Source organism: Gasterosteus aculeatus, chromosome 1 (assembly GCF_964276395.1).
Source record: "Gasterosteus aculeatus chromosome 1, fGasAcu3.hap1.1, whole genome shotgun sequence".
NCBI classification, from domain to species: domain Eukaryota; kingdom Metazoa; phylum Chordata; class Actinopteri; order Perciformes; family Gasterosteidae; genus Gasterosteus; species Gasterosteus aculeatus.
This window is the reverse complement of record NC_135688.1, coordinates 29,290,292-29,529,516: the sequence shown is the minus strand read 5'-3', so window position 1 is coordinate 29,529,516 and position 239,225 is coordinate 29,290,292. Positions and strand designations below refer to the sequence as shown.

The following is a 239,225-nucleotide window of genomic DNA, read 5'->3' as shown; positions in this document are numbered from 1 at the left end:
GGGAGGCCTGTGTGAAGCCCCCCTGCTGGGTCAGAGCAGCATGACCCTCCCCTGGTCCTCTAGCTCTTCGCTTCGCCTCCCGCGAAGAGTCGAGTTTGTTCCTCGCGCCCGTTTGCCGAGTCAGCACCAAAAGGAAAGTCTGGCTCCACACATTTTCTCCCCCCCCCCCCCCCCCCCACCACCACTCCCCCGAGCCCCCTCTTCCTCTCCCCTCCGCCCAGGAGTCGGCGGTCCATCTCGCGTCCCGCAGATTGCCGGTGACAGCCGCGGCGTTTCAAGTCGGTGGGGTTTGAGCTAAATTGGAGTGAGCAATACCACCTGTGCCTGCTGAAGGGCGCGCTGGTTCGCGCTGTTGCTCCCCAGATAGGAAGCAGGGGGGGGGGGGGTTAGAAAAGCTGCTACCTGCAAGCATCAAAGGCGAGCAGAGCTCTCCCTCATCCTCCACCCGTGGCTCCCACGTTCTCCCTCCTCCCTCTGCTCCTTCTGCTCCTCCAGGAGAACGCCTCACGTCTGCTTTGGAGCCATCGGAGGGGCTGTTGATGACATCTGGTCGACGCTTTACCTTAAAATAAAACCTGTGTGTCTCGCAAACTTCGTCTTCAGTCGGATATACTTTTGTTGACATTTTAATTTGATAGTGTTCCAAAACCCAGAGGGCTTTTAATGCGTCGGATCATTAATCATTACGGACTTTTTTCTTGTTTTTGATGTCGGGATTATTTGCCATGCCTGCTGTGCAAGGGGCCTCCTTAGAGACGTCCAACATATGCGTTAACATGTAAATCCAACGTAAACTTTAAAGCGAACGAGGTGCCGACCTCCGGATTTCAGAGCAGAGAATCAAACCTGCCCAACGAAAACTATTATTCAGTGGACGTTTTGAGCAGCTGGATGAACCAGTTTGCACGCCGCTGCATCCCAGTCCCGTTAATCCCGTCTTCCAACTAATCTGATAAATCCACCTAATGATGCTTCAACGAGCCACGCGCTCTTTTACCCAGAAGCCCCTTCGCCGCCGAGCCAATCCGCTTTTTTTTTTTGTTGCTTTGACTCGCACCTCCGCCGACGGGCCAACGGTTGGCGCTCGCCGCGGCCACTCGCTGAGAGCGCGGCCCGGGTGGGCGTCGCCTGTGTTTAGGGGGGGGGGCGTCACTCGGTCAGACACGGGGGGGGGGGGGGGGGCGGGGCTTTGGTGGAGCAGGTTCAAAGTCACGAACAGAAGACACGTGGCGATACACGTGGTAACTACGGCAACCCCACCATCACACGCACAGATAACACAACACGCTCCCTCTGTTGTTAGCTTCATAACGTTTTTATTTTCATTAAACTCGCCAGTTGTCCCCTTGTTCGCTGTACCAGAATGGTTTTATTTGTCTCCATCGGAGTAGAATCTGGCCAAATGTTTCCTTCTCGTGTTCCAGTTGGGTGCAGATTGCACAACAGTTGCTGCGGCATATTTTTGGGTTTTTTTTTTAGTTCTTCGTACATCTTTGCCGATTCCAGAACAAATGGAGTCAAGGTTGTCGCGTGAAGCAAAAGTGTTAAAAATAAATGAACACAGGAGGAGCAGAAGAAGCTCTCATCAGAGGGTTCAGGAGGGGCCTTTTTTCAATGTGTTCCCTTTGTTGTTATTTACGCTTCCGCACGCCAGCCTGCATCCTCCCCGGTGACTTCTCTCGACGCTTCCGGTGTCTCATGCGGTGGGGCGGGGGGGGGGTCGATGGCGCCGCACTCGCAGGCAGCCGGCGCGGTCAATGGCCCGGTGGAAGACAACACGGCAGGAAGGAGGGGAAGGAGTAATAATTCCAAACGTTTCTACTAACTTTTTTTTGGCACTGCCTGGTTTCCCTGACAATCCCACCTCTGTCTCTGCTGCGGCGCTCGTCTTCTCTTTTCTCCCTGGCTCCTCTTTCGGGGTGAGATATTTTTACCGTCTCCGTGGGGTTCCGTCCTCTCCGTTTGCGTTTGCTGCGTCTCCCGTCTGCACGCCGCTTGTCAGCTTTGGGGCGTTTGTGTTCGCGAATAAACCCATTGTTTCCCCCCCCCATTGTTTCCCCCCCCCCGGCGCCACGCCCTCCCCGTATCCATGGCAACGCGCCGCATCACGGGTCCGTGTGACAGGGAAACGCACAAGGCTGCGGAGGAGAAAGGGAGGTGAGGCCACGCTGGAGCCACAGTGCTGTGTCTCTGTCCGTCCCATCTGCCCCCCGCGCGTTCAAAGGGACGTTTGTCCCCCCCCCCTCCCCCCCTCCCACGAGGGGTCACACACACACACACACACACAGAAGGACACACTCTCCCGGCTGGACAAACGGACACTCGTGGCCCTGAGGGAGCCACTTCAGCATGAGAGTGGAGGACTAAAGACGGGAGAATGTGGAGACACGGAGGGACAAAAGACGTGGAGCCAAGCTGCTGCTGTTCTCTTCTTTATTGTCAGGTGCTCGCATGCAAGCAGGACTTTGTTCATGTACATTAAACCGGCTGTATGCAGTCAGAACAGTGTGCTCAAAGTTAGAAAGTAGTTGACTTCACTGCAGGAAAATGATCCTTTATTCTATCCAAAATATTATATTATATTATAGTCCACAAATGTTGTACAGACCAAAACAGGCACAATTCCTCAAACACAGTACAAGTGTATTATTGGACATCATGACACACAACATTGATGTATTTATTCACCTTTTTTTTGTCCATGACGTAGAAAATGTCGGTTACATAAAGTGATAAATCCCACCTCAGCTCTGCCAAAACACCTCCTGAAACATCACATCTGAGAGGAGTATTTCCACGAGGGGACGTGACAATGTGACATCACGCTGAGGGGAAATGAGCGCAAGATATACTTTAAAAAAAAAAAAAAGATCTCCCGGCTCTTTTCCCTGAGCTTCACTGACAAAATGTCTTTAGGTGGCGAGGATTATGGATTAATCTGTAATAACTGGCGAAGGCAAAGAGGAAGGAAGGGAGACGCCACCACCAGCACCGCCTCATCATCCCGACGTCCACGCTAATATTCCCAAATGATATCCACAATTAATCACCGTGTCCGGAGTTCATTAAATAAACCATATCGCCCCTCGAATTTATACAATTTGGGGAGATCTTTTTTTTTTTTTTTTTTCGCCCCCCCCCCAAAAAAAGCCCACCCCTCCGTTCCTTGATAATCTGTTTATCCGTAAGTGTCACATTACATTTGCAAAGCAGCTGGGGGGGGGGGGGGGGGGGGGGGGGGCTCGAGTGTGATTACCCGGCCTCATATTTGGCGCACACTCAGACTTGTCAAATCCTTTGATCTGAACCGTCTTCATAATCACTTCAAAAAGTCTTGCAGAGAGCGTGAGGGCTTTACAAATGTGCTCCCCACTATCACAGAGCTGCACGCTCCTTCTGTGTGTGTGTCTGTGTGTGTGTGTGTGTGTGTGTGTGTGTCACGTCTTTTCTACGTTCACCTTCCTGTTAGTTACTAGTTAAGACAGGTTACTAAAGTCGAGCTGGTGACAGAAGCAGCATTCTTATTTTATTGGTCGCGTTACTTGGTTAAAGCACATAAATGGAACATTTGTGTAAAAGGCAACAAACACAAACACACAATCAGGTGTCATTGGAACACACTAAAACCATCCATGAAGCACAACACATGAAAGCACGTGAAATGTGTACAACATGGCACATTTACAAAGGGCCGATCAAAGAAATGTGTCAAATGCAACCGCACACTTCCTCTCAGGTGATGTCACATGACTCCTCCTCCACCTGAGCGCCGGACCCAACATCTGGATTCAAGTCAGCTGGAGTGTTACTATCATGCAGTGTGTGTGTGTGTGTGTGTGTGTGTGTGTGTGTGTGTGTGTGTGTGTGTGTGTGTGTGTTCAGTCAGAAGCAGACTGTGTGTACTGTGTGTGTGTGTGTGTGTGTCTGTTCAGTCAGAAGCAGACTGTGTGTACAATGTGTGTGTGTGTGTGTGTGTGTGTGTGTGTCTGTTCAGTCAGAAGCAGACTGTGTGTGTGTGTGTGTGTGTGTGTGTGTGTTCAGTCAGAAGCAGACTGTGTGTACAATGTGTGTGTGTGTGTGTTCAGTCAGAGGCAGACTGTGTGTACTGTGTGTGTGTGTGTGTGTGTTCAGTCAGAGGCAGACTGTGTGTGTCTCTGAGGGACAGTTGTGGGTCCGGCCTTGTGCTGTGTGTGATGGATTTCTTTAATAGCTTCATGTGTCTCTCATTGTTGTACAATTGGCTGTAGAGGAAAAGTGTTTTTGCAGCATATCATCAATACCTTCTCTCTCCTGGTGTGTGTGAGGGAAGGATGGAGGTGGCAGCGGCGGCAGCAGGGAGGTGAGGAGGTGTAAAAGAAGCGCCCCCCCCCCCCCCCTTCGTTCTGCGCTTCAACAATAGCATTTGCATATTTTAATACTCTCTCGCTGTCTCTCTCTCTCTCAAAGAAAACAGCCTGAAGCGTGAATACTCCAGCAGCGGGCGTGCAGAGGAAAACGGAAGCTGGGGAGACGGCAGGTCCACTTTGCTGGGGGAGAGAGACCATGCACACACACACACACACACACGCACACACACACACACACACACACACACACGCACACACGCACACACGCCCTTACCTCCAGAGGTCGTGCATCATGGAACAAGGAAAGGAGTCAGAGGAGGACAAAAGTTCGGTGTGTGTGTGTGTGTGTGTGTGTGTGTGTGTGTGTGTGTGTGTGTGTGTGTGTGTGTGTGTGTGCGTGTACGTGTGTGTTGCCAGGGGATTTTCCTGAAAGAGGAAGAGACAATGAGGAAAACATTAGAATCAGATGCACGTTTAAAAACAAAAAATACTCAAACTGCTTTGAATTTTGTGGTGAATACAAAACAATGAGAGCAGAAGTACCATGAGTACATGTACATGAGACCGTGTACAATTGAAGTACTTGTGCTTCCATTTGATGCTGCTTTATATACCAATGAAGGCTAGATTTGTACCTTTTCCTTTATGCCACGGCTCGACCAGGAAACAAAGAACGTTTCATTATTTAGCTCAATTTCACCCTTTCCTCTCTTACTTTGACAATCTCCACGTCTCCTGACTTCCTGTCCTCACGTCCTCCCCGTTGCGCTGATGGCAGCTGCCCGACTGCGTCCACCCGTGTCAACCGAACCTCGCCTGTCCTCGACCTCGTCCAAGAAAATGAACCCATTGGTGACTTTGACGTCCGTTCCCGAGTCGCGCACATAACGTCCTCCGGCTCCTTAAAAAATGTATTTATTAGATAATTAATTATCAAAAAAGCGCACGTGATATTGTTGCTTTGCAGTTTATGAGTTTGCATTCAAAATATAAGAAATGCACAATTGCTGCAGCTGAATTGATGTTTGCTGCTGTCCCCTTCGGAGGGGAACCGGTTTATCTTCCTCCATCATTAAGATTCCACAGCGTCTAGTGGAGATTTCCCAGAGAGGGAAGTTGCTCTACGGAAGGAAGTGAGTTCAACGCTGCTAAAGCGGAAACTCGGGAACGCCAGGTGTGTTTTCTGTGTGTTTGGAGCGAACAGCAGCGTTAGCATAAGCAGCGACGGCCCCGCTAGCTGGAAGAAAGACGCTGAAATGTCCACTGCTGCAAATGCATTTCAGAAACGCCAAAACAGTGCCGCCCACACAGTTTGATTGGCAGGTGCGTTCTGGAGGAATACGGCAACGCAGCTGGTGCAAATTGTGTTAACATCCAAGCTGCTGATGAAATGCCACTTGCTGGATTTGAGTTTCGTGAAACTTTAGGGAATAATAATTGAAGAAAAAATGTACGTATTGGCTGTGAATATGTAAATCTGCCAGTATTTGCACCAGCATTTCCACGATGTGCGTGTAAACGGTCTTTGTCCCAAATGAACGACACGCGACGCGTTGAACGTGACAACAACCTTTCTGTGCGGGAAATGTTCTCTAAAACCAGCTTTAATGGAGACGCACGCACACGTCTACAGCATCGCTTCCCTCCCGGAACAAACCGACAGAGCGCGACCAAAAAGGCCCGAGAGCTCAGAGGGATGTTGGACTCGCCGGTCCGCGCCGAGGCAATTTCCCAACACGCTTGGCCGAAACTCAATCATACAAGGGAAAGATTCCCCTTCAAAGTAAAACAAAAAAAAAAAAAAATCTCTGGAATGAAAACAGAAGAAAGAGGTTGGTAGTATGAGCCCCCCCCCCCCCCCCCCCCCCCCCACACTTCCAGCCCTGTGACATCCACTATTCCCTCGCCTGGTCGGCAGTCTGCGTGAGTAATGTGCAGTGGGTGTGAGCTCAGAGGAGTCGGCCCTCAAAGCCGCTTTTGTGAGGCTTCTGGCTGGAAGCACTCAGGCCAGGCCGGGATGGGGGGGTGGGACGGGGGGCTCTGCAGTTGACGTCCATAAATCAGGCCCGGCGTCTCCACTCTGCAGCGAAGAGTTTTTGACATTTGTGAAGAGAAACCTGACTTGTTGTGAGTGTAAACACAGGACACGTAAACACACGCGTGCGCTTAGAAACCTAGCTAACTTAGCTAACCAGGCTAATTTGTTAGCAGCATTGTCCAAAACTGAAACAGAAATGAGGTGCATTATACATTTAACCCAGAAAGACAACACGAAAAGACCACGTGATGCCGAATTATACATTTTTTAAACAGGATTCAACTACGGTAGCAAAGGGAGAAGGTCAGAAGACGCACGCCACGAACACGAATACAAAACCTCCTGTAGTCGTATGTCAATAAAAGGACTGACCACGTAACGTCAACAGTGCATCCCAGACTTCATCATGTGTTTCCAATATGCGCGTGGATCTCTGTTCAAAATGCCAAACCAAACAAACAACCCCGACGAAGGCTGAATCCCCCCCCCACTTCAAACCAGTGAGAAAAAAACTCAAATTATAGTTAAATAACTATAACGGTTTCAAGTTCAGCAGATAAGTGCGTGTTTGTCTTGCTTGAATTGCTAATTGTAAGAAGCTGTTTTTTCGAGCCCCTTTAATTCTGGACTAGGGGGCAAATAGCTGAAAAGTTAATAAATGTTTAGGGCCACGGCATTAAAATCAAGTGGAAGCCAAATGCAAAGCTGCACAAATGAGATGGTGCTCAAGCTGGAAGAATATAAAAAGACAGAATATCAAATTGAGCCGAGCTTATTGAATGTTAGTGCTGAGGCTAATGTCCAAACAGAAGCATAACGGGCTCGCAGCCGCACTGCTTAATGCCTCCAACATGGCCGCCAAAGGGTGAATTACATCACCTCAATGCGCTCTGCTGCATGCTGGGAGCTTCTAGTTCACCCCGTGTGTGTGTGTGTGTGTGTGTGTGTGTGTGTGTGTGTGTGTGTGTGTGTGTGTGTGTGTGGGCAGGCTGAAAAAAAGGGGGGGCGGGGAGTCATTTGGATGAAGATGTATGTAAAACCATTTCCAAACAAATGGGCCCGACTGCACGGCAACGGGCAGAGGTGCCATAAGCGTCCGGCGTGCATAATGCCCGCATGAATCAAGACCTCGTGACCACACGAGCTAGCGCATGAATAGCGTGCGTCACCCCCCGCGGCCCGCGTACCATCAACAACGAGTCGCCCGCCAGCGAGGCCCCCGTTCCGCCGCCCGGGAGCCACCCCGTCATAGTAACGGCCCGGCCCCGGAAGCCGCGGCGAGCCGGCGACGCCCGCGAGTGTTTACGACGCAGTAGCGGTGTAAATACATGCTGAGGCCCCGCGGCCCGGAGGGGGTGATGGGGGGGGGGGGGCTGAGAGCGTGGCCTGGGGACACGCAGGAGTCCTCTGGAGACTTTTGAAGGGCCCCACACGTTTGCACATTTCAGCTCTTCTATGCTAATCCATGTACGCCGTTGATCTCCACCAGACTGTCAATCAGCACGCTCTTCAAACAAGCTGTTTTAGAATTCATCTTCCTGGATGCTTTTTGATGACTGCCATTGAGTTCCATTCATTTCTGTGCATTGTGAGAATGCATTCTGATTATTGGACGTTTTACCTCAAGACGTCTCTGTAACTTTGTTAAAGCTGAAAATTTGGTAAGCAAATGAAAGGCAATGGCTGCCTGGGAATAAAATACTGTTATGAGTCAATATCAGTAGCGTACTTTTTAAAATTCAAAGTGTAGTGTTTCATAACATACTGAAAATGACTAGAAGCCAATGGACGGCTGGAACAGGAGGAATACAAACAACTAAAACACTCTAACACTCTAACATGCTAATAATCCCTCGCCATCTTTTAAGGCTATAACAGCGATTATACGGGCCTTTTCACAACAACACTGTGTTATCACAACCTTCAAAGTTCACAGCACATTTTTGCTTCCCCCTCCTTCCAACCTTCCGCCATCACAGCTGTCGGTTTTCTGCTCATTTGCGTTTGCAGCATCATCGGCAGTGTGCGATGTCTCTACCTGCCGCATCGCACCTGCACCCCCGCCACATGTGCACCGCACGAACACACACGCACAGGCCGCGTACAGAGGAATGGATAGACGCCGTGGACGCCTTGGAAACCCAACGTGCAGCGCCGTGCGCTCCACAAGTGGGATATTTCCGGCAGACTGCCTCCCCCCCCCCCCGAGAGGCCTGGCTCTGAGTCAGCTACCCCACGTAGCCTGTAGCAAACACGGCAGCAGCCGTATGTGTGTGTGCAAGCATGTGTCCACAAACATGCAACTGTGTTTGCATGCATTGCAGGGCATGTGTGTGTTTGTTTCGGGGTGGGGGGGGGGGTTGCCTCCAACGTGATGCAGCGAGGCCATCAATCCCCCCTGACTGGGACGAAGGCAGCGGCGTTGAATTTGCGCCACGGTTTGACGCCAATAAAGGCCGAGGGACTCCCGTTTCCTCCCCGTTTCCCTCATGAATATCAAAGCCACCTCACAGAGGGAGAAATTACAGCCCTATTATTTTATTTGCATTACCTGTAATAGGCAGCATATTGGGCGCTGTATTTATTGCCGTATTAGCGCCGGCCTGGCTGCAAACAACGCTGATTTATTAGCCGCGCTGGCTTTGCCCAAACAGCGCGCTGATTGCTTAGCAAATAGGGCAAAGGAGGTATCAGGGATTGTTGTTTTTCCGGGCGCTGGCTCCGGCCCAGACATGGCGTGGCCCCGTGGCCCCCCCGACGGGGGGGAGGGGGGGACCAGTGGCCCCGTGGCTCCTGGCTTCGTACAGCTCCATATCCCGAGTCACAACTATCGGGATGTGGTTAGAGTCTTTTTTTTTCTTCTCTACCTGAGCGCCTGCTTCCATCCAATTATGTTGTTTGTCTTCTCAAAGGCCTCAATACATTGAGCTTTGCACCCCCCCTCCTCCCCCTCCTCCCCCTCCTCCTCCCCCTCCCTCCCCCCCATGCTGTTCTGCACACACTGGTCCACAAAGTTAGATAGAACTCGATCCATTAAGTTGGTGAAATGAGCACAAAACCAAACAGGGCGGGTTACCCTCCGTGTACCCGTACTTCTGTTATCCAATTTTACTGGGATTTGGAGTGATTTGCGGCCGGCACCCCGAGGGAAATAAATACTTTGATTAATGTAATCCTGGGCAGGGAGGTGCCACAACCCCCCCCCCCTCCCCTCTATCCTCAGGGAGCGCCACTGTTTAACAAACAAAAACAAAGAGCGGGGACCAAGGAGAGACGTGCACACTGGCTACAAACCGGGACGCGTCCGTGGATTTGATTCCTGCGGATTTAGTTCATTCATTAATTGCGCAGCTTAATAACACAATATCATCAATATCATTCTTGATTAGCACGTGTAATAGAGTCTAATCGAATAGAAAAATACCAGCGTGTCCTTTTGCAGATTTGCATACACAATAACGCTGGGGCTTGTTTTTCCATGTTGCTGAGGGGGGGGGACGGGGGGGACGGAGGGGGGGGGTTAGGCATGTGTCTCCATGCAGATGTGTTTTACATCAGCGTGTGTGTGTGTGTGTGTGTGTGTGTGTGTCAGAGAGCGAGAGAAAAGGAGGTACGTGGCCGAGACTATGAGGCAACCGGCACCCAATGGGTGGAGGGGCGAGGGTGGGGGTTGGGTGGAGCTAAGAGACTGACAGATAAAGCGCCCCCCCCCCCCCTTCCTTTTTCCTCTCCCTCCTCCGCCCCTCTGACTCGGAAAGCTGCACTTCATCTTATCTTTGCCGATCTGTCCAAGTCACTCACCTCCTCCCCAGCCGACGCGAGTGCCGTTTTGTGTGCAGGTGTGTGTGTGTGTGTGTGTGTGTGTGTGCGTGTTTGTCATAAAAACACCTGCATTTAGACGAGTCCACACAGAGGAATCTTTCTTTTAGTTTAAAAAAGAACTGACTTGTGTCCTTTACTCTCAAATAAATCGTACCCCAAATGAATTCCATAAAGCAAAATATGACTAATTTTAATCTACATTCTTTTGGCCTTTAAAAAGAATGAAACGCTTTCCCTCTAGTTGAAATTTGTAATGTTACTGTTGGAAAAACTATTAATTCATGAGCCATGAACCCATAACTGCCCCTATTGATTAGCAGTGCGCCGTGTGTTGAAAGGAGGCCTGAGAGCCACAGGAGAGTCTTATGATAACACTAAACATATCATCTTTACCTGCGCGTCGGCTCCTTTACAAGCCACGTGCCCACAGGCCAATTACCAAGCCCACGTCGCTCTATGTAATTCTATATTGGCCTTTCCTAATAGAATATTAATAAAGAGTCTCTTCTCGTTTGAGCGGGTCGAGGGGAAAATACCATTCGTGTCTGGAATTGAAGGCACGTTTAATGCTCATACGCTGATGCGCAGCGTGGCCCATTTAATTAACGCTATAGTGGCCACATTATCATTTAAGTGCTCCAAGTTGGATTTGGCTTTAAATCAACGTTTGGCCCGACGTGAGACACACTCAACGTATGTCGTTGTGGATTAGTGACTGGACCACGGGGGAGAAAATAAATTATATAGCCCATAGGCATCTTAAATGGGCCATAATTAAAACGGCAGAAATGGTATCAATTTAATCTGAATATTGCAACCGGGGGAAGTGGAAGCTACAGGCGCCCACCTTCAGAGGACTGACATAAATCTGCATGTCAGGTGTCATGAATTATTGGCGGCTGCAGCACCGAGGTGATGGGACCGTGAGCCGGTTTTATGAGGGAGGAAGAGGAGATTAATGTTGTGAGTAAATTGATTTCGTTCTAACTGGTGTTTTTGTCTTCTGCTCGTCACCAAGCGGACATTTTTACCCCCCCCCCCCCCTCTTGGATTTGTATATCTTCAATTAGCTCATCTGTAAAATACAGATTACCTCAGTTCAGATCGGCGCGGGCCTTTTTTGAACGCGTCTTGATGAACTAGACAATCTGCTCCTGGAGAATAAATAAGCGGCCTCCTGCTACCCGTCACCGCGCGGCCTGACGGAACGGGCGCAATGACGCGCAGTGGCGCTTTGACGCTGTGCTGCTGGCGGTGATGATGAGGACGGTGGGGATGGTGATGACGGGATATAACGGTGGAGATGGCGCGCGCGCGCGCACTAAACGGCCGGTCAAGCACGCACGAGACGTGGCAGTCTAATTCCCGGGGATGATTCGTGAAGTGACGCAAAGCCCGCCGGTTGGTCATCGGCTCCACGCGGACCCGCCGGGTCACGCGTGCGCTGCTGCGGAGGGCGACTGGGCCATTTGCATATCTGACATTGATAGGCGGCCTGTCCTGATTGATACGAGCAGTTCGCGTGACTCATGATGCCGATGACGCAAAAACGTGAACGTGAATAATGCATAATGTGCGGGCGGGATATCTTTTTTTCTTTTTAAGAGAAGGTGATTAAATACGTCACTGCGTCACTTAAGGCCAACAGCACTTGTCAAACGCGGGATCTGATCGACAAATGAAGCTCGTCTAAAAATATAAAAACATGAGAACTTTTCATAAATGTGACATAAGGGGGATGTTTTTGCAGTGTAAGTTGTAGATACATCAGGCGAGAGCGCGACACCTGGCGGCAGTTACGATTCATCTTATTTGTGTTTATAACTCTATAGATCTATTTCTCTTCCACCCCGACACGAGGTACGTGTGAATAACGACTGTCCTCATTTTTGGCTGAAATCCCCTTTTGTCAAACACGACAACAATAATATCTATTCGGCTTGTTGGAAGTATTGCGTTGTAAAACTTCTCCGTTACGCACCGCGACGCGTTGCCTTTGGTTTGGTTTTAAAACATCGCGATAACTCGCTCGCCTCTAAAGGCTTAATACGACCTCAATTATTGACGCTGTGTTCCAAATGAGAGTTAGTTGTTTTGCAGCACTACATTTGGAATAAACCCGACATGGGTCGCGTTATCACAATCCCGGTGTTTTGGTGGCGCAGATGGAGTCGTTCCGTCACTGGCGCGGGACACCGAGCCCCTTTTCATCTCGACCCCAGTGCACAAACATACAGCTTAATGCGACTAGTGTTCCCCCCTTTTATGGGGCTCACCATGGCTACCGAGCGCCGGGCTCAGAAATGCACTCCCCCGTCAACGGGGAGAGTTAACCCGTGAGAAAAAAACACACACACACACACACAACCCTCAGCGGCGTACTGCGAAAACCAACTGACTTCTTCCTCCGCGGAGATTCCATTTCATGTGCCAATAGGTCCTCAGAGGTGGAAAACGCGGCTGGAAGTTGTGACTGAAACGGTTATTGTCTTAAATAAATAAATAACCGCCTGTGGGCACGTCTCTCTGGCTCGTTAAATGTTTACACATCCGTCGTTTTGGTTTGACATTTCTTAACATTTCGCTTCTTGAACAACTCAGCAACGCGCAGAACAATCCGGTCCGCGTGCACTAACATTGCGGGCTATTTATGAGCATTTGGTCCAGAGGCTCGCGCGCATCAACTTTAAACAAACTTTGCAGCCGCGAGATAGATTTATATTAAACGATTTCAGATTGCACTTGCCTACGCGATCCCTCTGGAGGATTCAACCGAGGGGTCTCTCTCTCTCTCCCTCCCCTCCCTCCCTCCCTCTCTCTCTTTCTCTGCTTAAAATGTGATTGATTGCACTTTTCTTTGGCGGACATTCACTGCAAAATCGCGCAGCTTCTCCATCTGCCCGATATTTATATAAAAAGCAGAGGCGCAAAAGCAAACGGCGGCGCGCGCATTGATTTTTACGCATTCCGGGTAAACGTGGGGAGAGAAAAAAAAAGGGGACGACGCATTTGCAATTTTCGGTTGAAAATATACGAGAATATGAGTCATGCTTGTCGCAAAAGGCTGAAATCTCGGGTAAAGCAGTGCGCAAGGACGCGGGCGCGGTTCAACCCTCACGTTCAGCACGCGTAAAAAGAACTGCTCGCGGATCGTCGTCGTCTTACCTTGTGTCCAAGAAAAGGGAAATAGCTTCACATTGTGCACCCGTGGCTTGTCAATGGTTATCTCCCTTTCCCTACGACTCGGTGCTCCCTAAGATTTTCTTTCCTCTGCCTCAACTGAGCAGGAGCCCTCCTCGGCTCCCGCTATTATTTTCACTAAAATATATGAAAATTTATGCAAATGAAAATCAGCACTAACTGTTCGTCTCTTGTTATACTTGGGGATGATTTTTTTTTTCCTCTCCCCCCTTTCTTTCTTTTTTTTTTTTTATTTTGCATACAAAATAAATGAACTCCCCCAGCAGGGAACTTGGGGACCTTTTATAATAAGCAAATAAATAATAAACACATCATATATCAGAGAGGGGTTTTGTATCACAGCGCGGTGGTTTCGGTGAGCATTTCTGAAATGCCGTTTCACTCTCCTCTCATGTTTAGCGTGTATTATTTTCATTTTAAGGGGGTTTTCTAGTGCGAGGAGCCTTTTCTCTGCATACTCGCGTTTCTGTTGGCCGCCCGAGACGCACGTTAACGCGCGCGGCGCGGGTTGAACGGCAGTAATTTAGACAGAAATCCTCAATGTATATTAATGAACAGAGGGCCCCATGGTCCTGGCCCCGAGCCTGCCTATTCAATGTAAACAAATCCACGAGGCTCCCTCGGTTTTGAGCCCGGTCCAAATCAAATCTACTGGGATGAGGAGAGGGAGGGGGGGGCGGGGTGTACTGGCATGGAGTACACAGTACTCCTCTGCCGTGTATTTGCCCTTAAATCCCTCCTGCAATAAAAATCTTTGCGTCATCTTTGATTCGAGAGCTTACGCGCCGGTGTTTGGGGTTACGCGCGACATGCAGCTCTAACCTTTGTACAAAACGCAGTTAATCCTGTCAGAGGATCACCTGCCACAGGCCCCGTTCTGTCCAGGTGCGCTCAACAGGCGGCTGACACCCCGCGAAACGAATGGGTGCCGCGCGAGCCTCATGGCTGGCCCTTATTACCACCCATGGGTGCGTCCAAACAGGCGCAGGGGTCCCACGCACCCAACAAAGGCCTCATTCATTACCGGGGCGATGTTGTCATCTGGAGGGATGGTGTGGGTGATCTCTAGACTGTTTCCCCCCCTTCTCCTCCTTCTTTCCTTTCTTCTTCGTGAGCTTCTTCTTCTTCTTCTTCTGCTGCTGCTCAGCAAACGTTTGCAGCACCGCCACCCTGCACGCGCAACCCCCCCCCCCCCCCCCCCCCCCAGGGCTGCTCAATTTGCGCGTGTTGTTGTTGCCACTTTCTCTTTCACTGTGCTTCACTGAGGTTTCCGCATGGAAGCCTCCCCGTAACCTTTGTTCCTTGAGGAGCCCACGTTGCACAGGCTCATGTCTGCAGCGCACTTCCTCCCTGCGTTGGTTTTCACTTTTGCCGCTCCGTGTTTCTGTGTGCAGCGTCACGGTTTCCCTCCGCGTTAACAACCACGACCCTCCACGGAATGTCTTTGCTTTCATATGCTCATAAACATTTAACCGGAGCTTGTGAATTATGCCAAATCCTTTTTTTTAACTGCCAATCTACCAATTCGAACCCACTCACGCGCATCGTGCATATCACAGGATGAAGCGTTTACCATCCGGTTAGAACCAATAGACGCCTTATTCTAACACACAGCCAGCTCATTACGTGTTATTAATAGCATACAATGCACTTGTGTATGTTTTGAACTGGTGCTTTTTATTAGTCCTAGATGTGTTTGTGTAGAATAACATAAAAAAATAGAATTGTATTAATTCGTTATATTATATTCAACCTAATGCTTTCCAACAAGTGTAAGTATATTAATGTGCTTAATGTGATGGTGGTTTGAATCATGACGATCACAGAGGTCACAACCAGAGGTCACCGTTTTATATAGTGTCTGTTTGTGTACTAATACCTCAGTACTATTTACCACCAAGTTGTGTTCCCTGTTTTGTTTGGACTGCAATTAGAAACCAGCCAATTGGAACCGCCGGAAGGAGGGCTCCTGCGCCCCGGGCGAGGCTGGCGAGACCTGTCAATCACAGCCCGGGTAACCAATCAACGGGGACGCACGGGGGTAAAACATCCGCGCGTCGCCGGGCTCGCCGCGGAGGGCGGAGGAAAGGGGGCGGGGGCAGGGGGGGCGGGACTACGCGGCCTGTCAGGGAGAGAGAGAGAGAGAGAGAGAGAAGTGCGGAGAGAGAACAAGCGAATGAGAGGAGAGGCTCGCGAGCAGCGCCGTCCGCTGTTCCACCGGATTGTACTTCATCGGGAGTTTGCGGTTTGGCAGGTTTATATACATCAAAACAGAACAAAGAGAGAGGCTCCACAGTGGTATAAAAGAAGAGAGGGGAAAGAATAAAGCGGGGGAGAAATCTCGGCGACTGAATTACAAAAGAACTAAGGACACTCTGCTAATGTTTTTCACATCCAGAGGGGACATAAACCGGGACTTTGTACGCTGTGGACAATTTGCAAGGCTTTTTTGTTTGTTTTTGGCGAGCACCTAAAGTTTGTATGGGACGAGGCTTTTTTTTTTTTCTTCCTGTATATTTGAATTTTAATGCTCGCAGTTCACCACCCCGGTGCGAAACTTTCTGAGCGGACTGCACATGGTTTCAAAGGGCTTCGGGAAAACTGGATTTTTATGCGCCGACACCCGCGCTCGCCTAGAATGCAGTAAACACCGGCGAGGATTTTATTCCGTTTTCTGCCACCGCTTTTGAAGCTTTTTCCGCGTTTTTACGCGCGTCGATGGTAGTGCCCAAAACCTACTCATACTTTTAAAGTTTGAATAATTCATGAGATACAATTCGCCTGCTCGAAAGAAGTGACTGTAAAAAGGGAGGGTGGAGGGGGGGGGTTATCCACAAACATATTCATAAGGGCTGACGGAATGGCCACCGCGGCTTCCAATCCTTATCTGCCCAGCAATAGCATCTTATCGTCCGGCTCCATCGTGCACTCTGACTCCGGAGGTGGTGGAATGCAGCCGGGCAGCGCTGCGGTTACCTCGGGCTCCGGGGTGTACAGGGGGGACCCCTCGGTCAAGATGGTACAGAGTGACTTTATGCAAGGCGCGATGGCAGCGAGCAACGGGGGGCACATGCTGAGCCATGCCCACCAGTGGGTGACATCCCTCCCGCACGCCGCGGCGGCCGCGGCAGCAGCCGCCGTGGCCGCGGCCGAAGCCGGATCGCCGTGGTCGTCGAGTCCTGTCGGCATGACGGGCAGCCCTCAGCAGCAGGACGTGAAAAACTCCGGCAGAGACGATCTACACACGGGCACCGCTCTGCACCACAGGCCGCCCCACTTAGCCCCGCACCAGACACACGCCGGCGGTTGGGGGAGCGCGACTGCCGCTCACATCAACTCCATATCCGGGGGACAGCAGCAGCAGCAGCAGCAGCAGCAGCAGTCGCTGATCTACTCCCAGCCGGGCGGGTTCACCGTGAACGGGATGCTGAGTCCGGGGAGCCAGAGCCTGGTGCACCCGGGCTTGGTGAGGGGGGACACCCCGGATCTGGACCACGGCAGCCACCACCACCACCACCACCACCAGCAGCATCAGCACCACCAGCACCACGGCGGCATCAACAGCCACGACCCGCACTCGGACGACGACACGCCGACCTCGGACGACCTGGAGCAGTTCGCCAAGCAGTTCAAGCAGCGGAGGATCAAGCTGGGCTTCACGCAGGCGGACGTCGGCTTGGCTTTGGGCACCCTGTACGGGAACGTTTTCTCCCAGACCACCATTTGCAGATTCGAGGCTCTGCAGCTCAGCTTCAAAAACATGTGCAAGCTGAAGCCTTTGTTAAACAAGTGGCTCGAGGAGGCCGACTCCACCACCGGCAGCCCCACCAGCATCGACAAGATCGCGGCGCAGGGGAGGAAGCGAAAGAAGCGCACCTCCATCGAAGTGAGCGTCAAGGGGGCTTTGGAGAGCCACTTCCTGAAATGCCCCAAACCCTCGGCCCAGGAGATCACCGGGCTGGCGGACAACTTGCAGCTGGAGAAGGAGGTGGTTAGAGTGTGGTTTTGCAATAGGAGACAGAAGGAAAAACGGATGACGCCCCCAGGAGTGGCTCAGACGCCGGAGGATGTGTACTCTCAGGTCGGCAATGTGAGTGCAGAAACACCGCCCCCCTCCATGGACTGCAAGCGAATGTTCAGTGAAACATAGAAATAGCACACGAGAATATTTTATACGAAATTAAACTGGTTAGAAAAATACAGACTATCGCCAAGATAGCTACGATTTTTTTTTGATACTGTGATTGTGAGGGAATATGAATGAGACTGCAAATGTTTTATCTATTTTTCACCAGGAAAAAAAAAAACCCGAAAGAGAGAGAGAGAAAAACACAGCAACCTTTCCCTTTTTGCCCCCCCCACCCCCCACCCCCCACCCCACCCGCCCCCCAGAGAAAAACCCGCACCGTTAACCTGCTTCCAGGCCCTGAAATGTCTTAACCTAAAAGGTTCCTTCTGCTTTTTTCTTTCAGGGGCATTTTTTAGTAGATTACTTAAAAGATGCAAGTGAAGCGAGCGACCAGAGGGTGACAACTACAAGTTCATTCCACCAGGTAATTTTGGCGCATTAAGACACACCAGGAGGAAACCAAGTATTGTTTTTATTCTTTTTTTTTTTTCCTCCCCCCCCCCCCCCCCTCCTTCCTCCCTCCCTCCAAAAATCCTCCCTCCGATTACCCTGTGTTTGATTGAAGAAACAAAGGAGCAGGCATTTTGTATATTTAGAAATGGGACTGAAGCGCCTTCCCTCCGCTCCGAGCGTCACAGCGACCCGGTGGGGAGACGCGCACCACTATGAGCCGCAGTGACATCCACGAAGCTTCCGCCCTGATTTACAGCGCTTGTTTGTTTATTCGGAGGTGGGCTGCGTGGTTGCACTTATACACACACACGCGCGCGCGCGTGGAGGATTAGGGGATATTTTTTTTGTTTTTGTTTTTTGTCACCTCGAGGCCCTCGCGAGCCCCGGAAAGAAAAGACAACCTGGACCAGGACTGTCCCCGCCTGATCTCAAAGATCGCTTTCTTTTTTTTGTGGGGGGGGGGGGGGGGGTGCTATTATTTAATGGACTTTTGAAACCGTGAGTGGATTTTTCCTCCTTTTTTTCCCAACGAATAGAGCATAAGACATTTGAAAAGACTTCAACTGCACTTATTTGAGAAAATAAATCTGTTGCCAAGTGTGACTGAGTGGGTGCTGTGGACACTATTGTTGCTGCCCTTTCTAAGCAGTATTCTTTGGTAGGTTTTAATAAACAACACTCTGTAAAGCCGGCGATATAGATCACTAGATCAGATACTGATCTGAGTTATTTACTTTATATTTTTCATCAGAATGACTTGTTTTAATATTTTATTCGGAATACTTATGAATGATTCCAGTAATTTATTTCCCCCCCAAGGAACTTGTGTAAGATGCTTTGCCCTTTTCTCTTTTTCTCTTAATTTCTTTCTTATATTTCTGTTGTTGCCCTTGTTTGTTTCATTTTGTATTATCGTTTCTAAAGGAGCACAAATCATCATAAGCTGACATTGACCGTTGTTAGGTAATAAGGGTATATTTTGATGTGATAATTTGATTGTAATTTAATTTCAGTAGTGGTTCCGTACGAGCTGATTGAAACACAATAAATTTGTTAGAATGAAATGCAATCATCCTGTGTTTTGAGATTTATATTCCTCTCGCATATTGGGTTGTTTGTGCTTTTTTTCAAAAGGGGAATTACCTTGTGTTATTTGTTCTTTGCATGCAGCAGCTAATGAAGAAAATGGTGGACTATTGTGTCCCAGATGAAGCTGCGAGCTAATAATAACCTCGGTTAGAATAGTAAATGAACAAAAAAAAGTCCTTGCAGAGACAAAATAAAATGCTCGACCTTTATTATTTTTTACCCAAACCTAAAAAAGACTCGCGCGGTTACGAGCTTGAATGGATGTCCCATAACTGTGTTTAAACGAGGCATCGCGGTCTGCACAACAACGGCTCTCCTGTTTGTTTACATCTGCTGCCTCTCGTCAGGCTGGACACCGGGCAGCACTTTGTGCCCAGTGGGGGGGGGGTTTGGGGGGGATGGAGCCCAGATCCACATCCAGCGGCTGGCTGTGGCTGCTGATGTGTACAGAGCGCCGTGCGTGTTACGTAACAGGAACGTTTGCAGCTTGAGGTCCAGATCCTGAATCCCACAATGCTGATAAACACGCCGTTAATAGCCTGGTTCACGCGCTCCTCGGCGCAATACAGAGCCACGTAAATAATCTGCAAAATAATTGATTTTCAGTCAGGGAAATGGATTCATAGCTGGTCGCCTTTGGTGCTGAGTAAGTGCATCCACAGCTCGCAGGTGTGTGCGCGTCAGTCGGATACCTGTTGGGATGCGGGCCAGTGGGCCAGGGAGCCTTTTGATTGGCTGAGCCAGGTTACTCAGGTGCTGTTTGAGAGGGTTTCAGGTTCATGCCCGCGTGGTTCTTTCAGGACTGTTGTTGACAGAATTCCACCAGGGGCTGATTATACCTGCTGTTGACTCCCAATGACATCGTTAAGTGTCATCATTTATTTATTTTACAACGTGACTATTTCCATTTTGTCTTCGTCACGGCTCAACGAGGCCAATGTGTTCCCGGGTTCCAAACTTTGTTTCTTCTTCTCGAGTTGTCCTGCTCGCCTATTCAGCAGAACTCGCGAAACGTGTCCTCGCGCTGCTTGGATTTGAATTTCGCGGATGATTTCCCTCACTAGTTGCTTAGCAACGATGCTATAGAGAAGCGGGCATCATCTTTCTTTGTCTGCATTAGCAAAAAGTGGCAGCGTGAACACGCTGTGCACAAACTTTATTATTTCCCTGCGAGGTTTTAACACGGACGCGTTTATGTTCATTTGCGGGGACGTTTGAAAACGTTTGAGCAACATGAACACGAGGCTCAGTTCCTTTAGAAACGTCTCTGGTGCCGGCTTCTCACAACAAGACGCCCTTTAAAAATAAAAGCATGCATGTGCACGGGGAGGCTCCACTGTGGCCTCGGTGCTCGTCGTGCACGCGGCTCCTCTGTGAAACCCAATGCGGAGTCACGTGACTTGAGCCGGCGACGCGGCCCGACGCGCACGAGAGGAGCACTCCGGGTTCCTGCGCCGCGGACACGCGCCTCCTGCAGAAATATCCCCAATCGTGTTTCCGATCGTGTTTCTGCAGCAGCTTTCACGGGTCCTCCACCGTGCGCGCGCGCGCGCGTGTGTGTGTGTGTGTGTGTGTGCGCGCGCGCCATATACGTTGAGGCCCGAGGAGCACTTTGCTTGCCCTGTTATTGATTTAGGATTAAAGCTTCTCGTTGTCACTGCAGAACAAGACTTCACAACATCGCACTCGTATTCCTGCGTATTAGTTACAACATGTCAACAGCACTGACACGTTGTAACCATGGAGAATAATATCTAATGTTTTATATAATAAATAATAATACAAATAAAACACATGTGATTACGTTGGTCCATAATATCCGTGGGCCTGTATTTAAATAATGGAATTGCACATGTCGATATGTTTTTAAATGTTAAAACAAACAAGGCTTCACCGTTAGAGTTTGTCTATTTAACATATATTTTTTAGTTCATTCTGATTGTGCAAAGACACATGTATTTATTCTTATGGCTTTTTAGATAATGTGTTTTATTCAGCATGACGTGTGTTATATACACCTCAGTATCACACACGCGGGTTGTAAGTGCTCCTACACGTGGGATGTAGTTCCACTGTGTCACTTAAAGAATAATAACTAGTCAAGGTCGGTGTCATTCTAACCTGGTGGAAATATGCATGTTCACCCCCCCTCTTCTCATACTGTATTTACTCCACGTGTCGGGAGCATGAATATGGATTAGTCTGAGCTGTTCTCCACAGGGAGCCTCTCTCTTCCACGTCCACGCGGATTTATCTTTGCTGCAGAAAAGACGCTCAGAAAACATCCTTCTGTCTGCTTTTTGGTTATTATTATTATTACTGTTAATAATAAGTATTTATTTTCTCTGCTGTTGTCATGCCACCAATGTGGGTATATGCTAAGTCTAATTCACTTTATTATTATCATCTATACTACTCTACTATAATAATGGTTATTTTTAATGACAATAATAATGATGATTCTTGTTATTATTTCATGTTATTTGGATCCCAAAGTAACGCTACAATCGGCGGAGCAATTGGCGCGTTTAGTTTGATTGTAGTTGCTATTTTTCAAATTCAGTTATATATATATATGTATATTCAAAACATATTTACATATATATTCATGCAAACAAATAAATATATATTCATAAAAATAAATACATATTTGTATATATAATATAGCGTTTATTCTCGGTGAATATTATCAGGTTCGTTAATGAATAGAAGACAGAATGAAATGCAATTGACGGCACAACTCTTCTCTTCTTTCAGAAGATAAAAATAAAAATCAACTCTAAACCTGGACAAAGAATTCTTATAGGCCAACATGTTAATGTGGCGTATCAAGTGGTTTCAGTGGCAGCAGATGAAGAAGAGGAGGAGGACGTGTTGGAAGATGACGTGACTCTCGGGGGTTCCTCTGTGTAAATGTGAAGGTCATGGTTTCGTGAGCAGGATGGATGGATGCAGGTAGAGGGGGGGGGATTTGGAGTCTGCAGCTCATCTCCCATCTCTCTTCCTTAAGTCACAACGCGAGCTTAAACGCCCTCAATTCAACAGCATACGTCATATATGTGTTTTTTAATTTAATCTACGCATTTATTAAGCTAAGTCTTTTATATAAATTACCGAGGTAATTATTTATATATATATATATATATATATATATATATACATTTCACATGTATAATTGTTTTAATTATGTTCTTCTTTTGATTAACCTGATTATTTTTAGTTTGTTAGTTTGTACCGTTAATACTATTCTTAATATTATCATAGCCTTATGTGTTTTGTTACATTATACAATAAGTGCATTTTAGTAAACTTTAAATTACATAAACTACAGCACATTATTACTTACTAAATGTATATAAATATCAATGGAAATTATACAATAAGTGAATTTTAGCCAACTTTAAATTACATAAACAGCACATTATTACATATTACTTGCTGACTTTGGTTTTCTATTAGACTATTATTTTGCACCTTATCAGCATCTTTCGGAATTCCTTTTGTTTTAGTTTTCCCACATTTAGGCCCGATGAGCCCGGTTTCTGTGACCTGAGGAACCGTCCCGGTCGTGTCCCCGCAGGTCGGTCCCGAACCCGCGTCCTCCACGCAACTAACGCGATATTAAATAAATCACGCGGAATTATTAGTCCGCGGGTATTTTGTCAGCAGCGTGTGATGCATCTCGATGGGGTTGGAATTGCTCTGTGAGGGAAAGTAGCAGCGATAATAAAGCAGCTCTGATTTATCGGATACATGCGTGTTAAGTGTGATCGACGTCTGCATCGTTTGCTGCTTTCTGAAAAGCTTCTCAGCAGAAAAAAAAAAAAAATCCCGCAGGATTTCCGTTTAGTTCTCTCCATTTGTTGCAGTCCGTGACAGAGAAGAAGGAAGCTTTAAACAAGTCGGATCTCCAGAACAAAAGCACCCCGAGCCCGTTTGTTCGCGTCGTGTATAATCATCGCCATCGAGATGATTCAAACAATAATCCCTCCATGATTTCACGATTATTCCCACAGAGAAACGCTGCTTCCCGGTGACGCGCTCGGCGCCTCGCTCCTCTCCGCTTTGCCCGACCCTACAGCGCCACCCGGCGGCCGCTCGAGCCGACCCGTCAACTCGGGTCTCCCGGAACCAACTGCTCCCCTCCGAGTTCACGCGTAAAGACGCCTCGGTGGAGTTTGGACCCTGGAGATCCGGGTTACGTGTTCCGTATTTACCTCCTGGCCCCCGCGCGTGTCCCTTTCAGGCCTTTAATGCAGAGATTCACAACGAGTCTGTTTGCAAAATGTTCTGTCCTGTGTGAGAATGTCGCATCACAATTGTCATTTGAAGTTGAATGCGTGCTGCTGTTGATGATGTTTAACATCGTAGACACTTTATCAGTTGCAACTTCATTTTTCGTTCCCATGTACGAACATTGGGACGAATTCAGAGGATCCATCAGGGTTCTAAATACGTTTTTTACTTAGAAAAAAAAACAATTATTCCCCAAAAATCAAAATGCAAAATCACCAAGTTCACTAATTACGTGGTTTGGTTGGACAGCGGTGATTTCTCTATGCAAATTGTGTTATGTTATTGTCCTCTATTGACTCAGAGGGGGCCTTTATGTTGTCCTAATTCTTTTAAATCACCTATTCATCGCTCTTAACAGGTGGACATGTAGGCGATGCTGTAGCTGAGGTCTCGTCTTGCCCCGTTCATCTCCTATTTGTTGATGTGTGTGTGTGTGTGTGTGTGTGTGTGTGTGTGTGTGTGTGTGTGTGTGTGTGTGTGACATTGGTGGTTTCAGTGCAGCTGTGAATCTTGTTTCTCTCATTGTGGTCATTTTGAGATCCTTTGTGAGTTGAGGAAAGCTAAACGAAGTTGACGTCTCAGAGTTCTATAGTGTACAGTGACGGCGTGCACATTGCCCGTCACCATTGTCGTGCACTCTATGTGATGTCGCCTTGGCATCTTAATTGGTTTCCTGCAGAACTCCGGTTTTCTTTTTGTCCTCACACACACACACACACACACACACACACACACAGTATCTTGTTTCAGCCGGGTTGAACACGTGCTCCACGCCGACGATCCCCACAAAAGACGGCCGGCCCTGCTCTATCGGTTGCCATGGAAACCGGGAAGCTAGTTAGTGATCTTTCACATCTTCTCCTGTTGTTTATTCGTGTGACACGAGGGTTTTTCAGTGGAGCACATGTGTGTTTGGGAAGTGTTGAACAAAAGCTGGATTTTAGGATTTCTGTGCGTAAAAGCTACTTTACTTATCTGTAAACACCAGTAACATTTGTGTAAGGCAGCCTGTTGTGCATGTATTCACGTGACTAATGAAACTGTATCATTTAGCTAAAGGTAGATCCAAATCTTAAGTTTCCATTTTTATAGCTTTAAATCCTCAATCAGTCAGTTTAATGCAAAGTGTAACGCTTCCTTTAAAGGAATATTCCCTCCGGTGACCTCGTGAGCGTCTCCGAACAAATTGCCCCGTGTTACAAGTGCAGCCTGCCATGTAAAACCTGTTGGTCACTACCCATAATCCCTTTCCCTCGAGGTCTGCCGGCTTCTCCGAGCCTCGTGCAGAACAGCCGGTCAGCACCTCAAAGGACCCCGAGCATCGTGGGGGGGGGCGTACAAGACGCCAAGTGCTGACTTGCTGACCTCCAGATGAAGCGTGTTGGAGTTCTTAGGCAGAGATGCATTCTGGGACGAATGCAGTTGAGGCTTTTCATGCCACCCAGCATCGGAGTTGAGTTTCTAAGGTGGCTCCTTACTAACTAATGGCTGTTGATCACGAATGCACGTTTTGGTGCGTCCCGGCGTCCCGCTGAGGCGATTTTGTCTCCTTACGTGTCCTTTCCTGTCACGGCTCGCGGCAGCAGACGGATGGACGTTCGGGGGGGGGGGCCGAGGGAGGGGTCGGTCGGTCCTCAGGGGTCCGCCTGTGACATCTCCTGCTGCAGCTCGCAGCTCGGGTCAGCCATCCCAGCAGGCCGGTCGCTCCGGCAGCAGTTACCAAGGTGACAGCATGTCAGCACAGCCCCGCTGCGTCTCTGAGGGCAGGGAGAGGGGGAGGAGGGGGGGCGAGCAGGGGGCCCGATGCATCACAACCTCTGATGGGTTTGTCAATACTGCTTAGATCCAGGGGGAGCCGGCCCGACGTGACACACACTGGGCCTTTGCAGAGAGCTAACACACACGCACACGCACGCACACGAGGGCAAGTATGCACAGAGTATAAGACATAAACATAAGAAATCTATGAAGAGAAATCACGAGGAGTCACGTGCACACACATGTGCACACACAAACTGGTTTGTGTTAGATGAATCCAGTACAAGCACATAAACATTCACACTCTCGTGCAGCGCATGTATTTTGGCTTAGAATTACACGTACATACCTTTAGTGCAGGAGAGACACACACACACGAGCACACTCAAATTGTGCTGTGGGCTCATTTGCATATCAACAGATTCATATTTTGGCCAAAAAAAAGAAGAAAGACATCAAATGCAAATCCATTTCATGGGCAAACAGATACAAACACATTGCATTCACTTACATCCGCTCCCTGGAGACTTTCCCCCAACCCCACACAACCCCACACAACCCCACGCAACCCCACACAACCCCACGCAACCCCACACAACCCCACACAACCCCACACAACCCCACGCAACCCCACCACATGCCTGAATCCACCCCAACTCTTAAACCCATCTCACCTCACCACAACCTTCACCAAAAGCCAAAGATGTGTCTCAATTCCACAATCCATCCCATCTGCATCTGGATCTCCTCAAAAAATGATATTATTTCTTAGGAAAAATTATATCAACTAGTTAAAGCGATATATATTGAAAGAGGAAACAAAAGTTTTACTCACAGCTGAAAACAGACCGAACCGTCTCAGAGAAGAAAAACATTTCTCTTTTCCTCGGAGACGTTTCCCTACCCGAAGACGATTGAGGCATTGCATCATTTCCTGTTCAAACATTTAAACAACGATCGTGTCTTGCAAGAGAACAGTAAGAAACAATAATTCTGTTGTTGAACTGTGAGCTCGTAGAGATCAGGTCCTCTCTTCACCTTCAAGTTCAATGGGTCCCCACAATGTCATGCATAGAGGTACATGGGCACACACACACACACACACACAGGGCAACTGCGATATTTGAGATAAAGAAAGTAACCACATTTCTGAGCACTCCTCGCGGACCGAGTGTTCTGCAGCGTGCATGCGCGCATTAAGCAGAGAGAAGGCCGGCGGATGAAAAGCGACTGCTGCAGGAGAGGAAAGGGGGAGGGAAGGGGGGAGAGGTGAAGGGAGGGAAACCACGCTCGGGCCGTTGTTTCTGTATCTCATTAACCAAAGCCGGCCGAGGATGCGAGAAGCGGCGTTGGGCTCAGAGCGCCTCGCCGTCTAACCATTTCCAGGCCGTGGATTTAATAGATTACTAACGATCGGCCACAGGTACTTCCAAGTTAGACATTAGACGCAGGCGACCGAAATGAGATCATTCGCTAATCCGCACGTGTTCACCGCCGTGCTTCTTTACATAAAAACAACCTGGGAGCCGGGCGTGCTCATTGGGACGTATGCGGGACCGTGGTGTGCGGCTGATCCGGCCCTGCTATCTTGGTGTGGGGGGGGGGGGGTGTCGGCCGGAGGGTGTAGCGTTCCTCGCGGGCTCCATATCCAATCCGACCAATCCTCTTAGCGTGTAATGCCAAAGGTAAGGAGTGTAGCCCCCCCCTCCTCCCCCCCCGCCATTTCTCCTGGGTGTTTTCAAACCACAACCCTGCGCAGTAAAACCGAGCTTTGTAGCATATTTAGCCCGATGTCGCTATCGGAAGGCGCGCGCGTCAGCAAACACGGCGGCCGCTTGCTCTCAAACACCATTCCAAGGCTTCCGCTGCCGTTTAAAAGCTTTGCTCGCTGAAATAAAAGTAATTAATTGGTGTTATACACCAAGGACATAATTATCTTTTCCAGTAACTGGCACATATTTAATTACCAGTAATTGTTCCCCGAGCCTTGTTCAAAAGTGTTGCGCGCCAGACAGTTCTGATATATTATACACTAATCCCGCACTTGATACTCAGTCAATTAGGAAATGTGTGTCAAAGAGCAATCATGTAAACAGCATCGTGGAACACACACACACACACACACACTCGAGTCCTTGTGAGACACGACGCCTACGTGGGCCTTCGTCGGTGTCGGACACACACACACACACACACATTACTTTCCCTCCCCGGGGCAGGAACCGACCTATCCCGTTCCTTCCCGAGGTGTTAATGCCTGCCAGATTGGAGGAATGTAATTTGAGATCATTTCGCAACAAAGGCCGCAGATACTGATTAACACGGACGGGGGGGGGGGGGGGGGGGGGACAGGCGGGGGCAACTTTCTAGCCAAGTGGCGCGGTCCCATTTTAAAAAAGCGTCGGGAGCTAAATTTACTCCCTTGAGCCCCGGGGTGTGTGTGTGTGTGTGGGGGGGGGGGCTTGAGCATGAGAATGGGGTTTAATAAGTAAAGAGGCGAGGCAGAGAACAGTGGCTGTGATGGGGGGGGGCTGTTTGCCCAGCCGAGCCCCCGGTACGCGCTGCTAGCTGATTAGCCCCGCCGATTGTACCTTGTAATTGCGGTGCCTTGACCCCCTCTAGGCAAATATTAGATTCGAGCGGTTTAACCTTTCCAGTCGTCGGAGCGGGGTAAATTGCCCGACCAGATGTTAAGGAGCCCAGCGGTAGTCTGCAGCCCTTCTGATCAGCAGGGGGGGGGGACGACTTGCAGATTGAACCTCTTCTTTTCAATATTGTCTCAATTTCCTCTTGCCTTTCAAGCTGATTTCTCACAGCGGTTTTCCGTCCCCAAGACATAAGAGTCCAATCCTCATCCCCTCGTCTGATGTCCGGGAACGAGCAAGACACATCGTTTAAAATCAGTCCAGTCACAGTCATTAGAATGATCAATGGCAAGATCAATGGTAGATCTTAACTTACCAACTAGTCCCTTGGCTCCATCTCTCCAGCAGTTACACTGAACAGGTGTTTTTCCGAATGCTACTGGAGAAAACTCCTTTACTTTTAAAGATCGCACCAAATGTTTGTGCAGAAATAGAAGAAAACCACAGCTGTTACTGTCGTTATTAGACTCATTTCATTGCCTCGATATATCTGAACCAAAGCCGTTTGCAACAGGCTGCCAGGGACTGCAGCTACGTTTTGAAAGCAACAACAACGGAGAGGGAACAACAAACTGCAGACAAAGCAACGAGTGTCTGTTGTCAAACTGCTTCACATTCCGGCGTGAGGTCAAAACGAGCAGCAATTATACAATCCCGTTCCTCGGGTGAAAAGCAGTGTTTTCCCTCCCTGTAATGAGGCAGCGATTGATGCTGGAAGCGGAGTGGAAACAACAGGTAGAAGCTCTCTGGAGGGCAGAGTTTTTGATCCGACCCGGCGTTTATCAGACTCACGTCAGATATGTAAATCTCCCTCCACCGCCAGCAGAACGGCTGGGCCTGGTTTCCATCAGTCCTTTGCCAACCTGTAGGTATCAGAACCAGGAACGCCAGGAGGTCAGCGATTCATCAACCCCCATAGCCGTGTTTAATTTATAATCTGATATGAGGACTTGATAAGAGCCTCCACGTTACTGGGCCGGTTCCTGCGGCGGCTCCGCGTGGAGTGCTGTCACACACGGGGGAGCCTCTGCAGGCCGAGGGCATCGTGGGAAACGCTCTCGGGGCAGACCGGGATGGTGGAGGGGCGGCGGAAGTTTTTCTTGGGTCGTTCCCAGACGTTTCTTGAGATCTCGGGTTTCTCCCTGTCCAGCGCCGGATCCAGATCCTCTTCCTCCCCGACAGCGCCCCGGCTCACCCCGCATGTAATGGGTTCCTTCCTCCCCGAGCCTCTCACCTGAAAAAAGAGTCGGGCGGAAGAAGGGGAGGGAAAAGAGTCATCTTTTCATCCCAGAGATGGACTGAAGTGACCCCTCAGCTGGGGGAGGAAACCCGAGACTCCGGCCCGCCGTCTGAGAGGACGGAGCGGGGAGGGCCAGTGGGTGAGGCGGGGGGGGGGGGCAACCAAAGTGGTTCCATGTGAGAAATGGAAGGGAAGTCTGGGAAAGGCGGAGATCGACACCCTGGGCCCCCCCCCCACCTTCTTCCCGATACCTTCCAGGGTCGCCGTGGACTCTGAGTGCCAGTCTGCTCTCATTCATTCTGAGGGACCTTATACAATGAAAGGCTCCAGAAGGGGCCGGACCTCGAGATGGGCTCCTGAACGGACCCAGTGGGCAAAGCCCAGCTCCCCCCCACCCCCACCCCCGGGCCTTCAGCTTCAGAATGTCACTCAAAGAGACCCAAACCACCCAGGAAGAAGCTCAAGATGCCCACAAAGAAACCCCAAACCACAACAAAGGGATCCGAACAGCCGTAGGGAGAGAAAAAGAGGCTCACCGCGAGCACGAAGAAGGAACAAAACGTTCACAAAGTGACACACAAGCACACAGAGATGCAACAAAAAGATGTGATGCGAGTAGGAGCCTTCTGCGTGTCCTCTTTGTCTCGTAGTCTCCTCATGACGGTGATGGCCGTTGTCTTCTTTGATTTCATTCTGCTCTTTGTTGCTCCGCACACTTTTACTACTTTCTTTCTTGTTCCAACTGTTTCGCGTTCCAGTCACTACATTTTAATACTAATTCTCCCCTTCGCTTGTGCTTTCCAACACTGTGCACTTCTATTAGATTCAGTCACAGTTGTTTTTCTGCTTCAACGTGAAACCTCTTGAACAGAAGCAGCTCCGGCCCGCTCAGGTATCTCTCTCTTCTCCCCCGTGGAGGCGCTCCGAGGAGGAGGAGGCCTAATATCTGCAGACATCTATGGCCGGCGCCCAAGCTGTTGCACGCTCCGTTCATTTCACGCACTGCCAGAAGTGCTTTGTAATTATCCTGATATTGATGAAGGCTGATTCCAGCAGGTAATCGCTGGCAGTTCAGCTGCTTTTACGCATCTCAGCAGAATGTCTCTATCCATTACCGGTGGCAAATTCATTTCCACTCAATGGCCGTGCTTGTTGATAATCAATCAGTGCGAGTGTGTGCGTTGGAACAGGAATGAGTAATCCCTCACAGAGCTCCGAACCGCGGCATTGAACTTGGTCTACCTCACACTAAGATACCTGTGCGGGTGTTAGCTTGGTCCGTAGCGGCGCTTCACAATTATTGTACGTGTGTACGTGGGTTTTTTTTAGCGTTCTTCTAAAAATGATATAAACAAAGCATTATGTAGCCAGGAAGTAACACATACGTTCCTGGGAAAAGGAAATTAAACTGGATTTCGAGCTGTGAAATCGAATGGAAATACAGGAACAACAATAGACAAAGGAACTGGAATCGGAGTGAGAGTACAATGGGGATACGAACAGGCCAAGAAATGGGAACAGGTGTAGAAATGGGAATGGCAATCGGCTTCGGAGACACAAAGGAATGAGAATAGGAATAAGAAATTAAATGAGAGGAAGAATGACAGAGAAAATGGGATTAGAAATGGGAACAGGAACAACGGGAACAATAATAACAATAGAAATAGTGAAGGAAACGGAAGCAGGCATAAAAATGAGAAGACTAATCATTTGAAACAATATAAATGCTAGTTTGTGTGTGCGTTTGTGGTTTTGTTTTTCCTGTTTTCTCTTTATTTTACACGCACCTGAGAGATATAAATCCTAAGCAACATTCCTTTTGTTTTTTAATCACTTTTGTTCGTCACACCAACTCACGCAGGCAGCAAAGGTCACGCAGAGTGGATGAAGGAGGAGAAGGAAACCTGAACCTGCACAGGTAGGTTTTCCCATTACTTGTTTTGATTCATTTCATCTAGAAAATTGAGGCCTCGGTAATTTACGTATGATCAGTATCATAACGGTGCGAATGACCACTGTTTCCACATCTGGCTGAGACGTATTGTGCCATATTGGAGATTCCACCACGGCACGAAGGGTAAATAAATACGCCTTAAAAGAGTAAATGAGCTTGAGCAAAGTGGCCCTTTGAGTCCCCGTGTTTGTGGAGCAGCCATAATGGATTCTTTAGAGCCGTGAACGGTTTATAGGCATGACAGCCGTGTTTCGGCACGATGGGCTTATCCCTACGCAAGGCGCTAAGGATATTAGGGAATCAGCGTAAAGCAGCATGGAAATGATGACTGGAGCAAAGCCTCAGCTCGCTGGTATTATAAGCCCTGGATTCTCCAGCACTCCATCCTTGGCAGAGAGGGGGAAGGAGCGGACTTGGCACGGCTCCACCGCGTGATATCCTCCTTTATTTCCTGCTCCGTCTCTGTGTTAGCCGTACAATGAAAAGGATGCGGCTCAATCTGGGGACGGGGCACATTTGAGAGCAGGTCAACATGGCCCCGTCGCGGGGTTTCTTTTGCCGCGGCCCCTGTTGCCCACATGGAGATCCTTTTGTAGGCGTTGGATGGCAGCCAGCTCTCTAATGCCGTGGCACCGAGCTGCAGCCGCCGCCGAAGCATTGATGGCACGTGCCAAGCATAAAAACAGACGCCCATAAGGTTCCCTAAATGAATTCCCGTGACTTTGACGCCATGGCTCTGTGCACGCTGCGGATTCATCACATTCACGCGCAACTCTCAACATTCGGCTCTCGTTAAGGACTGAAATGAATGCCGTCATTACAGTGACGAGCTGCTGCAGGAAGTTTCAGGGTTTACCTCCGTCCGCAGCGAACATCTCCACCCACTCCACTCACGGTGGTTCGCCCTGTTAGAGACGGGCCGCGGCAGAAGGATGATTAATGTCCCGCCTCCCGCCCCCCACTGTAAATTAGAGAGCCTGGGTCGAAACTATTTTTCTTGGTGAGCAGCACGCTTGTGGCTAAAAAACGGGGCAAACACTGTTTATCATCCGCCTGACGACAGCCCTCCTCGGGGCAAATTAACCACGAGGCCGTATCGACTGGCACGGGCCGGGAGTCAGTGCCCCTTCACTTTGATTAATCTCCCCCTGTTCCTGGTCCAACTCTATCAAAGTAATCTAAGTGAAGACACACAGCATTGATCTGTAAACACAGTACTACTGGGCCCAAAACACACACACACACACACTGAGAGGGAACGATGGAGCGGATCCTCTCCTCACGTTAGGATTCACCAAAGGAAGGATCCAGTTTTATTGGGAATGATGAATTCAATTTAAAATATATAAATATATATATTTAGAGATGTAACTTCAGTTTGACTTGTAATTTAACTAATAGCCGGCAGCTTTGTCGGATATGACAAGAATTTATTTTAATATAGAACAGACCAAAGGTCGCATATGGTGCTTTGACAAGTCAAAATTGTAGATTCGCACAAAAAACGCCTTCATTCTGTTTTAAGGCGAGACGCCTCTGGCAGGACCTTGATTTTGCAATTTTTGGCTGCTCAGTAAAAATGTAAAAAGAATATAGATCCTGACCTTCTGCTGCAACGTCACGAACGTGGTCGTACAGCACAGACATGTTGAGCTTTGAGGTGAGCGGCCCTCAGCGTTGTGCTGCTCTGCAGGCATCGAATGCACCAGTTGTGTTTATGCAAAACAGTGTGTTTGGCAGACGAGGATTGAACATTTTTTCATTGTGTTATTTCTGATAACTCATCTGGATCGGCTGCTTTAAATCCTGTAGCGTGACACTTACAGCACTTACGTGCTCTTCTCAGTGATATTTACATGGAATGTGAACAGATGGTGCTCACGTGTATTTTAAACCAGACAGGGCAGAGACTTACTGCGATGTGTTGGCAGGACGTGCCACATCACTACCACATGACATGGTGATTTTGTGGTGTAAGTCAACATATGTTTTTGCAGAAAAGTCACGAACGGATAGATGGTATTTTTACCTAATTTGAGATGGCAAAAAAGTGCCTGAGAATTTAGTTACACACTAAGGCTGTCCTCAAAAAAGACCTGATCACTGCAGATTTTACTTTAGGACGCACCATGTGGTCAACATGTTTTGGATTTCCATGAGCATTCTGAAAAACACAGTTTCTATGAGTTTGACACAATAAATAAAAAGAAATGTACATAACAATGCTAAATTGTTTTAAAATGCTCCTGCTGTCATTTGTCAGTTCATGCAGATTAATGGAACAGTGTCGTGTGCTGTAGTGTGGTTTGGGTTATACAGTTTCACTTTTGTGCAGTTTCTGCTCATATGTCTGAACCTTTTGATTTCGCTTGAATGCATCCCTTCATTTTCTTTCAATATATGGCGTTTTTTTCTTTTTTGTAGTTTCCTATTGTTATATAATAAAATTATTATCATTATACCATTTAAATAAGTGACATACATTGGTTGCAGATGTTGTTATAATGGCTGGGGGTTTGGAATTGTTCTTTTCTGGATACACACATTGTTATTCACAGCAGCCAAAGCTTTAAAATATACAACATTTATACAACATTTATAACGTTTTTATTTCTGAGATAATGGGTTACAGTTTTATTAAAGCAAAGTGAAATAAGGAAAAGATAGCGAGGTTCAAAGAAAGGTTTTCTAGCTCTATTATCTTAATATTAGCTTTCAATTCTATTTTATGGTCGACGGCACTTGTTTATGACGTACATCAACTTCCGCCCACGACGTCATCACTATCAGACAACATGGCGGCGCCGCGTATGCGGACCGTGGGATATATTTTCGGAAAATGTGCGACTTGCAGCTCGAGTTTAAACAATGTGTCGTCGCTGTTAAGCCGACAGGTGAAGTGCGATTTTAACTTTGGTAACGTAAGAAGTTATGTGAATAAAACAAATCGGAACTCGGAGCAATGGAGTGAAATGGACCAGCACTGACGTCCTTGAGCTAGCATCCTCTGACAGCTTCTGAACTTGACTGCCATTTGTTTTATTACAGCAATAGCCAGCTGCGCGTTTAGTTTCATCGCGGAGAGATTCACGTTGGAATGTCTTCATTTATATCACTGAACCCGTAACTACACTACAGCTGGTTGCTGGCTCGGTTAGCTTAGCTTTAGCGTGACATGTTGTCCTAACACCTGTCGCTTTCGTCGCTCCCAGGTGCTGAGCCGGAAGATCTGCGTGAGCTCTTCCCTGCAGAGGAAGAACCTGGCGGCTGCGGGGCCGGAGAAGTTCACCGTGGAATTCATCCAGAAGCAGGTGGAGGAGTTTAACATCGGGAAACGCCACCTGGCTAACATGATGGGAGAAGATCCCGAGAACTTCACCCAGGAGGACGTAGATGTAAGTGCACTACGCTGCTGCATACAAGCAACGGATGCAAGTACTGTCCCCACGAATGTCCTCCATGTGCACACGTTGTCTTCAAGTTACGAAACTTCATTAAAGTCAACATGATTTTGGGAAGAGACGGATGTGGATGGTTTGTTACAGGTTGTACCAGCTAGTGTAAACACGTCAAGGGGAGGCCCACAGGTGTTCACATTCCCTTCTTACCTGGTCAATCGCCATGGTAACGTGTGCTAAGCAGAGATCGGGCTGCAGAGCTCGTTGCACAGTTTCATTGGATAGAATGAGAACAAATATGAAGAAAGTAGCGTCTTGATCAAGATTAAAGCGGCACAGATTTAAATGCAGAAAGCAAAGATGTCAATGGAGTATATATTCTCTAATCACATTCATATGATGTATTGACGAGTCCCACGGACCGGGTGCGTTACCTTCAGTTCATTTTTCTCAAGTAACTTTAAAGTCAGTGTAAGTTATTGTAAATTCTGAAGGGTCACCATTTTATGTTCATTTTCTATTTGTCCCAAAGTGTGTTTCAAACCGCTGGGCTTAAGGAACAAAAAAAGCTTAAAATAGCTATTCGATAAGAAACATCCATGATCTATCTTTTGTTTTCAGTTTTTCTTGCTGCTTCTCTTAATAATGTAATTATACGTTAGGAAATGGGGAAATTAAATGTGATACATAACAGCACTTTAACAGATGTTTAAGGGTTCTAAGATTTTCTTACTTTAATTAAGTCCAACTCAGTACAACTGTGTCTTTTTCTGGCCTTGTAGTAGTTTGAACAAGCTGTTCATACCGGATGTTACATTATAAATGTGGCTGTGTACAGGCAGGCAAAATATGTGTACACTTCTCTTAGTGGACTTTCAGATTTAAAAGCCACAAAGCCTTTGAAGCATCAAAGAAAGCTGCTGGAAAGTTGTGTTTTTAAAGCTTTTCTGTCTCTTCACATCATCCTGCTCCTCGTCGTTGTTGCTCCACCTGCATCAGGGATATTAGCAACGCCTTCACACACATGCTTATTCCGGGTTTTTTGGCAACACGCGAGCGCTCACCGCTGCAGCCATTTAGCGTGATTTCCCACTTCCCCTCGGCCGGTCCCCGGTGCCCCTCACGCGTAATGAACAGAGCTGTTGGCTTTGGGCCGTGAAAGCCGAAGCGACGGCTGGCAGCCTGAGCCGGGTCGCGTGGAGGGAGAGAGAACGGGGGGGGGGGGGTGTGAAGAGCCAAGAGATGTTCACAGGGCTGCTGGTCCATGACAAGCCACACATTCATCTTTTTGAGCTCATTTTCCCTTTTTGGGTGACCGCCATGTTGATAATTCATTCAATATTTATGGCCTGTTTAAGGCAGAAAATGAAAAGTTTTGGTTTGCTTAACGTCGATGCAAAAAGGAAATTTGTGGAAATGAACATATTTGCCCTTTTCTCTACATTTTGTAAAGTGTAAAGTTGACAGGGACTCTTTAGCTATTATCATTGTGTCGGACCCAAGAGAGAAACCATGAAAATAAGAATGGAACTGAAGGTTGTCGTCATAAATTAGTCATTTATCATTTGTTTCGTCAATAAAACGTTAGAAAATAGTTTTTTTAATTACTGTACTGATTTCCCCAGAGCCCAATTGTTTAAGCCCAAAACCCCTACAACAATTATTTCATTATTGATTACAAGAAAATGAACTGTCAGTAAGTCAAATAATTAAATCAAAAATAGCATTTGCAGCTTTGTTCGGTTTCTGATACATTTGTTTGTCACTTTGCTTCGGCATCAGACTTTGATTTTGTCTACGGCTTAAACATACGACATGATTGATTTTACCGCTGGTTTACTGCTCGTTGCCGCGGTGACGGTCAGACTCCGACGTCGCCCACTCGGGGGTCTCTGGCATATTGTGCCGAGGCTCAGGGGACACACAGGTGTCATGTCTTCATTTGTCCCTGCTCCTCTCTGCCTGTCTCTCCCCTTTATTCCTCTTTTCTTTTTACCCTTTAACTTCTCTTCCTGTCCCCCCCCCCCCCCCCCCCCGTCCCCCACACCGAGCAGCCCCTTTCTTCCCGCTTTCTGTCGTTTTGACAACCTTAAAGGCAGCAACCTGTTCCCTCCGTGCAGCACCTGCTGCCTCACTAATTGAAACGACAGAGAGATGGAGGAAGGGGAAAGATGAACAGACTGTCTTGATGAGTGTGGAGGGGCTGACACACTTTGTGTCTCTCTCTCTCACACACACACACACACACACACACACTTACAGTGCCATCTGCAGCCCTGCTAACAACACACACACACACACAGGATGAACTTGGAGTGAACTGTTAGATGTCCAGTGTCCTCTGCTCACTGTCAACTAAGCCAGAAACTTGTGCCTTTTTCTGCTTGTTTTCTCCCCTAACTCTACAGTCACACACACACACACACACACCACGCTCGCCTTTTCTTGAACCCGCGAGCAGCTTGCGCCGCCTCTCGCTGTCGTCGCTTGGTGTGACCTCCGTTGTTTGGAGATCTGTCATCTCTCAAACAGCCTTTTCTGTTCCGGTTGCTTATCCGTTTGTTAATGATCTCCTTCGTCCCCCCTCAGAGGAGCATCGCGTACCTCTTCCCCTCCGGCCTGTTTGAGAAGCGAGCCCGGCCCCTCATGAAGGTACGGCGAGCTTCACTTATGTTGTGTGAGGCCGACAGTTCTGAGATTGCATCACTTTCTTACTGGGAGTCAAATTCAAGCCAATGTCTGTCAACGTTTTTATTCTACAAATAAAGAAGTTACTAACAAAAGATCCATAAAACTTTAGCTGGACTGACCGTCTGGCAGACAAATCAACTTATTGTTATTCTCTCTTGGTACTTTTCAGTGTTTCTTTCTGTCGTTCCTCTTGTGACTTGTCTTCTGATTTTACTTCCAGCATCCAGAGGAGATATTTCCTCAGCAGAGAGGTATGTAATGTGCGCTTCATCGATGCTTACGTGAGTGAAAGTGTCCTGTAATCTGATTGGCTTCCCTTCCTTGAAGCCGTCCAATGGGGTGCCGACCGGCGGCCGTTCCACTTCCTGTTCTACACCGGCAAACAGTCGTACTTCTCGCTGATGCATGTGAGTACCGTGACGTGGAGGTGAATCTCCATCCATCCATTCTAAAATCAGGCCTGACATCACACGGTGTTATTGGCCAAATTTAGCAGATCATCTTTTGTTAAGTCCGAGCCAAATGATCCACTGACAATAAACTATTAACTAATCATGTTTAGTTTTAAAGTCGTATGTAAACATTCAAAAGGTTAAAAGACAGAGATCCTCGATGAATTTAAATAAGGAAAGGAAAAAATAAAAAATAAGGAAAAATTCCTCCTCTGCCTTTTGTTGTTGACCTTGTTTGAAGACGAGTATAAGAGTATAAAGACTTATTGAATGGAAAGAAATGAGCCTCGGCATAAATGTCTCGAGATCCTCTTCTTTCATCCGGCCAATCAGAGAAGTTATTGCTGTTCCCGGTGTTTGCCCCCCCCCCCCCTCCCCCTACCCCTCCTTCCAGCCCTCCGGTGCCCCTCTGCCGCTGGTCGGAGTGGCAGCGGATTAGACACACTCTATCAAGAAGGAATTAAACAAACATCTGGTGGATAATTGACGGGGAAATGAGTTCTCACTCAGGAACCGGGGAGGGGGGGGGCTGCCTCGGGGACGTGGCCGGGACGCCCGCCCCCCTCCCCCCTCCATCAGTCTGCCTGTGTGCGCCCATCGCTGTGACACACTGCCCCTGGGGGGGGGGGGGTTCCCGATGAGTGATCTAATGACGAGTGCGACCGTCGCTCCTTTTGTTTCAGGTGCTGCAAGTGAATGAAAACACACTGAAGACATTTGATACGCCGAATCTCGTTTACAATACATAAAGATACTAGAGGACCTAAAAGTCTATTGACCCTAGACCATCTCTATTACTTTTATTCAGCTTTGTCTAATAAAAAATATAAGATTTTGTAAAAATGCAAAGAAATAATTTCCGCTGCTTTATAAGTGCAACTACTGCAGGAAGCAGAATAAATCAAACTTCAACTGGAGAACATGAAAGGAACATTTCATGGAAAACATTTCAATAGGTTTTGTTGAAAAAGAGTCGCACCATAAAAACATGAAAAGCATAGAAAAATAAAAAGTGTCTCTTTTACAGGAACTCTACGGAAAGACCCAGAAGATCGAGAAGTACCAAGACCGCCTGAGAGCCAAGGGGCTCTTCTCCAAGGACACCAAGCCCATGTGAGCAGGACGCACCGCCACCTCTCTGTCCGCAGCATGTCTCAGGGTGTAGCTGAACGCTCCTTGTGTCTCCATCAGCTCCCTGGGAACGAGTAGGTGGCTGTCCAAGGAGGAGCTGGAGGCGCTGCTGGTGGAGACCATCTCCACCCACGACGTGAGCGCTGCGCTTCTCCTCTCGCCTCTTCTCAGAGTCTTTGGTCTTCTCCTAAAACTCTCTGCTTGTTCCCTTCAGTACGATCGCTTCATCCAGCTGATGGAGCGCTTGCTGTCCATGCCCTGCTGCGCCACGGAGGAGGACTTTGTCCAGCGTTACCGCCGGCAACTGGAGTCCCTCTCCAAGAGGCAGGCGGTGCCGACAGTGGAGCGAGACGAAAGGGGCGTGGCCTACAGCGCCGCAGACGGTAGATGCCCCACCGATGGGAACGCCGTGTTAGATCATGTTAGATGTTTTTGCGTTAGTTCATCGTTAATGTGAAACCCCCCCCCCCCCCCCCCCCATCTCATCAGGTCGGAGGAAGACGTCGACCTCCTCCGTGGTCCTCAGAGACTGCGGCGCCGGACGCATCGCCATCAACGGCAGCGACTACCTGCACTACTTCCCCGTCCTGCAAGACAGGTAGGAGCCCGCGCCCCCCCCCAACCCTCCGTGAACAGAGGAAGCGGGTTAGTTTCTCCGCCTCCTCATGCCTGCAAGCCTTAAAATGCAAAGACGTGATGCCGCCGCCCCCCCCCCCCTCAAAAAAACATTAAAAAGCAGCCTTTTCACTCCTCACAGCATCACCTTTTTTTCCTTATCGCATTAGTAAGTTAATTACACAGTTGAGTGACTGTGTGTGTGTGTGTGTGTGTGTGTGTGTGTGTGTGTGAGTGTGTGAGAGAATGTCCAGAGCTGGTGTTGTCACGCAGTGTGAGGACGAGCTGTAATTGGAGCAGAGAGGTGACAATTGACTTTGTCAGCAGCCATAGGGCATTCAGCCTGCGACGCCATCCAGAACACACACAATACACACAATACAAACACACACATCCTCCTGCTGCTGCTGCTGAGTCAGAAGTTACGCTGTAATATGTGGTGGTGAGATTGTAGAAGAAAGCTTTTCTCTGCTTGTCTAAAAAAGTCACCCAACCAGACCTTGAATTGGCGAAGCCTGCGATACCGCTATCTGTTAAATAGCACACGCTCTTTATCACCCCCCCTCTCAGAGAGCAGCTGATGTTCCCGCTGCAGTTCATGGGCGTGCTGGGGCGCTTCGACCTGGAGTGCACGGTGAGCGGCGGCGGGCGATCCAGCCAGGCGGGGGCGCTGCGGCTCGCCGTGTCCCGCGCGCTGCTCGGCTTCCTGTCCGAGGGGGACGGGGAGACCATGAGACAAGGTCCTTTACCTGATTCTAGTTCTGATATGTATTCATTTCCCACAGCAGAGCATACATAGTTCCTCCCTTTGCAGCAGGTGCCCTTTGTCTCATGATTTCATCCTCTAAATGTGAACCTCCAGCTGGTCTGCTGACCCCCGACCCCAGAGTGAGGGAGAGGAAGAAGCCGGGGCAGGAGGGGGCCCGGAGGAAATTCACCTGGAAGAAACGCTGAGGAGGAGAAACCACCTCCATGGAACTGTTAATGTGAAACATACAGACTCTTGGTGTTAATGTTTCCTCAGCTAAAGCGATCCGTTTCCCAGAAGCCGTCACCTTGGTTTATTTAAGCTCGTGGAAGAAGGAGAACTTGATCAATATGCTGACTGAGCGAGCTGCAGAGAGCCCTCCGGCCACCAGGTGGAAGTGTGTGACAAGGCACAAGATAAATATGTTCATCAAGATATTAAAGAACCTTTTATGTGTATCCATTTATTTAAGCATGGTCTCTTGGTTGCAGTCTCTTATTTTCTCTGCTTGTGTTTGTCATGTATAATCATTTTATGTTCATCTTACACATGTGGCAAAATGTTTTGGACTTGGTGATTCATTTCAGTTCATTTCCAACACTTAAAACCATCAATTGGTAAAATCAATTGATTATAAATCTAGTTTTTCAGTGATTATTCTATCCTTGGCTGCAGGTAAATAACAAGGCGTCATAACCGGCTTCAGCCACAAGATGTCACCAAATACACACAGTGAGATTATGCTGATCTATAAGTATCAGTTCAGAGCGATCAGGTCGTTAATTGATCTGATAAATGGGTCACGATGCTCTGTGCGGTTCCTCTGCTACAAAACACGAGCAACGTGTTAAACGGTGTAAGATTAAAACGATAAAACAGGTTTTGTGGGTCTTATTTTAGGTATCGAACACCGATTGATGTACTGGCAGGTGCGACGCGTACCTGCGGTGGGTGACGTAGGCGGGGGCGGGGCGTGGAGGGGGGGGGGGAGGAGTCCAGACACGCGTACGAGAATACAACCGGAATAGCGTTCAGTGCGCGGGTGATGATCTCCGCCGCCGCCGCAGCAGCAGCAGCAGCATCTCGACGCGCCGCCCCCCCGCGAGGTCGCGGCTTTGTTACCGGTGTCCCGGTCCAATGGAGGCCGCGGTGCTGAGCCGCGCCGCGATGCCGCAGGTGGACCGCAACGGCAACACCGTGAACGCCGAGTTGGAGGTGAAGAAGCTGCAGCAGCTGGTCCGGAAGCTCGAGCGGCAGAACGCGCAGCTGAGGACGCGCGCCGGCCCGCCCGGCGGGTACCGCGACCCGGGCGGGTCCCGTCTCCACAGCCCCCCGCCGTCCTGCGGGTCAGTGTCGCCCCCGGGGGAGCCTTTCGGCTGTTTCCCCCCGTACGCAGGCGGGGATGGAGCGGCCGTGGAGGAGGAGGAGGAGGACGGGGGGGGGTCCGAGCCGTCGGTTCTGGATGAGCTGGAACTTTTGGACTTCGATCGTCTGCGCTGCGCGGACGAGTCCGACGAAACATGGTGACTGTTCTGATTTCTTTCCATGTGTTGCGTTAAATCTCGGGTGCTCGTCCTCGTCATTGCGCGCGGTTGCCTCATTGTGTCTGGATGCGAGGTGCCTGTTATCGGTGCGGCAACATCTCATCAGAATGTTCTTCCACCATTTTCACCAGTTCCTCTTTGCATTTCTAAATGCTATTACCTGAAACAGTCTTCTTCCACTGAATTGAGACCCATTTTAGGTTGTTGCAAAGACATCCGATCAGAACCTTTAGCTGAAGTGGTGTCACGTGACTCACCGAAACAAACCAACCGCCTTTGCTTTTGGTCCCATTAATGTATCTTCTTTGCTCAATCAGTGAGGTTGCATTTAGAAGATGAAGAATCTCTTTTAACGGATTAACCTGTTGCAAACATCTCTGGATAAATGAAGTGAAGACTCTGGTGCTGATGTGCTGACATTTACTCTCAAAGTCCTGCAATAAATTCCTACATTCATGTTTATTGTAACTGCTTTTAAGGTGTTTATTCCGCCTCGTGGCCTTTTTGGAGGCTGTAGCACTGCACTCAGGGGGGGTTGTAACATCTTGCCCACCCCATTGGTATAAGTGAGGGTGACGTCACACATATGAGGTCAAAGTCGCCTGCGAGGTGTAAACGGTGAGCGATTCTTTAGTTTGGAGGATCCACGTTGCGTGTCTGGGGGGGGGTCTGCGTGTCCCTTCAGGTCTGATGTCAGTGACGCTTGTGATCAGTGATTCAGTTCAGACTGTGTCTCCTTCCAGGTTATACGTGTCATCAAAAGCCAGAGAGCCCAGGGACGGCTCCGTCACCCCCCTGCAGTGGTGCCGGCGGGGGCTGCGCTGCCCCGAGTCAGAGGTGGAGGCCGCCAGAAGATCGCTGTCCCTCCGCCTGGAGCAAGGTACGGGACCCCGGGCTGCTTGTTCAGGGGAGGGACGGGGACCGTCTCTGGACGGGTGGGGTTGGGCGTCCTCTGACGGCTCAGTGAGGGACATCGCACCTGCTTGTTCTTTTTATTTGATTTGGTACCAGACTGTGAAGAGCATCACCTCGCTTTGTGTGTCGGTGCTGGTTTATAGGGCAGGAGGCCTCTTCTTTGACTCGCCTCTCCAGTAGCGTTGGCCTTAATGGACCAGAATGCATTGCAGACGCAGGAGTCTCGGTTCGAAGGTGTGCAGATCCGGTGGCTGTTTGAGGGATGAAGGATGAAGGAGTTTCTCTGCCTCCTCGAATAAGAAATGCAGAATTCAGATGGATGTATTGGAGTGTAGCTGTAAATGCAGCTCACCTCACTGCCACTAAGCACTCAGCGGGATCCTCCACCTTCCAGACAGCAATCGGTCCACTTCCAGCAGCGCTAAGCGGATCAGGCCGGGGTCACCTGACATGCGTGATTACCTTCATCGCGTCCTGCACCACAGAGGAGGAAGAGGAAGGAGCAGAGCTGTGGCGCTGAGCTCTGGAGAATCCGCCTGCCGCCGCGGTTCAACCCGGCAATATCCTCAAAGGCCTGTGAATCAGCGTTCAGTGTCGTCATGGTTACCGCACGCTCCGCCGATGGGCCTTGAATAAAAATAGATTTCATCTCTGGAGCTTATCGATGACCGACCCGGAATCGGATGTTGTGTGTGTGGGTGGAGGCTCCAGCCCGTGGGTGGAGGGCTGCATGTGATGTGTGAACAGATGCTGCTTCAGCTGAACATGCAGCTCAGCATCAAGGTGGAGTTGGTGGAGGTGGTGCTGGACCACTCTCACTTAAAGATGTGGCCAAACTCTCCTTTCATGAAATGTGTCCCGGTGGTTCAATAAATACTTAATCTGTTAGAACGCCTGCGTTTCCCCCCCCCCCACCACCCCCCCTCCCCATGCTAACAGCTACATGCTATCGCTCTTCAACAGCTCTTACCCCGTGAGCTAAGGAAAGGCCGTTGCCATGGAAACTGTTTACATGACAGGATTGCAACCCCTCCCTCCTTGTTTTTGCTGTAAGTGGCTTATATTCACACAGGTAGCCGTGTGTGTGTGTGTGTGTGTGTGTGTGTGTGTGTGTGTGTGTGTGTGTGTGTGTGTGTGTGTGTGTGTGTGTGTGTGTGTGTGTGTGTGTGTGTGTGTGTGTGTGTGTGTGTGTGTGTGTGTGTGTGTGTGTGTGTGTGTGTGGCTCTGCAGCAGGTACGCCTGCAGCGAGGTAGCGGGTCGCTCTGAGTTCAATGCGGCGTTGTTCTTTTGTGCGGCGCTCTTGAATGGAGCCGTTGGTGACAGTCACGCGGCTGGTGAGGAAACCCTCCCCCAGAGAGGCTCTCCGCACTGGGCATGTTGGGAGGTTAATGCATGTGACCGTGTGACTGGTTTACTCGCGTGACTCTCGCCTCCGTTCATTTTCTACATTACAGGGAAAAGAAAAATAACATTTGGTTTCGTGCAACCGCATTCTGCCAGAAATGAGCCTTCCTGCTTTAACCAAGAGCGATTCTCTTGGGGGAGGAAGGTGGTTTATGGGAAATGTAGTCGCTCCATGGGGACGTGTGTTCGGGGCCCTTTTGTAATCCACATAAACCAGATGTTTCTAACCGCTCGGTGTGAATGTCCCCTCTGCTTCCTCAGTCTCCAGGTGGCGTAGCTCCTTGTCCAGCCCCTTTTCCACCTCCTCCCCTGTACCTCCTCTGAGACGAGTGGCCCCCATCAGTTCTTCCACTCCGTCCAAACCCTGCTCCACCCCCCAGTCGGCGGAGCGACGCGGTAACTCTGCGCTTTGCCTCCGATGCTGAAGCGGCTCTGACAAATATTCACGTTATTGATCCTCCGGTTTCTCGCTGCCTTCGCAGCTCCGTCCTTCTCCTCCCCGCTCCACCCTGGCCTCCATCGGGCGCTGAGTCCTGTGGGGAAGGATCTCCCCCCCGCGTCAGAGAGGACCCCCGCGTTCGTCCCCGCCTACCGCGGTAAGCCTCGCCTTCTCGCCCTCCACATCATCAAACCGATGTCCAGACGAATGAAGGATAGACTGAGTCGTCACAGGGTTTGCTTGTTTTTTGCAGGCGTCCGGCGCTCCGCCCTCAGAGCCCAGGCCTCCGTGGACGGGGACCTCAGCTCTTCTGGGCTGGAGGACGACGACGACGACGACTCCATCGCTCTGGGATACAAGCTGCAGGACCTCACCGACGTCCAGGTCATGGCCCGCCTGCAGGAGGAGAGTAGGTTCTTCGCAGGCAGTCTAGAAAAGAACTGTGTGATGTTTCTTCTGTGGGTACCAACTGTCTTCTTCTGTCCACCCGTCTCTCCTCCTCCCGCCTTTTCTAATACTGTAACATATGGCAACAGACCTCAGAGCTCATCGCTACTTCAGCTTTATTAACCCCAAAAGGTGATGATTGTGTGTGTGTGTGTGTGTGTGTGTGTGTGTCTGTGCGCTGGTCCTTATGTCTCGCTCCCCCAGGTCTAAGGCAGGACTACGCCTGCACGTCGTCCCTGCTGGCCAACCGCCGCAGCCAGAGCTTCACCTTCCAGCTCAGCGCCGGCCGCGACCCGGGCGAGGAAGACGAGGAGGAGGACGACGGAGACTACGGCCTCCTGCCGCCGCCGCAGCCGCGCCTCACCCGCCTGCCGCACTCCCGCACCTTCGGCAGCATGCGGGACTGGCGAAGAAGCACCGGCTCGCTGTCAACCCCGCCCTCCGCCCCGTGCAGCACGCCGCCGTGCCCCTCCGCAGGGTTCGCCCTCCAAGCTCCGCCCCCGACGCCGGGACCAGAGTCGAGAGTGGGAGGCCTCTGCGCGGCCGAGCGGCTCGGCTTCAGGTCAGGTGAGGAGAGAGCCGCTTTCCAACCCCCCCCCCCCCGTGCACCGCCCGCTGATGTAGCGCTTAGCGACCGGCTAAAAAGCGGCTGAACATTGTAAAAGTGGAATGAATTCAGATTCGTCTTTGATATTTTTTTGTGTTATGAAAGAGAAGAAGAAACACGCTGACGGTCAGTAGCACTAATCGATTATCTCTGTCGCTGTGTGTGTTGGGGGGGAAACATCCAGCCGAATCTGACCGTAAGTGGACATTATTCACCAAAAAGTCTTGACCTCAAACATGTATCATGTCCTAGTAACCATCTTAATTCCCATTGAAGTTCTTTGTCATTTATTTCATTTAACGGTCATTGCCGCCTTCCCCCACTGCGTCCTCTTAGTAACCGTCTAAGCCTCTTGTGCAACCCTAAAGCCTCCGACTGGCGTGTGTTTGAGAGTTTGATGGGATCAGGGTTAGTGTCTGTCTGACTCGGGGGCGGAGGTGGCGCCTCATGGTTCCGTACGCTTGTTCGTCCTCTGTTCTTCGGCGTGTCCGTAACGTTCCGCTCGGCACGATGCTCTCGATTTGAACCCTGATTGTTTTTCCTTGTCGGTCAGCCAAGCTGCGGAGGAGCATGCCCAACCTCGTCAGAGCTCCCAGCATGCCCTGCGTGCCCGGGCCAACCCCTCCCGGTGCCTCCCCCTCTCTGCTCCGTAACAGCCAGAGCTTTGACTCGTGCGGCGCGCTGGCTCGCCTGCACTCCTCCAGTAAGATTCTCCCTCGAGCCTCGTGGTCGCCCGACGCCGCGCGGCCAAACGGTCTGAACGCCATCTTTTTGTCAGTCCCCTCCCCAGGCCAGCTGCAGCACCGGGTCCACAGCGTGGGGAACTTCCCCTCGTTGTCGCGGCGGCCGGCGAAGGCCACGGCCTACGTCAGTCCCACCGTGAAGGCCGCCGCCGCCGCCCCCGACTGTTTCAATCTGGGCAGCAGTGGCATTCCGGTGCTCGGTAAAACTCTGGGTGGGGCGGCGGCGGCGGGCTCCGCCCCAAACACGCCCCGCAGCGGCCTGCCCCGCCCCGCCTCACTCTTTTGCCCCCAGAGCTCCACCCCCCTGGGCAAGCTGGGGCAACCGCCGCGGAGGTAAACATCCTCCGTTAATATTAATATTGTCAAATGAGAAAATGTTCTTTTTTTTTGTTTCGTGACGGGTGATTTTAGGTTTTATTTTATTTCCTCAGCTTACTGACGCCCCCAAAGAGCTTCTCCACCCTCAGTGCCCTGCGGGACAGCAGCTGGAGAGACGGCTGCTACTGATGAATGGGTGACTGGTGCAGTGGCGACCCCGCTGGCTGGGGTGACCCCCCCCCCCACACACACACACACACACACACCGCCGTAAAACCTTCACTCTGCATAGAACATCCCAACGTCACTCAAAGGGCATCCGTTCGATTCTATGCAGAGCTTCTTCGGGGAAGGCGGGTCGTGATGATTGACAGCTCGTCCCTGTCGGACTGGTCTGTGCCAAGAGGGAGTTGTTCCCTGTTGCCCCGGTGCAATAAGCCTCTGGCTGTGGGGTGCTAGTAATACTAAACTGCTAAAGACTGCTGCTGGTTGTTATTAGGAAAGCTTCACAGTACTGTGTGTATTTATACATTTTAAATGACATTTTTAAACTAATCAGGTGTTTGTTTCGTTTCCCTGTGATGCTGCTAACGATGGATAGTTTTCTGTCCTTTGGCCACATTTGGGGGTCCGTTTTACAAGAAATTAAAGTACGTATTTGTGTACAAAGCTAAATATTAATTGTGCTAATTATATATAATTGAATTTTAAATGTGACCAAAAGTAACATGTCTGACTGTTTACAAATTTGTGTTCCGATATAAACTGCATATTAACACTTTAAAATAGTAAAATGCCCTAAAAAGGATCCGTTCCTGTTGCACTTTGTATGAATCTGATATTTGTATGTTCTATTCACTAATGTTGGCACTTTCTCTCACATTTCTGGCTTCTGGATTTAAGGAGAGCTTTCACAGGTGTACACGTCCCCATGTAGCACCCTGCTTTGTAATATTATTCTCAAATGACCGTCACCATGGCACGTTTCACCAAACCCAGACACTTTTGTTACTGTGACGGACTAAATGACTGAAACATTCTAATAAAAACGACTTTCTCCATATTACCTCATGACTATATCCCTCCATTTATTTATTATATTTAATAAAAGCCATTTAACACTTTGATTCCTGACGTGCGTGAGTTGTTTGACGCTGGGTTTTGCGCCGTTACTATTAACAACATCGATGTTAATTCGCACTGAAATGTGGGTCCATAGAGCTTGTGTAAGGTTTTCACTTGTGGTGAGTAAATAATACGTCAGTGGAGGTGTCTTAATGCAGTTTATTCAACAAATCTTCAAAACGCATTCTTAATTAAGAGCACATTAGTCCTTTTTCTAGCTTAAGACACTCTGCCAACCTGGGCAATTATCAGTTTCCTTTTCTACTCTATTTCACACCTATCAAGTCCATAGACGCCACACCGCAACATACATTTCAAGGTTTTAAGGCTTTTCCAAGAAGTACAAAAACATTTTTTTTGTCGTAGCATTTGAACAGTTGTATCAGAGTTCCCTTTAGATGTAATCTGTCCGTCAAATGATCTTTGTGCAAAGGTAAGATAGAGCTACAGTATATCAGCATACAAGAATATCTAAATATTGTTGACAATCTTTTTAGTTTTCTGTTACGTTACCGTCTCATCCATAAACATGCTTAATGTCAAAGTTACAGATAGTTAAATGAACGATTTAGCAGATAAATTTTGAAGTCTCAGTAAATGACTCCCAATAAAATAATTTATATTTTTGATGGAGGATTGAATACATCTTCCATCAAACTATCCATTGACCAAACTGAAGCGCTGTCATTGTACATTTAAGTATTTCCTGATGGGCCTCTGGGTTTTTTCAATGACGTTTTTTGACCTGTTTCTTTACTTTTTTCAAAATATTTTTGACATATCTTTTTTTAATTATTTTTCATGACATTTTGTGACCCTACATACACTTTTGCTTTCAAAATATTTTGATGCACAACTTTATCTCAGGTTTGTTATGAAGGTCCTGCCAGCTCACAAACTGATGACCTGTGGTAGATGTGGACCTTGAAGCTGACGTTACTGCCCATTTACACATTTCATTTGTCGTTCACAGAGGACTTCAAATTCAGTATAAAGCAACAGCAGTGATGCTAATTAGCAATTAAGGGACTTCATCATAGATGAAAGATTCAAAAGATTCTTGAACATGCCATCTAAACTCCAGTCACATCTCCTTGTGTTTTTGCATAACCCTTGGGTCCACTTCTCTGAAACAACCAGTGGGGACAAAGCCCCCACTACTACCTCCACGGCAGTGCACTCAAGACCTGGCAGCAGTGGGATTTGAACCCACTAGCAGTTACAGAGGTTTTGGCCACTGCACTCACCACTACGCCACCAGTCCTGCTCACATTTGGGAAACTTTGTTTATCCTATTTAACCTTGAGAATATGAGTTAAACCTCAAAACTATTTCAAATGTTTAGACTTAACTGCTGGGCTTGAACCCACAAGTGCAGGTTAGAGTCAGCAGCACTTCAGTTTTCCAGCTGTGCTACCTCACCACACAGTAATCTGCTGTTTGTTTCTCCTATTTAACCTTGAGAATGTGAGTTGAACCTCAAAACTCTTCTAAAGAGCAAAGACTAGTTTCCATGAGTGGGCTTGAACCCACAACCTACACATACAGGTTAGAGTCAACATCTATTCAGCTGCGCCACCTCATCACACAAACCCCAAACTGTTTCAAAGCATAAGGCACATCAGCATGAACCCACAACATCAGGTTGGAGCCTGCAGCCCTTAAGCGGTTCTCTTGTGCTATTAAGCCACATGCCTCATAATGTCTTGTATTAGACCTTGCGATTGCTGACTAAACCTCAAAAGTGTTTCTAAGGTTCACAGGACCTGTGACTGTACTGAGATGGTAGATAGAGGTCCTCGATCTATTCAGCCCTCTGCAGGTTCTGGGTTCACTTCTGAGGCACTGTGAAATGTGATGTTTGGTTCCTGCTGTCAGATCTGCAAATATTCTAGATAAATGTGTGATTTGATCATATGTTGTAAAACACTGTTAGGTGGAACAAATTAGGTGGCTCAGAGTGATAAATGAATAGTCTGGAGTCCAGACGTTATGTGTTCAAGGCCCAAAGAAAGGAGACAACCATAGAAGGAACGCAGCATCAGATCAGTTAGCTCATTGTGGTAATAGAACACTTAGGATGCAGGAGGTTGTGGGTTCAATCCTCATGTGCTGTGGTGACTTTTAAGATCCAAAACGAAGAAGACTAGTCCGCAATGAAGCAGAGACACGTGTCCCAGCAGATAGCTGAAGATGACTGCCCAGTGAACATGAGGTTGTGGGTTCTCGTCTTACGCAGGGCAGCGATTTTTGAGGTCATTCAGCCAAAGAAGAAGAAGAAGTCAAAGGCAACAGAGGAACATGTGTGGGGGTGAATGACATGGTGGCGTGGTTACGCTGTCCCCAATTTGAGTGGCATCAGCCCGGGTTCGATCCCCACTGCAGAGAGGACATCAGTGTGCGTCGCCCTGGTAGAGTAGAGACGTCTGTCTCCTCCCGGCTTTCAATGAGACACACGCAGGCCGGTTATGCAAAGGTCTATTTTACTAAAAATGTAACCCTCCCTCCCCCGTTAAAGTTACTTCTCAGAGTAACTACAGAGCAGAAGAAGAAACCCGTCGTCCTCAAGTCTAGAAACTGCGCCCTCGTGTGGAGAGAAGACAAGCACCATATTAGAAAATGGATCAAATTCACATACTGTTATGAATACTACAACAAATACAACAAGTTGTCATGACTGAACACAAACTATATTAGTACATTTTATGGCAAACAATAATATGACTGATAAAAACAATGTTAAAGATACAATCTGTTAAACTCGACAAGGACGTTTTCATGATATTAATAAAATACTAGAATGTTTTTTAAAACATTATTATATTATATACATATTTTTATGATGTTTGTAGGCATAACAGTGTGATACGTCATTGGCTTTTTATACTTATTTATTACTTTTTAACGGCATACCAGACCAGGTTTTTGATGACTTGAGGCTTTCAGGAGCTTTTTGTGGAATACTGTACTATAATAACCGCTACTAGTAATAATTTATTTGACAACTAATGTCTCCTCCAGGACCTTCAAGTGTCTCTGATCATTCAGTACAACGAACACGAGACATTTAGACACAAGCTTCAAGAGGCTCGGTTCCCGATTTCAAAATAAAGAAGTAATTATATGTATATTGTAACTGCCCTGAATCCTCTCTACACCATCGACTGAATAAAAGGCTAAACAAAATAAAATAGTTATCTATATTTTTGGTTCACTTAGGTTTCCACACTCTGTTAATTTAGTCTTCAACCTCGTTGTTTTGCAGCTGCTCCTCCAACATTTTCCAACAAAAAAACATTTTAAAGACACACAATCGTTAAAATATAAAAAACACTGACAAAAGAATCATTTAAACGGGCACAGCAGCATCATTCCATGTGATAGACGGAGGGCGCCACCTAGTGTTCAACACAAGGAAATGAATCTCTTTAAGGATGGAGAGAAACTACAGAAAACGTAGTTTGATTTATGAAATATTTTGTTATAAAGCAAGTGAACCACAATGCGTCCAGTTACCCAACAAGCGGCTAATGTGAGCAACAGAGTCCAACTTTGGGATTAGAAATCAATCAGTTCATAACTTAATGATATAACAGGACATCCTGTTATTTCTTATATTCAGCTGTTAAGCCATTAAATGTGACGTCATAACTCACCAGCAGCGTCCGCCGTCGGTCTCCTTTCTCCCGGCGGAAGTTACAGCTCAGGTGCTTGTCGGCCATCTTGGACGCGTCATCAACCCGCGCTAAATAGTGACGTCATTACACCACCAGGGGGTCTTATTATTTCATTATTTATAACCGTTTCTGACATGAGTACTTGAGCATGTTTATGAAGGGTTACTGTACAACGTCCATCATGATCTACTGACAATAATTTCAAGGGGAATAATCATTAAGTGTGACGTCATTAAAGGCGTTCATAACGCCATTTTAACTGTAACTGCTGCATATTGAGCTTATTGGATATCTATCACAACATGTCCAAAATCTATGTGATATCCTTTAAATATCCTGTTGAGAACCAGTGATGAAAACAAAACTGAATCATGCAAGAACGTCAACAAACAAAAAACGCTAAAATCTTTATTAGGAAAACAATTCTCACATTGATCATTTGAGCCATTTAGATTAAAATACAACGTAAAACATGTATGTTGGTCTAAAAAACAAATGAAACACCTCCCTTTAAGTTTAAGTCCAACAAATATTTCTCAGTAAAATGTCTTCTTTTTGTAATCTACATCCTTTTTACTCCATATCCCCCACCAAAAGATTTAAACAACTCACAACAAAATATCTTCAAACTATCTTATGATGTAATGTACAATAATCATTTGTGTTGTCACAATGTTTTCTACATCAAATACAATATCCAACCATAAGGAAAATCCATGCACATATAGTAAATAAACACAATTACCTCCAATATTTAAAACTGTAAATGTATTTACAAGTACGAACATTTTCAATTCAAGATGAAAAAAATAAACCAATATATGCAGAAATGAAAAACAGTAAAACGCCCTCAAACTAAAGTAAACCCACGATTTAATCCTGCATAAATATGAAAGAACACGTCGGCATTAATAGATGTATTTTAATCTCAAACGTATAAATTTAATTCCCATTACACAAAGGTTGGCTCAAAAGGATTCCCACTTTTCTTTGGACATTACGTAGTAATGAACAATGACATGTTTCACAGAAACAACCTGCATCTGCCGCGTTGGCAAATAATATGATAGATTGGACCGTCTGACTGACAGTGTTTTTGAGCTGCTCTTCAAATATTCAAATATTTCCCCTTCAGGATCTTCCGCACCTGAAAAAAAGAAACCATCACTAGTACCTGGTTCTCAACAGACATGCACATTAACTCATGAAGCCCGTCAACATGTTTGTTATTAACTTGTTTCACTGCTTTACGGTCTGAATATTTTCACATCTTCCTGCTTATGCAAGAAGGATGTGGTTGTGTAACAGTGTTTGCTTCCCATCGCGCTGCTGTAATCATTAATTTACCCCCCCCCCGTCCTCTACCTTTTCACCAGCGGGTCCTTGTGGCACCAGCTGACACGGCAGTTCGTTCTCAAAGTTCCGGGCGCCGGGGTCGGCGCCGCTCCTCATCAGCAGCTTCGCGGCCTCCACTTGAGCGTCGCGCTTCTGCAAAGAGCAGACGATGTGCAGCGCCGTGTTCCCGCTGAACGTCTGAAACACACACACACACACACATGCAGAAGAGCTTCACACGTGCGACGCTCACGCTGTCGCGTTGTCGCGCCACTCGACCACTTGCCTGGGCATCGACGAGCGCCGGCGAGGACGGCTGCGCGAGGAAGACGCGCAGCAGCTCGACGTTGGCCTCCTCGGAAGCCATGTGGAGACACGTCCGTCCACTTTTTAGATCCTGCAGACGAGAGCGAGGTGAGGCCCACGTGGCGACGCAACACGACCCCCCCCCGCATCCCTCGCCCCACCCCCCTCCCTCCCTCGACCGTCACCTTCGCCCCGCAGGAAGCGCCCATGAGCAGCAGAGTCCTGATGCACTCAAAATACGTCTGCTTCCCCCGCAGCAGCTCCTGGGCCCGGTGCGAGCAGAGACCCGCGGGACTCCTCAGCTCTTTAACGGCGGCGTTGTGAGACAACAGCGCCGCATGCAGCGGGGTCAGACCTGCCGAGAGAGAGAGAGAGAGCGGCGTGTCATCACGGGGACGCGAGAGTGACGCCGGCGCTTCACTCACACGAGACGAAACCCACCGTCGTAGTTGAACATCTCGACGTCAACGGGCTCGCCGCTCCCCATCAGGGTCCTGCGGATGCTCTGTGAAATACACCCCGGTGTTCCGTGTTCAACGTGCTGTGTGACGAGGTACTTGCCCCGCGACTCATCGGTTGAATCTCACCTGGAGGCTGAGAAGGTGTCCTTTCTCGGCGCACAGGTGCAACGGAGAGCGTCCCCAGTAGTCCCGGGCGTTGACCTGGGCCCCGTGGGTCAGCAGGTCGCGGACTATCAGGTGCTGATCGGTGGCGGCTGCAATCTGAAGAGCCGTCTGCGCAGAAGAGCAGAGGTTCACGGTCTCTTAGGCTTCCCGTTCACCGGTCGGGGCGTTGCGGTGTTGCTGTACCTGTCCGTTGTGCTCCTTCATGTCCAGGGAGCCACACTGGGCCATGTGCGCCGCCAGCGCGTAAGCGAGGGCCCGTCGACCTTGAGCCACCGCGATGTGGAGGAACCTGTCGGGGCGGGAAAGGAAACGGCGGTTTTATGATCCGCTCGGGGATCTCATTCGCGTTTTCGGGCCGCCTGCGTCGCCAACGTACGTGTCGTCGTCCGCGTCCTGCATGACGAGCAGCTCAGGAGAAAGTCCTCCGACCTTCTGCATCTCCCGCTGGATTTGCCAGTGGAACAGGGTGAACTCCGGGGCCGTTTGTGCGTGCGGGGCCGGATGTTGATGCGGACCGTTTTCGGGGCCAGAGGTGCAGAGGCGATGGGCGAGGTGGGAGTTCGGCGGCGCGGGGCGGCCCAGCAGGTGAGGGTTCTCACATTTCGCATATTTGAATGCAGAATTCTGGTCATCCTGTGAGCAGTTCCATCTCTGAAAGACGTTCATGTTTTTGGTTTCTGCTCGCAGAGGAATGCTCGACTCCTCCTTCCTCATATTTTAGGAACTCAAGTCATTCCTCATTAACAAAACTAAATCGGTCAACACGTTTATGCAGAAATAATTAACATATAATCGGGAATCATAAACGAGGCCCACTGCTCTCAAAAGACACTTGAAGAAATCCGATCATTTGGTTTACAAACGTCAGAAAGCAGTTGACATGCAGGTAAAGAATAAACTGCACATGTCGCTTTTGTCACGATTGTTTCTTTGTTGGGAGTAATTTGGTTTGAACAACGGTTAAATGGGGAAATGTGCTTAATATCACTTGAGGGGACTTGACTGTTGAACGTCTTCTCGACCTCTCTGACATTCCTGTGTCTTACCCGTCTCATCGTTAGCAGCTCTTTCACGGTCCTCTTCTGTGCGGCTGGGACGTATTCTGCTGGTCTGGGATCAGCGATCAGAAAGCCTGCGGACATGTAAAGCTGGTTGTTGGATAAAGATCCTTCACCAGCTGGAAGCAGCTGGGTTCAAAGGTCCAGGTGAAATGAAGAATACTACATGATGAAAATGCTCCTTGAGGACGGTACCAGAGTGGATGTGTGACTGGAGGTAAATGAGCAGTCAGGCACAAACACAACAGGGTGATTTCAGAGTAAAATTTAGAAGAATCAAATTCCATTAAGCCTTCTTGTCCATCGGAGCAGAGACGGCATTTGTTGACTTAATGTGCGTCATGACAACTTGAAACCACTCAAAGTTATTGTCGGGTTAGTTTAATGTGAGTCTGGCAAAACAATACAAGTGGAATCAAACGTTCAGGAACAAGAAAATGATCCGTTTTAATTTCAGCATTTTAAAACCATTTCCCTCCGATCACAAAGCGCGAACACTGACCTTTATCCTCCTGCCTGAAGTCGGACCCCATCGGCAGATTCTGGCTTCCTCGGGTCGCTGTTCCCTCTTGGCTTCAAAAGGTGCAATGAGTCATTTATAAGCGAAGTTCTTCCTTCTCTCACACACCTGGAACGTAAAGTGGCAGAGCAACGAAACGGAAACGGCCGAGTCAACGTTCATCTTATTACAGCGAGATCACAAACGAGGAACAACCGCCACACAAATGACTCAACTTCCTGGTAGACCGGTTAGCGATGGGTCTCCAACCAGTATTGGAATATACATCAAAGTCAGGTCGTATGCAAATGAGAGACGAGTAACAGGTCAATCAGTAACTCAACTCAAACCGTGCCTCATCATATCGAGTATTTAGTCATCTATCCATGGAGCAGATAAGCACGTAAAAGGGAACGATTGAATTAGTTGCATTGGCAGTGGACAAAGATAACAGATGATAGCAAGGGGGGGGGGGGGGGGGGGGGGGTTCCCCTGCAGAGAAAGGCAGCTTGTTCCTGGCTTCAGTCCAGGTGAAGCGAGTGCAAATCACCCAACCGGTGAATAGAACTTGAATAACTTGTACGGTCGTTGACTCACGCAACGACGTTTAAATGCATTTTTTTGCTGATCTTTAAAAACAGCCCACGCAACACACAAGTCCGAACGATACGGCTTTGTTCTTCGCAACCCGCGTGCTCCCAGAAAACCGGTTTCCCACCACGAGACACGTTGTCACAAGCACAGTTTCCTCATTTTATCGCATTGCAAGTCAGAGGCAACCTGCCGCCCGCATCGCCTCCACATTCCCACCGAGGAGAGCAGGTGTGGACTCAGGTTCACAGTTGGAGGCCCCATCGGCAGCACTTTGCCTTCAGGGGTTTGCCTCATTTTATTCAAGTAAGAAATACAAGATTTCCACTATTTTACATTTTTAATTATTTGTAAGTACTTTGTGGTCACACCACAAAAGAGCACTTTGAATGAAGTGATGTAACCCCATCAGGTCATGAACATACAGTGAAAAACATATTTGTTAATAAATACACTTTGTGCCTCCACCTGTTATCAGGTATCAAATCAGATCCACGCCGAAGAACAGAGTAAACACACTTTGACTTGTCATACATGAAGCAAAGGGGGATCAGTTCAATATTTGTTTCATAATTGTCTCGTTGCACCAACCGTCTATCAAGTAGTTAAAAACACAGAATATTTTAGAGCGATAAAGCGTATCGAGAGTTGCAAGAAAACATTTGCCTGCCGCTAAAATGTATCACGTTTTGCAAAAAATATACACACACACAAGTTCTGCCATTTTTCTGATGTCATTTGATGATCAGGGTTGAATTCTAGAGTTGATTCAGAGGTATTTTTCTTTGTGAACTAATGTTGATTCATCTCTGCCATGTTTTAAACCGCATTGTGACAATTTAAAAACAGGCTTATTGGTACAAAAGAATCACTTCCCTTTTCAAAGAAAACCCTCAGTCCAATAAATCTGCCCTGTTATGTTCACAAAAACCTAAATTTGTGTCTTGATCTCAAATGATAGAAACAAAAATATATGTGTGTATACATTAAAGTCTGTTAGTACACACGTCACAAAGACAACACATTAAAGTGCTCTGGTTTGGAACAACATCCAACACAAGTTTGCAATCTTCACTTCAAAAAAAAAAAAAAAAAAGTAAATCCCATTGGGGAAGTTTCTGCATAAATAAGATCATTTATATTATCAACACAGTGAAATAATAAATACCCCATGCAAACTCCTGCTAAAATCAACCTAATGCACCGACACCTGTTGTAAAGAAACGTACGGAAGAGGAGGAAAGAAAATAGAGAGTCCGTGTGTTCAAAGTTGTCCTGGTCTTCGGTCAGATTCAGCGTCAAAAGCGTGGAGCGTTGGTCCGGTTCCTCTTTGCCTCCAGGAGTTAGTCCTGACCTGACGACACAAACATCTGGTCGATTTAAAAAGCTTCACAATACACAGAAATGAATTGGGATTAACTTTAACGAAACAACGTGCAAACGCAGCTACAAAAATGCTTGAGTATTTGTGCACAACTGAAGAAGCCGCGCTGACCTGCGAGGTATTTGGCACCAACTAACATCAACATGCTGCCCATGATGTAGAAGCCCAGAGGGATGCTGCTGAAGATGCTCGTCTCACCTTTACACGGACACAGAAGAGCCATTACACAAATAAACAAAACTGTAAACCTACTAAGAGATACGGTCACACATGCACATCAGGAGATGCTTTCTGCCTCAATGCTGATGTGTCACAGTTCTGTTATTGTAACCAATGTAGGCAGATTGTCACATGAAATTATAAACGCCCGTTACGTGCAGGTTAAGACTCAACAACAACAAGTGAGAGCTGCAGCGTTACGGATTTAAAGGACAGAGGAACGTCTCCTCCTACCGTTGCCGTTTCCAACTGGCTCCGTCGTCTCCCAGTTCATGGACTTCTGAACCGCCCTCTTCCACCGGGCGTACCGGAACTCGCTCTCTGCCAACACACACACACACAGGACTCATCAAGCGGCGGCTGAGGAGGGACGCGTTCAGACGGGTGGCGGCGGCGGCGGCTCACCGTACCGTCGGGGTTGATCTGAGGCTCGAACTTCTCGGAGGTGACAGCGCTCAGGTCCTCGGGGCTCAGGCTCCACACACTCACGCCCTCTGCTGCTCCCGCCGCCATCGCCGCCCCGAGAGCGGTGGTCTCCGGCATGGACGGCTTCACTGCCAAAACGTAAATCACTTCCACCGTCAGGAACGAGCATCTTGTTCCAATACTTGTTACTCTATTGAAGGAACTCAGATGGTGCATTTTAAAAGGTTGCAGGCAACAGTTAGTGTTAAAATGAATTCCTCAAGTTGCCAGCAGAGGGCAGCGATGCTCGCAGGGTGCTGTTGAAACGCTTATTTAGCCATTTGAAAGGAGTCCAGATTTATACCTCAGAATCGGTTTAACCTTTGACATTTTTTAACCTGTCCAGCGTTTCCTCTGGTCGTCACGCTGCATAAAGACACATAACCAGACGTCTTACCGACGGGGATGCAGAGGATGTCCGCCTGCAGCTGCATCAGCAGCTTGTTGGACGTCATTCCTCCGTCCACCTGCAGCTGAGTCAGCGGGATGCCGCTGTCCTGGTTCATTGCGTCCAGTATCTGCACCAAAGAAAACAACCATGGAGGACACCTGAATAGAGGAAGCAGTATAGTTCATGGAGCGTTCCTCCGTGGCTCACCTCTCTCGTCTGGAAGCACACAGCTTCCAGTGCAGCGAACGCCACGTGGCTCTTGTTGGTGAACTGCGTCAGGCCACAGATGATCCTGTGAGTCGGAGGAACACGGCGCGGGGTCAGAGGGAACGACCTCAGGATTTCATTCTTAAGCGCGCTGCGGACCAGAGCTCGGACTCACCCTCTCGCACTGGGCTCCCAGTAAGGAGCATAAAGACCCGAGAAGGCGGGAACAAAATAACAGCCGTAGGATGTACCGACCGACGCAGCCAACTTCTCTGCAGAGGACAGAAAGACATCGCGTGGCACCTTCAATTGAAACATTCCTCTCTGAAGAAACCTCAGAACTAGTTTGATTAGTAGCACATACCGAGCTCTTCAGATGATCCGATGATCCCGAGGTTGTCCCGCAGCCAACGGACCACGGCTCCAGCAATGGCCACGGAGCCCTGTTAGAATAGATAGGATGTACGTTTACGTGGAATACAGTGAAAAGGAGCGTCGGCGTGCTGAAGATACTTCACCTCGAGCGCGTAGCACGCAGGTTTGTCTCGACCAAGTTGGTACGCCACGGTGGTCAGGAGGCCGTGGTCCGACATCACGGGCTGCAAACAGAGGAGACAAAGTGTGCAGAATGTGCTCCGTCGTCACCACAAAGGACACGTGCGGCGGGTCTTAAGCGTTGTACCTTGGCTCCTGTGTTTCGCAGCAGAAAGCAGCCAGTTCCGTACCTGAAGCGCAGGAGAAACATGAGTGCCAGGAGAGAAACATTTGAAGGGAAGATGCATTTTAATTAAGCACTCACGTGTTTTTAGCCTGACCGTCCTGAAAACACATCTGTCCAACGAGCGCTGCCGACTGATCCCCGAGACACTGACGTCAATGAACACACATCAGGTCAATGCTTCAAAGCTTCGATGGAGACGATGCTGGACAGTAAGAATAGATCCACTTACCCCTGAAATGGGGATCCCTGAAAGAGCTCCAGATTTCTGCAAAAGAAGAAAAAGGGACCAGTTCAAAAAGTGAACTGCATATTTTAACGCAATATTGAAAGAAAAGGAGGATTTTGAGTTAAGTCAAGTTGTATTTTGGTTGTAAGAGCATCACGACCTTGAACTGGTCTACATAAATCAATTAAGGAGACAAGTATTCCTTTTTGGATGGATTGTTCAAATGTCATTTTCAACTCAAAGTGCTTTTTTCAGAAATAAGTCTAAAATGTAATGGAATCCACATAAACATACATATTTGTAGGTAGAACATCAACACTACGAAACAACTGTGCTAAAGAGTGAAGAGATTCAGGGAGAACGTCGATGACAACATGCCACAAAAGAAGCAATGAGGGAGCATCCAGCACATTTCCAAACCACCGCACATGCAGGACCTTATATTTGTGCGCGTGTGTGTGCCGTGGGTCGGAAATCACCCCAATAGTGATTTATCTGTGATGCAAAATGCATAATAAGGGATTGCCTGTGCGGTGAAAGGTAACATCTGGCTCCACCAGGTTCACCAGTGCTGTGTGCAGCTCTGCAGGGCGCACATGCATTTCATGACACAGAGTCATCAGCTCTGTAGGACTTTTTTTTTAATTTTGCATGGATGCTCCATTTGGATCAAGCTCATCTGCTGAGGCGCACGCCCTGGTGTGAATGTTGGAAATGCACTTTGCGGCGACGCAGTCGGCCACAGAAAAGCAGGATGGTTTGCGTGATAAAATGGCGAGTGTTACTTACCCGGCTAGAACAAATTTTCTACCACAGAGAGGAGAGACAATGGCACACAAAAAAAAAAAGCCTAAAATAATTTCTCAGTACACCTTTCATGCAGAAAACCACTCTTTCAACACAGGACACAGCAATGGCAGTATTTGCGTAACACATTTATGTAATAAACTCATTGTGGAAAATGTCATGGGAGTTGATTTTATTCAAATACATTCTTACCATGAGGCCGTAGATTTCTGAAGAACTCCTCACTCTGGGCAAGATCTCCATGGGAATACCAAAATATCTGCGCAGAATGGTGATTGGGACAATTCTGCTCATTAATACAATTTCAATTTAAAAAATATACAGCATATAATGGAGACGTTGCTGTGACCTTTGTGCATAAAAGAAACAGAACGATTAGATGCTGCAGTAATTTTCCTTCATACAGGAGGGAATTTAAACTAGATTGTACAAACATGCAGGATTTTAAAGACAATTATGGATCATTAAAGCACTGAATGGTCTTAAGACCAAAATAAAGATCAACAAAAAATACGCAGAATGCCAGACGGACGTCGTACTTGCAGAGTTCTGGATCCCAGTCCAGAGTGTGAATGTTGAACAACATGGTTCTGCTGGCGTTGGTCACATCCGTGCAGTGGACCCCGCCTGACTTGCCGCCGGTCAAACACTGTTGGAAATAAACCATGTGAATAAAAGTAGACCGGCTGCCCGCAGCGCCGCGTCCAACAGGACACCAGCAACAGCCTCACTCACCCAAATGAGCCAGGAGTCCACGGTGCCGAACATGGCGCGGTGAGACACCACGGCCTGGTGGACCTCGTCCACGTTGTCCATCAGCCAGCGAAGCTTCACCGCGCTGAAGTAAGTGCTGATGGGGAGCCCCGTTTTATGCTGCAGGACGAGACAGTACAGCAAAGGGCTTAACGGAGACCGATCATCACAGGAACCCGTAGGACGAACAAACTGCCTCCTTAACATGTAAAAACAACATGCTGCACAAAGTAAGCAATACTGTCAGAAATAACCCGGACGCAAGTCACCTTCAAGTGGTTTTTGTTCCGTCCTGGAGTTTTGTTGATTAGACGCTCAACAGTGGATTGAGTGCGCAGGTCGAGCCAGACTGAGCGACAAACATTTCAGTTACGTCACAGCAACACAAATCGGCCTAACACAACAAGCCGATCCGCCGTACGGCGAAGAATGTCGGCTGTGCGCCAGGACGAGCGGAAAGGACGCGTAGGAAATGGACGCATTACCGATGGCATTGTAGAGGGGCTCCCCCGTCTCTTTGTCCCAAACAAGCGTGGTCTCTCTCTGGTTGGTCACTCCGATCGCTGCACACATTCAAAAGGTTTGACATTGTTAATGAAATGAATGAAAACGTGTCAACGGGAGAAGGTGGCAGCATGAACACTGCATGTGAATGAACACCTTTAATGTTGGAGATGTCGATGTTGAGCTGGGTGAGTTTTTCACACGTACGCTCCATGCACTCGTACACCGACTGCAGGATTTCTTTGGGGTCTTCCTCCACCCATCTGAAAACCACACGCAGGAATCCCATCAAATCAGAAGCAAACGTTTGTAAATTAAGAAGGAATAGTGTCAAAGCTCTCCACGGACCCTTCTTTGGGGAAGCTCTGCTTGAGTTCCACCTGATGATGGCTGAGGAGCTCGGCTGTTTTAGAATTGAACACCTTCAAGAGAGAAACGGCACCAGACAAATGATTAAGCTTCAGCCAATAACAAAACTATTTATTGTTCATTCATTTGGAGTGGAGAGGCCTGTTGCCGTGTGTCTAGTATGTAGGAACAGCGGTGTTTTCGCTGTACTCCGTTGTGTCACAATTCAATTAGCCCCACCTGTCGTTAAAGGCGCTACAGCACCTCTCACGAGAACGTAACGTTAGCGTCAGCTCGAGCCTCACAACGCCGCCGAAAACGCTCCTTTGTGCCCCTGCGGTTTCAACACCTCGGCCTCCGTTAGGACAACAGAGACGGGCAAATACAGCCAAGGACACGCTTCGCTTTTGGCACTTCGGTGAGACGTTAAGACGCTGCTAGCTAACGCCGAAACAGAGCAGCGCCGCGCCGGGTAAACTCACCAGAAAGCGGGTGGAACTGGTTCCCTGGTCGATGGCAGCGACCAGCGGTCCTAACGTTACCCGGTGAGAGGACGCGGCCATGGTGCCGTTCATGGGCGGCCCGGGAGCTTTGGCACCGGGCTGGATTAGGGGGGAACGATTATCAGGGCAAATGAGAGAATGGGGGCGGTGTCCGTCGCGGACTTCCAACGAACTGCTGGCGCAGAATGATGACGACAGACGGAGGGACGCAAACGCGTTATCACTGTGGGGAAATTCTAAAGGGATAAAATCACGCAATTCTCCTTGCGAGATGACAGTTCAAAAATAATAACTTAAATCGGAAACATTCTGGCAAGTGTTATTGCAGATGATTATCTGCAAAATGCATAACAACCATGGGGAGCATTTTTTATTTGGTTTCTTCATTAATTTAAGAAAGAGTGCTATATTTACTTTAATACATTTGATAAGGATATTGGCAAGAATTATTTTTCCTACATATGAATAATGGTCACTGTATACCGAACCTGTATAATTTGGTTAATGCAACAAGGCATGTTTCTAGATATTCAAATTGTCTCTTGAGCAATTCATAAAAAAATGTAGTGCTGCATCTCTATTTGGGAGTTGAACGCCCCTTGACCACCCTCCTTGCTGCGTTCAGTTACTGGTTTATTTCTTTTATTCGTATCATCCAGATTAATGTCGACAGTCATGTTATTAACTTGCTCCGGAGAAAACTCCAAAAATGTGCGTTCCCATACCGGGAGTCGAACCCGGGCCGCCTGGGTGAAAACCAGGAATCCTAACCGCTAGACCATATGGGACGATGTAAAATTTCTCTCTTAACGAGGCTAACAAATAATAAACAGACACAAATAAACATATCACTGTGCAATGTTTTTATTGCTACCCCGAGTCCACCAAGCAGTGCTAGGCGTATGTATCAATTTGAATTTATAAAGATACAATATTTTTCAATATTTTATATCAGCTCGATGGCTCATCTCTAAGGCGAGTGGCGATGACGTCATCACAAACGGACACTGTTGTCTGTCTTGAAATGTAGGAAGCGTTTGTCTTTTCATTTGTTTCGTTCTAAATACCCTACTCGTACCACCGAGACTTGAAATGTAAGTATTGAGATACAATCAGACTTGTTCTGTAAATTCAGTGAATAATTCTACAAAATATTGTCAAATAAAGAACCCTGGGCAAAGATCAAGCTAGTTAGCCGCGTTAGCTTTACAGGCTAACGTTAATATCATTCACACATGTTCGGCAATTAATGATAGCTTCCTGCATCTTCAGGGCCGACTACTGGAAGTCACAACCAAGGAAGTTCTGCCAGTACTGCAAGTGCTGGATCGCGGACAATAAGCCTGTGAGTGTGTCAAAGAAATCGAGTTGATATTGCTGAAGACAGTACCCGCATATTATGCTAATGTGTCTCCTCATCGATGCAGAGCGTTGAGTTCCACGAAAGAGGGAAGAATCACAAAGAGAATGTGGCTGCAAAAATCTCTGAGGTATCAACATTTCTATACGTTTATTCTGCCTGTGTTGAACTGATTGAATAACTCCATTGGTAGTTAAACGCGACTAACCCCTTATTTCTGGATGTGATATGATATCCAGAAATAAATTGGTCCAGACTTAATCCAACCCTCGCTTATTATTGGTCACCAGCTTCAACCATTTAATCTTTCTTCCTACAGATTAAAAAGAAGAGTGTTGACAAGGCCAAGCAGGAGGCGCGTATGTCAAAGGAGTTTGCGGCGATGGAGGAAGCTGCGCTGAAGGCTTATGAGGAAGATCTGAAGAGGATGGAAAGGGAGTCGGCAGGTAGTTTGACATTTAAATAACATGTAACGTGTTACATGTCTACTCGTTTAGAATTTGAAATATGTTTTTGTGTCAGGATTACCAGCCGAAATACCTACACCGCCACAACCACCGGCACGGCCTATCATAATAATAAATAAGACAAGAGCTCAGGCCAAAAAGCAGAAAAAGCAAGAGAAAGAAAACAACAAGTTGAGGGCCCAAAAGGAGGCACAGATGTGGGTTGAAGGACGGACAGAGGATGGACACACTTACTATTACAACAACGTAACTGGAGGTGAGGCGAACTGGAAAACCCAACCAACATGGCATTATCATACTTTACGGTCAAACTGACTCTTTCCGGCCTGTATGTTGTTGTTGTATTTCATCTAACTACAGAATCTAAATGGGAAAAACCAGAGGGTTTCCAGGGAGCAAATCCAGCCCCTGCACAACCTGGATACATGGAGGTTTGATTTTGTTTCTGTACATTTGTACTGTATCAATTTTACCTCAAAATTTGTTCATAAATTTGTAATGTTAATATTGTGTTTGTCTTCAGAGGTCTTTCTGTCCTTGGATGGAAGCTGTCAGTCCTGATGGTTATACATATTACTACAACTCCGCGACTGGAGGTGAAATAGTGTTTAATAGTTTGTGGTTAATTTAAAAACAACCTGTTCCTACTTTATCATTAGAGATGTTGTCTGATAATCACATGCTTCATCTACCTTTACCCGTAGAGACTAGCTGGGAGGAGCCAGCAGGCTTTTCTTCCATTGAACCACCTGGAACGGCGCCTTACAAAGGGCGAGAGATTCAGCGGCAGCCTTCAACCACTCGGCTTGAGCCGCCCGCAGCAGAAGAGGAGAGGTCCAGCGGGCCAACAGCCGTATCTCAGGAGGCCGAAGTCCCTGAAGAGGATAACCAGCTGTCCAAAGCCCCAAAGATCAGCTTCAGGGTGAGAGGAGTCTTGGCAGTGGATGATAGTTAATAAATATCTAATTCAAGTCTCGCTTGGTTAGATAAAACAAAAAATACAATTCCTTGTTTATTTGTTTCCAGAAAAGGAAATCAGAAGGCGATCCATCAGTAAAGGAGGGAGAAGCCGAAGTGAGTGATGATTCTCCTAAAGAGGAGGCCAAAGAGGTGGAAAAAAAGGACCAAAAGGTCCAAAGCGCGACAGCTGAACCCGACGAGAAGAAGAAGGTAGAGGCGGCACCAGTGAAGAAACAAGCAAGAAGGGCAAAAACCACCAACCCATATGGGCGCTGGCAGGAGATCCGGGAAGAAGTGGATCCATAGTAAGTGCTGCTGATTGAGACCCACGTAGCTCCTGTAAGCCACTGAAAAAGCTCTGACCGTTTCTTTGTCTTGCCTCCGCAGCGCCAAGGTGGACTTACAGCTGCCGAAGGTGGAGGGAATCATTGTCAGCGCTCCGGCCGACATCCCGCCGGAGCCGAAGCCCAAGTTTAAGGAACGCATCATCACATCCCTCGGAGCGGAAGGTGGACCTGCTTCCTTTAGGAAAAACACGACACAGAACGGCAAATCCAGGAGCATCCGACAGAGAGACGACGATGACGACTGACTGAAATTCAGAAGAACTTGCAGCTGAATGCTTCTAGACCCATTTAAGGGTTTTTCTTTTTTACATTATTCAAGCATATTAATTGTATTTTTATTTTCTTTACACACTGTTGGAGGACAATTTTTCCTGAGATGATGTTTTTTCTATCACATGAAGATCCCGTTCCGTGGATCTAATGTTGTCATTTCAGCCTGCTGTCTGATGAGGGCAGATTTACTTAAATACGGCAGTTGTAATAATTTTTTGTATTTTCCATATTTGTATATTACTTATTGTGGAAACGGCATTGCAATAGTTGATTGTCGGACTCCTGAAGCAGCAAGATCAAAGATAGCAACATATAACAATAAATAACTTTCTGAATCCTGAAAATATGAACTTATTTTAAAATGTAAGTAGAAAATAAGGTCAGCTGATGGATGGTTTCACCTCACCTGGATATGAAATATATTTACCAATAACAGTCTACATGTTTACATTACAGCGTAAAAAGTCAGCTTCACTAAAAAGGTTTTACTGGCGAGGAGTAGAAATTCAATTCTTTTCATTCCCACACGGTGCACAAACGATAGACCATCATGATATGATTTGCGTGAGCAGTAGGTCCTTTTTTATATAAGATGAATGCAGCGTTTAACCTACAACAGCTCAGTAAAATTACAAGTGGTTTATTGATCATTTATAAAATATGTATAACTCATTCATAATGCTCTTGCATTATTAAGGAAATAACAAGACACAAATACATCATTAAATATTTTATTAGGAAAATAAAAACCTCTAAGAAGTATGAGTGAACTGCAGTTGGGCTTACTTTACTTTTGACAATTGCACAAGTGCACATTCATGACTTATTAAAATAATATAAATATGTATATTTTGCATCACAGTAAGATGTGTTGACATGCTGTATGTTCTTCAGTAGCGTCAGTCTGGTTTCACACCTCTGCTCCGCACCGCCTCCAGAAGAGCCTCCCTCTCTGCATGTTCGAGCACATGACCGATCAGATCACAGAGAGCCTCCCCTCCTCTCATGAACTCCTACACATGGAACAGAACGCGCGTGTCGCACTGATTTGAGAACAGCAATGAGAAAGACTTTGGGGGAAAAGAAACGCACTAAAAAGGCAAACAAATGAACATGCGACCAGTTTGCTTGTAAATTGACGAGAACGACAAACATGAAATGTACAGGTTTAAAAACATACACACCCTTAATGTCTTACCTTAATATCTCTAGTAACATATCCAGTCCTGTGGTCTGTGACACGATCCTGGCTGAAGTTGTAAGTACGAATCCTCTCGGACTGAGAACGCGTGCCCACCTGTAGTAAACCGCGCGGCAATAAACAGATATTAAAACCATTCAAATTGACAAGGGTCTGTGAATATTACAGCTCCAGAGGTCCCTCACCTGCTGCTTCCGTGCTACGTGTCTCTGCTCCGTCTCTTTACCCAGAATGCCCTGGTAGAGCCTGGCCCTCAGCACACGCATGGCAGTGTCTCTGTTTTGCAGCTGAGAGCGAGTCTGCTGACATTCCGCCGTCGTCCCTGTTTGGAGGGTCGGATCAATTTGAAAGCTAGATGGCAACAATACACGGTGTTTGTACGAAACGACACCAGAACCGCCTGGAGTAGCTTGAGAACCGCTCGGGCATGTTTTACCGGTGGGAAGATGGACAACGCGAACTGCGCTGTCAGTTGTGTTGACACTTTGGCCCCCGGCACCTCGAGATCTGAACGTGTCGATGCGAAGATCCTTCGGATCGAGGTCGATGTCCAACTAGCACACGGCGAAGAAAAATGACTTATTTTCACCGATGTTAAACGACACGGACGGAGTCGGAGGCGGACAGTAGGTGTACCTCCGCTGGCTGAGGCAAGACGATCACAGTCATGGTCCCCGTGTGGATGCGCTGCATCCTGGAGGAGAGGCCCACCTCCGGGATCCTTTGCACCCGGTGAGTTCCTCCTTCATGCTTCAGGTGTCTGTACACATTGTCCCCGGCTATTCTCACCGCGGCGTGGTGCAGACCACCTGAGAGGCGGACAAGCGAATATGGCTGTCCCCAAACGTTTTCCATCATGTGCGAAAGCTTAAAGAATAGAGAACGCCGAGGACAAAACAACAAATGTGACTTACCATACTCGGCGGGTGTGTAGTTCAGAAGCTCAAAATCCCAATTCTTGTAAAAGGCAAAACCCTGGTACATGTCAAACATTTCTTTGGTGAACTGCTGACAGATGTCACCTGGAAACACACATCAAGAGAGCACGAATGGGTTTTTTGATACAGGCAAATACCAGTGGTGTGTGTGATGGTGGTGGTTGTCATTATTTCCTACCCCCTGTTGTTCGTCCTGATACAACTTCCAGCAGAATATTACTGGAGTCGAGGGGATCGATGGGCACGAGAGCTTTGACCAACTGAAGAGAAAGAAGACAAACCCTTTAACTGTCTCGTAACACATTTCTGCCTTTATTTGATCGGGCCTTTTTTCTTCTTCTTACGTCTTTCCTCAAGGCCATCACCCGGCAGGAGATTTGCTCTTCCTCCTCCTTCAACAGCTGGGTCAGCTGTTCGTCTTCATCTTCGGCAGCAGCTGAACCTGCAGCCAGGAGGGAAAGCAGCTCAAGGTAGAGGACTTCGAAGAGATGCTGACGCCATCCTCAGGTTCAATGGCTTTAATTCAAGGAGTGTATTTTCCGATGTCCCAACAAATATATGTATATATATGTATATGTTGTTTGTAACTGACGGAAACAAAACACAGACTTGCCGTGCAGCAGTGAGGTGACTTCCTCGAGGTCTTTCAGGGCTTGTTCGGTGCTCTCAAACGCGTCCGCCACAGGCAGCAGCTCTGCGTGCTTCTTCAGGAGCACTTTCCTGTCCGACTCGGACAGGTGTGACAGCTGTAACATCTGGCTAATGTCTCCGAACTCCTCCACGAGCCGCCGCACGTGCCTCTGAACGGACTCGGTCCCGTACAAGTGCCCCAAATCGCTGTGATAGAGGCGCGTTGGTGCCACTGTGCCCCCGTGACGCACCTGTGTGACGTGAACATACTCCGCACCGGCGTGTCCCGCGAGTGTCCTCCGTGCTGCTCTTCTCCCCCCGCTGCTGTGAACTACACGGCTGCAGAGAGCGCACAGTCCGAAACAGCGACTGACCAGCATTTGACTTCATTTATGGGGCAAAGAGTTCAGTGAAGCGCGTTGTTTAAAGCGTTGACAACCGCCGTCAGAGAGCCCTGCTGCTCGCCGTACCCGGAAGTAGTTTGAACGGGGTCGAGGAGAAGAGTTGAACTCTGGGAATTGTAGTGCCACTTTGTCGACCCGTTAGGGCCGCTGTAACTAATTCAACTTTAACTTAATTAATTCCGCCTTAACGTTAAAATATTCTTTTTTATTGTGACATAACTTTTTGTGGCAGTTAAAGTTAGTTGACGGTTAATTAACGGCTGTAGCGGTACGTAACGTTAGCTAACGGTTAATTACAGGCTAAACGGCTGTGACGTTACGTAACGTTAGCTAACTAACGTCAACTTAATTCAAAATGTCCAGTGAAGCTGGTAAGAAAACAACTGTTAGACACGCTCATAGTCATACAATCAATAAAGTCATGTTTAAAGTGAGTGGAGTGATTGAACGGTAATTAAATATAGGCTTAACCTTCAAATCATTATTAGCCTAATTTGAGCTCACCTTCGACCTATTTTAAGCTTTTATGCTCTCTTTATAATGGTTATTTTTCTAACTAACATTAAACACTCATTTGTGCCTCAGAAAGGGATGAGAAACCCGGGCTTTCGTTAACGAAGGCAGTGGAGGATATCAGCCAACATGGCTTTGCCCAGACCGAGGCCCTGAAAGAGAGACAGAAGACGCTCCTCTCCCTGCAGGTTTACCCCTGATTTAAAACTCTCCATTATGCACTTCATCTCGCCAAGTGTACTCATTTCCTATCAGAAAGGGTAGTTACATCTGTTAGTAATTAGTAATAGGTGGAATTGATGCCATAGTGACCAAGTGGTTTGAGGATACACTGATTTAGGAATGTTGGTTTGCCTCCTTTTCCAGGCATCTCTTTTAGACGTGGAGAGGAAAGGTGAGGTGGCAGAGCAGGAGCTGAGATCTAAAGTGAGGGAATTCCTGATGCTGGAGGCCGAGACGGAGCACCTGGAGCGTCAGACGAACCTGCTGCGGGGCCGCTGTGGGGCCATCGGCAAGGAGAACACAGAACTCCAGAGCAGCATAAGCGAGGAGGAGGAGAGCGCCGGCGTGGCGCGGGCCAGGTTCAACGCCTACCGGAGCAAGATGGAGGGTCACAGAGCGGCTGTTTGGCAGGCGGCGAGCCGGACGGAGGCCCACAGAGAGCTGGAGGAGAAAAGGAAACTGGTCAGGATGCTCACACAGAAGAAAGAGGAGCTGAAGGAAGATCTGGAGGATCCAAATGGAAACACGGTGCAGAGGGCAAAGGTGGGGGAAATTATCAAGATGATTCTGAATTATTTTGAAACGCTAAACATTCCAAATCATGCATGAGTTTTTTCTGCAGAGTGAAAATGACGCTCTGAAGACGGAGATCCTCGACAGGAGGGAGGCGATAGCAAAGAAGAGAGCGCAGGTGCAAAAAGAGTTTGAGGCTCATACTCAGATCAAGAAAGACGTAGAGGTGAGGCAGAAAGGAACGGAGAATTTAATACGACATTGTTGACGTGTATACGAAACCATGAGGAAAAATATCAGGACTTAAGGCCGAGATCATCCTTCTGTTTTCACTCCTTCAGATCCAGAACCGGCGCTATGAAGCCATCGTCAAGCGCCTCCACTGCCAGCTGAGCCGGGCCCAGGCTGTCCACAGGTAAAAAGTACTGATCATACAATCTTTATTCATGCAACAGGAGCACATGTGTTGTTCTTAGTAGGTGTCCCATCTCTCTTTACTGTCTTTGGATTTGTTGTTGTCCAGCTACTCGGGGGTAAATTGCTCCTATTGCATTAACATGCAAAACACAATAAACACTTTTGTGTCGCAGGCAAATGTCTGAGGACGTCTACCGCATGGAGAGACAGCTGGCCGAGCTCAGAGGGCAGCTGGAGGCCCCCCGGGGCCCAACGGTCAGCGGACGTTAAACCAAGTCGCCCCTGTATGAACTGGATGAACATGTTTTACGATGCCGATGATGGAGGATTCATGTGTTATCACCTTATGGGGGGGGGGTCTGTATTTATGTGTGGCTTTACAGTTGCTGTTCCTACTGATGAACAGCTGGGGGCAGCAGTGTTAAGAAATGTCTAGACATCAGTTTCACTTCATCACAAAGCCCTCAGCTATTAGCTTGGCGTTAACAAAGGTGAATTTGTTCCTTTGAACACTCCAGTTTTGTCCGAGAGATCAGTATTAAAGATCTGTTCTTCAAATATAGTGTCTTTGTCGTTTAATGACCGGTCAGCGTGCACATCAGAGACTGAATCCGGGGCGCCATCAGCAGTGCGTGGGAGCGGGTTTCAGGTCGGTTGGTGACAGTTAATGGGTTCGTCCAAAGCAGAAGCCTCTCCAACTGTCGGTGAGACGAGGTTGTTTTGGTACTCGATGTTCCTGCTTCCGCTTCCCTGGGTCGCTTGATGGTCTGCGGGGAGACAGTCCCACCGCGGGCTAACGAGGGCGCGGCTGCGCAGGCCGAACCACAACTATGAGCCTCCTCAGCGCTTCAACTATTTCACAACAATTATTCCATCTAACGTTGGTGGAAAGATACTGGTGGCGAGCGGTGAACCGTTGTAGCCTGTTAGCCACACAGCTTCAAAGCAGTCTGCCTGATCAACATGTGATGATTTACTCAAACACTTCAGAGGGTTTTCGTCAGCCACTCAACCGTAAATTGTAGTTTAGTGGGTCATTTACTTCGAGCTGCACTCGGGGAGTCCGTCCAGCCGGCCTGGCTCCCTGCATTGCTGCAGCGTGTCCGACCTCATTAGAGTGGCCCCTGTCCGACTGTCAAAACACTGCATGTTACGCGCGTGAAGTCGGGGGGCCAATGGGTGGCAAACTGCTCCAAACGTCCTCTTGGAAAGGAAGTCCGGGATGAGAAGGGTCCTACTGGAATGTCACCGGCAGCCCAGCAGCGAGGCCCTTTGACAATACAAGAGATTTATCGCCATTTATTCTGCCTTCGCCTGATGCCACAGTGTCGATAAAACGCCTCCCAGGTCCGCCGAGTCCGAGCTATTTAAGCCTCGCTAATTAGGGAGCGGGTTTAACACCAGCCCTCTATACACCAACACCATATGTTTAGTGCTTCTATTTAGTTTCTGCTCCACTCTGGCAACGATCTTCAATTTAAAATATACTCGACTAAATATTAAGGGGGGGTGATTAACAAACAGATTTAGCTGACATCCTAATTTAGCTTTTTTTGTATTTCTGCTTATTCCTGTCAACTTTATTCAGACATTTCAAGTTATTTAAAACTCGTCCAACAAAAAAGCATCACCTCGTGTTGGATCATTTCTAAATAACTCGTGACTGCGTCTTGACTGAAACGCCATCTGCATACTGTATATTTCTGATGCTGCGTGTAGCTTCTTGACGCGGTCGTTCCCGTCATGCGGAGCCTCCTTGGATCATTTATCTGCCTTGGGCCCTGCAGCCGCACGGCGATGCTGATGTTTCATGACATCTGGACACGGTCGAGAATGCCTCACAATTAGGGAATCACAGATATTCACAAGCACACAATGGCATCCAGCCTGCAGGGATGTGCTGTGCGTTAATAGATTCCTGCACTCATACATGCTACTGAAGGTTGAGGTGCATTCCCTGCACAGCCGAGGTGAAAACAAAGAGCTGATGCATCATGGGAGTGTGTTTACTCTGCTGCTTTGTGCGAATTATCTTAACTGTTGTCGTGTGTCTGCTAGCACCTCAGTGATTGCACCTCCGCAGTGTGAGCGCGTGCAGAGGCCCGCTGGGATATTATCCTCCTGTGAAGTCATTCCCGAAGATAAACATCTTTAACAAAACCGTTATTAAAACGTGCCTTCGGACGCGCGCGTCGCTTATAAGTCGGCCACTGACATTAAAATGTTAGCATTTGGTTGCGTACATCTGCGTTCTGAACAACAGCTCGGTCAACTTGAAGGCAGGCTCGGCCTGAGGGAGTTAGTTTACCTTCTTTGGTTTGCACAAGTAATTAAAAAGAGGTGAGGAGGTGCCATCGGGGGACGCGGGGGACACGGGGGACACGGGGGACGCCCCTGTGACTCTGCTGGCCTCTAATTGCTCCCACTGGTTCTTAGTAGACTAAACAACACCAGCATGGTTCACGGGTAAACGCCTCTGACCTGCAAAGCCTCCTCGCCTTCTTCTCACATCGGATGCACATTCATGATTCTCAGCTTGTGATTCACCGACGAAGCTCTTCCATCCAACCGGTGGGTGTTTTCTTTCTCCAATGAAACCAGGTGTGCGCAGCTAACAGAGGGTGTGTCTGGACTTCAGACTGGTCCGAGGTGAACCAGGAATGTGGGAATAGTTCACTTAATGGCGCGACATGACTCACCCGGGCCGGAAATACATGTGATAAACGAAGCCTTTCACCTCCCACACTCCCACAGCGAAGCCCCACCTTGATACCTGAGAAACGCAAACAAGCACCCACGCACACACACACGCACACACACACACACAGACTTTAATGTACTGGTATCCAAGTAGAGGGAGAGTGTTTTTAAAAACACATCACAACCGTTACCACGGAATCAGCTGACAGAATATGACACACAGAGATAAATACATATAAATATACGTAATTCTGTACATGTGTTCAGTGCTTCTCACCCACCCAGTGAGTCATCGTTGTAAAGGCTGCAGTAACCTCAGTGATGGACAATTGAAAAATACTTGGTTGTCAGAAAACACAGTGCATTCAAAGTATGGCTTTACTAATAACATGGAGAAGGAATCTGCATTACACGAGGGAAGCAAAAGGTGTTGCTGTCAGTGTGTCATTCGTATATTGTTGTTACCCAGGCATCGCTATGCAAGCGGCCTTCCAACGATGAAGGTGGTAGAAGCCGAGTTGTGCAGATAGAACGTGCGTGGTGGGTGTTCCTCGGAGGAAAAGGATCCGGCCTCCTGTGAAACGGCAGCACGAGCCACGAAGAAGCAGATTCATTTCCCTCCGAGAAACAGTTGCTCCCGGGGGTCGAGCTTCCCGTCGGGGCCGAACCGCTGATCCTCCCCAACATGTCACATAACAGCCTTCACGCATCTTCCCCTCCGCACGCGAGCAGCTGACGGAGGCGTTGCGCGGCTTGCACGCGTTGGCAGACCGACAAACACGCAGACAATGGTGGGGCAGGTGAGCCCTGAGAAGTCGCTGCTTGTCTTTGTTTGGAAGCGGTCGAGATCTACAGTAGTTTACACATTCTGCCCCCCCCCCGGTCTGCTGCTTGGCGAGCCTCAAACACTGGCCTCTCCTCGGCCTTTGTTTGCCCTCAAAGCCTCCCTGTGTGCTCCTTTGTGCACGTTTTTATCAGTCCCAGTTGGTGTGAGTTGCGCTGAGCTTCAACTCCCACATTTCTAAAGTTACAAACACAGAATGTGTGTCAGTGGTGGATAAAGGAGGGAAACGAGAGCTTGTTTGGGAACATTTGGTAGAGAGAGAGAGGAGACAAATGACTTTGCACATGAGTGTGTCACCGGTAGGACATTTGAGCATTGGTGTGAAGTGAGGACGGATACATTGTCTCATGCGCTGTTAAAGTCCTGCAGGTATAATCAAGTAACATTTAGTGCAAATAAAACTACATTTGGATCCATGTGAACTGAATTGTATCAAATTATATGTTGTTCTTTTCCAGGGATTTCTCGCAGTCCTTCACGTCTCTGTTCGACGAGGACACAGTGCACAATATGTGATGAGGACGCCTCTGTGCACACGAGATGGGTGGCTGAATGCTGATGCATGCGTGTGCGTGTGTGTGTGTGTGTACTAGAACACCCTGTTCTTCTTCGAGCATGAAAGGGGGCGGGGGGGGGGGGGGGGGGGTTCAAGCTGCGCCTCCAACAGTGGGCCTGACCTACATATGAACTCAGTCCATATCTTTTGTGTCGTATTCAGAACAGCGATTCCATCGAGATCAAACTGTTTGTCGCTGCTCCGTCTTCTTTGCTGCTGGATCCAGAACACCAGACCAGCCTGTGCATCGTCTCTCGTGCCAGATGCTGCAGCTGTGCGTCAAAAAGGAAACCCTTCCCTTTGAACGCCACACCTGCCGCGGCGTGTTTCTCCCGCCGCTCTCCGCCTTCGTTCTCTTCCTCCTCGACGCGTGTCGCTGCTTGCTGCCCCGGAAGCCGAGCGGGAAACGCGAGGGAGAACCACAGATTCGTGCGGAGTTGTGTTTTCATACACACACTCATGCACGTGGCAGTAAATCATTAAAGAGCAGTCTGAGTTTATGGTAAAGTGCACGTATGAAAGGTGGAGCAACACTTCCAATGATTTATTCAGCGAGTGTAATATCCAAGGCATCATTTATGAGGCGGTGCGTTTGCGTGTGCGACGGGCACAAGAAGAGGCCACGCTGATCATATTGGGAAATATTTTACACGATAAGTTTGCAAATTGGGACTTTTTACACCTTGACTTCATTTTACATCCACACAAAGACTGGGATGAAAAATAATGGCTCAGCGTGCAACGTCCATTTTGCAGCAAGTGAGAGGAAAAAAAGACGAAGATGCCATTTGCAGTCCAGTGTTGTAAGTATAATGACGCACAACAACGGCGGTTGTGATTACAGAAATTGAGCGTCTTACTTGACCTTCTAAAAAAGAGAATGGAAGTGGAGACGAGGGTTAGCTGAGAAGAAAAGGGGTCTGATTTCTCTTCCCGTCTAGAAAACAGGAAGCCAGCAGGAAGCCAACAGGAAGCCCGGCCGCTTGCAGCCGACCTCAGACTGGCCGTTTACATCTGGTCGTACACGACGTACCGGGCGCAGGATGAAATGTGGTTCCGGAAGCAATGAAAAAGAATGAAAACCCAGCAGAGTGACTCCCACAGTAGCGAGAGGATCTCAAAACAAATATGCTCTTGGGGAAAAGTCACAGTTTGTTTAAACTCGCTTGTGTCGCCCCCCCCCCCCCACTCCGTCCGGCCCCCACAAACGGAGAAGAGGATCCGTGAGCTTCTGCAGCAGATGTGTCGGGAACGGACGGGCAGATGTTGGCCAGATGAGGCCTTCGACTGCTTGTTTACCGAGCGCTTCCAGCGTGCGGCCTGATCCTGGGTCAGCGCTGCGCGGCTTCCCACGAGGCCTCTTTGTCCTCGGATCGCCGCACGGCTGCTCAAACACACACCAGCCGCGGAAGAAGAATGCGTTCTTTTTCTGTGTGTCAGAGCTGAGAGGTCGTCCGCGCAGGTCGCGTGTAGGTCGTTTGGGCTATTTTTGGGGGGGGGGGGGGGCGGCTGTGGTTTTTCGAGTCACATTGTGTCTGGCGAGGTCGACACTTCTCTTTTCCTCCTGTCTGACTGCGTCCCCTGTGGAGGACATCGTGACAGCCCTCTGATTGTTGCTCATCAGCAGCTCGTCTGCACGCCGCCTTCGTCAAAGCGCCGAGGTCAGCCCGTGTGAGGTGGGGATCGATTACTACTGATGTGCGGGGGCGACTATCGTCTACGTCCGTGCAGCTTTTGAAAGTCAAAGCCGCCGGTGTGACTACTGCTAAACTCCTCTGGAGATAAAGGGTCGTCAAAGGGGATTCAAGCGTCCTTCCAGTAAACCGGCCCAGTCTGTGGCATCAACAGCGCGATAAGGAGGAAAGTTCTTCACGGGGACAAAGCGCCGCCGTCTCTCCTGCTGCGTCAGACGGACAGATACGAATTCTCCGTGTCAGTCAAAACAAAACAGAGGACTCAAATCATATAGAGACGATCTGTCTGGTTCAACTTCCTCCTCGTGGCGCGTTTACTATTCTCACATGATGAATCGGTGAACCGTGCAGGCCGGCAGAGGTTCCACAAAAGACGAGACTGAACGTCTCCGGGGACATTTATTGACCTTGTCTTCAGGCCACCGCAGGACCTCAACTGCTCGGCAAACAAAGGACACAGATGTTTAGGGAACCAGTGAAAAACAGATGTTCGCGATGTGAAGGACATTTGATGATGAAAACCGTTCATGTTTTGACAACTCAAAGGGAGCGAGTGAAGGTGCTGAGGAGAGGAAAAGTGGAGGGTAAGAGGGGGCCGTAATCCCCCTTAATCCCCCCGCCCCCCACCTCGCAGCGGGACGCTGCCGACGGGCCCCGCCCTCCAGGCGCTCGTCTGCGGTTTGTTTTGAGTCTCCACGGGGCCCTCGCTCGGGGGGGGAGACACGTGCCTCCGACGAGTGCAACTTTGAGAGGACAAGGACGCACTGGAGCCCCCCCACAAGATACCAAATCCCCATTAAAACCACGTGTGTGTGTGTGTGTGTGTGTGTGTGTGTTTACGTGTTGGCTCGAGGCCTTACTTACATTTACAGTTTGATTTTATCTGCACAAACTGAGCGGAAGAAAAAGACTCAACGTGACCTCAAATGTCTTGATTTCAGTTTCGCCTGCGGCCGCTGAGCTTCAGCTGCCCTGAACGTTCTGCATCAAGGTTGAAGCACCTTTTAATGCTTCAACCTCCCTGTTGGTCTCAAAGCCGTTGTTACTAGACTCACTGTTTCTGTCCCGATAACAGGCGAGGTTGGAGGAGGGAGTCCACGGCCGAGAGGAGCAGAGATACGAGAGGCGACCTGCCTGTGACCTCTCAGGTCTCTTTCAGCTCATCTACTCTTCTCAGAGAGGAACCTTCCTAAATTCTATTCAGCTGGAGGGTGAAGACGCGAGCGGGTGAACTAAATGCTGCAGCGTCACGTCACCTTCTGTCAGGAAATGGCCGGATTACGTGGCTTGAAGGACACGTGGTGGTAAGAATAACTCACGTAGGGTAGCTGGCAACGCGCAGGAATGTCCACATGTTTCCAGGGTTTGAGCTCCGCTCCCCCCGGCTGTGTTTTGTGTGGAACCGGATGTTCAGCTGAGGGGCAGCAGCTGACTCGAGTAGAGACTTAGCGCTGATTGATTGCACGTGTGTGTGTGTGTGTGTGTGTGTGTGTGTGTGACAGAGAACCACAGGGGATCTATTTATGAGCGCTTCTCTCGATGAGCATGAGATTAATGTGAAGAAAGACTCATTTCTAGTGGGGTGGGGGGCAGTTCAATTAGGATTCTATTTATCATTTTCCACTTTTTGTTCGGTGGAAAACATCATTAGGTCAAGAACTGAGTGAGTTCTCGCCGTTTGTGCAGAATCCAACATTAGAGGTTTGTTGAATAGAAGAAACAAGTAACTAATCAATACTTTAGAACGAAAGAAATGCACAAAAACCTCTGTGATGTATAATAAGAATCTCTACTTCCAACAAGGGATCAGATAACATGAACACATGTGGCTGAAGGAAAAAGTGAAACTAAATCTGCATCTTCTTTTTTTGTCATCTTTGCACATTTTGGGCACCAAAACTTTTCTATATTGAGGATGTCAGCAGGTCCCGTTGATGAAGGGGATTGAGTCTGGATCATCCGTATTCTCCCTATCGAGTTGTGTGAATTCCAGGTGAAATCCATCTGAAACCTCCGATTCAGGCTGCACATTTCCTCTCCACTCTCAAGTCCACCGTCATCTGCAGTAGATTTGGGATTAGCGTAGTGAGGAGGTTTTTCGCTCTGCGTGTACAAACACAAAGCACATGTCCCGGACACCGTGGACAGGCTTACCCCCATGAAGCGTCTTTTGTCCCCGTTACAGTCTGGACGCTCTGGGTTTAACCAGCAGGCCACCTGCTTTCTGAGCAATAAGGGACGACGCAGAGGGAGGTCCGGTTCAGGGGGTGTGAAGAGGATTCTCAGGGGTGATTTGGGGGCTAAGTGGTCTTTGTGTGTCTGGAAACAATGGGCCAGAAACAGAGGCTGCGGGAATATCAGATTATGTGTTTCTAGTCCAAACAAAAACGCTGCTTGGTCTTTACCGGGGGGGTTACGCTACATGTTCTGTATTTGTGCCTCCAGACATCAGCGGCGGTACAAATAGAGGAGTTTAATCCGCGTGTCATCCCCCGGCCTCGGAGCACATCCTGTCCCGGCTGCTTTGAAGAAAACGCGGGATTTGCGAAAGTGGCCTCTGGACAGGAGGTCCGTCTGGGCCACCGGGTCAGCCGGTCGGCCTCGTCCAGGTCGGGGGCCCTGACTCAGGGTGACCCGAGGAGGGAGAGGGGGGAGAGGGGGAAGAGGGGGGAGAGGGGGGAGAGGGGGGGGGCAGGTCAGGGCGCTTCTAAAAAGATTTACATTAGATTACAAAAGACATCCATTAATTCGATGTTGTGCCACAAGACCCCGAAATGAAGCGGCTCATTGGTCCAATTTAAACAGTATCGTGAGAACAAAAACCGTGGATTAATATAACGTTATGTGTGCTTTGTGTTATTTAAAACAAGTTAAAACTCATTTGTATGGTCTCAATTGAGTGGATATTTAATTCTGCATGTTAGATTTGAAAGAAATTGATCAGAAATGTTAAAAGATAAACTATGTTATAGATCATAGCTAGTGTTTTTGTATTTTGGCTGCATTAATACATATTTATGGGTTACAATGTTAAGTCTTAGGAACTTTTGTTCCTCTTTCATTGATGTAAACCTTTATGAAGGCGGGTTTTATTACACAATAGTCTTATTGTTGTTGCTGATGTTAGTAGACAAATGTCCTGTCACGTTGTGCCACGTGTCCTGGGTTTTACCAGTTGGAATTATTATCCGCTGTCTGATTTATCAGCAGCTGGAGTGAACATCTGCATAACACACACTGTAGCATAAGTGCATGTTGGGAGAACATCAACAAAATGTTTTATAGTAAGCTTGTCTTTAATTTGTCCTTCATATCACTGCAGATATAAATATCCTAGATTAAAAGGCAGAATTACTTTTTTTAATACAGGTTGATATATAATAGATTATTTAGATCATGTATGTTTGTATTTATGAAGGCACTTTGGTCACATATGCAGTTCAAAGACTGCCCAGTTTAGAATGCTCTGTTAAAAATATTTTATTATCAATGTTATTATATTAATTTATTACGGGTTTGCTTTCAAACGACACCGTTTTGTGTGTACGAAACACAAAGCAGTAAGTATGTTTTACAAACACACGTCGTCGTTTTCGTTCCCAATAAGCTTCTCGCCGTGACGTCGCCCCGCATATCTGCGCGCTCCCGTTCTGCGCGTCACTGGCGGCCGTGCGGGTCCACGTGCGGTGGGCGGATCTGGAGGGGGCTCGGTCGCATGTAACCAATGAGAGGTCGATATATAGGTAAATATTTACATGCCAGCGCACTTCTGCGCATGCGCAATGAGGTCTGCAGGAAGCAGCCATTCGGCTCGTTTGGGGGCAAATTACATGTCAGTATCAATTCCATAATTTGAATAAAGTTTGTGGTTTCTAAAAGGAAAATAAATGACACAAATGATCAAATGGGTTCTGCAGACATCCTTTTGAAGATGGCACCAGCTGTATTCCAGGAGACCAACAAGACTCGCATGCAAAACAACCACAACATTGTTAAAAAATAAGTCACGTTTTAAAAAGAATGTTTTCATTTTTTTTATTTGAGGTGCAACTGTCTAGTGCAATTATAACGTCACATTTGAGACGGGCCGAGGAACATGCACGAAACACCGACACACTTCCGCTAGGCATCTTAGTGTCTTGCTATCGTGTAACGAGCAACTCAAAACACTTGGCTGTACAAAAGACAACAAAAATAAACCACCGTCATTCATGAGAATAGAAACAAAACCAATATGACACGTCCCGCAAAAGGTTAAAACCATCCGGATAGTTTGAATTCCAGCGGCGGCGGCTTCACATACAGTACGAGTCCGCCTGTCGCTGAGACAGCATCTTGTTGTCGAGGTAAACAGTCCTCGCGCGTTGCCACCCTGAGTGATGACATCACAGGTAGTTCAAAACCTGGCAAACCATAGATAGATATATATATTTATATATTTATATGTACACATATTTACATAATTAAACAACTTAAAAAGCTGGTATATATGTATCTATGGTTAGAAACCAGGCACTTGGCAGTTTCATTGGAATCTTTTAATCTGTACAAAATTACCCAGAAACGGTCGTGTCCTACTTGTTTTTGCCTTTGTCAATTATTTCTCACACATCACTTGGACATTAAATTACATTTACAACGGTGGAAACATCAACAGACAAAAACAAACCTTTCCTTAGAAAGGAAGTAACTTTGATTCCTGGCGTAAATGTTTAACGCTCCGTCCGAGAAGGTGCGTTGAGGGCGTGGACGAGAACCTCCACAAGAACAAAGGGTTCTCAAAGTGCACGAGGCGCAGAAAATATATACACATATATGTATGTGTGTATATGTATATATATATATATATATATATATATACTATATATGCACACACATACATACACACACACACCCCATGTATGTCATTATTCTTTATAACTTCCACTCAACCCAGAACATCAAGACGGCACGTCATCGCCTGACGATGAAGAAAAATGTGAGCCGGACCCTCGAGGACTCCATTCCAGATGGGTCCCTGTTTCTGAATGTTTTCAACAAAAGTGCGAGGACCCAAGTACTAAAGGAAGAAAAAGAAACAAGCGGAGTAAAAAAACAGGTGTGGTTTGGGCTGACGGGTTGAGAGGAGGAGTGGGTGTCGAAGGCGTCCCCCTCCCCACCCGGAGTTCAGCTCCTTCCACCAAAGGGCGACGGCGGCGGCTGCGACGGTCGGCTGTTTGTTCCTGTCGGCTCCGCCTTCATTGGGCCGATGTCTGGAGCAGGTAATGAAAGCCAACACACACACACGTGCAACTCCAAAGTCTTTTAGTTAAATGAAATGTGCAACTAAAGAAAAGTTTGTCCTCCGGTTGAAAGTGTGCGCTCCCCTCAGCGTGATTTCTCCCTCCTCCACCTCCTCCATCCATCTCCACCCATCCTTCCCATCTCTCATCCTCACGGGGCTCTGCACGGTGCAGCTACGCAGACGTGCTACGCAGACGTGCTACGCAGACGTGCCGGAGCTCTGGGAGGGAGGGGGGGCTTGTCCTGTGCCGACAGGCACCGGGCCCGGAACCGGAGGCTGGGCGGTGCCGGTCGGGGAGCCGCCGGTCTGCACCTGCGCCTGGAACTGGGCCATCTGCTCGGGACTGGCCAGGTTCTTGAGCAGGTTGTTCTCCTGCTCCAGCTGAGTGTTGCGCTCGATCAGCTCCTTGATCTGCTCCTTCAGCACCTCCACCTCCTCACGCACGGCGTACATCAGGTGACTCTTCACCAGGTCCTGAGGACGCGCACAGGAAAAGGGACATTGGTTGTTAGCAACGGGATTCATGTGGGACTGAACTCAACAAACACGCCATGTAGTCAATGAAGCTTCAACTGCAAATAAACGCGTCATTTCGCCCGGCAGAAAAGACCATTTTTTATCTTCTGAACAAGCACTTTATATCGTGTATCCCATCGCAGACGGGAGGAAACAGGAACGCAAGAAAAGGTGGATCATCGCGAGGAAAAAAGCTGCACAGTGACTCCCATGACGTCGCCTGAGCAGCCCGCTAAAGGAGGATTTGCTTTAATCATCCAGCACCCCCCCCCCTCCTTCTCCCCCTCCTCCCTCCCCCTCCTCCCGGCATGCAGGGAACAAAATGTTCCTGCACCGAAGTGGGAGGAGCCAATCACCGGCAGGTCTATTTATACTGAGCCACGGGGAGGCTGCTGCTTGCCTAGCAACAAGGGGGGGGGGGGAGGAGGTGGAGCGAGAGAGAGGGGGAGACAGGGGATAGCGTGTGAACCTCTGCGTGGCCCACGTCAAGTTGCCAGCGAGCCGGACAGAGCAGGAAACTCCCGTTGCCTTTCATTTAGAAACCAGCAGGTGCATTTATGCGCGAAATTATTTTACGCGCATCTGCATCTGGACCCCCGTCACCCCCCCCCCCCCCAAAAAAAAACTAATCACGCAGAAAACACCGTCATACCTCTCATTCATTCATTCATTCATTCATCAACTGGCCTCCGTGCAAAAACACAACATTATGCTCAAAATGAGGGAACGAGCGCAGAATGGCGCAGCGGCGCGCGCGGCTGACGCGACTTACCATCGCTTGTTCAATCTTGTTGTCGATGGCCACCACACTCGCGCCGGAGGAGCTGGAGGAAGAGAAGAAAAAGAAGCTGAAGCTCTGCTGGTTATGAGCGCACACATGCCGCCGCTGAACACCGCGGGGTCGGATCCGCTGTATCCGGCCGACGTTTTGCGGGTTTCACGCAGGAGAATCACGCCGCGTTCACGCAAAGCAGGAACGGGACGAGCTCACGTTTAAAGTCGGCGGCGACGCAAACGAAGGTCGCGCCGAATCAACGAGGCGACATCGGTGCCACGGAATGAAGCCACCGCGCGCGCACGCACGCACGCACGCACGCACACGCGCGGACACACAACGCGCGGAGGTATTTACCTATTGTCGAGCCTGACGGACGCGCGCTCCTTCCCGAGCACGGAGGACAGAAACGAGATCGAGAAATTCCTCAGTTGACAAACGCCAAGATCCATCGCCACTGCGTAACATCGGGCATTCATGCTACCCGCGCCTCTAAAAGCCGCGTGGGCGAGTCTGCGGCCCTGCGGACTGGAGACCCGGCGCTAGAAAAGTACAAAAATAGCGCATTCTTGTTTTTTTGGGGGGGGGGTGGAGGGCTGCGCTGGGTGAAGGGAGAGGATGGAGGGGGGGGGGAGACGGGACGGGGACCGCAGAGCTCACAGCCGGGACGGAGCACACAAAGAGTGAGCGGGCGGGCTGCGGCTCCGCGGCTCACTCTCTGGATGATGCGTGCGGGTTGGGGGGGGGGGGGGGAACAGCGCCAGCAGCCGCGCGATTGGCGCAGACGGAGGGCTCATTAGCATAATGCGTGCGGGTTGCGCGTGCCCGGATTGGAGGAGCGGGGGCGGCGCGCCTGGTGAGGATCCCAGCGACGTTTGCAGTGTAACCTGCCGCCCCCTAAACGAAAGCCCCACCGCATCCAAACCGCATCCAAACCGTCCTCCGCGCGCGCACACGCGCAGACTAGTTAACTCGTCAAAGCTGACCTCACTGTAAGTAAACAGAAGAAGGGAGACGATAAGGACTCCTTTGTCTAAACTAGATGTGTGACGCAGCCAAAACACAGATTCAAGTGAGGACAATTTTGGTGGCAATAGTCGACAAACACCAGACAGGGTTCGAGCCGCTCATCTCCGCTTGTGTTGTCGTCGTGTGTTGGATGTGGGTCAGACACAGAAAGAGATCACATGCGGCTCATGCTTTCTTTACAACCTAATGACATTTCATAACATGAATATGACAATAGAGAAATGAAATACAAAACGTGACGTCCGACAAAAATGATAATGACAAACAAGGGAACAATTATTTTCCGAATCAATAAAACCACCAAATATGTTCAAGTTGACAATGACATAAAAACAGTACATACCTTTGTGCTTCACTTCCAAGTGTCTGAGATTGATAATGAATTTACTAACTTGAATAATCAGCTTGTTCATTAATTGAATCCTCTGAAAGGAATCGAAGGGGAAAGGTGCCTGTGAAAATATTTTAAGTTGATTCTAAACTGTTACTACTAAAAGTCAATAGTTCCAGCCTCTCGGGTGTGAATATTTGAATATTTAGTTGGATATTATAGTGAATAGCTTTGGAGCATTGGACAGTTCACAGACATCTAATAACAGTAATGGTTCCCTGAATTAAGGAGGTGGTATTATTGATTAGTTATGCCGTCTGTTGTATTAAACATTAATGAAGCCATGAAACGTAATGAAACAAAGGCACATTTTTGGGAGGGACTTCAATCACGGGATGTTAACTACAGGTGATCAGATCAATTTAAACTTCAATTACTTTTAATTTGAGGCACGCTGTTGTGATTCAAAGGTGCATGGGTGTGGCCTGATGCCGTCACCATGGAAACATATCGTTCAAACAGCACAAGCTACCTGCTCTCTTGACTATTGTGTCTTTGCAGCTTTTGTCTTTATTATAACGATAACGGCGTGAGGGGGGGGAATCGGACACCTTTCAGCACCGGAGCTGCGTGGGAGGGTAGACGCGGAGATCAGGAAGGTGGATGTGGAGAAGACAGAACGGGCTTATGATTTGAGGTTGGACAGGCTGTGTGAATGTTGGTTCGTTGGACACTGACGTCTATTAGAGGCTGAAAACTGAGACAAAGGAAGCAAACGCCGGCCGACGGGATCAATTGAGGAAGTGGAACACGGTGCTTATCTGTGGCAGTTGAGATGGGAGGGAGAAGCACAACTGAAAACAGACGAGAGGACGTCTGGGTGTGTCATGGGCCACGTTGGGGGGGGAGGGGGGAGGAGAACACACATCAGCCAGCCTCGCATTCCTACCCACACGCGGTCCGGAGTAACATCATGCATGTGCAGGAGCGTTAGTGTCCTGATAACGCACGGACGGCCCTCGGGGGGCATGACCGCGGCGAGGGGACGTTCCCTGAAGCAGGTGGAGGCAGCGCGTACGCAGGTCGGATTAAAGCCTCCTGGATGAACGCTCGTTTAACGACAGACGGAAAAACATCCAACCAACTGGACGCCGGCGCATCGATCAGACACCCCGACACAAAGCCCCTTGCTTAATCCCCGGGCTGCTTCAGTGGACCTGACACCCCCCCCCCCCCCCCCACCGCCGACCCCTGTAACACTACAGCCATCGTTACCTCTTCAGATGCTTCTCCAGCTCCCAGAAGAGCAGCTTTAGAGCCATGGCGTCCCCGGCCTGCGCTCCTCCTGGCCCGGCCGCCCACTTCTCTCTCATTGATGCTCTCACGCATTCGCACCTGCCCCGGCGACAGCACCCCCCCCAAAACAAACAACACCGCTGCACCGCCTCCGTCCTCCTGTGACCTGGGCCCTTTGGCCCCCCCCACACCCTTCCCACTACCTCCGACCCCCTGCTTCTCTTAGCTGTCGGAGATTAGCATAGGGCAGCCCGACCAACAATGGCGGACGGGGACGGGAGAGTGCGAGTGTGTGCACTGCAGGAAGGCACCTCGGTCTTTACGAAGCCTCAGACCGCTGGGTGCTGGGGGAGGGGAGATGTGCGGGGTGGTTGTGATGTCACTGCATTAGGAGTCACGTCACCTCCCCTTCTGTTGTTATATAAACTGTCAGCCGGGATTACCGTGATCCGTCCAATAGGATGAGCTGCTCTTGACCACACACCCCTTTCAGCGCGCCTCCAGACGCCTACCAGCCCCTCCCACCTCGCCCTCTTCCTGTTTACGTCCTGAAACATCGTCTGTGACGGGGATGGACGCCGGGGCGTCACCCTGCCCCAAAACCTCCCGGTGTGTGTTTATAGTGGGCAGACGGAGCCCCAACTTCCCTCCGGCGTGCTCACATGGCGCCCCTCCCCGAGTTACAATGTGTATGTTGAGCCAAGCATGTGTTTAGCTCTCCTGTCACTCCTCATCAGCCAATGCACACGCAAACACACACACGCACACGCACACTATGGGTCTCCACTGTGGAATGGATTGCGAGTCCATGTAAGCAATAACAAAACAGAAGTCTCCCACGCAGTCTGAACAGCTGGAGCGCAGTTGTGAGGAACACAAAATGGCGGCGAGGCGCACGCGGCGGGTGTGTTGGCGGGACGGAGCTCGGGGCGTGCAGTGGATGTATTAACCTCATTAGGTGAAGGTCACATCTTTTTTTTTTTTTTTTCTCCAAGTGTGGCTGCGGAAACAGTCGAGGGCTTCAAATCAAACAGGAGAAACTTATAGAAATGTCACACAAAAAAAGGAAGCGTCATCATTGGTTAGTGGTAATTTGTTAAAGCCGAGCTTTTCGTATCGCTCTGTAAATCGCGTGCTTGCCGATCGGGGGTCAGCCGTACGCCCGCCCGCCCGGAACAAAAGGCTCAAAATAAGTCTGGAGGGGAGACGGCGGACTTCCAGCCAATCGCCTATGGCGCAGCACGCTCAGCTCGGCCAATGGCGAGAGACCTTGACGTTGTGACATCACAGTGGGGATGCTGTCATTCATTAAGTACCCACGTCCATCTAAAGAGTGTGTGGCATGTGCAAAGGGTTGACCCGTATATTACCTAACCACTATGTTAAAGCTGTGCTTCTTATATGCCGTTTGCAGAAGCAGCGTTAATGCAATAAGACTGTTTAAGTCACTTAAAGACCAAATTAAATCTCCCTAATTGGGCGCGGCACTGTGTTGACGTTCCACCAAGATATTACACTTCATTAATTAGGGGAACTTGGCGCTGTACTTCTTTAACAACAGCATGTACACAAAAGGCCTTCAGCGGTTTAAAGACGCTCACCGGCTACGAGGGTTCGGCGTGGTGCTTTTCACCTCCGCCGCGTCCTGTGGAGCCACCACAGGAGGCAGCAGACACTCTCTTCTCAATATGGAGTTTCATCGCTGCTGTATTTGTGAAAAGGGACACCGATCTTAAATTCATGGGCTCTTAGTTCCAAGACATATTGCCAGAAACCTCTTGAGAAAGGAGCCGTCAGAAAATAAACTTCAGGAAGACGTGAGGGAACACAGAGGCCCGAGGTGGAGATATCTTCACGCTCCGCTGGCTAAACGTTCCAGAAAAGTGTTCAATCAACAGTGGCGACAGAAAGCGAAGCGCCTTCCTGTGTCCGCTGAACACACACACAACAACACGACTCTTCCTTTATCCACACATCCACCAAAGCACAGCCTGGTCATCGCTCAGGCCCGTGTGTGGTCCTGAAAAGGATCCGACTCAGTCACAACTCAAAGTCATCGGAAATGTAGCCGAGGGCATTACGGGGCAATTCGGGAGGAGGTCATTGTAGATGATGTCAGACGCTATATCGACGTTTGTGTGCTTCCTCTAACGACGATTCACCGCTTCTCCTTTTGTACCGGATCTGCGTTTTTTTTTCCTCCGACTGCATGCCGCTCTGTGATTGGCCAGCAGCCGCACGCATCACTCGTCCTCAAGCCGCTTGGAGACATGAGCTCGCGTGTGTCCCATTTCTGTGCGAGGCAAACTGGCCGGATCCGGTTCTTCAGAGGCTCTGAACACTGAAGGAGGAGGAGGACAGAAGACCAACCCCACGGAGACACGCACAAGAGAAGTGTGCTTAGACCTTCCAAATATAGAAATAAAAAACACAGAGGGGCCTGATCAAACATGGCACGCAATCATTTTACCGCTTCAAAACACATAATTCGTAAGGCGGGCAGCGCGCACAATAGGTACCGATCAAACACACTCCCTCAATCGTTGCCCAAACACAGGAAACAAAGGGCGGGAACGCCCCAAAACTCGACCCGCGCTCACGGCTCCATGGAGCTCTGCATGCACGCCATGCACGCCATGCCTTACGTAAGCAGCCTCCGAGCCATCTGGGCAGAAGACGAGCACGGGGACATTCTGCAATACGCGGTGTATAGAAACATGATGCTGTCGATGATGATGTCATGAGGATATCTGGAGATGGATATTTCATCTCTCCCGCCGTCTACGAAACCCCACAAACCGCGACGAAGGCTGTGTGTGTGCATGTTTGTGTAAATGACACACAAATAACACTCCGCAGCGCGCAGGCGTCCTGCGGCGGTCCGAGCGGGTTTGTGTGCTCCCCTTTCTCCAGCTGACCTCTGACCTCAAGGGGCCGGAGCAGTGTACTTTTTCCAGCTATGTAATATAACCAATAAAGCAGGATTCAAACTACAAACGTTACGTTGATCACATGAAATGACTTTGATTGACTCAGTGGCTCGGAGTGTATTCTCCTCCTGCAAAGGTCCGATCAAAGCATCCAGAGCTTAAATTAAAGTATGAGGGATGGAAACCAGTTAAAACTAGTGTTAAAATGTCTCTCCAATAAACACCGAGCGTTCCACACGCATGTACACACACACAGGCGGCTAGGCACCCCGCTGACGGACGTGCATGGACACATTTCAGACCTCATTTGCAACTTGGCACGAAGGCCCAAGGCGAGCGGACGGGACGCCGGCCTCATCGGTGCTTTTCAATCCATAGATGACTAAAAATAAACCCCGTCACAAGATGACGTTTTCAAATTCACTCACCAACCCTCAAATCGTAGGTGTGTAACATAGTAGCTCGCTTATTTTCAAAATAAAATACTGACTGGATAATGACTTATTCAAACTGCAGTTTCCCTTTAATATTTATGTGCGGATCAATTATTTGCTTCAGCTGTACAATGAGTTTTTAAGAGCATCAAAGTGTAATGTAATATGAAAGCAATGTAATAGAAGTACAAGTGCATTGTGTTCATGTCGTAGATCGGATGCAAACACAATACGACACTGATCCACTCCCTTTGCATTGAGAAAATAAAAACCAATTTCCCGACGGATCAAAATACTTTTGCAATGATTCCATTTGGATATGAAGAAGCAGCGATCTTATGCGGAACACCCGTCTCACAGAGAGCACGGAGGAGAGGCTTTGGGTGCAGGAAGGATCTTTCCACTTAGCTGCCAGACACTTTTTAGGTCAGTGCTTCTCAAAGCGCGTTATATAAAAGAACTGTTGCGCAGAGGATCCGTGAGCGGATACTGCCACCTAGTGGCCCAATACCAATAGGGGAACCCGAGAGGAAGAGCGGACGGCGCAGCTTAAAGCATTAATGAAGCAATAGGTCTCATTAAAAGGTTTGATGTATTGCTCCAGACAGCCACGGGATTACAGCCAAGAAATAACAAGCAGAGACGTCCCAAAGCTGCTCTGTGAATTCTACTTCAAAAGATCCACCTCGAACACATTGCGTGTAATCGTGAGATTAGAGAGTTTCCATAAAAGCACATCTGTTAAACGACCGAAGGCGATCAAAAAGTTTCTGTTAATTTATTACTACGTTTCAGCGGCAATTTGTTCAGAAAGGCCAACATAAAAATGTGCGCGTGAAAAACTTTCTTCCCTCTTAAAAAAACAAAGTAAGCGGTCATCATTTTGTAAAATTAGCTTTCAGCAGAGACATTTGAAACATTTGCACATGAACCTACAAACATCATTTAGCAGAATATGATACACAAAGCTCAAGCCTGAAAGTTTAATCTCACGTAAGAAAACAGAAAGTGAATTCTGTAGTTTCCTCAAAGAGGAAACACAAAGCAATCCACTGACAATAGTCACTGACTTAGGTTAATAGGTTTTGGGGAGTGTTCACCACAGCGACGGAGAATAAGATGTACGATGGTAATGAGTCACCGCTCAAGTAAAGAAATGTCTAGAGCTTCTCTTGGAAGGCCAGAAACAAGCTACCATTATTCTTACATCACAACACACGCTCCACTTTTGACAGTATGTCGAAGCATTAATCCATATTTAGTGGAAGCACCTCTTAAAAACTCATCTTGGAGTGTTAAATCATTCTGAAATAATGCCTTAAACAGTGTGCATTATTTATTGAGGTATTACTTATTTTTGCTAAGTACTGCACAGACCAAAGCAGTCATTTGTAAAAGTATTATTTTGTATCTCTGCAGCAAAATAACTTGCAGAGGGGTGAAACATAATACAACCCCGTTTGAAGAGGACTAGGCAGAGAGACAGCGGGTGTACAATAAAGTGGAAGTGTGTTTGTGTGAGAATGACAGTCAGTGTGTTTACATGATAGTATAATTTGAATCTTTGCTTAGTCGGACTATGCTATCTTTCGGGGGGAGGTGCTATTATCCCAATATACATGGCAGTGAATAAATCGAATAATCGGCTGAAAGCATATCGTCATATCCGATACGATAGGTGGCGCTGTTTTCATTATAACTAGTTGTGATGCAGCCATTTCCGCTTCACCGCTTCACCACTACCAACAACAACAACAACAACAGCAACATTAGGAGAAAGATGGCAAACAGAGAGCGAGGTGAAGCTACATCCCTCTACTATTTGTGCATGATGTTAATAGGAGCACAGCAAATGCGAATGGCGCTATTGGCTGATTTGATAACGGAGAGAAGACGCCGTCGGGATCTCAAGCATGAGCAAAGACGCAAAGTCCAGTTCCTCATCCGATTCACCGTGACATGCCGCAATAGTCGAAATACCAGCTGGATCGGATCGAGTTATCCAAGGGCACATAGTCGGACAAAGGTGTTTACATGAAACGGATCATTCGATTTCAGTCCGACTAAGCCAGTTATTCGAATCCATGTAACCACGCTGAATGTTTTCCTTCTCCTGTGAAGAGACGCTGGCAGCTTTCTAAGAGTGAAATCACACCGGCACCGACCTGCAGGCTGAGATTCCAGCAGAGGAACGTGAGGCTGACGAATGCCCTGTTTAATATCACCTCCCCCCCATCCTCTCAAAGAGGCAAACTGGACTCTTGATGACAAGTGTTCACATTCACAACGACACACTTCTGCAGGACAAAGTCCAATTCACGACAACGGGCCGACAAACAGACGGAAACACTTACAGAGACCATGCAGAGGACACACACACACATATATACAGACAGGACGGGGTGCCACGAAATGCTGACAAAAGCCTCCACAACAAAAACAGTGCTGCTCTGTCTGCAGCTGAATGCGACTTGGTCACACCAGTAGTTGTTGCACGTTCCTCGAGCTCGGAATCTGAACAGCTGACAAAACAAACAGCTCTGCAGCGAAAAACCGCTCTGCTGATGATTCAATTGGACTAATGTTCACTAACGGTTGTTTTAACGCGGAACTCCTCAGAAATCTGATAACATTTGGGAGAACTTCTTAGGCGCTTTGCATTTGACGCACACGGGTAAATAAAAGCCACAACTTGGAAGAAGATCGGTGTTTCGTATTTCGGTTTTTGCTCGGGTGGGGCTGACGGTCCCCTGCTGGCATTATTGTTGTATTCACAACATGAAACTCCTGCTAAACCAGAACGTAGAGCCGCACAGCGGTAACATTAGACTGCTGCCACAACAGTGCTCCATCTCTGTGTGCGCAGACACACGACTCCTCATCAGGCCTCGGCCACACCGCCTCTGAGAGGACAATGCGGTCTTTAAATGGGGCACGGGACGTTGTCTCCGGGGCAATGACTCGATGTTTAGTGTTTTTATTAGAAAGTACCTGCAACTGCGACGAGCGCTTTGGAGCAGCAGAACGAACGGGAACACGGGATTGAGTGATTGCACTCAGAAATGAACTGCGCTGCACGGCTCCCCCGGGTTGGTGAGAGGCAACAGAGCCAGCGTCTAATAAAAGACTAAACCTGAGGGAAGACGGGAGACGCGACTACTGAGCGAGAAAGGACAGGGGGAGGCGGCCCAACAGGGGGACTGCAGCCTCACTGACGCGAGGCGCCTTGAGCTGATCGCGGTGGGTGTGTGATGGTGGGTGGGGGGGGGGGGGGTCTATTCGACGGCGGATCATCTGCCGAGTCATCAGCACACTTCCCCCACTTTACCGAAGCCTCTGGTATTTTTACCATAGCGTGCCCAGTGAGTGGTCTTTCAACCGCGGTCCTCTGTAGGCCGACACGGGGACCCTCAGGAGACAGGGGGGGGGTCGAGCAAATTGTGGCTCCGAGAGCCGTGGGTCGCTGTTAATAGCATTGACAGCATTCTTTAGCTGTGTTCTCTCTGTAATCAGACGGTGAATATATTTCGCTGCTGTGAAAGAAAGTATTTGGGAGGTAAACTAATGAAAAGCAGCCTGAACTACATTGTTTACTTAAAAACCTTGATTTGATTAAACAGAGTTTACATTGAGACAAACAGCTTTGGCAGCGCAGGTCATGCATTCTCACCTATCCTCGTCTCCTTCGGCGTGCTGAGTCCTGAGGCCTGCAGCGGCAGCAACCATGAAGGCACTGGCCTCGGCCGACATCGCCATGTGGGCCAGTGATCCACCAGCGCCGACGGCCTCCGTGCCCGCCGTCATCCCTAGTCTGGGAAAGCCCAGCAAGCCGAGGGAAAAGCCAGCATCCTCCAGCTGGGATGTTCTTATGGAACTCCCTCCCCCGGGGACCTGAGGGAGGGTCGCGCCATGGGTGAGGAGAGGCTGGAGGTCAGCTTGCAGAGCAGTTAAAGGCGTGTAGTGGGTCCCGTGGGCGAGCGCTGCCGGGAATCTAGCTGTGGAGGGGGGCTGGGCTTGTGGCTGTGGTTGAGTTGGGAGGGTCTTTGGCGGTCCTAGAAAAGATGCCTGGCCGGGGGGGGCTACCAGACCTTGCTGAGTGAAGCTGGTCGGCGCCGTGATCCCTGGAACTGGTGAAATGGAGATTTCCATTTGGACATGCGGCAGAGGAGGCTGGACCTGGGTCTGGAATGGGGCGGTGGGCTGAATGAAGTCTGGCTGTCGGACACCTCCCTGACCTATGACCCCCGCGTGTAACTGAGGTGCAGAGTAACCTCCCTGGGGTTGAGCCGGCTGGGGATCCAAGGTATAGGGCAACTGCTGGGGTACTACAGCGGGAGGCTGATTCACCCCGGTCTGTGGTGGGGCTGTAGGGAGCGCGGCAGGAGCCACGTGTTGCTGCAGGTAAGCCCCGCCCACAACCTCATGGGGTGAAACGTAGGTCACGGGAGCGGTTTGGGCCAGTCCCTGTGGGGGGCTCTGCATGGCTTGCGGACTAGTGAAGTCCAGGCTCGGCTGCTGGTAGGACTGAAGCGTGTGCGGCGGTTGAACGGCGGGTGTGCCCTGACTAATCAGAACGTTACCAGGATCTGTCTCCATAGCCACCTCGACACTTTTTGGTGCCTCAGACGTGGTTGCGTGTGGAACCTCCTTTTCATAATAGTCCGTGCACGTCCATCTCCCCTTGCGGAACGGCTCAGAGTTGGTGTCTAGTTTGACCACCCTGAAACGAGAGCCAGTTGCAGTCTGCGTGTGCTGGGACTGAGTGCTGAGGGCAGCGGCAGACGGGCCTGTTCCTCCTCCAACCGAAGCCGCGTGCCCAGTCGCGGCCACGTTGTCCAAACCTGCGGGCCCAGGGGGAGGAACTGCAGCGGCAGCAGACACATTAGAAATGTTAAGCTGTGGATCAGCGACTGCGCCCACCACCGCGGGTAAAGGTTCACAGCTTTCCAGCATTGACGGCCTCTGTGTCTGGCTATTTGCGGCTCTGGAAGCCACAGATGGGCTGGAGCTTCTCACGGGAGCAACGGGAAGAGCTGCCACGGAGGACTCACCTCCTCCCAAGCTGTCAGAGAGGTGATGGTGAGGCTGGTTCTGCTGCTGAAGATAATAATGATGGTGATGCACGGCCCCGTTTACCATGGAGGTGTTCTGCTGAGACCCCTGGCCGACGGAATGAGGGCGCAGAGGTTCGTTGGGCGACACCATCCCCGGGGTGTCGACCCCGTGGAGACTGTTGAGAGTCTCGTCCGAAGAGCTGCGCTCCGGCACGCCGGTGTCCGTGGCCCTGGACACGGAGACATCCAGCATATCGGAGGAGGAGAGGTCCTCCGTGTGGGACTCATCCATGTCATCGTAGCTCTCAGTGTCATCTGCCAGACTGTTGTTGCCGCTCACGTTGATCTGAGCCGAGGTCACACTTGTTATCTGGAAGCCGCTCTTTTTCTTCACCTGCTGGGCGCTGGCCGCCTGGGACTGGGGCTGCTGGTGGGGTCCGGGGGAGTTGGAACCAGCCTGGCCATGATTGTCGTCGGTCGCGGTGGAGGCGGACGCCCCGCTGCTACCTCTCCTGTAGTGGAAAGCAGTCTTCCGACTCCCGGTCCCCGGCGGGTCCGCGGAGGGGTCCTGGTGGTTCATCCCGGCCGTCGATGAGTCACCAACGGCCCGGTCGGCGGCTGTTGTCGCTGCCTTCTAGCCGCAGCGGATGCTAGCTAGCCCGGTCAGCTGCGGTACCGCGACGCTAGCGAGCCATAAGTGACAAGTCAAGATAATTTATGTCCTTTAAACATGGGGGCTGAACGTCTCCGTGTGCAGTTACGCCGAAACACTGGCGTAGACACGGCGCAGCTCTTTAAGGCCAAGCGTGTTGTATAGCTTCGAGTGGATTAAAAACACCGTTTTCAATGATTCTAATGAAATAAACAAAGAACGGCAAATTGAGCTAGCCGTTGGTTAGCTTGAAGCTAAATGGGGTCGCCAGTAGCGATTAGCCGCGTTCTCGCAGAGCTCCTCTCTATTTAAGACGAATGTGTTGGTTATGTCAGTGTAACAAATACGTGTACTTGTACGTGTTTAGCTCTCGCTGAGAATGGTGTAAATGTACTCGGGTGGTCTTCAAAGTGAATGTGAGGGCTTTTCAGCCGACCGGTGTATGTCGCAGGAAACCAGTCGCGGCATCAATTCCTCTCCCGGGACACTGAGTACCCTTTTTCCCGAAACAAAAATAATCCTAGGGAAGAATAAAATCCGTTGTTTTTCATCAGACGAATGTGTCTAAATAATATCCGTCTTTGTAGTGGTAGAAAGTGTCCGCTAAGTCCATCTCGCCGTGTCTTACCGAGCCCGGGTTTGCTGTATCATTGCCGGTGAGCAGCTACCGCGCTGTCAGTCTCAGAGGAGGAGGGAGGAGGAATGCAAACACTGCCAGTGCGCATGCGCGGCTCTCCCCAATTCGTCATACTGGTGTGACGTTCAGGTTCAGTTTTTAAATCGGAATGTACAGTATCATCTCGTTAGTTTTGTTATAAAAATATCTGCTGTGAATGAAATTTGTTTTCCAGGTTTTTATTTTGGTTATAACTAATTAATACACATTGGTGCACCTACCAGTTCTAACAGTATTCAGTATTTTAGAAACAGTTTGAGGTTTAGTTGATACATTCAAATAACCTTTTGAAAAATAATACTAATAATACATATGGGACCAGCTTGTCTCACCTTGGGTAGAAGTCACTGATTATTATTACATACACATTACTTACACATATTACACAAATTGCAGTATACAAATCTTCTGCATCAAACAGGACTAAATTTGATGTAGTTGTCTGTTTTTGTATCTGCCTTCTGGCACGAATATTCTCATGTTTAACATATAAGAGCAGGACCAGTATGACTGACATGCACCACAGTAAAGTGGAAAATAAATCAAGCAGTTGAGACACGCCTGTCAGAGCACTTCGAGCATGTTGAAATTACAGCTATTCAAAAGCACATGACATGCACCGGGAAGGGAGGGCGAGTTATGGAAAAGTTCCACTCGGAAGTCTAATTCCAAAGGTTGCATAATGTGTTTAGACAGTGTTTAGCAAACAGGAGCTATGCCAACCTCTACATACATTATAAATGAATAACAATGTATGAGAAGGTCGTTATTCAGTCATTCATAATTTCTTCCATTGAGTTTTGATTTAATTCTGCAAGAAAAAAACATGTTAAATTACATAGACAATATAACAAACACAACAAAGAGCCTCAAATCAATCAAAATATTTCTTTACATGAAGATATGTCAGCATAAAATACTTCTCTTCATTCACGTGACAATATGTTGTCACATATTTCATCTGTTCATATTTCATTCAAACAAGGTGTAGAAAAAAACTAAAACTTCAAACTCTTGGCTAAATAATACACTTTTGTGAAACATATGATACAACAAGATTGTATCTTCTTCTTTTTCTCTAAACTGGGTTCACGCTGACTGAAGTTCAATGTAATTTTTTTTTGAGGCCATCAATGGACAATGAGGAGTACTGGAGTTAAAGGAGTTGAATGAGATGTTTCTGTCATTTAATCCACAAACTATTAAATACATACAACATGTGATCCCACCGAAGAAAACGGAAAACTTTCACATTGTCAGACTGTCATGTGTTTTTTGTTATATTGGTATGAAAAAAAATTATAAGGAAGATTGAAAATAGAAAATAACTTGTATATGTTATTTCACGACTGCGGGGATATGAAAGGGTCATCTTATCTTATTAAAATTTGTACCTGCACAAGAAAATTTGCTTCACTACTTTCAAATAATTTCGCATAATTTCGATCGACCGGTCAATCTTCATTCCTACCCTCACCTATGGTCATGAAGGATGGGTCATGACCGAAAAAACTAGGTCAAGGGTACAAGCGGCCAAAATGGGTTTCCTCAGGAGAGTGGCTGGCGTCTCCCTTAGAGATCGGGTGAGAAGCTCAGCCATTCGTGAGGAGCTCGGAGTAGAGCCGCTGCTCCTTTGCGTCGAAAGGAGCCAGTTGAGGTGGTTTGGGCATCTGGTGAGGATGCCCCCTGGGCGCCTCCCTAGAGAGGTGTTCCACGCACGGCCAGCTGGGAAGACCCAGGACTAGGTGGAGGGATTATATCTCTGCACTGGCCTGGGAACGCCTTGGATCCCCCAATCAGAGCTGGTAGATGTGGCCCGGGAAAGGGAAGTTTGGGGTCCCCTGCTGGAGCTGTTGCCCCCGCGACCCGACTTCGGATAAGTTGCTGACGATGGATATTGTGTGGCGTGTGAGCATTGGTGGTTCAGTGGTAGAATTCTCGCCTGCCACGCGGGAGGCCCGGGTTCGATTCCCGGCCAATGCAACAGTCTTTTTAACTTTACAATGGGGACAATGTTTCAGTTCTTATGTTTTTAGGAAGGCTTTTGTGTGTGTGTGTTCGTTGTACTTTATTTGTTCCTCTAAAGGGGAGTCCACATATTTTATGGTGTAGAAATCCAAAGGAAGGTGCTAGGAGGAGCGGCCTGCTTAATCTAATCCCATCTCGTGCTTTGTTTTTGGACTCATTTGCTTGTCATTGGTCAAAACAAAGACCACGTTCAAGTACAGGGCTATTCATAAGTGTACTTGGTACCAGAATAACCACGGCCAAAGATCGATGATCGACCTCGTTGTCGCATCCTCAGAATTTAAGCCGAATGTCTTGGACACGTGGGTGAAGATAATAGCAGGGCTGTCTGCTAAAAGTCACCCAGGACTAGGTGGAGAGATTATATCTCTGCACTGGCCTCAGAGCTGGTAGATGTGGCCCGAGATATATATATATATATATATATATATATATATATATATATATATATATATATATATATATGACCTTTATAATATATATATATATATATGTATACATATGCCATACGTCAAGCCCTGTATATATATACAGTATACAGGGCTTGACATCAACATTTTTGCTCAACACCCACTGGCATGGTGTTTTCCAAAGTTAGTAGCCACTCAGCAATTTCATTAGCCACAATTTTTGTTGTTGGGAATTGAGTTTAATTTGATAAAAGACAAAAAGAGTAGCTCATTGCATATAACTAGAGCAGAGGTGTGAAGCTCCTGGACTTCCTGAACCCCAGCCCCAACCCCTTACCGCAACACTTTGTTGTCTGACACGGCCAACGATATCTCATTGACCTTCATTGACCTGGGACCTGTAAAAATGACCTGTAAAAGTTGCTTCTCCCAACTAAAAAAGAGACCCACTTAAACTTTCACTCCTATACGTCATAATATCAGAACAATACATTATTTTCTTGGCCGGATCATGAAACAGACGTTCTCTACTGTACCTCCACGACCTTTTCTTTTATTTTGACTCCTCTTTACTTTCGCTTTCAGCACCACTCTTTTGTGTTTGCCCTCCGGGTTTTCCTACTACACTTGCTCTGTGCCACCACATACTCGCCTTGCACTGAGCCGTCTGAGCGTGAGGCTTCAGAACCCTGCAATGAGTTTATTATTTGGTATGTGTTTTGAGAAGACAACAGTAACGGACTGTCTCACCCAAGCGGGGGGAAATGGAGGAGGCAGGCAGGTCCGCATGGATATCTCTGCCGGACAGCCCCGAGCTGTTAAACGGCTCTTCCTCTCCGAGGAATACACAAATGGGATCAAATAGAAGAGGTTCTCTGAGATTCTTCTACTCTGTGATTCTTCTGCTCCCATAGTTCCCACGCAGATAGTGGAACTTCCTCAGTATTAAAATTGTGATTAGCTTTAGACATTGATCAAATAAAACGCTATGGCATCATTAGATTTTACCATTACAATGATCAAGCATTTTATATTTGTACCAGCAACTTTCTATGAAAGGTTTTCGATTGTAATCATTATGAACGAAAGTTGAGCTTATTTGCCTCTGGCCTGTGGCGCCCTCTTTTGGTTAGGAGTACTGTATTTCAACATTCTGATCTGTTGCTTAGTGCAGACAAAACATTTTCTACTGTCTTGCACCAAATACAGGGGCGCAATCTCAACCATAAACCTACCCCCCAAACCCTGGGGGACTTAACTGACGTCAAGTGAAGAGTGGTTGAGTTTGAGAGTCTGTGAGGGCTTTAAATTGTTTAAATATGAATGGGACAGAACTTTTGATGGCTTATGTCACGTCACCATGACAACGTCAAAAATATGATTTACAGTTGTACCCTGTAATTTGAACGACTTTCAGGCTTTTTCTCGTTATATAAAACTAATTTAAAATAATGTTTAGTTTTTTTGTCAAAATTGCTGTGATGACAAAAGGTAATATTTCATAAATAAATTGATGAATATCGTCTGATTTAAATCAAACTAAATTGTGTCTGAAAGAAAAAGTGCCCCGTGTGAGGCTCGAACTCACGACCTTCAGATTATGAGACTGACGCGCTGCCTACTGCGCCAACGAGGCAGACAACAAGTGCACACAGACAGAGAGGGAGCTTTTCCTTCTTTATTGCAAGACAAAATAGTGTGAATAGTGTCGTTAAAAATAGACGTGACGGAATGAGGACACACCTCCTCGTTAGTATAGTGGCGAGTATCCCCGCCTGTCACGCGGGAGACCGGGGTTCAATTCCCCGACGGGGAGTCAAAACCTTTTTTTTAAGTTTCTATTTACGAAATCCTCCTCCAGCACCGCGCGCTTAGTCAAGATAAGGAGTATGACGCATAACAGTATACATTATGAAATATATCAAAATAAAGATTCAAAGATAAGGCAGAAATGGGGTGACGAGGAAAAGTGCAAAACTGAGCAGGTTGTAAAAGAAAAAACTTAAATTAAATGAGTGCAATATAAATTAAAAAGACTGTTGCATTGGCCGGGAATCGAACCCGGGCCTCCCGCGTGGCAGGCGAGAATTCTACCACTGAACCACCAATGCTCACATAGGTATGCATTGGATAGATGCGGATGAAAAGAGGAGCGCACATAGGATTCTTACCTACATAAAGTACGAGCCCCTAGCGTGGTGTTGCAAATGTTCTAAACACCGCAGCTGATCAGCACAATGTTTGCCTGCTACTTCCTTGGGTTCCTGATTTTTTAATAGCCTATGGAGAGGCGATGTAGTGGAGCATGTGGGAGGTTTGTTGGGGGAGGGATAACTGGGCGGAGGAACAAAAAAATGAAACGCAGCCTAAAAAGCGAGTATTAAAAAACACTGTTGCATTGGCCGGGAATCGAACCCGGGCCTCCCGCGTGGCAGGCGAGAATTCTACCACTGAACCACCAATGCTCACATGGGACTTTTATGCGCCCCAAAACAAGAAATTCTTACCTACGAGAAACTATGGGCCTTCTGTGTGATGGGCTGAATCAAACATCGTCTACAGAGCTCTGTAGGCGAACTGCAGGGGGTCCAGGAGGGGGTCGGTGAGGGTTTTCAGGTGGGACAGGAGGTGTTGAAGATGTCTGTGAACACCGGAGACAGCTAATCAGCACAATGCTTCAGGGTGTGGGGGGAGACGGAGTCCGAACGGGCTGCTTTACGAGGGTTTTGTCTTTTAAAGAGCCTGTTAACGTCTCTTTTCAAAACAGAGAGGGTCGTTGCTGGTAAGGGGGTAGGGTGTTTCAGAGTGTGGAAACAGTGCGTTCGTCTGCACGATAGGGCTATCCGGAGACGGGGTTCACCGGGTTCAGACAAACTAGAGTCCGTCTGCACTGGGTCTCAGAGGCATGAGCCCCTGATGGGCTGGAGGAGGGAGAGGTGGGGGTCGGGGGCAGGTTGGTGGAGCTGTGGGGGATGGGGTTAGAACATTGAATATCAAATCTGCAGTAGAACTCCTTCAGCCAGTGTGCCAGGCGGAGTTCATTCATGGAGTGGAGTCGTTTAGCATCTCTCACCGCCTTGCTGATTTTCCTCCGAGATGCAAAGAATAAATCTAGAAGGAGGGAGTGTAGGATTTCACGGGCCTCCCGCGTGGCAGGCGAGAATTCTACCACTGAACCACCAATGCTCACACGCCTCACAACATCACACAGTCGCGTCGATATCCACCAGGTACACAGGATACCAGAAGATGGAAAGATGTTGATAGACACGGTGTCACAAATATTTACGTGCAAACGTTCTTGCCTTTTTGAATCTTACAAAGGCACAGCTGAGGGAAGGATGCTTACAGTTCCACTCCTGTTCAACTATCTGATCCAGCTCACTTCAGGTAGTGACATTTAGCAGACAGCCCTGCTACACTTATGAATAGCCCTGTACTTGAACGTGGTCTTTGTTTTGACCAATGACAAGCACACAAGTCCAAAAACAAAGCATGAGATGGGCCGCTTTCCTTTGGATTTCTACATCATAAAATACGTGGAGTCCCCTTTAGAGGAACAAAGAAACTACAACGAACACACACACACACACACACACACACACACACACACACACACACACACACACACACACAAAAGCCTGCCTAAAAACATAAGAACTGAAACATTGCCCCCATTGTAAAACACTAAGATAAAAAGACTGTTGCATTGGCCGGGAATCGAACCCGGGCCTCCCGCGTGGCAGGCGAGAATTCTACCACTGAACCACCAATGCTCACATGCACCCCTATATCACAATATGTCGTCGATATCCACCACGTACACAGGATATTAGAAGATGGGGAGTTGTTGATAGGGAAAACATTGAGGTCCATGTTGTTCTGGCTGTACCACGACACCAGATGGTCAGACTCCCACCTGTAGGCGGCCTCATCCCCACCAGAGATCATCCAATGAGGGTGGTGTCATCCGCAAACTTCAGGAGCATGATGGACTGGTGACTGGAAGTGCAGCTGTTTGTGTACAGGGAGCAGAGGGGAAAGAACGCAGCCTTGGGGGAAACCGGTGCTAATGGACCGAGAGGCTGAGACATGTTTCCCCAACGTCACGTGCTGTTTCCTGTCAGACAGGAAGTCAGTGATCCACTTGCAGGTGGGCATGTGCAGCTGAGAGAGTTTGTCCTACAGCAGAGACGGGATAATCGTGTTGGATACAGGCTGCTGTGTACCGGAGAATATACTGTTCATATCGGTCTGTGACACAGCAGTGACATCCGCTCCGGTGTTGAGTTTAAACCGCATTGTGGTGTTCCTTATTCTTATGTCAGCGGTCCATGCAGCTTTGTTGGACGTCACAGAACCCAGGAAGGTTTCTTCCTCCGTCTAAATACCGTCCACATTTTCACTTGCACGACAGACACGCTGAAAGTGACCTTTTTTTCCACATGAATGACAATTGGCATCGTTGGCAGGGCACTCATGTCTAGGGTGAGGTGGGCCACCACATTTGTAGCACTGGGAGCTGTGTGGATGTCTACCCTGGCTGTTAAAGTGTGCCTTTGCTCCATCACTTTTGTATTTGTTGAACTTGGGCTTCTCTCTTTGCTTTCGGCCTACAAACATTCTGTCAACAGTGGCGGCATCCAGCTGCACTACACTACTGGTATCACTCCTCAGTGTGTTTTGTTGCTTTTTTATCTCCTCTGATTGTCTTGCCATGTTAATGGCCTTTTCCAGGGTTAAATCCTTCTCCATTTGCATGCGTTCGGAGAGCCGTGCATCAGCCAGACCCACTACAATCCTATCCCTGATTAGCTCGTCATGCAATGTCCCATAATTGCAGTGCTCTGCTAGTGTATGTAAGGCAGTTATAAAAAACCTCAACTGTTTCATTTGCCTCCTGCTTGCGCATGTTGAAACGCGCGCGCTCATACACGATGTTCTTTCTAACAACAAAGAAAGACTCAAATTCGTCTCCGTCGGTTGGGTGTACTTGCTGGTCTGCAGCGCTTAGTTTTAAGCCAAACTTCTATTTACGTCCCCACGGTGGTACAACTTTCCAATATCCTGGTTTAGCTACACAGCACTTCTGACACCATGTCGTGTTTGCTCAATAAAGTGCGTGAGTTCCTTTAGAGGAACAAAGAAACTACAACGAACACACACACACACACGCGCGCACACACACACACACACACACACACAAAAGCATAAGAACTGAAACATTGCCCCCATTGTAAATCCCTAAGTTAAAAAGACTGTTGCATTGGCCGGGAATCGAACCCGGGCCTCCCGCGTGGCAGGCGAGAATTCTACCACTGAACCACCAATGCTCACATGCCTCATGACATCAGAATATCTTGTGGATATCCACCAGGCACACAGGATACCAGAAGATGGAAAGACGTTGATAGGCAAAGGTTCTAACACGGTGTCACAAATATTTACGTGCAAACGCTCTTGCCTTTCTGAATCTTACAAAGGCACAGCGGAGGGAAGGATGCTCACAGTTCTGAAGTTCATTGGGCTCAGGGGCTTTTCTCCCCCGAGATGCAAAGAATAAATCCAGAGGAGGAAGTTTAGGATTTCACTGAAAGGGGCTGCGGCTACAGGTTCCCAGCTCATATCCACCAGGCCTTTCTCCTCCGAGATCCATCCATCCATCTTCAGCCGCTTATCTGGAGTCGGGTCGCGGGGGCAACAGCTCCAGCAGAACACCTCTCTAGGGAGGCGCCCAGGGGGCATCCTCACCAGATTCCCAAACCACCTCAACTGGCTCCTTTCGACGCAAAGGAACAGCGGCTCTACTCCGAGCTCCTCACGAATGGCTGAGCTTCTCACCCGATCTCTAAGGGAGACGCCAGCCACTCTCCTGAGGAAACCCATTTCGGCCGCTTGTACCCGTGACCTAGTTCTTTCGGTCATGACCCATCCTTCATGACCATAGGTGAGGGTAGGAATGAAGATTGACCGGTAGATCGAGAGCTTTGCCTTCCGGCTCAGCTCTCTTTTCGTCACAACGGTTTGGTAAAGCGAGTGCAAGAGTTCATTTTGATGCTAACTTTTTTGTCAGTAGACTTTGGTTAGTTAAGTAATTAGCAAGTAAGTTATTTGAATGAAGGACTTCTACTTATAAAGACAGTGTTTACAGCGGCTTGTGGTATGAATATATATATATTTTTACTGAAGTACAATATCTGAATACTTTCCCCATCAGTGAACTACCAATGCTTTTCTGTCCATTGAGAATTGGGCTTAATAAGGAAGTAGAATTCCCCCACAGACTTGTACAGAAGGCTCTTGTCCCTGCAAGCACATCCAGAGCCTTTGGGCCAGAAAATCCATCACCATACAGCTCAGCTTGTATTTTCCAGTCTCAGTGGGTCTCATCATGCTGTGAAAGCCACAAAGGTATGATAATTACCCTTTATTCAAAATGATTTCACATTTGGTAATAGGTTGAAAGCTACATCATTAACGTCCCAGCCACAAACTCATGTTTTGGTATCAGTCACGTCATATAATCCGTAAAAGATACCACTCAAACACACTCTTTGGTAGCTGTCAGTTTACGATTACCATCCAAGGAAGTAGTTTCTCCTTATGGAATAGGAGGTTTGTCATAACTAAGTGCATGCTTCATGGAAAGACATTAATAAGCGGTGCACATACACACATTATAGAGATTCAATATCAAGTATAATCTACCTGCGAAGTAACCAGTGCCTGTAGCACATAGACCCTGGTGTCACGCCAGGACCTCAGGACCACCTGACATGTAAATTTCCCCACAGAGTCCGCCTGGAACCGTACTGGAATGTCCACACAGCCACAATCTATTGGACAGAGGGAAGAGGACAGGAGGGGTGGAAAATGAAAGGAGTGTTGAGCGTAAATAATATTTGGAGATGCAGCAATTGCAATTTTCTTGGCTGATTTCAAAACCCGCCCAACAAGCGCAACATTCAGGACTGAGTACTGATGCTTCTGCATCCACGTCTTTACGCATCGTCGTGTTGACGCACTCGTTTCAATTCATGGTTCTAAAAGTCTTGCGTGTGTTGCAGAGCAATTCACCGGCAGAACAACAGGTGGAGTAACGTTTTTTGTCGAAGACGACCTAGAGAGTCACGTCTGTGTGTGTGGAAGTCGTTGGTTTGTTTCTTTATTTATCGTAGACTTTATTGCCCCGTGCATCGCCACTGCTGCTTTTCATCGCGGACACATTTGTCCCGTATTTCCACTTTGTAAACCTCTCGACCGGCAAACCGGCGTCTGTGGAGATCTCCATGAATCAGAGGCCATCCGCGCGTCCTTATGACTATATGACGGGTTGTATGAGTGGTCATATTTACGCATTTATTCCGACAAAAGCTCTTCAATCTAATCCGTTCTCTCGTAAAAAATCTTTGTTTTAATAATGGCGGGATTGCGCTATGAAAACGGAAGGGCAAGGGACACGCAAGGGGCTCTTGCGTCTGCGTGTCCTTGTGTCTCTCTGAAAACGCAGAAGCATAAACTAGGCTTTAGTGAGAAAGGAAGCGAGCGTGTGTCTTTAAAACTTCTTTCCTACTATCTATAGCACGTTTCTGTAAGTTCATAATAAGTAGTACTGTCTGTAGTTTGTGCAGCTGACAGCTAACTTCATTCATTGAGCACCATGTATGCAAATATATTCAACTGGGTGAAATCGGGGAGACTCTCAGGTGGATCTGAAGCTACCAGTCATGAGAGTGGAGAAGGAGGGGGAGAGAGGGAGGAATCGGAGGCGATTGAAACGGAGAGTTAATACTCACGTCTCTCACTCGCTAACGTTCGCCCTCCTTCTCTCCTTCTCTCCTCTCGCTGCAGCCTACCGCATACCTTTTATGTTTGTGTTTACCTGCAGGATTCTCCCATGGTATGTTGGCGTCTTCCTTAATAGGTATTATAACATTGCTGGGTAAGGCAAAGTATTGTGGCAAAGAAACCTCCACGCTATATTCTACTCCATTACGGTGGGGACCATCTCTTAATAGTTGAGCCTAACAAGATGCAAGAGAAAAAGAGGAACAGCTAGTTAACAACAGAGAAAACGATTCACTATCCTGCCTGAGCGAGAATGTGTGTACCTGAGGTTTGACGAGCTTGCTGACAGCCGCAGATGCCCTCACGGTGCTGCTGTTCAAAGTGTGCGTCAGCGTACGCCTCCTGAATTCGTCATCGCTCATGCTTTGCTGACCCCAGAAGGCCAAAGCTTGCTCCAGCGCCATATTGATCAGCGGCACTTGCACCAACTCTTCACACACCTGCCCCACCTTGCATTGTAAGCTTAGTAACGTCACACACACAGCCGGGTCTATTGGTGGAGAGAAACATCAGGGAAGTAATCTGCATTTAAATATCTATTGATTTAAATGATAATTGGCGTCTCCTGCAATGAGGGATGTTCATAACAAAATATCTTTCTGGAGAACTATTATGAACTATTTTAATAATATTTAGTTTGACTCAAATTCTGATACAACAGCCTACATTACTTTAGGAGCAACATTTGGGGGACAGGGTTCCTACCAGAGTTGCAGGGGATGGAGACCATGTTGGAACTGGGCTGTGCAGTAAAAGGGGACGGAAGAGGCAACTCTGCGGTGGCCTTCACCATATGGACCATATCTCCAACCTAGAAGGACACACAGAGTTAAGAAAAAGATCGTGAATTTGGAAAATTGGACATGACAAACTATTAAAGATATTAGAAATAAACTGACGACCCGGTTCATAAATTAATAAAATGCATAAAGTGTACACCAGAATACAGCCATGATTCTGAAACTATATGTAATCAATAAAGTAATGACTATATGGTAAAACCACTGTAATTTTGAAACTAATCAATAGAATAATATCAATGTACAGTTGTGATTGGATTTAATATAATGGAATCAAATGGAATGCATGCATGCAATACTTGAAAGCACCACAACTGATATTGACTGAGAGACATTCAAAATCCGAGTTACATTGAACTCACCAGAAGACCACTAACTTTCACACCTTTACGGATCTGTATAAATACCTGTAGGCAACCATTGTTCGCTGGTGGAGGCAACAGACGGGCACTAGGGATGGGCAAAAGGACTGACCTGGGGCCTGCTGGTTGCAGAGACCGGCGGCTCCTCAGCTGAGATGTTCTTTTTACCACAACACCCTTTCTTTTATTAAAAATACTTTTGATTTTAACTTTTCGATCCGCAATGTCCTTTGTTCGTCCGGCGTTTCTTCATTAATTGAACACAACAAATGGTGACCCCGACGTGATGAGGAGCGACGGACGGACGGAGGAAACAGCTGATCTGAACAAAGAGCCCGTCGATTGGATTTTCTTCACTCACACGGCGCCATTGAATAAGGTAAACAGCAGCCTGTTGTTTTAACACCGAATGCTGTATAGTTTATCATAGAACATTTAGGTGTGAGTGAACAAAGACAATGTTTTGAGGTCAACTAAACTTTTTAGCTGTTGGCCCCGGGAAGATAAATGACGTTATTTGTCTTTAGCTGTGCTTGTGCCAATTTCAACATAGAGAAAGCTGCGACTCGAACACATTCATCTTCCTATCGAGTTTTATTATACCCAATATCAGCCCCTAATTGATACAATATATATTTCTCATTTTCCCAATCACATAACAGCAAGCGACGGAGAAACCGAAACTGCTGAATCACATGCTAGCCACTAAGTTAGATAGTTAACGGCTATGCCAGCTAACTTTTTCTTAGTTGCAACTATATTCTTCTAATAATAACAAAAAACAATAAATCACAGTTCACAAGGCAGTGCGACTGCCTTGTGAACTGTGATGGAAACCTCCTTCTTTAACAATTACCACCGCTGTGGAATGATCAGTAGGGGGCGCTGCAGCCCGCACATTGCTACTGAATCTGTTTAACCAGTAAGTGGTTAGAGATAAGAACACCACTGAGTCTGACGTGAAAACGTTGTTATGGAATCATTGCACAACATATGTGGTAATTGTTAGTACAGGCAGTGTGTTTATTATAAGTTTTATTATGAAAAATGATTCATGGAACACTGACCTGAGGGCAAACTAGTAGCACAGAGCAGTACTTGGTGCCTGGGCAGAAGGGCAGGTAGTAGAGGTTCAGAGTGTCTTTTTGGCCTGACTTCAGACAAACAGTCCTCATTGCACTCAGGAACTCAGTGGCTTCACCACCTGCGTGCGCGCGCGAGCACACACACACACACACACACACACAGGTAATGGAACTTGCGGAATTGAACACAGGTAGTATAGTCACACACAAGCACGACTCCAATCAAGGCCGCACAGAGCGTGTGTGCATCTGCGTTACTTACTGATATCCGCCTCCTCCACACAGCTCTTGTCTGAAGTCATCTTCATACTGAAAGAGGAAGGAGGAAATGAAAAAAAAATCATTCATAATGTATGAATATCAGACTGCGATGTGGATGACCTCAGTCCGGCCTCAGATCCTCACCACCTCACCACAAAAAAATGTATGGATTAAAAAAAATCTAAAGTAGAAACACATATACTGGGCTTCCTTTGCAAGAACCTGCTCATTATAAACTGCTGTAAATTGTTTGTAAGGAACTGGGGGAATATCAGTTTTAATACGTAACTCAGGTACCCTTAAAGAATAGTTTTGGAAATAAGACGGTAAGGGTTCAACTGTCATGTTGTTTGACTGAACATTTAAATGGTTTTTACTTGTTACCTCGTTGCGCGGTGATGCAAAGTCAACATCGTAATTACTTTACATTCTGATAATAATTCTTGCCAGATCTTACACATCGTAGCTTGGACATACTTAAGAACGGACTAGAACCGCCTGTACTATACAAAATGTGTCATGAGTGTGTGTTGCCCCTGTGAACAGTTCATGCATACTTTGCCTCGGGGGCAGCGTGTTGAACAAGGACGTCGCTTTTCTCCAGCGGGTTGAAGGGAGACTCCACCAGCACCACCCTAAAAACAGATGCACAGTAGGATGAATGAAGCAATGCTACACACATACAAAAGCTTATGTTTCAGTGTGGATAGCAGGGCAACATGTTATTCACATCCTACTAATAGTTTCATATATCTAAAACCTGGGAAAATGTAACCAACACTATTTGGATATTTTGTAATATTATTTTCAGGGTATATTTGGGTGTCCATACGCGCGTGGACACATGGACACAGACTCCTACCTGAACTCGGCCTCCTCCTTGAAGGGGTTAGCGATGGGCACCTGGATCACTTTCAGCTGGTAGCACGGAGACATACACTTGACTGTGTTCTGAGGAGAAGCACAGGGAGGAGACTTTCATCTACCCGTTAGAAGCCTCTACATCGACGCTGTGTGACTTAACTACCGGGTTTGAGTGATCAGAAAGACGGGCCGTTAGCGGGCCGTCTGCGAATCTGCAGAGGCGTGTGACGCCGGTCTGGCCCCCCTCTCGGGCCACCGTACTCACCGCGGGCGTGACGCGACTGACGTGGGTCTTCAGATCGAAGGCCAGGGCGGCGGGGCCGCACAGGCCGAGGGGAGAAGCGGGGACGAGCAGGAGGGCCGCCTTCGCGGGCCGCATGCCGTAGCAGCAGAACCGGACAGTCAGTTCGGAGGTCGCCCTGTGGAAAAGATGATCCAATCATTTCCAGTTCCATTATAACCAGAATTCCCCCCGGCTCAACCAATGTGTTGGCAGGGTTTATTCCATTATTGCCCTAAAAGAGAAAACGTATTCTACATATATTTTTATCATTCTTGAATCTGCAGGTCAAATATGGCTGGGAAAGCCATGGTTTAAATCCCTCTAGAGCTGCTGAGTCATTTTCACATTTAACATTTAACACTTTTTGATCCATTTGATCCATTTAGAACTTTTTTTCTCACAATTCTCATATTCAGAGGCTTTAAGCAAAGGTTTAAATCAATGTTAAAGCCTTGGAAGACTATGTGAAATAGTTTGTGCTTGCTAGTCCCAGACCATAAATACTGGACTTTATCACTCCTATTTCTAATCGTTTTATCCTTTTTATCAGTTCTGGAGGTTTTCATATTGCTTTTAGAGTGTGAAGCAGAAGGTAGCTGGAGTCACTTGCCACTTTGGGCCCCATCTGGGGTCCCCTCGCTTCCAAACAAGCCAGAACCACGTCAGAACTAGTACCATAATATTGATATACTTTTTATCATGGGTGTGCCATTTTCGGAGCGGAGGCCAAGAAAGAGGTTAGTGTCCAAAATGTTTTAAACCTCGATTTATTTGCCTTTCAACAAATGTGCAACATTTTATTTTGATGTAATCATTACCCCGGGAGGTTTAGGTCAATGTTTGACACCAATGAGTTTGCGCTTAAAAGGAAATGGTGTCTGGGATGTTTAGACACCTCTTTAGACACAGATGTTCTTGCTCGAAACAATGTGTAGTGATTTTTAATTTTTCAAGGTTTCAAAAAACATACTTTGGAGGAATAGTGACTGTCGATCCACCGGGGAGGGAGAAGAGACGGGCGTCCTCTCCTAAAAGAAGTACTTGGTATTTCATTGGCTTTGAGGATGGACTTTTCAGACACACCTGCAGAAACACAGACACACGTGGAGCCAAAGTGTGTGCACGTACGTACAAACAACCCCAATGAAATCCATCTTCCTCGGAGCAGACACAGACAACAATTCTTGTCAGGCTTGTAAATGGCTTAACCTGGAAGCGTCCCCAAATGTATATTTGTGTGTGTTTGTAATCCTGTTAGTGTGTGCAGGGGTTTATCTATAATCCTGTTAATATATGTGTGTGTGTCTATAATCCTGTTAACGTGCGTCTGTGTCTTTCATTATCTGTCTCAGAGCTTATTATCTGAGCCGCTTTCATTCTCGCAGGGCTCATTCATTTGATTTAGGAGGCATGCGGTTGCATTTTTCCTTCTGGTGCCTTCTAGGATCAAAGTCGTTTGATTTGCGCGTGTGTGTTACCTGTTGGCTGAAAGTGCTGTGCAGACCTCCTGATAGAGTGACAGTGTCCAGTGCCAGGTACTGCGGCAGGTGCTCATGCAGGTGAACGCACAGAATTAGCATCTGCACTGGATTGGGGTCCGATAAGTCTGTGGGCTGAAGGTAGCATACAGGCACATACTCATTGTTTCATTTCTATTAAGTGCTGAAAGATCACACATAGGCTGCAACACAACATTAAACAACTCTGAAGTGTCAAATGTCTTCAGACTAGTCTTGAAATAATGGTGTATTATTTATAATCTTATGCTGAAGATTGAGAATTTAGAAAGTGTTATGTCAGAATTTTCTCTGCTCGTGGCTAAAGGCAGCAGCTACTAGAGACACATCCGAATCTCCAAAGTGAACTGTCCGTGTTTGAGCTGCATTGTGGGTAATGTAGGTACCAGGTTTTGACTTGAAAAAAGAATGCATGGAATTAAATAAGTTACATATCTAATTGTGCTGTACTGATCATGTTGCTTTTTCTTAAAACGTTCTCCCGTGACTCTGAAACATTGCAGTGTCATGCTACCTCTTTACAATATTGAAATAACTCACAAATTTAAATAAAACTAAAATCTTTACATCAAGATGTGCAGATACTTGGAATTGATAAAGGACCAAAACCACATGGAAATATATTGTCCGGTTAATTGACTGTTACCCGGGGTACAACCAACCAGAAATTACTTCAATCTGAAGGAAAATGTCAACTGAGGTCTGATGTTGTTGGTGATCTCGCAGTAAGAAAGATCTGGTTTCTACCTGTAGGTCTAGGTTGAGTCTAAGTGCAGTCAAGGCCTGGGCCACTATGATGTTGTTGTGGAGGATCTGCTCCAGGCTGCTGGTGGTGGGGTACATCCTCTGGAAGTGGCTGCAGATCTAAACGGGAACATGAGCAGGTGAGAGGGAATCAAAACCTCCTCTGCTGGGGTGGCAATGCGGGCTTCATAAATAAGACGTTTAAATCACAAGTTGGTTGGCAAAAACATTCAAGTTTGAGTTGCGGCAGACAAAAGCACTCATTCACTCACTTACACACACAAACTGGTGCTTAAGCTCCCCTAATTGTTTTCATAATCAATTGCATCCTCATCACATCACATCACAGCGCCACGTAAAAACCAGACCCACTATCCCTCATTGACTGACACACTAAGGAGTTACACAATGCACGCACACATACACGCATACACTGACCAGGTAAGGACAGTAGGCGGCGAGCAGAGTGGCGAGCACCAATCCGTCCGCCAAGTCCAGGTCGAAATTCACAATCCAGCGCGCTGCTGGGACGCTGCCTGTGAAACATTAACACGCAGAAACGACCCGATATGCATCAAGGCGTTAAAAGGCACCGAGGAAAATATTGATCTTGACTTTGAATCTTTAGAAAAAAAGATGCTGCGAGTCCTACCCGGTGGCCACACCGTCGTCCTCATGCTCCGGTAATGCAAGTTGAGCCATAAGAGCAACTGGAGCTCGCAGTGGGAATAGACGTTACTGGCCTGCAGTCTGGTTGCAGCGTTTTTCAAAGCTGAGTTGCTCCCAGCGGCCTCTGACACGCGGCACAACACCAGCACCTGAGCAAACGCGTATACTTTTTTTGATAGGTGTGTGAATCAGGGTGGCTGACTGACAAAGTTCAGCCAGTGAATGAACATTTAATCAGTCGATCCATAATAATCAGGTATTTTTTAACTGGAAGGGAAAGAAGCTTCAGAAAAAAGAAGCAATATTTAGGATAAAGCAAAAAATAAATAAAGTCACGGTAAACTATCACAGGATAACTTCAAACATGTGATTTAAAAGAGCACGTATAGTCTGACAAGATGGAGTGGAGGAAAGTCTTTCACCTTGAATATTTGCAGCAGGACATCAGTCCAGGATCGCTTGCTCAAAGACTCATAGTCAACACTGCTGTGGTCCAGACAATGTTCTCCCTCGCGTGACTGAGAGAAACACACACACACACAGTATGAATACGGCACAATGAGCTCTTAATATGTTGTAGGATTTAAGTAAAAAACTGAGCGAGACCGTGAGTGGAAGGAGAGTGGGTTTTCAAAGAGGCATTTCTAAAGCAATTGTTTCCCTTCTCCAGAAACAGATTCTAGAGGACATGTAATTTACTCTACATGGTGTCGGTGTAGGATGTGTATCTGCACCTGAGGGAGGGAGCACCAGTGTCGGAACTCCTGCATGTCAAGCAGGTACTCTGGTCGGATGTGACAAAGGGAGGCCCCCTGCGCCCTGAAAACAGATTAACAATGAATCCAAAAGTTGTCATTCGCAGGCCTCAGCAGCAACAGGACACATTTTCCTAAATCAAAACCAAAACCATAGCTGTTACCCAATGCAGTTTTTTAAATCTTACCCTCTGCATTCAAATCACTTTTCTCACATTGGAGGAGTTACAGAAATGTTTTCGGGCCTACCTTTTGAGATTGCCGTGGCGACTTCTACATAAAAAAGTGACTTAAACACAAAGCTGGCGCGTAGATTTGCCGCCACACGTGCAGGACAAAAAGGAAGGAAGGAGCCGTAGTCCCCATCGCATGGCATTTGTCTGCGTGCAGCCCACCTGAGAAACGTCAGCATGGCTCCGTGCTGCTGCAGCAGCTGATCGGTGCGCCGGTCGAGATCAGCAGAAAGTGGCAGACTCCGAGGAATACCGGGAATCGGTTTGCCGGTCAGGTGGTGGAGCATGTCCGCCACGGACCTGGACACAAGGACTTGATAGTTATGTCCATGTGTGATCTGGATCAAGAGTCGAGCCCTTGGTGGATTTTCCTCTCAGCCTCTAATCAATCAACCCTCAAGTGACTCCTCTTCAGCATTATTTAACAGTTATCCGTTACTTATTTATAAAGCAGATCATTTGCACATGAGAGCTTCTTCTTAAGAGCTTCTGTATAAAAGCATTGTTAGTTAGTAGTTAGTTAGTTAGTTAGAGTTAAATGACCCAGTCTCATCCCAGTGGTTGAGTATATTTAAACATCCACTTTGTAAGTGGCTTGGTATGTCAACTATTTGACTCACTCATATACACACCTGGAGTCTTTGTTTTGACTGACTCTATAAGTTCGTCCACCTGAATCAGCCGTCTGAATTTTTGACACAACTCTGGAAGGAGAGAAGATGCGTTGTTATAATAAAATGAGAAGTCTCCCCGAACGTGGCTCCTGAACTCCTGAACACCTTCTGAGCGTGTGGGGCACGGAGATGGGGTTCGGTCCACTCGGCCACCCGAAGAGGCTAAACCACCTCTCTGCGGCCATCAGTACATTCTGGGAAAATAGTCCTTCCTCCGAGTCGGTTGCGGAGAATACTGGGGCGCCGAGGCTGGTCGAGGGGTCTCGGTTGGGAAAGACCTCTGTACTCCTGCCGGCAGGAGCGCAGTTGCTGTCCGGAAAGGAGTCTGACGAGGGAAGGCACACGGAAAACACTGAAACATCACAAATAAAATGCAACTACCAAAAGTCCATTTCCTCGCTCTGACCTGATGCCAAGTTCTGGTTCGTTGAGCTGCTGCGATCGAACAACGACGAGGACGAGGAAGTCGGACCGGAGACCGGACTTGGTGTGTGATGCCGCTGCAGGATCGCCTCAACAGCTGTGGCTCCTAATCGGGCAGTGAGACATCAACCAATCAGACGAAGAAATGATCAAAGACGATAACTTTGGCGTTTTTGAAAATCAGTGACCCCTCAAAGATATATCACACATCTTTGTTAAAACGTAGCAATTATCCGAGAGAAAAATACAGCGTCTTTCGACAAAAAATAAGCTGATATCGAACAATATAGAAAGTCAAAACGTGTCAAACCAAGTTTGGGCTTTCACACAGTGATCCTTTGATTTCGGGTCCTTGTTATTGTTTTGCTTAGCTGTATGAATCCTTCCTGACACTCTCTTCCTCAACACCTTCTCTCCTTCTCTCTGCTATACTACAAGATAATTGGAAGAGGAAAATGTTCTGTTCTGTTCCCACGATAAAGTGATAGAAATCAATTGTTTGCCGGTGATGCCATCAAATTTGAAGCTAAAGGTAACCTCGAATTGGACGAGCTAGATGCTACAACAGTTTTGCAGCTACTTTGCTGGCATGTGAAGTTATTCATGTGGCAAGAAGGATTTCTTTTACAGCTTTCCACACTAACTCATTGGACCAATAATACCTTTCCCTGCTCCTTCTGTCTCCCCGTGCTATATAGAGCTGCATTGTGTCATGGCTGTGTGCTTGTGCCAGTACCAGTCTTGAGAACTATCTGTTGCTCGGAGCGATGCAGGGCCATATACGGCCAGACTGTCAACACGCAGTTCTCAGCGACAGCACACAAGTTAACCTTAAACCTGGCAGAAGAAACAAAACGAAAAAAGTCAAGTTAGTAGATTGAATCAGCTTTAATTGTGTAGGTAAATCAGAGAAAGAGGAATCAGTAAATAAGAAATGGTACAGGACAGTTTATGAGCGCCAGGATGGAAGAGAGTAGAGGAACAGGTTACTTGTTGTGGAGGTGGTCGGTGAAGGTGATGGCTGTGCAGAGGGACAGAGAGATGGCGGAGCAGAAGGACACGCTGCAGGCTAGAGCGGTCTCATGGGCCTCCTGGGTCTGAATGCCTACCCGATGTCTCTGTGGTTGCAGATACAGTGGGATTAGTTCCACTGATCTTTCTGTTCAAGTGCAAGCAGGCGCAAAATTGGGTTTCGCTCAATCTGCTGTAAAATGTTCCAAAAACTGACTGGGGAGATAGCAGCAAAATTAAGCAGGAGTGGTAAAGACAAAAGCTGTGAAGCATACCATGTGGATTATCATCAATACGCTGTGAACTAAACCAATTACATTTACAGAGATATGATCATTTTCTCTGTCATTCACGACTGAATGCCTTCGAATGATGAATCGCATTTACCGGTTTAAGTTGTGACTTTTAAGGAAGAATTATCTTGATCACCAATATATTTCCAATTCCTCTGAGGTCGGTATAAAGAACAAAGTCCGTTTGTTTGGGTCAGATAGTTTTCAAGCAACTTTTTCATCAAAGTGTAAAGTGGTCTGAGTACCTTATCATGGTTTGGGGCTGGGATGTTGTTACCCTGTGGGAAGATGATGGAAACAGGCCGTATCTTTGACCCATCCTCCAGTTCCACCTCATCCACTTCAGCTGCTACTGTGGTTCCACTGCACGTAGAGGACGACATCTCCAATAAATAAAGTTGCTTAATGCACCTGTGCAATAAGCACTTTATTTACATCGGACCACGGCCCCGGCGTAAACTCAGCAGGAGCAATGTGCATTAGCGGGTTGACTCCCAATGTAGGCTAAATTCAACAGGAGTTTTTAGCAAAATTTTAGAGACATTTAGCCTTTGTTCAGTGACTCAACGCAGCTGGCAAATTACCACAAGCTGAAACAAAACGTAAGCAGGAGGCATTCATACAAACTAACAGTTACTGGAACCACTTTTTAGCCTGGGTTTGAGCAGAAAACACAGTGTGTGTCTGTGTAGGTGTGTGTGTGTGTGTGTGTGTGTGTACACAAACCAAGGATATCCCCTCGCCAGCAGGGTGAGAGTGGCACTCGCGATGCCTTCCAGGGGTACCGGTGTGAGAAGGATTTGAGGGGGGTGGATGGTGATACGGGGTGGCTGGATGATAATAGCGATGGACAGCTCTCTGTAAGGTTCATGCCCCACCTCTCTTCCTGTCCCTTGTCCTCCGTTGTCTCCCAAGTAAAGAGGTAGGGACAGTTTGGTCCCTTTGTCGGACCCTGTGTGAAAATAATCTTACATTGCGTCAGTGCGGACTAGAGGTGGATTTCTAACTGTGTGTCAAGTACAGCAGAATGTTTGGAAGCCCACACAATAGTTATGAATGGTATGCGCCTCCACAAAAACACCACAACACCTCGGGAGAGGACTTGTTGGCTGCTCCAACAAAATTTAAACGCCAATGGATGTTTTTGATACCGGATTCAACAATAAGCAATTAAATCATTCTCTCATTTCAGCAATATATGGCAAAGAAAACCACCATCATCTCCACTGTGAGGAAGGATGGCAGGGCAGAGTACTATTCACTAATCAGGGGGAAACTGGCTATTCGTTGGGCGGAGAAGCTGGGCAATAACACTTGTGCAAATCAATCTGAACGTGCTACGAGAAAATTAGCCCCTATTTTATGAGGGTTTTACTGATCCCAATCAGACAACATTTGTCTTTCTTTCAAGCCAGAGCAAGTCTTATGTCAAATGAGGTTTCAAATAGATAAGTCTCAAAGGCACTCTGGGTTTAGGTGAAAAAGTAAAGCATAATTTTGCAAACTACTGGGCTGTTGCAAAGCAATGTACTGCTGTGGCTTGATGTATTTTAGAGACCTTAGATTTGGAATGTTATTACTGCTAAATCTTACCTCCAAACAGCCCCTCCGTGACTTAGTATTATTCAGGCCTTGTGGAGTATGATTTATTTATTATATAATTATAATGTATCTTTGTGTGAAATTTTATTTTGAGGGATGTTCCATTCTGTGGTGTGTGTGTGTTTTAAATTGTTTCTCACCCGCCGTGTGGATGCTGACTGTGAGGTAGATGGACTGACCCGGCCCCAGTATGCCTGATGATGGAAACACCTCACACAGTTCTCCCTCTCTTCTGTACTCGGACCCCTCTATTCCTCTGCGGTCAAACCACCAGCTAATGTGTTTCCTGGCGCCTAAACGCCAAAATGTGCTCTCCTCACACACCGCTTTCAGCTCCACCGTCTGTGAAGGGAGAGAGAAGCTAGAAACAAAATGGGACTAAAAGGACAGATAGAGGGTTTTAGATAGTCAGTGGAAGTACAAGCTGCAAGACAGGTAGAAGGGAAAGATCCGTATAAAGTCCAAGTTTAGAAAAGGGGAATGAATAGAGGGAAATAAAATGAAGAAGGACCCTTGTTGATACCTTGCTGTAAACATCGGACAGTTGTGCCTGGGTTTCCAAACGGAACTCTAGGCTTGAGGGGGACATTTCCAGTGGGGCGCACAACACTGAAAAGATTGTTATAAACAGCGAGGGAAAGAAAAACATTTAATTCAGAGAAACATGTGACATCTGTACACATAACATGGAGTATTGTATCATCTACGATTTAAGTTCGATTCCTGCAGGACACTCATTAACCTGTGGCCTGTACGTGCAGGGCCTCTTGCGTCGCCATGGCGACGGACCGGGGGAGAGGTCTGATGACGTGTTTCCTGCTGCACGCCGACAGCGAGGACGAGGTGGAGCGGGAGGACGGAGCAGAGGGAGGAGGCGGGGGGGCAGCGGGCCACATCGCTCCGTTGACCAACAGTGGGAGGTCAAAGTCATAGCAGGCGGCCTGCAGGAACACATCTCCGTCCTTATTTTACAAAACATGTTCACAGACAAACATGTTAAAACTATGGAGAGGGAACAAGATCTGTTGTTGCCTGTTACTGCCTTTCAATTCCAGCGTTGTGTCATATATCAGCAATTTAAAAGAAGAACGGAACTGGATGAGTTCAGAGGCTGTGACTTCTTACATCGGCTTCTGTGAGGACAGCTGTGTACCATCATGCACCAGGGTGAGTTATAACAACGACAAACCCTGGTTTACAGCGGAACTCCGAAAACTACGACTGCAGAATGATCGTAGGTAACTACGCACTTCTTTCACTTTTGCTATTGAGATTTTTTCTTTTGGACTCAAAGCTTGACAGACCTGTTACTGGTCCCTAAGCTACAATGGGACGGATGCTGTTCAGAAGTGCATTCGATTCATGGATGAACGCTATGCGTATCTAGCAGGAGATGCTTGGTCCAGATCTGACCTGCGTGGGGGAGAAGACGAAGGAACAATCCACAGTCTGATTGCGGCTGACTTCCACCACCGTCACTCCCGACTCCTTCTCTGCTCGTAAAAAATTGGAGAAGCAATGGCAAGAACATAAGTACACGGACCAAAAATCCAGATAAACCCAAGATCGATGAGCTGTGTACTTTATGGGGTCTCCCACCCTTCCTAGTCAAGTCATTTTTCAATAATGATCTAGAAACTGGGAAAAGACACAGATCACGCTATACACTCCTCTGTGTGAAAGTCTAATTTAAACCATTTCAATGTTTCTCTACATGGCGTTGTCCTTTCCGATGGTAATATCTGTTTTGGGGGCGCTCCAATAAATACCCAGGAGTGTTGAAATGGAGCTTGGATTTAAATCCCTTAAATCCTTATATTACTCATATTACAAAAATTAATTTGCAGTCAGCCCATACAATCACAACACTTCCTTATTGCATGTTTGCAGAACAATTACCCACCTATCAGCTGTGAGATTTGCTGCATTACGTCCAAATACGGACGTGCCGAGGACTGAGGGAGGCGCAAAGAGAAGTCTGTGTATGCCGCCAGGTCGAAGGTCACCCGGGCTGCGGCCGACGAGCGGTTTGTCAGAGCGAATGGTATCGCTCGGCGAGAGCCAGCGTAGACGCCTTGAAACTGGAACCCGGTCTGTAAGAGAGGGAGGGACAACTCAACACGAGTAGATTCATCTGGACGGTGGACATCGCCACACCGGAAAACATTGCAGGTATTATAAGGCCGGGGGATGAAGGAAATTCATAAATCTCATCCAAAGGTGTTCCCAGGCCAGTGCAGAGATATAATCTCTCCACCTATATATATATACATATATATATGTATATATATATATCATGTAAGTCAGCTGATAAAGATGTATACTTAATGGTGGGATACAAAACGTTGCTTCCAAGAAGATAATTACTTGAATTAAGAGCATGTATCAGCTGGAAATCCCAAATTTAGTTGCAACAATATATTCTGAATCTTATGTGAAAGCATAACCAGCATAACTGAGTGAAAAAAAAATTACATTATATATTCAATTAGTGAACAAAAAAATCTGTAAAGATTTTACACAAAAAAACAATCTCTAGACAACACGACTTCCAAGCAGGGCAGAGGATGGACATTATAACAACCCCCAATCACAACAACAATGGTTCATGTCGTGACCTGCATAAAGCCGGTATTTACAGCTAAGTACACGTCTGCCCAGCTAGCGCATAAATACACACCGCGTGGTGCCAAGAGCAGATATCCAGGATTTCTGAGCTATAAAACTGATTTTGGGGTGAGATGTCTGGCAGCACATTACGTGTGTAGGATGGCCGAGTTCTTTCTGTCTCAAAAAAATGGATCATCTGCACACAGCTCAGGTTTGATGTGATATTTTCAAAGTGTACTTAGTGATATTCACATGTCTTTTTGTAACACAAACTCACCACACTAAAGTCTACATTTGGAGGCTCCACGGATCCGCCAACTCTCAGCTCGATGGACTTCATGTTCCTCAGAGCTATCTGTAACACACACACACACACAAATCGTGATAATAAGAAAATGATGAGCCCTGTCTCCTCGCATTTCAACCCCTCACCCACCTCCACTCTGGTGTCAAACTTGATGACCGAGTCGGGGATGAAGTGGATCTCGAGTGTGGCCCGCCCCCCCATCGGCACCACGCCCTCAGGTGGACTCACTACCAAGCCCGGCAGTGGATACACATCCAGCACCTGCAACAACATCCAAAACAGAGACATAAGAGCATAGGGGTTATTTCTTCTTCTTGTGTGAGCATTAAACCATCGTGGTTCATGGGCAGGCACCTGATAGTAGGCGTGGTGCTTCCCGGTGTTGTGTAACACTGTGATTCTGACTGAAGGCGCGTTGAGAGGCGCCAATCCAAACGTGACTTTTCTGTCAGCCAGCTGGACGCTGGTGGACCCGACCTGTGAGGACAGGGAGGTTTAGGAGAAAAGGGAAAGTCAATTCTTCATACCAATGTGCTGTAATTAACATAACAGCTCTCTCTTTAACCCGACTTGTTGGATTCTACTTGTCGGAGATTTCTCCCGTTTCACTGAATTGCTTTTTGACAGCTTACGTATTGGTGGCGTTTGTTCGAATGGTTGAAGGACATTTTTAATGGATGTTTTGATGCCACAAAACTGCAAGGAAAACTTCCCACCACATGAAGCCACTGTTTGGGAAGATTTTCGCTGCATTTTTAGGCTGCATTTACAAGTTAAATCAATCAATGTGGTGGACATTTAAATAGATAAAGAGGCTGGATACACTATGTGGTGCTAGAAATTGAACTTTAAACCATGGCTGTGAAAATGAACATGTTAATCTATAAAATATACTGAGATCCAAAGGGAATCCACAGACTAAATAGTCCTTTTTGTGGTAGACCAGTTTACGTCTATTCTAACAGGGACCATTATGTGGCTCCCTGATAAAAGACAAACGTTTCTTCTGTACCTGTTCAGAAAAAAAAGAACTGATTTATGTACTGTATGTTAACTGCTGCTGCTCCGAGAGTGCTTGTTATGTTGTTCATATAACAAAATATATTAGCATTTGGAATGTACTAGACCTTAGCAACACAATGCAGGCGTTGCGTGTTGCCCTCGTGGACACAGAGGTCAAAGTCTCCCTCAGAGGGGGAGGAGAAAGAGGGATGCCACACGACCTCGCAGTCCAACTCCCTGTATGGCTCCACTGAACCTGGCAAGGGAGGGGGAGGGAGGTGTATTTGTTTGTATTAGCCGCAATTAAAATAGAACAATCTATTTATTACAAAAGTTGCTAATCAATAAAGCTAAAAAGAAACACAACAGGGAGGAGAGATGATGCACGGTGGAGTTTCTGATATGATAGTTTTGTGCCTCCCACCCTGGGACACTAAAATTGAGCTGCACTTGTAGCACCTGCAGCTGGCCGAATAGAGAAAAGGATGCCGCTCTGTGTGACCACCGGCCTCCACTCGAATTCAGCGGTGCGGTTAAGGCGGTTCCGAAGGGTGACGGAGCTCCTGTATCCTGATTGGGCGAGCAAAGCGTTGGTGGGGTGGATCACCAGCCGGTCGGTGGACAAATCCAGAGCCATGGGGACAACCCGGGCCTGGACCAGAATCTGACCAGGGTGTTGCTGGTTCACAGAGAAGGACACGGGTCTGGGGGAGAGACGTGATGTTCATAGTTCACTAGAACAGGCCAATTATTTACATGGATTAAGGTGTGTGTGTGTGTGTGTGTGTGTGCGCGCTGCTTCCTCCACGGACCTGTAGAAGTGACCCATTTTGCTGCTCTGAAATGTCAGCGGCAGGGTGTTGCGGGAGTTGGGGGGCATGACATGAGAGAGGGGGGAGGAGCCCTGGAGCTCGATGCAGTCCACCTCCAGCTGCACCCAGACAAACACTGACAGCCGATTGGTCACCTCCAGCTTCTGAACACACACTGACTGCACACACACATCACCAAAGTCCACCAGCAATGGACCTGATGGGGACAGACACATGTATTTGATGCCCAATAGACTAACACATGAAAACACACTACTACCTAATACACCGACGGATCACACACTGTTAGGATAACCATGACTGTGTCGCTTCTGAACTGAATCTCTAACCTATGATGATTTGGGAGAGCTCCTGAGCCGTCAGAGTCCTGTTGCAGTCCGCCACCTCCTGGCTGGTAGTGGGAACTGCACTAATGACCTGTAGAGATTGCAAGAGATTGAGGCGGTTAAAAAAGCAAATGTTTCCCTGAATTTCCGCATTGAAATTGATCTTGACCACATTGGATCCGACCTGACTGTCAACCTCGCGGTTGGCGGATGTGCTGTCTTTGGGGCGGTTAAGTCTAGATGCTGGTGAAGCCCCAAAGTAGTTTGGCTTGGTCTCAAAGGTTAGACTGTTCTGCAGGTCACTGAAGCCGAGCGTAGGTGGAACGAGCCCGTGAGAAGGAACGATCCCGATGTCCACGTCGTTCTCCACTGCTTTCTGCTGTCTAACGAACAACAACACAGATGCAACGGCACTTTTTATCGTCCACCTTTCTGACAGAACAACGTCGGGCTTCAGGTCAGCCATCATAGATATTCACCTGACGGCCTACCTCTCATCGGTCTCCTGCAGGCGAGTTTTTCCGAGCTGCCGGGTGAAGTCTGCGTAAATCTTTCGATGCCTCCGTCTCTGCTCTTCCTCTTCCTCAGTGAAAGCATAGCTGGTGTCTACATAGCAATAGCGCTGTACACCTGTGAAGAGGGTCCTTAGCGAGATAAAATAAAGGGAAGGAATCCTCAGGTTACGGTCAGTCATTCAGCGGCTTTAAAAGCCAGTTTGATGACCTTTAGGAAAAACCTGCTGTCTATGTCTCTAACACATTTTTGTTGAGCATATGGAACAAGTTTTCTTTTTTAAACTCTACCTGTACTGTCTGTGTGCGGAGGCAGGCCTGTTGCTCGCCGGGCGGTCATTGGGAAAAGCCAGGAACTCCTCCCCCTCCGGCCTCCGCCTGCGGTGTTTGTGGAGTAGAGTTCGCCCGGCGCCCAGGACGGCCACGGGCAACGTCGCGCGGCAGCGAGACAGGTCGCTGGAACGAACGTCAGGCAGAGATCCAGTCGGATTGGTCACTGCTGGAGTGATGCCTGCGAAGCGGCCAATCAGAGCAGGACAGATATATGAATCCTGATCATCAGAAGTCTGGTTATTCTTTCGTGGACATGTTTTTCTCCATGTTGTTACCAAAAGAACAACATGTATCTGCTAATATTATTTATGTGTGTGTGACTACTGCTTTTGGTTCTTGGCTAAGATTTATCCTTCAATATTCACCGGGATTCAGCTTAGGCCCGAGGTGTGTGGTGTCACAGCGGCACACAGCGGACAGGTTAAGAGTGATGGTGTGGAAGCAGAGAAGCACCAGTTCAGTAACGTCTTCCATGGTGTTGCCACCTCTCTGAACACCAGGACCTAAGACATCCAGCTTCTGGCGCACCTGAAAGCTCCCTTGCTGGCGCGCGGTGAAAGACAAAACTACATCCTGTGCAATGCAACCAAGAGAAGAGAAAAAGGTTCCCATGAATGCCCCTCCGCTTATATTTGAGAATAGAAAAACAAATCAATCAATCAGTATTCCTACCTGGCATTGCCCGGCGGCAATTGTGCCAGTGGAGGGATCGGTGGTGAAATGTGCCACTTTGCGGAAGCGGAAGTAGACAGGAAGTTGAGGGCAGAGGTTCTGTAGCACACACAGCAGGTCCACGCGTTGACCTGTCGCACAGGTGAGGAAATCAAATTTCCGAGTAGGACTTGGCACCAGGGACACAGGCAGTCCGGAACCTGTCACTGCCAGCTCCACACTGCTGCTTGCTAAAAAGGAGGGGGAAAAAGACTGGTTGAAATTAAATAACAGTATTTATAATCTATAATCATTATCCGCTTTCTTCAATCATCAGGTAATAATTCAATAAATTAAGTTGTGTCACCCGAATGTCTGGCTCAAAACTGTACTCTGACCACTTGTAGTGGATTGTAATGGATATGCAATTCGAAGTGAGCGTGTGTGTTTGTTGAGTACCGTTACAGTGAGTGAATCCGAATCTGCTCCCAACCGACTCAAACAGCAGGTAGAGACAGTAGTCCTGCCGGCCGGTCGAGCGATGGCACTTCCTCTGACCACTTTTGCTGAAAAAGGGACAGGTTACGATAGGCCACGCCCCTATGATGCAATCACTCCTCGTTAGTATAGTGGTGAGTATCCCCGCCTGTCACGCGGGAGACCGGGGTTCAATTCCCCGACGGGGAGGATTCTTTTTTTTTTTTTCAAGGGCATTGGATTGGATTGCGCTTTGTGTCAATTTCACACTTTAAAAGGACATTTTACTTTTGAGCTATTTCGTAAAAACGGCAGTAAAAATGTTACAGTCACTCTGCATGTCATACCCTTAAAAAATGTATGTATGTATGTATGAAAATTTGGGGGTTTCTGCCACAATTTACCTCTTGCTCATGGGGCTGAAGCACACTGCCACAGTGGTTTTGTCGTACGGTCCCAGTCTCCCCTGTTTGGGGACGAACACCAACACCTGAGAGACGTCGGGCTTGACTGGGCTGCACCGCTCCATTCCCTCCAGCAGGACAGTGTCGCTGCTCTTCTGAAGATCTACTCCCTACACAACAATCACAGTAAAAGCCTTGATAGATTATCAGTTCATTATCCAACTGATTAATTCTTCTGATCCTCAGCTGCTGCTACTTTCCCAGAGGGCATTACTCACCGCCTCGGTCCCAGCAGCAGTATCCTGGAGCAGGCCAACCCAGTCACATGCCCGGGGGGATTTGTTTCTCAGAACCACTTTCTTCACGCTGGACGTCCCGAAGTATAACGGTCCAAACCACAGGCAGGACAGTGGAGCATCCTGGTGTATTGGAGAGCCATGTTAAGGGGCGCCACACCAGGTGCACAGCTACCACCCATCTGACGCTGCACACAACCGAACAGGGCCGGATGGTAAACGGCAGTGGAAGCAGGATGGCAGATGAATACAATTATGTGGCCATGACTGCTTTTGTAGTTTGCAGATGACGTATCGCCAAACACATAAAGACTAACTTTCGGCAGTCCGTGCTGTGCACTCCAGCCTAGGTAGTATAAATATTGCACTTGGATCACTGAATTACCTGCATGTCCAATACCTCAAGGCGCTGGTCCACCACCTCAGCTTTTATACTGAGAACTACATCAGAGTGATTCTGGAGTTCCAGCCTGGGACAACAGGAGGATAGGGTTTGGGTAGAGCGACACACAAAATTATTTTTTTGTAAAAATTCAAAACCCTAAAATAAGAACCTGAGCATTAGTTGTCTAATCTCTTCAGTACATATGATCTGTGTTCATAGTTATGTTAGACTATTGTTTTTAAAGCCTTCCTTACAGAGCCTTCTCATCTATCTGCCTGGGTCTGTCTGTGCGCAGTTCCACCTCTAGCCACAGGGTGGCGCCAGCTGCTACAACTCCACCGCGGGGTGAGATTCGGACTGAGGGGTCTCCATTGTACTGCAACTGGAACACTCCTTCAATGCACAAATACAAGAGTTTTAACACTGAGTGAATATGCTAAAAGCCACATACTAAATATCTGAAATACCAGTTTACATTAAACAGTAATAACACTCATAAATGATTAATCTATGACTAAATAATTCAGACATTCCTCGACCCGTTCTACTGTAGAAGAAAAGCAGGTTTAATTTACCAGAGGAGTGAAATGATCTTTTTAGTATAATGGAATGCTGTGTCAAAGTGGCCCGTGCTTTATTTCTCATGCAGTAAACTAACAGCTTTCTTGGGTTGTTACATTGTTAATAATGTTAGTGTTCCGAAGTTTCCTCATTCTTTAATCACACAACTTTGCAATTTCTTGATTTGAAAGGTTTTTACCACTGTAGTATCAATTAATTGAGTAAGTGTTCGGATCACTGACCATGCAGGTACCAAAGCAGGTACTTGCATTGTCAGGCTTTGAGAAAGGATTCTGATGATAGATGTATTATAAATGGGGCAGATAATGAATATGTCATCACCACTTCCGCAACAGGATTCAGAAGCTCCGGCCCAGAAAGACGGGCTCAATTTACCTGGCGCTGATCCCTGATTGGTTATATGATGACGTTTGCTGATCACCTGACTGCTTGCTGCAATGCTTCCAAAGTCTAGTACTGACTCTGTTAGGAAGGAACAAGCCTTGGGCAATCTAGAAGGACCAGTAAAGAAAGTTGTGAGTTTTGAAATGTCAAAACATTTGTTGAGATGTGTGTTGAGATGTCAACAAAAGCCAAAGGCAGTTTATCTGGTACTTCATTGGGTTAATAACATCTCATATGTTTATAACGTATGTATAGCGTGCTTACCCCAGCAGAGGGATTTTGATGGTCTCTATATAATCGATATGAATCAGAAGGCAGTCTCTGACCTCCTCCTCTTCCTCTGGAGTAAACTCAAGCAGGCCGCTCACAGACAGCCCGGGGGCCACCAACTTGGCTGTGCTGGATGCTGAGAACTTAAAAAACTACATGGCAAAGGAAATAGTGGAGAAACGGGTGGGGGGGGGGGGGGGGGCATCAGTCACACGTTTGAGAAGAACCACTTTGGTGGTAGATATAGATTAAAATAGCAAACGTTTAGAGGCACCGCTTTAGCTAGAGATAAACATATGCATCTTAACCTGCTATACAAACGCTAACACCGCACAACCCAAAGAGGCCGAGGGGAGTTAATTGAACTGAATTGCACTAGTTTAGAAACATTGGCAACTCTTGAAATATGAGAAAAAGAATGAAACGTGTAATATTCTGGAAACATAAATAATAAACAAAACATGTTTACTTTGAATACTAAAGTTATCTGTTATTAACTAATGTTAGCTTAAACATGACCCGTTGACGAATACCATGACTTATTATAGATATGTTAGATAGATAAATAAATAAATAACGTTAGATAACTAGATAGCTTATTGGATTGGTTATCGGTCGTGGACGTAGCATATCAAACTAACAAGATATGTGTAGAGTAAGTCGTTTAAGTTAATTGGTTAACACTTAGCTAACGTTAGCTTAACGGTAGTTCCTGCGCACGAAGCACTTGCACGAGTTACTGAGCAATTTAGCGTCAACGGCTAATTCCCATTAAGACAACGTTAACGTTTTATGTTTTTTTTATTTCGTATGCATTTTGCTAGTCAATTAAGAAAACAAACTCATTATCCCCTTTACCTTTAACACGGGCTTTCCCATCCTTATTTTCTTCGCAGTTTTCCCAACATTTGTCACCGTGAGTGTCGTCTTGTAAACCTGCCCGACGCTCACACCGTTGAACTCGACAAACGGGGGGTCAACTCGAACACAACTCCCAGCCATGACAAGAGGTTAGTTCACCTTCCGATTACTACCGACTTATAACTTTGGCAGAAATGTACCTTGCGTAACACGTTTGTTGTCGTCTATTGGTATCCACTTACTGACTCGCATAGCGATAGTCAACTTTACTGTTGCTACCCAAATGTTAGAGGTGAGACGTTCAAGTGGTTTCTAAGCGACGGAGTAGCGCTCGTTTTACAGTCCCGGGCAGACCGGTGGGCGGAGTAGCTCTCGACGATGAGCAGTGACGTTGAACATTTATAAAACTATTTCAATGTTTAATTGTTTAATTCGGGTATCATTGTACCGAAACTGTTTCCTTAAAAAAAAAGTTCATAGAACAATTTGCATATTGTTTTGAATCTCATCTTCTGGAATTTCATCTGCGAATGTTAGTGTTGCACCTCAACATGTAATCAAGATCTATAAATACGCAATTAACATAGATTCTCTTTCATTTTTACCTCAACCGTATCCATAGATGAAGCGTATAATATAGAACAAACATTTTTACAGTTGGTTGATCAAGATTATATCATTTATTTCAACAGGAAAAAAAATCATAATAAAGCATGTTACAAAAATATAACTTGATTTTGTTAGGCAAACTAACATCACATCAAAAATAATAGTCCTTGAAAAATAACAATTTCAAGTATTATCAACCTTTGAAAGACAAATGTCCCACTTGCATGCCTTGCAACAAAAACACTGTTTTAATAATTTGCTAGGACATAAGAGCACCGGGGCTCTCCCATATTTCATCATCATACGCATTAAAAGCAGATCTGGTTTCATCAGTGCCGGTGGAATTGGTGCCGTCTCTCACAGCGGTCTCTTCGGCGTTTCCGATGCAGCGTCTGGCAGCCGGCTCCGCGCTTGCTGCCGAGTTCACGGGACGATCCTCACGCGGTTCTGTACACGTGTGCAGATACGGCTCGACTACGACAGCCGCACTCGCTTCCAAGTCCTCCTGAAACCCATCATCTGTTGAACTTCTCGCCGCGCTAAGCGGAGGAGCAAACCGAGCCGGGGTTTTAGCCGACGGCTGTTCCTGCCTCTCTGCACGCTCGCCGGTTGAGATCAGTGGTGTGACCCTATCCTCTGTCGCCCTCTGGTCCTGAGGTCCGTTCTCCAGGCCAAAGAACTTGTTTCGGACTACGTAGCGCACGCACTGCAGGAGGACGTTTCTCTCGTGGCGGATATCTGAGGCCAGTAACTAAGCAGAGGGAAAGAAAAAAGAAGCTGCATTATCTGCATAGTCTACATTTAAATAATCACTTCATTACCGTCATCTAGAATCCTGTGTAATGTTTGTGAAATAATACCATCTCGAGTAGAGTGGGACGACGCGACTGCGGCGTGTCTTGGTGTCCTCCCCTTCCTCCTCGTCCTCGCCCCCCTCGTCCTCTTCCTCTTCCTCTTCTGCCGTTAGGAGTGTGAAGGGCCTGTGTAACCTGCGAGGAGGTTTCCGGGCCTCTACAAGGCCCTCTGTCCTGAAACCCGTGTGGTTTGGAGTTTAGGAGAGCCTGGTTTTCTTGCACAAGGTCTTTGGCTCTCTGAATAGGGACGGCTGAAATACAAGAAAAAGAATAATGATCGATTTTAAGTGTATTTTATTCCTGTTACATGTTATATCCCAATTTGGATATCGTCTTTCCATGAACACAAAACGTCTAACTATAATATTGTTTAATATCATAATAACCCCATAATTCTTTCTCTGGGCCTGAAAATTAAACGTTATAACCAGAGATGTTTCACTGCAGTTGTTAATAACACGGGTAAATGTGTGTAATTTCCATCTTTTCTGTCTGTAAACTTCAAAAATCATCAAAGTGGTAGTTATTTGTGAACATTACACTGCTGCGCAAGAAGACATAACATAAACTTGTAGAGTTTTCTATACAGTTATATTGGGGCGGCACACTGTCAGATGGCACCCAATCACAAGTCATTTAAGTCTTTCCCATAGGACAGGTCTAAACCTTGTTATTTTAGCAAAGAAACTAAATGTGTTATGCATCTTATTTACACAACGGCATGTCATTTCTGTCTCTACATGGGCACGCGTCTACAACTCTCCCCTGACCTCTGTATCACGCATGCCGTTGACGCATGAGTTCCGCATCGATGCGCACACACACACACACACACACACACAACAGGTGAGCACACCCCCACTGGCGGACAGAGAGATCGTCGATAACTAACGGTCTGTTTTTAGGGAGGCGTTAAACTTGCCTTCAGGTTCCTCGTCACTTTCACTCATGGAGCCATAGTTGGCTACCAGAGAGCCCAGAGCGGAGCTCATCTTTTTGGGAGCCACGACCATGCCGCCGGGCCTGGACTCGGGGCCCGGGTCCTCTCGGTCGGAATCTTGATGCACACGAGAAACACACATTAATTACCTCTACGGTAAAGTTATTTCCACATTATATGACATATTTTTGGGGATAGCTGACTGCCTACGTTTGATGGCTGCGCTCTGCACATCAGATGAGTCACTCACCATGATCACTGCTGGCCAGCGCTGCCAGTGGATCTCTGTCCCTCTGAGGCTGGGCGGTGGGGGCAGGTCCTCCCGTGGCACTGGTGTCGGATGGGTGAGGGCCTCCAGGGTGACGCCCGCTGTTCCCCCAGCCACGGCCCCGCCCTCTGCCTCTCATCCGCCTGCGGGTCAAATATTCAAGGTTAGGATTTAGAGCGGATACACTAAGCAAGTGAAAATATTCTCTTGACTATTAACGACAAGAGAAAACACTAGAAAAGGCACCATGCATTTGTACATTTACCCAAACTGAGCCGTCTCCAGAACGGCTCCCGACTCCTCCCGCTCCGCCATCACTTTCTTCCTCTTGTCCATATTCTGAAGTGTTGGATAGTTCCTGTAAAGTCAAATTAATATTATTGCGTTTTTTCTTATTTCAAATAGGCATCTTATTCACAATCTATGTACAAACCCCACATCGAAAATGTGGATCACCTCACAACACAATAAGTAGTTCAGGGATAAATAACAATGGAATCAGAATACTGACTTGCGCCTCTCGTCTCTCCATTTCATGATCTCGTCCGGTGTGTCCAGCTTGATTCTTTTAGCGCCCGGTGCATGGTTCTACGATTAGACATAAAAAAAAAACGACTGATATATTGACAAAAGGAAAACACAGAGTTTCAGATTCACAGAGAGTTATTTCACTTACGTTTTTCCAGTGGATGCTGACTAGTTTTTCATGAGCCATGAAGCTGCAGTCTAGCACAGAACACTACGAAAAACAATTGATGGAGGTAGTCAATGGAATTGTATACACAATCAGCAACTAAACAGTAATCTCTGTATAATGTATCATTTTGTAAAGGTGTATTAAATTACCTTGACATGTTGAGAAACATGCTCGTCGTACTTCTCCTGGTTTTTGAAGCCGCGGTCACAGGTGTCGCAAAAATAGGAATACTCTGGTTCTTTCTTGTTTTTCTGCTGTGGATTACAAAAGGATCAGCTGTAGCTGGACTTATTCTCACTACGCTACTGCAGTCAAGGTCATGATTTAAGTGGTGATGTCCCAAGTACCTTTTTCCCATGATTGTTGGGAGGTCCGTAACCCTGTCTCCCCCCTCGATGCCATCCGCGACCAAAGTTTTGACCTGAAGACAGGGGTGAAGTTAGAGGCACGACAGCGTAACAAAAAACATCACCTGTTCAATCTTGGGGGAACTCCGACAGTTTTACACATCAAGCTTGGTTTAGTACGGGGAGAACCGGTCCCCCGTGACCCTGATGGTGTCATTGAGAAGTCATCTGCGTTATTTCAGCTTGGGCTTGGTGTGTCTCATTTTTTGACAATAAATTGCAGGATCATCCCTTTAATAATTCCCCACAGTGTTTTAAAATATTGGTTTGTCTATGAAAAGTCACGACTAACATGGTCATAATGGGAGACACATTCATTCCTCATAGTTGTATTACTTCAGGAACAAATGCACCCTGTAATACTAACACAGACAACACTTAAAGACCAATGGGATATTGCTGACACCCAGACTGCCTTTTGATTGGGATATAAATGTGATATTTGCAGATCCCCGTGTTTTCAATATGACCATTGCACATAATAGACAACTCACCGTGTGGACGTTTATGTCCATAGTTTCCACGACCCGGCGGGGAACCAAACCCCGCGGCGGCCCCGTGTTGCCAGCCGGCCTGGCCGCTGTGGTCCCAGACGGGCTCGGAGGACGTGTCGCCCCAGCTCCACATGCTCGGGTGGAAGCCGCTCGCGTGCTGCTGCTGGTCTGGGATGGTACCCGGGGGGGGGCAGCCGAAGTCCGGCGGAGGGTAGTGTCCCTGGTCGTTCATACTTCGCGCTTGAGGCCTTTCTTCGCAACGCCGATAAAGTATATTTCAAGTAATTGTAGGTTTTTCTTGCCGCGCTGCTCTCACATGTGCATGTTTTGCTCGCGTTTCAAATACGTCACTTCCGCGCGAGCAGGAAGTACATAAAACAGATGAACACAACCAAAAGAATAAAATGAACGCCATCCACTAGCTTATAGTTGTCTCGAAGTCGAATAAACCGTGCTCCTCTGCAACGATCTTTACAACCCTTTTGTGGGTTTTAGGTTTAATTAAAAGTAGTATTTCCCCAAGCCAGTATGCGTGGGAGGTTTCTCGCGAGATTTAGCTTGTCGTATTTGAGGTTGCCAGGTTGTGGAGAAAAAACAGCGTGGAATTTATTTAATACATACATATATATATATTAAGTTACTGGACTCACGATTTGCTTGGACCCTCCCACGCCCCAAATAAATCATGCAATTAATGTCATACGGTAGGTGGCTTGTTTTCTGACACCCAATCCACTGATTGTTTTACTTTGCGTTAATTATTTTGTAACATATACAACATGCAGGTTAAAATTATTAAATACCCATTGAGTGGATATTTGCTATAAACCATATTCCACACTGGGTTGTTTCAAAATCAGCTAAAAAAAACATTACAGTGATTTCGGGGGATATCGAATCGAGGGAAATGGCAACCCAGCGGCTTCCTGGTGCCCTCCTCTCGGCGCAGCGGCGTGGAGTCTCAGAAGCCCGCACGCGCTCCACTCAGAGGCTGCTAAGATTGTGCAAAGTAACCGAGCTGCAGCCAACATGCTCGTTTTATTCGAGACCGCCGCTGGATACGCGATATTCAAGGTATTTGTATACTCTTCTGTCTCGTGTCACGTACTGAATGAATGTGTTTTCCGTTTTCACGTGTTTTACTCGTTAGCAATCCGCGTTAGCTTAGCCTCGTGGCGAGCTACCCACGCGCACCTCGCTTCACTTGTATGTAACGTTAACGGTAGTGAAATATAATCAGTAATGTTTTTGTCGGTACTCGAACACGTGAACGGGAGTTTTTAACATTTTCCTTGTGACGCAATGAGTGTTTTCGTGACGTTTAGCGTTAAACTTAAGCAGCTCGGCAGTGTGAAGGCCCCGTAACCACGTGTGCAAGGAGAGGCTGAGTGAATTTAAGCGTGTCTTGCTTCCCACAAGACAACGTTCACATCCATAAAGTATTTAAAAAAAAAATACGTGCCTATGTATGATCACTGCCAATTTCCGAGGGGATCATTTTAGCAACAAATCTAAAGACCTCTTAGGTGCTTTCCAGACCATTGTTTAAAATCGAATGAATGAAACTGATTATCTGTTCTATTTTAGGTCCTCGATGAAGCCAGGCTGCAAGAAGTTGACAGCCTCTACAAGGAGTTTTTAACTCCCGAGAAGGCAAACAAAATGTAGGTGCAGAATCTAACGTTAGCTCATGTGATTCTGTGTACTCGTGTGACACGTTGGATGTCTGATGTCTGTTTTTTGTGCCCCATTAGTGTGAAACTGAAGCACTTTGAGAAGTTTCAGGACACCACAGAGGCCTTAGCAGGTAACGTGATTTGCGAATAGTACAGTAGACTAACACGAATGAATCAGATGTTAACAATTCCACCTTAGTTATATTCAACTGAGTTTATCCATTTGCTTATTTTGATGTTTTAATGTGTGTTCCAAACCCCAGCTGCCACGGCCCTAACCGAAGGGAAAATTGGCAAGAGTTTGAAGAAAGTGTTGAAGAAGGTCGTGGCAAAGGATGCTCACGAGCAGCTGGCCATCAGCGATGCAAAGCTTGGTGGTGTCATTAAAGTCAGTAACTACATTTTTACGCAAATCAACAGAATTCATCAGGTCACCAGAGTTCCTGATGTTAAATGGCTGGGGTGTTTGTTTTTAGGAAAAGATGGACCTCACCTGTGTCCACAACTCTACTGTGGCTGAGCTAATGAGGTGCATCAGGGGTCAGATGGAGAACCTCATCACTGGGCTCCCACCCAAGGAGATTAGCGCCATGTCCCTTGGATTAGCTCACAGGTAAGTGGCCCACAGCAGCAATTTACACGCGAGCACAGGAATTTGAAATGCGGTGCGACGTCTGAAATAACTCGAACTCTTTTCTATGTTCTCCAGTTTATCCCGCTACAAGCTGAAGTTCAGTCCAGACAAAGTGGACACTATGATTGTGCAGGCCATCTGTAAGTTGTGTTATTCATAAGGCATCAAAAGCACAATACTTACCAACCACACTTCTATTATTAAATGAAAAGATCCTTTGTTAGTGGAATAAGGCAACTATCAGTCAGCTTCATTGTCGACTGAACGTTGTGTATTTGAATATGCAATATTTCTTGCTGTTGTCTCTTCAGCTCTTTTGGATGACCTGGACAAGGAGCTAAACAACTACATTATGCGCTGCAGAGAGTGGTACGGATGGCACTTTCCAGAGTTGGGAAAGGTTGTGACTGACAACTTGATCTACTGCAAAGCTGTACGCAAAATAGGTAAAATAATTTGCGCTATTTAACTAGTTAAAGGAGCATGGCACAGCTGCAACGTTATGGGGATTTAAAGCATTGAAAATGACAAAGTCTGCTACGCTGAGTCACTAATGGGGGCAAACCGTGTCCAGTGTCTGATGCAACATGTCCCTCGTGTTTCCTAGGTGACCGCACAAACGTTGCCGGCTCCGATCTGTCAGAAATCCTCCCAGAGGAAATCGAGGCAGAGGTCAAATTGGCTGCGGAGATCTCCATGGGAACCGAAGTGTCTGAGCAGGACATCGGCAACATCAGGCACCTCTGCGATCAGGTTTGTCTCTTTCTCACGGTTTAGTATCTGAGCTCTCGGGCGACCGTTGTGATGATAATGGCTTGCTGTCTTTACCCTGAAACAAATCATGTGGGTTTTCAGTCACTACCTCATCTGAACAGTCGCAGCTCCTGCTCTCGTCTCCACGACCGCTCTGACCAATAACCTGCCACCGGTTGTAATGTCGTATACTTTTCTTTTTTTTTCCTTTTCTGCAGGTGATTGATATCACAGAGTACCGAACTCAGCTGTACGACTACCTGAAGAACCGAATGACGGCCATCGCCCCCAACCTGACCGTGATGGTGGGAGAGCTGGTCGGAGCCCGTCTCATCTCGCATGCAGGTGAGTCTCGGAGGAAAGGCAGCATAAAAACCTGCCGAGCGGTGATGATGACGACATGATGTCGCTTTCACTGAACAAGCCTGATGCTTTTAAGTCACTACCTCTTCTGAGCTCGTGTAGACCGGCCCAGCGAGCCGGCACCGGTGAGAGCCGCTCGTTAACTCGTCTTTCCTATTGCTGCCAGGTTCCCTTCTGAATCTGGCCAAGCATCCAGCCTCCACCGTGCAGATCCTCGGAGCAGAGAAGGCTCTGTTCAGGGCCCTGAAGACTCGCAAAGACACACCCAAGTACGGTCTCATCTACCATGCCTCCCTGGTGGGCCAGACCAGTGCTAAGAATAAGGGCAAGGTAAGTCCAGGAGAACGTGTGTCAGGACTACGTATGTATCCTGTCCAGGGATTAGAGAATGAACATGGGTGTTTCTTTCTTCATGTATCCAGATCTCCAGAATGCTGGCAGCTAAAGCGGCGCTGGCCATTCGCTACGACGCCCTGGGAGAAGACACGAATGCAGAGATGGGAGTGGAGAACCGAGCGAAGCTGGAGATCAGGCTGCGCCATCTGGAGGAGAAAGGAGTAAGTGTAACTACAAGAGAAAGATGTCTCCTACTTTAGTCAGATTTGGGGCTCAAATGTCGCTGTAGACCGTATGTCATTGTATAATTTTATCACAATATGATTCCATTGAAAGATAATAAATTGTCACATTACCAGCCCTACAAACGGGTTGGTCAATATTTAGGTATCGGATGTCTGCAGTATGCTGTTATGTTTCGTAACGATTGCTTTTTCCTCTCAGATCAGACGAATCAGCGGAACGGGCAAAGCAATGGCAAAGGCCGACAAATACCAGCACAAGAGGTAAATACTCCACGGATCCTTTCCTGACACAACCCCACATACAAACATGAACGGCGTTAAATACCCTTTCGTTTCTCCACAGTGAAGTGAGAATTTACGATCCGTCTGGCGATTCCACCATTCCCTCCACCTCAAAGAAGAGGAAGTTGGAGGAGATGGAGGAGGCTGAAGAGCCCGTAACACCGGCAGTCAAATCCAAAAAGGCAAAAAAGCAAACCGTACAAGAAGGTTGGTAGAATAAAAAAAAAAATACCATGCAGAGGCAACCCACTCACAAATGGAGATTATGATGCTAACCATGTTTTCCCTCCCGCTGTGTTTTTAGTAGTAGAAGAAGAAGAGGAGGAGGCAGAAGAGCAGACGCCCAAGAAAAAGAAGAAGAAAAAGGTCAAGAAAGAGGAGGAACCAGAAGTGGAAGAGGTAGCCGTCACAAAGGTAGGGATCTGTTAAAGCTTGGTCCACACAGCATGCCGACGAGCTTTCCTGTGTTTGGAATAGAGCCGGCATTCGTTGTGTTGACTTCTTTTGTCTCTCCAGTCAACAGAAAAGAAAAAGAAGAAGAAAAAGAAAATCCAGGAGGAAGAAGATGATGACTGAAATGGTGGCGACTGTATATATTTCATTTTAGTTTAGTTTTTATCTCCTTTTACTTTTGTGTCATACATTTATATCAAAGGGGCAATGCTGTATAGCTGCCCGTTTCCATAGATCATTAAAAAAAATCCAGCTTTTAATAAACGTCCGCAATATGCGGTTAAAACCAGTAGATTTCCAGTTATTGAATAAGTGGAAAATGTAAATATTTTTCTTACTAAGTTCTATCCTGGTTTGACATTTTTGGTTGAAATATAAACAAACTTGCATTAGACATGTATTAAATTCAGCAAAATCACCCTTTCTATTGTGACAAAGCCCTGGTGTAATAAACGTCTTTTGTTACAATTTTGCTCAGTATTTCATAAAGGACTCAAACTGCAGTGGATGGTAACTGGTCAAACAAGTCAATTTAATCCATGAATTTGATTGTAAGACAAGTTTTAATACGCCATGGATAGTCATTTGAATGTGAGAGAACCCACGTAGACACTGGGAGACCATGCAGACTCCATACAGGGAGCCCAGTTTCATGGACAAATGATTTATATTTTAAGCATTCTAACCCAAAACCAGTGTAAAATCATCAAAACATATTTAATGTATAGACAGTTTCCACAAGTCATGTGCCAGCCTACTCAAAGGTCTTTTGGAGCAGGAATATGTATGTAAACGATCATCTTTGGCACCACAAGAATACAACCATTGACGCTCAAACAGTGATTATCAGGTGACCCGGTGCACCATGTACCTCTACGAAAGAGCGCAGACTTAATATTGAACATGTTTTTCCAACAACCAATTAGGGTAAATATTTGCAATATACACAGACCATTGCATTACCAAAAGGATTTAACAGTCTTGAGTTTGAATTTCCAAAAACATAACTGCCTCAGAGGTCTCTACAATGTGAACAGATATGAGATCAGTAATCAGGAAACAATTCTTATGTCAGACATACAAGGAATTTCACTTGGTGGTTGGTGCATAACAGCAGACAGTTTGACAAGACAACATAGAGCAAGAGAAATAAAATATAAGATAAAATCCGGGACATAGGGAGAGCAACCGGCGGGGCTCCTTGCCCTCAGGATGGACAGATATATTTATATATATATATATACATGTAATAGATGTCATGTGTACAGAATGAACATGTTAGTGTAGCTTGGAATTATAATAGTTGCCCAGGGTGTCAAAAAGACCACAGCTGGAGGCACGACCACCGTCCAGGTGTAGCCATTATATTACATTACATGTCATTTAGCTGACGCTTTTATCCAAAGCGACTTTCAATAAGTGCATTCAACCACAGGGATACAAACTCAGAAGAACAAGAAACAAGTGCAATTTCCTCAAATAAGCCAAATTACAATTTGCTATAGATAAGTGGCGTTACAAGTACACTTTAAGTGCTACAGTTAGTGTGTTAGTGGAGGTAGAGTCTGAAGAGGTGTGTCTTTAGTCTGAAGATGTGAAGGCTCTCTGTGGTCCTGGTGTCTTCAGAGCTCGTTCCACCATTTCGGAGCAGGACAGCAAAGAGTCGAGATCTAGTCGAGTGTTTTGCTCTCAGTGAGGAGGAACAAGCAGTTTATCAGATGCAGAGCGGAGAGTGCGTGTCGGGATGTCGGGTTTGACCATGTCCTGGATGTAAGCTGGACCCCATCCATTCACAGCACGGTACGTGAGCACCAATGTTTTGAACTGGATGTGGGCAGCCACTGGAAGCCAGTGAAGAGGGCGGAGGAGTGGAGGAGTGTGGGAGAATTTAGGAAGGTTAAAGACCAGTCGAGCTGCTGCGTTCTGGATGAGCTGCAGAGGTCGAATGGCGGTAGCAGGAGACCTTCCAGGAGAGCGTTGCAGTAGTCCAGGCGTGAGATGACAAGAGCCTGAATCAGTACCTGCGCTGCCTTCTGAGTGAGAAGGGGACGTGTTCTCCTGATGTTGTAGAGCGTGTATCTACAGGATCGTGTTGTCGCAGTGATGTTGGGAGTCAGGGAGAGTTGGCTGTCGAGTGTCACAATGAGGTTTATGGCAGTCAAAGTAGACGTTAACACGGAGTTGGCAAGTTAACAGCCATGATCTATTAAAACATGCAGCACAAAGATGAGAGAGGCAAACCAGAAGGTGTTTTCACATGAGAGGAGCTGGATAAACTGAAGGCTTTGACTCCCAGACTACTTTTTGAGACTAGGACTAGGATTTTAAATGGAATTTTACAGGAAGTCAGTGCAGAGAAGCTAAATTATGCAGAATTTATATGTATGGAAAAAGGAAGTGTTTGTAATGTACATGTCATGTATGAGTTAGTTCCAGCAAAGATATATCTGAAATATCTGTGGTGCTGCGGGCAAGGAAATACCAGCTAGTGTGATTCAATCATTAGATAGCTGTAGTTGCAGGTCATCCAGTATTTTATGTCCCTTAAGAAAAAGTTTTCGTCTGGTTTGATTGATAAATATAATCAAGTTTCAGCTACACAACGATAGCTGTTTATGGAGGATAATACTGCATAATGGAAGGAAGGATTGAAACACTGAAAGCGTCCATTCTTCACGCATCACACCATAATAACTGCTTTTAATTTTGACACGTGAAGTGCATTTAGGTAGAAACACTCATTTTGACACACGTGTGTAATGTATCGTTATCCGGCAGCGTTGTTGGTCGCTGCTGACGCCAGGCATTACTAGACGAGCGTCGATCTGGATCATCGATTGACTAACCGTACTCGACTGGAATTCCTCGTTTTCGTACCACATGGCTTCACTGCACGAGAGTCGTTCGTGTTATGAAGGAGCAGATTAACTAGGTAGCCATATCCCAGATTTCTATTGCTTTTGGTACGTTGGGGAAATATACACATTTACCAAAATGTCACAATTACAAGCGAGGTTCTTCACGGAAAATAAAAGGTAAGCTCATGTTCCCTTCAAGAAGTAGAGGGATTGCTAGCGGGTTGCTAACAAGCTGTAGTTTAACAGTAAACTAATGTTGACTACATGCCTGTGAGACACTAATCTTACAGTTACTTACGCATGTATAATATACATTCAGTCTTGGCCTCTTTTCAACTGTTCGCTTCTTGCACGTCGCAGCCTTTTTTAGCTAACGTAGCTTAACGTTAGTTGATTTGATTTAGCTAGCTAATGCTAACGACCCCCATTTGCACCGTTTTGTGATACGGTAACTGGTGGGTGTGTGTATTTTGAAGTTGTTAACCTACAGTGTAACCTGAGAGCACACCTGTCTGTACAGGTATGTTGTAGATGACGTCCCATTCTCCATCCCTGCTGCCTCTGAAGTGCTGGAACTCAGCAATGTCATCAACAAGCTACTGGAGGCCAAGAATGGTAAGAATAAACAATAACTGAACAATAACATGTATGTATTATTAATTCTCATATATCCAGATGATCCATTGGTACTCAAATCAATTTTATGAGTTATTACAATTTAGATCCGTGCAAGTACATCTATCGATCTACAGGAAACTTTAATTTAAACCTTGTTGTTTCACAGCGTCTCACAGCAAAGTGGAGTTCGACTTCCTGGTCAGGGGTCAGTTCCTGCGAACGTCGCTGGCCACTCACATGGAAACCGAAGGCATATCAACGGTACGATCAGCGTCGCGCTCAGACCCCACTTCATCATAGTCTTTATTTTAAAATGAAGTAGAGATTGGCATAAGAGAAAGAGTTTTGGGGGAATTTAAGACTAAACCAGCAGAAGCACAAATGGGGACTGAATCGTCTCGTCTGAATTGTGTTGATATTCATGCGTCTGTGTTTCAGGAAGACGTGGTGGAGATCGAGTACGTTGAGCGGATCACAGCACCAGAGGCGGAGGAGTGCATGATGCACGATGACTGGATTAGCGCCGTGGATGCAGATGCTGAATGGTAAGATGGCACACGCCCCACACTGTCAAAGTGATCTCAAGTATTACCATTAGCATTACACCGGCAACGAAAATGTCCCATACAAAATGGAGAGGGGCGTCCTGTTACGCCGTTTTCTCTTTGTTGATGTTTGCTTGGGCTTCTTCTCCCAAGTCACGGCCGATCTAAACACGCATGTCAAGAACTGCTAATGGACTCCTAATTGCAATGGTACACACAAATAAGTAGATTGCTGAAAACATTTAGAAAAGAGACCTGAGAGGAAAAAACTAGAACAAATTTAGCCCCAAACCGAGAAATATTTGCAACATGTAATATCCTGAAGGACAATCATTGAAAGGGTCAATACACGATTAGTTACCCAGATCAAAGCCTATAAAATGATTGTACAAAATTACACATGCAGAGTATCACATGACATATACTGAGTCTTGTCCTTGTGCTATTCGTATGTTGTTGTTTTTTTATTTAAAACAAATTGTTTGTAGGATCCTCACAGGGTCGTATGACAAGACAGCCCGGATCTGGTCTGTGGAGGGCAAGGCAGTGATCACTGTGGCCGGACACACTGAAGTGGTGAAAGACGTGGCCTGGGTGAAAAGAGGTACGTGTGGGGTTGGAGTGGCGGGCAAAGCGCTCGGCTCGGCATAACGGCAGCCTTCTCCTAAAAACCAGTGTTTTGACGTTTCCGCGCAGACGGTCTGACCTCTCTGCTGCTCACGGCCTCTCTGGACCAGACCCTCCTGCTGTGGGAGTGGAACTCCGAGCAAAACAAGGTGAAAGCCCGACACTGCTGCAGGGGACACACGGCGAGCGTCGACGCGGTTGCTACGGACCCCACCGGCTCAAGGGTAAGACCGGACGGATGGTGTGGACGGATGCACAATGACCGCGACTTTGTAGGATGCGGGTTGTGAACAGTCGAATTTGGCCGAAATATTCAAAACTTTCTCTTGGGTTCTGTCGTGATTCCCAGAACGGTCCAGAATGCTACAAAACACAAACGGTTTTTTTGTCTTATGAATTGATACATTTTTAATTACAAAATCCTACTCTCCATCTTCATCATCTTTTTAAAATGCAATACAGTATTTATTGAGGGACTAATATAAGGGATTTGTCAGTTGAAGCAATTGTGTGGTTCCCCATACAGTTCTGCAGCGGCTCCTGGGACAAAATGTTGAAGATCTGGTCGGCAGGTAGGTTGCCACAGCAACTGAATCCATGTTGAGCATTACTAAATGACAAGCGATCTCCAACCAACATCCCGCCCTCCTCCCCCTCGGCAGTGCCCACGGATGAGGCGGACGTGGTCGGAGAACCCGCCGACAGACCGAGGAAGAAGCAGAAAACTCAACAGCTCGGCCTCACCAGGGTGAGTGGAATATATCACATAGAAGTCAATGCATATGTGAAGGGACATAAACAAAAAATGTGTGTTTTATGCCTCAGACCCCACTGATGACGTTGTCCGGACACAACGAGGCAGTGTCCTCCGTCCTGTGGACTGACAGTGAGGAAGTTTGCAGTGCATCATGGGACCACACCATCCGCATATGGGACATTGAGACTGGAGGAATGAAGACCACGTTGGTGAGAGAAACACATTTCAGACATGGTCCGTATGTAAAAAGGGGACATGGTCAGAGGGACTTTTGTAGTTGACCAGTAGGCCGCCGTCTGGAAGTCTTGAGTTTGGGATTCAAGCCGACACGGTCAATACGAACAAAAGAAAAGCACACACTGAAGAGTTAAAGTTACTGAGGTAAATAACATCTGAGAAGTAGGGTCATTTTCTCAGGCTTTGACACAATCGCCCCCTGATGGCCAGTGGAGAGAATGCACGTTTAAGGCCACCTAAAGGTTGCCTCCTCCTCAGTAAAGGAACTCAATTTTCCCCGCGTTTAAACGGCTTCCTTTACCCTGTGTATAAAACATATTGTTTATATTGGACTATAGTCACATTTGAATTATACGTTACAGGAAATGAACATCATGAAGCACAACGCACCAAACCCCAGCATATTAGTAACATTGCGAGAAACAACATTTTGATGTTTTTTTTTCTTCATTGCCTATTTTAATAACAACAACAACAACGTTGTCATCCTTCCTACAGACGGGCAGCAAAGTGTTCAACTGTATTTCCTACTCCCCTCTGTGTCGCCGGCTGGCCTCCGGCAGCACCGACCGGCACATCAGACTGTGGGACCCTCGAACCAAAGGTACCGCTGTGCTCCGATCATAGAGGCCTCACTCCATCATGGGAGATTTCCGGCGTCTCTCCCAGCCGTCCTTCCCCTGCGTTACAAATGTCTCTTCCCCCCCCGCCCTACAGACGGCTCGCTGGTGCAGCTGTCCCTGACGTCCCATACCGGCTGGGTCACCGCCGTGAAGTGGGCGCCGTCGCACGAGTACCAGCTGGTCTCCGGTTCCCTTGACAACCTGGTCAAACTGTGGGACACCAGAAGGTCTGTGAAGCACGGCAATATGTTACTTGATTTGTGTTCTGCAAAGAAGTCAGTAACTTATTTACACAAGGACTTTAAGGGGCAGTTTGTTTGTCAGGCCCTCGGTGGAGCAGGATATCGGGTTACTTCCTCGCTGTCTGAAGAGGCTTCCTGTCTTTGTCAGAATAAAATGGAGTTCATACAAAGTCTCTTCAGTCTACACCCACGCAAATCTGTCTTTTGTTGGTGCTGAAGGTTGGTAAGTGTTTCTCCTTTCTGGGCGAGTGAAGTTCACACGTTTCTTCCCTGTCTCCCAGCTGCAAGGCTCCTCTGTACGACCTGGCAGCCCACGAGGACAAAGTGTTCTGTGTGGACTGGACAGAAAGCGGGGTGAGATTTGTTATTAACAAAGACGATCCCAAACGGCAAGAACATTCAGCGTCGGAAAACACTGAAATCAATGTGTAACTTTCTTTCCTTTTATTTCAGCTGATGCTGAGTGGAGGTGCAGATAACAAACTGTACACCTACAGATGCTCAGCCGGTCCGACGGATGCCGGCGCGTAGGTTGGACGACGAGGACATAATGATGGACATTATCAGTGTTGTAACAGGCGACAATTCGTTTGTTTTTAGCCCCTCTCAAATTTGACACATATTTTCTTATCAACTGTTTTGTCATCCCACCCAAGAAAAACTATAAATTAATTTTGTCTCTTAAAATGTCTCTTCTATTGACGTTTCATTCATTATTGCAAGATAGTTGATTAGTTATATTTTGATGATGGCAATAGTGAACTACCCTTATAGGATGCCAAAAACCACAGTGATCAAATGAGAAATGCCCAGAAAAGGTTCAAACTTTATTAAAGTATTGTATTAGATTGTTATTGGTTGTTTCTTTACCCCCCGCTTTGTTTGATGACTGCGAATAATGATGATGGAAGTGTATCATAGTTTGGTATACAATTGTATTGTCACGGGATATCATTGTTTATGTGTCAGATATACTTCACAATGTATAATAATGTACATTATCAACGTCTTTGTTTTTTTGGTTAGCAAAAAAAAAACTTTTGGGGAACAACTTTTATCCTCAGACCGGTTTGATCAGAGAGGAATTAAAATGAAGATGTGTCACTCAGTTTGGTTTTTTTTTGCTCACCACAATATCCAAGTAAGGATTTCATTGAAAACCCGGTGAATGTGGATAGCACTGCTTTCATTGATTTCACACGCACGCATCTGCTCATCTGCCACGTGTTCTTCTGGTGTGAAAACCGCAAAACATTAAACCCAAGTTACGAGATATTCCAACCGGCTGTCTGTCAATTTTCTCAGCCGATTATCACTCCCGGACTTCTAAATAGACGATCTTCGGTGCGAGCCGCGCAGCAGCGACCCCTGGTGTCCGAGCGGCGCCAACGGAACTTTGCATATCCTGTTTCTCTGACTCACATTATAACGGCTATCGGCGGAGTCGGCTAGCAGAGCGGCGCCGCACGGATGCTCGAACCGCCGGACGGGACCGAAAGCGAGGTAACGCCGTCCCCTCCGACGCCAGCCAGCCAGCCGAGCGCAGGCGGGACAGCGGACTGGTTCGTTCGCCGCGTCGTTGGGTTAAACGTTGCCGCTCCGTCGCTCGCTACAAGCTAGCCCGCTGCTAGCATGAGAGCTCCTCCACTGACGTTTCATTTTTAACCCCCCGCCACGTTTACGTTTACTTCTACTTTTAATCCACCTCAAGTTAGCTTTCTACCGCATGGGCGAATTTCAGAATGTCATTGTTTTTTTTGTGTTTCTTTTTTCCTTTGCTGTAACCGAACACCTGCTCCGCAGCGCGCGCAGGCTCCCGATGGTCCGGACTCGCTTCCAGTCGCAGGTGTCCGATCTCTCCGCTCTGCGGTCCGTATTAGATTAGATTAGATTAGCTTTAGCTCTTAGCACCGATGAGTTTTCCTCCAGCCACAGATCACCCGCCACGATAACAGCTTGTAATTCAGCCCGGAGGGAACAGCTGTCCGCTGCCCAGCGGCGTTAAACAGTCGGTTATCTCGTTAATCGTTCCGTGCGTCTCCATTAGACTGCTGCTCGTGCTAAGATGCTATCTAACAACATCTGCAGTCTGGAACCAGGATTTGTCTTTCTGCGAGAAGATCCCCAGCAAGGAAACAAAATCAAACTCTCTTGGATTCTTTAATAAAAAATGTTTTTAAACAACATTCAAATCTGCTGATGCTGTCCTTGTATGAACATCACCCTCTGTATTTCTTTTCAGAACCACAGAAAGGCTGATCGCCAATGATGGACGGGTACGTGTCACGTTCCATCCGGGTTCACTTTAGTAAAGACCATTCACATCGTTCTGTTGTGACGAGCACAGCTGGCTGACTGGGGGACGACGGTCTGGGCTCCAGGTTTGCAGGGGACATGCTGAGCGGCGGCCGGGCCCTGATCGGCGAGGACAGCTCGGTCATGGCCCGCATGCAGAAGAAGTTCTGGAAGACCAAGCAGGTCCTCATCAAAGCCACGGGCAAGAAGGAGGACGAGTACGTGGTGGCATCCGACGCCGAACTGGACTCCAAGCTCGAGGTAAAACATGACGGATCCCGGGCGCACGCAGTAAACTAGAGCGGACAGTTTTGGGGTCGGCATCTGGCCGCGACAGCCCGCGTGGTCCCGTGAGGCGGTCGGGTTTCATCCGGGGGGACTGCAGGGCTTTTGTTCGCTCTGAATGCAAGACCAGACTTTGTCTGTCTTCCTGCTCTCGTTGTCCTTCCCTAGTGAGACAGAGACAAAGTCTGAGCGGTGTCAGGAGACCCACTTTGGACATTTACACAGTAGATCGAGAGCAGTTTCTTTTTAGTCGACCCCCTTTTGCTTCCCTCCAAATCCTCTTTAGAATTTCATCTTCACTCATATTCTAACAGCCAACTTGATTTTCTTTTCTTTTTTTTCTAAATTAAATTCCCTCCGAGCAGGTTCCATTTTTCTGAATCTCTTTTGACTTGTGACCTGCAGATCCAATTCTGTCTAAATACGCTACACATTTCTGTACCATTTTTCAACCCGTCGGCACCATTTGCAGTGTCTTTGGTTGAAAGCGACCCGTATCTCTCCTGAATCGCTCACGGGGGGGAAAAAAAAAGACAGAACCTCGACCAGAAATGTCTGTCGATGTCCTCGGGCCTCTTGTTTTCCCCTCTGCCGTACAGCTGTGACTCAGACATTAGATTAAACACCATCCTGACGAATGTGTCTGCTCAGGCCGGGAATAAGCGCTCAGGCGCACCGTGAGGAAGGAGCCGGCCGCACGCACGGCCACAGACCTCACTGTTTATTCTGGAGTTAATCAGTAACTCCACAAGTCACAGCCTGCAGTGCGCTCTACTTTATTTGTTTGAATCTATGCAACTGATTAGAACAAAATCCATAATAACACCATCACACATCTGGCTCCGCTGCCATTTAATCCGCCAGTTTTCCCAGCAGACGTTTAGACCGGTCACAGTAGGTAAAACAGCTGCTTACTGAACATCTGGTTTCTAGTCCGGTGTCCCTTTTTAAGCCACGGCCGAGACCAGAACCCAGTAGGTGGAGCAGCTAAATGGAATCAGCCGCCACGTCACGGCACCGACTCGCTTAATGGTTGCCACTGCGTCGCTATGACAACCCCTCATCTCGTGGCGTTTTCTTAACTCTGCGTTTTTGTGTCTGCAGTTCTTCCGCTCGGTTCAGTTGACGTGCACGGAGCTGTTGAAGGTGATCGAGAAGTACCAGCACAGGATCACACGTGAGTGACACGTCTCTTCACTGTCATACAAGTGGTGTCAGATAGATCAAAACATTCAACTAAAGTACCGTGTGTAGTAGTTTGCAGTTTGGGATTCACATGCAGGTAATACTGGGCACCTATTTAACTAAAAAATACATACAATATATTTTTAAAAAAAGAAGCTCATACCAGGATATTTAGTGGTCCAATAAAATGCAAAGAATTTCATTTTAAATCCGCACACCTTTCTAATATCCCGTTTCACTGTGGTGTACTCAGTGAAGACGCAGGTTGGACACACTGTCCCCCTTTAAAAAAAGATTTTTTGTCTTCCACCTCGCTTAGTGATATTCAAACAAAGACAGGAGTATCTCACCGACACTGTTATGGTATGAGGAAGTCAAATATAGAAACTCATCACTTGCTCACTGTTCTAAAACGGTTACTTCCTGTGGTTGAGGTCTTTGCTTTGTCTTTGCTTTGATAAACAAACCGGATTTGATGGAAGCCTCCGGATCCCGATATATAACCGTGGTGTAGTTTTCCCCCTGTAAGCCCTCTGAGGACTTCTCTTCCACAGGCCTGTCTCAGGAGGAGAACGAGTTTGGCCTGTTCCTGCGCTTCCAGGCCGAACGCGACCGCACGAAGGCGGGCAACATGATGGACGCCACCAGCGCGGCCCTGTGCGCCTCCGCCAAGCAGAGGTCAGCGGCGACGACGCCACGAGGCCGCCGGAAACCGAGATACGGTGCCGGATTCCCAGAAATGATTCCTTCTTCCCCTCTCCTTCAGGATGGCGCTCCGCCCGCCTCTGCACCGCCTGCACCAGGAAGTGGAGACGTTCCGGCGGCGCGCCATCGCCGACACGCTGCTCACCGTGGGCCGCATGGAGAAAGCGCGCACCGAGTACCGGGGGGCGCTGCTCTGGATGAAGGACGTCTCCCAGGAGCTGGACCCGGACACCTACAAGCAGCTGGAGAAGTTCCGCAAGGTGGGTGGACGCCTGTTTTTGTCTTTTTGCCAGATGCTCCCAGCATTTTTCCTCCTCATCCTCGCGTCTTGTCCGTCCCCAGGTCCAGTCGCAGGTCCGCGGGACCAAGGGCCAGTTTGAGAAGCTGAAAAACGACGTGTGTCAGAAGGTGGACATGCTGGGAGCGAGCCGCTGCAACATGCTCTCCCACTCCCTCTGCACCTACCAGGTGGGCGGCGGTGCAGCATCTCCACCCGTCCACGTCTGGCTTAGCTGCCATTTGATAGGGCGGTTGCTCCTTTACTCAACAACACCGTCTTTATCCGCAGACCACTCTGCTGCACTTCTGGGAGAAGACGGCCCGCGCCATGTCGGGCATCCGAGAGGCCTTCCAAGGTCACGTCCCGTACCAGTTCACCACACTTAAGGTACTTTGGTTTCTCCCCGGGGGTGGGAGGGGTGGGGCGGCGGCTGAAGTGTCTTTACGTCATGTTTATCCTTTACCTCCTCGCACAGGACCTGCGGGACCCGCTGGAGGAACTGACGGAGGCGCAGCAACGAGTGGAGAAGAAGACAACGAAGGAGGAGGTGCTTCAGAGCCACACAGACAGGTGACACACACGCTCCACACACATGCTCCAGAGACAGACACACGCTAGACACACATGCTCCAGAGACAGACGCACACACACACACACGCTCCACATACACAGAGACAGACACACGCACACAGACAGACACGCTACACAGACACGCTCCAGAGCTACACACACAGAGACAGGCGCTACACACAGACGCTACACAGACACACACGCTCCAGAGACAGACGCTACACATACATGCTCCACAGAGATAGACAGAGCCACACACACACGCTCCAGAGACACACGCTACACACACAGACACACGCTCCAGAGACAGATGCTACACACAGACAGACACACACGCTACACAGACAGATACACGCTACACACACACCACACAGACATGCTCCACAGAGATAGACAGACACGCACAGAGCCACACACACACGCTCCAGAGACAGACGCTACACAGACACACACACGCTACACAGACAGACGCTACACACACAGACACACAGACACGCTCCACAGAGATAGACAGACACGCACAGAGCCACACACACACACTCCAGAGACAGACGCTACACACAGACACACACGCCCCAGAGACAGATGCTACACAGACAGACGCTACACACACACCACACACAGACAGACATGCTCCACAGAGATAGACAGACGCTACACACACACACACACACAGCTACACACACACGCTCCAGAGACAGACACACACGCTCCAGAGACAGACGCTACACACACACACGCTACACACACACCACACACAGACAGACATGCTCCACAGAGATAGACACACGCGCGCGCGCGCACACACACACACACACACACACACACACACACACACACACACACACACACACACACACACACACACACACACACACACACACACACACACACACACACACACACACACACACACACCATTTTTGCCGGGGAGCAATTAGGGGTTAGGTGTCTTGCTCAGGGACATTTCGACATGGAACATGGGGCAGCCTGGAATCGAACCAACAACCTTGTGCTTCCCAGCACCTTCTCTAACCCCTGCGCCACGACGACCCCATATCAGTTACATCTTCATCAAACACAATGTCACGTCCATCTCCACTCAGTAAGCGTGGCGGCTTCTACTTTATTTCTGTCTCTGTTCGTATAGTGAGCGGCTCTGGTTCTGTGAACCTGCAGTGAGACTGCAGCTCCAAATCGAATGGAAGCTCCTGCACGGCTAAAAATAGCTGAGCCACGTTCTCATGTCTTTTTTTTTTTTCTTTTTCTTTCTCCGTCCTCCGTCCCGCCTCTTTCCTCCTTCCTCAGTCTGGTGTCCTTGGATGACGACAACAAGCCACCAGGAAGTGCCTCTGGCGCAGGTACGTGCTGCCCCCTGCAGTGTGAGTGGACAGAAAGGAACTACACAGACAACCGGTTCGATCACATCGTATTTGGCTGAAATCATGAATAATAAATTCAGTTCAAATGAATTTACTTTACTTTGCCGTTTGTGTGCAACGTGAATAAACGAAAGTACAAAAGTCATCCAGTGTGAAACGACCCTTTTGGGCTGGAGGCGTTCATGGTCCGGCCTTCTCTCCAGCCCCCGCCGGTGTAAACAGTGCGGCCTTTACGACCCTTTTGACCTCAGCGCTCCGTAACGCCGGCGCACCGGCTGTGGACCGCGGTGACCTCGCGGGACCGCCGGACGACGACCGGATGCTCATGGCCAGTGACCCGCCCCCCCCTCCTCAGGGCGGAGACTCACAGGAGCTGTGGGGCTTTGGGGGCCTCCAGTCCGGCTCGCCGCAACTGCCCGCCTCCGGTAAACCGGCACGCTCATTCCGGCTCGCTCTGATTGGTTGTGGCACAATTCCACCTCTCCTGGGATTCGTAGTTCTTATTAGCTCTGACGTTCTGAAAGCAAGAGGCTTTGTTTCCTTCACTTGTCACTTTGAAAAACAGTCACGGGTCTTTTTGCAGTGTAAAAAAGGGGCTTGTTTGACCCAAAGGCGCCCCCACCCCTCCAGACCCCCCGACGAGAGGCAGACGGAGGTGTTAAGGGCCTGTGCATTGTCCACTGTGACGTATTATCAGCTGGTCTAATGGAGCCCCCCCCCCCCCCCTCAAGGTGGGGATCTGCTTTCAGGTGCGGGACCGGAGGAGGGTGAGCGGGGTGACATGGCCTTCCTCGGGGACCTCCTCAGCGCCGGCCCGGGGGGCGGCGACGAGTTCAGCAGAGAGTGGCAGGACGCCTTCGGGCTGTTCGATCCCCCCAGCGTCCCGCCACCGAGCGAGGGGGTGGCGGGCGGAGGCGAGACGGTGGCTGCCTGTCTGCCCTCAAACCCCCCCAGCCCCACCGGCTTCCTGCCCTCCCAGCTGCTGGATCACAGTCTGAGCGCCACAGGTGAGCCCCGGGGGGGGAACAAGCTTTCCGCGGCACCCTCGCTCACCTGCCCTCACACTCTCTCTCTCTCTCTCTCTCTCTCGCCCCCAGGCTGGTCAACCCCGCCCATGTTCCAGGCTCCGCCCCTTCAGCCTCCTCCCGGGCAGAGCCAATTGGCTCAGCCGGTCGCAAGTGTGGCAGCCAATGGTTCGTTCTCCCTCAGTCGTGTTTGCTTTGTGTCTAAACAATGTTTACATTAATCCCGGAATATTACGCAGCCGTATGAACTTAAACTTTCCTCTGATGCCAGCGGCTCCGGCGGGATCCAAGGACATGTCTGCCTGGTTCAACCTGTTCGCGGACCTGGACCCCCTCTCCAACCCCGACGCCATCGGACGCTCCCCGGACGAGCTCCTCAACGCCTAGAGGAGGGCGTGAATGTATTTGTGTTTGCGTGTGTGTGTGTGTGTGTGTGTGCGTGTGCGTGTGATTTCTTACACAGGTTCTGGATGTCAGAAACCGAGTCAAAGAACACACACAGAGACAGTGATGCGCACACACACACACACACGTTACCAGGAGACGTGTGTACCTACACACGCGTGTTACACTGGAATGCGTTGTGTTGCTGTACACTGGAGAGCGGCGTGCTGTGGGGTCAGTGGGTCAGTGACTGAACCCGACTCTTGTTTCCTTTCAGTAATCACAGCAAACGCTCCGGGGTCCAAGTTAATTTAGCGCGTTTTTGCTTTTTTTTTGTTTTTGTGTTGCTCGGGGTGTGTGTCTGTTTGCCGTGTGCGTTGTTCGGGTTGTGTGTCTGTTTGCCGTGTGCACATATCTGAGTGGACTGAAGACGTAAAGTCTATTTACTTCAACATGGTAGCAGATGATCTATGCATGAATGATATATTGTATGAATGGCAGGTTGCAGCAAGTATTGAATGTTGTTTGTATGAGGTACTTGTATACAGTCTGTGTATTATTTATGGTTGAGGACATCCGCTTAAGTGTGCGCTAAATTCAGAGTATATATTACCGCTACTTTTCCTTTCTCTCTTCAAAGCTAATTCTAAGGGTGCTAACTCTATGTTAGCATACGCTATAGATTCTGGTCAACTTCTGCTTCTATAAGTTTGTTAATTTGGTTCTTGTGTGACAAAACAAACGGTTCCTCAACGGAGTGTGGAGGCTCTGAACGCCTGCTTCAACTTCACGTCAGAAAATATTTTAACTGTAGCGTGCACGTGAACTTAATCATTTAGACCACATTTAGCTGCTGCACCGTCCACAACAAGGGAACCCTGTAGAAGTACCTCCTACAAAAACATCCAAACTAAGTCTTTTCTTCTGCTGTCATAATGCGCACCCTTTTTTAAACTGTTTAACGTTACCATGGAGTCGATCACCGCGGTAACCGTTGCTCAGCTGGGCCCACTGTAATGATTGACGTGAACACTCCGCCTCTTTGCTGAATACTGTGACGCTCTATTGATCTCCCTTTGGGGGGGCGAGGGGGGGTCCAAAGGCCTGACCTGGAGTCAGATCACTGGGAAACGCACTCACATCCTGCATTCTGAATGAAGTCGAGTACTAAAGCTGAGAAAATGTGTGCAGGTTAAAATATTTATTTTGTAGTTTCCTCCCTAAGGAAGTTTTAAAGTAGGACACAGGATCGTTTTGGGTCGGGTGGGTTAAACAAGTCCTAGAAATCTGCAAACAACTGCATCTAAGCTGCATCAAACTATTTGTTTTTTCTGACAAAGTAACACTAAACTGGTAAACCACTCCTTGTTTTTTAACTGAGTTATCTATTGGTTGGAATTAACAGATGGACTTTTTGAAATCTGTTCCATTGGGGGAAGAATCAACACTGGAGAGCTGTTACCGCGTCATGGAATGGATTTGCTACACTTTATGAATGTCTCCAAAGTGAAGACTTGTCTGGTTACTACGATCAGATGATTGTGTGAAACCAGGTCTGTTGAGATGTGAGCACCTTGTGTAGTGGTCTGCCTGTGGAAATGTCACTCAAGGGGGGTAAAGGTGCTCGAGGTGCATCATCGGAAAGAAAATATAAACAGCAACTCTGAATAAACTTTTTTATACATGCTGCATATTAATATCTGCTTTTTTGGCGGGGAAATAGACCCCTACCACACAAATGTGCTTTTTGTTTTTAATGTCACATGAGGGAAAACTACTGTACTGAACTGCTCTACTCTTGAATACACACTTCAACAGCTACAAAAAAGAATGTATTTATCGAGTCAATCACAAATGCTTTATTTAATTCAACTATGCCTTTTTATTTCACTCAAGCGGTTTAACAGATGAAAACTTGGCAGTTGTGTTTCCAATAAACTGGACAAGCAAACAAGGAATCATTGTTGAGCCTTGTTCCAAAAATGCTGTTTACCCACTTTGTGAAAGTTGAAATAAATCTGCATTTCCACTTGTATAAATTTGTTCTTTCAAACTTTTTTGTGTATTGTTGTAAACAAACAACTTGAAACAGAAAAGAAATCTGTCCGCAGCGCTTGTGAGTGATATTTCCATCAGCGTGTGGACTCTGACAGACACACGACGTCCCGCCCCCCTACTTCCTGCTGCGCTACAGACACGTAGACGTCGCTAGTGCGCGCTGAGAAGCTAATACATCTTTTTTTTTGTGTGTGTGAGTGTTTAATTCTATTCACTACAACCTGAGATGGATGATGTAATCTACTCTTGGTTAAAATCCTCTGTGGAGACCAAAATCACACTTCTGATAAATAAATACATTATTCACAATAATGAGACGTGTAATTCACAGAACTCAGCGGAGAAAGAAAAGCAGTGGAGGGGAGAATATGGAACAACCGTTGACTCGATTCAGATACATATCTTTGTCCGTCGATAATACAAATGCGGTGCGCCTCCTTATTTACAGATCCAGTACATTCCTATCCCACAGGAGCAGGCACAGTCGAGTAGCAATGACATTTACAGGAGGGAGGGGGGCCGGAGAACCCGGAGACCACGCCGGGAGTCACGTGACTCTGAGCAGGTACGCGTGTCCTTTTCAGTTCATGTTCTTTTCTCAAACTGCAACGAGGACCTGCGAAGTAAAATGAATGAATGTGCGTTTCCATCCTTTGCGGTACATGATGGAGGGGGTTCACTGGGACGGCAGAAAGAAAAGAAAAGGTCCAGTGATGGTTCTGTGTGGGACGTTGCACACAAGACTTTGACTAATTCTTCAGGTTGGATATTGACAACTGCAGCTTCAGGATTATGAGAAATCATTTGATTTCAAACACATTTGCCAGGTCTTTGGGGTCGAGACGCGTGTTCCCACGTGGCCGTCGGTGTATTTGGGACCTCTGCGTGCTCGGGGGGCCAAGAGAGGGTCTATCACTATACACGACACTTTCAGAGCTACACGGTAGAAAAAATTAAAATCAGCATTACGGAAACGCGAGGAGAAGTTTGGGGATAAATAAGGTAAAAAGGCTCGCTGCTACCGGTTAGCACGTCGGAGGCACCGGCTTGTTCCAGCACCGGACGGACGTCTGGCTTCAGGTCACAGGTGGTCTTGGTACGGATTGTTCTGCGAACCGCTTCCCTTCCTCGCCCCCGCCCGATAATCCCAATGGCCGTTGTCTTGGCGACATGGTGTGCGTCATGCTAGAGAAACACACACGATCGGGGCGCTACGGCGGCTCGGCGAAACAGAGCGGTCTGAAGTACCAGGCACATTTTTTCAACTTATTTTTTAAACTTCTCTCAATATCCGCGACCGTTTCAAGTTTTGCTACGTTGTATTTCTGGCAGCACCATTGAATTAGCCTCCAAACTCTTGGTCGTCACGGGAACCGGCGGCCCCCTTTTTTTCTTTTTTTTTTCTTTAAATAATGGAAGGCATATTTTTTATATATCAAGAGAAGTAACTACAGATAGAAAAAGAGATATGTCCGTGGAAAGGCGCCATGGTATAATACGATGAAACAGTCGGTCCTTTTTTTTCCCGCCCTTTTTCCTTCCCCCGCCACCCCCAAGAAAACAGGAACGTAACCAGCACTGAAGGAAAAGGAAAGCGATGAGACGTTGGCCGCTGGCGCCCGAGCGTTGCCCCGCCAGACTCTGGGGTCGTGGTCGTCTGGGGAGGAGCTTAGCTGGCATGCTGAAAGCATTTTTTTTTTCTTTTTGAAATTTTTTTTTTTTTCCAAATGAAGCAGAAGGGGCGTTTCGGAGTGAATGTTTGTTCGGATTCCATAGAGGCGGCGGGCTTTCCCTTTCTTACATTTTTTTTTTATTTTTTTTTATGTCAAAGCCCTCGCGGGACCCTCAGAAGCTCTCGGGCTCCTCCAGGAGGCAGGGCTGGGTGGACAGAGGCACGAGGGACGGGGACAGACTCCGGAGGCCCACTGCGGAGCGGAAGCTCAGGTCCGGGGCGGGCAGCAATGGCTTGAGGATGCTGACGAGGCAGAAGGCGGAGCCGCTGTTGGGGATGAAGTTGACCTTGTTGCGGTCGGGACACAGGAAGGGCGGGAGGTCCTGCAGGGCTTTGGGCCTGGAAGCACACATGCAGGGACACATTCAGCAACACGAGTGGTTATTACTTTTACAAATAATGTTTGTCTGGGACTATTTTCAGTGTAAGTAATCAATATTTGGTGCTCGAGCGAGTATTTTCTGCAGCAGGATGGTTGGTGCCTTAATTAAATATATAGAATACTTGTTTTCCGTAGCCATTTAACTTTAAGAAGATCGGGTTAAGTGGAGGTAAATAACCTTTTCAATAAGATAAAGTGACTCAAAATGCGCTCTACCAAACGGTGGAGTTAAAGGTTTCATTTTGCAGAAATAGGTGCCAAAACGCTCGAAACCTGGCTAACGTGTTAGCAAGTGGCTTCTGAACGTTGCGGACCAGTTGATCAGCACTTTTCAATATAAACATTTGAATCCACTGTTATAAAATATGAATTGTAGCACAGAAAACACTTCGCCTAACACACGTTGGGTCCAGATCGTCTACTCACATGGTCTCCTCGGACACTCTGACCTTCTCGCAGCCCTCTGGAGGTTCCCTCTTGAACATGTAGCTGTTGTTGGGTCTGGGAGAGGCGGCGTACTTGGGCAGCGGGGAGCAGGGGCCCAGCTCTGAGGACAAGGGGGGGAGGTCAAAGGTCGCGGGAAGCAACAGATCAGGCTTGAAGAGACTTTGGCAGGGCACGCGTGTGTGTGTGTGTTAGTCACCTTTGTCCTCATAGGGGCTGCCTCCAACCGTGTCATTGAGGACAGTGAGGTAGGAGGGTGAGATGGAGTCGGGGCGGCTACTGCAGTTGCTATGGTTACCACTCAGTCCGCACCCGGACGGGGTCTGGGTGTCGATGCTGCGCGTGCTGCTGCTTCGACGCGAGGGGACTGGCGGGGGCGCACGGTGCCCATCTGGGACGTCCTGTGGCTGCCGCAAACGCACACACACACACACACACACACACACACACACAAATGAGGTCATAATAACATCGTAGCACTGGGGGGCTTAAACCCTGCACGGCACACTTTAAAAAGCCCTCAAAAATCTCTGTGAACTCACCACGATGGTCTCATCCTTCTCGGGCGTGTCGCGGATGATGATGCGTTCGATCTCCTGGTTGAGGCCCTCCACGCTGTTGCGGAAGCGAGGGGCCGACGACTTGGAGATGGGGATTGGGACCAGGATGGTCTTTGGCATCGGGGACTGCAAAACACACACACACACAAGACCCCGAACAGTTGATGTGGGCCCTGCACTGGTTTAAGGTTGTTCTGAAGTAAAAGTCTAAGTCTTGCAAGTGTGAAGGGGGGGGGCGGCGGCGTCTTTTAAAAAGCTCCCGCTAGCCGGTCGCCGACTCCACGGGGAGCACACGACCGCCGTCACCGACAGAAGTGTGTGTGTGTGTGTCTTTTATTGAAGCAGAGGCCATTTAACTAAAACATTTAAAAAAAACGTCACATTTTGAAATGACCAGGAGACGCGCTGGCGGAGCCAAAACGGGGACAGGAGGGGAAAAAGTGGGACGTCCAGAAAACTCTGGGGAGTCTCTGCTGATCACCTGCGACTGGATGATGGTGTGGCTGCCATTGAAAGGGGACTTGCGGTCCTTCTCCCTCCGATGGCGGCTGCTGCGTTTGCTGCGCTGGAGCTGCTGACGCAACTTGGCAATCTGGAAAGCGAAAGGTTGGACACAAGACGCGTAGACGTGAGGGGACGTGTGTTGGGTCTTGGTGTAGGGTTGGAACGGACGCACAAAAAGGAGTCTATTTGAGTGCATACTGGTGTATTCGGGCTGCATCCAGCAAAGAGACTGACCTCCTTCAGCTGGTCGGTGCTCCCACAGGAGGCCGACCGCTTGTGAGAGCCCCTCCTCCTCTCATCTGCCCAGGCCCTGGGGGTCTAACACACACACATGCACGCACACACACACACACACGCACACACAGGATGGTTAGAGGTAAATATCAAACATAAAAGCACGAATCAGCTCAAAATAAAAGTAACCAACCAAAACTTGGTTCAACCCCCCCCCTCATTGATGCATCGTTTGGATTGCAGCATCGAAGGAGGCTCGAACGCACAACGTCTTTACGCCTTTGTGTCATTAAACGTGGCACTGTTTGGCCTGGCTGTCTGTGAGGCAGCGCGGCGCCATGATGCAACGGTCTGCAACGCCTCCTACCCGCTAAGCATTGGTCGCGCGTCGTGCAAGCGTCCCTCTCGGCTTCGCCACGGGTTGGCGGCAACGGTCCGTCTTCTCGGCGATCGCTGTGGAAATTTGTAGACGCCACCAGACTCCAGAAGAAAAGTCCTTTGACTTTTCACTAAGCGCCACCATCAGGGGAAGATCTCTTTGTTTTCATATTTAGCAAAAGTTAGACTGCTAACATACTAAACTAAAAACATGATACCTGCTAAACATCAGCGTGTTAGCATTGCTGCTATGAACATGTTAGCATCTTGTTGCTAATGATGGCGTTTAGTTGCAAACAACCCGCGTGGGTTAAATGTCAGAATGCTAACTTGCCAAACTAAGACAAACACCCTGAACTTTATCATCAGCATGCTGATGTAACATTTAGTGCACACCAGCGTGCATCTTCGGGGACGGATCAGTGTCCTTCATGCTAGCATGCTAACAGACCAAGACACACATGGTAAACATTAAATCTGTGGAGCCCCTTCACAGCAGGCTGCTAATCTTATTCATATTTTAATGACAATTTGTTTGAAAACTTTCATCATTAATATGTTATTTGTTTGAATTTAGCCACACACACACACACACACACACACACAAACACACACACACCTGCGTCGCTTTGTCCCTCATGAAGGGAGATTGCAGGTGCTGGCTGTCGTCCTGAGGCCAGGGACCTGTCAGGTGAGAGCCAGCGAGCGCGCCCTGCGAGGGCCACAGCTGGACACGATGGCGGGAGACCGAAAGAGAATGAGGAGCGAGTTCGGGTTGTGGGCGCCTCAGACGGGGAGGCGAGGGACGCCGGAGAACAACCGCAGGAAGACGTGGGACCTTAAGGCGTCTGAGAGAGAGAGAGAGGGAGAGGGAAAAGGGGAGAGGGGGAGTCAGATCAGCCGCGTGGATGTAAACAAGTTATTTGAGGACACACGGAGAACACGTCAACAAATCACACACAGCTGGCCTACGGGGATTAGCTCGAGCCCGTCTTCCTCTGTCTGTCTAGGGTTGTGTGTGTCTATGAGTGTGTGCGTTGCTAGTTTGATGTTAATCCGTCCCGTGCTGGGCACCCCCCCCCCCTCACACAGCCCCCCCGTTTAATGCCATTAAAACAGCTTAAAGCATGGGGGGGGGGGGGCAGTGATGGGGGCAGGTGCTGGCTTCTGCCCGACTGACCCGGATTCAGAGCTGCAGAGACGTGTTTGTGCGCCGGGGTCCGGGTCCTCTCACACCCACGGGTGCATGCAGGGGTGTCGGCCGGCATCTACTGATGTTGAGCTTAAAGGAGCCACGTCAGCTACAGGTCACACTGAGACGACACGATCGCCATTCGTTCTTTCTGAGCGACACACGGCGTCCTTTTACTTCATCCGACAGCAATTTGATTGAGAATAAGCCTTTTTTTTCGGTATAGGATATGAAAACTAAAAAAAATGCCACTGAATATTAATAATGCCTGTGATCAACAGTTTGACCAACAATGCAGCATTAATAAAGCAACACACACATGCATCAGAATCCATTATAATTCAGTACTAAACGCCTAGCGGCATTGCGAATGCATTCACATATTTTGTAGCAGGGCTACAAACACACAGCAGCATCGACAAGCTGCTCCCGGAGCTAAATTTGGCAGGGGGGCCTTGACCAGCACACATCACTGTTGCTAGGGAACGGAGCCGACTGATCTTCATTAACACTCAACCGCGCTTTTGTGAGTGTGTGTGTGTGCGTAAACAGGGGTTTGCAGATCAGATGTCTAGTAACAAAATACTCTGGCAGTCGTTATTTTGACTGCAATGTACTGAGGGGAAGCAGCAGCAGCACTGTGTTACTTAGTAGTATTTTAGTTTGTGGACGTCCCTTTAAACCAGATAGGCTCATAACAACGGACAGACTTTATTGATCTGCCAGGAGCAAAAGTGGGACAAGCCAACTTGCACACAAAGTACTGATGAGCACAGGATGTACGTGTCACAGAAGAGTCCAGCTGGATTGCCCTTCAAATTGATGATTTGGTTGCACCAACAAAACCAAAACACAACAATCAATTCACTTCCATACTATTTACAACGCATCAGTGAGAAAACCAGCAAATATGTAATACAACAGGTCAAAAGCGGAGGATAATTTTGGAGTTTCCTTTGCTTAACAAATGGTTTGATTGGCTGTTGATTAACTAATCTGTGAATCAATACAACTCTGGATTACACAACTGCCTTTGCACAACATGCCTTCTGAATGTAACGGGACAGGAAGTACTAAAACAAATACACAAAATAAAATATACAGTTATCTAGCAAATTGCTGGGAGTTATAATCAAAACTAAGGTTTAATCAAATGTTTTATACCATTAAACTCATGAAAGATATCAAATCTCCATGCAATCCCACGCACATGAAGGAAGCTTTTGTTTACTGCCCCCCCTAAATAATATAATCCCCATCATCAAAACATCTCCAGGCTCTACAGACCTACACTCCAGAAACCCGCAGCAGCACCACGTCGACATCAATACAACGTGTTTGTGAAGAGAAAAGACGACCTCACCTGCAGCGCGCGGAGCTCCCCGGCTCCGTGTTGATATCCGCCCGCCACGAGGACGTCAAAGACGCGGTGGGAACCGACGGCTCCGGCTACAGGCGAGCAAACGGCCCCTTGGACGCAAACGAGCGGACATAGAAAGAGATGCCCGAGCGTCTTCCGCGGAGACGGCGGTGCTACGGGAGGTGTCAAAATGGGCGTCGCTGTGCTCGCACCCTGCCGCCTCCTCCTCCTCCTCCTCCGCCTCCGCCTCCTCCTCGTCGTGGATGTTTTTCTCGCCCGGCTGATGCGGCAAGACGGCTGGAGCGGCCACCGAAAAACGCTCCCTGGTCGAGGAAGGAAACCGGGTGAGAAAGAAAAGAAGGGGAAGGTGCGCTGGTGTCCCGGAAGCGACGGGAATCGATGACCAGAGGGAGAGAAAAGACAGAAGAGGGGACAGCAGGAGGACGGCGGTGATGCTGCGCTAGCCTCGGTTGACCGACGGGTACCAGTGTGAAGCGCGACGGAAAACAACGCTCCCACTTCCGGTCGTCGATTTCAAAATAGAAGTCGGATATCAAATCACTAATTTAATGCCACTTGACAGTAGCGTTAATATACAGTTAATATATAATTGATGTATTTAATCCAATTACGACAAATCAGAGGAACAAAGAAATTCAAAAGGGAGGACAACGAGGGTCAATAAGACCAAAAGCATCTTATTTTAAGTCACCTTATTTAATCCTAAACTCGTCAAAGAAAAGCGTTACACGCGTACGCGCACACTGCAGTGTTTGCCATGTAAACTAAAGCTCCCCACGAGTGTGAAAAGCGTGTATTTCCAAAATAAGCGTAAAAATCGATTAACATTATATTATTGTCTGAACGGCAGTCGCTTAACTTCCGGTGCTGTGCCGGCTAACCCGCGCCGCCTTGACGCTGCCGAGGCGGCGCTGTGACGTAGCGAGCGGAGCGCTGCGCCGCTCGTGCTGATGCTGCAGTTGCTGGGGCGCGCGGAGCAGACGGAGGTGAACCAGGCGTGCAGCGGGCTCCATATTTAAAATGTTACGGACGTAGTTAGTTACGTTTAGAATCGCGCGGTACGTCATCCGGCCGCTGCCCTCGTCTCGTGAATGTTGTGCAAAAAAAAAAACATTAAAAAGGCACCAGAAATAGAAATTCATACATGTGAAGCGGTTTAAGTTGCGTGGTTAATATTTTAGGAAAACCTATAATAGGAACAACCTTTATGAAAAAAGGACATACTGGATTTTTAAAAGCCCGTAAACCCCAAATTAGATATGTAACAAATAACACTAACAATTATTTCATACATTTATTGACTTTTTTCTTCTATATTGACTTGAAAATGTTTACAGAAACCGTACCAAGCAGATGCATAGCAATGGTATCGAAGGCCGCGTCCATTGAACGCAAAAAACAGAATTCCATAAAAATGATGCAAATATCAATGCGGTACACATGTTTTTTTTTCCCATACAAATTACAGATTACAAAAACATAAAATGAGATCTTTTCATATGCCCTGAAGCAGCGACCTGAACACACAGAAAGGGTACGATGACATTTCAGCACGCCTGCGCGGCGCAGCGCCTCCACAATTCTTACTGCACGTTAAGGAAAAACACGAGACTTGGGAATCAGTCGATGACACGAGGAGAAGCAGAAATAATAATTCAGCGGGTGTCAGAAAGGCGGGGTTGGTTTCTTTTAGTGTAGTGTCAGTTTGTTTTGAGGAGCAGAATCCGGGCTTTCTTAGTGTTTCAGTCACATGACACAGTGAGGTCAGGTGATGGGGAGCCGGGCCGCCGTAACAGATCCCTCTGTAGGTTCGATTCCGGTGAATCGTAGCATTTGAAGGACCCATCGTGCCAGCGAGTTTCTTTTCTTCTTCCAGTCAGCTTAGGGGGTTGATTGTAAAGGTTTGTGCCCCAAACCCCCCCCCGACCCCCCCATCCACCGAGCAATAGTCCAGAGAAGAAAGCAAGGATTGTCATCCGTTCTCTCCCCTCAAGTCGAGGTGGGAGGGTGGGGGGGGGGGGGGGGGGGGGGGGGTTGAGAGTGTACAGTGGATTGTTTTACAAAACGATTGTGACAATTCATAAGTGCAACAGAGAATAACGCATCGAACGTAACGACGGGGATTGAAACGAGAACCGAAAGGAACCGAAATATTAAAAGTGTTCTAAAAAGCTAAATCCTATTGCACATTTAAAAAAATAAAAAGAATTTTATTTAAAAAATTGATACGCGGGCAAAATAAAATTGGTATTGCATACAAAATGGAGGAAAACAAATAGGAATTTTGAGCAGTTTGTTGCCGTCTTCTGAGACCGCCAAATTCTTTTTTACCGAGGGCGCTGGCGAACATCGTTTGATGCAGCGAGCGAGAGCGCCCAAAGGGCTGATTGTTTGACTTCGCCTTTTTTCTTTAGTTTAGAGACCAATTCTTGTTGTGGTCGCAACAGACGGGGCTTTTCTAAACACTGATTTTAGTCGGCTCAAAGTGCACATGGGAAACGAAAGAAAAATCAATAACGTCGCTATACACTCATGAGGACGAAACAAAAAAACCAACAACAGCAAAAACAAACAATGGGGAGAGTAATAAAAAAAGTGATAAACGGAAGCGGGTGAGAACGCTGCATAGCTAGATTCCATTTAAAGCAATGCCATCATCAGAAAGACACACAGCAGTGAGACGGACCAAAGGACTGTACACAATCGCGCTCCGCCGACTGTTTGGCGACTCGCTCCGGGAGCTTCCTGTTGCTGATCCGAGAGGCAGGGAGCTCAGCACACTCAAACCAAGCGCTCTCTGATTGTTACTACTTTTTTTAAATTCTTTTTTTTCTCCTTTCTTGCCTTCCCTCCTCAAGTCTTTTGTCAAGAGTGTCTGCGTTTCTTTTCACACGTGCGTGTCGCCCGGCCCGCCGGCCAAGCCGCCCCCCCGCAGGTAGATGGCCGAACTGGACTTGGGCCGGCTCTGGCCGTGAGGGGCCGGCGCGCGGGACGACCCGTTGTTGTTGTTGTTGTTGTTGACCTCCGGCCCCCTGGCGTCCGTGGAGATGACCCACGTGGTGGGGCGCCACTTCTTCAGGGAGTACGGCGTTTTGACGCGCTTCTTGATCTTGTCGCCGCCCGGCCCGAAGGCGCCGTCCGGCTGGACCAAGCCCTCCCCTGGAAGACAGCAAGGGCACTGATCAGTCCCTGCAGCTTTTTAAATGAATACATATTCAATACCTGTAAGTGGACCCGTGTGTTTGTCGTTTGAGGTCTATTTAAAAAAGGCACTGTGGCAATTTAGTATCACATTTGGAGAAATAGTAGCTTTTTAAACGTCAAATTAAACGGAAGCAGCCGATATTCCCTTTAGTTGGGTCCGACCTTTACCTAAATGCGTGGTTCTGTATGAATTAAAGAGAGAAAGTAGCGGTTAAAATGAGCGTGGTGAGAGGGTGTCATGCGAGGTGTGTGGAGTCACCCAGTGAGCTCAGGTCCTGCGTGGTGAAGGACAGGTCCAGCGAGTTGGGTCTCTCCGGCCGGCGGGCTCTGGGCTGCCTGAGCAGCGCCTCCCCTCTCATGGCGGCCGGAGCTTCACGCTGGGGGGGCGCGGCAAAGCCGGAACCCGTCCCAGAACTCTCCGCCGCCGCCGCCACCGCCTCCCTGCTCCCCGCGTCTCCCCCCTCCTCCTCCCCCGCCCCCTCCTCTCCCGCGTCGCTCTCTCCTCCGCTCTCCCCGCCCCCCCCGCCGCGGCCGGTGTTGCTGTTGTTGTTGTTCGTGTTGGTGCGGGCCGAGCGGAGGGCCGCGGCGCTCCCCGGCCCCGCCTCCCTCGGGTCGGGCCGCTCCCGGCTCAGGAGCGGCTCGTGCTCGTCGGGGCTGGCCGTGATGACGCCGAGGCTCAGGCGGCCGTCGTCGGGCCGCGGCGCCCCCGACCCGCTCTCGGTCGCGCTGGACCCTCCGAAACCCGTCGCCCCGCCCGCAACCACGGCCGAGACGCCGGCGCGCCCATGGCCGTTGACGTGCGCATTCCGGAGGGCGGCCGCGTTGTTCGTGCCGGCGCCCCCGTGAGCCTCCGGCTCCGCGTTGGCGGCCGCCGCCGCGGCAATGTTCATCTTTGTCCCCTCCACCTTCCGCAGGTTGGACTTCCCCGAGCGGCCAAACTTGAACCTCAGCGAGGACGACGAGGACGACTCTTTCTTGGCGGGCTTGGTGCGCAGCGGCAGGCTGGACGGCCTCTTGGGCAAGTTCTGCTGCTTGGGGAGAGGGAAGATGGCGGTGGGCAGGGGGTCGGCGGCGGCGTCAGAAGCGCCTGCGGCCTCGCTCGCCATCTTGATGAGCGGGTAGAGGAGGCTGGAGCTGCAGGGGCTCAGCGCGTCCGGGGAGCAGAACTGCTTCTGCGAGTGCTCCATCAGGTTCTCGTCGGAGCTCTCCTTCAGGTTCTTGTCGACCTCCTTCGGGTCCAGCTTGGTAGTCTCCAGGTCCTCCTGGGTCAGGTGGAGGCAGACGGGCACGGCGGGAGTCCCCGCAGGGCCCTCTGAGTCGGAGACGATGGTGGTGGTCGTGGTGGAGGCCGAGGGGCTTCCCCTGAGGCCGGTGCTGGTGCTGCTGCCCTCTGGGCTGGGCAGGCGGGTGTGGGCCTGCTGCTGGCGCTCCTGGTTGATGGAGTTCCGGTTCCTCTCCCCGGTTCCGGCGCGACCGCCAGCGCGGCCGGCGCCGTCGGCCTGCGGATTCTTGCCGACGCCCTCGTTCTCCTCGATGTAGGTGGACGTCTGGTCCGCGTACGGGCCCGACCGCGGCGTCATGCGGTTCCTGCCGGGGGGAGAGAGGCCAAAAAGGTTAAAAAGGAGGCGACATTCGAAGAAAAAAAAAAAAAAAAAGGAGCGGCGTGGCGTCTCGGGGGGCGCCGCGCTGGGTTCACGCCTACCGCTCGTTGTGCAGCGTGGTGGACATGGGGTTCAGCGTGGGGCTGACCGACTTGGAGCGGTCCCATATGAGCAGCAGCTCGGCCAGGCGCTCCTCGGCACACTGGGCCGTGAGACGGGCCTCGGCGTCCTGGTCCCAGCAGTCCTCCATGGTCTCTTTCAGAGAGCGGACCGCCTGGAGGAGACACGGTTCAGACAGTCAACCACACGACCGCGATCACGCCCGTGGGCAATGGGAATGTATTGTAAATCAAGCACTATTGATGACTATTGATCATAAGTAAACGATAACATTTAGAATGTTCGTTTCCAGAGCGCTTTAAATGATTTTTGGGATGCAGGCAAAAACATAATGAACTAAAGCCTCGCAGCCCAGCTGCTATAACCCAAGAGATGTGTATCTGATGATATGGATCAATGATTGGCATTTAGTATGGCTTTTTTGCTTTTGTGCGAGAACGTCACACACACACACAACGCACCAAACTGTTCTCTTTCCAGGCCTCAGGGAATTTGGGCCGCTGCTTCTCCCTAGAAACCAGGACCTGCATGTCCTCAAACGTTGGGTGGTTCCCTGCCTCCGCCTGGAATGCCATCTGGTACTCTGGCACCGACTCTCCTGGAGATGAAGACCACGTGGCAGGAATATTTATTACTTGCATTTCGGCGTCTGCTTCCCCCAAATAACACAAATGTGAATTTAAAGGTTTTGTGCCTTCTGCCGCGTAAAAACTACGAGCGCGCACGCGCGTGTGTCTCACCAGGGAAGAGGTCGGTGCACCTCATGAAGGTCTCCCAGTAGATCAGGCCCAGGGCGTACATGTCCACCTGCTTCAGCGCCGACTCGCAGTCCCTCAGGTTCACCGCCCCCTCCAGCACCTCCGGGGCCATGTAGCGGATCGTCCCCACCTGGCGGGCCGAGCGGAACACAAAGAAAAAAAAAAAAGAGGGGAGGGGTGAGTCACGACTGAGAAGCGAGGGAGACGAGAGATCGGAAAAGCCGCCCAAACGCTCACCTCGCTGATGGCCGTGCTCTCCTCCTCGCCGTGGCGCGCCGGCCGGTTCCCCGTCAGCTTCATGGACAGGCCAAAGTCGATGATGACGCACGCGCCGTCCGCCTTGACCAGGACGTTGCGGCTGTTCAGGTCCCTGTGGGACACCGCCGGCTTGTACAGGTCTTGAAGGGAGCGAGAGGATGAGGATGAGACAAACGGGTCGGAGCAGATCCATCATTAAACGTCAAAAACGCTGATGCTTCAAAGATGGACTTTTTTTTTTTGTGGCATTTGCAAATGAGCGATAACAGCCGCCAAATCCCCTTTGCACAGCTTTCCATTCCACTCATTACTCATTGTTCGGCGAAGCGAGCCGCTCTGTCATCAGACTGCCTAAAACCCTCTTAATCTAATCTGCAACAATGGGATTAAGACCCCATCACTGCAGCCTCCGCCTGCAGCGCGTTCGCTGTCCAGCAGAGGGCACATTGGCGGGAGAGGGCGTCCGGCAGCCACCATGGTTGTCTGCTGCATTCAGCTGTAACGCGGGTGGGGGGGCGGCAGGACATTGGGGAGGATGGCGACCGTACCGAACGCATTGGACTTGAGGGGAAGTTTTCTCGCGCCTGCACGAACAGAATCGTTCTCATTCCTCTTTTTATCTGCACTGATGGAGAGAGGAGGAGCCGTCTTGAGGCTCATCTCGGTTGTCACTTCCGCCTCCTGGGACCGATTACTCGGAGCCTGTCGCAACCCCCTACTTTGTCCCTCCCTCCCTCCCTCTTGTTCTTTTGCCCTCTGTAGCTGTAGGGGCAGGTTTATATACCCTCGGCTGGGCTCTACACGCCGCGTTTAAAGACACACGGATGCAGAGCGATCCAAACCAAACAGAGCCACGTGGAGCAGCAGGGTTGTTAGATCACACATACACACGCATTCACAATTTCTACCGCGATTCTTCGGGCGTCTTTCTGTTACAGACAACAGCCTTGAGACTCGAGCAGTTATGTCATTAATTGCGAGAGTGTGTGAGGAGCAAGTTCACCTCCTTTGAAGAGCTCCGTGTGCAGGTACGCCAGGCCGCGGGTGACGGAATGAGCGAGGCGGCAGCTGTTGACCCAGTCGTTGGTCTGGACTCCCAGGTAGCGACTCAGAGAGCCCTGGATGGCGGGACGGGGAGGGGGGGGGCATGAGAAGGAGACAGGGTACAGAGAGTGAGTGACGAAAGCGATATACACAAGGCAGTGAAGACAATAGAAATAAACCAGCTAACAACTGGTGGTTTCCACTGGAAACAGCCATGATGTGTGCATAGGAGGGACGGGGGGATGGGGTTGTTGTGCCCAACTTTCTAGGGTCCATTTGAAAGATTGAAGAGGTAATAAAACATATGTATTTTAGCCCCCTAAACTGATACTCACATGGTAACGTGCCCCCATTTAATAAGATCCTCCTTCAGGGACCTCCGTGAAATGAAAATAAAAACTCCATACCATATTTTTAGCACATCCAACATTGGGAACTCTTACCAAACCAAGCGTCAAAACTGACAATTTGCAGAAATATTATTATCCCATTTGTTGCATTTTATCTTTCAAAAAGGTTTTCATGATAAAAAACAGCATATGGAATATGTCAATGTCACCCAATGAGTGCTTTTCAGAACCATGAGATATTTGCAAGAGAAGACGGTGTCCTACGAGCAACGCAGAGACTCCAGAAATGATGCTGTGCATGATTCATTTCCCTAATTATCTCCCCGAGAGATGATGAATTCACGACCGGCCCGGCCCCGACGCACATAGAAACAAACACACACGCACATCTTTTCTCTCAAAAACAAGCAATCACAAAGCAATGCCCACATCCGCTGCTTAGGAAAATCACATTAAATCAGTTCGTTTTAATAAGATTATCATTTACTTGAATGCATTATAGGTTTCAGTCTCCTGCCCTGCGCCGCGTTTCCATGACGATACGCATTAGCGCAGTGGTCTGCGATGCACGTGTTCATCGGCCCGATAGGGGTCAGCCGACTTTTACAGCAAATATATTCGGTTTTAAAGCCACGTTTCACATTAATATTTATGGCAGTGTTTCTGCCGTAGGGCAGTCAGCCTTCCTTTTGCTGCAGGTTCCCGTTTTTTTTTCAGCGGAAAAACAGACAGGTGAACGACTTATAATCAAGTCATTCACCATTTCTCCTCCTGACCCCGTCTCTCCTCGCTGCAGCGCCTGAGAATGACTGACAGGGGAAGGAACTGACACGTGACGACGTCTGCGACGGTAAAAATGACACTACCAATCCATTTAGTTCAGTCCCTCAGGTAGAGGTTTGTTAGCCTTCTTTAAAAACGCATGGTCATTTCGTAAATGATGGTCCAATTACAGTCGAGAGATAGAAGCTGCAGGGCGGGGCTACCTGGCTACCTGTACTCACATGCGGGTAGTATTCCATGACCAGCAGGTACTCCGTGCGTCCCTCCGGGCCCGTCCGCTCGTCCGCGGCGACGAAGCGGGCGATGTTGTCGTGCTCCAGCAGCGGCAGCCGGTAGATGGAGCACTCGTTGAGGAAGTTCTGCCGGTTGGCCGCTGTGAACACCTTCACCGCCACGGGCCGCTCGTCCAGAGAGCCGCCGTAGACGGCGCCGTATCTGCCGCGCCCGATCAGCTGGAAGGGGGGGGGGGTGAGATGCATTTTATAGACTCGCTTATAGAAAACCGCGGGAAATTAAGACAGCAGAGAGGAGATTTAAAAAATAAAAAATAAACAGCAGAAGTTTCAGGGCAACAGCTGGGTTAAACCGCTGGAACGGCCTCGGGTCACATCTTACAATGACACGGCAGAGGTCTAAATTTTTAAATTAAAAAAAAAATGCATTTCCACCTCTTCGTCTTCCAAGCGTATTTATCTGTTTGGCTCAGAGGAGACTATTTTGTCTTTGGGGAAGACGTATTTTGGATGTGAAACAACGAGCGTTTGATAAGGCGCAAGGACGGCGCGGCGACTTGAGGCCCCGCCTCCACAGATACCGCTCTCTGGAGGAGGAGAAACAACTGCAAGGTTCAGCGCTGATGGACTTCCTTCAAACATCCAAGACGCGTCTCACCAGAAACACTGTGTTAATGTAACGACGGGGTCTTTTCTTTGTTGTTGTTGTTGTTGTTTTTCCGAAGCTCTCCGTGCACTTTTTGATTTCTATCAATCTTCACTCCTAAAAACAAACTTGCTGGGACTTGAATGCCGCCCAGACAGAACTCACTCTCTCTCTAATGTTTTTGCCCCGTGCTAAAAAGACAGTTGGATACTTGGCGGCCCCACAGGTCGGCTGTGGCGCTCTAGATTCCCACCGAGTCGGTGTTTTTGACCTAAACCCTCCTCCACAACTCTTAACCTCTTTACACTACCTCACTTGGTCTAACCGTCTTAAACTTGCATAAATAGATAATACAATTCAATAAATACTAAAATGAATGATCATCTAAGAAAAATACCACTTGTAGAGAAATTGAAATGAAGTAGTATAGTATAGTATATAGTAGTATATTAGTATGAAATAGTTTTTTAAAGGGCTCTGCAGTAATTCCTGCCAGGTTGACATTAAGACAATTAGACAACATGGAAACGGCCTCGATTTATTAACCCTGTTAAGAACACGACAACAGCTGCTTGCTCGTCACAAGGAAGTGAGAATTCAAATTATGACAAGTATGTAATTCTAATGCCGATCAGGCGTAGCCGGGAAATGAAGGATTTCATCGGAGATGACAAAAACACCAGCGCACGAGGAGCTCTGCGCTTTGTACAGATCTCATGTGATCTCCATCCAGTGAGCGCGTCGATGCGAATTACAGAACGTGTCTCCCACACGCCTCGGAGCTCCACCCGCAGGGCTCGCTCGCCGTTGACGCGTGCGAGGGTGCCATGTTTTTCTTCTGCATGTCTGCACTGTGTGAGATACAGAGCTACAGTGTCCTGAATGCCATGAAAGTGATTACAACTCAGAACCTGAATCAACGCGATTGCTAAAACAGATTGGAAGAATTGCAGCTTCCACCAGTCAAATAAGCACGTAGGCAGCACCCACATTGCCAGGTAATGTGTCCGTTGATTAGAGAAGTCATTATATTTGGAGTTACGTCTGTCATGGTCCTGCGTACTGCCCTTTTAACTGCTTTGATCCGCTTGTGTCTTTGTGTCTCAATATCATCCAGACTCCTTTGACTTCCCATCACAATATGAGCTCTCCCATATCGGGTTGTTCCGGATCCGCCCGTCAGCGGAAAAAAATAAACTATTCCTGTGCGCCCTGACCGGTCACTGAATGCCGTGATCGGATGATGAAGAGGTCACATTGGAAACGGCAAACGTAACCAAAGTGCTTGATGCAATTTGGCCTCTATGCCATTGAGTTCTGCTTTTAACTCTCATTTCTCTCTCACACACACACACACACACACACACACACACACACAAACCTCCAGGAGCTTCAAATTGTCCAGATCCAGAGAGCTCTCAGAGCTGGCGGCCTCCATCATATTCAGGTTGTGAAGGCCTTGCTTACCATCTCCTGTTAACACACACAAACACACACAATTTAACAACATGGAGACTCATTTTTACAAAGAGATCCTCTCTGAAACTTATTAAAATTGAACCCGAAAAAGAAAAAAAAAGCACTTAAAAAACTGCCTGGAATGATTCCCCGTCAGCACCATAGCAACTCACCACGCATCATGCGGTAACCGAAGAAGGCTGCCACGGCAACCACAGCCAGTACGGAGAGGGTTGCCAGGGCGATGATTATTGTCTCCTCGTGGCGCAGTGGGCGCAGGTCTACGAGAGAGAAGGGGGGGAGGAAGAGACACACACACATCAAAAATACAAAAAGTAGATATGTAAGGTGTGTAACACCTGTATGCGGAAACCTTTGATATGTGAACAGGAAGTCAGGAGAGCCACAGCGCGCACACACAAACACACACACACACACACGCACGTACGTAAAGAACTAAAGAGTGAGCGCAGATAACGAGAGGGAGAAAATTAAATCTACTGCTCGTCTACAGCAGCGAGCGTGGATGGATTGCAGAGCGGGCGCTCTGAAAATTTGCAGGAAACAGACTCTGCTGCGCGCGCTTCATTTTAAAACGATTATCATCGCCGACGTGAACAGTTGAAGTTATGTTAACAAGTATTTTGTTGCATGAGAGGACTACGTATTTTTTTTTTTTTGCTTTTATTATTTTGAAAAACGTTATATTTGTCTTTTGTTGTGAGTTGTATGTTTAAAGTAGCTAAGCTACATACATGAAAGTGGTATACAAAGTACGTGTAGTTCAGATTCTTCAAATTGTCAGAAGAGGAAACCGTATTTTCATTGTACTCTTCACGCCACGACAGCTGCAGTTAATTTGCATTATTATAGATCACACCGCTCTGTGGTATGAAATGTCGCTCAAATGAAGCAAGCGCAACATAGAAGTAAATCGTAACAATGATGATTCCAATCCGATAATATTATTCTGTCAAATCAAGACCTCTAGTATGCACTTATGTGAACGCTGCACTTACTTAACTTTACCTCTGCTACCTCCCAGCCCTGACTGTCGTCACGCGAGCCTCTTGGCTCGAGATCAAACAAACCCTTCTTCTAATAATACCGCCCAGACGTCAACAGAGCACAAGCTGGATGCAACAACGGGTAAAACACAACCCCAACCACGCCGACCCACCGATCAATCAACCCGCCCCCCCTCCCCCTGCCACCGTGACTTGACTTTCCGCTGACGTCAGTCTCGCCGCCGGTCTGCCCTGGTGGAGCAGACGGCGTGTAATCCGAGGAATGCGGAGAGACGACATAGACAGGAGTGACAATGTGTGGCAGGATGTAAGACGTACCGCCGCGCACACACACACACAAACAGTACACGTGTACGACACTCTCACTGAGACCATCGGCTGCGTGACGAAGCCGAAGGGGGGAGGAAGAGGAGGACGTGAGATCAGGTGTGGCTACGGTGGGGCGTAAGGAGGCTCTGCTGATGTCAAACAACCAGAGGAGTTAAGAGTCTCTAAAGACCCCCGAGTCCATTTACATCAACAGAAAGGGCTTTTAGCCAACAGAGGGGCTTCTGTCGGTCAGCTGACCATCAGCTGGTAAATAAAAGGAAGAGAGGTTTCATGATCGAGGCCGTCCGCACTACTCAAGGATGTCAGGTATTGTGCGGCGGCTTGTGGTGTGTCGTTCTTACGAGGCGTCTGCGCCGTAGTAGGGCTCGGCAGGGGGAAGTCCTCCGTGAAGTTGACGTTGCACATGTCGCTGCCGCAGCAGCAGAAGTGGTACGTCCCATTCTGGATCTGCGGCGGGAGGTTGGTCACCACGCAGCGGTCGTCGCGGCAACCCTGGTGGTCGCCCAGGTGGGGCCAGCAGCCTGACAGGGAGGGAGGGAGGGGTTACAATTCTCTCGAAGACCAGCAAGACTTTTCTATACATCTCCACATGCTTTCACAACGGATGCAGACGTGACAAGAAGAGTACAAATGTGTGAGCCCCCCCCCCCCTCCAAGGGTCTCGCTTAGTCGTACCTTGTTTGACCAGTCGCACCTCGCCCGGAAGACTCTTCTCCCACAGGCCGTAGCAGTGGTTCCCCTCATTGCACTCGACGGTGGTGTTCTCCGGGGAGATGAGACCTTCGTCCCCCGCAACCTGGTTCACCTCCCACTGCTGGAAGGCGGCGGCGCACTTCCTCTTCTCGCCCTGCGCCGCTGTGGTGGGGAAGACGGGACAGACAAGAGTGGTGAAATGGAATCCACGCCTCCAGAATTGTGCGAATCGGTGCTCATTTGTTAAGATTATCTTAGCACAAAACATGGAAGTGACACACTTAAATAATGCAACAAATTAAAACGTGCTTTTTGTAGAAGAAACCAGCGCCGCGTGGAAGGACCAGCCAGAATGCGGAATGGACAGTTTGCTCGTGGTGTAAACAGCGCCGCGGGGGAATAGCAGAGCCAAAGTGGGACTGTGTGTGTGTGTGTGTGTGTGTGTGTACACAGCAATTCCAGATAAGGCAAACACGACGTGCTAGCTGGTTTCCCTCGCTCCCAGCCCCTCCCTCCCTTCATCCGGGGAGAGGGGCTGGTGGGGGTGGTGGTGTCTGTTATGGAGGGGGGAGGAAGGAGTGGGGGGGCTGACCGTGCCCTGCCCCAAGGTCAAGCTGGCCTGTGTGGGCAGAGGGTGACGCGATGAAGCGGTGGCTCGGCGCCAACTTCGCTCCTCTGCTCCCCCATGCTCAGATAACGCTATCACCCCCCCCGCCCCCCCCACAGGCCTACTGTGGGCATCGGCTGGCCTCAACCCGCGGGGGCCCTTTGCTGCTGAATGTTCTGTGGGACTGACTCTGCCTCCGGAGGAGATGGGGAGGGCGCAGGGCGGGCGACAACTTCAAAACTTAAGTAAGAGGGTTAAGTAAGTGGAAGAGTTTTCACTTTTTCTTTATACGCCGCCGGCTGGGGAAAAGATTCCCGACAAGACGCGCAACAATTACCACACAAATGGTCTCATGCTGTAGTCGTTCTCAGAAAAAGAATGACAATAACAACCCCACATCAAGACCTGACTATGATAAAAAATGATTTTTAAAAAGCCGCCGTCTCTGAGAACGGTTTTATTTGGCCTCTACTCACAAACCACTTTACTGGAAGCGGAGATAAGAACTATGATTTTCCTGAAAGGAACGCCACCTCTGTAGTTAAAGCACAACACCACAGGGGAGACGTGACGTGGCACATATTCCTTTATATTGCACCACCTCTCATACGGAGGATCTGCACCACTGGAGTCTGAGGCAAACAGCTGTTGTCCAATCGTAACTGTGCAACCCTAAATAAACATTTACAAAAGAGAAATCGATCACAGCACACGCTTGCTCCAGCGTCGGCTACGAGCACGTTTAGCTCGGGCTGGTAACACAGCGTTACTTCATTGACAACGATAAAACAGTGTCATAAAGCAAGTACATCTTTTAAAAAGAGGAACAAACTTTGGGTCTTTAATAAAAATCTCATCTTGGAATGAGTAAGAAGATATAAAAGTATCGAAGAACCACCCGATGCGATGAATAAAACACTCTGTGGCTTCGTTTAACAAAGAATGGCAGTTAACTCACCATTTGGCAAAGAGACATAAAATCCATTATTGGCAAAATCCGGCCAGTCTCTTTAGTTTAGGACCATTGTTGACCCAAAAGTGAGAACATTACATATGACAAGTTGTGTCGGTGCATTCTACGATAAGACATTATAGTACATACATGTAAAAACATGTATGCGCACATGCATGTACACATGCTACGGTGCTGTGACGGGCCGGCAAACTAGTCCGGCGGAAACAGCGTTTTCAACCAACGTTCAAGAAGCTAATGTGGTCTTAAAATCGCTAATGCTATCAAGCGCCGTGGGCTTTGACTTTAACAATGATCGCTTCCACGGCCTCAGCCACGCTTCCTCTCCAACCATCCACACCCCAGGAGCGCAGGGGGGCTGCGGACGTGAGGACGAGGAACTCCGTTGCGAGAGGAGAACAATCAAAGGAACTGCGGAGCCGGAGACGACGCCCACGGACAGTCGGGACAAACGGACCGACCTTACGAACCAGAATCGGAAAACACAAATCCAGAGAGCGGAGTAGCTCCTCTTCCTCCCAAAGCTGTGAGCCGACATGAATTATTAAAATGTTCACTACAGTTAAAGGCTGTGAAACGAAGAAACCCCGATAATGATACCTGGTCTCAGGGAACCTCTGGGGCAAGAAGGCAGCTGACGCTGCAGATTAAAGCCGTAACGTCTGGAGTTCTATCTGGGAAATTGATTTAGGAGTTTTCATTAAGGTGTGAGCAGCTCGGTGCTAACGGGGCTTTGATTTACGTTATAATACGTTCAGGCTCCATTCAGTTCAATTATTAATATGTAATATTGTAAAATCTATTTTGGGGAGAATGCTGAGATGTTTTCACAGCAATATAGAATAACTATGGAGGGGGAACTTAAATAAAACCCTATCAAAAAGGACTGTGTTAAGTACATGGGACTTGGTATTTGTGACCCCAAACAACACAAAACAATGTGAAGCGATAAGCAAGACGGAGGCGCCTGGGATGGAGCTGTAACCCTCGGCACTCTCAACTGGGCTCAGAGTCACGGGAGCACTCCTGTAGTCATGTTTCATTGGTTCGTCTGCCACTCCGCTCGGCCCGTCCCGCTCGTCTCCACTGACAATCACGTTTTCCTCTGCGAGCCGTTTCCGGTTGGACGCCAGTCCCTTTTGTTCATCTCTGATTGGACGAGGCGGGGCCTCCGTCCCCGGTTGTGACCGGTGGAGCGAGCTTGGCTTCCACTGCAGGATTTTTGGATGGTGGGTCGGAGTATCCAGGCAAGGCCAGCGGAGCGAGAGAGCGAGAGAGGGAGAGAGGGGAGAAGGGGGAGAGCAAGGGCAGTCATAGCAAAAGGCCTCGGAGTAGTTTTCTGCCCCGAGCCTGTTCATTGGATGACGGGCACTGCCGAGTGTTTACCCATGGCCCAGTTATTTGCTAATCTCCCCCCCCCCCCTCCGCCTTTAAGCCTCCTCCCCCAATTGGCCTTCGGTGCACCCTCCCACCGTCGGTCTTCCCCCTTCCACCTCGGCCCTCGCCTCTAAAAAACAACAGCGATCTAATCTGGCTCTCTCCTTCCCGGCTGCCAAGGCCCATCGGGAGAGACGAGACGCAGCCTCTCTCCCAGCAACCGGTTCAGAGTTTGATTCCAGCATTGGAGGCAGGGACACGCGGGGGGGTAGTGCAGAGGGGAGAGTTGGGGGGGGCACGCCTAGTGCCGTCTCCCCTGCAGCCACACAGCGGGGCCGACTCGGTGCCTTGCATTAATCCAAAATGCCGGCGAACCGTCCTGCCTCTCCGCCGGTTACTTTCGCCAACCTTTGCCGATCGTCTCGCAAAGGGGGGGTGTTGGACGTCCACTTGGGGACGACAGGTGGTGACCCTAATCGTACCTGAGAACCTGCTGCTGTTTGGGTGCACGCTTGTTGCAGACGCCGGTTTTTGGAGTATTTGCTGACACCCCCAATTTTCCCCAAGTTAAGTTTCAAAGATGTGGGGGGTGGAGGGGTCAGAAAATGGCCTGAGTGGGCTTTAATCTGTCCCATCTGTTGCCTCGGGACTGCTCAACTCCCCCCCCCACCAAGCCCCCCCTCTCAAAAACACGACCACTCAGTCTGGGTCTGTCTGAGTCTGGTACAGTTATGCTAATCCTGAGGCTTACGCCGTCCCTCAAAGCTTAGCGCCCTCCATTACTGACCACGATTTACACAGAACCCCCCCCCCCTCCGCTTATACCTTAACTTTCCCAAATATGCCATGAAAACGCAGATGACGGAGCGGGGTTGCGTACACCATCCCACCACAGGGGACGGTGGGGCCAAGCAGGGGGGGGGGGGATTGGGGGGAGATCTCAGATTATTTATGAGCCAGCAAAAGTTGGGTGTCAGGCGGCGGCTGAATTTGGCCCTTTGTTCATGCCGACGTCTCTTCCTCGTTGAAGAAGCGAACAGCCGCTGCGTTGCTGCTCGGCGGCTTCACAGAGCAGCTCGACAGGCCGCGGCCGCCTGGTATGACGCCGCTTCACCTGTTCAGCGGCAGCCGACCGCTGCTGGCAGCGAAGGCCTTGTTGTACGAACTAAACAAGCGGTTGAGCTGAGACAATCGGACGAGGAGTCGATTGCGAGTCAAAACGTCGCTAAATGTCAGTGCTGCACCGGGCTTTTAGAAATATTAAAGGGGCATTGTCCACTAGAGAAGCCCCCACATCCGAAATGTATTTAAAAAAAAGGTACCGATATCAGACATGACATTCCCCTTTTCTCAATGCCAAATTCAGTTAACACAGCTAGGTTTAACACAATTCCTTCTCTAATATCCATTTGATTTGGGTGCAGAAAAACAACTGTATTTATTTAAGTTGTCACAAAAAAAACCACCACATTTTACATTACAGATTACACCAACGTCGACTAGCTTTCTTCCTCTCGATTTCAACACGGATTTGTCGTTCACACTGCAGCATTATTGGGGAGAAACAGGCCAATCCATAACAGTCACCCCACCAGCACCTATGGAACCTTTTATTTATTTTATTTTTTTTAACTCCGTGGTTTATTTTATTTGCTGTAGAATATTAGAACGAATCCCTTTATCCTGCTGCATGCTGAGTTCAAACGTCCGAACTGGGACATCGCTCCTACAAACTGAATGAGCAGCTCACACTACATCTGTCTGGGCGCTCTGGATTCCAGGCTGCAGGCATCCCATAATAAATCACAGTGATGTGCTGGGCTACAAATAACACAGGAGAGCAGTTCAAGTGTTAACACCGCGGTTAAACACACAAACACACCGGCTTGATCCTATAACGTTTCAGTTGGAATGATTATTAGTGCATTAAAGGCCCGAATAGCACAAAAATAAAATGCCCAAAGAATTTATAACGAATGAGTAAAGTGATAAAAAACACCAATGTTTTTAGAAAGCGTTTAACCATGAAAACCTTGAAAAAGCGCATCCACACACAGGACATTTGGGGTCTTTCTGCGCACTTGGGACTTGTTGTCTCTGCTGGTTAAGGAAAGACTTTTCTGTGCTAATCATCTCCTGTCACTCTGACTTACCATCTCAAGGCTGCACCTTTTGTTTTCTACAACATCCACTAATTTCTCCTCTTTGCCAAAGCAGAAGGCCTCGGCTGAACACGGTCCCATTGTAATCCCGCCTTGCTCTTTCCCCCCACCCCCCTTATTTTTTAGTTTTACCTCTGCTCACAACTCAAACCCGAGCTACGCTAATAGAAGCTAATAGAGCACGAGGCCAGCTGTTATTAGGAGAGCAAAACAACCTCTCCTCCTGTTCCGGCATCCGCCGCTCTGTTTGTTACTGCATTTAGTGTCATTCCATCTCGCCAAAGAAAGATGTGGACAGAGTGCAAAATGTTGCGGAGGCAAAAAGAGGATGCAGCGCTTTTTTTTTTGGGATCCTACAGCGTCTGAAACAACTCCACTGCTTGATTTCCGGCCTAAATTGGATTACGCATCATTGTATTACATCCATTTCTGCTTCTACACGCTTGTTGGTTGGACAACTGATTTTAACATTTTCACGAGCCGCTTTCAGCCATTTACCGGCCTCGTGGTATTTACAGGAGGACGCAGACGGGAGCTGAGAGCTTAATGTGGTGCGGCTCCGTGTTGGTGGCGGTGGCGGCGGTGGTCGGGGGCTTTGGGCAAAATCAATATTGTTAATTGAAACACAATCACCCTCAACCAGTGTTGCTTTCCTACTGTTGGAGGCTATAAAGAAGGTAAAAACCCTTGGATGATGAAGGCAAACGTTCGCTGGTATTATAGCAAACAGCATATGACGGTGGCATCTTTTACAAACAGATACCTCTCTGAATGGTTAGTCGGACAAAACCAGGTTTTTGAAGCAGTCACCTAGAACCACTTTCATTGACAGCAAAGGTCCAATAAAAAGGACACCACTGATTTAGCGCTGCACATCTCATGAAATAGAACAAATATAGAAATGACGGTGCCAAATCAATGAACAACCAAGGGCGGCCTTTTTTCCTTTCACAGTTTCTTTTAGACAAACCAAACGCCTACTTGGACCCACAATGCAACTGCATCAGCCAAAGGCGGCACACAAGCCGCGGATAATACTTTTCATGTTCCGTTTTCAAACTTGAGACTTCGGCTGCCTCCAGTGACGCCGCTCAAGGAAGCCCGTACAGACTTCGCACGGCTCTCTCTGGAGACGCCACTTCGTACAACTTCTCTCCAAATACGCAGCGGGATTTTCCCGATGCGCTGAAACGCGCCGCGTCCTGCACAATCGGTGTTGCAGCCCATGAATACATAAAGCAGATTTCAGCCCTTTGTTTCAGGGTCTCAAACTGCCTCAGCTGAGACGTCACCCGGGGGCCAATTCCTGAGCGGGCCTTGTGCCCGGCTTTCAATGCTATCCGGATTCATCCTCAACGCGGCCCTCGTTTAACCCCGCCTTCCAAATCGCTGATTAAATGCCAAGTCAACCACACCTAAACACTGCATTTGCAATGAAATGAAATGAATGTTCTTTTTGGTGCTCCTGGTCTTTAATCCTTGTTGGAGACCCTCAGAAGCCCCCGGCTCACCTGGGACAGCGGGGCCCTTAATGTGGGGGGCTTGCGGCGGAAGTTACGAGATGCAGATATTTACCCGGGGAGGATTATTTGGGTTGTGAGGATCTAAAACGTACCTACTTAACAAGTCACGCCGCAAGTAAGCATCCGATTTGGTGCTCCAGACTTCTGAGCAGAAGGTGGACACCTACGCACCGATTAGTCAGAGGGTGTGGGGGGCCGGGAGGGGGGGGGGGGGGGGTGCTCTGAATGCAAACATGTTAAATGAGTCCTGGCGAAAGGAAATTGACTAGAGGTAAAAGCTTAGATGGGAGGATAGGAGTAGGATAGTAATTCCAGTACTTCAGACAGGAAATAATAGCTCAACTCTGCAAACGCCCCCCCCCCCTCACATCTCCCCGGTAAATGCATCGTGTCCCTCTGTATCGGCTGAATCACTCCTTTGCCTGACTCATCTGCTCACTTCACCATTTCAGGTTAAAAGCAGCAGGCTTTCCTCCTGTTATTGTTCCACCGCCTAAATCCAAGGATAGAAAAATATGCTCCGATCGACGACAACAACAACAACAACGACGACGACGACGAGTCCTCGCTCTGCATTCTTTATGGTGTCAATCCAAAATAAAACAAAGACACTTGTCCGTCGGACGTAACCAGTGCATTCAAATTCCGTGCCAGCACCAACATATCTTTCTCCAAAACAATAATTACTCTGGCCTTCTGAATGGAGGGGGGGGCCTCAACAATAACACTCACACAGAATGCATTATTAAGAAGCATTCACGCCCACTCACGTGACACCAGACGGGCGATCCAGGCCTCACACACACACATTAAACTTCTATCACCTAAATTACCCATCTTGTAAAATACCGTTCCTGTCTTCCCCCACATTCCACATACCCCCCCCTCCCTCACACACTGCTCCTCGTCTCTTGTGCAGGCCAGGGTTCTCCTATCTTATCATGCTGAAGGTCTCACAGAAGCCTGGCTTCAGCCCAAAAGTCTTAAACATGGGCACAACTTGGCAGAAGGGAGGAGGGGGGGGGGGGGGGCGCTGCGGTATGTTGGGCAGTGTTTTTCCAGGCCTTTGTACACAGAACGATGGGGTGGGGGGGAAAGGGGGGAGCCGGGTCTCCGCTCCGCTGCTCGGTTCTGTCCCGAGAAGGCCGATGTGTGTGAGGAGGTTTGAACTGAGCGGACCACATGCAGAAGATGAGACAGAGTGAGAACATGATGGAGAGGATGGTTAAAAAGGGGGGGACAGATAGGGGACATGTGGGGACTTAAAGGGGAGGGGAAAAAAGTATCTACAATGAGGACAATCTGCACGACCGTTGGGGCGATCGTTATGTTACACATATTTTTAATAGAGGCAGATTTAAAAATCAAGCCACACCATCCAAACCAGAGCAGGCTGTGTGGACCAGACACGCGCAGCAGCCCAAAAGGGGAAAACATTAAATATTAATGACAAGTACATTTACCTCCTTAGAAATAAAAGGCAAAATAACAATTCCCCAATAAGCCACTTACCGGCAACAGAAGTCAGGAGAATCGTCAGGCAGAACCCATATTCAGCGAGTGATTTCATCGTGATTCGCCCCACGGCCATGACAGCGTTACAGCCAGAGTTCGGTCCCCCAGTTCGGGTCCTCGTCTGCTTCTTTCCGTCCTCTCGTTTCGCGGGCGCCACCGTGGTGTTCTTCTCTTTACGTCAGCTCAATAACTTGAACGGAGTTATCGGTCACGGGAAACATTCGATGCCTACGACGTTAATAAATATGCGGGAAAACAAAACTAAACCAAAAGAAAAAAAAAAAAGAAATTGACCGTTGTTGTGTTCGGCGTACGTGTTGGTGAAAGTAGGTCCCGTTATCGACCCCCGCGCGGGCCGGACAGACGCCCCGAGCAGCTAACGCGTTTGCCGGATCTGCAGTCTACAACTAGCCAGCCAACGGCGTCCATGTCTGCTAGCTAGCATGCTAGCTGCCGGGGGGGGGGGGGGGGGGGGGGGGTGGGGGGGGACTGTCTGGTGCTAGAAAACTTGGCCAAAGAAGGTAAATAGTGCAAAAATAAACGTCGTACAACTAGTTGGTGTAAGCGCACACCATTCTAAGCTGCACGCTTAATATATACATGTATAAAATAAAGAATCCACCCTTTCGGCAAAAAGCGTTAGCCAGTTAGCTCGGTTAGGTCACAAGCCGATGTTAGCCGAGCAGCTAGCCAGTTAGTTCTCCGCGTCCCGTCTCATTTCATCTCCGCCGAGGGTCGAAAAAAAACAAAAATCACAGGTCAGCGGCGCCAACAGCGAGCTTTTTCTGTTTTGCAACGAGCGGAGATTTTTACGCGCATTGTGGCAGACGACGTGGGGAGGAATCACATATCTCTTGGATTGATCTTCCCCGAGGCAGTCGGCGGCGTTTGGCATTGACGCTTTGGATCTCCGCTGGGGAGGCAGGCAGACAGACAGACGGGGCGGCTGGGAACGCCTCGTTTGCAGGCTTGTCTGGACCGCTCGTCTCCGGTATCGGGTTGCTGTTGGGGGTGGACCGTCCTACACAGAGGGGAGGAGGGGTGGAGCAGCGCCGCTGTGCCGCAGACGATGGATATAACACCGACCGGTAAACACGTGGTGCGTTCAGGTACTCGATTCAAGCGTGTGGTTTTTCTGGTTCCAATTTAGCGTAAACACCGTAACGCTTCGTGGTGAGCAAGCTCTGTGAAATATCGTCAGTAATCTCCTTGTAACCTGCAGGGAAAGTTGTTGCTGTTTCCATATTTATGCTATAATGTCGGGTATTTTTCAGCGAGGGAGACCACCACATTTTAAAGACTTTTTAAAACATGTCAATGGTCCTATAACATTAGACATTAGAATAATTGTTATTGTTAGTATTACTACTGTTAATACCATTATTATTATGACATGTTTAGCTGCAATGTTATGCTTTTTTTCATGGCTGAACCTTTAGTTCAATTTTGACCTCCTTAAAGTTACTATTTCCGATTGTCATTAAATGTATGAAGGGTTATTCAACTATTAGTGTTACTTTACTGCCTCTGTGTGGTCAAATAACGTTGAACTGAATTTAAACCCTAAAGCACCAGACTGTAAAAGTCACAACATGAATTATTACAGCAGGTGGCAACGTTAGCCCGTGGCTACTGCGGAACAGTGTGCGACCTTTATAGTTACGCAACCTCGAAATAGTAATAAGTGAAGCTCAAACACTTTATGTTATGCTCCCTTTTATTGATTGAATATTTGAAGTAATTGCTATTTAACCATCTAATGACCTAAATACCCTAAGAGTGTCCCTCCGTCACCGTAGTCATAATGCCGACACGTCATGTGGGAACTACAGTTATTCACCCGTCTATTCAAAATATGACAAATGACGCTGTCCCGCTTGGACGCGAATGCACCGAGAAAGGGGGCGTGTCAGTGCGCGCGGAGGGACCTCCGCCGACGGGACAGAGCGCGCAGCCAGCTTCGGATTTGCTCTGTCGACGAGGGTGGTGCTCCTCCGGGCTCCCGGACCAGACGCACACACGCTGACGTGAACTCCAAGGGCGCCGTGATGTCAGGATAACAACAAGAAAACAACAACAACAGCACGGACAGACCCGAGCGGAGGATCTCCAGCCCCCCCCCCCCCCCCCCCCCCCCCCCCCGTCCTGCCGCGCACCGCCCCGTCCCGGCGTTTCCGTTCCTCTCAGCGAGCCGGCCGTCTGCAGGAGAGCCGGGGCCGCGCGCCATGGCGTCCGCTCCACCCGAGCCGAGGAGGTTCACCCGCGGGCTCAACAAGCCGGGCACCGCCGCGGAGCTGAGGCAGAGCGTCTGCGAGGCCGTCAGGACGTCCGTGTTGATGGTAGGAGTGTGCGGGGGGGGGGGGGGGGGGGGGGGGACAAGTTGTATCACTCATAGTGTTTATCTGAGAATGGGGACATGCATTTAGCTACGGTGTCACTTGGGTGTCTGTGGTTACAACTTTCTCAGAGGCGGTTGCCAGGTAACTGAAATGTGCACCTCCAGCTGCAAAGTGACCATCCTGTCATCCGATCCCCGCCCCTCCCTCCCCCACGCCACAGGTGCGCCTTGCAACCAGATCAGTTGAGTAGATAAAATCGGCCAAAGACTGCATGTGAGGATGCCCCCCCCCCTCCCATGAGGATGAGGATATGATTGTTGTGCATTCATCCTCTACGTTAAAACCCCCTCCGGTGTCCTCGTGGATGATCAATGTGGCGTTTTCATTTTCCTGCAACTCAGGCCTTTTGCTTTCAATTACGCCGGCTGTCTCTCTCCAAGGTCCCAGTACGCCTGTACTGATTTTGTAATAAAGATGTCATAAAGAACAGTTTACTCTGTTTATATATAAAAAAAACACCTTGCCTGTCTGACTAAATGAAATTGTTAAGTTGTTTCTAAAGCGTAAATTCAGCATCTCTGCTATACATTTCCTAATGTGTGTCCACGATACAGTCAAGTGCATCTTGTCACGTGATCAGGCTCATAGGACGTGATCAGGCTCATAGGCGCTGACCAGTGACCGTGAGATCTGGCCTGTGCTAATGAGTTGGTAATGGGGTGGTCATCGTGTTACACGTCATGGCCGTCACAGAACATTGGGGCTATCAGAGGTGTGCATGTTGTTGGGCGAAGTAATGTGCTTGTCAGCAGGCCGGTGTATTAGCTACAGTTTGTGCTCTAGATACTGATTGTTTTTGTGCATTTCATATTTTTCCCACTTGTTGCCATTAATGTCATTTGAAATTAGAAACCTAAATTGAATGCATGTAAAACTGAAATCTAGCTTGTTGTATTACCAGTGATATAGTGGTAGAAACGTTAAAAGGCTCTTGTAGCGACCTGTCAATCACAACGTAGCCCAACCCTAAAGCACGCCCTGCTTTATGGTCTGTTTATCTCTAAATGGGGCCATTATTCACTAAATGATCATCATGCTGTGCTGGAAAACACTTAAAACTAGAGATTGAGACCATCAAATAATGTTCTCACCGAGGCAATGAATCAAGAGTTAAGTATAGACGTACAGATATATAGATGTCTATACAATCTGACTTATTTTAACAACCCACATTCCCCACAATTCCTTTCTCTCTCTGCTATAACTGTGCATTAAAGGCATCATCTTTTTCATATTTGTGGTCTGCAATTCCACGATGACATCACTGTGACATAATCACAGTTGTTTTCTCCATAGTTAGGGACCCACCCATGGCGAGTTTCCCCTTTAACTCCTTTTGGCAGCGGCACATCTGGTTGAATTAGCGAAACAGCTGCACTTAAAGTTATCAGAAAAGACATTGTCCCTCCGTTGCCACATGTCCTGCACCTGGGTCCCATTATGTGCCTCCTGTGCAAACCAACTTCCGCTGGGCCTCTATTTTTGACTCTGCACTCGCAGCGCAGCTGTCTTCCCCTGCCCATTTGACATGGAGACTGACATGCTGGTATGGTAAAACCCAAACATTTACAAAGTATACCAGACATCAGAGAATGTCCACCACAGCTCAGATTTCACCCAGCAAGAAGCTGGATGCGGTCCTCGGATTGGCTGTGCAACGCTGAGCTTATTCGGTTGTGTAAAGTGAATCCAAAAGTATTTGAAAAGCCGGTTTTGAAGACTTCCTAAAGTAACCCACTTCTTTCCCCAGAATAGTGGAGCACAATCCATTGTTTAGTCTTAATTCTAATCTGTGGCCCTATGGGTTGGTCCACCGTGCGTGGAGGGGCGTGATGGATGTCAGATCAGGTCCCTGGGCCGCGTTTAATAATGGAGGACGAATGGTGGTAGGTGTCCCGTCTATTTATAGACGCGCCCTCTTCAACCCCGCGTCCCACCGAAGCACCGCGGGGACCATCAATTATGAATGCCTGCATATGTGGTAAATCATCTAGGTTCCAGACCAGATCAGGCAAGTTGGACGCTCGCTTACACACACACACACACCATGGTTACTGCAGGCGTGGTCGCCTCGCTCAGCTACCTTAGTAAACAGAGCGGAGGCCAAGCAGTGGAGCAGTAAAGACAGACCCCGCTGTTTTAATAATCACTTCCAACTGTGGGAAATGCTTGCTCGGGTTTTTTATACCTTCTTCTGCCCTCTGCTTGCTTTGCAGTACGAGTGTCTTTACTCAACCCTTCCCGTACACACACACACACACACATATACATACAATTCAAATGCTCAAATTCTATCTATGTTTATTTTGTATTTATTGTTGTTTGTTCACTCTCTTTTATTTGTTATGTCTGCAGCTACGAGACAAAAACACCGTAATGTCCCGCTGGTCGCTTAAAGCAGACAGATCTAAGAGCAAAGTCAGGTCCTCGGCCTCCTTTAAGTGCCCTAATCGTTTTGAAAAGAATCAAGTCCAAACCAGCAGGCTGCAAGGATATTCTTCTTAAGCGAAGGAAGAAACCAAAAAAACGTTTTTTTAAATGCGGTAACAGCATCGTGATTCATATCCGAGTTCACGAGCTTCACCAGCAGTGACTGATTGAATACTTCATGGCTCTAATGGCTCATATTAGTTGCTATTTCCCTTCTGGGCACTAAGGTGACAGAGGAGCCTGATTGTAGCACAGATTCTCTGTCCCATATGCAGCTTAAAATAAATAAGTAGACAACCAAAATACACCCCCCCCAAATTGACTATTGGTTCAGCCCAGCGGTTCCTACAGTGAGTGAGCTATAGAGGATTTGGTCTGATTGAGAGCATATAAATAAATAAATAAAAAACCTGGTGGAGATAATCTGCAGATTTGCAAATGCTGCAGTACTGCCGACCAACATCTGTGTCATGATACAAGATCTGCGTGTTGGTAGAAGCAAGAGAGGGCTGGGGGGAGGGGGGTTGGTTGGTCGCCTGGCGTTGCAGATCTTTATGCGATGATGAATTCTTATTTCATGACACGTCTTTGACACGTTGCCTCCGGCCTCGCGTACCAGGACATAAATAAACGCCTGTACTTGTTTGAGTGCGGCGTCGTTTTTGTTGGACAGCTGCTGTGGGTTTTTGTTTCTGTGAGTCCCGCGCTGTTGATTCAGGAGGGGAAAGTCTTGTCTTGAGTTTTGTCTTCTTCCTCGTCGGTGGTTTATGGTAAGAATCTGCCTGAGGTTCAGCAGGCACTGACGTAACCTCTCTCCGTTCACCGATTGCCAACGGATCTTTGTCCAAACAAGATCTGCGTAGTGCGTGTGGATCCCACAAAGAGTATAACAGTGAGCACTCTAATAAGGTACGAACAAAAATACAGGTTTAAAACCTACGCTGCTACCAATGAATTGTGGGAAACAAAACAACAGTATTAAATCTTGGGGAGAGCATTTATTTTAACTCTCTTGGGAAGTTTGATGGTTAGTTTGAACGAATCATGTCCAATATCACATCTGTTATTATGGAATAAATGAAAGTATGCCAGGGATCACTGGCTTTCAGTACTTTATGAGATGCATTTTGGATACAGCTCACAAGTCAACAGCCGTGTACACGCCGAATGCTAACATGCTAACATGCTAACAATGACAGCGCGGACCACAGACACGTATTCGGATAGTAAGCAAGCACAGGCTCACAATCATCATTAGTATCACATTCTTTAAAAAGAAACCCTCTGACCCAGTTGACACAATTAAACACCCAGTTCTCAGTGTAAAAAGAAACATTCATGTGTGAGATTTAATCTGCGATAGGCATCAAACCGGAGGCAGAGCTAGATATGGATATTGAGGCCAGATCAGTGTGCCGATTTATCGCCCCGCTGGTTTACTTAAAGTATTGAACACAGACGTTTTTTTCTTTTTCCCCCAGTGGGCCAGATTACCTGCAGGCCTCCCATGAGGCTGTCAGCACCCAGATCACAGATTTATTTTTATCGGCCTGAATTTGAGGTCGCTGACGGAAGCCGTCGGCACGTTTCCCTGCGATGAAGAGAAGCGCAGTCACAGCCGCACACGCTGGAAGCTCATTGGGGACGTGTGCCGGTGCACCTTTCAGGAACAAAACACTTCAAGGAGCACATAAGCGCTTCCCTGGTTAGTGGGGGTGGTCTTCCAATGAGGTCTGGATGAGGTCTTCGTCTCACAGGCCAAGTCCAGATGCCCCCCCGCCCCCCCGCCCCTCCTTAACTGAACCCTTACTTGACGTCACCTGTTAAATGTTGAGCGTGAGAGGTTCCAAGGGCGTTGAAGTGGTGCTGCCACATACATGTATAGCATTGCCACGGCAACAACCGTTATGACACGTAATGTGCAGTTGTAGATATTTATTCTATACTTTCTGCTTCACGATTTCAACTTTTTCAACGTTTTTTGCAAACCGCTTTGATAACAAAATGAAAAGGAATTTCAATACATCTTGTATTCTCATACATCTCTTGTATTCTTGATTACATGTGTTTTTATTTTCCATCTCTTGTTTTTTCTGAGCCTCTGTTATTTTCCGAGCTGAACATCCATTTCCCCGCTCTTTGTTTACCTTTTTCCTACATCTCCGTCCCTCCACCGGTTACCACAGGTTTAATGTCACATTGCAATAGATTAATTCCCTGAGGCAAAGTCTGCAGTAAATCAGACTTACAGAAATGGTTGATAAAACCCCAAAAGTCTTCAATGTAATTCGCACATTTTGGGGATTATGGTGTCATATTTGATCTGATCTGTTTAGTAACATCGCGATAAAGAACATAATATTGTATTATCTATTTACTAATTTGCTTATATTTGGCATGCTTTTAACCTCAATTTATGAATTACAAGATGTTGCAAATTTTTTTTTTCTTTGTTTAGAACTATCATCAATCAACTTCAGATTATTCTTATTATTCTCAAGTGATTTTAACTTTTAAAGCATTACCGGTGGGTTGTGGTTCTCGTTAGGTCAGAACCTTAAATCCATGATGCAAAGTCGGCTATACTGAAATAGATGATGCAACAAGATGTCTTTCATTTGTCCAAGACTCTGGTTTATTGGCACAGTCCCGGCCAATTAAATCAACCTCATCTGACATTTTAGTAATGAGTGGAAATTAGATCACGTTAACTTCACATGCTAGAATGGCTAATCACTGACATGGCTTCGTCAGTCGTGTTCTATGGTCATCCATCAAAAATACCACTTTAATGCTGTTGAAGGCTACATAATCACATTGGACGTGGATTCCCTGAGTGAATTATTCACGTGACTAATTCATGCGAGAATAAGAGTTGATTACAAGCCTGAAAAACAGTCCTCAGATTCCATGTCGCTTCCATCAAAACTGCTGCAGTGAAACTTGGAGCGAGAGTCACTGCTCTGCTTTGCGTGCTCTCCGGCTCCACATTGCGGGGTGTTTTGGGCAATGCTCTTATGATTGCGTGCCGGCGTGTCTTTTGTGGGGGGGGGGTGAAGCAATTGAAAACATGAGGTAAGGAGCGTTGTCTGTCTTATTTGACGTGTTTCCCCCCCCTGCGAGTCACCAGGCCTCAGTGTTGTTGCAGTGTTAGCAGAAGCCTGTAAGAGGCAGCAGTGATGCACGTCTCCACCAGAGATGTTCATGCTCTCAGTGTTCCCACCTGTAAAGACTTGATCGTGTCTTTGTTATTCTGTCAGCGTTTCAGGCATGACATTGGAAATGGAAATAAGGGTTCAGTTTAGTCTTTTCTTTTGAATCTTACACCAGGTTTGATTTACTTGAGCAATTGGCATGAATGATTATTTTCTTCCTCCTAAATAACTGGTGTTGGTGTTGTTTGCCTGGTGACCTAACACGATCTCTTATATTTCGTTTTCCAGAATAAAAGCTTTTTGGTCTGAAACTGCAGATGCAAATTCATGATCAAGGAAGGACCAGGCGGTTTTGCGGATAAGAAGATGAGCATCTCGCATTTGGTTTGCTGCACTCTGCTCTACATCTGATCAATGTCTTCTCCGGATTATGATGAAATCATTTTGGGGTCCAGTGCAACCCATATAGTTCCCCCAGTTGGCAGATGTTTTTAAAAAAGGTTGTTGGGTGCAGTTTCGATTCCGTAAGATCCGAATAATGTCATGAAAATGTTCAAAGGATGTTGAGGCTTTTTGATCAGTCGGCAGTAGTTTAAAGTGTCAACTATAGAAGACCTGAACTGAAAAAGCATTAATGCGCTAAATGGATAATGGAAACGCCTTTGCTGAATAAGTGAAGTAGCAAAAATGTATCATCACGACCGATGAGCCAAACCTGCCACCAGGAGCCACACTGTCACAACGCCTTGAGTAGAAAGAGCAGCTGGCGCAGCATAGCACTGCTATGCGCTGATATACTTTGCTAATGTTAGAGTTATTTATTCATCATTATGCTTTGCAACATTTTTTTTTGTTTGAAAGTGGATGCTAACTTCCAGCTGCTTTCAACACTTCCATCAAACACCATTTGTTTATTTTAACCTGTTTATGTCTGTGTGTCATCAGTTACGAATATTCCCAAATTTCAGCAGTTTAAATTATTCTTCTCTAGTTCTCATTTGTTGCTACAACCTTTTACTGACATTCCAAATACTGATCCCATGTGGTTTTTTCCTCTGGCTTCCTATGTAATTTTCCTCCCTACACATTTTTGCTGCATCATCCACCTCAAAAGTAGGCGAGCGCGCGATGAAATATTCACCGCCCGGAGAGATGCCTTCGGAAAATATCCCGCAATTTGAATGAGCCTCACGCGAGGGCCGCATCCCTCATCTCACACCCGTGCTTCTGCGCGGAGGACGTGAGGATGCTAATTAAATGCCGGTGAGGACTCGCAGAGGGTCGCCTGGTTCGTCCTGGTCGTCCTCTGACGCGCCGCGCATCAATTTATCAGTCACACCAGGAGTCTGTCGGCCTGGCAACGTGGGTCAAGAGAAGTCAAATCTTCCTCTTTTTTTATTGTCAGTGACATCACAGGGATGACTGCATCACTTGTACATTTTTCAAGGAAGGAAGGAGGAAGGAAGGAGGGAAAAGAGGGGGCAGAGAGAAGCAGTCAGCAGCAGCCCGGCGTGTGCGTGAGTGCGTCTTTGTTGGTAACGCGGCGCTTTTACTGTTGACAAAGCATGCGGACCCAGAGAGTGACTAAGCTGTAAGAGCGACGGGGCAGGAGGGGGGGAGGGAGGGGAGGAGAAGTGAGAGTGGTAGGCGTGATTGAACGACGGAGAGAGAGAGAGAGGGAGACGGCGAGGTTGCGAGAAGAGGGAGGGAAAGCGATCCAGCGAAGAAGAAGAAGAAGAAGAAGAAGAAGAAGAAGAAGAAGAGGAGTCAGTGGGAGAGAGCAAAGCCGGAGCGTGTGAGCATCCTCGCCGCCGCCCCCCCATCCTCTCCCCAGGAAGAAGGAACGCCCTTCTTCGAGAGCAGCTTCTCTCCTCCGAGTGCTCGTCCCTCCATCCCCGCTGGGGGGGGACACGTCTTGGGGGCTTTCAGAAGGTATCGGTTGCATTGCGAGCGGGAACGATTGGCGGATCCTCCCCCCGCCCCCCCCTGGGGAAACTGATCCCTCAGTGACTTTTCACACCTGCGAGGCGACTTTATCTTCCTGCAGACGGAGGTCAAGTCGGTGCATCCGCCCTGCAAAGAGTTTGACAATTAGACTCGCGGTGGTGAGATCCGTTTTCCTGCATGGTGGGTGGAGGCGAGCGCTCGGTGTCACCATGGGATGCACCACCAGCGCGGTTCTGTTGGAGGGGCTGCGCTCCATCCTCGAGAGGAACTGCGGCTACATCAAGGGGGCGGCGGAGCTGAGCGCTCTGGAGGAGGACGGGGAGACGCTGAGCCGGAGGGGGTCTCAACCGTGTATTTCTACCACCCATCTGGTAAACCCACTTTGACACGCTGCGCCTGTTTATTTCTCTGGTTTCTTTAAAAATGCGCACCACTCTAAATGACAGCTGCAAATTAAATACAAATCCTTTTTCTGATTTTCTTTAACTATCCACTTGCTCGAGCTACAGTTTCTAGGAAAAAGTTAAGTACAATCTCGGTGTGTATCCACGTAGTGCTCCGCTCTGGTTTCACGGACGGCTACATTAAGCTACTTCCCCCGACAGTTAGCTCCATTACCTCGCAGCCCGCCCTGCGAATCAAAGAGATTTAATGGGCAATCAATGGCGAGGGAGGGTGTTAAGTAGGACCTCTAGTGCCCACCGAGGTCCGAGAATCGCTATGAGCCGCCGTCTCCTTTGGATTCAATGTTTCCTTTACGACCATTGAGCTGCCGTTGGCCTCCCGCAGCCCTTCCCTCACGCACAACAATTGGATCACATTCTCCTGGTGTAAAAGGTCCAAAAAAACAACCCGACCCGAGCGCAGATTGTGAGCGCCCCTTTAGTTCGGCCTGTGTGAGCGTCAGTTTTGTATGTCATTGTTCTCCACTGGCGCTACCGTCCACGCCACAACCTTTCCCTCTGAAAGCGGATACTGTTTGGAATGTTTATGCCAGTGGCGTCTGCACCTCTCTGGGGTTTTTAAACCCTAACCCTAACCTCTGGGGAGTGTGAACGGTCCAAAACTGTTTTTAAACGGTGACGTAGATGCCGCGTCTGCTACGTGGTCTTAACCGTCAGGTGTGCCAACTAAATTTATCGACCCATAATGTAGCAAAACTCATCAAGTCTGCTTTTTTTTTGCACCTTTCTCTCTCTGAGTGCGGGTCATTAAGGAAGCTGCAATGCGGAAGCACAGCTAAGCCTCCAAAGCTTCCTCTCTGTTGGACTCCCCGTCCGTCCGACCCCTCAGAGGTCACCCTCTGTCAACAGGGGCCCGCTCTTCTGTCCAGTAAAATAAACAACAGCGTAGTTAGAGCGCAAGTGTTGATTCTAACGGGTCCGGGTCACCGATAGGTTTCTTTTTTTATCCACCCATGAGCATTGGACACTCGAATGCACGTGTACAATATTGGAAGTCCTGCTACGTTTGTTGGGGTTCTGGTCCAGTGCGAATCATGGATTGGTTCTTTTGTAAAGTTGACGGGAGCCTGATGGGCTGTTCTGTTCCTACGTGGACTAAACCCAGGGACTTTCTGCTGGTCTGTGCAGTCTCGACTCGATCCATCAGCACCGCTGAGAGCTCTGACGTCAGAGGAACTCCCCTCTCCTGTATCACGTTTAACTTCTCCTACATAGCATGTGTGTGTGTGTGTGTGTGTGTGCATCACGGGTCGGTCTGATGGGGGAGTTGCGCTTCTTTTCACGCAACGCCCTCACACTTTCTCTCCCCAGGGTGCCTGCAGTGATGGTCGGCGCCCAAAAATTACGTCATTTCCCTTCATGCAATTCTCCCCAGACTTGTGTGACGCTCTCATTGTGTGTGTGTGTGTGTGTGTGTGTGTGTGTGTGAGTGTGCGCCTCTTGGGAAGGGTGTGGAAGGCTCACATCTGCTAATGAGTTCGGGCTGTGCATAAATTCTTTCCCTTCACTCTCTCCCTCTCTGACGATTCTTTCTCGTTTTTTTTCTCTCGGCGAGCTCTTACGCAGATGGGCTTGTAAACTCATTTGCACCCCCCCCCCCTCCCCCCGACGCACGCGCACGCGCTCGGACACCAGCTCGACTGCGGCGCGGCACCGGCGACGGCCCCAGGAAGCGCGAGAGGGAGACAAGGGCGAAGCGGGATGACCTCATTGGCAGGCCGGGGTCTCTGACAAGAGGCTGATTATCACGGGCGAGCTGGTGACGCCGTCTCTGAGGCCCCCCGGCGGTCCTTCGCAGGCCAAAGAGCGGAGAGTCACGCCAGAGAGTTGCGTTTGGTCGGCTTGAAATACTTGAGTACACCCAAGAATCTCACTGCTGCTAAGAAGAGGTTGATTCCACGAAGCTTAGTCAGCATTTCGTCGAAGAGCACATGGGTTGTAGTTCAGAACCTCAGAGATTTACCGCCAGTTCTACTCCAAAAGTTTAGAGATGAGAAGGGGGACTATTATGCACCTATCGGGACAACCGTACACCCGCCGCAGAATGTGTGCTAACGTTGCATGTGTTGTTACAGTGCGGACTCATGTAACTGATGGCCCAGTGGTTCCTAAAGGAGCTAGTAAGGAATCATCGAAGGTCCTTTCCTTTGCATCTAGAGACTTCAAACAGCTTTTATCATGGCGGCCACTTACAAGAACCTTCCTGAGCCGATCCTCCAACTCGGATCCCGCTGGAGACTGTGGTAGATCACATGGCGGCCACGCCCTAAAAAAGGCTCTGTCTCTTCATCCGCTGCAGTCACCCACTGACGGCCATTCCAGCGCTGGCTCCCTCTGGGTTTTGCTGCTTGTCTTGTGGCGCTTGTTCCTGCAGCTCCAGAAACGTCTTCCGTGTCCCCCCCCCCTCCGACTCGGTGCCGTGGAACAGCCTTCTTTCACCGTGTGATTTCTTGTGTTTTTTAAGGGCCAAGTTATTTCCCTGAATGGTACATTTCAGCAAGTCCCTTTGAAGAGGGTACAGTTAAAACAAGCTATGCAAATCATTCACAGTGCCTCACACATCAGAGAGCCATGCAGTGCAAAGAGTAAAGCTCACACACACACACACATCCTCCGCCCTTCGTGCTACATTTAGTCTGGGGGGATCGCACCGAAAAACCGTGGCAGAGGCCTTTGAAGTCATCCTGACCCGTGGGGTGTCACCCCCCCCCCCCCCCTGCTCTCTGACTTCCCCCTTTCCTTTCTTTCAAGAGAGCACAGGCTTCTCTGCCCATGGAGATAATTGGATGAGATATTAATCACGCTCGTTACGTCAGAGAGATTCAGAGGCTTGTAAACACCGACGGTGGTTCGGGAGTTGGGTTCAACGCAGCGGAGGGGAGAAAAAAAAAGAAAAGAAATGGATTTGCATAATTTGACCCACATTAACGCCTCGTTGAAAACTTTAAATGTCATCGTTTGGAAGCGCGCGCGCTCCCACAGGGAGCAGCCGAGCCGAGGCGCCTCATGTTTTCTTGGAGATTAACGAAGGGGATGCTGACTGGACGGAGGAAGCTCCAACTGCCCCTGAAGTGTGTGTGTGTGTGTGTGTATGTGTGTGTGTGTGTGTGTTTCTGGGCCCTGAGAGCCGGATAAGAGTGTTTTCATTGACCACGCTGCGAGCCACAGCGGATACGGCAGTAGCACCAGTTCAAAGCACGGCGAAATATCAATGAGCAGTAGAACTTCAGCAACACAGATTGGGCGTTCGCCTGTTTTAAGTCTCTTCAGCGGCTTTTCAGTCCAACATGGGATCCGTCCGGCAAAGTCACATCATCAGATTGTGAAGGAATTCTCCCCGAAGGAAATGCTATCTTCCACTAACGAGCTGGATGCCTCACTGTGTGGAAGCGACTGGGATCATTAGTTTATTTGCAGGGAAAACAACAGCTGGCCTGTTATAAACATTGCGCTTTTAAATTTAGTAAAACATAATGCAACATAGATTTAAAAATATGAACTGAATTGTCATTTAAACAACAAGAAATTAGAGTACAGAAAAGCCCCGGGCGAGTTTTGAAAAACTGCATCAGCTGTACATTTTTTAATTCATCTCTTCTTATTTATGTATATTTTCAACCTTTTCTTTACATGTTTAACACACACACACACACACACACACAGCAGGCAGGTGGAGCAGGCGCATGACAACACAATCTCTGGGCCTCTTTTAAGTTTTTAATGGGGGAGTGGTCCATTCCTCCCCTGCTCCCCTTCACGTACTGTACATACAAACACACATCTGCACAGCTGTAAGGGTGGGAGGGGCCCTTCTGATGAGAGAGATGGAGCGGGGGGGAGAGAGAGAGAGAGACAGAGGGAGGCCGGGCTACTGCGAGTGAGAATAGAGGGAGTCTCACTGGACGTCGGCGAGGAGCTCTTCCTGCCTTTCACGGACGCACACGCTTGCAGGGTAACATGGCAGCGCAGTGAGTCGCACACCCGGACACCGGCAGGCCCAGGGGCAAGAGGGAGGGAGGGGGGAGACGGGGGGGGGGGTGGTGGTGCGGGGGAGGACTTGAGCACCATGCAGGGCCGAGCCGGCAAAGCCCCCAAAAGGGAGATGGTGATAGAGTCCCCGCAGCAGTACAAGAGCCTGGCTGAGATTGAGGAAGAGGTGGAGGCCGGCTCGCAGGTGGCAGCGGTAAGTGCGCACTAGGCCGTCTTAGACATAGAAGTGGATGTTCTCTCCTTCCTCTGCTCTGCAAATGGAACCCATGCGCCGTGATCGTTTTCTCTTTTTTTTTTTTTTAAATCTCTCCGACTCTCTTCCAAAAGCAGCTTTGAAGACTTTTCTCCTGTAAAAGCGTCAGAGACGGAAATGGGGGAACAGCAGCTTCGGGGCAGACCCCCCTCCAGGGGGGTTGAACGTTGATCTTTTTTTAGGAAATGGAGCACTTGTGGCTCCTGTTCACTAACTGTTCCTGCGCCTGACAAGTCGGCGGCAAAGTTGGTTCAATCATAAAAGATGCAGGTGGAGGTCTTTCCTTTTTTTCTAAGATGTAGATGTTAAACTTAATAATGAGTCACTTTGCTGCTTTACAGTGCAGATGTTATTTGAATGCAACGTGCGGTTCCGTTTGGGTTCGGCGTATCCAGATGTTTAACTTGCATCTTGTATCTTTTATACAGCAAAGTCAAACTCCATCACACACCTTTCTCCCTTAACGCGTTCATGCGAGATCATTACCGCGGTGTCACAGTTCACAGCTGCTTGTCGTTATCCTCCGTCTGAACGGCAACCATCCAGTTGGAAACCAGGGCCGCTTTTCTGCTTATCAGATCAGATCTGTTACATCCAAAAGGGGGCCGAGTGCTGCGCAGGGATATTTTAGTGAGGTCACGGGGAGGATTGGCTGGAGCAGAGAAACGTAAAGCCCAGACTCCGATCGTCCTCGGGTTGTTACGTGCTCATTGGGCCCAGAAGAGGCTAATCCGAGTAACGTGGATCACGCCCGGCGGGCGGCATGGGCAAATGTGCAGAAAGATGGAACTCTGGTGACAATTCATTGTAGGGAACCATGCACTTCATTTGTTGGATCCTAGGGGACAGTTGGTTGTTGAAAAAGCACCAAACCACCAGAGGCTACACAATAACATTATCTACTGATGTTTGATTTCCTGTTTCGCTGGTGAACGATATTATTTTAATCAAATCAGTAAATTTATATCTATGCATCCCTGCGGTACATAGATCAAAGCTGCGTTTACTTCCTCAGGATCTGAACACGCCGTCATACGAGAAGATGTGTTTTTCTAGCAGCCCAGTCGCAGGAATCCTATTTTTTTTTCTGTGGAACGTCAGCCAGGGAGTTTAATCTCTCCGTCTCTCTTTCCCGACCCTGCTGTCTGAACTTCCGCCTCGCACCGGCGCTCACAAAGCCACCTCTGTCCACAACGCGGCGTGCGGATTCACTAGTATGGGAGGAACGTGCGTCCTGGCTTTCTCCGGTACTGGGGGGGGCTCGTGATCGTGAGCTCATGACACAGCGGCTGGTACAGCGGCGCACGCAGACCCTCGCCCGTCCATCCACCCGTCCAGCACCAACCCCCTTCTCGCCGCTGTCAGTTAAAGACAATAGCAGCCTGTAGCCCCGGACGTGCAACACTGATCCCCTTATTAGGCGTGCAATTATCCGCCAAAGGGTGACGGCGATTCAATGGAACAAAAACTGCCCTCGCTACGTTTTTTGTCACTTGCTGATGCACTGATTTACTTTTATTTCTTTCAGGTAAAACCGAAGATCATCGAGCCTCTGGACTACGAGAATGTGCTTGTGCAGAGGAAGACCCAGATCATCAGCGATGTGCTGCGGGACATGCTACAGTTCCCCACGGATGACTTCCAGGTAAGACAGAGTAAACGGTCACCTGTTTTATATACATGTTAGTCTAACATTTTCCGCTAATATTTAATAATATTTTATTATCCACGCATAAATATTGTAAACAGGCGTGAAACCACACCTGAAGTGACACAGCAAAAGTACTAAACTATAGTGATCTTTTAGCAAGCTTAACCAATGGAATTTCACCTTAAGTATTTCACTCATCTAACTCAAGTTACACAACGGATGTATTATTTAAAACCAAACCACAATCTTTTACTAAACCTTAGGTTTCCCTAAGAAAAACAGAGAGTAGGCAATTGAGTCGAATCAAACACTTCAAGACTCGAGGTAGGGGAGGAACAGTCTTTCTCGCAGTCTCAGTGACCATTGGGGAGAGCAACTAATATGGTGGGCGGACAAGCGACAAAGGACAATGTGATGGACAGAGGTAGCCAAAGGCCACAGATGGAAACTGGTCAGAGTGGAAATGAATGGATGGGCATGTAAAGCAGGACGTTGCAGAGGTATTCCTACCATACACTTGATGACGAAAATCTCAGTTTTCACAAGTGATGGATTTGTGTTTGTCTTTGAGCTTGGGGGGGTAAGACTGGGGATCTTGCAGGGTCACTGTCTTATCACCACCTCGATGTGCTTAAGTACCCAAACGATGTGCTCCTCTTTCGAGGGAAATTGGCTCCTGCTGCAGCTGAGCACAGCTGATGACGAGGTCGTGCGCAGGTTTTAACATGACCTGGCGAACTCATCCATCTTCAAAGACACTGGAGTTGGATCCAGGACCTTCTTGCTGTGAGGCGACAGTGATAACCACCACACCACCGTGCCGCCCCAAACACCCATATGTTAAATTATATAAATTCATTGCGTGTAATCTCTGGCTCACGCTTATACAAACATCTCCACGCTATGTGGATCTGCCGCTCACGTCCAAAAGAGCTTGAGTACCGTGTCAGCATTACATCACCGGAGGGCCGAGTTGGATCTCAGCGCGGTCCACTCCCAGTTTGAGAGAGAAAGAGAGAACAAGGATTTAAATTTTTGTCATTCCTCAAGTCTCCTGGAAAAAAAAAAGATGAGGGAATCACACTGTAAAGGATAAGTGCGCTCAGATTTCTTCTTCTTCTGCTCAGTGCAATAGTGCACCTACAAGTACTGTAGAGCTCCATTAGAGTATAGCGGGAAATGCTCAACGTACAGTCTGCTACTGGACTGTTTCACAATCAGTACATGATGAGTGGTTTTCATTACAAGGCCGTCTGCAGAGCACAGCCATTAGCCCTGTATGTGCGCGTGCGTCCGTCCGTCGGGCCAACCTGCCATATGTTTTACATCACCGGGCCGAGAGAGGAGAGAGACGAGGGCGGGGAGGCATACGAGTCGAGTATTTCCACGTGCTGCTCAGACACGTATGGAAACGCACACGGCAACTGCAACAGAGGGTTATGGGTTAACTTCCCCGACATATACAGTATGTAGAACAGGAGAGACCCTGGGAAGGATATTAGACTGAAGTTTCCATTTCACTTATTTACAGTCTTCAAATATGTGATTCTGCTCATGTGTACGGGTAAAATCACTTGCGTCTTTCAAAGTGGAAAGACTTCCTTCAGAAGACTCCTCTCCCCCCCGGACGCTGACCGCTTTGCCCAGATAGCCAAACATTACAATTCCTTCCTGGCATCAGCCCATCTGCCCGTGCCGCTGCCCGAGGGAACGCGCTCCTCTGGCCCCGGTGGACACCATCAAAGCTCCGGTTTAATGACTGCGTGAGGAATGCTGTTGATTGACAAGTGTGTGTGTGCGTTGAGTAGTTGGTTTTCGGTGCAGACCGAGGAATGGGCTCCGAGGCTTCTACGGGTACAACTGGAGTATGTATGAAGTGTCATACTGAGTAAGACCTAAAAAGCATAATAAGCGACTTTTTGGGAAAATATTCTTGATCGTGCCAACAGTTTAATGAGATGATTGATGCTACTATTGTGTAAATGTGATGCCAGGCCAACAGACGTGCTAGCTTTGGTGCTAGCTTTGGTGAGGGGAAACAGCTAGCTGGGCCTCAGCAGCTCTGAAAGTCACGAATTAGCATGTTGTCTCTTCTATAAGCCGTGCTGTTCCTCCATTTGAGCTTCTGTATGTATTAAACAACAGAGCCAAGCTACCTGAGTTCCCCTGTTACCAGACTCCACGCCAAGCTAAGCTAACCGCCTGCTAGCTCGAGCTTCATACTTGACAGCCGTATCGATTTTATTATCTTGTTTTACAATAAGAACGACAAATGTTTTTGAATACTTTTTTTGCTTTTATTCAACTCCAACTAAAGCATAAAAATTCAGTTCATTTTTATTTATGTTTTTTCTTAAATACCACCGCAATGTAGGCCTGTATGACCAATGATTTCGTCCCTGTAGACGTTGGATTGCTTTTGTCAGCGTGCACCGGACCAATGAGGACAGAGACTGAATGCTTGTGTATGCTTGCCAGTATAGAAATAAGGGATATATGACAAAACTAGGTCATTGTGCCACTGTTTCCCACTCTGCTTTGTGGCTTCGGTTGAAAAGCAGAACACTCGGTGGGATCAAGTCTTGATGCCCCGAGGCTCCGTTTGCTCCTCAGCCATGGATGGTCGCTCTCCGCTCTCTCTCTGTATATGTCTAATAAAGATACAGCATACTGGCTGGAACAATACAGGCTGCACAACATTCTCTGTAAAAGACTCTCTATACTTCTCTAACTTTTAATTTAAAAAATAGTTCATAGTTGATGATCAATAATATAGTTATTCAACAAATAGAGCACATGCACCTGCTTTTTCAATCAAAAGAATCAAAGAAATCTCACTTTGTACCATTTTTGAGTGAGTAGCATCAGTCAAACTTACATGCTAAGCTGTAAGTTTAGGCATTATGAAATAAAAGTCTCTGGAAATGAAAAATGGCATTATGAAATAAAAGACTCTGGAAATGAAAAGTGGCATTATGAAATAAAAGTACCATGAAATAATTAAATGTATTTAATATTTATGTATTTATTGCCTCATTAATTTATTTCATGGTGTGTTTCAAATGCATATTTCATGTATTTATGTATTTATTCATTTATTTAATTTGGACTAAAACGGCATTCCATAGCGTAGCGGGGTGCAGGAGGTCAGCTGCAGGGGTTCAGCTGCAGGGGGTCAGCTGCAGGAGGCGGGTCTGCGGCTTACTATGATCTTTTTTTCTCTGCACAGTAAAAGGCATCTGCTCTTTATTGACCAACACAACGTCATATCACGTCATCATAAGGAGATTCAAAACCGACATCCAAAGTGGGAATGTTTAGTGAATTTGTCTAACAAACCCCAGCAGTGTGGATCTTTTGTGCAAGTCTCTCCCCTCAGTCTGTTTTTCACGCCTGCTTTCCCCTCCCTCCCCTCAGATCTCCACCCTGAGGCGCCAGGGCAGGACTCTGTTCTCCACCGTGCCAGAGACCGCAGAGAAAGAAGCTCACTCGCTGTTCGTCCAAGAGGTAAAGCTAACACATACCTGAACGCAAGCCTGCCTTTGTCCATTCCTTTATCCCTCCGTCTCGGGCCAAAGCCTCAACCCCCGCCATATCCCAGCGAATCCCTGCTCCATCCGCGGCCTGCTCTTCTCCCCTTCCACCCAAACACAGGTGCTTTCGCTTCCGTCCGGATTATGCAATTGGCTCCGACACTCTGAAGGCCCCATATGCCAGATACCGGAGGTCATAACGTTTAGTTTATTGTGTTGCCGTAAGACGTTCAGTGAACTTCCACTCGCATTCTCGGCCCGTGCGTTCTTTTTTCTCGGAAGACGGGCCGCAGATGGAGCCGGCGGTTCAGCGGTGGTCCACGTCATGTTGTTTCAAACGGAGCTGGGACTCGGGCCGGGGTGCGGCCCGATGGAGCCCGATAGAGGGAGAGCTGCTGGGAGTTACATCATAACTACATCTGGAGTCGCTGGGAGGCCTGATCCACATGGGGCTGTCCGTTGTTTTCCCCACTCTTTGGTGACCTCTTGCCTCAGCCACTTGATGAATTTCGCGGAATTGATGAAAACATAAATAAAAAAAAAACCATAACCCCTCAAAAACAATGGTGAGCATGAACAGACGATGACCTAAAGAATAATAGATGTTACGATAACGCATTGCTCACTGTACAGGAAAGTCCCACCCGGATGGGACCGACTTATCCAGGGGAGGAGGGGTGATTTAGATATTTTCTCTGCTGGTGGTCTGCAGTTTTAATCTAGTCTGGAGCTAATATGTCTGTGCCCCCCCCCCCCCCCCCCCATCCTCCCCATTCCTCAGTGATATTTACATCCCCTATTAACACCGACCTCCACTTCGATAGAGCGCTCTTCCCATGGATGCCTCCGCTGCGGCTCTTTGCAGTCTTAATGTCTGCTTTTTGTTCAGGGCTGAAGGTTCTCTGGATACAACGGAAATATACTTCTATATATTGGCACGTCTTCATTTTTCCTTTTGTTCAAATGACCCCTCGCCCCCTTCTCCCCGCTCTCTGTCTCCGCAGTGCATCAAGACCTACAAGTCCGACTGGCACGTGGTCAACTACAAGTATGAGGAGTATTCTGGAGACTTCCGTCAGCTCCCCAAGTGAGTGTGAAAGGCGCAGAGCGTTTGCCTGATGGGCATTACGGTAGTGATTCTTTTTAGATTTGCAGAGCCACAAAGCTGTTTTCTCTATAGCTCTTTACCCATAGAAGCATGCGCCGTTCATCCCGCGATGCTGTGGAAGCCCTCCGAGGTTGCATTGTAAAGCTTTCTTTTGTTCAGTGACACGGCCCTTTTGTTTACAGCCCCTCATGAGTGTTTCAGCCAGAACTCTAGAAAAGACGGAAATGTGTGTCTCGGGAAGCTCCTCCGCAACAACAATAAAAGGCTTCCTATGTTTCTCTAGCAAGGATAAGCAGAGCTATTTTGGGACCGCTGTTGATTGAAATCACCGAAGCTCCAGGGAAAATCCCACAATGTCTTGTGTGTCCTTGCTAGAGCCACATTCTTTGAGCACAGGAATGTGCCGTGCAGATGTTGTGTGTCATGTTTAAAGCATTATAGCGTAAAAACCGACAGGCCTTGGCCTCGGCCTGCACGCTGTTTATGCTGCTGGTGCCCCCGAGGACCCTGAGGTCCTCTAAGGTTCAAAGGGAGAACGCTCAGTCTGGGGTTCGGGGTGCACTTAGAGAAGCATGCTTCTTTTTGTGTTCTGAAACATACATGAATATGTCTTAGAATGAAATAGTCAGGAATTTGTAGTTATCCTCTCCTACCTTCATGAATACCAAATAAGAATGGTATTTACTGGAGACTCACCAGATCAAAAAGATCTTTATCAATCTCAGATTCAGCCTCAGGGCAATGAATACTATTCTAGTTGTTCCGTAGCAGCCAATGGACATCCGGGCCGAGATGACCGTGTCCCAGTTTCGTCCAGTCTCAACGGCCTGATACAAGACTTGACAGACAGGAGTGAAGAGCGAATGAAAAAGCCCGGTAGCCCGCGGGTCCTAGTTTCAATTTTCCAACACGGTCCACTTCTTTCCCTCTCCACATGACTCAACCAGACTCTGCCTTTATATGCAAATATCTGTTTTTATCTGTATATAAATCACACTTGTCCTGATAATTTGCCATTGTACTTCAATCGTGGTGCTTTTTTTCCACATCTTTGCACTTATGTTTTGGATTCTGCCAGTCTGTGTGTGTGTGTGTGTGTGTGTGTGTACAGGTGACTTGACCTGAGGGATCTTTTCCCTGTGCTTTCAGTAAGGTTTTGAGACCAGAGAAACTGGCAGCTCACCTGTTCGAGGTGGATGAAGATGTGGAAAAAGGCGAGGTGAGCGAGTCCATCCAAACCCTTTCTTTCTTCATATTCGAGGGAACGTCGTCGTTCCTATAGTTTTCCCGTGAGGTCAAATGTTCGACCTTCCGTTAGGCCGCACCCAACCGTGTTCAAACAGAAAACAGAGCCCAAACATTATATCGAATTTATTGTTTCTGCAGTTCCACTCTTTACTGCAAGACACCCCGTTGAATGTTTTGTTTAATGTTCTAGTCCCACGCCTATGAATAGCTGACATCTCCGAGGCATTTGTAGCATTTTAAGGAGCTTCTTCTTCTTCGTCCAAAGTACCTCGCCTCAGGCATTGATTTAACGGGAGGCCAGTGACCCATGATGGACACACCTTCTTGTCTAAAACCCCCCTGGGATTATAGAAGTGCACTGTTGCTGTAAATGAAGACCATCCTTCTCAGGACTAAACTCGTGGGTGTCAGCAGGATTTTAAGCTTAATGTGTGTAAATTAATTCATACGTGTATGTCTTCTGCTGGACACGCAGAAGCACCCAAAGGCATGAGTCTCATCTGTGTGTCATTAAACGGTCGAAAACCCGTTTATTAATGTTTTTTTCATCTTTGCGCCTCCTCTCGTAGGACACAGCTTCCCTCGGGTCTCAGAAGGGAGGAGTGTCCAAACACGGCTGGCTGTACAAAGGAAACATGAACAGTGCAATCAGCATTACTATGCGGGTGGGTACGGTCAACCAAAATTTGGGGGGGGGGGGGTTTAATTCAACCATGACCCTTTTCATCTCATGTTTGTGTGTCAATGTGAATAATTGGGGAAACTCCTCACCGTCAATGTGACATTATTATTAAAAGGTTTCCTTTACCTTTGACCCCACGGTTTGCACAGCACACACAATCGATCACTGCCTGTTCCCTTTTGAAAACAACATGTTGGCATGCATACAATCTTTATTGAAAAGGAAAGATTTTGTCTCCTATCCGTCATAATTACAGATTATTTCATGAAATCACATCATATCAATGTAAAGGTCATACAAAGATTGGACGATCACTCAATGCACATATGATAATCCTTGTTCTTTGTCATATTGCCCTTAAGCTTTCACACGCCCCATCTCCACCCTTGTGGTATTTTTAGAGATAAAGAGAACTTTTGGGATGCTAACCTTATTTGTTTTCCACATCTAGTCCTTTAAGAGGAGGTACTTCCATCTGGCCCAGCTGGGAGATGGATCCTACAACCTCAACTTCTACAAGGACGAGAACACCACCAAGGAACCCAAAGGAACCATCTTCCTGGACTCCTGCATGGGGGTCGTTCAGGTACGGGATCTTATGCAGGCGAGGCTTTTAAAACCACGCCCCACAGTACGATGGGCCTCTAAATGGCCTGGATTTAATACAAAGAACTAAAATGGACTGTGTGATATCGTTCTTCCAGAACAGCAAAGTGCGGCGGTTTGCCTTTGAGCTGAAGATGCAGGACAAGAGCACGTTCCTGCTGGCTGCAGACAGCGAAGCGGAGATGGAGGAGTGGATCGGCACCCTCAATAAGATCCTCCACAGCAGCTTTGAACAGGCCATGCAGGAGAAAAGGAACGTAGAACTGCACGACGGTGGGCTTTGGTGCATTTTCATTCATTTCCTTGACATCTCGTTTTAGCAGCTTCACTATTTTTCTCATGCATTTATTGTGTCTGCAGGCAGAGACCAACACGTCATTGTGTTCTGTATAATTGCATTAGCTAATATGTTGATCTCTCCAACAGACGAGGAGCAGGGAAAAACGGATCTAACCTCCGGAAGTTTCCAAGACAGCTTTCAGGTAGCCTGTTTTTCCCATCTGTGGTGTTGCTAAAACAATGCTAAACACCTCTGTTTGACCGCATACCTTAATAAGTGAGCACCACCGTATAGATTACTCCGAAGGTGCCACATGACCTCACCTGAAAGCATTCTGTTGTAACTGCTGCGTTTCGGGGTGGAATTGCCAAACAGCTGGATTTCCTGGAGCCAGGTTTCCTGTTGATGCTAACCTAGCCAGCATCTGCTGTAGTGTATTGTCTCCAAATGCAGAGGCCAGATGAGGCCAAAACTGGAGTGGAACATGGCAGTCAAACTTTCAAAAGGCCGGCACAATTAAAGCAGTTTTAGTCAATATTTATAAAATGAGAAATCAAGTTTTGGGGTTCTGTGCTTTGCTCAAGGGCACTTTGGCATTTCCCAGGAGGCAAACTAGCAGCTCTTAAGCTCTGGTTCTACTGTATGTAAGCCACTAGCCTAGCATTGCTAGCTCATCTGGTAACCGTGACTAATTATTTGGCATGGATGTTTACGGGACAGCTTTTTTTTTTGGAGTAGTTCAAAAATAATTTTATTTTAATTTAATTTTGAAATAATATTAATGAATTCTAGACTTGTTGATTGCTAATATGGGTGCTATATCTTATAAATCGCTAACATACTAGCCTACAAAAGATGCTGCTATGTAAATTGTAGCGCCCCAAAGTGAAAAGAAAATAAGTTGCAGCTTTAAGAGTAAAAACGGTTTTTGTTTGAGTTTGCCTAAATGTTTGTAAGAATACTATCCTACAGAAACACAAAAGGTTTATTGTGTTAATCATATATTAATGGAGTATTAATGGAGACTGGCCATATCTTCTCATTTTTCATCTTCTACATCTTATAGTGAATTAGACGTTTAGTTCTCAAGATAAAAATAAACAAAATCATACAAAAGAGAAAATGTAGGGGATAAAAATAAGAGACGATGAAGAAAAATGTGGATGTGAATTCACATTGCACAGGCTGTACTGAATACATAAACTGTCTGTGGATATCTGGAGTACATTGTTTTGGTGGTGTTGAGTTTCTTTTTTTTCTTTGCTTAACAGACTGCCAGAGATATTGAGTCAAAAACGAGGAGTGAAGCTCGCCTGAAACTCTTCACTTTGGACCCTGACACGCAGGTAACACCCGACTGCATGCAAATACTCGAGCACCACAGTCAGTTTTGACTCCTGCAATGGATCAAATTCCCGACCAAATGTCTCTGCGGCAGGACAATAATTGAACCGATCTTCTGCTGTTGCCACAGAAACTGGACTTCTCTGGCATTGAACCAGACGTGCGTCAGTTTGAAGAGAAGTTTGGGAAGAGAGTCCTGGTCAGCTGTCACGACCTGTCCTTCAACCTGCAGGGCTGCGTCGCAGAGAACGAAGAGGGCCCGACCACGAATGTATGTTTCAATTCAAACCCCCCAGCCTCCGTCCTGATCATAACTACCAACTATTCAAATATCTGTGATATGTGAACAGTATTGCTTTTGATACATAGCTTCAAACACATAATGCTGAAGCTGAGATCCGAGACCAGGAAATCAGTATATGTATTCCCACAGGGAAGATATGAGAAACTGGCTAAATCTCATTGAAACAATGTGAAACAGGTAACAGGATCCGTATTAGCAAATACAAAAACACGCCTCCGGCACGACGCATTGTCTCCAACGAGGGAGAGTTCTCAATCAGTTAAGAAGATCACAGACAGTTCAGATGTTGCTATGGTCAACCGCCATGACAACCAGGCCTGGACCACCCAGCACGCATTAGCACCAGTCTGAGGCTGGTTTCCTGCCATCGCTCTCCAAAGGTCCCTGTCTCTGCAGAGGGAGGACCCGCTCGACTCTCAGCCACAACTATTAGCTATAACTAATATATTAGCTCTCCTCCTCTCACAAGCAAACGCGTGCGCGCCAAAATGGGTCTGTGTAATGGAAAAAGCGAAGGAGCAGATGAATTACATCAGTGATCCATTTGGAATGGATGGAAAATGGGAAGTGCATTAGGAAAAGTGTTCTTTCCTCCACTCTGTTTGTCTCTCATCTTCCAACACAAACACCATTTTGCCTCTCATACCTTTCACCCCAGGTGGAGCCTTTCTACGTGGTGCTCTCCCTCTTCGACGTCCAGAACAGCAGAAAGATCTCGGCCGACTTCCACGTGGATCTCAACCACCCGTTGGTGCGCCAGATGACCCCGGGCCCCGGCGGCAGGCCGGATGTGCGCATCAACGGCGGCGATGACGATCCCTTGGCAGGCCGAAGGCAGGCCAGCGGGCTCCCGTCGGGGGCCCTCGAGTACCCCAGGCAGGGGGTGTTCTCGGTCACGTGCCCGCATCCGGACATCTTTCTGGTGGCCAGGGTTGAGAAGGTTCTGCAGGGGGGGATCACCCACTGCACTGAGCCCTACATGAAGTGCTCGGACTCCACTAAGGTACGCAGGTTACAATGACGAGGGCGTGGCTTTAAATATATATATATATATATGTGTAAATACGCTGTTTTCTCGCCCGGCCTGTAGATGGCTCAAAAGGTGCTGAAGAATGCCAAGACGGCGTGCAGCAGACTGGGGCAGTACAGGATGCCGTTCGCCTGGGCCGCTCGGTATGAAACCCCGCCCCCCTCCAGCAACGCGCTGCCTCTCGAGACTGTTCTACCCAAAAAATCCTCACATCAAGACGGTGCCGTAGTGCCGCGTAGTTTGATTCAGATGTAATGCGCACGAAATGGAAAGCTGTAAAATGAAAGCCAACCCGCTGGGGGGCGGTGGCGGGAGGGAGGGGGGGTTGCAAGTCTCCAAGCCGCTGGCGCAGAGCTGAAATGCACTCTTTTTTTGTCTCTGCAGGCCTGTGTTCAAAGACGCGTCGGGAACTCTGGACAAAAGCTTTCGCTTCTCAGCCCTCTACAGACAGGACAGCAGCAGGCTGTCCGACGAGGACATGTTCAAACTGCTGACTGACTTCAGAAAGTATGCCCTCCCCCCCCTCCCTTAAAGATATTGCTATTTCTAGACATTCTTCTTTTCACCGCCGTTTCCCCCCCACAGACCGGAGAAAATGGCCAAACTGCCCGTGCTGTTGGGGAACTTGGATGTGACGATTGACAGCGTGGCACCGGATGTAACCAGTAAACCCCCCCTCCAAATATTTCCAAAGTCCCGTTCCGTTGTGTATTTTGTAACCCCCCGACGTGACCCTGGAACCCAATGACTCCTCTCGTTTCCTGTCCCGCAGACTGCGTCACTTCCTCCTACATCCCCGTCCGGGCCTTCGAAGGCCACGGGCCCGCTCTCCTGGAGGTGGAGGAGTTTGTGCCTTTCATCGCTAAGTGCTCCCAGCCATTCACCATCTATAAGAACCACCTCTACGTGTACCCTAAACACCTCAAATACGACGGGCAGAAATCCTTTGCGAAGGTAAGTCAGCCACGGTATTAATTTAACAAACCCGTGGACAAGAGGGAGTGAAGGATTCTTCTAGTTTTACATGATCACAATCGGTGTTTTAGCCCTTTTACATGTAATGTCAAATCAATCCAAAGCATTTGAGTGATCCGTTGGGACAAGAGATGCTCTTGCTCGGCCAGCATTCTCTCGTCGTCATCATATTGAGTTCCCGTTCAGCTCACGAGGGAACCGGCAACCGCCTCCTGGGGCTCGTCCAGCCGAGCAGCAGAGCTGGATGGAATTATCCTTTACGCAGGGCAGCAGCTTCTGATTAATACATTAATGCAGGCTTAGTATTTTCACCGTAGGAAAACCAACCTGCCTCCTTCTCCAACCCCCCCCCGTCTGTCTCTCTGCCCTCTTTTATTTGAAACGACTGCTGGCAATACTTGGCCCGAAATACTTCCCCTCTCTTTATAGCCACCAATGGTCGTCTGAAATGGACTCAGTGGAGAAAGTGTCGGAGGGATGTCAGGGAACTGGTCCCTGCTTTCACAGCCTGCCTTTGCTTTGTCTCCCCCTCTCTAGGCAAGGAATATTGCAGTTTGCATTGAATTCAAGGACTCTGATGAGGATGAGGCCCAGCCGATGAAGGTGCGTTTGCATACCAGGAAATGCTGAATCAGCTCTTTACGAATCATGCGACATGGACTCAAGTCAAACATCAGTCAAATGTCTTTTGTCTTTACAAAGAAGATTTGCAACAGACTCAACGTTGGACTCTCGGTTTAGGCATTAGAGGTTGGACTTGCTGGTCTGGGCGTTTTTCTTGACTTAAGGCTCGTTAGTCCTGACTTGGCCTGGCACTTGTTTAGACGTTGGACTAACTAAGTCTTGATTTTGGACTTGACTATCTTTCAGTCATGTTTGATTATCTCTGACTTTTTGAATGTACCCTGCAGTGCATCTACGGCCGTCCAGGAGCTCCTCTATTCACTAAGCAGGCATATGCAACCGTCCTGCACCACCAGCAGAACCCTGAGTTCTATGATGAGGTAGGTCTCTGCTCCCATTACTCATAATTAGTTTGAGTAATGTAATCTGTAATATGCCCATTAGTGATTACAACCATGCATGAAACTCAAACAGGCTTTATGGCGAATGCTCCAAATGTTTTTTTGAGTTACTTCTCACCTCCTCTCTCATTGTTAGAGCACGTTTCCACTTGACATTGACGTACCTCAATGCTCTGCAGACGTCCTCGTGAACAAAGCTCCGTTTGTAACAGGGAATCAACCCCCGGGAATCTGTGTTTTTTTCTCACCTGCAGATAAAGATAGAGCTGCCTACTCAGCTGCACGAGAAGCACCACCTTCTCTTCACCTTCTATCATGTGAGCTGTGACAGCAACAGCAAGAAGAAAGACCTGGTGGAGTCTGCGGGTAGGCTGCAGCTTTCACTCACAAAAGCCTGTTCATACTGGCATACTTTGCCAATTGTGATGGTAATTTCTGCGAGTCTTCCCGGTAGAGTTGAGGTATTTCAAATTGGGACTGTCACGCTTCAGCCGCCCCAGTGAAAGAAAACATGTGGCTGTATCTGCTTTACATACATACAGTGGGTTCGGCATGGCTGCCTCTGCTGAGGGACGGCAGGGTCACCATGAATGAGCAGCTGCTGCCGGTGGCCGCCAATCTGCCTGCCGGGTACCTCGGCTCCCAGGACGCCATCAACAAGGTGCGTTACCTACCTACGATTATGTATCATAGAGTCATTTGTGGAATTGTAATGCGCTTAAGGTCACAATAACTTGGCTTTAATGATGAGATTTCTCACATTTCCATCCAGGATCTGATGCGGCTGGTTATCAGAAAAAGATCTTATTAGCTGTGATTGGATTGGGACCTTGCAGGGGGTCCAACAGGCTTGCACATGAAATCTAATCAGCATTAAAACTAACAATCAATGTGGCCTCCTTAATCATTTCCAACATTCATAGCTAATGGGATTAGTCCAAATTTAATTAATATGTCGGCAAAAGCTGCTTATTGTGCATAATGCTTTGTACTGATTTTGAATTGCAACGGCCTTTGAAAGAAGCACTTTCCTCAAAAAGAGCTTTGAGACCATTGAGCTCATAAACTCGGCACTTCGGTAGAACACCTGTTCAAAACACACACCAAAACTCAAGGTTCTTTGTTCGATAAAAGCCATTTTCTGTGTATCTCATAGAACGCTGCAGCCTCACGGAGAACCAGCTTGTCTTATCTTATAAAAAGAAGAAAAAAAAAGTCAGCTTTGTTATTTTGTCTGTGCTTGAGCATAAGTGGTCAAAGTGCAGCACACAGAGCAGTCACTTTTCCCCGCGTGTCATCGCAGCACTCTGGCCCCGAGATCAAATGGGTGGACGGAGGAAAGCCCCTGTTCAAAGTCTCCACCCATCTCGTCTCCACGGTTTACACTCAGGTGTGTACCTGACCTCCGTTACTCTCACCTGCTCGCTGTAAGTGCAAATACAATATCTGTGACACGTGTTTTCTTTAGGATCAGCACTTGCACAACTTCTTCCACCACTGTCAAATCATGGAGACGTCAGGACAAGCTTCAGAGGGGGAGCTGATCAAATACCTGAAGGTATTTCTAATCTAGTATTAAAGGGAATATGACTAGCCATTAAATGAATAAATATACTTATATTTCATTTTGTTAATCCTCTCAGAGTCTCCATGCGATGGAGGGTCACGTGATGGTCAACTTCCTTCCCACCGTCCTTAACCAGCTGTTCTGCGTCCTGACTAGAGCCACCCACGAGGACGTGGCTGTCAATGTGACCAGGTGACACTACTACACACACACACACACACACACACGCATGTGAAATGCAGGTTTCCGGCAGCAGAAATATCTACTTTTCACAAACTTTGTGAAATAATAGCAGCCCTCTCATCTTTCCAAAGAGCCTTCCCCTGCTTCTCTGTAATAGCCTTAGTCCTTTGTCTCATTAGACGCTCACGTACCGCATGCACACCCCGTGCGTGTGTCCTCTGACTGTAGTCTTTGAAGCTCGTAGACGCTGTATATGAGGAAATGTAATCCCAACATTTGGCTCCTTCCTTCCAGCAAACCTCACTTCTTCCTGCGTATTCCTGTATGTTTTCTTTATCGTTGTCTTTTTCTCTTCAGGGTGATGGTTCATGTAGTGGCGCAGTGCCACGAAGAGGGGCTTGAACATTACTTGAGATCTTACATCAAGGTGCAGAATTTTACTCACTGCATCTCTGACTTTACTATACTAACTATACATAGACGCGTGTGTTTTTTTCGCGTGCTCCTGTAGCAAGGCAACTGATGAAATCAATCAATGATTCCTTATTCCCTGCAGTTTGTGTTTAAGCCGGAGCCGTATTCCTCCACCGATGTGAAAACGGTCCACGAGGAGCTGGCTAAAGCCATGACCGCCATTCTCAAGCCGTCTACAGACTTTCTCACCAGCAACAAGCTGCTGAAGGTAATAACTAACAGTTGAAATGCCTCTTGTTTGAAGCGTGTTCCTTTTTCAGACTGATTATTCTTTTTAGTCCCTTTGCATAGTCGAGTCTGTTCAGGCTGCCCAAAGATCCGATGCTCTTGATGTAAAACTTGTAAGAGCCATTCGCAGTTCAAACTGCAGTCAAACAAAGGGAGATGGAAGCTTTAAATCTTTTGTTTAAGTCTGCCAATTTAAAAGTGTGGCTTTTCCGAGGAGAATAACATCAGTAGGCCATAATCTGCAGGGGGTGGATGAACATCCATTGCTGTGAACATTGAAAGGTGACATTCATTTGACATAGTAAGCTGAGCAGCTTTCTTCACCAGTTGCTAATTTAGCATTCTGGCTTAAGCTGTCTGGTTAACTGATTCTGACTTGGTTTAGGTTACTTTAAATTATGCATCCTGTTTTTTATTATTTTTATTTATACATACCTCTGGTTTAAATGAATGAATTACATAATTGCATCTTTATTTTATGTTACATAGTGAAAAATGCATCACCTCCTTTGAAATTGAGTTCAGAATGTTATCAGCCCCGTAGACGGACATTATCCGCCACTACCACGATAGTGCGTCTGTCTCATCTCTCATGTTGGGAACAAGTGAAACCATCACAATTAAACAAAATAAAAATTCCCTTTTGCTCTCTTCATAATTACTACGACGGGGCGAACGTCCCGGACCTGCAATGTCATCACAGCGAAACCATCGCCGTTTTAAAAACGGAGCTAATCGCTGCTAATTGAAACATCCCTCCTCGGGCTCCATTCATAATTACTCAGACGACAGGTAGGTGTAGCAGGGCCCCGGGAACTCTGCACCTCCCGCCGATGACGGCCTCTAAACCCGCTGAAAACGTGACAGATTTCACCGCTCTAAGGTCTCTCCTTGTTTTGAGTTGCAGCACTCGTGGTACTTCTTTGAAGCGCTGGTGAAATCGATGGCTCACTACCTCATGGAGAGCGGGAAGGTCAAGGTGGGTCTTTTCTTTTTATTGTCTTCCCATCATTTTACTTCTTTCGTTCCTTTCCGATTCTCAACCCCCCCCCCTTTTCTTTTAACGCTTCCCCCGTCCAGCTCTCCAGGAACCAGCGTTTCTCGGCATCCTTCCACCATGCAGCGGAGACACTGGTGAATATGCTCGTGCCGCACATCACCCAGAAATACAAGGACAACCTGGACGCGGCTCGTAATGCCAATCACAGCCTGGCAGTTTTCATCAAGGTATTTCACTCTGCCTGCGGTCTCGTGTTGCTTTTTTGATTTGTGGATTGTTACAAAATTTCCGGTTGACGTTATTTTTCAAACCTTTCGTACTCAGCGCTGCTTCACCTTCATGGACAGAGGCTTCGTGTTGAAGCAGATCAATAACTACATGAACTGCTTCATGCCCGGAGACCCCAAGGTTAAAATCAACCGTCTACCGTCATCCATAGTGTTCTTATTCCAGTCACGAAGCATGAAATTAAAAGTTAACTTCATGCAATACAAGCTTCCCGCTAACGCGTTTCTCTCGCCTCACTTCCAGACTTTGTATGAATTTAAGTTTGAGTTCCTGCGGGTTGTTTGCAACCACGAGCACTACGTCCCCCTCAATCTGCCCATGCCCTTTGGAAAAGGTCGAATCCAAAGGTTCCAAGGTAAACGCCCCCTGCTGTTATTAAAGTGGAGTTGCTGGAGTTGTTTCTCTGCATCCTTTCCTCTCTGCACCTTTTTTTTTTAAATTGTTTCATGCATTTGTGCCGACTGATGCCCGCCTCAGACCTCCAGCTGGACTATTCTCTGACCGACGACTTCTGTCAAAACCACTTCCTGGTGGGGCTGCTGCTGAGGGAGGTGGGCGGCGCCCTGCAGGAGTTCCGAGAGATCCGTCAGATCGCCATTCAGGTGCTCAAGGGGCTGATGATCAAACACACATTGGACGACCGCTACGCCGCCAAAGTGAGTTGCACAGCTCTTGGCCACCTTTTGGCTGCAGGCCGAGCACCCGGAGGTTCTCTTACACACTGCTGACCATGTGACTCATGAGCACCTACTGTGTCGTTGCAGAGCCAGCAGGCCAGACTGGCCACGCTCTACCTCCCACTGTTCGGTCTGCTCCAGGAGAACGTTTACAGGCTGGACGTGAAGGAGTCCGCCCCCCTCGGCAACCACAACGTAAGCCTGACACCTAGTGGCGGTTCAGCCGAAATCACGCTTTTACCGTGATTCCATTTGCTCATTTTGTCACTGTCTGGATCCAGAATGCCAGGGAGGACTCCATGGTGACCCCTCAGAAACCTGGGAGTTGCGTAGAAAATGCTCTCCACAAAGACGTGTTTGGAGTCATCTCTGGAACAGGTAAATGCTCGCTCCACTGTTAAGCCAGAGCTAATGCCGTGCGATTCTTTTTTTTTTTTTTAAGTCTCCATAATGAGCAAATATTCTAACTTTGCAATACCATCGGAAAGGGAGGTAAAATGACAACAAAATGATCGAAAAGGAAAGCAAAACCACTGCAAAGTGATGCAAATTGATCCAAAAAGAGCCAAAAGCAAGTACAGAGATGCTCTGCGTGCCGACTCGTACACGGCGGATTTCATCCCATCTTCTGACGCGCCTCCTGCGTATCTGTACCCTGTCCCTGCAGCCTCCCCTCACAGCTCCACCCCCAACGCCGGCTCGGTGCAGCACGCCGACTCCAGAGGCTCCCTGATCTCCACCGACTCCGGAAGCAGCCTGCAGGACAAGAGCAGTGACAAGACCAACTCACTGGAGAAGGTTGGTGCCCGAGTGGGGCTGGTGGGCCGCCCCGTGTGCGACACATTCCCTCTGTGGCGAAAGCGTGAAGCGAGCGAGACACGAGGTTTGCAAAGCCCTCCTGTTATTTTGATCACCCCCCCCCCTCTCGGACAACCACGCCCTTCTTCCTACCCCCCTCCACCCCACCCCAGAGCTCCCACACCCCTTCCCTTTGCTCTCTACCTCCCCAACCCCACCCGCGGGAGAGATTCTCCAGGAGGCACACGGTGAACGTGCCCCCCCTCCCCCTGGACCCCGGGGGCCGAGTCCCGTCGCTGACCCGCGCGGCCAAGCGGGTCACCATGGACTTCTCCCTCCTCTCCGTGGCCTCGGCCGGCCCGACCGCGGACGGTCACGAGGAAAACACACCTATCCAAGTATTCCGTTTGACCTTCTGTGACCCCTCCCGCCCCCCCGCCCTGTCCTGCTGGGGACGTTTGGTTACAATTGTACAGGTTTCTGTGATACTTTTGGGTGGGAAAACTGATATTTGTACAATGTGTCACCAAATCCTTCTCCTCTGGGTGTCCCACGTCGGGGAGTGAAGCGTGCTTTTCCACCGCGGACTCTTTTTAAAACTATTTCCTCGGATGCTGTGATTTAGCTGTAAGTTTGTTCCACTTTAAAACTTCCTTCGACGTCGTTATCATCAAAGCCCAGAGCTGCTGCAGAAGAAGAAGAAGAATGTGCTCTCTTCTTCTGTTCCCTCTCATGTAGCCCCCCCCCCCCCCCCTCCGGGGCGGAGAACACTTGACGTTGCTCCTCTCTGAAGTGTGGGTTGCTTGAGTGATGTTCTTTATCTCTTTTGGAGTTTTTTAATTATTTCCCAATCACTGAAACTTTTCTTTTCTCCCGCGGCTTCAGCACCAGGGTGCGTCGGCTCTGGGCAGCGCCGGGTTGCGCTGCGACAAACTGGACCGGGACGAGGTCAAAAACATGCTGATGTGCCTTCTGCACGTCCTCAAAAGCATGTCGGAGGGTAGGCCGCATCCCCCCCACCCACCCACGGGTCACTGTACTCCATTAAGTCCTCGCCAGCGCAAATTCTGACCGTCGGCCTTTTTCTCTCCTCAGAGGCCCTCTTTGCGTACTGGAACAAAGCAGCTCCCTTGGAACTGATGGACTTCTTCACGCTGATAGAGTGAGCGTCTCTCTCTGCAGTGCTTCCCCCTTTTTGACTGGACGCTTTTTCTTTAACTCTACTTTCTCCGCTCTGTCCCGCAGAGTCTGCCTTCACCAGTTCAGATACATGGGGAAGAGATTCATCGTCAGGTAAAGTGTTCACGAACACAGAGGACGTCCCGGGTCTCGTTTTAACCTGACTTTATGAATTTACTGACCTTCTGCTACTTGTGTTCACTGTCTATGCAATGATACGACTCGCGCTCATACACGTACTTACAATCGGACCTTTTAACCCCTTTCTGATCTTTGATTCGACCCCTCTTCTGTTACACTGCTGGCGAAGTTGTTTTGTGGTTAATGTCGCGGCCCCGGGCCCCTCCTGCATGGGTAAGACTCTGCTTCCTTTTTGTCTCACTCATTTAAATGCATGACGCTCATCTATCGGCTGTGCCATCTAATGCTGAGATGACCCCTCGTCTGCGTTCATCCCCTCGTGCCTCTTCAACCCACGTGGCACCTCTGCTGTGTCGTGTCCCTAACTGGCATTTCTGCCCCCCCCACCAACAGGAGCCAGGAGGGGGCGGGGCCCGTAGCCCCGGACAGGAAGTCCCTGACTCTGCCCGTGTCTCGTAACAGGACGGGCATCTTGCACGCCCGCCTCCAGCAGCTGGGCACTCTGGAGAACGCGCACACCTTCAACAACAGTAAGCCTTCAAATACAGACCTTTCCCAGATGTCTGGATACCTTTTTAGAAGTAATGGAAAATAGGCAAGCTTTATATATTTTTTAATATATACGTATGTTTGCATTTTATTGAATTGGTATCACATCTATTGTCGTATTTTATTACTATTTTAATTGGGATCTCCTCCCATTATGTACACCAGCTCTCTGACTTTTATACTCCCCAATGTTTGAGAATCCCGTCCAATGTTTCTGATCATTCTCATTTGCCGTCACACCGCTTTTTTCAGTTTAAAACTTAAACTTTAAATCTAAATTTAAGTTGCCTTTAAATCCACAAATATGATGTTATTTTTATATTTCGTGAGCAGCTAAATTTAACATAAAAGTATGAAGAAACCCCATTTTTTGCTTTTTGATTATAAAAAAGGTAATTTTGATTATAAATTGAGGTAAAAAAATATTTAATACGTGTTTTTGTTTTGACAGCTTTCCTAATTTTTTTAAATTGTGAGAACAGCTGACAAATATTCAGTTGTTGTAACCAAAACACTGCAGTGCAGCCAACATTGAATGTCTTGTGTAAGTAAATCAAAACCGATCCTGTAGACAACAACAACAAAATGTTGACCTGCCAAAAGAAAAAGGCGTTTGTCAAACAAACGTAGCTGAAATTATATTATTATTACATTTTTAATAATTTTTTGCAATTTCACTTGGGGGGAAAAAGGAGTTTCAAAATATTTTACTGGAAATATAAGAACATGGCAACTATTTATTCCGTCCTTGGACCCAATAGAGCGGATGGGGCGCCGGGCATTTCTCGCTGTAACAAAGCCGCACCCCTTAACGGTGACTGTTTCCCCCCCGCAGTGTACTCCCACACGGAGGCAGACGTGAGCAGCCAGTGTCTGCTGGAGGCCAACGTGTCCACGGAGGTCTGCCTGACCGTGCTGGACACGCTCAGCATCTTCATCATGGGATTCAAGGTGCGTAACCGGTTTCCCGCCACCGAACGCGGGACCTTCCGGTTTTGGTTGGGTCCTCACGCTCCGCTGTGTCTCTAGACGCAGCTGAACTCGGATCTCGGCCACAACCCGCTGATGAAGAAGGTGTTCCAGGTGCACCTGTGCTTCCTGCAGATCCCTCAGTCCGAGGCCGCCCTCAAGCAGGTCTTCACCTCGCTCAGGACCTTCATCTACAAGGTGATGGTCGTTCGTGGCAAGGCTCAGGAAAGGAGAACACCGTGTCATGAATAACCTCTTCCCTAAAACCTGCTTTACTTCCTGTCCTCCAGTTCCCCTGCACCTTCTTCGATGGCCGGGCCGACATGTGCGCCTCCCTGTGCTACGAGATCCTCAAGTGCTGCAACTCCAAGCTGAGCTCCATCCGCAGCGACGCCGCCCATCTCCTCTACTTCCTCATGAAAAGCAACTTTGACTACACCGGGCGCAAGTCCTTTGTCCGGACACACCTGCAGGTCCGGGGGGAGGGGGGGGGCGCGTGGGTGCGAAGAGCGGCCAGGCGGGTCGCGCGTCAGTCTGACTTTTGGATTTGATTCCGCCCAGGTGGTCATCGCTGTCAGTCAGCTGATCGCCGATGTCATCGGCATCGGCGGGACCCGTTTCCAGCAGTCGCTCTCCATTATTAACAACTGTGCGAACAGCGACAAGAGCATCAAGGTCAGTTGGATTGGGATCCACTTTCAACGTGTGATCTAAATTGTTTTTCTATGTTTATGACTTGAGAACAGGTAAAAATAAATAAATAGACAAGCAAATGCATTTATTTATCAGGAAAAAAGTCTTCATGTAGGTGTAAGTAACCTGCTAAAAGTATGTAACTTGTAACAACAACAACAACAACAAATGCCAAAATCTGTTTTTACAAATGAAAAGAAATGTAACTCTCTGACAGAATTTATTTTTCCCCATCTGTTTCCTAATTTAAGATTAAATTAATCCGGCACAATTATTTATTCAGAATTATTCAGATTTATTTATCCGTACACCAAAATGCAGAAATAAAAATAAAAATTGGGTAGAAAAGGGAAAAACAAGGGTTGCTACTTTGGCCAAATTCTCAGCAAGAACTAATGTTACTATTATTCTAACGTTATGATTGCAGCACACGGCTTTCCCGTCAGACGTGAAGGACCTGACGAAGCGCATCAGGACGGTGCTGATGGCCACGGAGCAGATGAAGGAGCACGAGAACGACCCGGAGATGCTGGTGGACCTCCAGTACAGTTTGGCCAAGTCCTACACGAGCACGCCCGAGCTCCGCAAGACCTGGCTGGACAGCATGGCCCGCATCCACAACAAGAACGGAGACCTCTCAGAGGTAGCTTCTTCTTCTACCACTGCAGGATGCGACTGGGCAGTTTTGTGCTAAGCCGCTACTCTGTTTGTGCACTCCACCCCGCAGGCAGCCATGTGCTACGTGCACGTTGCCGCCCTGGTGGCCGAGTACCTGTGGAGGAAAGGTGAGTCCAAGATGCGCGTTAGCCTAGTTTATGCTTCTGCGTCTAGAAGCGCCGTGACACCATTGCACACTTCCTGCACTCCCAGTTTACAAAGGCCACATGCTGAGTCAATGCCGAAGGTTAACGCCCTAGAATGAGCATTATTAGGGAAAGTAAATGTTGAGCAAATTCAATCAAATCGATTAAATTCACTTCTTGTGTATTGGGTGAAATTGTGCACCGCCATAAACATTTCACACGTAATAACGCTAACGAATCGATACTACCTGCAGTCCTGTTGAAGTTGAAAACGTGTCTGATAGTACGTCAGAGTTGTTCTTTTGAAATATGCTGATTCTTTACGCTCATGGTACTCATAAACTGTCATGTTTCAGTGCCGTGCTCCGCGCATTATCCGCTTATCACACAAAATATTTATTGACACATATCACCAGCTACAGTAAGCCTACACATCATGTGTTCTTACTTTAACCTTTGAAGATAAGATAAGAGGAGCTGGAACATTATCTATCCAGGTAGCAAATAAAGTGCATAAATATACACCAATATAGAATGTCAGTTGAATAGAGGTGACAGTAATCGTAATACCATGTTTGGTTTTTTAACCCTCCTTTTACCTGCATGGATACTCTGATTGGTGTTATTATTATTTTTGATTTAATTTGTCGGTTAGTTATTGTTGTGTTTTCTTTGTTGACTTACAAAAATAAAAAGCGCTGCCTCTTGTCGTCAGGTATGTTCAGGCAGGGCTGCTCGTCGTTCCGCGTCACCACCCCCAACATCGACGAGGAGGCGGCCATGATGGAGGACGTCGGGATGCAGGATGTCCACTTCAACGAGGTACCGGGAAGTCTTCCGCGTGTCGTAACCGAGCTTTTATTGTTTTTGTTGCTCTGCTGAGCGGCGGTGTGGACTTTAAGCCGGGGCGTGGAACATGTGCTGTTCACCACGTTTGGAAAACAAGTGAGCTGGCAGACGGAAATCCTCCGGAAGGTCTCAGGGTCCCTCAGGGTCAGCGCTCCTAGAGGTGATCGGGCAAAGGGCGGCGGCCTGCTGACAGGGTGACCCCCCCCGAGAAGCAAATAAGCCGGCGGAATTGAAAGCGTTGGCTGGAGAATGTGTGAGCTTTTAAAAGTCGGTCAACGCACACGCGTTTTTTTTATTTTTTACGAGATGGACTCCTCCCCCAATAAAAAGGAAGGAGATGAGGGATCCTGCCGGCCTTTATTGGAACACTATGTTCAGCTTGGAGCCGTCCGGATAAACATTAACTCGCCAAAATATCCCTGGAGAAATGAAATAAGCCGAGGCTGCAGGAAGTTGAATGAAGTTCACGTGTGTTTATCTGTGTTTAGGAGGTGCTGATGGAGCTGTTGGAGGAGTGCGCGGACGGCCTCTGGAAGGCGGAGCGGTATGAGCTCATCGCTGACGTCTACAGGCTCATCATCCCCATCTACGAGCAGCGCCGGGACTTTGAGGTAATAAAAAAGATTACAATAACCCTTTATCATGTTTTCCGTGCTTTAAGAACAAATAAATCTGTTTAACTTGGTCATATTTTGACGTAGATGTAAATCATAAAAGAAGAACCACACAACGTGATGAGCCAACCATATTCTTCATTATGATATGAACTGTTACAGAAACTGACTCACCTGTACGACACCCTCCACCGGGCCTACACGAAGGTGATGGAGGTGATGCACAGCGGCAAAAGGCTGCTGGGCACATACTTCAGAGTGGCCTTCTTTGGACAGGTAAGGGGCGGAGTTTCCAAAAGAACCCGATATACTAGTGATGGCTGGCATGAATGTACGCAGATTCAGTGTGAGGACTCTCCCCTCCACACACACACACACACACACACACACACACACACCCCTGACTGTTATCCTTTTAATAGATGTCTCTTCTTCTCTCCTTCCCCCTCCAAGGCTGCGGTAAGTGTGTAAAAGGTTCAGCTGTGTGTCTCCTCCATCCCGTTTTGCATCCTTCTATTGTTTGAGAGCTGATGTTTCGTGAATGAAATTATTTGAAAGATACAGCCGACTGTATTCTGTATGTAAGTTTTTGTATAAGCGGGGGAGGCGGGGGGGGGCTAAAGATTGCACCACCCTCCCTTGTGTGATTATCCCGGCCTGCTCCACCCACACACATCTGTGTGCTTTTCCATGGATACACGATTGAGCGAAATGGTAATTGGTAAATGGACTGTATTTTATACACCATTCACAGCCATTTATTCAGTGACGACTGAGCCAGGAGGAGAAGTTTGCATGTCTGTTGTTTTCCTCCTCCTCTTTTTAAGTTGGCATGTGGTGCTGGATTTAAAAAAAAAAAGTGTTTTATTGGATGTGTTTTACAGAATTGTCGTGGTTTATTTTCAAAGGCTGCTCAATATTGTCTTTTTGTCTCTTGTCTCTGTTTGCGTAGCTAATTAACAGGGTTAATAGTAATTGTTGTTGATTTTTCTTGTTATTCTCCATGTACTTTAATGACTTGGTACATATATTGTGTGTCACAGAGATGTGTAAATTAAAACAAAACAAAATAAAGATGCTTTAGTCCCATTTGGAGTCCATCTGCCAACCAATGAGCAGTTTGAAAAATCAAGATCATATTTAGAAAATAAATCACTAGATATTTTTCTAGTTTGACTTATCCAAACTACAGGTGACCTCAAATCGCTGAGCCAGCACGTGACCTTCTTCTCATCCTCCTCCTTCTCCTCCTCCGCAGGGCTTCTTTGAGGACGAAGATGGAAAGGAATACATCTACAAGGAGCCGAAGTTCACGCCGCTGTCCGAGATCTCCCAGAGGCTGCTGAAGCTCTACTCCGACAAGTTTGGTCAGGAGAACGTCAAGATCATCCAGGACTCCAGCAAGGTGGGCTCCCGTTCCGAGCTTTGCTGCATGTGAGACGTGGGAAGACCATTAGCCGAATCCTACCCGACAACACGACTCATTAGCTTCACCTTTTGATTTCCATTTATTATCAGTTCTATTTCCAGTTGTTGTCAAAATGGCTGTAAATACAATGTGAGAAATTTCGCCGAGCTGGTTGGAGGAGTTGTTAGCTTAGCATAGCACAATGACTGAAAGAGGATGTACAGCCTCTGGTCCAAAGCTTGATAATACGTCCCAGCACTAAATCTCACTTCTTATCAAAAACCATTGGCGTTGGTATTTTACGTCTCCATTTTGAGTGCAAGCAAACCCTTTGCGAACCCCCAGGTGAACCCGAAGGACCTGGACTCCAAGTACGCCTACATCCAGGTGACCCACGTCACGCCCCACCTGGACGACAAGGAGCTGGACGACAGGAAGACGGACTTCGAGAAGAGTCACAACATCCGGCGCTTCGTGTTCGAGACGCCGTTCACCGTGTCGGGCAAGAAGCAGGGAGGCGTGGAGGAGCAGTGCAAGCGGCGGACCGTCCTCACCAGTAGGTCCAAAAACGTGGATTCAATTCAATTTTTTGTCTTGCTGACTTTTGAAAGCCTAATATGTGCCCCCACTCCACCCTCTGCCCAATTTCCCATCCAGCCACCCACTGCTTCCCTTACGTGAAGAAGCGCATAGCGGTCATGTACCAACACCAGACCGACCTGAGCCCCATCGAGGTGGCCATTGACGAGATGAGCGCCAAGGTGGGCGAGCTGCGTCTGCTGTGCTCCGCCTCCGAGGTGGACATGATCCGCCTGCAGCTCAAACTGCAGGGCAGCATCAGTGTTCAGGTACGAGGCGACAAGAGCTCCTGCAGCGAATCAGTTCTTATCTCATTGTCATTTGGGGATCTTTGACCTGCGTTGTTTTTTGGGGGGGCGGGGTTTCCAGGTCAACGCCGGTCCACTTGCTTACGCCAGAGCCTTCCTCGACGACAGTAGTGCCAAGAAATATCCGGACAACAAGGTCAAGCAGCTCAAAGAGGTGTTCAGGTACTTACTGATGACAGGAACTTTGATTCTAAAGGAGCCCGGCCGCGTTCAAGTGCAGCTGGAACTCACACTTGATTCAATTCAACCGGAATAGATATAAAATGGCATTAGAAACAAACCATACAGGATTTGCAAAGTATGATCCAGATTAACAACTGGTGACCCCAATGAACCCGTTGGAGGCCATTAAACCTTTGTAGAAGAGGACATAATGTAAACCTTTCTCTTAGTTGTATCAAGTCATTTAAAGGCCAGTTCCAGCCTCCTCATCCGCCACCATCTGTGGCCTCCGGTTCACTTTCTGTTCTGCGCTTGTTGCTTCTCGTGAGATTTTTTCTCCCTCCTCAGGCAGTTTGTGGACGCCTGCGGTCAGGCGCTGGCAGTGAACGAGCGACTGATCAAAGAGGACCAGCAGGAGTATCATGACGAGATGAAGGCCAACTACAGGGACTTGGCCAGGGAGCTGTCGCACATCATGCATGAACAGGTAGCATCGGTGAGACCAGCATCGGTCACTGCGATTAGTCTATTAATGCTATGACTTTCCTTTCTGGGCTGCAAAGTGTAAGCTACAGTTCCCCGGTTTCTGACACATATTTATTTTATGGTCGTGTATGATGATCTTATGTTGCATAAGGTCTTTTGGAGTTAAGAGGTTGATTTAAACAATGGAGCAGAATTTTTTTTTATGAGCAATGAATGTTAACATGAAGAAATAATCACGTTGAATGTTTTTACACTAATTGAAATATGTGCGCCCACTGCTTGGGGTTAAGAAGTCCACAACATGACATGTTCTAGAGCTGCATATTCCTCACTGTATTCTACTAACTCATCTCCTTCTGTCTTTGTGCTGGCCCGAGCAGATCGGATGGTAATGCTGCTTGTGTTGTTGTTGTTGTTGTTGTGCTCCACAGACGGGATAGTAAGGGATTGTATGAAAATTAGTAGGATCGGAGCAAGGCTTATTTTTTGATTTTATACAAAAGCAAAGTCCATGCCAGCGTGTTATTATTACTATAATTAGAATAAGTGATATTTTCTCCCCACTCTGCATTCCAATAAATCTATTATATAAATTTCTGCAAATAAGCTGTTGTTGTAGCCCAGATGTGTCACGACCGGACAACGGCCCAAATGCACGACTCCTGACGCAAGGTTCAAAAATGAAAGTTTATTTACAAATGGCAAAAACTGAAAATTGCCCTCGGAAGAGGAAGAAAACCTTATACTAAACCTAAGAACAAAAAGGATCTAAAAAATAAAAGCTAGGCTGAAATAAGAGCCAACAGAAATCAAGCCTGAACAAGGTACAAACAAGATAGCAAGACTTGGCAAAGGGACTCTGTACGCGCAGGTTCTCCTCCACATGGGACAAAGGGAGACGCAGACAATATATACACACAGGGTAGGGGCACAGGTGGAAACAATCGGGGGCGGGGCAGACCGGCACGGACGGGAAAAGGGCAATAGTCTGAAACGAGAGGAAGGTTAACTTTCAAAATAAAGCAGGAAAACACGAGACCACACAGACACGAGACAAACCTGATTAGATGTACTTTTCCTGGATACGACAATATGTATAAGATCAGATGTCTGTAAGACTTTACTTAATAATAAACCAAGGACTCATAATAGCAAATAGTCCATTTGAATGAAGACAATAATACACAAACATTACTGTTAGTGGAAGAATGAAGGCCGCGTAAAACATACTTTTACGGAGAGGTGGACTTCCTCTGCAAAATAATCTTTTTTATGTAACTATTTGATTTTTTTCTAAATATTCAAGAATAATATAAATTATACATCTGCAATGAGGAACACGTCTGTCTGAAATATTTACACTAACCTGTGTTCAACAAAAATAAATAATTTTCCTAAACTTCCAAAAACGTGCATGTGTGTGTTTCAGCTTTTAACAAGATTACATCAATTCCTTTCCTCATTTTCCCAATGGATAATTTTTTTTTACTAGATAAACCCAGTAGATGACGGCACGAGGAACGCTCTGTCCGACTCCGTGGGCATCTTCAACGCCATCAGTGGCACGCCAACCAGTGCCAGCCCACACGGATCGACCACCATACTCTGACGGCAATGCTTTCACTCCACTAGTGGCTGAACTACAATCAAGAGGAAGGACGCTCTCTACAACCTGAAGCCATCATCAGTTGGCCTTTGTGAGCTGGAAAATGGGATGTTCCCTCCCTTTTATCCGTTGGCCCATTGCTCTTGTTTCCTATGGAGACTCCAGTCAATGCTGTTGACTTGCTAACAGTTCGTTCTGTCGACTTAAAGCCAGTTTTGGGTCATTTTGTTTGTTTGATCCTACGCAGGACGGGTGAAGCACTGCAAGCGTGCATCCTGTGACTGGCAACATAGCGCTATTTTAAAAGCTCCACCAAAGGAGTGTGAGAACGAACATGAGGGACTTCAGTATTTGTATTTTACCCAAGTATAGCTTTTTTCGCTTTTTTCTTTTTTTACCGTCGGGCTCCCATTCATCTAAGAGACAGCGTTTACAGCTGTTCTACAGCTGATACACAGTATTTTTACATTTCCCCTTTTCTATTCTTTTCAGTTGCGCCCCCGTTACAGCAGATGCATCAGAGTTTATCTTTTATCTCACATTGGACGTTTGAAAGAATCATTCGCTCTATTTTAGGCCAATGGACGTGTATAGAAATTGTCTAAAGCCAAGTGAACCGCAACGATTAAACCTTTTTTTTTCTTCTGTAAAGAAAAATGTGTGCAATATTTTGTATTGTTGGCGAGGCTACTTGCTGCACAGAAAACCACTCTTGCCAAAGACATTAGAAAAAAAGACAGTTTGTAATCTCCCTCCTTTGTTTCTGTGTCTGTCATGTGGATGCCTTTTATTATCTGTGGGGTAAGGTTTTAAAAAAACATTTTACTTAATGACTGCTCCTATATATAAGTCTTAAATATATAAAAACACTTCAATAATACCTTGTTCCATGCCTCGCTTTTGACCTTTCATCATAAAGCTACCAAAATATCATCCCCCTAATTGTTTGAAGATCTACTTTGAAGGCTTGTAAGTTGAAGAATGTCAAAAGCATTTTACTTCCTTTTGTTAGTTTTGAAAGAGCACACGGTACCTCACGCCTCAAACACATTCTCATTTTCTTAAGCTCCTTTTTGTGGTTTCATTCAGTCTTCATATGGTGCCCAGGAACGAAAGTGTGGCAAAAGATAGAAATATGACTGCACACGTCAAAGGTTAACGCCATGGTTCTGGATTGACAGTTAAGTAAATAGTACCAAGTAAAATACAATTTTTCACATTTTTCATTTAAGTGTTCTTTCCAGAAAAGAAATGAAAATGAAACACACACTAACACATCGTTGCTAATTTCCAAGCAATTAAGGACATCTACTTGTTCTGTTTCAACGTAAATTGGTCATTTTTGATGGCTAAATGTTAACTAACATTAGCTAACTGTTAGCTAACATAACATTAGCTTACATTTAGCAATCAGTTATTGGCTGAGACGTTGCACTATGGACGCTGGACTGCGCTCACTTGCTGACCTGGCGGTTCTTCCCTCCCACGTCCCCGCAAAAACATTAGTGTATGTATGTGTGAAACCAGTGGAGCAATAGAGGACTGTGTGGCTACTTAGCTCAACCGAAAGTGTCCCTGAGGAGCCCAATAAACGGTGCAATTATAGATACCGTAACAAAAAATACATGTACCTTTTTCACTTGGCTAACTTGCTAGCTTCTATTATTTGTAATGCTCCCTGCCAGCTCATGCTAGTGATGCTGATGACACATCACATTTAGTGTTAGTGTTAAATGCAAATTAACATTTGCATTTATACCGGATGCCAAATATATATATTATCACCCAACTATCATTAGATCTGTAAAACAAGACAAGTCATAAAGTAATTAGTGACTGACACACACGCACACACTTCTGATTGTGGTACGGAGAGTGTGCATGGAAGTGGGAGTGACTGTGAGTTGCATGTTGGCAGGTGTTGGATGCAGTGTGTGAGTGTGCGTGTGTGTGTGTGTGTGTGTGTGTGTCACGCCCCGGCATCGGTAGGCGTTGCAGGAGGGTTTATGGGAGGTTGTATAAGAAGCTGACTAGGTCTGGCCTTGGTTTCGTTGATCTGGACAGAGGTCACAGGTCTCTGTTTTGCCAAAGGATTCAGTCGGAGAAGGGACCCGCAGGTTGACACACACAGGAGCCATGGCAGGTGAGGGCCGGTCTGGATGGGGGCCCTGAGACTTGCATGCTCAGGCGACGCACTCTCACATTTTGCGGATCTATCTGCCTGCACGTTTGTAGAGTAATCTGATGATATTATAATTATTTTGTAATGCTTCTTTATATCATGAATTTGACTTTTACTTTTAGTAAATGGTTTGCTACATTTGACAATGATAATCTTTGCGTTCGCATTTAATGTTTGACATCCCACTTCATTCCTGCCAGCCAAAGACGAGGGGAAGGACCCCAAGAAAAAAAGTGTAAGTACAACTGTTTCTCAAGTATTTACAAATATGCACAGATTTATTGCTTAATGCTCTGATATGGACATCAGTTTTTAGGGGAAACCATACGCATTCATTCATGGTAATTAACAAAGTAAATGATCACAATCGGGCCTTGAAAGACCCTGTTTTCTTTCTCCCGAACAGGCGACTGTCTGTGGCTTTCCAATAAGTATCTTTTTCATTGTGGTCAATGAGTTCTGCGAGCGTTTCTCCTACTATGGCATGCGAGGTGAGCTGGTCTCTAATCATTTGTTAATTAGGTTTCATTTTTTGTTGTTTGTTTTCAAGTTCTGCACTTCAGTACAATTTTGAGGAATATAAAGGACAATACATCAAAGTGTAAACAAGTACAAAATCCTACACTGTCAGTATAAATAGATATGGCTATATACGTATATGTACTGCGTGAATACAGTTGTGAATGCAGGACCTCCACTTGGACTACATGATGGCATATTTGCACAGTGGTGTAAGGAAAGGATGTTAATACCCGATCCGACTCATCAATACTTTCTCCCCGTGTGCAGCCGTGCTGGTGTTGTACTTCAAGTACTTTCTGCGCTGGGATGATGACTTTGCCACCACCATCTACCACACCTTCGTGGCTCTCTGTTACCTGACGCCCATCATGGGAGCCATCGTGGCCGACTCCTGGCTCGGCAAGTTCAAGTAAGTTTCACATCCTGCAAATCTTTTACCCTGCAACCAAGTTACGTGAACCTGTACACCTGTCTCACTCTTCGCCCCCCCTCCCCCGTCCAGGACTATTGTTTACCTGTCCATCGTCTACACAGTGGGACAGGTTGTCTTGGCAGTGAGTGCCATCCATGACATCACAGATACGAACAGGGACGGCACCCCGGACAACATGACCCTGCACATGTGAGTTGACCACACACCGAGCGGCGTGACGCAAAGACAGCGGACACAAAGACGAGTAGTGACATTGTGTCTCCGCCGTGCTTTGCCCTCAGAGTTCTGTCCATGTTGGGGTTGGCCCTCATCGCCGTGGGAACAGGGGGCATCAAGCCCTGCGTGTCGGCCTTTGGCGGCGATCAGTTTCAAGACCACCAGGTTGGATGTCACTCAAGCAAACACGCAAACCGTCTCGTACTTATCCTAAGAGAACTTTTAAATATGTAAATATCATATGAGTACAATTATGAATTATGTTCTGTCAATTTGTGTTTTTGTATGGCAAAAAACACAATTCCCCTGTTAACATGTACAGATGCAGGACCCGTGTGTTAAGTCCCTCTCTTTCTTGCATGTTCAGAAACACGCAGGCAATTTAAAACAACTCACTCGGCTATCAGTTTGCCTTCTGTCAGCACTTGTTGTATCTCTATTTGTTTGCAGCTGGTTGTTTATTAACTAATAACCACAGGTACATCTGCTCTTATTACAGCGTTCAAGGCCAGGGACAAAGATTACCCCATAATAGAGACTCAGAGTTCAGTGAGGCAAAAAATAATCATGGGAAAATATGCATCCCTGTTTCTTTGCCACGTCCAACAGGAGAAGCAGCGAGGCACCTTCTTCTCCATCTTCTACCTGTCCATCAACGCTGGCAGCCTGCTGTCCACCATCATCACCCCCATCCTCAGAGGTACCGCTGACCACGGAGCACGATTTGCACAAATGGCCCTCGAGTTAAACGCACAATCAGAACGTGTGTCTGTGTGTGCTGTGCTTTCCAGGGCAGGAGTGCGGTATATACACCAAGCAGAAGTGCTACTCGCTGGCCTTCGGCGTCCCCGCTGGTCTCATGGTGGCGTCTCTGAGTAAGAATTCCTTTTTTAAATTTATGTTGACTTCACTTAGCAGATAGGGGCTAAGCCAGCTTTGCCAAAATGACCCAATGATGTCGCAGTTTACCAGGCAGTCTGAAACATGCTTCTCAGTTATGAGGATTGTAGGATCCAGAGTTTTAAGAGGTTGACTAAAGTCAATAAACATCATTCTACCTCAATTTTGTATCTCACGACTGTCCACAACTCGATAAAAGTTCAATGCTAAATAGTTGGAGGGCCCCTCTAATGAATTAGATATTGATTTTAGATAATAAACAAACTATTTGTGATGACAACTTCTGGTTACAATGTTTTTATCTGCAGTTTATGACTGAAGAAAACTGATAATTTACTGATGAACTATTTATTAATTTTTTTGTTAAAAGCCTTTTATTACCCCCTATAAAGTGTGTTTCATAATACATATTTGAGTGCATTATGTTAATAACACACTAACAATGACCTATTTTATTTGTTGATCATTTCTAAGAGCAGCAAATGTTTCACACCTGGTGTGTTTGTTTGTTTGTGCGTGTCTGCAGTCGTGTTCATTGTTGGAAGCGGCATGTACATTAAGACCCCCCCTCAAGGCAACATCATGGTGAAGTTCTTCACCTGCATCGGCGTAAGTTGCTTATGGGGCACCGTTTGTAAAATGTTGCACGTTCAAAAATCCTGCGCAGTTTTGCTACATTTAGCATTTTCATATGAACAAAAAATAACGACAATATTCATATGTCACTTTTTCAAACATTTAGAGAGAAATTGACATGTCATGCAATAACCTTTCCAAGGATAATGTTTGTCAGTAACACAAACGTGTTCATTAATCTTAATGTTAAATGTAAATACAAATGTTAAATGTAAATAAATGTTAAATTTAAATGTTAAATGTCAATGTTAAATCTAAATGTAAATGTTAAATCTAAATGTTTACATTTTACATGAATTTACATGAATTTCTCTCCAATTGTTTGAAAAAGTGACATGAATATTGTCGTGCTTTTTTGTTCATATAATAATGCTAAAGTTTTTATTTAAGATTCATTCCAGTGAGAGCGAAAAAATCACATCCCCCCCCCCCCTCTCTGTTATCTGCAGTTTGCCATCAAGAACCGTTTCAGGCACCGCACCAATGAATTCCCAAAGAGAACCCACTGGATGGACTGGGCTGAGGAGAAGTACGACGTAAGCGCAGCACACGAGCACATGAACTGAAACCATCCCGGGTCAGCGACTTGATCCGAATCCTCCTCCTCGTCTTTCTTTGGCTCCAGAAACTCCTGATAGCCCAGGTGAAGATGGTGCTGAAGGTGCTGTTCCTCTACATCCCTCTGCCCATGTTCTGGGCTCTCTATGACCAGCAGGTGACTGAGTACAAACACACATCCTATATAAGGTGTCCAGGTAGAATCCAAAGCCTAAAGGAGAGCTGCGTTTCCCCCACAGGGCTCCAGGTGGACGCTGCAGGCGACCAACATGGACGGCGACTTTGTAAGCGTTTTCTATTTTTTGCATCATTTATTTTAGCGAGAGAGAAGTTGGATGAGATTGTGAACTTCTGCTTCCGTTTATTTTCCTTCAACAGGGAATTCTCACGATCCAGCCCGATCAGATGCAGGTAAGAGACTTGGGCGGACTACACTTTACTCGCCGTGTCATGTCTACCTGCTGTGGGAGGGAGTGACTTGCCTTCTCGTCACCAGACCATCAACGCCATCTTGATCCTGCTTCTGGTGCCGATCGTGGAGAGTGTGATCTACCCGCTGATTGCCAAGTGCAAAATAAACTTTACGTGAGTTCATTCTCGTTCAGTCCTGTGTGATGGAAAATAAGTAACAGTTGACTTTTTATTAAAATTTGACAGACTTTAGATTATTAGCAAAATTATTTCCTTTCTATCCATCTATGTGTCTAGTTGTTGTTATCAAGTTTGTTTTTTTCCAGCACCTTTAAAAACTTTACAAGTCTGCAGTATTAGTCACTCAAAGTGTTTTACTTTTTATACACACAAATACAGAAAAACTAAACTAACTACAGTCTATTTGCACGTAGAGGGATTTTATCACAACTCTATTTTGAGCTACGGTATGTATGTAAAAAAAGATTTTAGTCTCTACATACATAAATGAGATACTATGTGACGTATTAATTATTTCACTGCACCCTATTTAGCTTTTATTATCAACTCAATACAAAAATCTTGACTGAAGATCCACTTACGAGTTTCTTCAGGAACATTCACCCAAATCTCATGACCTTCATCAGCCAATGGAGTTTCTTTCAGTTGGTATAAACGTATTACTTGTTAATAAACTGCTGAGTAGAGAGATGAAATGAAGTTACAGTGTTACAGTTTCTAAAACCATTTCTTTTTCTTGTGATTAAATATGTTTGTGTTTGTGTGTGTGTGCGCTCTGCAGCCCGTTGAGGAGGATTACTGTGGGGATGTTCTTCGCTGCCCTCGCATTCATTGCTGCCGCTCTGGTCGAGATACAAATCGAAGTGAGCATAACAACAAGCGTAACAACAAAAACAAAAAACAAGCACTGCGCAACAAACAACTAAACACACACGTTCTTGGAATGAAATGAATTGTTTGTTCGGCATCGACTGGTGTCACGGGTGCGGGTGGGAGGCAGGACTCAAATGCAGACTTGCAGGAACAAAAGGACTTTAATAGTCAAAGGTCAAAAACACAGGAACCGGGAGGAAAAACAGCAGGCAACATGTGTGACGAAAGACAATGACGCGACAAGTGACACAAGAGACACACGGCTTAAATACACAAGGGAGGTGCAGGTGATTGGACACAGGTGGAAACTATTAAGACGATCACAGGGGATGACGGGACAAGGCAGGAAGTGAAGTTACCCGGGGACACAAGTGGCAGAAAACTACAAAATATAACATGAAGTGAACCACACCGTGACAGACTGGTGCTGCCTTCAGACGGGGTGAATTTATGAATGAACGTTCTGCGCTTTTGTTAGTGGGTCTACGGACATCCTTGACTTGTGGGTGTACCTGCGTATCACGTAGACTTCACCAATGCCTGATGAGGCCCAATTCTCACCCATTTTCTCTTCCAGCGAACTCTGCCCAAGTTCCCGTCGAGCCCCGAAGTCCAAGTGAAGTTCATCAACATGGGCAACAAATCGCTGGACCTCACAGCCGGGACCAACAAGGTCACCTTGGAGGCTTTCACGGTATGCCACCCAGCATGAGACACCACGCGCCTGAAGTCTCTCTGTGAAGTCTCCACTCGCTGCCGGTGGGAGGACTTACTGATATTGACTTATGTTCTGCTCCCGCAGGCCAACGCGGATTACCTGACCTTTGAGCAACATTTTGACTTAACTGTGGGGTCTGATTTCAATTACTCAACCACTTTAACGCCCGGGAGCCGGAACACCATGGTCATCTTTCCGGACACGACCCCTCCGAAGCTGATGCCGGTGAGCACGCCACACGCAAGTGGTTAGAGCCCAATCGAAGTCACAGGTTGTCTTTTTTCTGCTTGTTTCTTGCTCAGTACACGTGGATCCGGGTATTTTACAAACTTGGAACTGCTTATCAAAACATAAAATAGCTATTTGAAACCACTCTGGCTTCCTAGCTGCTGTCGAATTGTGATAAAATTGTACGTCAAAATGTATTTTGACAACTAAATGTGATTTCAATTGGACTTAATGGTTCCTTCATCCATGATATTGAATTCAACTTAACGGACAAATATGCTGAGGGTATAAAGTCTCTTTCTTTCTCTAGTTCACGGACATAAACGCAAAACCGGAACAGGGTGCTAATGCTATCAGGTAAGTCTCAAATGGTTAATAACCGATTGGAACAACTTTCTTACTGCAGAAGGTTTGATCACGTTTCTCTTTTGTCTCCCTGCAATTGGCGAACAATCATTTTCATCAAGACAAGAAGCGTTCATGATTACTTCAGACCAGCTAATGTAGACAATTACGATAAATCTGTATTACATTATCAAGAAATCTTTATCTCTCTCCAACCAGAAAGTCTTTTACTTCCCTCCATAAAAAAAGATATTGAGAAATGTCCTCCCGCCAGATTTTTCAACGGCTTGGACTCAGATCTGAACGTAACGATTGGTAACTTGGACTTTGGGGACGTCAGCGCCAACAACATGTCCGTCTACGTCGGCGTACCAAAGGGATCGTAAGACTTTTTTTCTTCATGTTTATGCCACAAACAGCCGCACAGTACCAGACGGGTCTTTGTTCTCACCTGTGTTTTTCTCTTCACCTCAGAGCTCAGTTCAAGATCAAGAGCGCTGCTGAAGAGTGTGTCTACACTCAGGAACTGGGCTTCGGCAGCTCTTTCACCCTGATCATACCGCCGACTTTCGCATTTGGATCGAATGTAACTCGTGAATATATTTATTTAGCTTGAATGTAACCTTCTGTATGGGGTCGAGGTAACACATCTTGTCTTATAGTGCGAGCAGAGCATCCGACCCGTGTTGGACATGGAGCAGAACAGCTTTCACATGGCCTGGCAGATTCCACAGTACTTCCTCCTCACCTTAGGGGAGGTGGTGTTCTCCGTCACTGGCCTGGAGTTCTCCTACTCCCAGGTAAGGGATTTCCTCTGGATGATGTCTGTCTGAACGGAATTTTGACACTAAATACAGATGTGGACTGCGTCTTTTCCTAATTTGCTCTGGTTCTTTTTCCCTTTTTGCTCTCCAGGCGCCAAGCAATATGAAGTCCGTGCTGCAGGCTGGTTGGCTCTTAACCGTTGCTGTTGGCAACATTGTTGTCCTCATAGTCGCAGAGGCTGCGACACTGCAAGACCAGGTTTGTGGACTTCATACGAAGCCATGTTCACCTTCTTAGTTTAGCGAGTTATCATAATTGAGAAAATATCTTTTTACATTAAAAACAAAACTAAGATTTTACGGCCATGCTAACGCCACAACGAGGTGGTGCTATGAGAGCAAATCAATGTCAAAATCAGGTCCATGCGCGTGCGAATAAAACATTTGCGAGCAAAAGTCTGCCTCTCGCGAGCAAAAGTCCATCCGTGGTTGTCAATACGGTCAACTACGGTTACAGAGAGGTGTCGTTTCATCTCAGAATTTCGACTTTCCAACCCCTTACATTTTTTTATAGTATGGAAATGGTATTCCATAGTTCTGGAAATGCATAACCATCAACACGGATGAAATCCAGCCAATGTAGAGATACCATGGTGGTCCAGTGGGTCCGTCCCCTTACTGGAAGGACTTTTGCTTGCGAATGTTTGATTTGCACGCGCATGGACCTTAAATGTGCTCTTGGATTTTTGCATTGATTTGCCTTCATACAGTACCAGGGCTCTCAAGTTTTCAAGAAAACATTTTGTCGGGGGTGGATGCTACAAACGCCGGGAGGGGCACGTTCACCTTCTTAGTTTAGCAAGTTATACAAGTATTGCAAATACATTTTTCTGTGTATTATATGTTAAGTGTATGAGAAAAAAGAGAACAATTGTTCTTTTATTTCACACAAAAAAATGTGAGAAACCCTACTTAACCTAAGCTAAATGCTAACATGCTTGAAATTACACTGTTGGCGCACCAATGTTTAGCAGGAGTTGAGCCATGTTCACCATCTTAGTTTAGCAAGTCATGCTAACATTTGCCAATTACGTTGAGCACATTTCACTGCGTATTGTAATAGTTAGAGAAAAACATGTAATTTTGTTTTGCTTTTTTGAGCATTAGAGAAGCTAAATGATTGTTAAATTGTTAGCTAAATGCTAACTATGCTCAAAATGTCAATCTTAGCAGGTTTATTGGCTATTTCTTCAGTTTAGCCCCAAATTGACGCTGTTTGTTTCTGTTCACCAGTGGGCCGAGTACGTCCTCTTCGCCTCTCTGCTTCTGGTGGTGTGCGTCATCTTTGCCATCATGGCCTACTTCTACACGTACATTGACCCGGCAAAGATAGAGGCCGAGTTCGCCCAGATTGACCCCAAACAGAAAGAGAAGAGGAGGAACTCCAGGAAGGACTCGGTGGAGCAACGCAAGGAGAGGAGGAGTTCTGACTCCAGCTACGACAACGAGGAGCAGAAGCAGACCAGGATCTGAGGCGACCCCTTCTTAGCTGATCTGGATCTCGTCAGAAGATAGAACACAAACTTAGATGGTCTGAGATGATTAATCTCCGGTTGGAGTGTGTTAGTGAAAGAAAATGTAGACTATCTTGGGCTTAAAGCCTTTTCTAAGGTGACTCGTATTATTAAAAAAACTTGGATCTTTATTAGTCGCTCATTTATGCTTTTCCATTGTAAATTGTTTTTTCATAATAAATTGTTTTGAACTGTATATCAACAACTTTATGTAATTCACGTTTCATAGTATTTAATGGAGGACACATACAAAACATTCCAACATTTGTATTTATTTCCAAAGTTTTGTAATATTTTCTCACTATTGTGTAAATAATATACATGCATTATGTTAAAGAAAATGTTTCATCATTTTCCATAATCAAACTCAGTTGGTTTTGGTCCCTGTCATAATAGCTGCTCACCAGTGGTGTAGTCTACGTGATACGCAGGTATACGCCGTATACCCACTAAGCGCGATGATACGTAACAACATCGTTGTGACAGAACGTTAAATTCACCCCGTCTGAAGTAGGGCTGCCAACGAATATTCTAAATTTAGATATATATTCAAATAGTTGTTTAAAACAGAATTTTGATTGTGAAAATTAATATTCTAAAAAATACAACAGCGGCAGCAGCGGCACGACTTTGCAAGTGGGCGCGCGCCTGAGTCAGGGACAGATCAGGGACTAATCAGCACTCTGCATTTGTTTATTGTTGTTGTTAATTTAAACCGCTATTCGCAGAGAGCGCAACGGTGTGGCAGAGAGAGAGGCCAAGGTCTGCCGTCTTGGCCATTAGTTCATTTACTTATTTTTGTGTAGGTAATATGTTGTTGAATATGTTTAAACTTAAATAAATTACCTATAAAAGTAGTTATGTCCTGTTGTATTAATTTGTCCTTTGCCTAATGCGCAACCAGAAATTAGAATATGTTCAAATATATCTGTTTTTTTTAAAGGGACTTTTCAAAAGTCATTTTTGAGCCATTTTGACAGCCTTAGTCTGAAGGCAGTATCAGTCGATCGCGCAAAAAAAGATGACGTGACGTCCCTTTAGCGGTCACGCTTGAGGTCAATGGTAACATTGATCAAAATTAGATAATCTAAATGCTGATGTTTGGGAGAATCCTCACCATGTTCACCGTCTTAGTTTAGTACACAAAACTCACATTTGCAAAATAATTTTCTACAGTACAGGAGAATATCAGGGCCACTACATCTCTCCTGTTCCCCTTCTCCCTATATCTCTGACGTTGAAAACAAACCAAACGGTTTAAAAATAAAGTTATGGTTATTTAAAAAGTAACGTGTCACTACCAACACAATGTTATGGGTAAGCGAGCTGACCCTTGTTGACCTGGCGGTTCTTCCCTCCCACGTCCCCGCAAAAACATTAGTGTATTGTTACATCACCTATGGAAACCTTTAGTATTAGTGTGACGGACACAAAATGTATGGTCACATTTGTATTTAATTTGTATTAATTTGGAATGAAGAACATGTCTTCATGGTGTGTGGTGCTATCTATGCCCAGTAGGTGGCAGTGCAGCGCTGTGGTTTCGCCTCGCCGCCCGTGACTCTGAATTTGCGCGTGCAGCGTCTCATTGCTTGAGAAGACGCTGACAGAAGAAGCCACATGTCTGTGTCACTAATTTCTATTTTTCTCAGGTCAGTAACCGGTCAAGTGCATTAAGAAAATTTTAATAAACAATTTTAGATGATCGGATTTAACTACCTAATATTTTTAGGGATTACTGGGTTTTGTTTGGTAGCTAATGTTACATTGCTAACTGCTTGAGCGCTAGCTAGAATGCTAGTAGCCCTGTCTAACCTCCTTGTTTTATCTGGCTCCTATACATTAATCTAATTATAAAGGGAAAGTATAATCAATTCGTTATGTTACTTGATGTGATGTTAGGTCGACTTAGATTTGATATGTTAATTCAGTTGACTGCAATATGTGTTTAAAAATGTCTATTAGCGTGTGTTAGCTTTAGCTGAAGCAGCGCCGCCATCTTCAATGGCGTCCTTCTCGTACGCCACAGTAGCTGTGTGAGTTCGGTAAAGTTAGCATGTTCGCAGATTCAGACTTCACGGTTCAATAGCTCGTCAGCGAAACGTTGTTAAAACACAAACGACACCTCTCTGTAACCGTAGTGATGTTGACAACCAACTACAACCGTTATTAACAACAATTTCACCAAAACAGACCGCTCAGCGAGCTGGACGAATCATTTTGGTCTGAATGTGCAGCCGCTTTCGAGGCAAGTGCGCAGGGACCGTCTGCCAATTAAAATGCGTAAAAATAATATTGCAGACATATTCAATACCTCCACTGTTGTGAACAGCAGCATCCCCAAAATCATGTCATATGTCCATGCGCGTGTTCTTGTTGTACTACACCCTGTACTTTGTTTTAAAATTGCTTCTGAATATTCTTTATGAATATTATTCAATATTTTTGGCAAATAACGTTCAATAACTCCACTGTTATTGACTCTAGAACCACCGAATTCATAGCATATGTCTATGATCGTGTACCCATTGTACTACACCTTTTACTTTGTATAGAAATGGCTTCAGACTATTTTTTATGAATAATATTCAACATTTATTGCAAATAACGTTCAATAACTCCACTGTTATGGACTGTAGAACCACCAAAATCGTGTCATATGTCAATGTGCTTTTACCCATTGTACTACACCTTTTACTTTGAATAGAAATTGCTTCTGAGGTGGTTGTGGCTGTTATAAGACATGCTGAACAGAAGCTGAATTTCACTCTGCGTCACAGTGAATTTCAAATTTTGTGGTCAGATGAACTCATAGTAGGCGAGGCTGGTTTTTTATTAAAATTGTTGCACCGGATAATCTATATCCAATGAATGTATCTGTTAAAGCTTTAAGCCTTTTAAAATATCTTAAAATGCCATAAGTTCTATTGCTAAACAGATATTTAGGTAGATTGTCAGCCTGACCAGATGGTCTGCAGTGTGATGTCAGACAAACCCAAAGTGTGAAGTATATATAACTTTACCAAACATTTCTGTATGATATTTTTGTAACGATTCCTTCAAAAGGTAATTGAATGTTTCATTGGAGCCATCCTCAAATCTAAGGATACTTCTGGCCGACTACACCTCATGAATCACTACACCCTGGGTATCATTTTGTACGGCACAAGAGAGCAAATGGTCAGGCAAGGGTTAAAAAAGGTGAGTCTTCTGAGTAACACTCGTCTCACAGGCGGCTCACTTGTTTCACGGGCAGCCACTCATTAAGATCAATGTGATTTGTACAGACCCTGCACTGGTCCATATTGGTCAAATTATGGATAATTATGGTTGTAGCTGGTTGTTAACATCACCACGGTTACAGAGAGGTGTCGTTTGTGTTTCAACAACATTTCGCTGACGAGCTATTGAACCGTGAAGTCTGAATCTTTGAATATCTTGCTAACTTTACCGAACTACTGAATTACCGAGTGCACTTTGACAAAGTCACGGTTATGTTGTGAAAGAGTATGGATTTAATCCATGATAGTAATGCAATCCTCTATGGTTTGGTCTGTGAATTTGTATTGTTTGTAGGGCTGCAACAACGAATCGATAAAATCGATTAAAATCGATTATTAAAAGCGTTGGCAACGAATTTCATTATCGATTCGTCACTCAATGAGTTGCGGAGATGCGCGCGGAGCAAAAATAAAAATAAAGGCGCCGAGCCGACGTAGAGGAAAGAGCAGCCGGCAGTTGTTGTGAGTCACATGACGCAGGGAGAGACGTCTGTTCGACTAGTCGTCTAAGGCAGTGTTTTTCAACCTTTTTTGCGTCAAGGCACACTTGAGACACACTAAAAATCTCACGACACACCAACAACCGGAAATGATATGAAAATCAATCCCAAACATAGTTTCAGCATGAGCATAATATACTCTAAGAAATCAGGGAAACGCATGTTCCATTTGTTGTGTTTTATTAAACTTAACATCATCCTAATGCCAAGATGGCACAGACTTTATGCCCAGGTATCTCTTAAGCCTAGTTTATGCTTCTGCGTTTTCAGAGCGACGCAAGCCCCCCTTGCGTGTCCCTTGCGTCGCTTTTCACACCTCCTTGCGTCCTTGCGTGTGTCGAGCCATTTTTCTAGGCTTGCGTCGAAAGCAAAGCAACGCAAGCCTCCCGCAGCGCACCAGGCTGCGATTGGTCCGCTAACTACGTCCTTTACGGAGTCTCACATTTACGCTTTCATAGCCCGATACCGGCATTATTAAAACAAAGGATGTTTACGAGAGAACGGATCAGATTGAAGAAATGCGTAAATATGACCGCTTATACAAGCCGTCATTGGCGGGTTGTAGAAGCGGGTTGGATTCACGGAGGGAGATCGCCGCAAGCGCCGGTTTGCCGGTCGAGAGGTGCACAAAGTTGTGGAGGA

The 239,225-nt window shown here is 47.6% G+C and overlaps 18 protein-coding genes, 1 long non-coding RNA gene and 10 other non-coding genes across 53 annotated transcripts; 14 read left to right on the top strand and 15 right to left on the bottom strand.

Annotated features, from left to right (window-relative positions):
• Window positions 1–2,416: 2,416 nt before the first annotated feature.
• On the bottom strand, window positions 2,417–15,292 carry LOC144406627 (uncharacterized). Its single transcript, XR_013467636.1, has 3 exons — window positions 13,372–15,292; window positions 5,062–5,247; window positions 2,417–4,772 (listed from the first exon to the last, which is right to left on the bottom strand). It is a non-coding gene; the product is annotated as an uncharacterized LOC144406627 (long non-coding RNA).
• A 256-nt stretch (window positions 15,293–15,548) lies between these two features.
• Window positions 15,549–19,063, top strand: pou3f3b (POU class 3 homeobox 3b). 2 transcript variants are annotated; one of them, XM_078102375.1, is made up of 3 exons: window positions 15,549–17,488; window positions 17,880–17,960; window positions 18,102–19,063. In XM_078102375.1, exons 1-3 carry the CDS (start codon window positions 16,268–16,270, stop codon window positions 18,213–18,215), a joined length of 1,416 nt encoding a protein of 471 aa, XP_077958501.1. In that variant the 5' UTR covers window positions 15,549–16,267; the 3' UTR covers window positions 18,216–19,063. The 2 variants fall into 2 exon arrangements, with proteins under 2 accessions (XP_077958501.1, XP_077958500.1); XM_078102374.1 differs by having other exon boundaries at window positions 15,549–17,497.
• Window positions 19,064–33,681: 14,618 nt separating this feature from the next.
• mrps9 (mitochondrial ribosomal protein S9) lies at window positions 33,682–40,477 on the top strand. The gene is made up of 11 exons (XM_078102373.1): window positions 33,682–33,865; window positions 34,184–34,366; window positions 36,959–37,021; window positions 37,281–37,311; window positions 37,388–37,467; window positions 38,540–38,625; window positions 38,704–38,779; window positions 38,858–39,026; window positions 39,133–39,241; window positions 39,829–39,998; window positions 40,121–40,477. The coding sequence occupies exons 1-11, from the start codon at window positions 33,767–33,769 to the stop codon at window positions 40,210–40,212; spliced, it is 1,158 nt and encodes a 385-aa protein (XP_077958499.1). The 5' UTR covers window positions 33,682–33,766; the 3' UTR covers window positions 40,213–40,477.
• Window positions 40,478–41,008: 531 nt separating this feature from the next.
• On the top strand, window positions 41,009–47,489 carry slain1b (SLAIN motif family, member 1b). 2 transcript variants are annotated; one of them, XM_040184049.2, is made up of 9 exons: window positions 41,010–41,529; window positions 42,294–42,430; window positions 44,131–44,265; window positions 44,352–44,465; window positions 44,562–44,717; window positions 44,960–45,322; window positions 45,916–46,065; window positions 46,141–46,438; window positions 46,537–47,489. In XM_040184049.2, exons 1-9 carry the CDS (start codon window positions 41,144–41,146, stop codon window positions 46,610–46,612), a joined length of 1,815 nt encoding a protein of 604 aa, XP_040039983.2. In that variant the 5' UTR covers window positions 41,010–41,143; the 3' UTR covers window positions 46,613–47,489. The 2 variants fall into 2 exon arrangements, with proteins under 2 accessions (XP_077958498.1, XP_040039983.2); XM_078102372.1 differs by lacking the exon at window positions 44,131–44,265 and having other exon boundaries at window positions 41,009–41,529.
• Window positions 47,490–51,607: 4,118 nt separating this feature from the next.
• nfkbiz (nuclear factor of kappa light polypeptide gene enhancer in B-cells inhibitor, zeta) lies at window positions 51,608–55,277 on the bottom strand. 2 transcript variants are annotated; one of them, XM_040178571.2, is made up of 10 exons: window positions 55,053–55,220; window positions 54,539–54,669; window positions 53,869–54,143; window positions 53,676–53,781; window positions 53,454–53,600; window positions 53,308–53,371; window positions 53,052–53,221; window positions 52,847–52,957; window positions 52,591–52,758; window positions 51,626–52,372 (listed from the first exon to the last, which is right to left on the bottom strand). In XM_040178571.2, the coding sequence occupies exons 1-10, from the start codon at window positions 55,081–55,083 to the stop codon at window positions 52,334–52,336; spliced, it is 1,242 nt and encodes a 413-aa protein (XP_040034505.2). In that variant the 5' UTR covers window positions 55,084–55,220; the 3' UTR covers window positions 51,626–52,333. The 2 variants fall into 2 exon arrangements, with proteins under 2 accessions (XP_040034496.2, XP_040034505.2); XM_040178562.2 differs by having other exon boundaries at window positions 51,608–52,372; window positions 52,591–52,957; window positions 54,539–54,624; window positions 55,053–55,277.
• A 607-nt stretch (window positions 55,278–55,884) lies between these two features.
• LOC120820580 (glycerol kinase) lies at window positions 55,885–62,429 on the bottom strand. 4 transcript variants are annotated; one of them, XR_013467634.1, is made up of 21 exons: window positions 62,148–62,429; window positions 61,666–61,739; window positions 61,474–61,580; window positions 61,299–61,376; window positions 61,083–61,162; window positions 60,796–60,933; window positions 60,600–60,709; window positions 60,253–60,319; window positions 60,043–60,060; window positions 59,257–59,292; window positions 59,106–59,173; window positions 58,989–59,031; window positions 58,825–58,905; window positions 58,671–58,749; window positions 58,482–58,578; window positions 58,307–58,391; window positions 58,106–58,226; window positions 57,649–57,797; window positions 57,478–57,564; window positions 57,136–57,222; window positions 55,885–56,994 (listed from the first exon to the last, which is right to left on the bottom strand). XR_013467634.1 is itself a non-coding variant. In XM_040178527.2 (21 exons), exons 1-21 carry the CDS (start codon window positions 62,238–62,240, stop codon window positions 56,984–56,986), a joined length of 1,704 nt encoding a protein of 567 aa, XP_040034461.1. In that variant the 5' UTR covers window positions 62,241–62,429; the 3' UTR covers window positions 55,885–56,983. The 4 variants fall into 4 exon arrangements, 2 of the variants coding, with proteins under 2 accessions (XP_040034461.1, XP_040034470.1); XM_040178527.2 differs by having other exon boundaries at window positions 57,654–57,797; XR_013467635.1 differs by lacking the exon at window positions 60,043–60,060.
• Window positions 62,430–62,884: 455 nt separating this feature from the next.
• Window positions 62,885–62,956, bottom strand: trnae-uuc (transfer RNA glutamic acid (anticodon UUC)). Its single transcript has one exon. It is a non-coding gene; the product is annotated as a tRNA-Glu (tRNA).
• Window positions 62,957–63,138: 182 nt separating this feature from the next.
• wbp4 (WW domain binding protein 4) lies at window positions 63,139–65,919 on the top strand. The gene is made up of 10 exons (XM_040178616.2): window positions 63,139–63,262; window positions 63,441–63,513; window positions 63,596–63,658; window positions 63,848–63,974; window positions 64,051–64,251; window positions 64,356–64,426; window positions 64,519–64,591; window positions 64,700–64,917; window positions 65,022–65,260; window positions 65,343–65,919. Coding segments are annotated over exons 1-10 (1,272 nt in total). The 5' UTR covers window positions 63,139–63,260; the 3' UTR covers window positions 65,548–65,919.
• A 371-nt stretch (window positions 65,920–66,290) lies between these two features.
• mtrf1 (mitochondrial translational release factor 1) lies at window positions 66,291–69,100 on the bottom strand. Its single transcript, XM_040178586.2, has 9 exons — window positions 68,328–69,100; window positions 68,059–68,156; window positions 67,893–67,974; window positions 67,691–67,798; window positions 67,413–67,585; window positions 67,213–67,330; window positions 66,962–67,098; window positions 66,774–66,872; window positions 66,291–66,588 (listed from the first exon to the last, which is right to left on the bottom strand). The coding sequence occupies exons 1-9, from the start codon at window positions 68,722–68,724 to the stop codon at window positions 66,475–66,477; spliced, it is 1,326 nt and encodes a 441-aa protein (XP_040034520.2). The 5' UTR covers window positions 68,725–69,100; the 3' UTR covers window positions 66,291–66,474.
• On the top strand, window positions 68,821–70,975 carry ccdc122 (coiled-coil domain containing 122). Its single transcript, XM_040178628.2, has 6 exons — window positions 68,821–69,119; window positions 69,334–69,449; window positions 69,628–70,026; window positions 70,106–70,222; window positions 70,338–70,411; window positions 70,587–70,975. The coding sequence occupies exons 1-6, from the start codon at window positions 69,104–69,106 to the stop codon at window positions 70,681–70,683; spliced, it is 819 nt and encodes a 272-aa protein (XP_040034562.2). The 5' UTR covers window positions 68,821–69,103; the 3' UTR covers window positions 70,684–70,975.
• Window positions 70,976–80,216: 9,241 nt separating this feature from the next.
• On the bottom strand, window positions 80,217–96,578 carry LOC120819219 (TSC22 domain family protein 1). Its single transcript, XM_040176418.2, has 3 exons — window positions 92,473–96,578; window positions 82,780–82,831; window positions 80,217–81,965 (listed from the first exon to the last, which is right to left on the bottom strand). Exons 1-3 carry the CDS (start codon window positions 94,434–94,436, stop codon window positions 81,690–81,692), a joined length of 2,292 nt encoding a protein of 763 aa, XP_040032352.2. The 5' UTR covers window positions 94,437–96,578; the 3' UTR covers window positions 80,217–81,689.
• Window positions 96,579–97,096: 518 nt separating this feature from the next.
• On the top strand, window positions 97,097–97,167 carry trnag-gcc (transfer RNA glycine (anticodon GCC)). Its single transcript has one exon. It is a non-coding gene; the product is annotated as a tRNA-Gly (tRNA).
• A 2,018-nt stretch (window positions 97,168–99,185) lies between these two features.
• Window positions 99,186–99,258, bottom strand: trnam-cau (transfer RNA methionine (anticodon CAU)). Its single transcript has one exon. It is a non-coding gene; the product is annotated as a tRNA-Met (tRNA).
• Window positions 99,259–99,366: 108 nt separating this feature from the next.
• trnad-guc (transfer RNA aspartic acid (anticodon GUC)) lies at window positions 99,367–99,438 on the top strand. Its single transcript has one exon. It is a non-coding gene; the product is annotated as a tRNA-Asp (tRNA).
• Window positions 99,439–99,662: 224 nt separating this feature from the next.
• On the bottom strand, window positions 99,663–99,733 carry trnag-gcc (transfer RNA glycine (anticodon GCC)). Its single transcript has one exon. It is a non-coding gene; the product is annotated as a tRNA-Gly (tRNA).
• Window positions 99,734–100,016: 283 nt separating this feature from the next.
• trnag-gcc (transfer RNA glycine (anticodon GCC)) lies at window positions 100,017–100,087 on the bottom strand. Its single transcript has one exon. It is a non-coding gene; the product is annotated as a tRNA-Gly (tRNA).
• A 1,240-nt stretch (window positions 100,088–101,327) lies between these two features.
• trnag-gcc (transfer RNA glycine (anticodon GCC)) lies at window positions 101,328–101,398 on the bottom strand. Its single transcript has one exon. It is a non-coding gene; the product is annotated as a tRNA-Gly (tRNA).
• A 1,486-nt stretch (window positions 101,399–102,884) lies between these two features.
• Window positions 102,885–102,955, bottom strand: trnag-gcc (transfer RNA glycine (anticodon GCC)). The gene has a single exon. It is a non-coding gene; the product is annotated as a tRNA-Gly (tRNA).
• An 822-nt stretch (window positions 102,956–103,777) lies between these two features.
• Window positions 103,778–127,586, bottom strand: LOC120822707 (cilia- and flagella-associated protein 47-like). Of its 3 annotated transcripts, none has more exons than XR_013467604.1 (50): window positions 127,277–127,586; window positions 126,413–126,570; window positions 126,140–126,255; window positions 125,437–125,575; window positions 125,183–125,267; window positions 124,780–124,920; window positions 124,502–124,671; window positions 124,080–124,186; window positions 123,642–123,871; window positions 123,335–123,542; window positions 122,928–123,147; window positions 122,616–122,768; window positions 122,309–122,507; window positions 122,128–122,215; window positions 121,778–121,994; window positions 121,425–121,669; window positions 121,091–121,221; window positions 120,318–120,440; window positions 120,093–120,224; window positions 119,934–120,011; window positions 118,950–119,139; window positions 118,460–118,539; window positions 117,789–118,008; window positions 117,570–117,655; window positions 117,187–117,388; window positions 116,171–116,396; window positions 115,690–115,807; window positions 115,131–115,258; window positions 114,877–114,977; window positions 114,124–114,246; window positions 113,823–114,042; window positions 113,676–113,747; window positions 113,206–113,343; window positions 112,790–112,874; window positions 112,478–112,573; window positions 112,039–112,204; window positions 111,825–111,922; window positions 111,390–111,506; window positions 110,604–110,738; window positions 110,096–110,153; window positions 109,108–109,261; window positions 108,841–108,929; window positions 108,536–108,613; window positions 107,980–108,026; window positions 107,700–107,836; window positions 106,176–106,281; window positions 105,734–105,960; window positions 105,505–105,646; window positions 104,331–104,458; window positions 103,778–104,016 (listed from the first exon to the last, which is right to left on the bottom strand). XR_013467604.1 is itself a non-coding variant. In XM_078102262.1 (50 exons), the coding sequence occupies exons 1-50, from the start codon at window positions 127,418–127,420 to the stop codon at window positions 103,999–104,001; spliced, it is 6,924 nt and encodes a 2,307-aa protein (XP_077958388.1). In that variant the 5' UTR covers window positions 127,421–127,586; the 3' UTR covers window positions 103,778–103,998. The 3 variants fall into 3 exon arrangements, 2 of the variants coding, with proteins under 2 accessions (XP_077958388.1, XP_077958392.1); XM_078102262.1 differs by having other exon boundaries at window positions 110,096–110,208; XM_078102266.1 differs by having other exon boundaries at window positions 110,096–110,208; window positions 117,789–117,987.
• trnad-guc (transfer RNA aspartic acid (anticodon GUC)) lies at window positions 124,236–124,307 on the top strand. The gene has a single exon. It is a non-coding gene; the product is annotated as a tRNA-Asp (tRNA).
• Window positions 127,587–127,927: 341 nt separating the features above from the next.
• Window positions 127,928–132,082, bottom strand: nufip1 (nuclear FMR1 interacting protein 1). 2 transcript variants are annotated; one of them, XM_040181167.2, is made up of 10 exons: window positions 131,549–132,082; window positions 130,995–131,068; window positions 130,797–130,901; window positions 130,627–130,689; window positions 130,462–130,538; window positions 130,216–130,308; window positions 129,933–130,093; window positions 129,665–129,799; window positions 128,749–128,993; window positions 127,928–128,639 (listed from the first exon to the last, which is right to left on the bottom strand). In XM_040181167.2, exons 1-10 carry the CDS (start codon window positions 131,778–131,780, stop codon window positions 128,148–128,150), a joined length of 1,677 nt encoding a protein of 558 aa, XP_040037101.2. In that variant the 5' UTR covers window positions 131,781–132,082; the 3' UTR covers window positions 127,928–128,147. The 2 variants fall into 2 exon arrangements, with proteins under 2 accessions (XP_040037101.2, XP_040037193.2); XM_040181259.2 differs by having other exon boundaries at window positions 130,797–130,898; window positions 131,549–131,897.
• On the top strand, window positions 131,572–136,758 carry nop58 (NOP58 ribonucleoprotein homolog (yeast)). 3 transcript variants are annotated; one of them, XM_078102371.1, is made up of 15 exons: window positions 131,572–132,622; window positions 133,136–133,212; window positions 133,303–133,355; window positions 133,488–133,612; window positions 133,701–133,837; window positions 133,934–133,998; window positions 134,170–134,304; window positions 134,466–134,611; window positions 134,830–134,956; window positions 135,141–135,304; window positions 135,397–135,531; window positions 135,755–135,816; window positions 135,899–136,044; window positions 136,145–136,251; window positions 136,354–136,758. In XM_078102371.1, the coding sequence occupies exons 1-15, from the start codon at window positions 132,578–132,580 to the stop codon at window positions 136,411–136,413; spliced, it is 1,584 nt and encodes a 527-aa protein (XP_077958497.1). In that variant the 5' UTR covers window positions 131,572–132,577; the 3' UTR covers window positions 136,414–136,758. The 3 variants fall into 3 exon arrangements, with proteins under 3 accessions (XP_077958497.1, XP_077958496.1, XP_077958495.1); XM_078102370.1 differs by having other exon boundaries at window positions 136,142–136,251; XM_078102369.1 differs by having other exon boundaries at window positions 136,139–136,251.
• Window positions 134,652–134,736, top strand: LOC120830240 (small nucleolar RNA SNORD11B). Its single transcript, XR_005713884.2, has one exon. It is a non-coding gene; the product is annotated as a small nucleolar RNA SNORD11B (small nucleolar RNA).
• Window positions 136,759–139,025: 2,267 nt separating the features above from the next.
• Window positions 139,026–144,078, top strand: wdr12 (WD repeat domain 12). Its single transcript, XM_040186044.2, has 13 exons — window positions 139,026–139,325; window positions 139,669–139,763; window positions 139,933–140,027; window positions 140,205–140,311; window positions 140,800–140,915; window positions 141,008–141,162; window positions 141,465–141,510; window positions 141,601–141,686; window positions 141,764–141,904; window positions 142,431–142,536; window positions 142,650–142,782; window positions 143,079–143,151; window positions 143,251–144,078. Exons 1-13 carry the CDS (start codon window positions 139,285–139,287, stop codon window positions 143,326–143,328), a joined length of 1,272 nt encoding a protein of 423 aa, XP_040041978.2. The 5' UTR covers window positions 139,026–139,284; the 3' UTR covers window positions 143,329–144,078.
• A 9-nt stretch (window positions 144,079–144,087) lies between these two features.
• ical1 (islet cell autoantigen 1-like) lies at window positions 144,088–152,947 on the top strand. 4 transcript variants are annotated; one of them, XM_040181566.2, is made up of 14 exons: window positions 144,088–144,300; window positions 145,040–145,073; window positions 145,179–145,353; window positions 146,482–146,554; window positions 147,117–147,240; window positions 147,329–147,527; window positions 147,610–147,735; window positions 147,836–147,934; window positions 148,023–148,117; window positions 149,426–149,478; window positions 149,751–149,924; window positions 150,231–150,506; window positions 150,597–150,692; window positions 150,796–152,947. In XM_040181566.2, the coding sequence occupies exons 2-14, from the start codon at window positions 145,063–145,065 to the stop codon at window positions 150,909–150,911; spliced, it is 1,617 nt and encodes a 538-aa protein (XP_040037500.2). In that variant the 5' UTR covers window positions 144,088–144,300; window positions 145,040–145,062; the 3' UTR covers window positions 150,912–152,947. The 4 variants fall into 4 exon arrangements, with proteins under 4 accessions (XP_040037500.2, XP_040037578.2, XP_040037335.2 ...); XM_040181401.2 differs by having other exon boundaries at window positions 144,166–144,300; window positions 149,703–149,924; XM_078102362.1 differs by having other exon boundaries at window positions 144,166–144,300; window positions 149,426–149,499.
• Window positions 152,767–161,055, bottom strand: fam117ba (family with sequence similarity 117 member Ba). Of its 2 annotated transcripts, none has more exons than XM_040182072.2 (8): window positions 159,756–161,055; window positions 157,820–158,048; window positions 156,823–156,906; window positions 156,566–156,676; window positions 156,067–156,210; window positions 155,724–155,931; window positions 155,507–155,627; window positions 152,767–155,037 (listed from the first exon to the last, which is right to left on the bottom strand). In XM_040182072.2, exons 2-8 carry the CDS (start codon window positions 157,838–157,840, stop codon window positions 154,812–154,814), a joined length of 915 nt encoding a protein of 304 aa, XP_040038006.1. In that variant the 5' UTR covers window positions 157,841–158,048; window positions 159,756–161,055; the 3' UTR covers window positions 152,767–154,811. The 2 variants fall into 2 exon arrangements, with proteins under 2 accessions (XP_040038006.1, XP_040038090.1); XM_040182156.2 differs by having other exon boundaries at window positions 155,724–155,925; window positions 159,756–160,263.
• On the bottom strand, window positions 161,054–181,500 carry LOC120821714 (bone morphogenetic protein receptor type-2). Its single transcript, XM_040180688.2, has 13 exons — window positions 180,434–181,500; window positions 172,262–172,441; window positions 171,928–172,107; window positions 170,402–170,509; window positions 170,152–170,243; window positions 168,113–168,343; window positions 166,718–166,832; window positions 165,694–165,854; window positions 165,439–165,586; window positions 165,160–165,296; window positions 164,680–164,852; window positions 163,237–164,564; window positions 161,054–162,932 (listed from the first exon to the last, which is right to left on the bottom strand). Exons 1-13 carry the CDS (start codon window positions 180,510–180,512, stop codon window positions 162,661–162,663), a joined length of 3,204 nt encoding a protein of 1,067 aa, XP_040036622.2. The 5' UTR covers window positions 180,513–181,500; the 3' UTR covers window positions 161,054–162,660.
• A 228-nt stretch (window positions 181,501–181,728) lies between these two features.
• Window positions 181,729–225,302, top strand: dock9b (dedicator of cytokinesis 9b). 10 transcript variants are annotated; one of them, XM_078102303.1, is made up of 52 exons: window positions 181,729–182,775; window positions 196,603–196,719; window positions 200,143–200,232; window positions 201,263–201,345; window positions 202,516–202,585; window positions 203,184–203,279; window positions 203,748–203,882; window positions 204,001–204,175; window positions 204,329–204,384; window positions 205,454–205,528; window positions 205,657–205,797; window positions 206,489–206,833; window positions 206,921–207,003; window positions 207,245–207,367; window positions 207,446–207,525; window positions 207,633–207,814; window positions 208,373–208,438; window positions 208,747–208,839; window positions 209,115–209,226; window positions 209,403–209,521; window positions 210,164–210,250; window positions 210,329–210,418; window positions 210,504–210,619; window positions 210,968–211,037; window positions 211,167–211,292; window positions 212,220–212,291; window positions 212,393–212,539; window positions 212,637–212,720; window positions 212,844–212,955; window positions 213,078–213,256; window positions 213,365–213,472; window positions 213,559–213,655; window positions 213,945–214,075; window positions 214,961–215,075; window positions 215,171–215,237; window positions 215,321–215,368; window positions 215,858–215,925; window positions 216,780–216,895; window positions 216,974–217,111; window positions 217,204–217,386; window positions 217,475–217,588; window positions 218,034–218,249; window positions 218,334–218,391; window positions 219,125–219,231; window positions 219,747–219,869; window positions 220,035–220,148; window positions 221,131–221,277; window positions 221,626–221,836; window positions 221,938–222,128; window positions 222,229–222,329; window positions 222,678–222,825; window positions 224,308–225,302. In XM_078102303.1, exons 1-52 carry the CDS (start codon window positions 182,662–182,664, stop codon window positions 224,422–224,424), a joined length of 6,156 nt encoding a protein of 2,051 aa, XP_077958429.1. In that variant the 5' UTR covers window positions 181,729–182,661; the 3' UTR covers window positions 224,425–225,302. The 10 variants fall into 10 exon arrangements, with proteins under 10 accessions (XP_077958429.1, XP_077958416.1, XP_077958414.1 ...); XM_078102290.1 differs by having other exon boundaries at window positions 215,789–215,925; window positions 222,678–222,816; XM_078102288.1 differs by having other exon boundaries at window positions 215,789–215,925.
• Window positions 225,303–226,458: 1,156 nt separating this feature from the next.
• LOC120821897 (solute carrier family 15 member 1) lies at window positions 226,459–235,143 on the top strand. The gene is made up of 23 exons (XM_040181035.2): window positions 226,459–226,564; window positions 226,804–226,838; window positions 227,010–227,094; window positions 227,393–227,534; window positions 227,628–227,747; window positions 227,840–227,939; window positions 228,384–228,474; window positions 228,566–228,649; window positions 229,201–229,283; window positions 229,760–229,846; window positions 229,936–230,025; window positions 230,108–230,152; window positions 230,247–230,279; window positions 230,365–230,453; window positions 231,082–231,163; window positions 231,751–231,867; window positions 231,976–232,116; window positions 232,430–232,476; window positions 232,739–232,846; window positions 232,939–233,050; window positions 233,127–233,264; window positions 233,380–233,487; window positions 234,522–235,143. Exons 1-23 carry the CDS (start codon window positions 226,558–226,560, stop codon window positions 234,759–234,761), a joined length of 2,184 nt encoding a protein of 727 aa, XP_040036969.2. The 5' UTR covers window positions 226,459–226,557; the 3' UTR covers window positions 234,762–235,143.
• Window positions 235,144–239,225: the final 4,082 nt, after the last annotated feature.

Excerpts from the sequence above, each read along its gene's own strand:
- pou3f3b (XM_078102374.1), top strand. The coding sequence starts at position 16,268 with ATGGCCACCGCGGCTTCCAATCCTTATCTGCCCAGCAATAGCATCTTA. Across the intron at positions 17,498-17,879 it reads TGTACTCTCAGGTCGGCAAT|GGGCATTTTTTAGTAGATTA; the intron begins GTGAGTGCAGAA and ends TTTTTCTTTCAG. Across the intron at positions 17,961-18,101 it reads CTACAAGTTCATTCCACCAG|AAACAAAGGAGCAGGCATTT; the intron begins GTAATTTTGGCG and ends GTTTGATTGAAG.
- mrps9 (XM_078102373.1), top strand. The coding sequence starts at position 33,767 with ATGGCGGCGCCGCGTATGCGGACCGTGGGATATATTTTCGGAAAATGT. Across the intron at positions 37,312-37,387 it reads GATATTTCCTCAGCAGAGAG|CCGTCCAATGGGGTGCCGAC; the intron begins GTATGTAATGTG and ends CCTTCCTTGAAG. Across the intron at positions 38,780-38,857 it reads AGACCATCTCCACCCACGAC|TACGATCGCTTCATCCAGCT; the intron begins GTGAGCGCTGCG and ends TGTTCCCTTCAG.
- slain1b (XM_040184049.2), top strand. The coding sequence starts at position 41,144 with ATGGAGGCCGCGGTGCTGAGCCGCGCCGCGATGCCGCAGGTGGACCGC. Across the intron at positions 46,066-46,140 it reads GGCTCGCCTGCACTCCTCCA|TCCCCTCCCCAGGCCAGCTG; the intron begins GTAAGATTCTCC and ends TCTTTTTGTCAG. Across the intron at positions 46,439-46,536 it reads CTGGGGCAACCGCCGCGGAG|CTTACTGACGCCCCCAAAGA; the intron begins GTAAACATCCTC and ends TTATTTCCTCAG.
- nfkbiz (XM_040178571.2), bottom strand. The coding sequence starts at position 55,083 with ATGGGGTCCGACTTCAGGCAGGAGGATAAAG. Across the intron at positions 53,782-53,868 it reads CAGGACGCGGACGACGACAC|GTTCCTCCACATCGCGGTGG; the intron begins GTACGTTGGCGA and ends CCGCCCCGACAG. Across the intron at positions 52,759-52,846 it reads CGGCGCTCGTCGATGCCCAG|ACGTTCAGCGGGAACACGGC; the intron begins GCAAGTGGTCGA and ends TGTGTGTTTCAG.
- LOC120820580 (XM_040178527.2), bottom strand. The coding sequence starts at position 62,240 with ATGAACGGCACCATGGCCGCGTCCTCTCACCGGGTAACGTTAGGACCG. Across the intron at positions 61,581-61,665 it reads CAGAGCTTCCCCAAAGAAGG|ATGGGTGGAGGAAGACCCCA; the intron begins GTCCGTGGAGAG and ends TGTGGTTTTCAG. Across the intron at positions 58,392-58,481 it reads TGGGAGCCCAGTGCGAGAGG|GATCATCTGTGGCCTGACGC; the intron begins GTGAGTCCGAGC and ends TCCGACTCACAG.
- wbp4 (XM_040178616.2), top strand. Across the intron at positions 63,514-63,595 it reads GGATCGCGGACAATAAGCCT|AGCGTTGAGTTCCACGAAAG; the intron begins GTGAGTGTGTCA and ends TCATCGATGCAG. Across the intron at positions 63,975-64,050 it reads GATGGAAAGGGAGTCGGCAG|GATTACCAGCCGAAATACCT; the intron begins GTAGTTTGACAT and ends TTTTTGTGTCAG.
- mtrf1 (XM_040178586.2), bottom strand. The coding sequence starts at position 68,724 with ATGCTGGTCAGTCGCTGTTTCGGACTGTGCGCTCTCTGCAGCCGTGTA. Across the intron at positions 68,157-68,327 it reads AGTCACCTCACTGCTGCACG|GTTCAGCTGCTGCCGAAGAT; the intron begins GCAAGTCTGTGT and ends TCCTGGCTGCAG. Across the intron at positions 66,589-66,773 it reads ATGTTACTAGAGATATTAAG|GAGTTCATGAGAGGAGGGGA; the intron begins GTAAGACATTAA and ends TTCCATGTGTAG.
- ccdc122 (XM_040178628.2), top strand. Across the intron at positions 69,450-69,627 it reads AGACGCTCCTCTCCCTGCAG|GCATCTCTTTTAGACGTGGA; the intron begins GTTTACCCCTGA and ends CTCCTTTTCCAG. Across the intron at positions 70,412-70,586 it reads CGGGCCCAGGCTGTCCACAG|GCAAATGTCTGAGGACGTCT; the intron begins GTAAAAAGTACT and ends TTTGTGTCGCAG.
- LOC120819219 (XM_040176418.2), bottom strand. The coding sequence starts at position 94,436 with ATGAACCACCAGGACCCCTCCGCGGACCCGCCGGGGACCGGGAGTCGG. Across the intron at positions 82,832-92,472 it reads GCCGAAGGAGACGAGGATAG|CTCCTCCGGCGCGAGTGTGG; the intron begins GTGAGAATGCAT and ends CTCTTCCTCCAG. Across the intron at positions 81,966-82,779 it reads ACAAGATTGAACAAGCGATG|GACCTGGTGAAGAGTCACCT; the intron begins GTAAGTCGCGTC and ends GCGCGTCCTCAG.
- LOC120822707 (XM_078102262.1), bottom strand. The coding sequence starts at position 127,420 with ATGGCTGGGAGTTGTGTTCGAGTTGACCCCCCGTTTGTCGAGTTCAAC. Across the intron at positions 126,571-127,276 it reads TGGGAAAGCCCGTGTTAAAG|TTTTTTAAGTTCTCAGCATC; the intron begins GTAAAGGGGATA and ends TTTGCCATGTAG. Across the intron at positions 110,739-111,389 it reads GACTCAACCTAGACCTACAG|CCCACAGACTTATCGGACCC; the intron begins GTAGAAACCAGA and ends TGCTACCTTCAG.
- nufip1 (XM_040181167.2), bottom strand. The coding sequence starts at position 131,780 with ATGAACGACCAGGGACACTACCCTCCGCCGGACTTCGGCTGCCCCCCC. Across the intron at positions 130,902-130,994 it reads CCAACAATCATGGGAAAAAG|CAGAAAAACAAGAAAGAACC; the intron begins GTACTTGGGACA and ends TGTAATCCACAG. Across the intron at positions 130,690-130,796 it reads ATGTTTCTCAACATGTCAAG|TGTTCTGTGCTAGACTGCAG; the intron begins GTAATTTAATAC and ends TGTTTTTCGTAG.
- nop58 (XM_078102369.1), top strand. The coding sequence starts at position 132,578 with ATGCTCGTTTTATTCGAGACCGCCGCTGGATACGCGATATTCAAG. Across the intron at positions 132,623-133,135 it reads CTGGATACGCGATATTCAAG|GTCCTCGATGAAGCCAGGCT; the intron begins GTATTTGTATAC and ends GTTCTATTTTAG. Across the intron at positions 133,213-133,302 it reads CCCGAGAAGGCAAACAAAAT|TGTGAAACTGAAGCACTTTG; the intron begins GTAGGTGCAGAA and ends GTGCCCCATTAG.
- wdr12 (XM_040186044.2), top strand. The coding sequence starts at position 139,285 with ATGTCACAATTACAAGCGAGGTTCTTCACGGAAAATAAAAG. Across the intron at positions 140,028-140,204 it reads AAACCGAAGGCATATCAACG|GAAGACGTGGTGGAGATCGA; the intron begins GTACGATCAGCG and ends TCTGTGTTTCAG. Across the intron at positions 142,783-143,078 it reads AAACTGTGGGACACCAGAAG|CTGCAAGGCTCCTCTGTACG; the intron begins GTCTGTGAAGCA and ends CCTGTCTCCCAG.
- ical1 (XM_040181401.2), top strand. Across the intron at positions 147,241-147,328 it reads TGCGCCTCCGCCAAGCAGAG|GATGGCGCTCCGCCCGCCTC; the intron begins GTCAGCGGCGAC and ends CCTCTCCTTCAG. Across the intron at positions 147,528-147,609 it reads AGCTGGAGAAGTTCCGCAAG|GTCCAGTCGCAGGTCCGCGG; the intron begins GTGGGTGGACGC and ends GTCCGTCCCCAG.
- fam117ba (XM_040182072.2), bottom strand. The coding sequence starts at position 157,840 with ATGAGGGACAAAGCGACGCAG. Across the intron at positions 156,907-157,819 it reads TGAGGGACAAAGCGACGCAG|ACCCCCAGGGCCTGGGCAGA; the intron begins GTGTGTGTGTGT and ends TGTGTGTGTTAG. Across the intron at positions 155,038-155,506 it reads AGAGTGTCCGAGGAGACCAT|GCCCAAAGCCCTGCAGGACC; the intron begins GTGAGTAGACGA and ends GTGTGCTTCCAG.
- LOC120821714 (XM_040180688.2), bottom strand. The coding sequence starts at position 180,512 with ATGGCCGTGGGGCGAATCACGATGAAATCACTCGCTGAATATGGGTTC. Across the intron at positions 170,510-171,927 it reads TACTACGGCGCAGACGCCTC|ACCTGCGCCCACTGCGCCAC; the intron begins GTAAGAACGACA and ends TCTCTCTCGTAG. Across the intron at positions 168,344-170,151 it reads ACAATTTGAAGCTCCTGGAG|CTGATCGGGCGCGGCAGATA; the intron begins GTTTGTGTGTGT and ends CCCCCCTTCCAG.
- dock9b (XM_078102298.1), top strand. The coding sequence starts at position 190,577 with ATGGGATGCACCACCAGCGCGGTTCTGTTGGAGGGGCTGCGCTCCATC. Across the intron at positions 210,251-210,328 it reads TCTCCACGGTTTACACTCAG|GATCAGCACTTGCACAACTT; the intron begins GTGTGTACCTGA and ends TGTTTTCTTTAG. Across the intron at positions 211,038-211,166 it reads ACTTGAGATCTTACATCAAG|TTTGTGTTTAAGCCGGAGCC; the intron begins GTGCAGAATTTT and ends TATTCCCTGCAG.
- LOC120821897 (XM_040181035.2), top strand. Across the intron at positions 226,839-227,009 it reads AGGACCCCAAGAAAAAAAGT|GCGACTGTCTGTGGCTTTCC; the intron begins GTAAGTACAACT and ends TCTCCCGAACAG. Across the intron at positions 229,284-229,759 it reads AGTTCTTCACCTGCATCGGC|TTTGCCATCAAGAACCGTTT; the intron begins GTAAGTTGCTTA and ends TGTTATCTGCAG.